Source organism: Apodemus sylvaticus, chromosome 1 (genome assembly GCF_947179515.1).
Source record: "Apodemus sylvaticus chromosome 1, mApoSyl1.1, whole genome shotgun sequence".
Classification (NCBI taxonomy): Eukaryota; Metazoa; Chordata; class Mammalia; order Rodentia; family Muridae; genus Apodemus; species Apodemus sylvaticus.
The window spans coordinates 200,469,664-200,716,302 of NC_067472.1; the positions used below are offsets into that span (position 1 = coordinate 200,469,664).

At 39.8% G+C, this 246,639-nt stretch overlaps 1 long non-coding RNA gene and 1 pseudogene across 6 annotated transcripts; one reads left to right on the plus strand and one right to left on the minus strand.

The window, feature by feature from the left end:
- The first annotated feature begins 20,806 nt into the window (after positions 1 to 20,806).
- On the plus strand, positions 20,807 to 21,121 carry LOC127671409 (60S ribosomal protein L36-like; annotated as a pseudogene).
- Positions 21,122 to 115,498: 94,377 nt separating this feature from the next.
- LOC127675187 (uncharacterized) lies at positions 115,499 to 243,326 on the minus strand. 6 transcript variants are annotated; one of them, XR_007975448.1, is made up of 7 exons: positions 237,089 to 237,343; positions 205,846 to 205,934; positions 158,549 to 158,674; positions 141,672 to 141,780; positions 121,495 to 121,609; positions 120,421 to 120,532; positions 115,499 to 115,741 (listed from the first exon to the last, which is right to left on the minus strand). It is a non-coding gene; the product is annotated as an uncharacterized LOC127675187 (long non-coding RNA). The 6 variants fall into 6 exon arrangements; XR_007975445.1 differs by lacking the exon at positions 237,089 to 237,343 and adding an exon at positions 243,156 to 243,326 and having other exon boundaries at positions 115,500 to 115,744; XR_007975443.1 differs by having other exon boundaries at positions 115,500 to 115,744; positions 237,089 to 237,342.
- Positions 243,327 to 246,639: the final 3,313 nt, after the last annotated feature.

The following is a 246,639-nucleotide window of genomic DNA, read 5'->3' on the forward strand; positions in this document are numbered from 1 at the left end:
CTAACACAATCAAAGCAATATACAGCAAGCCAATAGCTAAACTCAAACTAAATGCAGAAAAATGTATGCTTTTCTACTAAAATCAGGGACAAGACAAGGCTGCCCACACTGTCTCTATCTATTCAACCTAGTACTTGAAGTTCTAGCCAGAGCAATAAGACAACAAAAGGAGTTCAAGTAGATACAACTTGGAAAGGAAGAAATCAAAATATTGCTATTTGTGGAGGATATGATGGAATACAGAAGCAACCCAAAAATTCGATCAGATATCTCCTACATCTGATAACACCTTCACCAAAGTGTCTGGATACAAATTTACTCAAAGAAGGCAGCAGCCCTCCTGATAAATGGTCCTAGAAAGAAATATCTTGTTGCGACTTTAACCAAGCAGGTAAAAGATCTGTATGACAAGAACTTCAAGTCCCTGAAGAAAGAAGTTGAAGAAGATATCAGGAGATGGGATGATGTATCATGCTCATGGATGGATAGGGCTAACCTAGTGAAACTGGCCATTTTATAAAAAGCAAACTATAGATTCAATGTAATCCCCATTAAAACTCCACCTCAATTTTTTTACAGACCTTGAAAGATCAATTCTCAACTTGATATGTAAAAACAAAAAACCTAGGATAGCCAAAACTGTCCTGAACCATAATAGAACATTGGGAGAAATCACAGTCCCTGATATCACTCAGTACTACAGAGTAATAGTAATAAAAACTGCTTGGTATTGGTGCATAAACAGACACATTGATCAATGGAATTGAATGGAAAACCAAGAAATAAACCCACACATCTATTGACAATTGATATTTGATACAGAAGCCAAAACCATATAATAGAAAACTGAAAGCTCCCTCAAATGGTGCTGGACTAACCGGATGTCTCTCCATGTAGAGGAATAAAAATAGATCCATACTGATCATGCACAAAACTAAAGTCCAAGTACATCAAGAAACTCAATATGAAACCGGATGCACTAAATCTCATGGAAGAGAAGGTGGGACATACCCTTGATTGCATTGATAAAGGAGACATAACCCTGAACAAAAAACCAATGGTTCAGGCTCTAAGATAAACAACTGATAAATGGGACCTCATGAAACTGAAAAGCCTTTGTAACACAAAGGACACTTTCAATATAACAAATCAACAGCCCACAAATTGGGAAAGGATCTTTACTAACCCTACATCTGAGAGAGGGCTAATATCAAAAATTTACCAAAAAACTCAAGAAGTTATAAACCAACAATCCAAAGAATTCAACAACAAAAAAGTGGGGGTAAGGTGTAGAACTAAACAGATTTTCTCACAAAAATACTTAAAGGAATACTCAAGTTCCTTAATAATCAGAAAAAAGAAAATCAAAACACTCTGAGATTCCATTTTACACCCACAGAATAGCTAAGATCAAAAACTGAAGGGACAGAACGCGATGTGGAGCAATGGGAACACTCCTCCACTGCTGGTGGGAGTGCAAGCTTTTACAACCAATTGGAAATCAATTTGGTATTTTCTCAGAAAAATGGGAATAGCTCTGCCTTAAGACCCAGCTGTATCACTCTTGGGCAAATACCCAAAAGAGGCTCCAACACCTCACACAGACACTTGATCCATCATATTCATAGCAGCTTTATTTGTAATAGCCAGAAACTGGAAACAACTTAGATGTCCCTCACCTGAAGAAAATAGAGTATATCTACAAAATGGAATATTGTTCAGCTGTCAAAAACCAAGACATCACGAATTTTTCAGGCAAAGGGAAGAATTTGGAGAATATCATCCTGAGTATAGCAGCTCAGTCCCAATAGGTCAGCCACACAGGTGATGCAAGTTTAGGTAGATAATTGCTCCTCATGGACATGCATGTAAATATTCTCTGTTGTAAACTTCTATTTCAATTATTTGAATTTTTGTGTGAAATAATGATGAACTTTGTAACATGTGATTATGTATTGTGAAAAACGTATAAGTGCTGAAGACAAAGAAAAAGAGCTCCTCACTCTTTTTCTTTTCCTCACTTAGATTTAGGGTAGAAATTTTCCCCTTCCTCACTTAGACTAGGAATTTTTGGTTTTCCCCAATCAGACACAATTTTTTTCCCTTTCCCTGCTTAGGATCTTTCAGCTTTTCACCTTAGATAAATTTCATAGGAAATTTTTTTGCAACTTAGTATGAAATTCTATAACCACTTCTCTAAGTGACCCATTTTCTTTCCCCACTTCCCACAAGCAGGCTGTAAGTTAGACCTCAGCAGTTCCTGCTGAGATAGAACCAAGGCCACACTGCTTAATCCTATTAGGTGGCAGGTGTTAATCACCTAAGCCAGCAGTCTTTTACCCTCAGAAAGAACAAAAAAAGGTTTTTAGGACTTTTCAAGAGTTATCCTCAGCATTTCCATAGTTAGAGTGCTAGAAAGCCCTGAGATCCCCAGCATCAGAGTCCTGCCTACTCTGTGACTACACCACTTCCTCTGGAGGTCAGGAGGCTCCTAGCACATTTGCAGGTTCCTCTCTCATGTAAGCCTCTGTTTTTATTCATTTTTAGGAACCCCCTCAGGCTCCCGTGTGTGGTCACATCCTTTCTGGTCCGGAGGTAGTGGGAAGTGCTTCAGCAGAGCCAGGCCAGAGACTTCTGGGCAGAGCAGATTTCTGTGTGACAATAGCTGCCAGTGGCTCTCAGACTGTTTGGAAGATTTTGATTTTTTTCAGCCTAGGCCTTAGCCTGTGTACTTCCCTTTTGCTGAAGGTGGGACAGTGCTGGGTGACATCTGGACTCCACTACAGTTGGGAGGTCTGCAGTGTGGTGGTGCCTGGATAATGTTGTGCCTTTTCAGCAGGGCCCAGACTATGGCCCATAACTGAAGATGAACTCCATATTCCCCAGAAATTCAGGTCTCATCCCTGCCATGTACAAACTGGCTTTGAGGTGTGGCTTGGCAGCCTCCTCCATCCTTTCCTCAGCTGCCCTCCAGAGCCCTGACCTACAGTGCACACTATTTTTCAGTTCTTTCTCTTGGATAATGGCAGACAAGCCATTGACCACAGCCACCATGTTTCCTGCCATCTCTTCCTGGATAGACTATAAACAGGTGAGCTGGCTGTCCGGCCGGGCTGTGCGTCATGCCACCCAAGCTGCTGAGCAGGCCCTGCTTTCCTAAACTGTGTAATTGAGAACATCTGAAACAAGGAAACCAGTCCAGGGGACAAGAATCAGGGCTCTTAATGATGTCTGAACAGTTTATACCAAAGAACCCAGTTTGTGGTCTGTAAGAGTGAGAGAGGCTGTGAATGCTTCCAGTAAATTAGGAACAAAGCCTTAGCCTTCAAAGACCTTAACATGATGATGATGATGATGATGATGATGATGATGATGATGGTGGTGATGATGATGATGATGATAAAACAACCTTTGTTCTCTGCCTTGCTACCTTTTCTCAGGAGATTTCTCCTTAGTGAGCTTCTTTCTCTTAAAGAAGCTCCTTGCAGGCTGTTTGTGGACTTGCTCTTGGAAATGGATTCTGTCACCGCACAGAGCCAGCTCAACTCCTGCCTTTTTTCTTGGAAGACTAAATTCCAAGGCTCAGTTCGTAGAGGAGGACACTGTTCTCTCTGATGCCAACAACTGTGGGGCAGCTGTCGTGGCAGTATCTGTTTTCACATGTCTGCACAATGATGCTACAGAAGGAAGATAATATATGTGTATTATAAAAGAAATCTTAAATTTTATTAGGTCTCAGTATTTTTGATAAGGAGAATAATGCAAAATGTATACACATATACATTTATAAGTATATAGAAACACACACACACACACACACACACACACACACACACACACACACAGAGAGAGAGAGAGAGAGAGAGAGAGAGAGAGAGAGAGAGAGAGAGAGAGAGATAGTATCTTAGAATACTTTGGATCTCTATGACTGAATTTCTGGTTCTTATCTATTTCATGGGACACGTTTTGGTCCTTTCTCTATGTTGCTGCATCTCCTCTGAATCTATACTCAATGGAAGAGTCCTGGCTGATAGGTAGTAAAGAGATAGAATCTTACTATCTGGGTCTGATCTGACACGCAGAGATCTGATCATACTAAGTGTGAGATCACAGACCACAACATAGGAGAAGAAACCACCTCCCTAGATGGTGAGAACCATATACTTCTAGAAAAAAATCCAGAACAAGATTTGCATAATTTACCTTTTGTGCAAGTTTGTCCTTTGCATACAGATCTCTGACTGAAAGTTACATTGATAAAGAACAAAGTAACAGGGAATAAGCATTAAATAAGCCAATGAGTTTCATACTTTGTTCTTTTCCTCATGTTACTGGGGATGGAATTCAGAGCCTCAAGCATGCTGCTCTCACACTCTGACTCTGAGGTACACACACGTCCTCTTTCCTTAATCTTTTCCTGAGAGTATTAGTATCCTCAGATATCAGGATTATGGGGTAGAAAGAAATAGCATCTCAGAGACAGTGAATGATCAGATTTCAAATATGAGAAAATGTACATTCACTAATCCCAGAATCATAGATATTTGGTTACTATGGATTTCTAAGAAGGGAGTGATGAAGCTGAACTGCCAGGAGGGTAAGGAAAAAATGATAAAAACCAATCAGCACTGTGTCCTGACTGAAAACACGGCCTTGATTACTTGCACAAAGATACATACACAAAAGAGAGCTGTGTCCTGTCTGTGGGCATGGAGCCCACTCTGTAGATAATTGAGTATTTATTTTAATCCAGTAGGTACCAGTGTGAAAATTTCAATTCTGAAATGAGAAAAGGCAGACTCACAGTTGCACACATTTGCCTCCCAAGTCCAAGTTTCCTGTCTCTCATCTCCACCTTTCTCTCCACCTTCCTCCTTTCATTCAATTTTCCATTCCTCATTCCTCTTCTCTTCTTTCTCATATGTCTCTCCCTATCTCTCCCTTTTCTCTTTCCCTTCTTATCTCTCTCTTTTCCTCCCAACTCTCATCTCATCTTCTCTGCAAAATGTTGCCATTCTCTTAGAAACTGTGAACTTATCTTCCTTTTGCAATTCATCATTGTCATCTTTGTCCTCCTTCTAGACCTTGTCATCCCTGTCCAATCTTAATTGCCCTCTAGTTTCTTATTTTTGTCCTTTCTTGTCTTTGATTTCTTTCCCCTTCTCTTCCATCTACATTCTCTCTCTCTCTCTCTCTCTCTCTCTCTCTCACCCTCTCTTCCTTCCTTCCTTCTTTGTATTCTTTCTCTCGATATTCATTTTCCTTCTATTTTTCATAGTCCTCCTCCTTCTCCTAATCTTCTCAATGTCCTCCACTCTGTCATCTGTGTCCTCCTTCTCTTTCCCCTGTGTGTAAAAAATTCTCTGTCTCACTGTCTCTGGATCCCTTTCTTGCACAATGAATTCTTGCCCATTGATTGTGAGGAACAAGGGACAATAATATAAAACTGGGGTTAGCTTGTTTCTTTAGGACATCAAGTGACAAAATAAAAATTAATCATATTCATTGCTTACCCAACACTACTTTGCCTGAAGAATTCAGAATACAGCGTTGGGAAGGAAGAGACATGGAACTCCCATATAGTGTTTCCTGTTGAATTTCTTCAATCTCTGCCTCTTAAAGTTACTTCTTAAAAGGTTGTCTTAAAAACCAGCAGTGGTGTCATCCTGTCTTTTAAGAGTGGTTGGTGATCATTAGAATATGCACATAAAAGGAAGGCATTCATAGCAATCAGTCAAGACATTCTGTACAAAGACAGTTTTTAAATAGTTTTGAGACATTGGTGAGTTTGTATTGTAAATTCCAGACTTGAATCTCACATACTTACTATTTATACTTGGGGGCACACACCACAGCAATGGATTCAGGGAGCACCACTTGATATCCAAAATGTGTGTGCAGTTCTGCACTTGACCAGAAGGCTGTCTGGGTTGGATGGGTCTGAGAAGACAAAAGAAGCAAAGAGTTCTAAGTTAGCCCAGCCAGCTATGCTTGATTCACCAAGGAAGGGAGGCACAAGGAGCATTAACAATCTGTTCTCTCCTGTGATTTCCAAAATCCTTGAATGTAGACTGCCATCTGTCATGTGCAGCAGTAATGTGGAACCATCTTCTTTGTCCTCCTAATTCATAATGTTCAAAATATACTGCATTTTTCTCATTTAGTGCCTTAGTTAGTGTTTTCATTCTTGTGAATCAACATCATGGTTAATCCAACACTTATAAAGGACAACATTTAATTGGGGCTGGCTTACAGGTACTGAGGTTTGGTCTGTTATTGACATAGCAGAAAGTATGATAGCATTCAGGCAAACATGGTGCCTGGTGAGCATAGAGTTCTACATCTCGTTTGAAAGGCAAAAAGGAGAAAAATGACTCCTCCTCTCTCAAGGAGGACCTCAAAGTTCATGCGCAAAGAGACACTTCCTCCAACAATGCCAATGCTAGTCCATCAAGGCCATACCCCACAATACCCTGCCTGGGACAGGAGTATTCCAACCACTACACTTACTTTTAGCTTGTCCCTCAGTTAGGACAAGGCCCTTTTGGTCATCCCTGCTTAGTTAAACCTGATGTCTAGACAGTAACTATTCCAAGTTTTGTCTTCACTTCTAACCCATCTCTGCTTCCTTCCTGACAACAGCAGACTGATTGCTTCATCAATATTTCTGATAACTTCTTCAACAATCTCTTTGATAATGCAGCTGTTTTTATTGTATCCTGCCCCTGAGACCCATGGGATTTCTCCCTATGTGAGAAGGAGCTACTTCTGTCCTTCTGATGTGGTATAGTATTACTGTCATATGATCATACTATGTCTTTTTCCATTACTTTTCTTCTTCCTTCACTGGGTCTCCATATGTAAAAACCCACCAAACAATTGCTTGCATGAATGGTGATAAATCTTGCAGATGTTAAGCCCTGCAAGCCAGTTGTAAAAGTTACATTTCTACCCATTGCAATTGAATCACTGTTAGAATGGAAGCGGTGCACATGTAAAATGGAGGAAGACATGGTGAGAGCAAGAGGGGTTTCATTCTTCGAGGGAGAAAGTGAGATTTCGAGCAGGCTTCTAGCACATTCTCGTTTCTTTCTCTAGGTTGTGTATGAACACAGAGGCTTCCCACATGAGCCATTAAACAACTGTGTTTATGTATGTATACTCACACCTAAGCTATCATTTAAAACATCAAGCTTTTGGAAATCTAAAGTGAAATCAATGAAAAAGTAAAAAATTAAAAAAAAAAAAACAATAAACAAGAAGAAACCATGTCCAAACTATTTCACAGCTCCTACATGACAGTAATCTGCTAACCCATTGCCAAAGAGCAGCCTCCTCTTCAAATTCCCCTAGATTCTAGGGCCTAGATGCCACCTTCAGTATGACAGTTATAACAGAATCCACAATGGCCAATTTCTCATCAAGTGACTTTTGTTTTGAGGCACAATATTACTGTTCACTCAACGTGGCACCAAATTCACCAACTTGCACTCTATCCTCCTGAATGCTGGGGGGGTCCAGGAGAGTGACAGTATAACTAGATTTTATGACATTACTGGACATTGCATTATCTGCCTTCCATGGTTTAAAATACATTAAGTCAATATCCCCAGAACTCCAGCAGGTTCCATCCTGAATTCCTGCTTCCTGTGTCCCCATCCTATGGCTTCTGTGAACCTCATATCCAGTGCCCTTTCAGCCTTGTTGTTCCTTCATCCCCACTGTGGTCCCTGATTTCCTCATTAGACATTCACCTAAGCTGCTAGGAATTGTTTCTCTTGCAGCCAGTTCTCCATATTTACCGAGTTCATGAGCCGCCTGCATGTTTAAGTGCCTCAGGTCCCTCTCTAGCCTTCTCACTTCATTCTCCCAATGTTGATGTAGTTGTAATATCTCACATGTGCCTTCAATTGCACACTTTATAACTACATCTCACTTTCAAGTTCTGTTCTCTTATACAAATCCTACTCATGTTTATGAGATGAACACTGCCCTCACCATGATCCTAACTGGAATCCTGCCCTGTCTCAGATTCCTCAAACTTTATCCCTATTACCTGGATATCTGAATTCCCCTGATCACTCCTCCACACACACACAAGACTATCACCCCCTTATCATCATTCCATGGTATCAGCTCCCAAACCTCACCTGACTTTCCCTAACCAAGCAGCTTTGCATCTCCTTCATTTTAACTTCTAGAGTATGGCTTTGATCATACCATAATTTTGCTCAGAATAGTCCACAATGTTTTCCCTCTACTCAAAATCACCACTACTTTTCCAGTCCATCCAAGACAAGGGATGGCATGGTTCTGATGGCTGATATCAACACATATCAGGCATTCTCTTCCAATACAAACCATAAATCCCAGCCAACAGAAATGCTCACTGATACAGGAGGTCAGTGTATCAATCTCCAATGCTGTCCCCCTCCCCTATATACTGTTTTGGACTCCTCTTCCTAAGTTATCATAAGTTGCCTTACGTGTGGCAGTTCTTCCTCTGCAACCCACACTGGCCTATATTTTTCTCCGGCAGTATATTGTGCTTTTTGCCTCATGTGCCTTACTCATTTTCTCTATAATCTCCCTTTTGAGTCCCAAGACACAAAAGGCCAAATTTCAATTGGGCATATTATATTATTGAAGTAGGCATTGCAGTAAGAATAGATGCAATTGGATGGAAGAACACGAAGTCACAGGAGACTGCCTCACACATCAGCACTTCTCAAGGTCTGACTCCAAGATCTTACAAAACCTAAGAGCAAACCACCTTGTTGTGGCTTATATTTAGCAAGTTACAAGAATTTCAATTGTTTTGTGAGCAGCAGTCTTTGAAAATGAGATACTCATCCAAAGGACTCTCTAGGCAAATAGTGTGTTCCCTTGAAAATCAAAAGATGTATGTTCTGCATGTGCAAATACTTGTAAACCTAGCTTGTAGGATCTCTTTGGTTGGGCACAAAGGAAGTACTTCTTCATAAATACAGAACATAATCATTAGAAAGGACACTCTTGGCATACTTAAGTTTCATTTTTACATCTTTTAGGTATGTGGTCTGTACAGACTGTTTTAATACATCCTTGCAAGCAACCGTTTTTCATGCAGATTCGTATCAAGTTGGAACACTGAAGAATTACTCCGAGTAAGACATAAAATACAAGGAGCTGTAAAAGTACTAGGAAATGCTCCTTTAACTCGAACTGCTCACTATTGACTGTATATGGTCAGTGAAGAAGATCTGGAATGGATTGACTCTGTGCAGAGCACTATTTAGGCTGGCTGTTTCTAAGAGAGAGACAAGAGGTACCCTCAGTTACCGAGTTCCATTTGCTTACATGAATCCAACCCAATGTAAGAAGACCCAGTTCTTCTTATCTGAGGAACTGATACTTCTCATTTTGTGCATAGCAAAAATCTTGGGCTCCTTTCTGGAGGGGAATGATGATGTAGGTAACACAACTCTTGGAGGACTTAGACCCATCCTCTCATACACACATGACGCAGGCCACACCAGTGCATACATCTCATTGTTCCTACTCTCTTTGTTGTTTTGGGTGCTATTGTGCTTTGTTGAGATACAGTAAAAAGGAAAATATGTTGAGTGGAACTGGAGATATTCATCCTGACACCTCCTGGTCCTAGGCTCTTTCCTGTAGCAGTCAGCAGGTCTGCTCAGGTGTCCTGAGGTGTCTTGATAATTTATACTCCAAAGCTTACCAGAGTAGGTACGAAGTCAAGGACACAAAAGCAGTTGCCTTTTCTCTTTGCAACTAGGCACCATGTCTATTCCTGCTTTATGCCTCCCTGGCTGCCTTATGCTTTCGGGCTGCCTTCTTTATCCTTTAGGTAATATGACACTCAGACTGTGGAGCTGATTTGAGTTTGTAGGAAGCCTTTGGCTTCATTTTGTGAGTGACTAGAATTACTGGCTCTAGCCCCCAACTACCATGAAAATTTCTAATTATAGTGTTCATTACCATGGACTCTGAAAAGCAACCAAATACAGTCATCAAATTCAAGATGGCCAGTCCTTGTCACACATAGTTCCCTCTGGAGGGTGATGTGTGTGGATATATACTCTAAATATGTTCCCTGGCAGTCATGTAAAATCAAGGAGAAAGAAATGGCCCCAGATCAGGAGAAGTGTTCATATCTTTTCCAAGGCTTCACATAATACACCACATTTCCCGATTCTTTTCTTGGTGTTCTGCCTTCCTGAGGGGAGGAATTTCTCACATAAATCCTGAGGGAGGACCAGCAGGTGCAGGTCTCTTCTGAACTGTAATGAAAAATTTAGAAAAGTCTGAGGTGAGAGGGCCTGGTATCTCTGAGCAGTACTCAGTCTGGCAGCCTGGGAGAGAAATTCAAAGTCATTGGGATTCTTTCCTTCATTCTGCTCCTCATCATGGGTGGGAAGTATTACTCTGAGTTCTGGGTATTGGTGTCTGGGAGATGGGGCCTTGGACTTTACTGTCAGCTTAAGCGGATAGAGCAATATTTTTGGTTGTGAATCTGGGCTGACTATAAAATATCTATGTGTGTGGAGGAATTCATTGGACAAAGTCTTCTAACTGAGGTATGGACCATATGTCTCCAGGGATCTAAACTGTAAGAGAATAGGAAACTTCTGCTGTGTTTCCCCAGGCAGAGATATGTCTTCTCTATTCTTAGTTCATATCTCCAGATTTTTTGGCCTCTGGATTCTAAGATCTGGACATGTATTTTCCTGTGTCCTGCTGGGATTTTCCTTAGGCACAGTCTCACACAAGTGACTTACAAGTCTGTGACTTCCAGACATAGAGTCAAACTGCAAGTATTTCATAGAGTCCTCCTTTAAGAAGCCAGCTGTGGGCATGCTCAATCATATGGAGCATTTACACTAGAGCTGTGAGCCTATGAGAAACCCCATCAGGTATTAAGAGGCTGCACACAGCAGAAAGACAGTCTATTCTCAAGATCAGACCATCAGGGGATATCCACAATAGTACAGTATTGTAGGGAAAGAGAGACCCTTGTGGCCTCAGAACTGCAAGGCAAGCTCAGAATTTTTCTTTCTTACCATCAACTCACAGACACATCCAGAAATATTGCTAGGTCTGCACAAGCTGACAAGACAGATTGTCAGGACGGAAAGAGGCAACACTCAACACAGGAAGTTCTGTTACCAGAGGAAACTAAATTGATCCCTGATAGCAAAATATTGAACACATGGCTGGAGATTCAGTATTCTCTATGGGGTCCAGTTCTCCAGACTTGAGACACCTGTCCAGCATCTCTGCCTTACCTTACTTATGAGCTTCAGTTGCACTCATGTGTGACTGATCCAGAAGAAATTGGAACCACTTCTACACAAGGCTTGTCCTAGTCAGAAACCTGTTGTGACTCACCTGGACTTTCCAAGGTGCATGTTTCTGCAGCCTCTTTGGAAGCTGGTGATGTGGCTGGGGCTGCTTCTTCACAGTCTTCCTTTCCTGAAGACACCACTGGTGGGCTGAGGGTCCTTGTTGTTACTAAAGAAGGCTGAGCTTTCTTTGATGTTAATGGTGCTCCAGAGCCCACCTCCCCAAAGTTGTTTCCTTCAGAACCATACATTTTTCCAAATGGCTAGGAAGCCCATTTGAAAAATCCTGATGTTACTAGAATGTTTCTTATCTCCTCCCAGAAGGCTACTTTTTGGGCAAGTTCCTCTTTATTCTTCTTCTGTGGGAAGGGAAAATCATTTAGGCCACTGCTTCAAACCTTGGAAGCAAATTCTTGTCAGCCAAGATATTAACCAAATGTAGTTCTGTTAAAGTCTGACATCTCAGTGTAGGGCCTGTATCCCTGGTGTGATGAAAATCCATTATTCTACTTTACTCATTTCCTGTTTTCAGTAAGCTAGGTCTAAGTCTTCTCAGTATGCCACTCCATTGTGTGTGTGTGTGTGTGTGTGTGTGTGTGTGTGTGTATTTGTGTGTTTGCTTCATATGCACATTGCATGTGGAGCACTTTTATTAAATAACACACTCCACTGAGACAGCACAAGAGAGTCCTGGAAACAGACTGAGTAGGTGACACAAACTTCTCCTGTCTCCATGCTTCTCATACTGACTTTCTTTGCCAAGTAGCTTAGATATTCTTCCAAGTATTCCTTTTGTAATTCCTTTTTCAGCTCCTCATCTCTCTTAAAAACTTATTTTGTCCTCTGCAATACCAAACCAAAATGGATAATTAGAACAGTTCTAATGTCAGCAAAAAGACAAAGAAAATAAGTTGGCAGGGGCATCAGTATCCCAGGCATGACTTGAACCCCATTCCCTGCCACCCTGTCCTCTGTACTGAAATCCTGAAGGAATATTTCCTTCATTCAATCTAGTATCTTCATCTGTGCCTTTTCTGTGAGTAACCTTGTACTACTCTGTAGATTTTTGGTCCCCCACATTGAGAATGAAAACGTACCTTGAAGATATTTGATCTTCTAAAATTCTCTAAAATCTCTTAGTACTTTTTTTCTGAGGGGATTTTTTTCGACAGAGTCTTAACAGAATAGAGCAGAGAGAAAGCTGTGCAAAGAAAATTATATGTCTAAATGAGGACCTAAGGAAATCTGGCCTCTGTATACTTGGTTTCACATGTTTCTCATATTTAAAAAGGCACACACTGACATCCCACATCCATTTCCATACCTTGGCCTGGAAAGAGAATATCCACAGTCTTCCATTAAAATGGCACATTCAGCAAACATTCAACTGTCAATGGGCATTGCTAAAGTGGTCTAGTGCCACTCTCACCTCAGCACTCAAGAGGAACCAGATGGACCCACAGAAATTTGAGGAAACTGGTTGTCCTCATAAATTTGAAACTAGAAAATAAAGACAGTGTTCACAATCTTCCATTCCCAATCACAATAGGAATCTTTGTCCACATAGAAGTTTTGTATATTGCTTACCAGGAGTGCACAACCTCATCAGATGTCATTAGGTAATGACATTAGATACCGAGGGTGATTAGTTCCTGGAAGTGCTGTGCTGTTGGCACCTAGTCAGATGCTACACCGAAAGGTGCTGGTGAACTGCTTCAACCCTCAGGTCTGTCCAAGATTCAAAACAGATTCACAACCCTGCCAGAAACTCTGCTTAAGAAGAGGATAAACTCAGACTTGGAAACCTGATGTCTGGGAATTTATATGACTCCTTAGCAAGAGTGATTTATTTTTGGAAAAGAAAAGAAATAATGGGAGATTTACTATGATCTCAAGAGAATGCCTTTATTTTGCTGGAAAGCACCAGTGGAAACCCAAAAGAAACTTTGTTCTAGGAGGTATAAAACAAGGATAATGCAAACTGTGGAACCTGAGCTCATCTGTAAACCTGAGCTTTATCTTTGTAGACAGGAAGTGTTATATCTGCTCATCATACAGGCTTCAGAAGGTCAATGAAATCATATCCATAAAACACCTCCCCAGTGTCTGAGCTCCTCAGAGTCACGTGTATCTATCTCCTTATATTCTGTTTCACCATTCAGGGCCTCTTATGGTTGGTGAGACTTTTCTACCATCCCCTTACTATAGGTAAAGCACACTTGTCATTGAGGCTGTAATAGTTATTTCCTGGTGACAGCTCTGCTTTCTACTTTTTATTCTGCCTACCCAATATGATGACCATTTTGAAAAAAGCCTAACTGTCCTTAACCACACTGACCCCAAGTAGTCCACAATTCTCTGGTGACTGTGGAGCTCTAGGAAGCCCTACTTCTCTCCCATGGAATTCACTGAGTTTGGCTACCAATCAGAGACAAGCCAGTGACTTCTTGAGAGGAGATTTGGAAATCAAAATACCTACCAGGTCAGATACACCCTGTTTTCTGGTCCCCTTTTTCTTCCACTATGATCTGGATCATGTGTGCACAGGTTCAAGAACTAAGTCTACTACCAATAATATTCCTTATTCATGATACCACCACCTTTGGTCCTCATGTCTTTGAATTACAAGAAAAAGCCTGTGTGTGAGCTGCCAGAAATCTGATAAAGAGATGGCAGCCTCAAGTTCCATAGCTGTCAGCCAAGGAGAGAACCCTTAATAGAACAGCAGGTTGAACAAGGGAAGAGTTCCAGGAAAGGAGTAGAAACCGTGGGTTCTCATGTGAGGAATTTGTGAGAGAGCACAAAGGCGGCTTCTCCTTGTCCACATTTTTCCAGTTCGGCTGCCATTTAGAAGACGTTTTTCCTCAGGCTCATGTAAGAAGCCAACAAAGAATCGTTGTTGATTTCATTGCTCTGTTCTAGCACACTTAAGATTTGGAATCTCTCTTGTGGAGGTAGAGTGACATCATGGTGTCTGAGGATGTTCTAAGACAGAAAAAGAAAGACAGGAAAGATCAAAATCATTGGTCGGGCCTGCTGCCATTCCAGATCTCTAGCACACGTGCACATGCATGCACATAAACAGACACACACACAAACACACACACAGGTCTGTGCATCTGTATTGATGCATGTTTGTATTGGATTCACAGATCTCTTTTGCTAAAGAAATTAGAGTGAATAGAACCTCACATGTGGTGATTGAGTTTTATGAATTTGGTAAATAATCCCACCATGGGATTTCCTTATAATGGTAATCAAGTGGTAGGCTTGGGATTGGGATGTCTCTCCCCATTAAAAATGTAATGCACAAGAGTTTTTAGGGAATGTTCAACTTTAGGAGCTGTCTTACAAATAGCCTATTTATTGAAATGAGAAACAAAAAACTTCGCATAGCTATGAGTGGATTTTTTATACATAGGAGGGTAATGCATTTTCATGATCATGAGGAAGGAAAACTCAGTTTCTGCTCTCTAAGAAGTTCAGAGGAATGGATACGGAAAATGTGGTACATTTAATGGAGTACTGCTCAGCTATTAAAAACAATGAATTCATGAAATTCTTTTTTTTAAATTTTTTTATTCGATATAATTTATTTACATATCAAATGATTTCCCTTTTCTAGCCCCCCCCACTCCCCGAAAGTCCCGTAAGCCCCCTTCTCTTCCCCTGTCCTCCCACCCACCCCTTCCCATTTCCCCGTTCTGGTTTTGCCGAATAATATTTCACTGAGTCTTTCCAGAACCAGGGGCCACTCCTCCTTTCTTCTTGTACCTCATTTGATGTGTGGATTATGTTTTGGGTATTCCAGTTTTCTAGGTTAATATCCACTTATTAGTGAGTGCATACCAGAATTCATGAAATTCTTAGGCAAATGGTTGGAACTAGAAAATATCACCCTGAGTGAGGTAAAGCAATCACAAAAGAAAACACACAGTAATCACTTGCTGATAAGTGGATATTAGCCCAAAAGCTCCCAATACCCAATATACAACTCACAGACCACATGAAGCTCAAGAAGAAGTAATACCAAAGTGTGGGTACATTGATCCTTCTTGAAAGGTGGATCAACACACGATGGCTTACAACCAACCAATAGACCGAGCATAGGTTCCTCAAAGGAGCAGTTGGAGAAAGGACCCAAAGAGCTGAAGAGATTTTCAGCTCCACAGGAGGAACAAGTACCAACAAGTATCCCCAGAGCTCCCAAAGACTAAAACACCAAACAAAGAGAACCCATGGCTCCAGCTACTTATGTAGCAGAGGATGGCCATTTCAGACATCAAGGAGAGGAGAGGCCATTGCTCCTATGAAGGCTCAATGCCCCAGTGTAGGGGAATTCCAGGTCAGGAAAGTGTGTGGGGGATTGTTGGTAAACGGGGAGGGGAAATGGGATAGGGTGTTTTTGGAGGGGAAACAAGGAAAGGGAATACCATTTGAAATATAAATAAAGGAAATATCTAATAAAAAATAAACAAAAAACAAACAAAAAAGTTCAGAACCTAATCCTGAAATTCCTCAGTAGGTAATAAAACCTTTGAGTAATCTGAGCACCTTGGACCTCAGCATTGTACGTGACTTTCTTGGGTCAGTGTTTGAGCACAGAGTGCAATGCAGGCTAAAGACTAACTGATAAGGGCATTGACCTGTGTTATCTAATCCCAGTGGCAATAAAAAGAAAAAGTGATATATGACCACTTGGGTGAAAACATTTGAGGATCATTAGTATAAACACAAAAATAACATTTACATTTTTAATTTGTCTCTCATAATTCCATGTAAATTACCTTCATTTGAAACTGCATTGAGACTTACCATATTTGTTGTTCCAGTAGAGAAAGATCCTTTCTTCCCTAGACTCCCTTGGTCTGAGTGCCTAGGTATCACTAAGTTCCCACCTGTCACAAGATAAACAAGAAGCTAGGAAATTTATATTATTTAGGAAATAGTGTGTAAATTTATTTATTCATGATATTGTATCTCACTATTATTTATAATTGATAATTTTCATTTAAAATATTTTTTAAAAAATGAATATTGAAGTATGAGTACCAGAAATTCTAATTTTGTACTTTTGATACTCTAAGGTGTACCAAGCAATAATTAAAGTGTAACTGAAATATTTTAAATAAATTCTGTTAGTAGATTGGCACATTTTATTACATGTATATTGGAACATTTCATGTCCTTCAGATAATTGTCAGCTCGACCCATTCTATTTCTTGTTTCGTTGAAGCATTGCAGCAATTAACATATATGTTCAAGTATTAGTGTGGAATTACTTTGCCTTTGGGCCAGGAATTGCAGCTAATGGGAATTTCTTCCTGGGATGATTAAATTCCCTGAGTACTCTCTTTGCAAACAAAGTGGAAGAAAGGTATATAATAATAAATAGACTGTTAAATGTTTTGATGGTTTATACACTTTCAAGTTGACTGAAATCATCTAGGAAATCATAGAAGCATATTTCTGGTTGTGTTAGAGATTTTCCAGGTGGGATTATCAAATGGCAGGTGTTCCACTCTGAATGTCGGAAGTGTGTGTCCTTTGACCTGGAAGCTGAGGTTGAATAAACAGTAGCAAAGGAGATGGCCACCAGAGGAGTGCACCCCTTCTTCTTTGTTGCCATTCTGCAAGGCTAAAATGCTGTGCTCCAGCATACTCTACTCCCAGCCATGATGAACAGAATCTTCTGCAGCAATGAGCACTGTTTTTGCTGGCTGACTCCCAAGCTCATGCTTAGTTGCCCAGGACCTCCTTCCAGGGAATGGTGGGCAATGTCCACAGTTGCATGGGTCCTCCCCTATCAATTAACAACCCCTCACAGACATGCCTAAAGACCATTTTCATCTTGGTGATCCATAGTTGCTACACTCTTCTCAGGTGAGGCCAAGATATCACTCAAGGTTAACTGAGATATTCTAATAAGATTATTTAACATGTGCATATTTTATTTCAGTTTTCTTCATATGATGGTCAGCTATGCTCAAACTTCTACCTGACTCCTTGAAACATGACATCAATAAACACATATGTGTAAGTATATTTGTGTATTGCTGACTTAAAGTCCTTTCAGTATCATCTATACTGAGAAGTTGTATACCTGGAACAGATTTCATCTTTATTGCTAGTTTCTTCAATAACCACCATATGCATCTCCAGTCTATATCTCCACTGATCATCAGCAGTCTACTGATATTTTTCACAGATCTAGGGGGGAAAATGTAAAATTCCAATTGAAGCTCAAAATACCCTGAAAGTTAAAGTAATTTGGGGAAAAACATAGTAACTAGAAATGTGCAGCACTGAAAAATAAAAGGGAAGAATTATGAAGTTAGTGGAATCTCAGGCTCTTTTACACCCTTTAGTTCAGAGGAACTGCACACTCAGAAAGTTGTCCTTTTATTTTTATATGACTCACCAGAAAATTTTATATGATTGCACAAAATCACATTAAGTTATTTTCCACTCACTTTGTGGCAAATGACATGATTTCTCCTATATACCCATGATTATATACCTATTCAATGATCCCAGGTCCTTGTCCCCTGCTTTCTGCTCGATTTCCCATTGGGAGGGAGTGTGTAACTGAGTCTTCTGGGTTCACTTTCTACATAGTTCTCTTTTACACAGCCTCCTGAATTGTTCAGTTTATGTATTGACAACTCTTCTTGTCTCTTTCATACAGTTGATTTTTTTTTACCTTTTTTCCTTAATTGTTTTTAGTTATTTTATTTACATCACAATTGTTATCCTCTTTCCTAGTTTTCCCCTCCAAAACTCCCTATCCTATCTTCACTCCTCTTGTTCCCCAACCCCTCAACACCCGCTTCCTTGTCCTGCCATTCCCCCACACTGGAGCATCCAGACTTCACAGGACCAAGAGCCTCTCCTTTCACTGGTGTCCAACAAGGCCATCCTCTGCTACATATGGTACTGGAGCCATGGGTCCCGCCATGTGTATTTGATTGATGGTGGTTTGGTCCCTGAGAGTTCTGGGGTTACTGGGTGGTTCATATTGTTCCTCCTCTGAGGCTGCAAACACCTATAGCTTCTTGGGTTCTTTCTCTAGATCCTCCATTAGGGTCACTGTGCTCAGTCCATTGGTTGGCGGTTAGCATCCACTTCTGTATTTGTCAGGCACTAGCAGAGCCTCTCAGGGGACAGCTGTATCAGACTCCTGTCAGCAAGCATTTGTTGGCATCCACAATAGTGTCTGGGTTTAGTAACTGTATGTGGGATGGGCTCCAGGTATGGCAGTCTCTGAATGGCTTTTCCCTTAGTCTCTGCTCCACAATTTGTCTCTGAATCTCCCCCCATGGGCATTTTGATCCTCCTTCTAAGAGGATCAAACTATCCACACTTTGGTGTTCCTTCCTCTTGAGCTTCACACTGTCTGTGAATTGTATCTTAGGTATTCCAAGATTCTGGGCTAATATCCACTGATCAGGGAGTACATACCATGTGTGTTCTCTTGTGATTGCGTTACCTCTCTCAGGAAGACATTTTCTAGGTCCATCCATTTGCTAACAATTTCATGAATCTATTGCTTTTAATAGCTGAGTAGTACTCCATTGTGTAATTGTACAATGTTTTCTGTTTCCATTCCTCTGTTGAGGGACATCTGGGTTCTTTGTTGCTTCTGGCTATTGTGTATTCGGCTGCTATGAACCTAGTGGAGCATGTGTCCTTATTACATGTTGGAGCATCTTCTAGGTATATGCCCAGGAGTAGTATATCTGGGTCCAGGTAGTGCTATGTTCAATTTTCTGAGGAACTGCCAAACTGAATTCTAGAGTGGTTTTACCAGATTGCAATCCCACCAACAATGGAGGAGTGTTCCTCTTTCTCCACATCCTTACCAGAATCTGCTGTCACCTGAGTTTTAGATCTTACCCATTCAGACTGGTGTGAGGTTGAATCCCATGGTTGTTTAGATTTTCATTTCGCTGATGATTAAGGATGTTGAACATCTCTCTAGGTGCTTCTCCGCCATTCAGTATTCTTCAGTTGAGAATATTTTGTTTAGCTCTGTACCCAATTTTTATAGAGGAGACATGGAAAGGGGAAAACAGTAGAAATGTAAATAAAGAAAATATCAATAAAAAGAGGAACAAAATATTATTAAATCAAGCCTGGTGAAACATGTTCTGCATATAATAAAACTGTATGTTTGCTTTTTATATAAAATCTTAAGTTTACTGATGCCCCCCAATACACAATACAGCAGGTTTGAAATATAGTTGGTAGGTCCATTTATTCCTCAATGTTTATAAGCTTAAACATCAATTCCATAGTTCCTTTTCAAGTTGTAAGTGTCTCATCAAAGTAGACCAAGATTTACAAGGCTCTGTTACTGAGATGGCAAAATATTTTCTTTCACTGTAAGTCCATAATATTCTTCATAGGAGGTATATAGTGAGGGTAACATCCAGGAGAGAGAATGTCTTAGCTTAGTGGTTTCCACAATAACATAAACTCCTTCCTTACTCTACTCTATCAAAGTAAAGAACTGTTAAACACTTTCCAATTAATGTGATTCTCTTATACTATCCTCAAGACACTATTAGAAATTATGAATTCAAAAAGCGAAAACTGGAAAAATGAGTTTACTGATTTCAACTAATTTTATCAAAGATGCTTAAATCAAGAGGGGAAATAAATCTATAAAAATTATTTTAGTTCAGCACAAAGACACATGAATAGATTTTTTTAAATGTTTCTTGAGATTTTTAGTAGTTTTAGTAATAAAAATGTAAATGTTCACTACTTTTGTTTTATATACCAGACTTTTTACTTATTTAAATGAATACATATAATGTAACTTTTTTCCTTTGAATCATATGAAACTTTATTGGTTTGCATACAAAAACAAAAAAGTTTATGATTTCAATTTCATAATATTAATTGCAAACTATAATGTCCACACATATAAATTAATGTAAAGTATAGCCAATTAAATGACAGTCATATTTATCTAGTGCAAAGTTTAAGATGAACCTAAATGAAATACAGTTTAATATTGTTTTCTCTTCATTGCCCTAGAAACAAAATTGATTTAGAAGTGATATGGTGACCACCAGTGACTGTGATGTTGTTTTAGCAATTAGCCTATTTAGGCAATATGTTGTTGCACTTCATAAAAATGTTCTCTGGATTAAACACACATGTGTATCAAGATTAGAGACAAAGAAGTATAATGTCTATTTGCAATAGACTAATAAATAGAAAACCTGTTTATTTTTTCTATTGTTGTCTATGCTATATTATTTATAGAAAATAATGAAATAAACCTAGTCCTCCACAAACCATGAAGTGCACAATATATGATACAGGTAAACGGATGGAGCCTGTATAATCGAGTAGAAGGAACTAGCAACTTCCAGGAAAGTAGGTTAGAGAATAAGCTTGAAATAACAAACTGGGCTTCCTGTCCTGGCTGTGGTAGGAGAGCAGCAGCCATGGCCCTGCGCTACCCCATGGCCATGGCCTCAACAAAGCCACAAGGTGAAGAAGAACATCAGGGAACCAAGGCACAGCCGGCCTTGGGGCACCTCACCAAGCGCACCAAGTTCGTGAGGGATGCGATCCAGGAGGTGCAGGGCTTCACTCCCCAAGAGCAGCGCGCCCTGGAGTCGCTCAGTGTCCACAGACACGCGCGCACTCTAGTTCGTCAAGAAGAGGGTGGGCGCGCACATCTGGGCCACGAGAAAGCGGGAGGAGCTGGCAATATCCTGGCCGCCATGAGGAAGGCAGTCGCCAAGGAAGATTTATGAACCATCCCCCATAAAAGATAGTTCCAAAAAAAGAAAAAAAGAACAAAATGGTAGTCTGCAGAGTTTCAGCAGGTGCACATGTTATTTTCTTTCCTATCACTGCAGTTTACCTGTCTAGACAACTGTCATGGAGGTTTTTATCCTTTAAAAGAAGCAAATTCACTTGCCTGAATGGGCAGGATAATTTGTTTATAAACATTAATATTTGACTTGCCATATGTTCATTTGCTTCTTTGCGCAGGAAACCCTGTAGCACAGGGTGACATAATAAGTTATATAAGATGATACAGGATTTCTGCTCTACTTTTCACTGGATCTGGATACTGAGATTGCAAAGATTCAGCACCAGCAAGTTTTATGCAGTGCTGAGGACAAATATCAAAACTTAGTGTCTGTTAACCCAGTAATTTACCAACTGAGTTGTACTACGAATTCTGTGTATTTCATTTAATCAGAGCAAAATGCTTCTCATTATTTAAAAATGTGTGTCACAGCAGAACTGAAAAAAATTAGAACACCATAGATGCAAAGTTGTGCTGACTCATCTAGTTCAGGCCTGTGTTCAAAACTAGGAAAAGAGAGAGAAGAGAGATGAAGACACCAAGAGTGATAGAGTGAGTAGAATTTTATCTCAGAAATTAAAATAATCTGCACATGATTGGGGTCTGGGATTATGCTGGTTAATATTTTGTCTAACAGAGTCAAACAGGGTGACATTACATATATTATATTCATCTCACATAATGAAATCATGACCCCCAAACACATGTTCTTTACACTTGCAGTTCCTAAAATTTCAGGGACAATAATATCCAGTCTCAAGGCTGAGGTAAGAAATTGTGCTCATAATGATTGCTTCATGCTGGGGATTTGTGAGAACACATTCTCAGATACTGTAATAGGGCCTCACAAATGAAAAGAATAACATTCCTTAACAATGAAAATAAATGTATTAGTAAGAAGCCTTTGAGATTGAACAACCCTACACTGACCTGAGCCTTCTGTTCTTTCTTTGAGCTATTTTCCAGAGCTCTGTAAAATGTAAAAAGGCCAGAGGCTGAGGCACTGATCCAGGAAGCTTTGCCCTGTAGCAAAGAGGAACTACACCTGTGACAGGGCAGATTCTAAGGTAATAAGTAAGGTTGTGTGTAAGGCAGTTTGAATGTCTGTGAATTTGTAGCACAGCAAACGTGCCCCTTATACCACAAATACAACATTTTGTTCAGGTAGAATGTAATAGGCATTGGATTTCTGAAACCATACAGAAAACAGGATTGTAAACTACCACAGTAACTCTGCATATATGGTAATGAACAGCAGTAACACAAAGTTGTCCATAATTCTTTCTTTGTTATTAAAGAGCCTGTTATAGTAGTGAGGTAATCTGATTTCTGATGTTACGTTTACTTAGCTTTACTTGAGTTAACAAGTTTTGGATATACATGAGTTTATATTGTGGATGTTCATATGCACTGCACATGTGTTGGCACTCACTACACATGTGTACACTTGCTAATGTTTAGGGAAGCTGAGGTTGACAAGACTCTCTTCCTTGACTCTCTGTCTTATAAATTAAGCTTGCTGCATCGTCCAGATCAGCTAGCTGCTTGCTCCTAAGTTTCTGTCTGTGCCTCTGAGAGAGAATTACAGGCTAGCTTATATGCCTAAAACTCTGTTCATCTGCAGTACATTATTTACAAGAAAGAGTAATTATGCTGTCTTCTTAGTCACTTTCCATCACAGTGCACCCTTCACATTCATCTCCACACAGTTTTGTAGTAGTGATTCCCATCAATATGTACTTGGTATGTTTTACAACAATATTCAGGAACAATATTCATTATTTTGAATTCAGTCATTTTCTTAAAGTTCTGTATTGAATCTCAAGATTACAAATTCCTAAAAGGAAAACAATAGATAACCTTCAAATAATGTATTCAGCTATTTCTTCTCATGTGTGCTTGTAAGTTTTTTTCTTAGATCCACATATCTTTTCCTCGGATTCTTCGAGTATTCTCTTTGAAAATAATTCAATTAAAGTAAATGAGTGAAATGTATTTGTTTAAGATTTATATTGCATACTATTTCTCTATAGCATACCATTGTATAAGCAATATGCTGTCTCATATTTTAGCATAAATTTTCCTACAGAAAAAAATATTCTGTTTGATTTGGCATGATGAGATTAATGAGCTTACAGGTTTTTTTTTTTTACTGTAACTTATGTCTGTTCTATTTATGACAACATTAGAAACCTATATTACTTGCATCACACTCAGAACGTTCTATAAACATCGATCATTTTCTATATGACATGGAAATGATGTCAAGATTGTTATGGAGATAAATACAGTTTCTTTCACATGTTGTTTATTTAAATATAATGTTTATTATGCAATGTAATACGTGTTCCCCTATAAATGAAATTAATTATCTTTCCCTTTTTACTCTTAGAGTTTGAAGATATGATTTTCAAGTCATCTTGAATTCCAGATCTTCTTGGCATAGCTGCCTAAGTGTTGGAATTAAAGGTATGTCCTATCATGGCCATGCGGTGATATTGTTAAAAATGCAGTGGATTAACTTACTGGGACACTTAGAACATTTAAACAATAAATGTTGATTTTTGTCCACAGTTTAGACATCCAGGAGCAGGTCAGGTGTTCTGAGGCATAGAGATATTGAGGAGAAGATGGAAGTGATGGCAGTTTGTTTGCATGACTGCCTTCATATTGAGGCTTGATTGTAGCTGTAGAGTCTAAGCTTACTACAGGGTTTCTTGGGAGGCCTTGATTCCTAGAGGCTTGCAGCAGAGTTCTTCCCTACCATCCCAGGCAGACATATTCCCATATTCTTTTCAACTACATGTTTCCTTTCCTACCATGAGGGTAAACTGAGGTACAGTGTCTTTCATAACCTAAAATCATCATTTTTGCCATATGCTGTCAGATACACAAGGCTGCAGTACAGTGCTGGAAGGGACTACATAATCAGTACTCAACATTCTGTCATCTGTTTCCACACTGTACAGTTTAGTTCATTATGGCAAGAGTCCATATCACTTGCCATACTGTGCCAGTGCCTAGGAGTCTGTCACTAACTGTGGCTTAGACCACAGCAGGAGAGTTTCATTTTGCTTAGAGTTTGAACTGACACAGCCCATCTTGGTTTAGGAGGTATGGGTCAGCTAGCCACGTTACATCTACTCATGAATCAGAGAGGGATGAAAGGCAGTGCTCAGCTTATTTTTTCCTTTTTAATCTGTCAAGGATCACAGCCCTTGAGAGCATGGACCCACATTCAGGGTGTGTTTTCTCTCCCCAGATAAGCTTTCCTGAAAACATACTGAAAGATATACCTAAAGATATGTTTCTATGGTAATTTTAAATTCACTCAAGTTGATAGTTGATAATTACCATTGTAGAAGATATCGAAGAGTTACTAGTCAGTGACAATTCTGAAATTATATTTAGCCACAATTAACTACTTCGAAGAGGCTGAAATTCCACCCTTACATCTTATTACTAAGGCCTTCGGCATACCTGTATAGAACTCTACTCTAGATGTTTCCAATATCATAAGAAAAGAAGCTACATATATTTAGCAATCATATAGCCTGCTATATTAATAAGTATGTTTGCTGTCCAAGTTATAGGGAAACGACGTCATCTCATAATTGTGCTTCCCATTATGACACTGGCTAGATTAACTGATTAGTCATATAATCAATGTTTGCTATTTTTGAGAAGGCATTACTCTTATCCATATAAATTTGAGCTACTTAAATAAAAATAATTTTCATTTTATAAAACTTTGAAGTTTGTTAGAAATAAAAATTCCTAATCAAATATGAAAAAGAAGATAATGAAAAGAAATCCTGTATGCCGGAACATGATTTTAGCCCTGCCTCTTGTAAGGCAGGAGGAGGGAGATCAACCCAGGTCTGAGACTGTCTTGACACAATAGTGAGATCATGTTGCAAAGCTAATGATATAAACTCCAAGGAAAGTGGTTAAAAAATGATTGCATATTGAAGCTCCATGTCCATAGAAAGATCTTAAAGTCTTAGAGGATGGCCATTCCATTGCATATAGACACCATGAAATTATGGAAGGGAAAACAATATGATCCTTAACGCCTTTCCCATAAGCTACCAGTCAGCACACACTCCCTTTCCTCAACTTCAACCATTGTTGCATCTTCATTTTAAATGCATGTAAAATCATAACTGGTTGTTTCTCTTTCACATTTTCTTTTTAATTAGGTGTTTTCTTTATTTACATTTCAAATGTTATCTCCTTTCCACATTTCACCTCCCCAAACGCCCTATTCTCTACCCCCATTCACCCTGCTCACTAACCCACCCACTCACATTACTCTTACTACATCACCTACACTGGGGCAATGATCCATTACAGGTCCAAGTGCCTCTCCTCTCATTGATATCCAACCAGACCATCCTCTCCTTGTGTACTCTTTGGTTGGTGGTTAAATAGCTGAAAGCTCTGAGGGTACTTGTCAGTTAATATCATTGTTCCTCCTATGGGGATGCAAACCCCTACAGCTCCTTGGGACCTTTCTCTAGCTCCTCCATTGGGCACCCTTTGCTCAGTTCAATGGTTGGTTGAGAGAATCCCCCACTGTATTTGTAAGATACTGGCAAGGCCTCTCACGAGACTGCTATATCAGCCTCCTGTCAGCTAGCACTGTTGTCATGCACAATAGTGTCTGTGTTTGGTAACTGTATATGGAATGGATTCCTATTTGGGGGCAATCTCTGTAAGGTCATTCCTTCCCTCTCTGCTCAACACATTGTTTCTAGTCTTTGATTGTTGCTTCCTGGCATTGTTGTTGTTAAAAGTGGAGTTATGTTTATGTGGCTACCGTCTTATTGGTCTGTTAATGGAAGATTACATTATTGCTTTTTCTAGTGTAGTTTCCATCATTCTGTTGGAGTTTTCTATGTATTATTCTTTGAAGGGCTGGATTTGTGGAAAAATATTGTATAAATTTGGTTTTGTCATGGAATATCTTGATTTCTTCATTACGGTAATTGAGAATTTTGCTGGATAGAGTAGTCTAGGCTTTATTTGTGTTCTCTTAGGGTCTGAATGAGATCTGTCCTGGACCTTCTAGCTTTCATTGTGTCTGGTAAGAAGTCTGGTGTAATTCTGATAGGTCTGTATTTATTGTTTTTTTAGAATATACTTAATATTTTAATTGAGGATACATGATTAAATTACATAAAATTTGGTCTATTAACACCACAAATAAGAAAAGTAAAACAAAATATAATATAAACAAATGCAAAACAGAACAAGGTAAATATGTAAGAAATAAAAATAATGGTACTTATTAAAACTACATTACAAGGAATATTAAATGTGGTCACATTATTCTTTAAAAACATAAAGCTTTCCTGATCTATGAAAAAGAAAGTTCTCATAATATATTGTCTATAAGAAACATAGGCTAAAGTGTTCTGGAAGGATGTACCAAGTTGACAGTGAAAGACACAAAAATGAACTAGGGCAGCTACATCAGTTTCAGACAAAGTGGATGTCATTAATATAATAAATTGTCATTACTTAAGTAGGGTTTGTAACATAAATGCTTTTCTTACATTTTGAAGGTTTACAGTTCCATGATGGAGTCACTGGAAGTGTTGATTTCACGATCTCACTTATGCATGGCAGCTTCTTGCTGTCTTTCTACAACCATGAAACAAGCTCCTTGTCCCTCTCTGGACTGTTACTGGAGGGAAAGGGACCCAGAAGTGACATCACTGCTGGAATCCCAGCTCTCTCTTGGCAGGCTGTGCTCAGAGGGCAATGAAACCACCCAGCTCCAGGGTGCAGATGGCGAGTGGAAGGATCCTTTCCCAGATGCTCTACTCATCTTATGTCCTGTGTCTCTCCCACAGTTCTTATTTTAGATTCGCTGTCTTTATCCATTTGTTACCCTATGTTCTAACAAGGAGTCTTGGAAAGGCTCCTATCCTCCCACCATTATAGTACTTTGAACTTTGAACCAGAAGTTATCTGTGATCCCAATATGAAATACCATTCTCAATATCCATTCACAAAATATTAGACAGTAGTGTGGGCCAACTGCATTTCTAATCAGACAAGTATGAAGTTTTCATTGCCTGTTGACATTTCTGGGATCTGAAGTGTTTGTCACTACTTATAGTATTATCTTTGCACTCAAAATCAGCCTGCAACTACATGCGTTCCAGAAGCAGTCTGTTCTGAACAGCCGCTCTAAAAATCAATCTGCCTATAAAAATCCAGCCTTGCTAAGGGTAATGGCAGCATTGGCATTTCTTTCCCTAGCTGAATGAGAGAACGGAGGCCTTCAGTGTCCAATTCTTTAAAGAAAGTAAATATACACATATTAGAAGCTCCAAATGCATCATTATTTATATCTTTACATTTTACATTTTTTACCATTTTAAAAGGTACAGTGAAGTCATTAATTGAATATATATTATGTTCAGGAACTTTCCCCCTGTGCCCATGTCCTCAAGGATCTTCCCCGGTTTCTCATGCATCTGATGGGAAAAAATGCAAAGATAGACAATCAGACATTATGCATGCAGAGAGACTGAAATACATACAGAATGTCCAACAGACAGACAGATACACATAGAGAAAAGAGGTAGAGGTAGAAAGAGAGAGAGAGACAGAGACAGAGAGACAGAAAGAGAGAAAGAGCAGCACCCAACTCCATATAAGATTTCTCCATTAAATACCCCTCCTCAGAGCTCAAGGAATCCTGAAGTAGAAAAATAAGAATAAATAATATGCTTACCATAGGATAGACTAGACACAAGGAGAACAAAGCCTTCTAAGTCAACTGATCAAAACTTATTTGTACACACAGACGGTGAGGCAGCAGACATGGGGTGTATTGGTGTGTGCAAAGTCTTCCCAAAACCTATCTTTATAGTCCTATTTTATAGGACTCCTGAATGTGTAAAAATATGTCTCAGTTTCTTGAGCTCCTTTCTTCTGTTGGTTTGCCAAATCTTACTTTGTTGAGCTTTTCTGTGTGGTAACCTAAGTTTCATTCTTAAATTCAATATACAGATCTAAAAGAAACCACCTTCCTGAAATTATCTGCTGACCTCCAACCATTTATCCCTCTATGATCAATATCGAACACACAAACAAACAAATGTGAAGTATCTTAGGTGAGGGTTAGATAGATGCTTTAGTGATTAAGAGCTTGCACTACTCTTTCAGAAGATCCGACTGTAGTTTTTAGTACTTCATAAGCTGGCTCACAACCATGAAAGTAGAAGGTAACATAAAGCAACATCTGAAATTGTCTTGTGACCTCCACATTTGCATGCTGTGTGCACATATCCACCCATTGTTCAGGTGACATTCCTTACTGTATATGAAGGTGCATCTCTGTATTTTCAATTGTTAAATCTGTACTGATAAAGAGCTAAGTGATGGCAGGAGTTTGATACTGTCATTTCTGAACCATCACTGTGCTTTAGATTTTAAATTTTGCTGATTTAAATTTTGCTGACTTTGCTCAAAACATGAATGTCATTGCCTGACGGCAATCCAAGAGATATTCTGGCACTGTCTTACTGCTAATTATAAATATCTGACAGCTAATAGAAAGGTCAAAACTACTGGGATTGACCAGGGCAGGAGACAGACAGAAGGGACAAAAGCAGATGCAGGAGTATGAAAAGATACCAATGGAAGCAGAAGATAGGGAACAGAGCTGTAAACAGTGAGAACCAAATGGGTAGGTAGATTGTTGTACAACTTGAAGTAAGTTGAAATGAGCTATCCCATCAAAATGCTTACAACTTTGACCTATACAGAAATCTATGTTTTATTTATGCTGTAAGCTGCTCTGTGAAAAGCCCTGTTTTCACCTATGCTCACAACAATACACACCTGCAAAACAGTATGTGATGCAGTTTCTTGGGTGTATGGATGATTAAACTGATAGACAATTTCATGGTTTCCTACATAGAGGAATCCAGAGAAGCTTCCATCCCTCTTCCAAACACAATTGACCTTCCTGCCTAATAAGTGTAGCCCAGCCTTCTCACATTTCTCTCTTGCTCACATACCCTTTGAGCCTTTGTAACAGGCTCTCAGGGCAGCAATAGAGCCCCTGAGAACAAAGTCTTTGATTTATTGCTTGTGCTGTATGCATAGAGGCAGATAAGGCCCACACGGAACTAAGTACACATGTATGAATGCTCACATCTACAAGCATAATCTCTCACTCATGGAGACCCTCATCTCTGTACATACTCATGTATCACACACACTTGGAGAAACCTCCCATGACAGAGAGGCACATGTAGACACACATACTGAAAAATGGTTGTTTACAATTGTATAGCCATTTAATCTACTGTACACTTGAGAAACTGCCCTGAGTCACCATGAAACCAGACTTGTATGTTAGTTCATGATAACTGTGGCATCCACTGCTTACTCCTTTTCCTGGACTTCCATTAACCACTGTCCAATCATGTTCTCTTTCAGATATCTCAGGATAAAATAGCTAAGGGTCCTGGAATGCAAACTCTATGACCAGTGTTGTGGCCAATCTTTCAGCCTTGTACATCTATCAAGATAGCAGTGTCACAGATGGAGGTAGATGCATAGTGCTCTCATAAGGCAGAGAGGGGAGAGGCATTCAACAGAAAGCAACAGGCATGCCACTTACTTCATTCAGCTTAGAATCTCTGTCTCCTCAGTCGGCTCCAGTCAGTCTGTGGAGAACTTCATCCCTCTGCTCCCTCAGAATCTCTCTTGACCAATTAAAGGTAAGTTGTCTAAGAGACATGGCAACACAGCTTGTGAGCAATGAGTATTTCTTTATGGTCACCTGTCCCTTTGCCTAACTGTGAAGCGTCTTTTAGCCTCTGGTTCCTATATTGATGATTTGTGAGGTGTCGTTCTCCAGAACTTGAGCATGCTATATTAGTAACTCAGGTCTAAATAGAACATCAACATCACTGTCACTCAAACCTCACTGAAGCTGAGGCAAGAAAATCATGTGACCATCCTGCCTTATATGGATATCCTACCTCAAAAAAATGCATGATTGTCATTCAGAAATGTCACTGTACCTGACACCTCATAGACTACAAATGCCTCTTACTATGCTAACAGGGAAATGTCAGCAGCAAGGAGGATAAACTGCTTTTTAAGTATGTTAATGAAATCACCTGAGAGGTTCTTTGCTTTTTGATAGAGAATCACCAAAATATCAACACATTCCTCCTCTCCTCTCTAGAATTGGCTTTACTTTCGATCAGGTCTAACTATGTAAACCAAACTACCTAGATGTCTTGGTATATTTCTGTCTCTATCCCAAGAAGCAGGACTTGAGATATCTTCTGGGTGACTTACCTGATTAAACAATAGGAAAATTGGAAAGATTTCCTATCTTCCAATATCTCCAACAGGTCTTCAACTTGTAGCCATAAGGTCTCCCCAGAAAACACATTCAGAGTCTACAACATAAATACTATTACTCTTTCTCTGGTTCAAATTAAGGAGAGCTAATGGCTGAGTAGGAAGTCCTTACCCAATGGGTTAAAATGCTCCATGTTCTCCTTCTCTTGCTGCCTTGGGTTTTTCAGGGACTTTAAGCTTCCCCTAGAACTCCACACTCTCTACTTCCCCATGGGTTCTCTGCCTGATCCCCCACCTGACATCCAGGTACATGCATCAAGACTGAGGAAATCCAGGCAGGCTCTTGAGCAGGTAAATGCTTACAGAGTTCTATGTTTAAGGATTTCTATTTATTTTGTTTCTCAGAAGACTTTGTGCATGTCAATTTTTGGTCTATATATAGGTATATGAATTCATTACTAGAGCCAATGTTACCCAAGAAAATTAGGAATTGAGTAGAGAACTTATGAGCAAACATGGGAGATGAGATCAAATAGGATCCATATTGAATCAGTTTTTTTTTTTTTTGGAATGAGCCATGTCTGGAGCCTTATGCACTGTCCATAAATTAATTTGTACTCTGCAGAGCATTGGAGATCAGAATGCTTTGTGTCCTCCTCATGTTTTGATCTAGGAACATTTACAAGTGATGACCTGGCCCCTCAGCCTAGTCCTGTACTTCTAGTACCACCTCACTTACAACTCTGCACTGGCTAGCAGCAAGTCGGTCTGGGGATTGGGTTGTGTCTATGTGTACAGGGCCAGCTGTGATATGGAAAGACCTAAACTGTGTCTTCACTTAGACCAACAAGCAAGGAGAGGTGAGAATAATAGGGAAGGATCTAATAGGAGAAGTGAAGAAAAAGTGTGTGTCTGGGACAGATGTGGAATGGAATGTAAGTATTGCAAAAAGGACACTTAGAGATTCACTTTTTGTCCTCATCTAGGCACAGACATGCAAAGGGACCAGTGGTAAGACAACCTCGTGCTGTAGTGATGTAACAGTTATCAGTGTGGCATCCTTATATGATGCATTTGCTGAGTGCGGACTTGTGGAAATAATTGAGAGTTCAGTATTCTCAGATAGCAATGGTTAGTGAGACCCTGGCTGCTCTTAAGGATCCAATAGGAATCACCCTGTCCACAGGCTTCAATATCCAAGCTGGAGACCATGAATCTTAAGTTAAAGGGAGGACCCTCTGCAGTGAACACTTGCAGCTTGTTTCAGCAACTGATGATTGTGATCAAAAAATTCAGTCCCAGGAGTGAGAAACCCATCTTGTACTTTTACTCAGTGAACCCTGAAGCTACATAAACAATATAAGCTAGTACTATTTCTCTTGGTTACATACCAGAAGTAGATGGTAAGAACCTACTCTTGAAGAAACCACAGTTCAGTCTTGGTACATAGAGAAATGAACTGAGTCTGGCAGACATCTGACTGCTGCTTTGCATTCTCTGTGAAGCATGGTGCTATACATGGGAGAAAAGTCATGTTCTGACTACTAGTGGATTTTATCTGCTATTATTCTAACGTGCTTGGTAGGATATGCCTACAGATTCAATCATGACAGTCTTGCTATAACAGTAACCAAAACGGTCTGGTTAAAATTTTGTCCATTAGACAAGATGGAATCCATACCTAGATCTTTAACCTGGTCCTAAACCCACACTCTGGTACATAACAGATCATGAAAAGACATACTGCTGTCTTTTTGGACATACTTTAAAACTGCTTCCTCAATGTGTTCATGTTCATAGATTAGTGCTACTTTCCCCAAAGGTCAGAGAAACAACTTTTGCATGGGGATCTGTGAATGTATAGACTAATTTACTCTCATTGGTTTATTATTATTATTACTTGTATTTGTACTACTCTCATTATCCTTATCATTACTAACCTAAAGAGAGAGATGCCCATGAATATACAAGAAGCCTACAGAACTCTAAACAGACTGGACCAGAACAGAAATACTTCCTGTCACATAATAATCAAAACACCAAATGTTCTAAACAAAGAAAGAATACTAAAGGCAGTAAGAGAAAAAGGCCAAGTAACATATAAAGGAAGACCTATCAGAATCACAGCAGACTTTTCACCTGAGACTATGAAGGCTAGAAGGTCCTGGGCAGATCTCATGCAGACTCTAAGAGAACACAAATGCCAACCAAAACTACTATATCCAGCAAAACTCTCAATCACCATAGATGGAGAAACTAAGATATATCATGACAAAACCAAGTTTACCCAATATCTATCCACAAACCCGGCCCTAAAAAGGATAATAGGAGGACAACACCAATACAAGGAGGGAAACTTCACCCTGGAAAAAGCAAGATAGTAACCTTTCATCAAACCCAAAAGAAGTTAAGCATTCAAATTTAAAAAATAACGTCAAAAATGATAGGAAGTAACAATCACTATTCCTTAATATCTCTTAACATCAATGGACTTAATGCCCCAATAAAAAGACACAGACTAACTGAATGGATACGTAAACAGGACCCTACATTTTGCTGCTTACAGGAAACACACCTCAGGGTCAAAGACAAACACTACCTTAGAGTAAAAGGCTGGAAGACAATTTTACAAGCAAATGGTCTCAGGAAACAAGCTGGAGTAGCCATTTTAATATCAGATAAAATTGACTTTCAACCCAAAGTCATCAAAAGAGACCCTGAGGGACACTTCTTGCTGGTCAAAGGAAAAATACAAAAAGAAGAACTGTCAATCCTGAACATCTATGCTCCAAATGCAAGGGCACCCTCTTTCGTAAAAGAAACTTTATTAAAACTAAAAGCACACATTGCACCTAACACAATAATTGTGGGTGACTTCAACACTGCACTTTCCTCAATGGACCGATCAGGAAAACAGAAACTAAACAGGGACACAATGAAACTAATTGAAGCTATCCTTATCATTACTATCATCATCATCATCATCATCATCATCATCATCATCATCATTATTATTATTATTATTATTTAGACTTATACCTATTTCCTTAATTACTTCGAGTTGCTGGGAGCAAATGTTAAGTGTTTGACCCCAAATGAAACATTTAAATCACACAAATACACACCAGACCTAACTACTCAGAGGCCATGGTATAACATGACCTAGAAACAGTATAAAAGGTGGAAAATAGGAGGAGCGCTTTGAAAACGTCTGTTCTGGACAGGATAAGCCATTGCACTCATAAAAACCCAGCAACTGTGTTTACTTGCACTATACCTTTAAATAGTGAAGCCCTTACAGCATGCTATCATACATATTAAAGAAACTCCTAGTCCAGCTTTATAAGAACAGCTAATAATATCAAGTGTTTTGGGTATGAGGAGTCATTTTTCTTTAGGGGTATAGAGAAAAGAATTTTTCCAGCATCCATGGAACACCACAGGGAAGACATGCAACACACCTGATTGAACACAGCAGGGTTTATGTTTTTTGTTTTTGTTATTGTTTTCAAATGTCACATGTCCCTTGGCTTCCAGGGACAGGACCTTAGCACCATGCCTGACAAGCAGAGTTTGATCATGGAATCTAACATAGTAGTAGAAAATACCTGATGCCTTCAAGTGCTCCTGAACTCGAGAGAACCTCTAGCATATGTCCTCTAGAAGCAAAACAATAAACACATATACAGAAACACACACACACACACACACACACACACACAGAGAGAGACAGAGAGAGAGAGACAGAGACAGAGACAGAGAAAGAGAGAGAAAATAAATGTACATTTAAAGGAGACATGATAGTTGAAGAGATTTTTCTTTTTAAATTGGATTCTGTGCAATATGAGGGAAACATCAATGTGTTGTGATTAGCTTCACTTCTGAACAGGACCAAAGTCAGGAGCATTGAGTAGAATAGTTGACCACCCACAGGTCATAGTGAGCTTCTTTCTGCCAGTATGCCACCAGCAGTGAGTTTGTCCTGCCATCTCTTGTTGAGGACAGTATCTTTATGTGAGGTGGATGCAAGTACTATTCTCATTGATTAGGTCATTAAGAATTCCGGGAAATCACATGCTGTAGGAACCATGTTCAGGCGAGCACATTACTCTGTGTAGGCCAGACAGATTTCCCTGGTGTATTGTCTTGTGTTTTGTGGCAAGATTGTTGAGTCAGTAGTATATCCATCAGGACAACTTGGTTGTAGGACTGAACAAATTGGAGCAGGTGACATGGTGTATGAGGAGTGGAGAAAGTCTTCCTCATCTTATTTATGTTCTATAAATGTGACAAATTCCACAGGGCTGTAGTCATCTCTTCTTGTCTTCCAGGGTTTGAGAGGTGGTCACTTTGTTACCAAAGTTCTTTTCACATCTGTGATGAACTGAAGATTCAATATGCAGTGAACATCACAGTACAAAGTCAGCACTTTAATGGTGTAAGCCTGACACAGCATCATCAAAGGTTCTTCAGGGAGCCTAGCAGAAACACACATCCCTAGGATATTTTCTGGAAAATACATCTTTTTCGGTTTTCCATGATGTTGCAGTACCAGACTATAATAATCTCATGTAGGGAGACATCATATCATGCCGTTTGTACTAGAAACTGAATACCAGTGGTCGACTCATGTCAGATAAAAGTCAATCCAAAAGCAACGAAGTTTCTATTGAGTCAGAAAATTCTTTTTAGTCTTCATTAATCCATTTCTCTCAGAGCAACATTCTGAGTAGATGAAAAATGTAGGCTGATGTCTGGGACCTTTGAGATGATTCCCTTCTGCAGTTGGTTAGTGAGTCTTGGAATTATAATCTGTCCCACATCTACCTTGTGACAGATGATGCAGACCAGTTTTAGGTGCACTGAATCCTTATATATAATGTATGCTCATGACTCATGGCCAAAAATATTGTCTTAACCTCTTAATAAATATGTTTTACAACAAAATCAATTTCTAATTGTTATGAACTCCTAATACACTATCCTAACTTTAAATAAACCTCATATAGAAAAGATAGGTTTTCTTTTGGCCACCAAGTATAACCATCTAGACTGGTACACATACATGATGTAGATTAAACATTCAAGAGATAGAAGCAACATGTATAACACATTGAACATAACAGATATGTATACCACCCTACATACATCCATATAACACATTCATATGTATAAAACACTCAGAGAGAGAGAGACATACATGTGCAGAAGTACTCATGCATACACACACGTACACACACACACACACACACACACTCACTCACTCACAACTGAAGGTGTTTGGGATTTGACTCATCTCAAATCTGTGACAGTCACCATGATGTTCCGGGTGGTGACATGACTGCAGTCCTGCAATTGGAGAAAAGGAAATGTGGATAAGTCATGGTAAGCTCCAATTTCGAAACAACTTATACTTTTTATATTATAGCAAAGGAAAGTCTCATGTGATCTAGTCTACACCATATATCCTAGAGAGCACAGACCAATCTTGGTGTTAAACTCCTGACACCTGCTCTCCAGTACTGTATTATAGGAAAGCAGCACTTAGCAGATTCCAGAAGTGGAAATGCTGGGAACTGAATTGAGAGCCTAAAGTTTAAAACACAAGCAATCTCACTGCATAGCCATGTCCCAATCCTCTAATGTAAACAGCTAACTGTAGAGCAATAATTCTCATCTTAGAGGTGAGATTATCTTGTTGGTGGCAGCTATGGGAAAGGGGCTGGGACCCAGTACTCCTCCCCAGTTCTCCTCATGATCAGAGTCAGTGTGTCACCATATATCTTGGCACATATTTTCCAGAGTCACTTGCAAAATATTGCCTTATTAACAGGATCAGTAAGTCCAGTGTATTATTGGAGTCATTGTATAAATCAGATGATAAAAGTTATCTAATAGTCTTTGAGGGATGCTTAAATATGGCATACAAAAACATGAGGAGTAATCAGTATGACTCAGTTTGGCGACATAGTGTCAGATAGCTTTAAACTCATGATTCACCTGCTATAGCTGTCCTGCTGCTGGCTTTGTCAGTATGCTTTACATTGGCCAGAAATAGAAAGTGTTGTTGCAACTTGGAACCTTGGGATTAGATTTCTAGGCATTTTTTTTATAATCATGCCATCTCTTTCAACTTTGCAATACTTAACATTGTTATATTACAAGACAGAGCTATGCAGTTTAGAACACATCTGTTCAGATCTTCTTCCTCCCATCTGACTGAAAAATGTTCTCTGCTTTTGATCCATGAGAGTACTCAACTGGGAACAAGGGAGATGATAAAATGTGCAACAGAATCCACTGATCTTATACGGAAGCAGGCACTGCACAATCACCTGACTCCAGATCTAGGACATCTGACAAACTCTTCTCAGCACTAAAGGTACTGAACCCACAGATAACAAGCTTTTTTTTTTTTTTTTTTTTTATGTTTTTTTTTTTTTAATTTGATATAATTTATTTACATTTCAAATGATTTCCCCTTTTCTAGCCCCCCCCACTCCCCGAAAATCCCGTAAGCCCCCTTCTCTTCCCCTGTCCTCCCTCCCACCCCTTCCCAGTTCCCCGTTCTGGTTTTGCCAAATACTGTTTCACTGAGTCTTTCCAGAACCAGGGACCACTCCTGCTTTCTTCTTGTATCTCATTTGAGCTATACTGTCAGAGAAAAGCAAAACTTCTGCTGTGTTTCTCCTGGCAGAGACAGGTCTCCTTGGATCTTCATTCATATCTCCAGATTTTTTGGCATTTACGCTCTGAAGTCTAGACTTGTATTTTCCTGTGTCCACCTGGACGTTGCCTTAGATCTTGACTCACACAAATGACTTACAATCTGTGACATGCTGGCATGCATTGAGTCAAACTACACTTATTCCATAGAATCCACCTTGATGAAGCCAGCTGTGGTTATGCTCAATCATATGGAGCATTTATGATAGATCTGTGAGGCTGTGAATAAATCCTTCAGGTAATAAGAGGATGCAGAGAGCACAAATACATACACAGTATCTTATCTCAGGGTCAGACTACCACAATCTGTCCACAGTCTTGCAATGTTTTAAATATGAGGGAGACCCATGTGGTTGCTGAACTGCAGGGAAAGTTCAGAAATTTTTTAACAACATCTGACAGATACATATGGAAATATTGCTCTGTCTCCACATGCTGACAAGACAGTCAGGTTGTCAAGACAGATAAAAGCAGCACTCATCTCATGAGGTTCTCTTACCACAGCATAGCCAGCAGATCCATGGAAGCAGAAGACTGAGAACATGGCAGGAGATTCAGGATTCCGTGTGGGGCCCAGTGTTCCAGACTTGAGGCACCTGTCCAGCACCTCTGCCTTACCTTACTGGTGAGCTTCAGTCTCACTCCTGTTTTCCTGACCCAGATGCAATTTGATCAACTTCTATACAAGGCTTTTCCAAGTAAGAAAACGATGATGACTCACCTGGCCATTCTAAGGTGCCAGTTTCTGAAGCCTCCTTGGCAGCTGGTGATGTTGTTTGAGCTGCTTCATCACAGGCTTCCTTTCCTGAAGGCACCACTGTTGGGCTGAAAGTTCCAGTTGTTACTGAATAAGGCTGAGCTTCCTTTGATGAAATTGGTGCTCCAGCGCCCACCTCCCACTTTGTTTTTTTTTTCTTGAGAACCATACCGTTTTAGAAAAGGAAAGGAAGCCCATTTTGAAATTCGTGTTCTGGTCTTCTTTTCTTCTTTCAAGAATGATGCCTTCTTGGACAGTTCTTCTTCCTTCTTCTTCTGTAGGAAAGGAAAAGAATTTAGGCCACTACTTCAAATTTTGGAAGAAAAGTCTTTTCAGCCCAGATATGAACAAAGTGTAGTTCCGTTAAAGTCTGACATTTCAGCCTAGGGCATGTATCCCTGGTATTTTGGAAAATCCATTCTTCTACCTTACTCTTTTCCTGTTTTTAATAAAGTTAGGTCTCAGTCTTCTTAGTATGCCATGACATTGTGTGTGTGTGTGTGTGTGTGTGTGTGTGTGTGTGTGTGAATGTTCATGTGTGTTGATTGGATTACAGAGGGAGCCCTTTCATTGACTCACACTTCAAAGACACTGCACAAGACAGTCCTGGGATCAGACTGTGTATATGTCACACAGTCCTCCTATATCCATGCTTCCCCTCACACTGACCTTTTCTGTCAAGTAAACGAAATGTTCTTCAGAATATTCATTTAACAGGTCTCTCTTCAGCTCCTCAGCCCTTACAAAAATCTGTTTTATTGTCTGCAATACAAAACCAAAATGGATAATTAGAACAGTGCTAATGTTAGAAAAGAGAGAAAGAATAGAAGATGGCAGGGGCAGCAGTATCACATGAATGTCTTGAATGCAATTCCCAGCCATCCCTCTGTACAGAATTCCTGAAACAGCACTGCCCACCCCCCCATGCCCCCACCCCCCCCCACCCCCTGCTTCCTTCTAGTGTCATCATCTGTGTCTTTTTGGTGAGCAGTTGTGTTCTGCTTTGGAGATATTTGGTCAGTCACATTGAGAATGAAAACCTACCTTGAGAATATTTGATTTTTTGTAAATCTCCACAACGTCTTTGTACTTTTTATCTGCAGGGAGCTTTTCCACATAGAGTCTAAAGGAATAGAGCAGAGAGACTAAGCTGTGCAGAGAAACTAAAATGTCTAAATGAGTCCCTGAGGAATCTTGGACTCTGTTGTCACTGCTTCAGAAGTTACTGGTGTTTAATAAGGCACACCCTGAGATCCCACATCCATTTCCATTACTTAGACTGGAGAAAAACTATCAAAATTCTTCCATGATACTGGCACATTCAGCAAACATTAGTTGTCAATAAGCATAGTTAAAGTGATACAGTGCCAGTTGGTCATTTCAACACCCAGGAGGCACCAGATAGACACACAATCCTTGAGGAAACAGGTTGTAATCCTGGACTTCATACTAGGAAATAAACACAGTGGTCTGAGTCTTTCATTCCCAATATTAATCTTTGCCCACATAGCACTTTTGTTTATTGCTACCTGGGAGTGTACCACCTTACCTCAGACATCACTAGGTAATGAGAGGAGATACTGAGGGTGCTCAGTTCTAGGTGGTGATGTTCCCTGGGTACCTAGTCTCATGATGCTAGTAAACTGCTTCAACCCTTATGTCTGTCCAAGATTCAAGATTCACTGCCTTGTCAAAAACTCTTCTTGAGAAGAGGATATGACCAGAAACTCAGTCTGGGAAGCTGATGTATGGGAGAACTTGTGACTTTTTGGTAAGAGAGATTTGTTATTGGAGAAGGGAAAAAATGAGAGTAGATTTTTTATGATCTCAAGAGAATGCCTTCATTTTATGGGAAACCACCAGTGGAAAACCAAGAGAAACCCTGTTGTAGTATTTGTACAACAAAGGGAATGCAAACTGTGGTACCTCAACTCATCTGTAAATCTAAGCTCTCTAGTTGTGGAACAGTAATTGACGTACCTACTAAACATTCAGTCTTCTGAAGATCAATTAAATCATGTCCAGAAAACCCCTCCCTATACTATATATATATCCTTATATTCTGTTTCACAAAATTTAAGGCCAACTAGGATTAGTGAGACTTTTCCATCTTCCCCTTACTAAAGTCAAAGCACCCTTGTCACTGAGGCTGTAAGAACTATTTCATGGTGACAGCTTTACAATCTATTTTTCACTCTTCTTATGCAATACAATGAATAGTTTGGAGAAATTCCTAAGGATAGTTAACCACACTGAAGCTAGGTAGTCAACAATCCTCTGGTGACTGTGAAGCTACAGGAATGCCTACCTCTCTCCCATAGAACTCAATAAGTGTGGCCACCCATCAGAGACAAATCTGTGGCTGTTTACATCAGGGGAGATTTGAAAATCAAAAATAGCTATCAGTTCAGATACACACTGATTTTCAGCCCTCTTTTCTTCCACTATGAGCTGGACCTTGTGTGCCATTATATTTCCTTATTTATAACACCACCACCTTTGTTCCTCATATCTTTGAATCACAAGAAAAAGTCTGTGTGGGCAGTTCCAGAAATCTGATGAAAAGATTACATCCTCAAGTTCTATAGCTGTCAACAAAGAAGAAAACCCTGAATAAAACAGCAGACTGAGCAAAAAAACGAGTTCCAGAAAAGGAGTAGAAACTGCAGGTTCTCACGTGAGGTACTTGTGGTAGAGCACAAAGGCTGCTTCCTTTTGTCCACATTGATCAAGGTCAGCTGCCATTTTATAGAAGTTTTTGCTCAGGCTCACGTAAAATGCCCACGAAACATTGTTGTTTATTTCAATGTTCTGCCCAAGAGCACTTAACAGTTGGAACCTCTCTTGGGGAAGAAGAGTGGCATTATCATGCCTGGCGATGTTCTAAGACAAAAAGGAAAAGACAGGAAACATCAAAACACTTTGTCTGGCATGCTGGCATTTCAGCTCTCTAGCACATTAATGGCTTTGCCCACAGACACACACACACACACACACACACACATACACACATATACACACACACACAATTGTGTATGTATATCTGTGTCAGATTCACAAACCTCTCTCCCTGAAGAAATTAGAGTGAATAGAACACCCCTTGTGTCAATTCAGCTTCATACATTTAGTGAATAATCCCACCTTGGGATTTCCTATTATGCTAGTAAAGTGGTAGATTTGGGATTAGGGATGCCTGTTACCATTGAAAAACATATTGCAAAGGAGCTCTGAGGGAATGTTCAACTTAAGAAGCCGGCTTACAAATAGGTTATTTATTGAAATCAGGACCAGAAGACTTCACATAGCTGTGAGTGGTTGTGTACAAATAGGAGGGTTATGAATTTGCATGATCATGAGGAATGAAAACTAAGTTCCTGATGTTTAAGAGGTTCAGAAATTAAGGCTGAGAATCTTCAGTAGGCCATACAGGCTTTGGGAACTCTGAGCACCTTGGACCATAGCATTGTACAAGGCTGTCTTGGGTTAGAATGTTTCAGAGCAGTATTCAATATAGTGTAACGACTAACTGGACAGAGCATTGACCTGTTTTCTCTGATCCCAGTGGCAATATAAAGAAAAATTGATATATGAGGAGTTGGGTGAAAACATTTGAGGATTACTAGTCTAAACACACAAAAAAGACATTGAGATTTTAAATTTGCCTCAAAGAATTCCATGCAAATTACCTTTATTTGTAACTGTGTTGAGACCACACTTGTTGTTCCTGTACACAAAGACTCGTCATTGCATAGACTCTGTTGGTCTGAGTGCCTAGGGTTCAGGAGGTTCCCACCTGTCACAAGATGAACAATAAGTTAGGAAAGGAGATACTTTGCTTCTCTGTGAATTAATGTTATATTACATTAATATATGCATTGCTAAATAAACCACTGTGCCATAGTAAGTCAATCTCCATTGAAAATTCCTGGTAATCCCCTACAATGCTGCATAAAGCCATTCCAGGACCAGGGCTCTCTTCTTCCTCTCCTAGTTTCTTCTTCGGAATGATTTGATATGTGACAGGACAGAGAAGTGGGAGGGGGTTGACTGGGGAACAGTCAAATGCAAGAGGGCTTATGGGATTATGCTGAGGGGCAAACAGGGAAAGGGAAAATCATATATAATATAAACAAAGAATATAGAAAATAACAAAAGAGAAAATTCCTATAAATGATAAGTTTCAATTTATTTCTTTTTTTAATTTTTTTATTCGGTATATTTTTTATTTACATTTCAAATGATTTCCCCTTTCGTAGCCCCCACACTCCAAAAAGTCCTGTAAGCCCCCTTCTCTCCCCCTGTCCTCCCACCTACCCCTTCCCACTTCCCCATTCTGGTTTTGCTGAATACGGCTTCATTGAGTCTTTCCAGAACAAGGGGCCACTCTTCCTTTCTTCTTGTACCTCATTTGATGTGTAGATTATGTTTTGGGTAATCCAGGTTTCTAGGTTAATATCCACTTATTAGTGAGTGCATACCATGATTCATCTTTTGAGTCTGGGTTACCTCACTTAGTATGATGTTCTCTAGGTCCATCCATTTGCCTAAGAATTTTATGAATTCATTGTTTCTAATGGCTGAATAGTACTCCATTGTGTAGATATACCACATTTTTTGCATCCACTCTTCTGTTGAGGGATACCTGGGTTCTTTCCAGCATCTGGCAATTATAAATAGGGCTGCTATGAACATAGTAGAGTATGTATCCTTATTACATGGTGGGGAATCCTCTGGGTATATGCCCAGGAGTGGTATAGCAGGATCTTCTGGAAGTGAGGTGCCCAGTTTTCGGAGGAACCGCCAGACTGATTTCCAGAGTGGTTGTACCAATTTGCAACCCCACCAGCAGTGGAGGAGTGTTCCTCTTTCTCCGCACCCTCTCCAACACCCGCTATCTCCGGAATTTTTAATCTTAGCCATTCTGACTGGTGTAAGGTGAAATCTCAGGGTTGTTTTGATTTGCATTTCCCTAATGACCAATGAAGTTGAGCATTTTTTAAGATGCTTCTCCGCCATCCGATGTTCTTCAGGTGAGAATTCTTTGTTTAACTCTGTACCCCATTTTTTAATAGGGTTGTTTGCTTTTCTGGAGTCTAACCTCTTGAGTTCTTTATATATATTGGATATTAGCCCTCTATCTGATGTAGGATTGGTGAAGATCTTTTCCCAATTTGTTGGTTGCCGATTTGTCCTCTTTTTTTTTTTTTTTTTTTTTTTTTTTTTATTTTTTTTTTTTTATTTTTTTTTTTTTTGTCTTTTTTTTTTATTTGATATAATTTATTTACATTTCAAATGATTTCCCCTTTTCTAGCCCCCCCCACTCCCCGAAAGTCCCGTAAGCCCCCTTCTCTTCCCCTGTCCTCCCTCCCACCCCTTCCCAGTTCCCCGTTCTGGTTTTGCCAGATACTGTTTCACTGAGTCTTTCCAGAACCAGGGACCACTCCTGCTTTCTTCTTGTATCTCATTTGATGTGTGGATTATGTTTTGGGTATTCCAGTTTTCTAGGTTAATAACCACTTATTAGTGAGTGCATACCATGATTCACCTTTTGAGTCTGGGTTACCTCACTTAGTATGATGTTCTCTAGCTCCATCCATTTGCCTAAGAATTTCATGAATTCATTGTTTCTAATGGCTGAATAGTACTCCATTGTGTAGATATACCACATTTTTTGTATCCACTCTTCTGTTGAGGGATACCTGGGTTCTTTCCAGCATCTGGCAATTATAAATAGGGCTGCTATGAACATAGTAGAGCATGTATCCTTATTACATGGTGGGGAATCCTCTGGGTATATGCCCAGGAGTGGTATAGCAGGATCTTCTGGAAGTGAGGTGCCCAGTTTTCGGAGGAACCGCCAGACTGCTTTCCAGAGTGGTTGTACCAATTTGCAACCCCACCAGCAGTGGAGGAGTGTTCCTCTTTCTCCGCACCCTCTCCAACACCTGCTGTCTCCTGAATTTTTAATCTTAGCCATTCTGACTGGTGTAAGATGAAATCTTAGGGTTGTTTTGATTTGCATTTCCCTAATGACTAATGAAGTGGAGCATTTTTTAAGATGCTTCTCCGCCATCCGAAGTTCTTCAGGTGAGAATTCTTTGTTTAACTCTGTACCCCATTTTTTAATAGGGTTGTTCGGTTTTCTGGAGTCTAACTTCTTGAGTTCTTTATATATATTGGATATTAGCCCTCTATTGTCCTTTGCCTTACAGAAACTTTGTAATTTTATGAGGTCCCATTTGTCAATTCTTGCTCTTAGAGCATACGCTATTGGTGTTCTGTTCAGAAACTTTCTCCCTGTACCGATGTCCTCAAGGGTCTTCCCCAGTTTCTTTTCTATTAACTTCAGAGTGTCTGGCTTTATGTGGAGGTCCTTGATCCATTTGGATTTGAGCTTGGTACAAGGAGACAAGGATGGATCAATTTGCATTTTTCTGCATGCTGCCCTCCAGTTGAACCAGCACCATTTGTTGAAAAGGCTATCTTTTTTCCATTGGATGTTTTCAGCCTCTTTGTCGAGGATCAAGTGGCCATAGGTGTGTGGGTTCATTTCTGGATCTTCAATCCTGTTCCATTGATCCTCCTGCCTGTCACTGTACCAATACCATGAAGTTTTTAACACTATTGCTCTGTAGTATTGCTTGAGGTCAGGGATACTAATTCCCCCAGAATTTCTTTTGTTGCTGAGAATAGTTTTATCTATCCTGGGTTTTTTGTTATTCCAGATGAATTTGATAATTGCTCTTTCTAACTCTGTGAAGAATTGAGTTGGGATTTTGATGGGTATTGCATTGAATCTGTAGATTACTTTTGGCAAAATGGCCATTTTAACTATATTGATTCTACCGATCCATGAGCATGGGAGGTTTTCCCATTTTTTGAGGTCTTCTTCCATTTCCTTCTTCAGAGTCTTGAAGTTCTTGTCATACAGATCTTTCACATGTTTGGTAAGAGTCACTCCAAGATACTTTATACTATTTGTGGCTATTGTGAAGGGGGTCATTTCCCTAATTTCTTTCTCAGCCTGCTTATCCTTTGAGTATAGGAAGGCCACTGATTTGCTTGAGTTGATTTTATAACCTGTCACTTTGCTGAAGTTGTTTATCAGCTGTAGGAGTTCTCTAGTGGAGTTTTTTGGGTCACTTAGGTAGACTATCATGTCATCTGCAAATAATGATAGTTTGACTTCTTCCTTTCCAATTTGTATCCTTTTGACCTCCTTATGTTGTCGAATTGCCTGAGCTAGTACCTCAAGTACAATACTGAAAAGATAAGGAGAAAGGGGGCAGCCCTGTCTAATCCCTGATTTTAGTGGGATTGCTTCAAGTTTCTCTCCATTTAGTTTGATGCTGGCTACCGGTTTGCTGTATATTGCTTTTACTATGTTTAGGTATGGGCCTTGAATTCCTGTTCTTTCCAAGACTTTAAGCATGAAAGGATGCTGAATTTTGTCAAATGCTTTTTCAGCATCCAATGAAATGACCATGTGGTTTTTTTCTTTGAGTTTGTTTATGTAGTGGATTGCATTGATAGATTTCCGTATATTGAACCAACCCTGCATTGCCAGGATAAAGCCTACTTGATCATGGTGGATGATCGTTTTTGATGTGTTCTTGGATTCGGTTGGCAAGAATTTTATTGAGTATTTTTGCATCGATGTTCATAAGGGAAATTGGTCTGAAGTTCTCTTTCTTTGTTGGATCTTTGTGTGATTTTGGTATCAGCGTAATTGTGGCTTCATAGAAGGAATTGGGTAGTGTTCCTTCTGTTTCTATTTTGTGGAATAATTTGAAGAGTATTGCTGTTAAATCTAATTGGTCCAAAGCTTCAATTAATTTCATTATGTCCCTGTTTAGTTTCTATTTTCCTGATCGGTCCGTTGAGGAAAGTGCAGTGTTGAAGTCACCCACAATTATTGTGTTAGGTGCAATGTGTGCTTTGAGCTTTAATAAAGTTTCTTTTACGAATGAGGGTGCCCTTGCATTTGGAGCATAGATGTTCAGGATTGAGAGTTCTTCTTGTTGTATTTTTCCTTTGACCAGCAAGAAGTGTCCCTCAGGGTCTCTTTTGATGACTTTGGGTTGAAAGTCAGTTTTATCTGATATTAAAATGGCTACTCCAGCTTGTTTCCTGAGACCATTTATTTCAATTATAATTGTAAGTGTATTATTCTGCAATTTGGGTTGTGTCTACCATCCTACTTCAGTTACTTAATTGTAGGATTAAAAGCCTGTATCTCCATGGCCCCCTAGTGCTAAGGTGGCATATCGTCACAAGTAGTGCTGGCACTGGCACTTCTTTTAAAGATTTTGCCTGGAGGACCATAGTATGTAATATAGTTTCTTTGTGTCCTAGACATGACACACAGTCACATTTTCTGTCCTGAAATTTCCATTCAAACCATAAAGATCTGGTCCATGAGGGTTATACTCTGAGTCCCCAGTAGGACACAGCTGCCAATCCTGGCAGGCCAGACAGGACAACCCTTTCCATAGAGGGTTGGCAGTTGTGGCAGCTAGTTTCCCTCCCATCACAACACTGCTACTGAAGAGGTTAATGTGGAAACTGAGTGCAGGATAGCTACCACAATGAGACATCTTGGCTTTGAGTGTTCCTGTGAACACCCCAGCTCTCTGTCTGCTTCTCTGGAAGACCTCTCATGAACTACCTGGGTGTGTTATCTACACTGTTCTCTTCTATGCACTCTACCTCTAGGTGGGCTCAGAACCCAGCCTGTTAGTTTTGCTACTATGGAATGTGAAGATACTTTAGTGGAAGATAGAATGCTCTGTCCAAAATCATGAGCTCAGATATATCAGAGCCAAAACTAACACTAGGGCACCAGATTCTAGTTCAGTACATTCCCTATGCTTCCACACTTTCTGGACTTCTCAAAATATATGGGGATATCAGCTAAAGAAATGTGTAGATTTCTTTCCTCTCCAGACATTTTAAGGTTTGTAATATGAGCAAAGTTTGGGAAAATAGGTTTGTCCTTATCATAAGGACCCCAAATTGATTCAGGTGTTGATTGGCTAGTAGGTAGAATAGTATCATGAAACTGGTAGTGATGTCCAAAAATATAAGAAGGGACAATTCATACTGCTCAAAGGAAAAGACTTATGCTCTGAACATAAGGGCACCCACATTCATAAAAGCAACTTTAATAAAGCTCAAAGCACACATTGCACCCAACACGATAATAGTGGGAGATTTCAGCACCGCACTGCCAAAAATGATCAAATCATGGAATCAGAAACTAAACAGAGATACTGTGAAACTAACTGAAGTTATAGACCAACTGGATCTAACAGATATTTATAGAACATTCCACCATAAAGCAAAAGAATATACCTTCTTCTCAGCACCTCATGGTACCTTATCCAAAATTGACCATATAATTGGTTACAGAGCAGGTCTCAACAGATATAGAAATATTGAAATTATTTCAGGTATCTTATCAGATCACCATGGCCTAAGGCTGGTCTTAAGCTCAAACAACAACAATGGAAAACACACATATACATGGACTTTGAACAATGCTCTTCTCAACGATAGCTTGGTCAAGGAAGAAATAAAGAAATTAAAGACTTTTTAGAATTCAATGAAAATGAAGACACATCATACTAAAATTTATGAGACACAATGAAAGCAGTGCTAAGAGGAAAGCTCATAGCTCTAAGTGCCTCCAAAAAAGGAATGGAGAGAGCTTACACTAACAGTTTGACAGCGCACTTGAAGGCTCTAGAAGAAAAGGAAGCAAATACCCCCAAGAGGAGTAGACTGCAGTAAATAATCAAACTTAGATCCAAAATCAACCAAGCAGAAGTAAAAAGAGTTATACAAAGAATCAACAAAACAAGGATCTGGTTCTTTGAGAAAATCAAGATAGATAAACCCTTAGCCAGACTAACCAGGGGGCATGGAGACAGCATCCAAATTAATAAAATCAGGAATGATTAGGGAGACATAACCACAGGAGCTGTGGAAATTCAAAAAATCATCAGATCCTAGTACAAGAGTTTATACTCAACAAAGTTTGAAAACCTGGATGAAATGGATAGCTTTCAAGATACATAGCAGGTGTCAATGTCAAAACAGGATCAGATAAACCATATAAATAGTCCCATAAGCCCTGAAGAAATAGAAGCAGTCATGAGTATTTTCCCTTCAAAAAAAGGCCCAGGACCAGATGGGTTTAGTGGGGAATTCTATCAGATCTTCAAAGAAGAATTAATTCCGATAATCTTCAAACATTTCCACGAAATAGAAACTCAAGGAACACTACCGAACTCATTCTATGAAGCCAAAATCACACTTATACCTAAACCAAACCAAAAATATTGAACAACACCCTGACCAACGGAATCCAAGAATGCATCAGAACTATATAATTTACCATGATCATTTAGGCTTCATCCCAGTGAGGCTGGGATGGTTCAACATACAGAAATCCGTCATTCTAATTTACTACATTAACAATCCAAAGGAAAAAAAAACCAATGATTATTTCATTAGATGCTGAAAAGGCTTTTGACAAAATTCAGCATCCCTTCATGATAAAAGACTTGGAGAGATTGGGAATCCAAAGCCCATACCTAAACATAGTGAAAACAATATACTGCATACTGAAGAATTGAAGACCCAGAAAAGAATCCACACACCTCTAATCACTTGATATTTGACAAAGGAGCTAAAAAACATCCAGTGGAAAAAAGACAGCATTTAAAGAAAATGGTGCTGGATCAACTGGAGGTCTGCATGCAAAAAAATGTAAATTGACCCATTCTAACTAATCAACATCAAACTAAATGGAGAGAAACTTAAAGCAATCAGACTAAAATTGGGGACCAGAAAAGGCTGGCCACTCTTTCCCTATCTATTCATCTTAGTACTTGAAGTCTTAGCCAGAGCAATCAGGCAGCAAAAAGGGGGCAAAGGTATACAAATTGGAAAGGAAGAAGTCAAACTATCAATATTTGCTGATGATATGATAGTATACTTAAGCAACTCCAAGACTTACACCAGAGAACTCCTAAAGCTGATAACTTCAGCAAAGTGGCTGGATATAAAATTAACTCAAACAAATCAGTAGCCTTCCTCTACTCAAAGGATAAACAAGATGAGACAGAAATTAGGGAAATGACAACCTTCACAATAGTACCAAATAATATTTCACACCTAGGTGTGAACCTGACGAAGCAAGTGAAGTGTCTATATGAGAAGAACTTTAAGCCTCTGAAGAAAGAAATCGAAGAAAGTCTCAGAAGATGGAAAGATCTCCCATGTTCATGGATTTGCAGGATCAATATAGTAAAAATGGCCATCTTGCCGAAAGCAATCCACAGATTCAATGCAATCCTCATCAAAATTCCAAATCAGTTCTTCATAGATCTAGAAAGAGCAATTCACAAATTCATCTGGAATAACAAAAAAAACCAGGATAGCAAAAATTATTCTTCACAAAAAAAGATATTCTGGGGAAATCACCATCCCTAACCTCAAGCTCTACTACAGAGCAATAGTGATAAAAACTGTTTGGTATTGGTATGCAGACAGGCAGGAAGATCAATGGAATAGAATTGAAGACCCAGAAAAGAATCCACACACCTATGGTCACTTGATATTTGACAAAGAAGCTAAACAACATCCAGTGGACAAAAGAGAGCATTTAAAAAAAAATGGTGCTGGATCAACTGGAGGTCTGCATGCAGAAAAATGCAAATGGACCCATTCTTATCTCCTTGTCTAAAGCTCAAATCCAAGTGGATCTACAGATAAATCCAAGGATCTACAGATAAAATCAGACACACTGAAGCTTATAGAGAAGAAGTGGTGACAAACCTTGAACACATGGTCACAGGGGCAAAGTTTCTGAGCAGAACACCAATGGCTTATGCTCTAAGAACAAGAATCAACAAATGGGACCTCATAAAACTGCAAAGCTTCTTTAAGGCAAAGGACACAGTCAATAGGACAAAATGGCAACCAAAAAAATGGAAAAAGATCTTTACTAACCCTGCATCGATAGAAGGCTTATATCCATGTATACAAAGAATTGAAGACTTTAGTCTCCAGAGAATCAAATGACCCTATTAAAAAATTGGGTACAGAGCTAAACAGGGAATTCTCAACTGAGGAAACTCAAATGACTCTAAAGCACCTAAAGAAATGTTCAGCATCCTTAGCTATCAGGGAAATGCAAATCAAAACAACCCTGGGATTGCACCTTACACCAGTCAGAATGGCTAAGATGAAACACTCTGGGGTCAGCAGATGCTGGAGAGGATGTGGAGAAAGAAGAACACTTCTCCATTGTTGGTGGGATTGCAAGCTGGTAAAACCACTCTGGAAATTAGTTTGGTGATTCCTCAGAAAATTAAACATAGTACTATCTGAGGACCCAGCTATACCACTCTTGGTCATGTACCCATAAGATATTCCTACATGTAATATGGACACATGCTCCAATATGTTCTTAGCAATTTTATTTATAATAGCCAGAAACTAGATAGAACCCTGATGCCCCTCAACAGAGGAATGGATACAGAAGATGTGGTATATATACACAATGGAGTACTATTCAGCCATTAGAAACAATGAATTCATGAAATTCTTAGGCAAATGGATGGAACTAGAACGTGTCACCCTGAGCAAGGTAACCCAGTCACAAGAACACACATGGTATGCACTCACTAATAAGCCGTTGCTAGTCCAAAGCTCAGAAGAAACAATTTACAATTCACCTAGCACAGGAAGCTCAAGAAGTAGGAGGGCTTAACTGAGGGTGCTATGGTTCCTCTGAAAAAGGGAACATAATACTCACAGGAGCAATAAGGGAGACAAGACATTGAAGTAAAGGCCACCCAGAGACTGCCCTACCTGGAGATTCATCCTATAAACAGTCACCAAACTCTGACACTATGACAAGAAGTATGTACAAAAGGAGCATGCCATGGCTGTCTCCAAGGGGCCCTGCCGGAGCCCTACTAATACAAAGGCAGAAACTAGCAACGAACTACTGGACTGGGCATGGGGTGTCCGATGCAGGATCTGGAGGGTGGTCTGGAGGAGCTGAAGGTGTTTACACCCCAGGGGAAGAACAATGACTTCAGCCACCCAGACACCCCAAGACTCCCAGGGACTGAACCATCAACCAAGAGGTACATATGGTTCCAGGCAAAAATGTGGCATAGGAATGTGTTGTTGGGCATCAGTTGCAGGAGTGGTCTTTGGTCAGGTAAAGGCTCAATAGAGGCCCCCCAAAAGGGAAACCGACAGAGGTGAGGAGGAGGTGGAAGTGTGTCAGGTAGAGGGGCATATACATGGAGGCAGTGGGTGGGAGGAAGGGTTGGGAATCTTTGGGGAGGGAGCTTTTGGGAGGGTAGAAATTGGGAAAGGTTTTATCATCCGCAGCGTAAATGAAGAAGATACTCAATTTAAAAAAAGAAATTGAATTTGAGCTGATGCATGCTTGAAACCTTTACCCTTATGTCCTTGTTTCTTTGTTATAGGAACATACTCTGTTGGCTACTGAAACAGAAACAAATACCAACTCAGCCACAAACCCCTTGACCTACAATATTTTCTGTTGAAAGTCTGTTATTCAGTCTCATTGGCCAGTTATACCTGTCAGATATGCTAGAGCAGTGGTGTCAGAGAACCTCTAGGAATAATATAAAATGTCTGATTTGACTTAAGGCCCAATTAATGAGACAGAATATATACAAGACACTGCTTATGTGACAAAAACATAGAGTCTAGATGGCCAGAGATCTAGTTTAAAATCAAATCCTACTGGTCTAAAAAATTAAATAAAAGAAACAATCTAGCAGTCCAATTCTTCTAATCCCAATGTTCAATGCCCTATTCAGCCATTATAAGAAAAGATTCCTTCTGCATCAAGTGTGAACATAGTGTCCAATACCAAGATATTATGGAGAAAGACAGAGAGAGAGAGAGAGAAAGAGAGAGAGAGAGAGAGAGAGAGAGAGAGAGAGAGAGAGAGAGAGAGAGAGAGAGAGAGAGAGAAACAGAGACAGAGACAGAGAGACAGAGAGAGAGGTAAAGAGAGAGGCAGACAGACACAGTGACAGAGACAGACAGAGCAACAAAAACAGAGAGAAACACTCAGACAGAGACAGGGAATGAAAGACACAGACCTATGTGATGTGTCTCCATCAATCCCCCTATCAGTCCCATTCATATATCAGGGAACTGTGCAGAATAGGAGGACAAAATAATGTCAAAGCAGACAGAATGAAAGAAAAGAAGAACAGAGCCCTACAATTGATCTGAGCAGAGCTAGCATGAACTGGGAGAAGCAGAAAGCACTGGGCCTACACAGATCCTTTGCAGGACAGCTGCATTTTCTTTTTTTTCTAGATAGTGTTTCTCTGTATATCCCAGGCTCTCATAGAACTCACTCTGTAGACCAGGCTGGCCTCCAACTGGGAAATCCACTTGTATTTGCCTCCCAAGTACTGGGATTAAAAGTGTGTGCCACCACTGCCTGCTTCTCTGCAAAACCTCCCATGAGCTACCTGGGTCCTTTCTCTATACTGTGCTCCCTTAAGCACTCTGCATCTACTTGTGCTCACAGGTCAACCTGTTAGTTTTGCTGCTATAGAATGTGAAGATCCCTATAGTGGAAGAGGAAATGCTCTGTCCAAAATCATAATCTCAGATATATCAAAGCCAAAACTGACACTAGGTCACCAGATTTTAGTTCAGTACATTCCCTATGCTTCTACACTGTTTGGACTTCTCAAAATATGGGCATATCAGCTAAAGAAATGTTCCCATTTCTTTCCATACAATACATTGTAAGGTTTGTAATGTGAACACAGTTTGGGGAAACAGGTTTGTCCTTATCATAAGGACCTCAACATGGTTCATATTTTGATTGGCTAGTAGGTGGAATAGTATCATGAAACTGTACTGGTAGCTCTGGTCCAAGAATTCCTGGTTGGAGAGACACAGTCTCATTGTGATATACAACCAAGTCTTTATTGATTCCTGTCTTATTTTTGTAGCTTTATAATTCCTTGTGGTTACAAAGATTATACCATGTCTAGTAAGGTAAATGAGTATAAAGCTTGGAAATTCGATTTAGCTTGATTCCTAATACTAAATAGAATCTAGAATACCACAATGACTCCAGCTTAAAGTCAGAGTAAAACGAAATCCCTAGCACATTTGGCACCTGTCAACCACAAGTGCTCAGAAAAATTTCTATTTCATTGTAATAATAATTTGACTTTATAGCCAGAGATTGCCTATAATTCATCATTCTTTCTAGAATGGGTATAAACTAACATCAATCCCTCTCCCTATGCCACCTGTGTGCTAGAATTTTACTCTTGAACCCAGACATTGCACTAAGATTTGGTTCTACAATATATGCATAGAATGCTTATTTTCTAATTGTAAAGCATCATCAGTGTTTAGGGACTCAGAATATGATAAACATGAAAGGTGTTTTTCCTGATAAGCTGGCCCTCCTAGTAACATCCTGTGCCAGCCTAGGGATCCTTCCGGATCTCTTGACCTATATGTTCATTAAACCACAAGCAGAAGACTGATCACATGGCAGGAGATTCAGGATTCTCTGTGGGGTCCAGTGATCCTGACTTGACCTGTCCAGCACCTCTGCCTTAAATTACTGGTGAGCTTCAGTCTCAATCCTGTTTTCCTGAGCCAGATGCATTTGGAACCACTTCTATACAAGGCTTGTCCTAGTGAGAAACCTGTGGTGACTCACCTGGATGTTCTAAGGTGCCAAGTTCTGCAGCCTCCTTGGCAGCTGGTGATGTTGTTGGAGCTGCTTCATTGCAGGCTTTCTTTCCTGAAGGCACCACTGTTGGACTGAAGGTTCCAGTTGTTACTGAATAAGGCTGAGCTTCCTTTGATGAAATTGGTGCTCCAGGGCCCTCCTCCCCACCTTGTTTATTTTTCTTGAGAACCATACCGTTTTTGAAAAGGAAAGGAAGCCCATTTTGAAAGTCGTGTTCTGATCTTTTGTTTTTCCTCCAAGAATGATGCCTTCTTGGACAGTTCTTCTTCTTTCTTCTGCAGGAAAGGAAAAGAATTTAGGCCACTACTTCAAAATTTGGAAGAAATGTCTTTTCAGCCCAGATATGAACAAAGTGTAGTTTCGTTAAAGTCTGACATTTCAGTCTAGGGCCTTGTATCCCTGGTGTTTTGGAAAATCCATTCTTCTACCTTACTCTTTTCCTGTTTTTAATAAAGTTAGGTCTCAGTTTTCTTAGTATACCATGACATTGTATGTGTCTGTCTGTGTGTGTGTGTATGTGTGTGTTTGTGTGTGTGTGTGTGTGTGTGTTCATGTGTGTTGATTGGACTACAGAGGGCATGTGGAGCCCTTTCATTGACTCACACACTTCAAAGACACTGAAGAAGACAGTCCTGGGTACAGAGTGAGTAGTTGTCACACAGTCCTCCTATATCCATGCTTCTCCTCACACTAACCTTTTCTGTCAAGTAAACAAGATGTTCTTCAGTGTATTCATTCATCAGGTCTCTCTTCAGCTCCTCAGCCCTTACAAAAATCTGTTTTGTTGTCTGCAATACAAAACCAAAATGGATAATTAGAACAGTGCTCATGTCAGAAAAGAGAGAAAGAAAAGAGGTTGTCAGGGGCAGCAGTATCTCATGCATGACTTGGACCCCATTCCCAGCCACCCCCTCTATACAGAATTCCTGAAGCAGCATTGCCCCCCATTCCTTCTAGTGCCATCATCTGTGGCTTTTCTGTGAGCAGCTGTGTTCTGCTCTGGAGTTTTTGGTGAGCCACATTGAGAATGAAAACATACCTTGAGAATATTTGATTTTTTATAAATCTCCACAACGTCTTTGTACTTTTTATCTGCAGGGAGCTTTTCCACATAGAGTCTAAAGGAATAGAGCAGAGAGACTAAGCTGTGCAGAGAAATTAAAATGTCTAAATGAGTCCCTGAGGAAATTTGGACTCTGTAGTCACTGCTTTAGAAGTTACTGGTATTTAATAAGGTACACCATGAGATCCCACATCCATTTCCATTACTGAGACTGGAGAAAGAATATCAAAATTCTTCCATGAAACTGGCACATTCAGCAAACATTAGCAGCCTATAAGCATAGTTAATGTGACACAGTGCCAGTTGGTCATTTCAACACCCAGGAGGCATCAGATAGACCCACAGATCCTTGAGGAAACAGGATGGACTCCTGGACTTAAACTAGAAAAAAAATACAGTGATCTCAGTCTTTCATTCCCAATATTAATCTTTGCTCACATAGCACTTTTGTGTATTGCTTACTGGGAGTTTACCACCTCACCTCAGACATCACTAGGCAATGAGAGGAGATACTGAGGGTGCTCAGTTCTAGGTGCTGATGAGCCCTGGGCACCTAGTGTCATGATGCACTGAAAGATGCTAGTAAACTGCTTCAACGCTCATGTCTGTCCAAGATTCAAGATTCACTGCCTTGTAAGAAAGTATGCTTGAGAAGAGGATATGACCAGAAATTCAATCTGGGAAGCTGATGTATGGGAGAAAATGTGACAGTTTGGTAAGAGAGTCTTGTTTTTTGAAAAGGGAAGAAATGAGAGGAGATTTATTATGACCTCAAGAGGAAGCCTTCATTTTACTGGAAACCACCAATGGAAATCCAAGAGAACCCCTGTTGTAGTATGTGTACAACAAATGGAATGCAAACTGTGGTGCCTCAACTCATCTATAAATCTAAGTTTTGTAGTTGTGGAACAGTAATTGATGTACCTACTAAACATTCAGTCTTCTGAAGATCAATGAAATCATATCCAGAAAACCACTCCCTAGTAGCTGAGCTCCTGTATATCTCCTTATATTCTGTTTCATTAATTTTAAGGCCAATCAGGATTAGTGAGACTTTTCCATCTTCCCCTTACTAAAGTCAAAGCACCCTTGTCACTGAGGCTGTAAGAACTATTTCATGGTGACAGCTTTACAATCTATTTTTCACTCTTCCCATGCAATACAATGAACAGTTTGGAGAAATCCCTAAGGATGGTTAACCACACAGAAGCCAGGTAGTCAACAATCCTCTGGTGACTGTGAAGCTACAGGAATGCCTACCTCTCTCCCATAGAACTCAATAAGCATGGCCACCCATCAGAGACAAACCTGTGACTGTTTATATCAAGGGAGATTTGAAAATCAAAATAGCTATCAATTCAGATACACACTGATTTTCAGCCCTCTTTTCTTCCACTATGAGCTGGACCTTGTGTGCCATTATATTTCCTTATTTATAACACCACCATTTTGGTCCTCATATCTTTGAATCACAAGAAAAAGTCTGTGTGGGCAGTGCCAGAAATCTGATGAAATAATAACATCCTCAAGTTCTATAGCTGTCAACAAAGAGGAAAACCCTGAATAGAAAAGCAGACTGAACAAAAAAAAGTTTTGGAGAAATGGAGTATAAACTGCAGGTTCTCACGTGAGGAATTTGTGGTAGAGCACAAAGGCTGCTTCATTTTGTCCACAGTGATCAAGGTCAGCTGCCATTTTGTAGAAGTGTTTGCTCAGTCTCGTATAAAATGCCAGTGAAAAATTCTTATTTATTTCGATGTTCTGCCCAAGAGCACTTAGAAGTTGGAACCGCTCTTGGGGAAGAAGAGTGGCATTATCATGCCTGGCGATGTTCTAAGACAGAAAAGAGAAGACAGGAAACATCAAAACACTTTGCCTGGCATTCTGCCATTCCAGCTTTCTGGCACAATAATGCTCCCCCCCCCCACATTTATGTTTGTATATCTGTGTCAGATTCACAAACCTCTCTCCCTAAAGAAATTAGAGTGAATAGAACACCCCAAGTGTCAATTCAACTTCATAAATTTAGTGAATAATCATACTTTGGTATGTCTTATTATGCTAGTAAAGCGATAGATTTGGGATTAGGAATGTCTCTTCTGATTATAAACATAATGCAAAGGAGCTCTGAGGGAATGTTCAAGTTAAGGAGTTGGGTTACAAATAGGCTATTTATTGAAATCAGGACCAGAAGACTTTACATAGCTGTGAGTGGTTGTGTACACATAGGAGGGTTATGCATTTGCATGATCATGAGGAATGAAAACTAAGATCCTGATGTTTGAGAAGTTGAGAAACTAAGGCTGAGGATCTTGAGTAGGCCATACAGGCTTTGAGAACTCTGAGCCCCTTGGACCACAGCATTGTACAAGGCTGTCTTGGGTTAGAGTGTTTGAGGGCAGTGTTCAATATAGTTCAATGTAGACTAATTGGATAGAGCATTGACCTGTTTTCTCTGATCCCAGTGGAAATATAAGGAAATAATGATATACTACCAGTTGGGTGAAAACATTTGAGAATCACTAGTCTAAACACAGAAAAAGACATTGAGGTTTTAAATTTGCCTCTAAGAATTCCACGCAAATTACCTTTATTAGTAACTGTGTTGAGACCACACTTGTTGTTACTGTACACAAAGATTCATCATTGCCTAGACTCTGTTGGTCTGAGTGCCTAGGGTTCAGGAGGTTCCCACCTGTCACAAGATGAACAATAAGTTAGGAAAGGAGATACTTTGCTTCACTGTGAATTAATGTTATATTAATATATGCATTGCTAAATAAACCACTGTGCCACAGTAAATCAATCTCCATTAAAATTCCTGGTAATCCCCTACATTGCTGCAAAAAGCCTTTCCAGGACCAGGGCTCTCTTCTTCCTCCCCTAGTTTCTTTTTGGGAATGATTTGATATGTGCCAGGACAGAGAAGTGGGAGGAATTGATTGGGGAACAGGCAAAGGGAAGAGGGCTTATGGGACTTATGCTGAGGGCCAAACTGGGAAAGGGAAAATCATATATAATATAAACAAAGAATATAGAAAATAAAAAGGAGAAAATTCCTATATATGATAAGTGTTGACTTAAGTCCATATTTCAATTATAATTGTAAGTTTATTACTCTGCAGTATGGGTTGTGTCTACCATCCTGCTTCAATCACTTAATTGTAGAATTAAAAATCTATATCTCCATGGCCCCCGAGTGCTCAGGTGGCATATCTTCACAAGTAGTGCTGGCACTTTAAAAATCTTTTAAAGATTTTGCCTGGAGGACCACAGTAGGTAATATAGTTTCTCTGTGTCCTAGACATGACACACAGTCACATTTTCTGTCCTGAAGTTTCCCTTCAAACCATAAAGATCTAGTCCATGAGAGTTGTGCTCTGAGTCCCCAATAGGACACAGCTGCAAATCCTGGCAGGTCAGCAAGGACAACCCTGTCCATAGAGGGTTGGCAGATGTGGCAGCCAGTTTCCCTCCCATCACAACACTGCTACTGAAGAGCACTTCAGTTCAAAGGTTAATGTGTAAACTGAGTGCAGGATGGCTACCACAATGAGACATCTTGGCTTTGCGTGTTCCTGTGTACACCCCAGCTTTCTGCTTCTCTGGGAAACCTACCATGAACTACCTGGGTGCTTTCTCTACATTGTGCTCTCCTAAGCACTCTACCTCTAGGTGTGCCCAGAGCCTGTTACTTTGCTACTATGGAATGTGAAGATCCTTATAATGAAAGAAGGAATGCTGTGTCCAAAATCATGAGCTCAGATCAATCAGGGCCAAAACTGACACTAGGGCACCAGGTTTTAGTTCAGTACATTCCCTATGCTTCCACACTGTCTGGACTTCTCAAAATATATGGGAATATCAGCTAAAGAAATGTTAAATTTCTTTACTTACCAGATATTTTCAGGTTTGTAATATGAACACAGTTTGGGAAAATAGGTTTGTCCTTACCATAAGTACCCCAAGGTGATTCAGGTTTTGATTGGCTAGTATGTAGAATAGTATCATGAAATAGTACTGGTAGTTTTAGCCAAAAAATTCCAGCTTCAGGTGACACAGACATATCAGTGATGTAAAAGAGAGTCTTTAGGGATTCCTGTCTCATATTTGTAGCTTTATAATTCCGTGTGGTTACAAAGATCATATTGTGTCTAGTGAGGTAAATGATTATAAAGCTGGGAAACTGCCTTTAGCATGATGCCTAATACTGAAGAGAATCCAGATCAAGATGATTTCTCCAGTTCCTGTGTATGCTCCAGGTCAGAGTAAAAGAAAGTCTCTAGCACACACAGTCTGACCCATTTGTCACCAGTGAACAACAAGTGCTCAGAAAGAATTCTATTTCTTTTTATTAATGATTTGACTTCATGGCCAGAGTTTACTTATATTTCATCATTCTTTCTAGAATGGACATAAACTAGCATCAATCTCTCTGCCTTTGCCACCTGGGTACTAGAACTTTACACTTGAGTCCAGACATTGCACTAAGAATTGGTTCTACAACATATACATAGAATTCTCATTTTCTTAATTGTAATGTATCATCAGTATTTAGGGTCTAGGAAGACAAAAACTAAACATGAAAATGGTTTTTCCTGATAAGCTGATCCTCCTAGTCAAACCCTGCCCCAGCCTCAGGTTTCTTCCTGATCTCTTGACCTATATGTTCATTAAATCCTTCAATGTTTGCCATGTACTCAGCGATTTGTACCCACTGTTCCTTTTAAAATGTATTTTTAATATCATTTGGCTGCCTTGAGTATTCAGTGCTGAGCTTCCTGTGTTACATGGTTAATACCTCTATATTCTGTCCTCTCCTTTCATCTATTCTTTCATATTCTCTTCTCCTTCAGTTTTTGGCCCTTTTTTTATTTTCTTCACCATCTCTATGTAGGCGGTGTGATCTTTATATAAATGGTCCCTAGCTTGCCTTCTCAAGAGTATCCTTACTGGCCTGTGATCAACCCTTCGGTCTCAGATGTTTTCAGACATAAGATTCCAAATACTGAGAATGCTAATTTTTAAAATGGATTTCATTTTATTTCTGGAGTAACTGTCCTATAGCCCCAGACTGGTTCTTTTGAAGTTACTGTCCAATAGACACTCTCATGTTCTCCTTGGTCCTCATGCCTCTGGTTCCCAAGTACTGATATTAAGACTATGGGAGACTACTCTAGCTAATCACGTTAGGAGTTTGTGCTAACAATCATGGATATGTAATTGTCTTAACCATTACCAAATTTGAGTGGCAACCTACTCCATCAGTAAGGTACCCTTCATTAACCCCGTGTGTAGCACCAAGGAGAACACAGCTGTTCCTGTGCCCTGGAATGTAACAAACTGTTCTTTTGTCAGAGAAATACTTTTTTCCTCATGTTTTACACATGACAGCATGAGAGAAAACAAATGTGCAACCATGGAGGAGAAAAGTTCATCTACCCAGTTGGCAAAAAATTAGTCAATCTAAGTTGCTAATTGAACAGTGGAAGATGTCTTATTGAATCTCCTCATTTCAACATTACTCTTAAAGAAGCCAACTTTGCAATACTATTGTGGAAAACTATGTAGTCTGTCAACAAAAGAGAAGCATCTTGGGCCTCAGTACTCCTGTGTCTATACACAGTTCTCTCTCTGCTTCAGTTGAAACAGCCCAAGAAATATCTGGATTCCTTGTCTATCACCTCCTCCTAAAGACTCAATTCCCTAGAGAGCCCTAGAATCTGCCAGCAAGTAGATAAGTAAAGGTTCAGTTACAAAGTTACAACCCTAGGAAATGTCAGAGCCAAGACCTTAGTTAGGGCACAGTCTTGTCCTTCAATACTTTCTGAACAATTCTACCTTACTTTAATGGTTCCTTATTTGAGGGACTGTCAAATACACACGTTAGTTTCTTTTCCTCCCTGACATTGTGGAGGCATGAAGATGAGTAGAGGTATAGGATTTGGATAAAGGGATGATAAACAGGTTATTGGGATTCACAAGCAAAATTCACATGTGCCTGTTGAAGCAGTTCAACTAAACACTGAGCCAGACATGTTTACTCAGCTCCATGGTAATCTCAAGATTCTATTAGGAGCTGATGGGATGAGAGGGAATCTGATGTGATTAGGCAGATGAAAGACAACAGTAATCTCAGAAATTAGAGAAATGACACCCTTCACACTAGCCACAAACAATATAAAGTATCTTGGTGTGACTCTAACCAAACAATGGAAAGATCTATATGACAGGAACTTCAAGTCTTTGAAGAAAGAAATTGAAGAAGACCTCAGAAGATGGAAAAATCTTCCTTGCTCTTGGATTGGCAGGATTAACATAGTAAAACTGGCCATCTTGCCAAAAGCAATCTACAGATTCAATGCAATCCCCATCAAAATCCCAACTCAATTCTTCATAGACTTAAAAAGAGCAATTCTCAAATTCATCTGGAATAGCAAAAAACCCAGGAGAGCTAAAACTATTCTCACCAGTAAAAGAAGTTCTGGGTGAATCAGTATCCCCAACTTCAAGCAGGAATACAGAGCAATTGTGATAAAAACTGCGTGGTATTGGTACAGTGACAGGCAAGTAGATCAATAGAATAGAACTGAAGATCCAGAAATGGACCCACAGAATTATGTTGACTTGATTTTTGATAAAGGAGCAGAAAATATCCAGTAGAGAAAAGATAGCCTCTTCAACAAATGGTGCTGATTCAATTGGAGGTCAGCACGCAAAAGAATGCAAATTTATCCATTCTAAAAAACTTGTACTAAGCTCAATTCCAAGTGGATCAAGACTCTGAAGAAGGAAATGGAAGAAGACCTCAAAAAATGGGAAAACCTCCCATGCTCACGGATCGGTAGAATCAATATAGTTAAAATGGCCATTTTGCCAAAAGCAATATACAGATTCAATGCAATACCCATCAAGATCCCAACTCAATTCTTCACAGAGTTAGAAAGAGCAATTATCAAATTCATCTGGAACAACAAAAAACCCAGGATAGCTAAAACTATTCTCAGCAACAAAAGAAAATCTGGGGGAATCAGTATCCCTGACCTCAAGCAATACTACAGAGCAATAGTGTTAAAAACTGCATGGTATTGGTACAGTGACAGGCAGGAGGATCAATGGAACAGGACTGAAGATTCAGAAATGAACCCACACACCTATGGTCACTTGATCCTCGACAAAGAGGCTGAAAACATCTGATGGAAAAAAGATAGCCTTTTTCAACAAATGGTGCTGGTTCAACTGGAGGTCAGCATGCAGAAGAATGCGAATTGATCCATCCTTGTCTCCTTGTACTAAGCTCAAATCCAAATGGATCAAGGACCTCCACATAAAGCCAGACACTCTGAAGCTAATAGAAAAGAAACTGGGGAAGACCCTTGAGGACATCGGTACAGGGAGAAAGTTTCTGAACAGAACACCAATAGCGTATGCTCTAAGAGCAAGAATTGACAAATGGGACCTCATAAGGTTACAGAGTTTCTGTAAGGCAAAGGACACCATCAAGAGGACAGATCGGCAACCAACAAATTGGGAAAAGATCTTCACCAATCCTACATCAGATAGAGGGCTAATATCCAATATATATAAAGAACTCAAGAAGTTAGACTCCAGAAAACCAAACAACCCTATTAAAAAATGGGGTACAGAGTTAAACAAAGAATTCTCACCTGAAGAACTTCAGAAGGCAGAGAAGCATCTTAAAAAATGCTCAACTTCATTAGTCATTAGGGAAATGCAAATCAAAACAACCCTAAGATTTCATCTTACACCAGTCAGAATGGCTAAGATTAAAAATTCAGGAGACAGCAGGTGTTGGAAAGGGTGTGGAGAAAGAGGAACACTCCTCCACTGCTGGTGGGGTTGCAAATTGGTACAACCACTCTGGAAAGCAGTCTGGCGGTTCCTCAGAAAACTGGGCACCTCACTTCCAGAAGATCCTGCTATACCACTCCTGGGCATATATCCAGAGGATTCCCCACCATGTAATAAGGATACATGCTCTACTATGTTCATAGCAGCCCTATTTATAATTGCCAGATGCTGGAAAGAACCCAGGTATCCCTCAACAGAAGAGTGGATGCAAAAAATGTGGTATATCTACACAATGGAGTACTATTCAGCCATTAGAAACAATGAATTCATGAAATTCTTAGACAAATGGATGGAGCTAGAGAACATCATACTAAGTGAGGTAACCCAGACTCAAAAGGTGAATCATGGTATGCACTCACTAATAAGTGGTTATTAACCTAGAAAACTGGAATACCCAAAACATAATCCACACATCAAATGAGATACAAGAAGAAAGGAGGAGTGGCCCCTGGTTCTGGAAAGACTCAGTGAAACAGTATTCTGCAAAACCAGAACGGGGAAGTGGGAAGGGGTGGGAGGGAGGACAGGGGAAGAGAAGGGGGCTTACGGGACTTTCGGGGAGTGGGGGGGTAGAAAAGGGGAAATCATTTGAAATGTAAATAAATTATATCGAATAAAAAAAATTAAAAAAAAAAAAGAACCTCCACATAAGACCAGACACACTGAAACTAATAGAAATGAAACTGGGGAAGACCCTTGAGGACATGGGCACAAGGGAAAATTTCCTCAATTTGCTCTAAGATCTAGAATTGACAAATGGGACCTCTTACAAAGTTTCTGTAAGGCAAAGGACATTGTCAAACGGACAAAACATCAACCAATAAATTGAGAAAAGATCTTTACCTACACTGTATCTGACAGAGGGCTTCTATCCAAGATATACAAAGAACTCAAGAAATTAGACTCCAGAGAGCCAAATATCCCTCTTAAAAATGGGGTACAGAGCTAAACAAAGAGTTTTCACCTGAGGAATATTGAATGGCTGAGAAGTAACTAAAGAAATATTCAACATCCTTAGTCATGAGGGAAATGCAAATCAAAACTACCCTGAGATTTCACCTCACACCAGTCAGAATGGCTAAGACGAAAAAGTTAAGAGAAAACTGGTGCTGGCATGGATTTTGAGAAAGAGGAACACTCCTCCATAGCTGTGGGGTTGCAAGCTGGTACTACCGCTCTGGAAATCAGTCTGGCAGTTCCTTAGAAAACTGGGAATGATACTTCCAGAGGGCCGACTATAACATTACTAGGCATATACCGAGAGGATTCCAAAGCATGTAGTAAGGATACATCCTCCACTATGTTCATAGCAGCCCTATTTATAATAGCCAGAAGCTGGAAAGAACCCAGAAGTCCCTCAACGGAGGAATGGATACAGAAAATGTGGTATATATACACAATGGAGTACTATTCAGCCATTAGAAACAATGAACTCATGAAACTCTTACACAAATGGATGGAACTGGAGAACATCATCCGAAGTGAGGTATTACAATCTCAAAAGAACACTCATGGTATGCACTCACTGTTAAATGGATATTAACCTAGAAGCTTGGAGTACCCAAGACACAATGCACATATCAAATGATGTCCAAGAAGAAGGAAGGAGTGGCCTTCGGTCCTGTAAAAGATCAGTGCAGCAGTGCCTGGGAATACCAGGACAGTCAATTGGGAAGTTATGGATTGTGGAACAGGGAGAGAAGAAGGCTTATGAGGTTTTTGGGGAGGGGGGATCCAGGAAAGGGAAAAATCAATTGAAATGTAAATAACAAATATGTCAAATTAAGGAAAAAAGAAAAAAAAGTGTGTGCCACCACTGCCTGCTTCTTTGTGAAACCTCACATGAACTACCAGGGTGCTTTCTCTATACTGTGCTCTCTTAACCACTCTATATATGTGCTCACAGGTCAGGCTGTTAGTTTTGCTACTATGAAATGTGAAGATTCTCATAGTGTAAGAGGGAATGCTCTGTCCAACATCATAATCTCAGATATATCAGGGCCAAACTGACACTTGGCACTAGATTCTCATTCAGTACATTCCCTATGCATCCATACTTTCTGGACTTCTCAAAATATGTGGATATCAGCTAAAGAAATGTTCCGATTTCCATCCATACCAGACATTGTAAGGTTGGCAATGTGAACACAGTTTGGGAAAACAGCTTTGTACTTATCCTAGGGACCTCAAGAAGATTCAGGTTTTGATTGGCTAATAGGTGTAATAGTATCATGAAACTGTACTGTTACTCTATCCCAAGAATTACTAGTTGGGGAGGCACAAGTTTATTAGTGATATACAACTGTGTCTTTATGGATTCCTGTCTTATCTTCGTAGATTTATAATTCCTTGTTACAAAGATTATACTGGGTCTAGTGAGGTAAATGAGTATAAAGCTGGGAAATTTGCTTTAGTTTGATCTCTAATACTAAAGAATATCTAGATCACCATGATTTCTCCAGATCCTGTGTATGCTCAAGGTCAGAGTAAAACAAAATTTCCAAACAGAAGTTCTCAAAAAATATTCTAATTCTTTTTAGTAATAATTTGACTTCATGGCCAGGGTTTGCCTATAATTCATCATTCTTTCTAGAATGTGGATAAACTACCATCAATCATTCTGCCTATGCCACCTGGGAGCAAGAATTTTACTCTTGAGCCCAGACATTGCACTAAGAATTGGTTCTACAATATATGCATAGAAAGCTCATTTCCTAATTGTAAAGCATCATCAGGGTTTAGGGACTCAGAAGACAATATCTAAATATGAAATGTGTTTTTCCTGATAAGTTAGTGGTTCTAGTCATATCCTGTCCCAGCCTCAGCATCATTCCTGAACTCTTGACCTATATTTCATTAAATCTTTCAATGTTTGCCATGTACTCAGAAATTTTTAGCCAGTGTTCCTTTGAAAATGTATTTATTAATATCATTTGTCTGCCTTGAGCATTCAGTGGTGAGCTTCCTGTGTCACATGGCTAACACCCCTATGGTCTGTCTTCTCCTTTCATCTATTCTTCATATTCTCCTCTCCAGCAATCTTGCCCCATTTTTTTCATTTTCTTCACTGTCTCTAGGTAAAGGTGGTGTGATCTTTTTATAAATGGTCCCTAGCTTGCCTTCTCAAGAGTATCAGTTTGCTTACTGCCCTGTGATCCATCCTTCCTTCTTAGTGGGTGTCAGATGTAAGAGAGCTACTACTGGGAATGCTAATTTTTAAAATCCATTTCCTTTTATTACTCGAGGAACCGTCTTATAACCCTGAGTGACTCTCTTGAAGTTACTGTCCAAGAGAAACTCTCATGTTCACATTGGTTCTCATGCCTCTGGTTCCAAAGGGTGGACATTAAAGGTGTATACCACCATACTCTAGCTATTCACAATAGGAGTTTGTTTGTAATGACAATCAAGGAATGTAATTATCTTAAACCATTTGCCAAAATTGAGTGGAAACCTCCTCCATTAGTAAGGTGCCCATCTTCAACCCAGTGTGCATCACCAGGGTGGACACAGCTGTTCGTGTGCAGGTGAATGTAACAAACTATCCTTTTGTCAGGGAAAGACTTGTTTCCACCTGACAGCTTCAGAGAACACAAATGTGAAACCATGTAGGAGGAAAATACATCTAGCCAGTTGACAAAAACTAGTCAATCTAAGTTGCTAATTGAACAGTGGAAGATGTTTTATTGTATCTCCTTATCTCAACATTACTGTTGATCAGGTAATCTTTGAAGTACTATTGTGTAATACTCTGTAGTCTGTCATCAAAAGAAAACCAACTTGGGCCTCAGTTCTCCTGTGTCTATACACAGTTCTCTCTCTGCTTCAGTTGAAACAGCCCCAAGAACTATCTGGATTCCTTCTCTATCCCCTCCTCCTAAAGACTCAATTCCCTAGAGAGCCCTAGAATCTGCCAGCAAGTAGATAAGTCAAGGTTGAGGACAAAGTTAAAACCATAGGAAAGGTCAGATCCAAGACCTTAGTTAGGGCACAGTCTTGTCCTTCAATACTTTCTTTCCAATCCCACCTTATTTTGATGATTCCCTATTTGAGAGACTTTCAATTAAATAAACATTTTAGTTTCTTTCCTACCTGACATTGTGGAGGCAGGAAGACAAGTAGAGGTATAGGATTTGGATAAAGGGATGGTAAACGGGTTATTGGTATTCACAAGGTAAAGGGGTTATTGAGATTCACAAGCACAAGTCACGTGTATGCGTTGAAGCAGTTCAACTGAACACTGAGCCAGACTTGTTTACTCAGCTCCATGGTAACCTCAAGATTCTATTAAGTGCTCATTGGCTGAGAAGGAATCTGATGTCAGAAGGCAGATGAAAGCCAACAGTAATCTCAGAAGCCATGTTTTAAAAGGGACAGACTTGACACCATGCTAGAAAGCAAGCCTAGGGCAGCCCGACATGGCTGAAATGATGGCAGCTATAAGCACAAAACCCAAAGATGGTAGTTCCTATTTCCTGGGCTCTTAGTTAAGAAAGAGTGTCACACATTTCTTGCAAGTGTTAATAAGACACTTATCATTGAAATGTTATTATACATCCAGATAATATTAGTGTATGTTATAGTCAAAGATATGTCCTCAGTGGGTGTTTATTTGCTGTTTAATTGCTGTGAAGAACCACCAGGACTGGGGAATTTCTTTGAACAGCAAGTATTTAATTGGGGCTTCCTTATAGATTTACAGATAGAATCACTGATGTCGTATCAGAGTTTTACTGTAAAAAACCAGAGTACAGAGGCAGAGATAGAGACAGAGAGAGAAAGAGAGAAAGAAAGAGAGTGAGAGAGTGAGACAGAGAGAGAGAGAGAGAGAGAGACAGACAGACAGACAGAGAGACAGAGGGACACAGAGACAGAGAGAGAGACAGACTGAGAGAGATAGACAGAGAGATAGAGACAGAGACAGACAGAGAAAAAGGGAGACAGAAACAGGATAGAATGAGATAGAGAGACAGCGACTGACAGAGAGAGATGGAGACAGAGACAGACATAAGGAGAAGCAGAGTTACATTCAGGTCCTGTTACTGGTATCTTAAATCTTAAAACCTACCCCCAGTGAAACACTTCCTCCAAGAGTCTTCCCTAGTGACCTACCTCCTCTAATATATACTTCCAGACTCCCATTGACACATCCCATCCTACAGTACCCCAAGTTTCATTCTTATTCAAATAAGCACCATAATTTCAACTGGGCCATACCTTCTGACCTTCCATACAGTTCATTACAGGAGACTAATGATGCAAATATATAAGTCTGTGGGGCTGTTCTCATTCAAATCATCAGGAAATGGAAGAAGAACGAGAGAGACCGCTAGGCTGAACAAAGATATTACTGTTGAAAGTTTGTCATTTAATCTCACTGTGCAATTTCCAAGAATCAAAGCATGGTCCTAGATTGAGAAGATCCTATAGGGAAAATGTGATATATTTACATAGTGGCAGATTAGATATTTTAAAAAATAATGACATCATGACATTTGCAGAAAAAACTTTGGCAATAAAAAAAAAACATCCATAGTGACATAACCAAGATCCAGAAACATACATATTATATGTATTCACTTACATCTGGATAGTAGTCACTAAAGGATACTAACCAACCTTTAATCCAAACATCCAGAGATAGGATATGAAGAAATGAACTAGGATGGATACATGCATCTCCATGGAAGTGAGAGATTGATTAGATTTTACAGGTGACCTATGTGAAAGACAATGGACACAGTCCTTGCGGAATAGGAAGGGAGCTAAGGGAAAGGAAGAGAATCCTGGGAGATATAGGTTCAGTTGCAGTGGCATTTGAGGCATAACACGGAAACCCAGTGTACTGGAAATCCTAAATTATAAGAAGGCAATCTTAGTGATTTCTACTGATGGGGGATACAGAGTCTGTACTGGCCACTTTTTGTCACCAATAAGGCTTCCATGAAAAGTGACTGCCTTGCATTCATTTAAGTTGTTCTGCAAGGTCATCCCATGGAAATATACAAACAACCCAGGCTGTTGCTAAGACAACTGTTTACTCATTGCTAACTGAGAGTAGAGTTCAATTGCTTAGGCCAACACCTACTCAGCACATTGAAATTGAAGTTGAGCAGATTCATGCTTCAAACCTTTGCCCTTATGTTCTAGTTTCTTTGTTGTAGGAGAGTTCTCTGTTGGCCACCAAAAGAGAAACAAATACCAATTCAGCCACAAAACCCTTGACCTACAGTATTTTCTGTTGAAAGTCTGTTATTCAGTCTCATTGGGCAGATATGCTAGGGCAGTAGTGTCAGAGAACATCTAGGAATAATATAGAAATATCTGATTTGACTTAAGGCCCAATTAATTAGATAGAATCCATACAAGACACTGTTTAGGTGACAAAAACATAGAGTGTATATGGCCAGAGACCTAGTTTAAAATCAAATGCTACTGCTCTAAACAATTAAATAAAAGAAACAATCTAACAGTCCAATTCTTCTAATCCCACCGATCAATTCCCTATTCAGCCATTATAAGAAAGGCTTCCTCCTGCAGCAAATGGGAATATATATAGAGTTCCATACCAATATATTATGGGGGTAGAGAGAGAGAGACAGAGACAGAGACAGAGTCAGAGAGACAAAGAGACAGAGACAGAGAGAGTGACAGAAACAGAGACACAGAGATAGAGAATGAAACACACAGTCCTTTGTGATGTGTGTTCATCCATCTCCCTACACAGACCCATTCATACATTAGGGAACTGTGCGAAATATGACGGCAAGATACTGTCAAAGCAGACAAAATGAAAGAAGAACAATGCCCTCCAATTCACTTGAGCAAAGCTAGCATGAACTGGGAGAAGCAGAAAAAACTGGGCCTACACAGATCCTTTGCAGGACATCTGCAAACAAATGTAGCTTCCTTTTTCTTTTTTTTTCCAGATAGGGTTTCTGTGTGTAGCCCTGACTGTCATGGAACTCACTCTTTAGACCAGGCTGGCCTTGAACTCAGAAATCCACCTGTATTTGCCTCCAGAGCACTGTCATTAAAAGAATGTGCCTCCACTGCCTGCTTCTCTGTAAAAATTCCCATGAATTAGCTGGGTGCTGTCTCTATACTGTGCTCTCTTAAGCACTCTATATCTACTTGTGCTCACAGGTCAGCCTGTTAGTTTTGCTACTATGAAATGTGAAGATCCTTATAGTGAAAGGGAGAATGCTCTGTCCAAAATCATAATCTCAGATATATCAGGGCCAAAATTGACACTTGGCACTAGATTCTCATTCAGTACATTCCCTATGCATCCATACTTTCTGGACTTCTCAAAATATGGGGATATCAGCTAAAGAAATGTTCCCATTTCTTTCCATACCAGACATTGTGAGGTTGGCAATGTGAACACAGTTTGGGAAAACAGCTTTGTACTTATCATAGGGACCTCAAGATGATTCAGGTTTTGATTGGCTAATAGGTGGAATAGTATCAAGAAACTGTACTGGTACCTCTATCCCAAGAATTACCTGTTGGGGATGCACAAGTTTATTAGTGATATACAACTGTGTCTTTATGGATTCCTGTCTTATCTTCGTAGATTTATAATTCCTTGTTACAAAGATTATACTGTGTCTAGTGAGGTAAATGAGTATAAAGCTGGGAAATTTGCTTTAGTTTGATCTCTAATACTAAAGAATATCTAGATCAACATGATTTCTCCAGATCCTGTGTATGCTCAAGGTCAGAGTAAAACAAAATCCCCAAACACAAGTTCTCAAAAAAAAATTCTAATTCTTTTTAGTAATAATTTGACTTCATGGCCAGGGTTTGCCTATAATTCATCATTCTTTCTAGAATGTGGATAAACTACCATCAATCCTTCTGCCTATGCCACCTGGGAGCTAGAATTTTACTCTTGAGCCCAGACATTGCACTAAGAATTGGTTCTACAATATATGCATAGAAAGCTCATTTCCTAATTGTAAAGCATCATCAGGGTTTAGGGACTCAGAAGACAATATCTAAACATGAAATGTGTTTTTCCTGATAAGTTAGTGGTTCTAGTCATATCCTGTCCCAGCCTCAGCATCATTCCTGAACTCTTGACCTATATTTCATTAAATCCTTCAATGTTTGCCATGTAGTCAGTAATTTTTAGCCAGTGTTCCTTTGAAAATGTATTTATTAATATCATTTGTCTGCCTTGAGCATTCAGTGGTGAGCTTCCTGTGTCACATGGCTAACACCCCTATGTTCTGTCTTCTCCTTTCATCTATTCTTCATATTCTCCTCTCCAGAAATCTTGCCCCATTTTTTTCATTTTCTTCACTGTCTCTAGGTAAAGGTGGTGTGATCTTTTTATAAATGGTCCCTAGCTTGCCTTCTCAAGAGTATCAGTTTGCTTACTGCCCTGTGATCCACCCTTCCTTCTTAGTGGGTTTCAGATGTAAGAGAGCTACTACTGGGAATGCTAATTTTTAAAATTCATTTCCTTTTATTACTCGAGGAACCGGCTTATAGCCCCTGAGTGACTCTCTTGAAGTTACTGTCCAAGAGAAACTCTGATGTTCACATTGGTTCTCATGCCTCTGGTTCCCAAGGGTGGACATTAAAGGTATATGCCACCATACTCTAGCTATTCACAATAGGAGTTTGTTTGTAATGACAATCAAGGAATGTAATTATCTTAAACCATTTGCCAAAATTGAGTGGAAACCTCCTCCATTAGTAAGGTGCCCATCTTCAACCCAGTGTGCATCACCAGGGTGGACACAGCTGTTCGTGTGCAGGTGAATGTAACAAACTATCCTTTTGTCAGGGAAGACTTGTTTCCACCTGACAGCTTCAGAGAACACAAATGTGAAACCATGTAGGAGGAAAATACATCTAGCCAGTTGACAAAAACTAGTCAATCTAAGTTGCTAATTGAACAGTGGAAGATGTTTTATTGACTCTCCTTATCTCAACATTACTGTTGATCAGCTAATCTTTGAAGTACTATTGTGTAATACTCTGTAGTCTGTCATCAAAAGAAAAGCATCTTGGGCCTCAGTTCTCCTGTGTCTATACACAGTTCTCTCTCTGCTTCAGTTGAAACAGCCCCAAGAACTATCTGGATTCCTTCTCTATCCCCTCCTCCTAAAGACTCAATTCCCTAGAGAGCCCTAGAATCTGCCAGCAAGTAGATAAGTCAAGGTGGAGGACAAAGTTACAACCCTAGGAAAGGTCAGATCCAAGACCTTAGTTAGGGCACAGTCTTGTCCTTCAATACTTTCTTTCCAATCCCACCTTATTTTGATGATTCCCTATTTGAGAGACTTTCAATTAAATAAACATTTTAGTTTCTTTCCTACCTGACATTGTGGAGGCAGGAAGACAAGTAGAGGTATAGGATTTGGATAAAGGGATGGTAAACGGGTTATTGGTATTCACAAGGTAAAGGGGTTATTGAGATTCACAAGCACAAGTCACGTGTATGCGTTGAAGCAGTTCAACTGAACACTGAGCCAGACTTGTTTACTCAGCTCCATGGTAACCTCAAGATTCTATTAAGTGCTCATTGGCTGAGAAGGAATCTGATGTCAGAAGGCAGATGAAAGCCAACAGTAATCTCAGAAGCCATGTTTTAAAAGGGACAGACTTGACACCATGCTAGAAAGCAAGCCTAGGGCAGCCCGACATGGCTGAAATGATGGCAGCTATAAGCACAAAACCCAAAGATGGTAGTTCCTATTTCCTGGGCTCTTAGTTAAGAAAGAGTGTCACACATTTCTTGCAAGTGTTAATAAGACACTTATCATTGAAATGTGATTATACATCCTAACAGATAATATTAGTGTATGTTATAGTCACAGATATGTCCTCAGTGGGTGTTTATTTGCTGTTTAATTGCTGTGAAGAACCACCAGGACTGGGGAATTTCTTTGAACAGCAAGTATTTAATTGGGACTTCCTTATAGTTTTACAGATAGAATCACTGATGTCGTATCAGAGTTTTTCTGTAATAAACCAAAGAGTACAGAGGCAGAGATAGAGACAGACAGAGAGAGAGAGAGAGAGAGAGAGAGAGAGAGAGAGAGAGAGAGAGAGAGAGAGAGGCAGGCAGAGAGACAGAGGGACACAGAGACAGAGAGACAGACAGACTGAGAGAGATAGACAGAGAGATAGAGACAGAGACAGACAGAGAAAAAGGGAGACAGAAACAGGATAGAATGAGATACAGAGAAACAGAGACTGACAGAGAGAGATGGAGACAGAGACAGACATAAGAAAAAAAACAGAGTTACATTCAGGTCCTGTTACTGGTATCTTAAATCTCAAAACCTACCCCCAGTGAAACACTTCCTCCAAGAGTCTCCCCTAGTGACCTACCTCCTCTAATATATACTTCCATTGACACATCCCATCCTACAGTCCCCCAAGTTTCATTCTTCTAAAAATAAGCACCATAATTTCAACTGGGCCATACCTTCTGACCTTCCATACAGTTCATTACAGGAGACTAATGATGCAAATATATAAGTCTGTGGGGCTGTTCTCATTCAAATCATCAGGAAATGGAAGAAGAAGGAGAGAGACCTCTAGGCTGAACAAAGATATTACTGTTGAAAGTTTGTCATTTAATCTCACTGGGCAATTTCCAAGAACCAAAGCATGGTCCTAGATTGAGAAGATCCTATAGGGAAAATGTGATACATTTACATAGTGGCAGATTAGATATTTTAAAAAATAATGACATCATGACATTTGCAGAAAAAACTTTGGCAATAAAAAAAAAACATCCATAGTGACATAACAAAGATCCAGAAACATACATATTATATGTATTCACTTACATCTGGATAGTAGTCACTAAAGGATACTAACCAACCTTTAATCCATACATCAAGAGATAGGATATGAAGAAATGAACTAGGATGGAAACATGCATCTCCATGGAAGTGAGAGATTGATTAGATTTTACAGGTGACCTATGTGAAAGGCAATGGACACAGTCCTTGAGGAATAGGAAGGGAGCTAAGGGAAAGGAAGAGAATCCTGGGAGATATAGGTTCAGTTGCAGTGGCATTTGAGGCATAACATGGAAACCCAGTGTACTGGAAATCCTAAATTATAGGAAGGCAATCTTAGTGATTTCTACTGATGGGGGATACAGAGTCTGTGCTGGCCACTTTTTGTCACCAATAAGGCTTCCATGAAAAGTGACTGCATTGCATTCATTTGAGTTGTTCTGCAAGGTCATCCCATGGAAATATACAAACAACCCAGGCAGTTGCTAAGACAACTGTTTACTCTTTGCTAACTGAGAGTAGAGTTCAACTGCTTAGGCCAATACCTACTCAGCACATTGAAATTGAAGTTGAGCAGATGCATGCTTCAAACCTTTACCCTTACGTTCTAGTTTCTTTGTTGTAGGAGAGTTCTCTGTTGGCCACCAAAAGAGAAACAAATACCAATTCAGCCACAAAACCCTTGACCTACAGTATTTTCTGTTGAAAGTCTGTTATTCAGTCTCATTGGGCAGTTCTACCTGCCAGATATGCTAGGGCAGTAGTGTCAGAGAACATCTAGGAATAATAATAGAAATGTCTGATTTGACTTAAGGCCCAATTAATTAGATAGAATCCATACAAGACACTGCTTAGGTGACAAAAACATAGAGTGTAGATGGCCAGAGACCTAGTTTAAAATCAAATGCTACTGCTCTAAACAATTAAATAAAAGAAACAGTCTAGCAGTCCAATTCTTCTAATCCCACTGATCAATTCCCTATTCAGCCATTATAAGAAAGGCTTCCTCCTGCAGCAAATGGGAATATATATAGAGTTCCATACCAATATATTATGGGGGTAGAGAGAGAGAGACAGAGACAGAGACAGAGTCAGAGAGACAAAGAGACAGAGACAGAGAGAGTGACAGAAACAGAGACACAAAGACAGACAGAGAATGAAATGCACAGTCCTTTGTGATGTGTGTTCATCCATCTCCCTACACAGACCCATTCATACATTAGGGAACTGTGCGAAATATGACGGCAAGATACTGTCAAAGCAGACAAAATGAAAGAAGAACAATGCCCTCCAATTCACTTGAGCAAAGCTAGCATGAACTGGGAGAAGCAGAAAGAACTGGGCCTACACAGATCCTTTGCAGGACATCTGCAAACAAATGTAGCTTCCTTTTTCTTTTTTTTTCCAGATAGGGTTTCTGTGTGTAGCCCTGACTGTCATGGAACTCACTCTTTAGACCAGGCTGGCCTCGAACTCAGAAATCCACCTGTATTTGCCTCCAAAGCACTGTCATTAAAAATATGTGCCTCCACTGCCTGCTTCTCTGTAAAAATTCCCATGAATTAGCTGGGTGCTGTCTCTATACTGTGCTCTCTTAAGCACTCTATATCTACTTGTGCTCACAGGTCAGCCTGTTAGTTTTGCTACTATGAAATATGAAGATCCTTATAGTGAAAGGGAGAATGCTCTGTCCAAAATCATAATCTCAGATATATCAGGGCCAAAATTGACACTTGGCACTAGATTCTCATTCAGTACATTCCCTATGCATCCATACTTTCTGGACTTCTCAAAATATGGGGTTATCAGCTAAAGAAATGTTCCCATTTCTTTCCATACCAGACATTGTGAGGTTGGCAATGTGAACACAGTTTGGGAAAACAGCTTTGTACTTATCATAGGGACCTCAAGATGATTCAGGTTTTGATTGGCTAATAGGTGGAATAGTATCAAGAAACTGTACTGGTACCTCTATCCCAAGAATTACCTGTTGGGGATGCACAAGTTTATTAGTGATATACAACTGTGTCTTTATGGATTCCTGTCTTATCTTCGTAGATTTATAATTCCTTTTTACAAAGATTATACTGTGTCTAGTGAGGTAAATGAGTATAAAGCTGGGAAATTTGCTTTAGTTTGATCTCTAATACTAAAGAATATCTAGATCACCATGATTTCTCCAGATCCTGTGTATGCTCAAGGTCAGAGTAAAACAAAATCCCCAAACACAAGTTCTCAAAAAGTATTCTAATTCTTTTTAGTAATAATTTGACTTCATGGCCAGGGTTTGCCTATAATTCATCATTCTTTCTAGAATGTGGATAAACTACCATCAATCCTTCTGCCTATGCCATCTGGGAGCTAGAATTTTACTCTTGAACCCAGACATTGCACTAAGAATTGGTTCTACAATATATGCATAGAAAGCTCATTTCCTAATTGTAAAGCATCATCAGGGTTTAGGGACTCAGAAGACAATATCTAAACATGAAATGTGTTTTTCCTGATAAGTTAGTGGTTCTAGTCATATCCTGTCCCAGCCTCAGCATCATTCCTGAACTCTTGACCTATATTTCATTAAATCCTTCAATGTTTGCCATGTACTCAGTAATTTTTAGCCAGTGTTCCTTTGAAAATGTATTTATTAATATCATTTGTCTGCCTTGAGCATTCAGTGGTGTGCTTCCTGTGTTACATGGCTAACACCCCTATGTTCTGTCTTCTCCTTTCATCTATTCTTCATATTCTCCTCTCCAGCAATCTTGCCCCATTTTTTTCATTTTCTTCACTGTCTCTAGGTAAAGGTGGTGTGATCTTTTTATAAATGGTCCCTAGCTTGCCTTCTCAAGAATATCAGTTTGCTTACTGCCCTGTGATCCACCCTTCCTTCTTAGTGGGTTTCAGATGTAAGATAGCTACTACTGGGAATGCTAATTTTTAAAATTCATTTCCTTTTATTACTTGAGGAACCATCTTATAGCCCCTGAGTGACTCTCTCGAAGTTACTGTCCAAGAGAAACTCTCATGTTCACATTGGTTCTCATGCCTCTGGTTCCCAAGGGTGGACATTAAAGGTGTATGCCACCATACTCTAGCTATTCACAATAGGAGTTTGTTTGTAATGACAATCAAGGAATGTAATTATCTTAAACCATTTGAGAAAATTGAGTGGAAACCTACTCCAGTAGTAAGGTGCCCATCTTCAACCCAGTGTGCAGCACCAGGGTGGACACAGCTGTTTGTGTGCAGGTGAATGTAACAAACTATCCTTTTGTCAGGGAGACTTGTTTCCACCTGACAGCTTCAGAGAACACAAATGTGAAACTATGTAGGAGGAAAATACATCTACCCAGTTGGCAAAAACTAGTCAATCTAAGTTGCTAATTGAACAGTGGAAGATGTATTATTGAATCTCCTTATCTCAACATTACTGTTGATCAGCTAATCTTTGAAGTACTATTGTGTAATACTCTGTAGTCTGTCATCAAAAGAAAAGCATCTTGGGCCTCAGTTCTCCTGTGTCTATACACAGTTCTCTATCTGCTTCAGTTGAAACAGCCCCAAGAACTATCTGGATTCCTTCTCTATCCCCTCCTCCTAAAGACTCAATTTCCTAGAGAGCCCTAGAATCTGCCAGCAAGTAGATAAGTCAAGATTCAGGACAAAGTTACAACCCTAGGAAAGGTCAGATCCAAGACCTTCTTTAGGACACAGTCTTGTCCTTCAATACTTTCTTTCCAATCCCACCTTATTTTGATGATTAACTATTTGAGAGACTTTCAATTAAATAAACATTTTAGTTTCTTTCCTACCTGACATTTTGGAGGCAGGAAGACAAGTAGAGGTATAGGATTTGGATAAAGGGATGGTAAACGGGTTATTGGTATTCAGAAGGTAAAGGGGTTATTGAGATTCACAAGTCACGTGTATGCGTTGTAGCAGTTCAACTGAACACTGAGCCAGACTTGTTTACTCAGCTCCATGGTAACCTCAAGATTCTATTAAGTGCTGATTGGCTGAGAAGGAATCTGATGTCAGAAGGCAGATGAAAGCCAACAGTAATCTCAGAAGCCATGTTTTAAAAGGGACAGACTTGACACCATGCTAGAAAGCAAGCCTATAGGGCAGCCCGACATGACTGAAATGATGGCAGCTATAAGCACAAAACCCAAAGATGGTAATTCCTATTTCCTGGGTTCTTAGTTAAGAAAGAGCATCACACATTTCTTGCAAGTGTTAATAAGACACTTATTGAAATGTGATTATACATCCAGATAATATTAGTGTATGTTATAGTCAAAGATATGTCCTCAGTGGGTGTTTATTTGCTGTTTAATTGCTGTGAAGAACCACCAGGACTGGGGAATTTCTTTGAACAGCAAGTATTTAATTGGGGCTTCCTTATAGTTTTACAGATAGAATCACTGATGTCGTATCAGAGTTTTTCTGTAATAAACCAAAGAGTACAGAGGCAGAGATAGAGACCGAGATAGAAAGACAGAGAGAGAGAGAGAGAGAGAGAGAGAGAGAGAGAGAGAGAGAGAGAGAGAGAGACTTACAGACAGACAGACAGGCAAAGAGACAGAGAGACAGACAGGCTGAGTGAGATAGAGAGATAGAGACAGAGACAGACAGAGAAAAAGGGAGACAGAAACAGGATAGAATGAGATAGAGAGACAGCGACTGACAGAGAGAGATGGAGACAGAGACAGACATAAGGAGAAACAGAGTTACATTCAGGTCCTGCTACTGGTATCTTAAATCTTAAAACCTAACGCAGTGAAAGACTTCCTCCAAGAGTCTCCCCTAGTGACCTACCTCCTCTAATATATACTTCCAGACTCCCATTGACACATCCCATCCTACAGTACCCCAAGTTTCATTCTTCTAAAAATAAGCACCATAATTTCAACTGGGCCATACCTTCTGACCTTCCATATAGTTCATTACAGGACACTAATGATGCAAATATATAAGTCTGTGGGGCTGTTCTCATTCAAATCATCAGGAAATGGAAGAAGAAGGAGAGAGACCTCTAGGCTGAACAAAGATATTACTGTTGAAAGTTTGTCATTTAATCTCACTGGGCAATTTCCAAGAATCAAAGCATGGTCCTAGATTGAGAAGATCCTTTAGGGAAAATGTGATACATTTACATAGTGGCAGATTAGATATTTTAAAAAATAATGACATCATGACATTTGCAGAAAAAAACTTTGGCAATAAAAAAAAAACAACCATAGTGACATAACCAAGATCCAGAAACATACATATTATATGTATTCACTTACATCTGGATAGTAGTCACTAAAGATACTAACCAACCTTTAATCCATACATCCAGAGATAGGATATGAAGAAATGAACTAGGATGGATACATGCATCTCCATGGAAGTGAGAGATTGATTAGATTTTACAGGTAACCTATGTGAAAGACAATGGACACAGTCCCTGAGGAATAGGAAGGGAGCTAAGGGAAAGGAAGAGAATCCTGGGAGATATAGGTTCAGTTGCAGTGGCATTTGAGGCATAACATGGAAACCCAGTGTACTGGAAATCCTAAATTATAGGAAGGCAATCTTAGTGATTTCTACTGATGGGGGATACAGAGTCTCTACTGGCCACTTTTTGTCACCAATAAAGCTTCCATGAAAAGTGACTGCATTGCATTCATTTGAGTTGTTCTGCAAGATCATCCCATGGAAATATACAAACAACCCAGGCTGTTGCTAAGACAACTGTTTACTCTTTGCTAACTGAGAATAGAGTTCAATTGCTTAGGCCAACACCTACTCAGCACGTTGAAATTGAAGTTGAGCAGATGAATGCTTCAAACCTTTACCCTTATGTTCTAGTTTCTTTGTTGTAGGAGAGTTCTCTGTTGGCCACCAAAAGAGAAACAAGTACCAATTCAGCCACAAAACCCTTGACCTACAGTATTTTCTGTTGAAAGTCTGTTATTCAGTCTCATTGGGCAGTTCTACCTGCTAGATATGCTAGGGCAGTAGTGTCAGAGACCATCTAGGAATAATATAGAAATGTCTGATTTGACTTAAGGCCCAATTAATTAGATAGAATCCATACAAGACACTGCTTAGGTGACAAAAACAGAGTGTAGATGGCCAGAGACCTAGTTTCAAATCAAATGCTACTGCTCTAAACAATTAAATAAAAGAAACAGTCTAGCAGTCCAATTCTTCTAATCCCACTGATCAATTCCCTATTCAGCCATTATAAGAAAGGCTTCCTCCTGCAGCAAATGGGAATATATATAGAGTTCCAAACCAGTATATTATGGGGGTAGAGAGAGAGAGACAGAGACAGAGACAGAGTCAGAGAGACAAAGAGACAGAGACAGAGAGAGTGACAGAAACAGAGACATAAAGACAGAGACAGAGAATGAAATGCACAGTCCTTTGTGATGTGTGTTCATCCATCTCCCTACACAGACCCATTCATACATTAGGGAACTGTGTGAAATATGACGGCAAGATACTGTCAAAGCAGACAAAATGAAAGAAGAACAATGCCCTCCAATTCACTTGAGGAAAGCTAGCATGAACTGGGAGAAGCAGAAAGAACTGGGCCTACACAGATCCTTTGCAGGACATCTGCAAACAAATGTAGCTTCCTTTTTCTTTTTCTTTTTTTCCAGATAGGGTTTCTGTGTGTAGCCCTGACTGTCATGGAACTCACTCTTTAGACCAGGCTGGCCTCGAACTCAGAAATCCACCTGTATTTGCCTCCAAAGCACTGTCATTAAAAATATGTGCCTCCACTGCCTGCTTCTCTGTAAAAATTCCCATGAATTAGCTGGGTGCTGTCTCTATACTGTGCTCTCTTAAGCACTCTATATCTACTTGTGCTCACAGGTCAGCCTGTTAGGTTGGCTACTATGAAATGTGAAGATCCTTATAGTGAAAGGGAGAATGCTCTGTCCAAAATCATAATCTCAGATATATCAGGGCCAAAATTGACACTTGGCACTAGATTCTCATTCAGTACATTCCCTATGCATCCATACTTTCTGGACTTCTCAAAATATGGGGATATCAGCTAAAGAAATGTTCCCATTTCTTTCCATACCAGACATTGTGAGGTTGGCAATGTGAACACAGTTTGGGAAAACAGCTTTGTACTTATCATAGGGACCTCAAGATGATTCAGGTTTTGATTGGCTAATAGGTGGATTAGTATCAAGAAACTGTACTGGTACCTCTATCCCAAGAATTACCTGTTGGGGATGCACAAGTTTATTAGTGATATACAACTGTGTCTTTATGGATTCCTGTCTTATCTTCGTAGATTTATAATTCCTTTTTACAAAGATTATACTGTGTCTAGTGAGGTAAATGAGTATAAAGCTGGGAAATTTGCTTTAGTTTGATCTCTAATACTAAAGAATATCTAGATCACCATGATTTCTCCAGATCCTGTGTATGCTCAAGGTCAGAGTAAAACAAAATCCCCAAACACAAGTTCTCAAAAAAAATTCTAATTCTTTTTAGTAATAATTTGACTTCATGGCCAGGCTTTGCCTATAATTCATCATTCTTTCTAGAATGTGGATAAACTACCATCAATCCTTCTGCCTATGACACCTGGGAGCTAGAATTTTACTCTTGAGCCCAGACATTGCACTAAGAATTGGTTCTACAATATATGCATAGAAAGCTCATTTCCTAATTGTAAAGCATCATCAGGGTTTAGGGACTCAGAAGACAATATCTAAACATGAAATGTATTTTTCCTGATAAGTTAGTGGTCCTAGTCATATCCTGTCCCAGCCTCAGCATCATTCCTGAACTCTTGACCTATATTTCATTAAATCCTTCAATGTTTGCCATGTACTCAGTAATTTTTAGCCAGTGTTCCTTTGAAAATGTATTTATTAATATCATTTGTCTGCCTTGAGCATTCAGTGGTGAGCTTCCTGTGTTTCATGGCTAACACCCCTATGTTCTGTCTTCTCATTTCATCTATTTTTTCATATTCTCCTCTCCAGCAATCTTGCCCCATTTTTTTCATTTTCTTCACTGTCTCTAGGTAAAGGTGGTGTGATCTTTTTATAAATGGTCCCTAGCTTGCCTTCTCAAGAGTATCAGTTTGCTTACTGCCCTGTGATCCACCCTTCCTTCTTAGTGGGTTTCAGATGTAAGAGAGCTACTACTGGGAATGCTAATTTTTAAAATTCTTTTCCTTTTATTACTCGAGGAACAGTCTTATAGCCCCTGAGTGACTCTCTCGAATTTACTGTCCAAGAGAAACTCTCATGTTCACATTGGTTCTCATGCCTCTGGTTCCCAAGGGTGGACATTAAAGGTGTATGCCACCATACTCTAGCTATTCACAATAGGAGTTTGTTTGTAATGACAATCAAGGAATGTAATTATCTTAAACCATTTGCCAAAATTGAGTGGAAACCTCCTCCATTAGTAAGGTGCCCATCTTCAACCCAGTGTGCAGCACCAGGGTGGACACAGCTGTTCGTCTGCAGGTGAATGTAACAAACTATCCTTTTGTCAGGGAAAGACTTGTTTCCACCTGACAGCTTCAGAGAACACAAATGTGAAACCATGTAGGAGGAAAATACATCTACCCAGTTGGCAAAAACTAGTCAATCTAAGTTGCTAATTGAACAGTGGAAGATGTTTTATTGACTCTCCTAATCTCAACATTACTGTTGATCAGCTAATCTTTGAAGTACTATTGTGTAATACTCTGTAGTCTGTCATCAAAAGAAAAGCATCTTGGGCCTCAGTTCTCCTGTGTCTATACACAGTTCTCTCTCTGCTTCAGTTGAAACAGCCCCAAGAACTATCTGGATTCCTTCTCTATCCCCTCCTCCTAAAGACTCAATTCCCTAGAGAGCCCTAGAATCTGCCAGCAAGTAGATAAGTCAAGGTTCAGGACAAAGTTACAACACTAGGAAAGGTCAGATCCAAGACCTTAGTTAGGGCACAGTCTTGTCCTTCAATACTTTCTTTCCAATCCCACCTTATTTTGATGATTCCCTATTTGAGAGACTTTCAATTAAATAAACATTTTAGTTTCTTTCCTACCTGACATCGTGGAGGCAGGAAGACAAGTAGAGTTATAGGATTTGGATAAAGGGATGGTAAACGGGTTATTGGTATTCACAAGGTAAAGGGGTTATTGAGATTCACAAGCACAAGTCACGTGTATGCGTTGAAGCAGTTCAACTGAACACTGAGCCAGACTTGTTTACTCAGCTCCATGGTAACCTTAAGATTCTATTAAGTGCTGATTGGCTGAGAAGGAATCTGATGTCAGAAGGCAGATGAAAGCCAACAGTAATCTCAGAAGCCATGTTTTAAAAGGGACAGACTTGACACCATGCTAGAAAGCAAGCCTAGGGCAGCGCGACATAGCTGAAATGATGGCAGCTATAAGCACAAAACCCAAAGATGGTAGTTCCTATTTCCTGGGCTCTTAGTTAAGAAAGAGTGTCACACATTTCTTGCAAGTGTTAATAAGACACTTATCATTGAAATGTGATTATACATCCTAACAGATAATATTAGTGTATGTTATAGTCAAAGATATGTCCTCAGTGGGTGTTTATTTGCTGTTTAATTGCTGTGAAGAACCACCAGGACTGGGGAATTTCTTTGAACAGCAAGTATTTAATTGGGGCTTCCTTATAGTTTTACAGATAGAATCACTGATGTCGTATCAGAGTTTTTCTCTAATAAACCAAAGAGTACAGAGGCAGAGATAGAGACAGAGAGAGAAAGAGAGAGAGAAAGAGAGAGAGAGAGAGAGAGAGAGAGAGAGAGAGAGAGAGAGAGAGAGAGAGAGGCAGGCAGGCAGAGAGACAGAGGGACACAGAGACAGAGAGACAGACAGACTGAGAGAGATAGACAGAGAGATAGAGACAGAGACAGACAGAGAAAAAGGGAGACAGAAACAGGATAGAATGAGATACAGAGAGACAGAGACTGACAGAGAGAGATGGAGACAGAGACAGACATAAGAAAAAAAAAGAGTTACATTCAGGTCCTGTTACTGGTATCTTAAATCTCAAAACCTACCCCCAGTGAAACACTTCCTCCAAGAGTCTCCCCTAGTCACCTACCTCCTCTAATATATACTTCTATTGACACATCCCATCCTACACTCCCCCAAGTTTCATTCTTCTAAAAATAAGCACCATAATTTCAACTGGGCCATACCTTCTGACCTTCCATACAGTTCATTACAGGAGACTAATGATGCAAATATTTAAGTCTGTGGGGCTGTTCTCGTTCAATTCATCAGGAAATGGAAGAAGAAGGAGAGAGACCTCTAGGCTGAACAAAGATATTACTGTTGAAAGTTTGTCATTTAACCTCACTGGGCAATTTCCAAGAACCAAAGCAAGGTCCTAGATTGAGAAGATCCTATAGGGAAAATGTGATACATTTACATAGTGGCAGATTAGATATTTTAAAAAATAATGACATCATGACATTTGCAGAAAAACTTTGGCAATTAAAAAAAACATCCATAGTGACATAACCAAGATCCAGAAACATACATATTATATGTATTCACTTACATATGGATAGTAGTCACTAAAGGATACTAACCAACCTTTAATCCATACATCCAGAGATAGGATATGAAGAAAGGAACTAGGATGGATACATGCATCTCCATGGAAGTGAGAGATTGATTAGATTTTACAGGTGACCTATGTGAAAGACAATGGACACAGTCCCTGAGGAATAGGAAGGGAGCTAAGGGAAAGGAAGAGAATCCTGGGAGATATAGGTTCAGTTGCAGTGGCATTTGAGGCATAACATGGAAACCTAGTGTACTGGAAATCCTAAATTATAGGAAGGCAATCTTAGTGATTTCTACTGATGGGGGATACAGAGTCTCTACTGGCCACTTTTTGTCACCAATAAGGCTTCCATGAAAAGTGACTGCATTGCATTCATTTGAGTTGTTCTGCAAGGTCATCCCATGGAAATATACAAACAACCCAGGCTGTTGCTAAGACAACTGTTTACTCTTTGCTAACTGAGAGTAGAGTTCAATTGCTTAGGCCAACACCTACTCAGCACATTGAAATTGAAGTTGAGCAGATGCATGCTTCAAACCTTTACCCTTATGTTCTAGTTTCTTTGTTGTAGGAGAGTTCTCTGTTGGCCACCAAAAGAGAAACAAATACCAATTCAGCCACAAAACCCTTGACCTACAGTATTTTCTGTTGAAAGTCTGTTATTCAGTCTCATTGGGCAGTTCTACCTGCTAGATATGCTAGGGCAGTAGTGTCAGAGACCATCTAGGAATAATATAGAAATGTCTGATTTGACTTAAGGCCCAATTAATTAGATAGAATCCATACAAGACACTGCTTAGGTGACAAAAACAGAGTGTAGATGGCCAGAGACCTAGTTTCAAATCAAATGCTACTGCTCTAAACAATTAAATAAAAGAAACAGTCTAGCAGTCCAATTCTTCTAATCCCACTGATCAATTCCCTATTCAGCCATTATAAGAAAGGCTTCCTCCTGCAGCAAATGGGAATATATATAGAGTTCCAAACCAGTATATTATGGGGGTAGAGAGAGAGAGACAGAGACAGAGACAGAGTCAGAGAGACAAAGAGACAGAGACAGAGAGAGTGACAGAAACAGAGACATAAAGACAGAGACAGAGAATGAAATGCACAGTCCTTTGTGATGTGTGTTCATCCATCTCCCTACACAGACCCATTCATACATTAGGGAACTGTGTGAAATATGACGGCAAGATACTGTCAAAGCAGACAAAATGAAAGAAGAACAATGCCCTCCAATTCACTTGAGGAAAGCTAGCATGAACTGGGAGAAGCAGAAAGAACTGGGCCTACACAGATCCTTTGCAGGACATCTGCAAACAAATGTAGCTTCCTTTTTCTTTTTCTTTTTTTCCAGATAGGGTTTCTGTGTGTAGCCCTGACTGTCATGGAACTCACTCTTTAGACCAGGCTGGCCTCGAACTCAGAAATCCACCTGTATTTGCCTCCAAAGCACTGTCATTAAAAATATGTGCCTCCACTGCCTGCTTCTCTGTAAAAATTCCCATGAATTAGCTGGGTGCTGTCTCTATACTGTGCTCTCTTAAGCACTCTATATCTACTTGTGCTCACAGGTCAGCCTGTTAGGTTGGCTACTATGAAATGTGAAGATCCTTATAGTGAAAGGGAGAATGCTCTGTCCAAAATCATAATCTCAGATATATCAGGGCCAAAATTGACACTTGGCACTAGATTCTCATTCAGTACATTCCCTATGCATCCATACTTTCTGGACTTCTCAAAATATGGGGATATCAGCTAAAGAAATGTTCCCATTTCTTTCCATACCAGACATTGTGAGGTTGGCAATGTGAACACAGTTTGGGAAAACAGCTTTGTACTTATCATAGGGACCTCAAGATGATTCAGGTTTTGATTGGCTAATAGGTGGATTAGTATCAAGAAACTGTACTGGTACCTCTATCCCAAGAATTACCTGTTGGGGATGCACAAGTTTATTAGTGATATACAACTGTGTCTTTATGGATTCCTGTCTTATCTTCGTAGATTTATAATTCCTTTTTACAAAGATTATACTGTGTCTAGTGAGGTAAATGAGTATAAAGCTGGGAAATTTGCTTTAGTTTGATCTCTAATACTAAAGAATATCTAGATCACCATGATTTCTCCAGATCCTGTGTATGCTCAAGGTCAGAGTAAAACAAAATCCCCAAACACAAGTTCTCAAAAAAAATTCTAATTCTTTTTAGTAATAATTTGACTTCATGGCCAGGCTTTGCCTATAATTCATCATTCTTTCTAGAATGTGGATAAACTACCATCAATCCTTCTGCCTATGACACCTGGGAGCTAGAATTTTACTCTTGAGCCCAGACATTGCACTAAGAATTGGTTCTACAATATATGCATAGAAAGCTCATTTCCTAATTGTAAAGCATCATCAGGGTTTAGGGACTCAGAAGACAATATCTAAACATGAAATGTATTTTTCCTGATAAGTTAGTGGTCCTAGTCATATCCTGTCCCAGCCTCAGCATCATTCCTGAACTCTTGACCTATATTTCATTAAATCCTTCAATGTTTGCCATGTACTCAGTAATTTTTAGCCAGTGTTCCTTTGAAAATGTATTTATTAATATCATTTGTCTGCCTTGAGCATTCAGTGGTGAGCTTCCTGTGTTTCATGGCTAACACCCCTATGTTCTGTCTTCTCATTTCATCTATTTTTTCATATTCTCCTCTCCAGCAATCTTGCCCCATTTTTTTCATTTTCTTCACTGTCTCTAGGTAAAGGTGGTGTGATCTTTTTATAAATGGTCCCTAGCTTGCCTTCTCAAGAGTATCAGTTTGCTTACTGCCCTGTGATCCACCCTTCCTTCTTAGTGGGTTTCAGATGTAAGAGAGCTACTACTGGGAATGCTAATTTTTAAAATTCTTTTCCTTTTATTACTCGAGGAACAGTCTTATAGCCCCTGAGTGACTCTCTCGAATTTACTGTCCAAGAGAAACTCTCATGTTCACATTGGTTCTCATGCCTCTGGTTCCCAAGGGTGGACATTAAAGGTGTATGCCACCATACTCTAGCTATTCACAATAGGAGTTTGTTTGTAATGACAATCAAGGAATGTAATTATCTTAAACCATTTGCCAAAATTGAGTGGAAACCTCCTCCATTAGTAAGGTGCCCATCTTCAACCCAGTGTGCAGCACCAGGGTGGACACAGCTGTTCGTCTGCAGGTGAATGTAACAAACTATCCTTTTGTCAGGGAAAGACTTGTTTCCACCTGACAGCTTCAGAGAACACAAATGTGAAACCATGTAGGAGGAAAATACATCTACCCAGTTGGCAAAAACTAGTCAATCTAAGTTGCTAATTGAACAGTGGAAGATGTTTTATTGACTCTCCTAATCTCAACATTACTGTTGATCAGCTAATCTTTGAAGTACTATTGTGTAATACTCTGTAGTCTGTCATCAAAAGAAAAGCATCTTGGGCCTCAGTTCTCCTGTTGTCTATACACAGTTCTCGCTCTGCTTCAGTTGAAACAGCCCCAAGAACTATCTGGATTCCTTCTCTATCCCCTCCTCCTAAAGACTCAATTCCCTAGAGAGCCCTAGAATCTGCCAGCAAGTAGATAAGTCAAGGTTCAGGACAAAGTTACAACACTAGGAAAGGTCAGATCCAAGACCTTAGTTAGGGCACAGTCTTGTCCTTCAATACTTTCTTTCCAATCCCACCTTATTTTGATGATTCCCTATTTGAGAGACTTTCAATTAAATAAACATTTTAGTTTCTTTCCTACCTGACATCGTGGAGGCAGGAAGACAAGTAGAGTTATAGAATTTGGATAAAGGGATGGTAAACGGGTTATTGGTATTCACAAGGTAAAGGGGTTATTGAGATTCACAAGCACAAGTCACGTGTATGCGTTGAAGCAGTTCAACTGAACACTGAGCCAGACTTGTTTACTCAGCTCCATGGTAACCTCAAGATTCTATTAAGTGCTGATTGGCTGAGAAGGAATCTGATGTCAGAAGGCAGATGAAAGCCAACAGTAATCTCAGAAGCCATGTTTTAAAAGGGACAGACTTGACACCATGCTAGAAAGCAAGCCTAGGGCAGCGCGACATAGCTGAAATGATGGCAGCTATAAGCACAAAACCCAAAGATGGTAGTTCCTATTTCCTGGGCTCTTAGTTAAGAAAGAGTGTCACACATTTCTTGCAAGTGTTAATAAGACACTTATCATTGAAATGTGATTATACATCCTAACAGATAATATTAGTGTATGTTATAGTCAAAGATATGTCCTCAGTGGGTGTTTATTTGCTGTTTAATTGCTGTGAAGAACCACCATGACTGGGGAATTTCTTTGAACAGCAAGTATTTAATTGGGGCTTCCTTATAGTTTTACAGATAGAATCACTGATGTCGTATCAGAGTTTTTCTGTAATAAACCAAAGAGTACAGAGGCAGAGATAGAGACAGAGAGAGAAAGAGAGAGAGAAAGAGAGAGAGAGAGAGAGAGAGAGAGAGAGAGAGAGAGAGAGAGAGAGAGGCAGGCAGAGAGACAGAGGGACACAGAGACAGAGAGATAGACAGACTGAGAGAGATAGACAGAGAGATAGAGACAGAGACAGACAGAGAAAAAGGGAGACAGAAACAGGATAGAATGAGATACAGAGAGACAGAGACTGACAGAGAGAGATGGAGACAGAGACAGACATAAGAAAAAAAAAGAGTTACATTCAGGTCCTGTTACTGGTATCTTAAATCTCAAAACCTACCCCCAGTGAAACACTTCCTCCAAGAGTCTCCCCTAGTGACCTACCTCCTCTAATATATACTTCTATTGACACATCCCATCCTACAGTCCCCCAAGTTTCATTCTTCTAAAAATAAGCACCATAATTTCAACTGGGCCATACCTTCTGACCTTCCATACAGTTCATTACAGGAGACTAATGATGCAAATATATAAGTCTGTGGGGCTGTTCTCATTCAAATCATCAGGAAATGGAAGAAGAAGGAGAGAGACCTCTAGGCTGAACAAAGATATTACTGTTGAAAGTTTGTCATTTAATCTCACTGGACAAATTCCAAGAACCGAAGCAAGGTCCTAGATTGAAAAGATCCTATAGGGAAAATGTGATACATTTACATAGTGGCAGATTAGATATTTTAAAAAATAATGACATCATGACATTTGCAGAAAAAAGTTTGGCAATAAAAAAAAAAAAACATCCATAGTGACATAACCAAGATCCAGAAATATACATATTATATGTATGCACTTACATATGGATAGTAGTCACTAAAGGATACTAACCAACCTTTAATCCATAAATGCAGAGATAGGGTATGAAGAAATGAACTAGGATGGATACATGCATCTCAATGGAAGTGAGAGATTGATTAGATTTTACAGGTGACCTATGTGAAAGACAATGGACACAGTCCCTGAGGAATAGGAAGGGAGCTAAGGGAAAGGAAGAGAATCCTGGGAGATATAGGTTCAGTTGCAGTGGCATTTGAGGCATAACATGGAAACCTAGTGTACTGGAAATCCTAAATTATAGGAAGGCAATCTTAGTGATTTCTACTGATGGGGGATACAGAGTCTCTACTGGCCACTTTTTGTCACCAATAAAGCTTCCATGAAAAGTGACTGCATTGCATTCATTTGAGTTGTTCTGCAAGGTCATCCCATGGAAATATACAAACAACCCAGGCTGTTGCTAAGACAACTGTTTACTCTTTGCTAACTGAGAGTAGAGTTCAATTGCTTAGGCCAACACCTACTCAGAACATTGAAATTGAAGTTGAGCAGATGCATGCTTCAAAACTTTACCCTTATGTTCTAGTTTCTTTGTTGTAGGAGAGTTCTCTGTTGGCCACCAAAAGAGAAACAAATACCAATTTAGCCACAAAACCCTTGACCTACAGTATTTTCTGTTGAAAGTCTGTTATTCAGTCTCATTGAGCAGTTCTACCTGCCAGATATGCTAGGGCAGTGGTGTCAGAGAACATCTAGGTATAATATAGAAATGTCTGATTTGACTTAAGACCCAATTAATTAGATAGAATCCATACAAGACACTGCTTAGGTGACAAAAACATAGAGTGTAGATGGCCAGAGACCTAGTTTAAAATCAAATGCTACTGCTCTAAACAATTAAATAAAAGAAACAATCTAGCAGTCCAATTCTTCTAATCCCACTGATCAATTCCCTATTCAGCCATTTTAAGAAAGGCTTCCTCCTGCAGCAGATAGAATCACTGATGTCATATCAGAGTTTTTCATGATAAACCAAAGGATGCAGAGAGACAGACACAGAGACAGAGACAGAGAGACAGAGAGACAGAGAGACAAACAGAGGGACACAGAGACACACAGAGAGAGACAGATACAGAGACAGACATTCTGAGAGAGATAGACAGAGAGATAGAGACACAGACTGAGACAGAAAGAGAGAAAGTGAGACAGAAACAGGATAGAATGAAATACAGAGAGACAGAGACAGGCAAAATGAGGAGATAGAGACAGAGAAAGACTAACAGAGACAGACAGACTGCAAACAGAAGGCAGACAGACAGAGACAGATTATGAAAAACACAGCCCTATGTGATGTGTCTCCATTAATCCTCCTACCCAGATACATTCATATATCAGGACACTGTGCAGAATGGGAGGGCAAAATGATGTCAAAGAAGACCGAATACAAGAAAAGAAGAACAGAGCCCTCCAATTCATCTAAGCAAAGCTAGCATGAAATGGAAAAGAGAAGCAGAAAGCACTGGGCCTTTTTCTTGTTCCATTTAGCTTTGAATTTCATAATTTATTCATTCATGTAAATGTCTATGTAATGCTCTATAGTGTAAATGTACCACATTTTGTTTACCTGCGTTTCAGTTGAGCACCATATAGGTTGTTCCAAACTTCTGGTTACTGTGAACGCTGTAGCACTGAACAGGTTTGAATAAGTGTATCTGTGATAGGAAGAAGTATCTTTTGGGTAGTATAACTGCATCTTGAAATAGAGAAATCCACATGTTCTTGAGTTATTGCCACTGTGTGGCTCAGTGTTAGAACACCTATTTTCTGGCTTTAGAAACAGCAATCACAGTACGCATTGTGTAGCACCTGGGCAGACAAGATATAATTCCTATTAACTAAACCCTGAGTGAGTTTTATACTGTAGATCATAGAAGAGGAAGGTAATGGAGGCTTCTTCCTTCTGACTGCTACCAGCACACACTCTAGGGGGTTTGGTAATTCTAAGATTCAATATGAACAGGAGGAATTGGTATGAGTTGCTTCCCAGGCTGATAATGTGAGTTACTCCCGGACTCACATGGTGGAGAGAAAGGACTGATCTTTTTACCTCTATATGCATGCTGTGGTGCCTGTTCACATATATACCTGCAGATACAAAGTAAGTAAAAAGTACCTCAAACAAGTTTATTTAGTATACATTTAGCAAGTAATATTAAATATGATAACAAGTTGCATCAATTTAATAACAGTTTCATAGTTTTTGATAATTGTGATATATGATAATACAGAATCCACTACCTTGGTCATTTATTTTGGAAAAGGATTCCACTTAATTCTTTACCTCAGAAAGGTACACACTCCTGACCCCTTTTCTCAGATGTTTATTACAATGTAATTGGGAAAATGTTTGAGCCTAGATTCTATATTATGTTCCTTGCACATCAAAAGATTTAGGCTGAGGTGCCTATGAACACGGCAGACACATGTCACAGGCAGGATGTGGATGAGGCAGGTGGAAGTCATTCAGTCATTTTTATCTCAGAGTCATTTGAAACCTCCAGGCATAGATAAATGCAGAAAAATATTCCTTTGCAGGATGAGATGTAAAAGGACTTCAACCTGATCGCTGTCAAATTCTCCAGCCTTCACTGTCTACACAGCTGTTGCCATTGGTTTCTGAGATCTCACTAGATTACCCATTAAGTCGTGCTTATTGGATCATAGGGTTTTTCCGTGCATCCCTCCAACTAATTCTAGATTTGGCCTATAATTCCATTTTTAAAGGGTAAGAAATACAAAGTCAAATATAGTTCCAATAGCCACTTGCATCCTGGTTCCAATTTTCAATATCAGATGCAATTTTTCTGCATCTTTTGGAGCAGTCCTCATCTGCCTCCCAAGGCCTGGAGGAATCATAGGTATCCCCTGGTCTTCAGTCCTTCAGTTGGACGTCAGATGCAGCTGGGACTCATTGGCAGTGCATGAGTGCCATATTTCCTGAATGTGTTTAGAATTAATAATGTCAAAAATCAATATTATCTGTCATAGGTTATGATGTATTAATTAGAAAATAGATATTCTAACTTGTATTGAACTGTTGATTAACTGTATAGTTAATAATGACTCATATGTTTATTTGAAAATAATTAGAAGATTAAAGTGTTTTAACAGAAACCAATGAAAATGCTTGAAACAATGGATTGATTACTGATGCTAATTTGGAGTTTCCATAATGTAGATTATTTATTTACACAAGATATAATATCTCACTGATGTTTAGAATTGGTAAAATTCACTGAAAAGCATTTTCTTAAAAAAGCCTGAATATCAGGTGGATCAATGGAATAGGACTGAAGATCTAGAAATGAACCCACACACCTATGGCCACTTGATTCTCAAAAAAAGGGGCTGAAAACATCCAATGGAAAAAAGATAACCTTTTCAACAAATGGTGCTTGTTCAATTGGTGGTCAGCATGCAGAAGAATGTGAATTGATCCATCCTTACCTCCTTGTAGTAAGCTCAACTCCAAATGGATCAAGGACCTCCACATAAAGCCAGACACTCTGAAGCTAATAGAAAAAAAACTAGAGAAGACCCTTGAGGACATCAGTACAGGGGGAAAGGCCCTGAACAGAACACCAATAGCTTATGCTCTAAGATCAAAAATTGACAAATGGGACCTCGTAAAATTACAAAGTTTCTGTAAGGCAAAGGACACCATCAAAAGGACAAATCAGCAACCAACCAATTGGGAAAAGATCTTCACCAACCCAACATCTGACAGAGGGCTAATATACAATATATACAAAGAAATCAAGAAGTTAGACCCCATAAAACCAAATAATCTTATTAAAAATGGGGTACAGAGCTAAACAAAGAATTTTCACCCAAAGAACTTCGGATAGCTGAGAAGCATCTTGGAAAATGCTCAACATCATTAGTCATTAGAAAAATGCAAATCAAAACAACCCTGAGATTTCACCTCACATCAGTCAGAATTGCTAAGATTCAAAACTCAGGAGACAGCACATGTGGGCAAGGATGTGGAGAAAGAGAAACACTCCTCCATTGCTGGTGGGGTTGCAAATTGGTACAAACTTCTGGAAATCAGTCTGGCAGTTCCTCAGAGAACTGGGCATGTCACCTCCTGAGGACCCTGCTATACCACTCCTGGGCATATACCCAGAGGATTCCCCAGTATGTAATAAGGACACATGTTTCACTATGTTCATAGCAGCCCTATTTATAATAGCCAGAAGCTGGAAAGAACCCAGGTATCCCTCAACGAAGGAATAGATAAAAAAAATGGAGTACTATTCAGCCATTAGAAACAATGAATTCATGAAATTCTTACACAAATGGATGGAGATGGATAACAGCATACTAAGTGAGGTAACCAAGTCTCAAAAGATCACTGTATGCACTCACAAATAAGTGGATATTAGCCTAGAAAATTGGAATACCCAAAATATAATCCACACACAAATGATGTCCAAGAAGAACAGAGGAGTGTCCCCTTGCTATGCAAAGACTCAGTGTAGCAGTATAGGGCAATACCAGAAGAAGGAACTGGGAAGGGGTGGATGGGGTGTAGGGGAAGGGAAGAGGGCTTATGGGACTTTCAGGGTGTGGGGATCCAGAAAAGGGGAAATCATTTGAAATGTAAATAAAAAGTATATCGGAAAAAAGCCTGAATATTGAGTATTGAAATATGAGTATCAGAAAATCTAATTTTGTGTCTTTGATGCGTTAGGGTGTATCCAGCAATCATTCAAGATAACTGAGACCTTTTAATACAATTCTGTTATGTATTTTGGCACATGCTATTTTAATGTTCTTTGGATGATTGGCTGCTAGACCCATTCTATTTCCTGGCTCTTTGAAACAATGCAGCCATAATCATGCATGTGCAAGTATTTGTGGGGAATTGTTTTGACAAGAGTTCTCTTGCCTTTTGGTCAGGAATTGCAGCTACTGAGAATGTCTCCTTAGGCCTATTAGAATCTTGAAGCACTTGCTTTTCAAAGCAAAGATGAAGAAAGGTATACAGTAATTAATAAATAGGGATTGAGAACTATGGTTTCATGATTTATACAGTGTCAAGTTGACCGGAATCATCTATGAATTCAGAGACACTTGCTTCTGGTTTATGTGTTAGAGGTTTTCTAGATGGAATGAAAAGATCCAAGTGTTCCAGTCTGAATGTGGGAAGTGTGTGTTCCTTGACCTGGAAGCTGAGGTTGAATAAACAGTAGCAAAGGAGATGGCCACCAGAGGAGTGCACCCCTTCTTCTTTGTTGCCTTTCTGCAAGGCTAAAATGCTGTGCTCCAGCATACTCTACTCCCAGCCATGATGTACAGAATCTTCTGCAGCAATGAGCACTGTTTTTGCTGGCTGACGCCCAAGCTCATGCTTAGTTGCCCCGGAACTCCTTCTAAGGATTGGTGGACAATGTTCACAGTTGCATGGGTCCTCCTTCATCAATTAACAACCCCTCATACACAAGCCTAAAGACAATTTTCATCTTAGTGATCCATAGCTGCTATACTTTTCTCAGATGGGGACAAGATATCCTCAAAGTTAACACTGACATATTTTAATGAGATTCTTTTAAGTACAAGTGCACATTTTATTTCAACATTCTTCATATGATGGTCAACTATGCTCATTCTTTTACCTGACTCTTTTAAACATGGCAACAATAAATATGTATGTGAAATTATGTATTGCAAAGCTGACTTAAAGTCCTTCCACTAGAGATGGGGAAGTTGTATATGTAGACCAGATTTCATTTTTATTGCTAGTTTCTTCAATAACTACCTTATAGATTGCCATTCTATACTCTACTGATCATCAACACAATGGCCTTTCCTTCAAATCCCTGCCCTGTGTTTTGTCTCTGTTTCTCCTGGCTTGGGTATTTTGATATCCCTTCTAAGAAAAACTCGAGTATACACACTTCGGTCTCTCTTCTTGAGCTTCATGTGCTCTGTGAATTTTATGTTGGGTATTCTGAGATTCTGGGCTAATACCCACTTATCATGGAGTACATACAATGTGTATTCTTTTTTATTGTGTTAGCTCACTCAGGATGAAATTGGCTAGTTCTATCCTTTTGTTTAAGGCTTTCATGAATTCACTGTTTTTAATAGCTGACTAGTGCTCCATTGTGTAAATGGATCACATTTTCCGCATCCATTCCTCTTCTGAAGGACAATTGGATTCTTTCCAGCTTCTGGCTCTCATAACTAAGGCTGTTATAAAATTAGTGGAGCATATGTCCTTATTACAAGTTGGAGCATCTTCTTGGTATATGCCTAGGAGTAGTATTGCTAGGTATGCTGGTAGTACTTTGTCCAATATATTAAACGAACCTCCAAACTGATTTCCAGAGTGATTGTTCTGGCTTGCAGCCACAGCAGCAGAGGAGGAGTGTTCCTCTTTCTCCATATCCTTGCCAGCATCTGCTCTCACCTGAGTTTTGCTCTTAGCCATTCTTACAGATTTTGAGGGAATCTCAGGGATGTTTTGATTTGCATTTCCCTCATTATTAAGTATTTTGAACATTTCTTTAGGTGCTTTTTAGCCATTCAGTATTCCCCCCTCAGCAAGTCTTTGTTTAGCTCTGTGCCTCATTTTTTAATAGGGTTATTTTGTTCACTGGATTCTAAGTTCTTGAATTCTTTGTATATATTGGATATTAGCTCTGTATCAGGTGTAGGACTGGTAAAGATTTGCCTAATATGTTGGTTGCCATTTTGTCCTATTGCTAGTAGGTGATGGGGGAGCACCATCATAGAGGCAGGGGCAGGGGGATAGGACAGGGATTTTATGAGGAGGAGACATGGAAAGGGGAAACATTAGAAATGTAAATATAGAAAATATTAAAAAAGAACAAAAGCATTATTAAATAACACTGGATGAAACATGTTCTGCATATAAGAAAACTGTATAAATGTTTGCTTCTTATATAAAATCCTAAGTTTAATGATTCCCCCCCCCCAGTGATAAGAATACAACAGTGTAGGTATCTAATTTATAGGTCTGTTTATTACTCAAAGTTTGTAAGCTTAGACATCAAACCAGTAGTTCCTTCTCAAGTTCCATGTGTCTGACAGAAGGACAAAAAGGCTACAAGGCTTTGGTAGTGAGATGACAGAAAATATTTTCTGTTACAGTAAGTCCATTATTTTCTTCTTAGAAGGTATCCAGGAGAGTGAATGTCATAGCTTAGTGGCTTCTACAATAATACAGACTCCTTCCTTACTCTATACTACCAAAATAAAGAAGTGTAAAGCATTGTTCAATAAATATTATTCTTTCATATTACCCCAAGACACGATTAGAAATTATGAGTTCAAAAAGTGAAAATTGAGACCCCTCACACCTGTCTCTGATTCTGGTTACATCACCACTGCTGTACAGCACCTCAGAAGATCTACTTCAAAATTGCCCACTTTTAAGATCATCTTTGCCCACACACTTACCTTTTATCTGCATCTGTAATGTGATGACTGGGATAACAAGTTTGCAAGGTCAGATGAGCTGTCTCGCCACCACAGAACTCACATTGGAGGGAAGAAGCTGGTGTGTCCTGTGTGTGACTGGCACTACATACAGTGTGACCACCTGACAAAGCATGCTCATCCACACATGACAACCAAGAAGATCCCAGCCTGGCAGGCGGAGTTGGGCAAGCTTAACAGAATCCCCTTGGCAGAGAGGCCCGGGAGCATCCTCGAACCCTTGCCGGTCTTTGGCTGAGGCACCCTGTGGCATCCATCACCTTCAGGTTTCTTCTAAAGCCTCTTCAGGAATGGAATCTATGTTCCTCTCCACAAATAAACATGGCCTCTGGTTTTTTTTTTTTTTTTAATTTGGGGGACTGTTTCTGATGGAAGTATGTTAATTTTACCTTTCTGACGGGAACTCAGTTCGGTATCTTTTCTACTTTTAGAACTTTGTCTCTGTCTCTCTATATGTGTATCTCTGCTCTGTCTATCACTCTATGTCTCTCACTCTTGTAAGGAAATGGAAGAAAATTTGCTCTAAAAGCTCAGCATTCAAACAAATATTTCTGCAATAAAATTTACAAAATCTGGAATTTTTGTACCTTTCTGTTCATGTTTTGTAGAAATGTGACAGTATACTTATATTTATAGTTTTATAACAATATTTATATTGTACTCAAATTACCCATTTGTGGATAGACAATTTCACAGCCTTCTTTGCCATGCTTTGTAACAAAGTTTATTTATTAGCCAGCTTGAGATTAAGCCTGGTAGTTAGTCAGAAAGAAACAAAATAACAAGTATGATACCAGCCTTGTATAGTGATTGTTTTAGATCAGAACTGGTTGAATAAAGAAGCCTTAAAAAGTCCCAGTACTCTGGGAGGCAGAGGCAGGCAGATTTCTGAGTTCAAAGCCAGCCTGTTCTACAGAGTGAGTTCCAAGACAGCCAGGGATATACAGAGAAACCCTGTCTTGACAAAACAAAAACCCAAAAAGAAAAAAAAAACTTGCCTTAAAATGGAAAAAAAAAACTTTGTGGTTCGTTTCGTGGGGGGTGGGGGGGGGATTCTAGCAAACAACCTTGTTTCCCAGAGAATTATAATTGTGGTTGAGTAGAACTAATCATGTGAGTCTGACCATCCATGGAGGGTGTGCCCAGGTCTGCCTGGGCTGCTTGTTGGGCAGTTTAGCAGGATCAAATGTGGAATGGCAGCGCAGAGCAAATGATCCCATGTCCTGTCTGTACTTAAGCAATGAAACCATGAATGCAGACACAGAAAGTTTTAGATTGCACGTTGGCTTTTGTTGTGGTTTTACACTGCATGCTGGATTGATGACCACACAGAGAAAAGGAAATGTTTTATTGGTTGGTTAAACTTTCCACCAGAGTGCAACTTCCACAAAGTAAGGCCTTTGTGCAGAGTTGGCTCTGCAGTTCAGATGGATTTCTCATGGACAAAATACTGAGAAATGTGTCACTAAATGGCAGTGACTGTCACCCAACTGCCTTTCCAGTCATTGTGTGTGAAGGAAATTATTTTGTTCAAACAAGAAAATGTGGAAAGACTATTTTGTAGCTTGCCTGAAAACAGATCTTAGGCACTGCTTTTATGCCTCAGGAGCATGTGTCCTGTATCCAGGTGATCAGACAAAAACGTGCTTTTAGTTAAACTTTTAAAAGCTCAGGAAATACAGTAAGAGTGAGAACAGGCATATGGCACTGTTTTGGCAGCCTGAGAATATTTTTGTGAGGTATGAATTAGGTTTTGTGTTTACCTATTAATCATTGGTGTTTAACTTTACTAAATGATGGCAAGGTTGAAATATTAAACAATTAGATAAAATAAGGTTTTTGTTTCAGATCTTTGAGTGTTATATAACCATTACATGGGCATACATTGTATGCTACTTGATCCCTGTAAGGTGCCTCTGCCTTTGGTAGATGAGTTCTGTATGTACATGAGTTTAGGAACTGTCCAGACAGCTCTCCAGGCAGTGTTGGTATTGTCTTTCAACATAGTGGAGTGCAGGAGAACTAACTGTATCTATAGCTCATGTGTGTCGCAGCACCCTGAGCCTGTTCATCTGCCTTAAGTTAGCATCTATGACTGTGTAAGCTGTAATGACATCTAATTTAATGTTTTTGTCATTGTCACATGTAGAGGGATGTTCCATGTCCTGGCATTTCTCCAGGTAGCAGAAGCCCCTGAAATGTTTGGTTGCTCATCACAGAACTTTCTCTAACTAGCATTGTTTCCAAATGACTGAAGTGTTTCTAGATTTATCAGCCATATTTCTGAAAGAGGTCCCAACATTTGTCTAATGAAAAACCAAGGTGGAAAACAGTTCCTATCTGAAAAGGACACCTGAGCTCCAGAGCCATGGGATTGGCCGCTCCCTTCAAGGCCTTCCCCAACTCCCCATGTCATGGTGGTGACCCCAGTGCCCCTTATTGCTTGAGAAGTTCTTCATTTGATTATTTTCACCTTGTTGAACCTTTCAATAATTTTAGTAATAAAAATGCAAATGTTAACTACTTTTGTTTTATATAACAGGCTTTGTCTTATTTAAAAGATTATGGGTAATGTAACTTTTTTCTTTTAATCATGTGAAACTTTCTTGCTTCTCAGACAAAAACGAAGAAAAGATTTCAATTTCAGTAGTTGTGATACTGCAAAGTTGTACCTACTACAGGCTCCTCTCTCTGACCCTGTCTTTCTGCTGGAGGTTTTATTCTTTCAGACACCAGCCACGGTTTACCACTCTCATTGCTTTTTTATATTCCTAGGTATAAAGAAAAAATAGGGGAAAAAACAACTAATTTTAGGTTTGATAAGAGTGTCCAGCAAGTTGGCAGAAAACCTTCTGTCTTTGAAAATAAGCCAATTAAAGTAAATGAGTGAAATGTATTTGATTAAGTTTTGTATAGCATACTATTGTCTCCATAGCATAAGCAATATGCTATTTCATATTTTAGCATAAATTTTCCTATTTACATATAAACTCATCAGATCCACGTTTTCCATGATAGAAAAAAAATAGACTATTTGACTTGTCATGATGATTTTAATTAGGTTCTTGATTTTGTATTTTAACTTATATTTGTTCAATTTATGAGAACATTAGAAACACATATTACTTGTTTTACATACACATCTTTCTGTAAACATTGAATATTTACTATGAAATATGGAAATTATTTTTTTAATTCGAAATGTATTTTATTTACATTTCAAATGATTTCCCCTTTTCTAGTCCCCACTCCCCGAAAGTCCCGCAAGCCCCCGTCTCTCCCCCTGTCCTCCCACCAACCCCTTCCCACTTCCCTGTTCTGGTTTTGCCGAATACTGCTTCACTGAGTCTTTCCAGAACAAGGGGCCACTCTTCCTTTCTTCTTGTACCTCATTTGATGTGTGGATTATGTTTTGGGTATTCCAGTTTTCTAGGTTAATATCCACTTATTAGTTAGTGCATACCATGATTCACCTTTTGAGTCAGGGTTACCTCACTTAGTATGATGTTCTCTAGCTCCATCCATTTGCCTAAGAATTTCATGAATTCATTGTTTCTAATGGCTGAATAGTACTCCATTGTGTAGATATACCACATTTTTTGCATCCACTCTTCTGTTGAGGGATACCTGGGTTCTTTCCAGCATCTGGCAATTATGAATAGGGCTGCTATGAACATAGTAGAGCATGTATCCTTATTACATGGTGGGGAATCCTCTGGGTATATGCCCAGGAGTGGTATAGCAGGGTCCTCTGGAAGTGTCATGCCTAGTTTTCTGAGCAATTGCCTGACTGATTTCCAGAGTTTTTTTCTGGCTGACTCCCAAGCTCATGCTTAGTTGCCCCGGACCTCCTTTCAAGGAATGGTGGACAATGTCCACAGTTGCATGGGTCCTCCTTCATCAATTAACAACCCCTCACAGACATGCCTAAAGACCATTTTCATCTTAGTGATCCATAGTTGCTATACTTTTCTCAGGTGGGCACAAGATATCCTCAAAATTAACACTAAGATGTTTAAATAAGATTTTTTTTAAGTACAAGTGCTCATTTTATTTCAACGTTCTTCATATGATGGTCGACTATGCTCATTCTTTTACCTGACTCTCTTAAACATGGCAACAATAAATATGTATGTGCAGTTATGTGTGTGAAAAGCTGACTTAAAGTCCTTCCACTAGAGAGGGAGAAGTTATATACCTAGACTAGATTTCATTTTTATTGCTAGTTTCTTCAATAACTACCTTATAGATCGTCATTCTATATCTCCACTGATCATTAACACAGTACAAATATTTTTCACAGATGTACAGAAATAATTGTAAAATACCTATTGAACCCAAAATACCCTGAAAGCTAAAGAAATCGTGGGCAAAAAAAATAATACCAGATGCCTCACAGAAACATAGTAACAAGAATTGTGTAGCACCCAAAAACAAAAGGGAAGAATTATGAACATAGTAGAATCTCAGACTCTTTTACAGTCTCCAGTTTAGATTAATTGCACTCTCATAAAGTTCTACTTTTATTTTGATACTACACATTGGATATTACACTGAATCACACTAAGATATGTTTTCCACTCACACCTCACTATAGATGAGAGAGATTCCATTTCTCTTGTGTCCCCACTGTTATGTACCTATTAATTGATCCAAGGCTATTGGCCATTATTTTTTGCTGATTTTTGCACCTGGAAGCAGTGTGTAACTGAGTATTCTCAGTGCAACTTCTATATAGTTCTTTTTTACACTGTCTCCTGATTAGTTTAATTCATTTATTTTCAACTCTTCTTGTCTCTTTCATACAATTGATGTATTTATTTTATATTTTATGCTTTTTATTTCTTTTTTATTAGATCTTTCCTTTATTTACTTTCCAAATGTAAACCCAAAGGATTCCAATGCATGTAATAAGGATACATTCTCCGCTATGTTCATAGCAGCCCTATTTATAATAGCCAGAAACTGTAAAGAACCCAGATGTCCCTCGGAAGGAGCAATGGATACACAAAATGTGGTATATATACACAGTGGAGTACTATTCAGCCATTAAAAACAATGAATTCATGAAATTCTTAGACAAACTGCAGAATTCTTAGATGAAGCTGCAGAATATCATCCTAAGTGAGGTTACCCAATCACAGAAGAACACTCATGGTATGCACTCTCTGATAAGTGGATATTAGCCTAGAAGTTTGGAATAACCAAGACACATATCACAATTCACATATCAAATGAAGCCCAAGAAGAGGGAAGGAGAGGCCCCTGGTCCTGGAAAGACTCAGTGCAGCAGTGTAGTGGAATACTAGGTCAGGGAAGCAGGAAGAGGTGGATTGGGGGGGGGCAGAGGGAGGGTAGAGGGCTTATGGGACCTTCGGGGAGGGGGAATCCAGGAAAGGGGAAGCCATTTAAAATGTAAATAAAGAAGATATCAAATAAAAAATATTGTCCACTTTCCTAATTTCCCCTTCAAAAATACTCTATCCCATCCCCCCGCCCCTGCTCATCAATCTACCAACTGTATCTTCCCTGTCCTGGAATTCCCTACAGTGGGGCATCAAGCCTTCACAGGACCAAGGGCCTCTCCTCTCATTGATGTCTGACAAGGCCATCCTCTGCTATGTATGCTTCTGGAGCCCTGGGTCCCTCCATGTGAACTTGTTGGTTGGTGGTTTATTCCCTGGGATCTCTAGGGTTACTGATTGATTCATATTGCTTTTCCTTCTAGGGGGTTGCAAACCCCATCAGCTCCTTGGTTCCTTTCTGTATATCCTCCATTGCAGATCCTGTACTTAGTTCATTGGTTGGCTGTGAGCATCACTTCTGTATTTGTCAGTCACTGGCAGAGCCTCTCAGGAGACAGCTATATCAGACTCCTGTCAGCAAGTTTTTGTTGACATCCACAATAGTGTCTGGGTTTGGAAAGTATATATGGGATGAATCCCCAGATGGGACGGTCTCTGGATTGCCTTTCATAAATTCACTGTTTTTAGTAGTTGCCTAGTGCTCCGTTGTGTAAATGGACCACATTTTCTGCATCCACTCCTCTCAGAAGGAGAAATGGATTCTTTCCAGCTTCTGGCTCTCATAAATAAGGCTATTATAAACATAGTGGAGCATGTGACCTTATTACATGTTCAAAGATCATCTTGGTATTTGCCTAGGAGTAGTATTGCTGGGTCCTCAGGTAGTATTTTGTCCAATTTTTTAAAAGAATTTCCAAAATGATTTCCAGAATGCTTGTACTGGCTTGCAACCCCAGCAGCAATGGAGGAGTGTTCCTCTTTCTCCACATCCTTGTCAGCATCTGCTGTCACCTGAGTTTTGATCTTAGCCATTCTTATACATTTTGTTGGAATCTCAGGAATGTTTTGATTTGGATTTCCTTCATGACTAAGTATTTTGAGCATTTCTTTAGACGCCTTTTAGCCATTCAGTGTTACCTCAGGTGAGAATTCTTTGGCTCTGTGCCTCATTTTTCATAGGGTTACATTGTTCACTGGATTCTAAGTTCTTGAACTCTTTGTATATATTGGATATTAGCCCTCTATCAGATGTAGGACTGGTAAAGATTTTCATAATCTGTTGGTTGCCATTTTGTACGATTGATAGTAGGTGAAGGGGGAGCACCATCATAGAGGCAGGGGCAGGGGGATGGGACAGGGAGTTTAAGAAGAGGAAACATTAGCCGGGTGGTGGTGGTGCATGCCTGTAATCCCAGCACTCTGGGAGGCAGAGGCAGGCAGATTTCTGAGTTCAAGGCCAGCCTGGTCTAAAGAGTGAGTTCCAGGACAGCAAGGGCTACACAGAGAAACCCTGTCTTGAAAACATCCAAATCCACCCCCCCCAAAAAGAAGAGGAGACATTGAAAGTGGATTCATTAGAAATGTAAATATAGAAAATATTAAAAAAGAAGAACAAAAGCATCATTAAATAAAGCCGGTTGAATCATGTTCTGTAAATAATAAAACTATAAATGTTTGCTTCTTATATAAAATCCTATGTTTAATGGTTCCCCCCTCCCCAATGAAAAGAATACAGCAGTGTAGGTATCTAATTTATAGGTCTGTTTATTACTCAAAGTTTGTAAGCTTATACATCAATCCAGTAGTTCCTTCTCAAGTCCCATGTGTCTGGTGACATCCAGGAGAGTGAATGTCATGGCTTAGTGGCTTCTACAATAATACAGACTCATTTCTTACTCTACTCTACCAAACAAAGAACTGTAAAGCATTGTCCAATAAATATTATTCTTTCATATTACCCCAAGACCTGATTAGAAATTATGAGTTCAAAAAGTAAAAATTGGAAAGATGATTTTACTGATTTCAACTAATTTTATCAAAGGGAATTAAAGAGGGGAAATGAAACAAGAAAAACTATTTTAGTGCCGTACAAAGACACATGAATAGATATTTTCATAATGTTTTCATTAAAAATTTATGACACTGATGACTCCTGGGCTGGTGGGGGTGGGAATAGCTGCATGTCAAGGAGAGCAGAGGTGCATGCTGGGAACAGATGACACTGCTGCCTGCAAATGTGCAGCCTCGGTGCCAGGCAGAGCTCCTGTTTTCCAGCACTGCTGCCTTCAGGCTGTATGGCCCCAGGCAATTGCCAGACTCCACCATTCCAGGGAGATGCACATGCAGCTGACCTCATGAACATTAGTGAGTCATCCTGGAGAGGAAGCAGCATAACAGAGAAAGTCCCACATGCAGCATCCTGGAGCACATCGAGATTGATGCTGTGGAAGCTCTTGTTTGCATGAGTTCTTGGGGACAGAGGTCCCAGATTAGAGCCCTCACACCTGTCTTTGATTCTGGTTACATCACCACTGCTGTACAGCATGACAGAAGACCTACTTCAAAATTTCCCACCTTTAAGATCATCTTTGCACACACACTTACCTTTTATCCGCATCTGTGACTTGATGACTGGGACAACAAGTTTGCAAGGTCAGATGAGCTGTCTCGCCACCACAGAACTCACATTGGAGGGAAGAAGCTGGTGTGCCCTCTGTGTGACTGGCACTACATACAGTGTGACCACATGACAAAGCATGCTCATCCACACATGACAACCAAGAAGATCCCAGGCTGGCAGGCGGAGGTGGGCAAGCTGAACAGAATCCCCTTGGCAGAGAGGCCTGGGAGCATCCTCGAACCCTTGCCGGTCTTTGGCTGAGGCACCCTGTGGCATCCATCACCTTCAGGCTTCTTTGAAAGCCTCTTCAGGAATGGAATCTATGTTCCTCTCCACAAATAAACACGGCCTCTGGGCTGTTTAATGGGGGGGGGCTGTTTCTGATGGAAGTTTATTAATTTACTTTTCTGATTGGAAATCTGTTTGGTATCTTTCCTTGTTTAGAACTTTTTCTGTGTCTCTCTGTATGTGTATCTCTGTCTCTCTGTCTCTGTCTCTCTGTCTCTGTCTCTGTCTCTCTCTCTCTCTGTCTGTCTCTCACTCTTGTAAGGAAAAGGAAGAAAATTTGCTCTAAATCATCAGCATTCAAACAAACATTTCTGCAATACAATTTACAAAATCTGGATTTTTTGGTACTTTTCTGCTCATGTTTTGTAGAAATGAGACAGTGTTCTTATATTTATAGTTTTTTTTTTAATATTTTTATTTTCTTTATTCTTTGTTTACATTCCAAATGATTTCCCCTTTCCGGGATCCCCCCTCCCCATATGTCCCATAAACCTTCTTCTCTCCATCCCTTCTCCAATCACCTCCCTCCTTTTTCTCTGTCCTTATATTTATACTGTACTCAAACTACCCATTTGTGGAGAGACAATTTTGCAGCCTTCTTTTCCATGTTTTGTAACAAAGTTTTGTACTTATCCTGCTTGGGAGTAAGCCTGGTAGGTAGTCAGAAAGAAACAAAATAACAAGTATGATACCAGCCTTGTATAGTGATTGTTTTAGATCAGAACTGGTTGAATAGAGAAGCCTTAAAATGGAAAATAAACTTGGTGGTTAGTTTCTTTGTATCAGTTTCAGAGGGAATTCTATCAATCAACCTTGTTTCCCAGAGAACTATAATTGTGGTTGGGTAGAACTAATCATGTGAGTCTGCCCATCCATGGAGGGTGTGCCCAGGTCTGCCTGGGCTGCTTGTTGGCAGTTTAGCAAGATCAAATGTGGAATGGCAGCCCAGAGCAAATGATCCCATGCCCTGTCTGTACTTAAGCAACGAAACCAAGAATGTAGACACAGAAAGTTTAAGATTGCACTTTGGCTTTTGTTGTGGTTTTACACTGCATGCTGGATTGATGACCACACAGAGAAAAGGAAATGTTTTATTGGTTGTTTAAACTTTCCACCAAAGTGCAAATTCCACAAAGCAAGGCCTTTGTGCAGAGTTGGCTCTGCAGTTCAGATGCATTTCCCACGTACAAAATACTGAGAAATGTGTCACTAAATGGCAGTAACTGTCACCTAACTTCTTTTCCAGTCATTGTGTGTGAAGGAAATTATTTTGCTCAAACAAGAAGACTTGGAATGGCGATTTTGTAGCTTGCCTGAAAACAGATCTTAGGCACTGCTTTTATGCCTCAGGAGCAGGTGACCTATACACAGGTGATCGCAAAAAAAGGTAGTTTTAGTTAAAATTTTGGAAGCTCAGGCAATACAGTAAGTGTGAGAACAGGTAAATTGCATTGTTTTGGCAGCCTGAGAATATTGTTGTGAGGTATGAATTAGGTGTTGTATTTGCCTTTTAATAATTGGCGTTTTTATTTAATTATATATTTTTATTTTCTATATTCTTTGTTTACATTCCAAATCATTTCCCCTTTCCCAGTTCCCCCCTCCCCATATGTCCCATAAACCTTCTTCTATCCACTCATTCTCCAATCACCTCTCTCCTTTTTCTCTGTCCTGATACTCCCCTCCAATGCTGGATCAATCCTTTCCAGGATCAGGACCCTCTCCTTACTTCTTCATGGGAGTCATTTGTTATGCTAATTGTGCCTTGGGTATTCAGAGCTTCTGGGCTAATTAATATCCACTTTTCAGAGATTGCATTCCATGTGTATTCTTTTGTGATTTGTTTACCTCACTTAGGATGATATTTTCCAGATCTAACCATTTGCCTACAAATTTCGTGAATTCATTGTTTTTAATTGCTGAGTAGTACTCCATTGTGTAAATATACCACGTTTTTTGTATCCATTCCTCTATTGAGGGACATCTGAGTTCTTTCCAGCTTCTGGCTATTATAAATAAGGCTGCAATGAACATAGTGAAGCCTGTGTCCTTATTGCATGCTGGGGAATCCTCTGGGTAGATGCCCAGGAGTGGTATAGCAGGGTCCTCTGGAAGTGTCATGCCCAGTTTTCTGAGGAATCGCCAGACTGATTTCCAGAGTGGTTGTACCATCTTACACTCCCACCAGCAGTGGAGGAGTGTGCCTCTTTCGGTCCTCTTGGTGTTTAACTTTACTAAATGTTGACAAGGTTGAAATATTAAACAGATAAAATAATGTTTTTGTGGTCAGATATTTGAGTCTTATATAACCTAACTATTACATGGTCATACATTGTATGCTACTTGATCCCTGTAAGGTGCCTCTGCCTTTGGTAGATGAGTTCTGTATGTACATGAGTTTAGGAACTGTCCAGACAGCTCTCCAGGCAGTGTTGGTATTGTCTTTCAACATAGTGGAATGGAGGAGAACTAACTGTATCTATAGCTCATGTGTGTCGCAGCACCCTGAGCCTGTCCACCTGTCTTAAGTCAGCATCCATGACTGTGTAAGTTACAATGACATCTAATTTAATGTTTTTGTCATTGTCACATGTAGAGGAATGTTTCATGTCCTGGCATTTCTCCAGGAAACAGAAGGCCCTGAAATGTTTGGTTGCTCATCACAGAACTTTCTCTGACCAGTATTCTTTCTGAACGACTGAAGTGTTTGTAGATTTATCAGCCCCTTTTCTGAAAAAGGTCGCAACACATTTCTAATGAAAAACCAAGGTGGAAAACAGCTCCTATCTGAAAAGGACACCTGAGTTCCAGAGCCATGGGAGTGGCTGCTCCCTTCAAGGCCCTCCCCAACTCCCCATGTTATGATGGTGACCCCAGTGCCCCTTATCGCTGAGAAGTTCTTCATTTGATGTTGTTCACTTTGTTTAACCTTTCAATAGTTTTAGTAATAAAAATGTAAATGGTAATTACTTTTGTTTTATATAACAGACTTCAAAGTCTTCTTTAAATGAATTTGGGTAACTTATTTAAATGAATATGGGTAATATCACTTTTTTTTCTTTGAATCATAAGGAGATCTGACACCTGCTTCTAGAGTGTCTGAAGACAGATACAGTGTACTTACATATAATCTTCAAAACAAATGATATTACTATGGAATAAGGAATGAACAAAGGAGGATAAGCATGGATTTATGGAATGATATCCGTGCGTCCTTTTGACAGGGGATAGATTTGGCTGTTTCGTTTGTCTAAATGATTTAAACTTAAATATGTCTAGTAAGGAGGGAATTTCAACTAGGGAAATTCCTTTCTATAGCCATTTGAAATAGTCATATTTGGCTTGAAGGCTTCAGTATATATGTTTATTACCTTTAATATATTTATACTTTGTTTTGCATTGCATTACATATTCTTAATAAATTTTTAGTGTTATTTATCATTTCTTTTTTCATTTTCTTATTAGATAATTTCTTTATTTACATTACAAATGATATTCCCCTTTCTCATTTCCCCTCAAAAACCACCTATCCCATCCCCTCCTGCTGCTCACCAATGCACACACTCCTGCTTCCCTGTCCTTGCATTCCTCTAATCTGGGGCAATGAGCATTCACAGGTCCAAGGGCCTCTCCTCTCATTGATGTCTGACCTAACCCCCCCCAAAAAAAACAGGAAAGAGAAAGTTATTGTTAAAAATAAAAGAGCATTTGTGGGAATCACCATCCCTCACCTCAAGCTATACTACAGAGCAATGTTTATAAAAACTGTACACTATTTGCACATGGACAGACTTGTCCATCATTGGAATAGTATTGAAAACTCAGAAATATAATCATACAATTATGGATGCTTGCTTTTTGACAAAGAATCCAAATTATACAATGAACAAAGGAAAGCATCTTCAAGAAATGGTCCTAGAATAACTGGCAATCATTACGGAGATAAAAGAACCTTGTGACCTTGCAAAAAACTTAAATCCAAGTGAATCAAGGATCTCAGCATAAATCCCAATACACTGAATATAATAGAAGAGAAAGTGGGAAAGAACATCAAACTCATTGGCATGTGATAAAATTTCCTATATAGCACTCCAGTAGCTGAGGATCTAAGATCAAGAATTGATAAATGGGACCTCATGAAACTGAAATGTTTCTGGAATGCAAAGGACATGGTTAATAGACATACCAGCAACCAGCAGATTGGAAAAAAAATCTTCACTAACTCAACTATCCAAAATAAATAAGAACTCAAGAAGGTAATTTCCCATTCAACTCAATCAAAAACAGGGTATAGAACTAAACAGAGATCTCACAACAGAGAAATCTCAAATAGTTGAGAAGCACTTGAAGAAATGTTCAAAATCCTTAGTGATCAGGGAAAAGTGAATCAAAGTGATCCTGAGATTCCACCATACACCAATCTGAAAGGCCCGGAACAAAAGCTCAGGTGAGAGCACATGTTGGGGAGGAGGTGGAGAAAGAGGAACACTCTTCTATTGCTGGAAGGATTGGAAAATGGAACAACCACTCTGGAAATCAATCTGGAGCTTTCTCAAAAAATTGGAAATAGATCTAAAAGGAGATTCATCTGTACCACTCTTGGGTATATACCCAAAAGATGCCCCACCATGCTATAGGGGTACATACTCCACTATTTTCATAGAAGTGGTAATTTCCCCAGATGTCCCATATTGGAAGAATGAATACAGAAAATGTGATTCTTTTCCACAATGGAATACAATTCTGCTATTAAGAATGAGGACATTATGGGTTTTCAGGCAAAGGTATGGAATTATAAAATATTGTCCTGAAGTAGGAACTCAGACCCAAAAGGACATGCATGGTAGGAACTCACTAATAAGTTGATATTAGCCAACATGTACAGAATACCCAGGATTCTGAAATCCACAGAACTCAAGAAGATAAGCAAGATGAGGGTCTCAAGTGAGATCCTCAATCACACTTGGAAGAGAGAAGAAAGTAATCATGGGGAAGGCGAGACTTGGGAGACTTCTAGGAGGGAGAGAATCCAGGGAGGGAAAAGGGAACATGATTAACTATTTGTTGGGCAGATGGGGAAGCAGGAGTGAGGCTCTTTGGTCCAGAAGAAGGAATGCAAACAATCAACCTTGGAAGGTAAGAGGTGGGGGGACCTTCTAGAATGTAACAGAGACCTGTGGGCTAAGAAACCCCCAGGACTCATATGGAGGAATCTTAAATGTAATATATAACAGAGGGGAGAGGGAAGTTGTAGAGTTCGCTTCCAGGAGAAAGACAGGGGATCCAGTGAAGAGACAGGGAAAGCATCCCATAGTAAAAAATTTTGACCCAAAATTGTTCCTGTCTGAAAAATAATGACCCAAATTTTTCCTGAGGGAAAAAATGGAGAAGAATGTGAGGGAAAGAAGGTCCAGTAACTGGCCCAAAATGGGATCTAGCTCAAGGGCATGCTCCAAAGCCAGACACTATTTCAGATGCCATGGTGTGCTTACAGACAGGAACCTAGCATTGCTGGCCTCTGAAAGGACCAACAAGCAGCTTAAGGAGTCAGATGCAGATACTTAGACCAAACCAATGCACAGAAGCTGGGGACTCCTGTGTTTGAATTAGGGAAAGACTGGAAGAAGCTGAGGAGGAAGATGACACCAGAGGAAAACCAGCAGTTTCAACTGATATGGACCCCCGAGATCTCTCAGACACCTAACCACCAACTTGGTAGTATATATTAGCTTATATGAAGACCCTAACACATATACAGCAGAGGACTGCTTGCTCTTTCCTAGGTGAATGAAAATACACCTGACTCTTGAGAAACATGAGGGCCCAGGGAGTGAGTACACTTAGTTGGATGGGATGTAGAGGTGGGGACAACATCCTAGAGACTGTGGTGGACAGAGGAAGAATGGGAAGAGGAACTGTAGGAGGGTGGAGCAAAAGGTGATAAAGACTGGACAGTAAAAGATTAAAGATAATTTAAAAAGAGAGATAAATAAGGTAAATTCACACTTAAAAGTTGTATATCATTCAATCCTTTTGGAACATGTTTGTAATATATTTAGTATAAGTGGATTTTCACTTGGCTTCTACCAACGACAATAATGAGTGACTCTGTGCTATGTGCTTGTATAGGAGGATCGTTTTATCAAAACATGAAGGACTACTTCTCTAAGTCCACATAGTGTAAGTGTAAATTAGGCTGTATCCATCCTGCCTAAACCAGAAGCATAGAAGATGCCTTGGGCAATTTTCATGCCAACATCACAACAACCTTCTTCAGGTGTTTCCTAGTGCTGCTCTTTTACCTGCAAATAACATAATTTCACTTTTCTCAATGGATGAATAGTGTTGGATTGTTTAAATGTGACATATTATTACAACCTGTTCTTCAGGAGATAAACATGTAGGCTGCTTCCAATTTCTAGTTATTAGAAATAGAACAGAAGTGAACCTATATAAGTAAATATCTGTTGTAACATATAGTGTCAATTGCATATATGCCCAATATTGGTATAGCTGGATCTTTTGGAACATCTATTTTCATTCTTTTGTGAAAATTCCACCCTGAATTTCACAGGGACTCTTCCAGTGTTCACTCAAATCAACAGCAAATGAGTCTTTTGCTGTTCCCATCATCCTTTCTATCATTTGCTGTCTTTTTAAACTAATCTTAGACATTCTGACTAGAGTAGGATAGAATCATATAACAATTTTCCTTTGCGTTTTGCTCAGCACTGACAGAGATGCCTTAAAATCCTCTCATTAACCTTCAGAATTTTATGTGGAAGAGGAAACAAAAATATTTACTCATGTATTCTAATAACAAAATAAGGCAATGCTTCCTCAATTTTTCATTACTTATCATAAAAGGAGTGGAATTATATGAAATATTATCTCCTACACACACTGATATTATCATAATCATTTCTATTATATTATAAAATATGGTGAATCTTGACTAATTGACCTGAGGAAGGAGAATGAGTGGAAGGAGGAACCTGAGATTATGTCAAGCTAAAGAAACACATGTCATAAAACCACACTTTTTTGAACTTCCTGTCTCCTAAGTGTACTGGCTAGTTTTGTGTGTCAACTTGACACAGCCAGGAGTTATCATAGAGAAAGGAGCTTCATTTGGGAAAGTATCTCCATGAGATCCAGCTGTGGGGTATTTTCTCAATTAGAGATCAAGTGGGGAGGGCCCCTTGTGGGTGGTACTACCTTTAGGCTGGTGCTCTTGGTTTCTATAAGAGAGCAGGCTGAACAAGCCAGGGGAAGCAAGCCAGTAAGAAACATCCCTCCATGGCCTCTGCATCAGCTCCTGCTTATTGATCTGCTTGAGTTCCAGTCCTGACTTCATTTATTCATGAACTGCAATGTGGAAGTGTAAGCTCAATAAACCCTTTCCTCCCCAACTTGCTTCTTGGTCATGATGTTTGTGCAGGAATAGAAACCCTGACTAAGGCACTTAAGTGTACATCCTGGAATCTATACTGTGTTTTTATATGCTGGAAGAAACACCAAAGGGGATCAAAGAGATTCCTATAGCCCTCTCCTGATCCAGCCATAGTAGGTATATTTTCATATACAATACAGTCACAGGTTCCATTTAGGCTTACTCCAATCCATAATGGTGAGGAAGAGGAACTGTCTCAAGATTTTCTCCAAACCACATTATTTTCTTCACTTTGAGTCCTGAGAGTCTCTTACCTCCCATGTCTCTGGTACATTCTGGAGGTTCCTCCCAACCTCCTACCTCCGGTGGTTGCCTGTTTCCATTTTTTCTTCTGGACCTCAGGGCTTCATTCCTTTTCTGTCACCCAATAACAGATAAGAATCCCTTTTCCCCAAACCCTCACCTGTCCACTTTCCCTCCCAGGTCCTTCCTACTCCCTTGTGATTGCTTTCTTCTCATTCCTAATGGTACTGAATCATCCTCACTTGGGTGCTTCTCCTTGTTTATCTTCTTGAGTTCTATGGACTGTATCTTGGGTATTCTGTATTTCTTTTATTTCTTTTGATTTGTGGTTAATATCCACTTATTAGTGATTACGTACCATGCATATCTTTTTGTGTCTGAGTTACCTCATCAGGATATTGTCTAATTCCATCCATTTGCCTGGAAAACTCAGGATGTCCTCATGCTTAAGAGTTAAATAGATCCCCAGAGGATTCCCCACCATGTAATAAGGATACATGCTCTACTATGTTCATAGCAGCTCTATTTATAATTGCCAGATGCTGGAAAGAACCCAGGTATCCCTCAACAGAAGAGTGGATGCAAAAAATGTGGTATATCTACACAGTGGATTACTATTCAGCCATTAGAAACAATGAATTCATGAAATTCTTAAGCAAATGGATGGAGCTAGTGAACATCATACTAAGTGAGGTAACCCAGACTCAAAAGGTGAATCATGGGATGCACTCACTAATAAGTGGATATTAACCTAGAAAACTGGAATACCCAAAACATAATCCACACATCAAATGAGGTACAAGAAGAAAGGAGGAGTGGCCCCTTGTTCTAGAAAGACACAGTGAAGCAGTATTCGGCAAAACCAGAACGGGGAAGTGGGACGGGGTGGGTGGGAGTACAGGGGGAGAAAAGGGGGCTTATGGGACTTTCGGGTAGTGGGGGGCAAGAAAAGGGGAAATCATTTGAAATGTAAATAAAAATATATCGAATAAAAAAAAGATTTTTCTATCAAAAAAAAAAAAAAAGAAGAAGAAGAAGAAGAAGAGGAACGGAGGAGTGGCCCCTTGTTCTGGAAAGACTCAGTGAAGCAGTATAGAACAAAATCAGAACAGGGAAGTGGGAAGGGTTGGGTGGGAAAACAGGGGGAGGGAGGGGGACTGATGGGACTTTCGGGGAGTGGGGGTCCAGAAAAGGGGAAATCATTTGAAATGTAAATAAATATATCAATAAATTAAAAAAAAAAGAAGAAAAGAAAGAAAGAAAAAAGAGTTAAATAGATTCCTTTGTGTAAATGAACCACATATTGTTTCCATTCTGCTATCTGGGACATCTTGGTTGTTTCCAGCTTCTGGCTATCACAAACAAGGCTGCTATGAACATAGTGGAAGACATAACCCTATGCAACAGTGAGGCATCTTTTGTGTATATTCACAAGAGTGGTATTGTAGGGTCTTCAGGTAGATCTACTTATGTTTTTCTGAAGTCTCCAGAATGATTTCCAGAATGGTTGTACCACTTTGCAATCCCACAGGCAATGGATGAGTGTTCCTCTTTCTGCACATTCTTGCCAACATTTGTAGTTAGCTGAAGTTTTCATCTTAGATATTCTGATTGGTGTAAGGGAGAATCTCAGGGATATTTTGATTTGCCACTCTCTGATCACTAAGGACTTTGAAAATTCTTTTTTTCTTAAAATTGTATTTCCCTCTAATTTATTATGTGTGATAATTAATGCTGATCATTATTGGAATTTTATTTATAACTTTCTCTGAGAAAGCATTCTGGGCATGACTCTGAGGATATATTTAATGTTATTAGATTCTGTCTATACTTAAGTAACTGAAATGGTCAAAGTAACAATACAAATGGGATCTACTATTCCTGTCATAGTTCCTGGTATGTATAAAAGGACAAAGCTTACTGAATATGAGGATTCATTTTCCTCTGCTTCTCAACTAGGTGAACATTTTCACTACCTATAAACTCCTGACATCAGAACTACTGTATGATGATAACTTGAGTCTTCAAATAATGAGCTATTTTTCTAATGTAAATAATTTTCTAGAGTTCCTTTTCACAGAAATAGGATATTATTATTTTTTTTAAAAAGTGTTGCTAGAATGAACAGGAGTGAGTTTGATTTTATTGTATTAATAAATTGTTGACTTAGTCATAGAGAGTGCTTTTATAGTTAATAATTTTTATTGAATATATTCTTCATTTACATTTCAAATGCTAAAACCTTTGCCGGTATACCACCTCTGAAAACCCCCAAACCCTCCTCCCACATCCTGGCTCCAATTATATATCCCTCCACATGACCTACTCCCATCTACACCCCCCCCCCCACTGATTTCACCACACTGGGGCATCTATTGAGCCTTCACAGGACCGAGGGCCTCTCTTCCCACTAATTCACGACAAGGAACTCCTCTGACATATTTTGGCTGGAACCATGTGTATCCCTTAGTTGTTGGTTCAGAATATGGGGAGAGTTTTATGTTGAGAATTTGGAAGAATTTGGTCAAATAACTTTTATTTTTTTGAGCAGTACTTAGAGTGACATTCTTTTGTAGTTTGGAAGAAAAAATTTATTAAGTGATTCTAGAGGATCTGTCACATGAAATCAGGTGCCTGATTAACAGAAGTGGAAGAGAGTACTGTAAATGCAATCTTCCAAATACTGTGTAGAATCAAGAGTCAGGCACACTGGAGTCCAAGCAAAAACATATTTAATACCATTCATTAAAATAGATAAGAATATGTAATACATAACATAAAATAATTACAGTGAATGAAACTATTTGTAACAATGAAGCTAAATAAAATACTGAAATTCTTTCTTGTAAGAATCTCTTCTGCTATGGTTAAGAGGGAACTAGAACAGAACGTTGAAATAGCATGACCGCACCTTCTTCAGTCATTAAGAAGTTTCCATTGTGGAAAGTTCTATGTTGATGTTGTTTCATTGTCCTCTGCTAAAGGAAATATAAAAATGTCATAGTTAAACATTCTCAGTTATAGATTCACCCCACTTAAAATAAGACTAAGTTATCAGTATATCTTCTGAACTCTGCACAAAGAATTACTTGAGTTAACACTATATCTGATTTTGAAAGTATTGCCTATTAAGATTCTTCACATACGTGTTGTAGTAAATCTGTTGCAACTTAATATGTATACCAAATGCTACTTATTTGGCAAGATTAACTCTCAAACATCATTTTTTGTACAAGATAGCACAGCTTGTTGGTACATAGTTTAAGCTTATAGTTTAAATTCATGTTGAATGGATTTTAAATAAAATAATTGATTTAAAGAGAACATTTACTTTTATTTTTATTTTTATTTTTCTAAAGGATTTATTTATTTAATTTATGTTTGTGAGTACATTGTTGCTGTCTACAGACACACCACAAGAGGCCATCAGATCTCATTACAGATGGTTGTGAGCCACCATGTGGTTGCTGGGAATTGAACTCAGGACCTCTGCAAGAGCAGTCAGTGCTCTTAACCGCTGAGCCACCTCCCCAGCCTAAAGCGAACTTTTTAAAAATAATTTCATATCCAGAATATCACACACGAATTATATACCATGGAAAGAAAGGAAAGAAATGTAGCACATAATATTCTGGAATTCATACAGGGTCTAAAAAAATTCCATTGCCATACCTACATGTTTGTAAGTTTGTATATATGTGTGTCTGTATGTATACCTATGTATATATTCATATAATCCTACAGAAGTTAAATGTTGTTTAAAACACTTTTCCAATGCTTTAGTATCATGATATGCTCTAATGCTGCTCTGTTATTTTCAAATTTACGAAATCAGGAAATGATGGCATCCTTCCATCTATTTGGTAACTCATTCAAATTCTCTTAAACTGTAGGGACTTCTGCACGAGGAGCAGTAGATGAAATCTTTAATTCTGCAGTATTAGCATTTAAGGTTTCCCACTGTGACCATCTATGGCTTTTTTTTATAACAGCTGACTTACCAGCAGTATTTACTGACATCTTTAAGTCATTTGACCTCTTTTTATTATTATCACAAATGATATGGTCCTCATCTCCAAATATATCAACATTGTTGTCAATCATGATTTGTATAATAGACATCTGTAATACCACAAGGTATAAACAAGATCCTCTATTATTTCACATAGTTTACCAAATTGAAATCAATAAAAAATTGAAATCCAAAATCGTGAGGAAAATAGCAGTTAGTTCAAACAGATATGAACCTGTGAAGTATCTGTCTTAAATGGAGACACAAAGTTCTTTGCACTGTTCAAACATATTGCAAAGAATTGGGGATCTATTAAGCAACGTAATAATTAAGAACTGATATGATGCCAGACTAACTGAATAAAACAAATTAATGACCTCACAGGTTTCTTGAATTGGTGATACTTTGCAGGGTGTGTGAGGAGGTGGAGTTTTCTTTTGATGGTTTGAATGGGACGACTGACTAATTCTAGAAATCATAATTTATGACACCATCTTTGTGAAAACTTTTGGGTGGATTAAGTGGCTTGGCTTCCCCATAGGAGGTTTGTCATTGGTTAGAATTTAAGGTGACAGAAGTCAGGTGAGATTTGCAGTGTCCTTTCTGTGCTTTGTGTTTGCTGCCTGAGTTGAGAGCCACCAGCTCTCTGCCTCCTGTTGGTTGTCCTACCTTCCTGCAGCTATGCTTCTCTGTCATGACTTTGAAGGACTGTAATCTGTCTGGATAGCTAATTCCCAAGTAAGTATTTACTTCTGTAAGTTGTTTTAGTCCAGCTGTTTTATTAAAGCAATAGGAAAATTACTAAGGGAAGAAGGTGGTGAGAAGAGGGATCTTAGGTGAAATAAACTGCCTCCAGATTGGGAAGTCTATGGGATATTGGCTTGATTAACAACTGAATTATTACGGCAGAGATCTCCAGGATGGTGCCACCCTGGAGCTATTATTGAGACAGAGAGATATGTGGTGCAGGACAGGAGGCTGCACTCCTACACAGCTTCTGCTACATTCCTTGTGTCCAGGTTCCTGCCCTGCTTCAGTGTAGTCCCTGACATTTCTCAGTGGTTAACTGGTAACTGGATGTATACCATGAAGTGTAGCCTGTCCTCCAGAAGTTGATTTCATCACTGTTTTATCATAGCAAGTGTAGCAAATTAAGTCACTTTCTAAATTGAACAAGGTATTCCCTGGGCTTTCCTATTCCATTGGTTTTTTTTGTTTTGTTTTTTTTGTTTTGTTTTGTTTGTTTGTTTTTTTCAAGACAGAGTTTCTCTGTATAGCCCTGGCTGTCCTGGAACTCACAATGTAGACCAGGCTGGCCTGGAACTCAGAAATCCACCTGCCTCTGCCTCCCAAGTGCTGGGATTAAAGGTGTGTGTCACCACTGTCTGGCAACATGTAATTCTTATAGGTCTGCTTTTATATGTTACTTGGCCTTTCCCCTTGTAGCTTTTAATATAGTTTCTTTGTCCTCTATATTCAGTGTCTTAGGTAATGTATGCCAAGGGAACAAAGCAACAAGTTGGAGAACCAGGGAGATTAATATAGGAAGACAGATGGTATCCACTGGAGTCCGGGACCGGGGAACAAGAGGCTGTAGTCAGTGTGCTATAGCAAAGCTGGATGTGAGACTCAGGGATTTATTTGATTTGCAGGAGCGGAAGGTGAGGTCAACATCTGCAGTTAGTTCACCTGCTTTCCTGCTTAGAGTATGTATTAGTGTTTTCTCTCTTTTGTGTGTGTGTGTGTGTGTGTGTTTCATTTGTTTTTGTTTGTTTGGTTGGTTTTTAAGACAGGTTTTTTTCTACTGCTTTCAAAAAACCAATTGATTGAGATATCTGGGGTCTGAGAAAGGACCACCTATTCTCTTGAATATTTTGTACAGAAACCAAGAATTTAACTGAAGCTTGGGAGAAGCCCTGTTACCCTCCACCCCCAGGGTTTCTTTGGGTACCTAAGGATATGCTTGACTTCACTTTGTTGATCTTAAACTCAGAGATCTGCCTGCCTCAGTCTCCCAAGTGCTAGGATTAGAGGCCTGTGCGAGCATGCAAAGGTAGTGGCCTGAATAATTTTAAGAAGGACTGTGTAGTCTCTCTGGGCTAAGGCAGGTTTTGATATGCATGCTGTGCAGACAGTTGCAGGGAGTCATGAAGTCAGTCCAGGCTAGCTGCACTGAAATACATGTGTCATAGGAGTTTCAAGTTGCAGTCCTTGGCTCCTCTGAAGTGGACAATTAAGGGTTCCCTGGAAAGTCCATTGTATTGGATGGCGTTTTGCTGGGGCAAAGGCATGAAGAAGTGTTTTCCTGGAGTGGACACAGGGGAAAGACTAAGGCTCCCTCGTGAAGGGACATTAAGCTAAAGCAGACACAGGTCAAAGGATTCTCTGCTAAAGACAAGCACACGTTAGTCTGCTTTACACTGTGTAACTGAGCTGCACTTGTTGGGATTCCATGGAGGGAAATGCACCAAGGGACTTCTGGGGGCGTGCTGCAGTTTCTTGCTGCTTCGGTGGACTTGGGCTGAGCAGCAGCCTGATTTCAGCTGAGTCAGACACACGCTGAGGTGAGACACACGCTGAGACAAGACACATGGAGGACATGTGAGGAGGCTGCCCTTGGTTTGCTTACAGAGCTAGATGCACGATGCCTGTAGGTCTTGCATCTTTGCTGATCTTTGATTCCCTGAGAGAGGCACAGCAGAGACCTTCCCTGGCTTACCTCAGGGCCCCTCCTGCTGACTCAAGCTGAGGCTGAGGCATGGCTGACTCTGCTAGGTAGTGCTGCCGACACGGGTTCATATTTGCTATCACGTCTCTACCAAACTGGACTGCTGATGTATCTATGAGGTGTTTGGGAGTGGATTGAGCTACTGCTGCTGACCTGTGAACTGAACTGCTGATTTTCAGACAACACAGATAGGAGGTACTCCAAAGAACTATGTCTAATCAGGTCCACGTCCCCAATATTGTTTCCTTCCCACCACCTCTGGTAGGTGATGGGGTTAAAGGAAGGTTAAAGCATTTAAGAACCATCATTAAAAATAGGTTTTTAAAAAATTAATGTTACACTCCTGCTTTCTAGTTACTGAGAAACATGCCTGGCTGTTCTGGAACTCACTGGGGAGACCACAGTGGCTTAAAACTGACAGAGATATGCCTGTCTTTGCCTCCTGAGTACTGGGATTAAAGGCATGGACCACCACCCCACCCAGTCAACAGTTCTTAGGAAGCTTCACTCATACCTGTCATGGTGCTGAGCCTGTGCCTACCATGCGGGCCACTAAGAGATAAAGCCACTCTTGTCTTCCCACTCAAGGGGTTCTGCTTGTACTTCCATTCCAACATCTATGACACAAACTGTTCTTCTGCACCTAACTTTTCCTTTTTCCTTTTGTCATTTGGACATTAGTGTTGAAATCAGACACTTTATGAATCATAAGTAAATTGCAAAAGTTAAAAAAATCATGAATGAAAATCAATAATTTACATTTTACAGTCATCAGAATCTTTTCTCAATTTAGAAAAATACAAGCAACATCTATCACATTAAAGAAACATAAGAGTCAACTCTGATATCTCTTCTGTTATCTACTCTAATAGGAACTAATATTGAGAGCACCATTAAGAAATTAGTGTACTTACTTGCCACAGACCAGCTTGGGCATCCATATGGTAGGCAAACTGAGGCAGGCAGCCATTGCAAGTCAAGCTTAGAGCTGCTGACAAGGAATGATCCAGATACCTACAGATGCTGCTGGTAAAGGCAGCCAGGAATTAGAGAAATTACTCCACAGACTTTTTTTATGAAAAAACAAAGCTTACATTAATGGGGCTGGCACTCCCTGAGGGTAGAGGAAAAACTATGAACTCTTTTTAACAAGGGGCCCTCAAAGAAAGATAAGGAAAGAGAAAATTCTTTCTGTCTCTCTGTCTCTCTGTCTCTGTCTCTCTCTCATTCTCTCTCTCTCTCTCTCTCTCTCTCTCTCTCTCACACACACACACACACACACACACACACACACACACACACACACACACACTGAGTGGATGAAACAAAAGACAGAGTCCAGTAACTTCATACACAGAAAGGCACATGCATACAAACACACATACATTCATGCATACAGACCTATACACAGACAGACAGACATTCACACATAGATTGGTTAGAGCAAAGCTCCAGCAAGCAGGCGTCACACACTTCTCACATAGATACATAAATGCACACAATAGGTGGATGGAGCGAGCTCCAACACACACCCAGACAAGCCTTACACAGTTCAGCCGCACAGCATCTTTGTAGGATTCTAGCATAGTCTGAATACTCAGCACTACTCCTCCCCTAAAGACTGCAAATCAGACGCGTATCCCTACAGTGCTTTCCTTGTCCTGTGCCTCCTTTCTTCTCAGATATAATCCAGTGGCCATGAGCATCTTCTGGAAGCTGAGCAAGAGGCAAGCTATCTCATGCACTGCCCCATAACTGGGTCTTCTGGATTTCAGCAGAGAGCCTTTCAGGAAAGAGCCTCATTCTTATACTAGAAGATTGTCACTGGGCAAGGCAGAGAGAGGCCTTCACTGTCAGCAGGTCCAGACAGCTACTTGTCTCTCTCAGTGGCCTGGAGGCCTGGAGGAATATCCAGAAATGTCTCATAGAAGGCTCCAAATGAGTAGCTCCTAATTCTGGTAACTCTCCTTGCAAGTTTCATAAAATACCTTCTCTTGGTGTTGCACCGCAGCCAGATTCCACTTCTCAGGGAAGTATGCACAGGTGACATTTGACATCAGGTTCCCAGAAACTTTTCCATGGAGGACAAAGGACTAACTGCCTCTAGATAGAGAGGAGATAGAGGTGATGCATAGGAAAATGGAGATTATAAAGGTAAAATGGAGAACACTCCTCACATATTCTCTCTACCTCTCTACCCACGCAGATTTATATTCTCCATTTTTAATAATAACACACACACACACACACACACACACACACACGTACACACAAAAATCAAAACAAACAAAAAACAATAATATAAACAATGTTTAAAAATGAAGGAAAGTTTTGATTTGCATTTCCCTAATGATTGATGATGTTTAACATTTTTTTCTTTCTTTTTTTATTGATATATTTTTTTTCCATTTCAAATGATTTCCCCTTTTTGGGGTCCCCTCTCCCCGCAAGTCCCAAAAGCCCTCTTCCCTCCCCCTGTTCCTCCATCCACCCCTTCCCACTTCCCTGTTCTGGAATTCCCCTATACTCTTGCACTGAGTCTTTCCAGAACCAGGGGCCACTCCTCCATTCTTTTTGGACATCATTTAATTTGTGGATTATGTCTTGGGTATTCAAAGTTTCTAGGCTAATATCCACTTATCAGTGAGTGCATACCATGATTGATCTTTTGAGTCTGGGTTACCTCACTTAGTATGATGTTCTCCAGCTCCATCCATTTGTCTAAGAATTTCATGAATTCATGGTTCCTAATGGCTGAATAGTACTCCATTGTGTAAATATACCACATTTTTTGTATCCATTCCTCCGTTGAAGGACACCTAGGTTCTTTCCAGCTTCTGGCTACTACAAATAGGGCTGCTATGAACATAGTGAAGCATGTGTCCTGTCCTTATTGCATGCTGAAGAATCCTCTGGATATATGCCCAGGGTATATAACAGGGTCCTCAGGAAGTGTCATGCCCAGTTTTCTGAGGAACCGCCAGACTGATTTCCAAAGTGGTTGCACCATCATGCAATCCCACCAGCAGTGGAGGAGTGTTCCTCTTTCTCCACATCCTCCAACACCTGCTGTCTCCTGAGTTTTTGACCCTAGCCATTCTGACTGGTGTGAGGTGAAATCTCAGGGTTGTTTTGATTTGCATTTCCCTAATGATTAATGATGTTGAACATTTCTTAAGGTGTTTCTCAGCTCTCGGAAGTTCTTCATGTGAAAATTCTTTGTTTAGCTCCGTACCCCACTTTTTAATGGGGTTATTTGGTTCTCTGGGTTCTACCTTCTTGAGTTCTTTGTATATATTAGACATTACCTCTCTGTGGGATTTAGGGTTGGTGAAGATCCTTTCCCAATCTGTTGGTTGACGTTTTGTCCTTTTGACAGTGACCTTTGCCTTACAGCCTTTGTAGTTTTATGAGGTCCCATTTGTCAATTCTTGATTTTAGAGCATAAGCCTTACATGTTAATGTTTGATAAACTTTTACATAAACTCAGTAAACAGTTGTATTACAAAACTTCTGCTTCTTACCCCAGATAGAGAGCCCAAAACAGACCAAAGTATGTATACCACACAAGTACAGTTAATAAAACAGTGAGTTTTATTGGAGTTATTTACAGAAATACTGGTGAGAGCTTACTCACAGAAGAACAAATGATTCAAAAACTGTTGCACCATCAAAGCCCACCCCAGGACTGGCAAGACCATGAAAATTTTGGGAACCCGAAACACTCCTTTCAGGCAGCTCAACATATTGGACAGAGAGTGCTTCCCAAGGGACGCAGTTGATCTACATCTATTTCACATAGCTGGGTTGGGTTTTGAGTCTTTGCAGCTTGGCTTGTTTGAGAGTGATTCACACAGCGGCTTGCCTTGTTTACTCTTTGGAAGAAAGAGCCTAGAAAATCTGGTTACTTTCAGGGACTCTTGATGCTAGTTGGAGTTGTTTCTCTTCCTGATGAAAAAGAGAGTTCCTGTGGACTAGAAAGCTTCAGTCTCAGAGGAAACTGTTACAGAGTAACAGTGCAAAGCTAGAAGGAGGGTTATCTGAGGTATCTTGTGAGACAGTGCTTTAGAAAGGGTGGACACAACTTAAGTTAGTAATCTAAATAACAAGTACAAAGAACACACGGCCATGGTGATTCGAAGAAAACGTTCCTCTTATATAACCATGCATGCCACAGATAGATGGGTTGAAATCAATCCTGAGAGTGATGATTTCACAGTTATCACTGTCCATTTTCATTTAAGAAATTTTCTCCAGATTTATTAGTCCTTTTGAAATGTGTAAATGAAATACATAGTCTTTCTATTGGTCCCTATACTCAGTGGGACATCATTTAAAAATTAAACTAATTTTTTTCATATACACAGATTATTTTAACAACTGTTATTGGCAATATTTTCAAACTGGAGGCTGCCATAAGTCCTACGTAGGTATGAGCATACCTACAAATAATATGCAGTAAAATTGATTACTAAATGAACCTCCAATAATGATTATTGGAAAAAAATCCAAAAGTCCAAATACAACTTATGCTCCTCAATATACAATATTCACAGAAAGAAACCACAACAGAAATGGAAAATGGGTTGATAATGGGATGAAATGGGTTGAAAATGGATGTATCTGACTCTTGGTTAGGAGGTGTGAACTAGTTTTAAGAAAGTAATCTACCACTGATTAAATACTTATTTTGAGGTATATGTGATGCCAATAGCACCTTCTGCTATATTAATTTCTGCTAAGTTATGCCTCCTTCAAGGGAGGATGTGTGTGTCATCAAACCACAAGTTTCTATATGCTTCAAATCTACCTCAAAATAAATGTAGTAAATAATGGAGTTTTGAATAAATAATATCTAATGTAAATATTTAGAGAATTTGGTAGTTTCAAGTACTCTTACAATGTACTTGGGATTTAAAGAGTTTCTACCAAATTCGGCTGTAGATGAGGGTATTGTGAAGTTTTGGAAATTCATATTTTCCTAACATCTCAACCACAACATACCCCCTATAGAAGCGGTAAACACCCTGCCTGGACAGCTTTCTTACACCAGAGTGAGAAGGTTAGTCTCTGCAGCAAGCGTTCTTTCATCTTCTCCTCTGCTGTGCTCCAGCGAGGATCAGTGCAGTCCCCTGGCACCTTTTACTTGTGGATCTCTGCTGACACTACTTGCCTAAAGTCTGTACTTCTAGCTCCCTGTCTGCTCCGTCCACCCACCCCTGCGTTCTCTTATCTCTCTCATTCTGAGGGCCACTCAGAACTAAGGAAGTCATGACAGCCTTTACCCCTGAGTGCTTTGCTATCCATACCCCGTTCTCCCACAGTTATCTCAGCAATGTCTATGCACAGGAGTCCTGAGTCGTGCATTGCTTTTGTCACGTTTACAGTTTCAAACAGCAGGGAACCAATAAAATGTACTCAGTTAGGTGTCCCTAATTCTTCCTCATGATTAGATTCAAAGTATGAATTTTTATAGAAATATTAGGTCTCATATCAGAAGGTGCATGATAATGAATTTTTCTGTTGGTGGTGACATTAAACTTATCTATTTTGAAATGCTGACTCTCAGGTTGCTCCTAGCAAAGTAACAACTTTTCTATTTGTAACTAGTAAGCATCTTGTGGAGAAGTGCCTATGACTACAAACATCTTCCAGCAAACCACAGATTTCTACAAACGTAAGGGTCAAAGAATTATTCCATAATGGTATTTTTATATATCTATTGTCTTGCCTTTTACTTTAATTTAAAATCTTTAATTTTCTTTTCTTTTTTTTCTACAAGGTCTTACCCTATAGCCCAGGCTAACCTAAAAATATGTGTAGTATAGCTGAAACACTTGTGAGTGCAAGAATGTAGAACACAACTACTATTCAATATATAAATATGACTTATCTAATGATTTTGGTCAGAGTTTAATAGCCAAAATATTACTATAAAATTGTTGTCTGTGGTGTGTGTGTGTGTGTGTGTGTGTGTGTGTGTGTGTGTACTGAGAGGCCAGAAAGTAATATGAGATCCCTCAGAGCTGGAGTTCCAGGCATTTTCAAGATACCCAGCTTGTTACCTGGTGCTAGAATCAGAATTCTAGTTGTCATGGTAGATTAGTAAGCCCTTTTAGCCAGTGAATTATCTTTCCAGCCCAATAAAAGTGTTACTACAGCCAAAGATGAGAAGCAGCGTAACTAGAAAAGAAAGAGGATAGGAAAATGACTTATATGAGATGTAATGCTGGATGAAGTTTATTTCAGTAAATAGCCAAGGTAATGTAAGTGTACAGCTCATTCAGTATGTTTATCTGCTGTGCATATAATATTGAGTATAAAGCAGAGACAGGGCCACATCCAGTCGATTCTTGTTATATTTTTTAAGGTTGACAGTATATTTTAAAAATTAAACTATCAATGCATTCCTTCCCTATTATCCTTTCCTCCCTTCAGCTTCTACTATACCCACCTCAAAGGGACTAGTCTTCTTTAAATGTGATTATCACACACACACACACACACACACACACACACACACACGCAATTTAAATTTCTTTGGGTTTTGTTGTTGTTTGTGTATTTGCTGGTGCACACCTTTAATTGAAGCATTCAGGAGAAAGAGTCAGGTAGATCTCATGTCAGTCAAGTTCACATACTGAAGTTTAAACTACTCAGGGCTACACAGTGAGACCCTGTTTCAAAACAAATACACACACACACACAATTATTTAATATAACTTAGTTTATTTGTTTGTAGCATGTGGGACGGGAGAGGCACACATGAAGAATTAAGATGTCAAGTCGTAGGAGTCTGTTCCATCCAGCTACCTCGTGGGATCCAGGGCCAAACACAGTTACTCTGGCCTGCTTTGAAATGACCAAGGCTTGCTAGTCATAAAACACTTTTTTCTTGAAGAATTTCTTTTGTTTTTTCCATTTTTATTTAAGTTACAAGTAAGGTTTTTCTGTATAGAGAAAATCTCTTATAAGCATCTGCCACAGATTGACCCAGCCGGGGAGTCACGACAGAGGGAAAATCAAGGCTTTGGTATTCAGGAAGGCATTGGTGCAGCGAAATGACAGACAGACCCACCAGAGAGAGGTTTGAATTTGCTGCAACTTTACTTTTTAGTCAGGCATATTTATAATACATTGAGGAACAGATCGAGGTTGGCACACTTCCAGAAACACTCAAAGAATTGCTAAACAAGGTACATTTCCATCTTAATTAGAACAGCAATTAGACATGACATGATGTCCACAGGAACTTTTACTCTGTGAACCGTGATCAAAAGCAAACTATGATCATGAACCTCAGACATATAGTGTTTGATTCTAACTTGTGGTTACTTATTAAAGTTGTGTTAATAATCAACAGGAGAACTTGGGCCTTCAGACCAATTTTTATGCTTAAAGCCTTCTTCTGTCATCAAAAGTCAAAATGCTTTAAATATATACATTACAAGAGCCCTCTATATTGCCTTGAATAGCAAACACCAATGTGGTCTGGCTCAAGCTAATCTATGTCTATAATCTCAAGAAAATTATAGGACCTTCTAACCTTCAATGGTTTTATCCATCTATTACATTTTTATCATAAGTACCTGTGTAAAGCAATAGCTCATCAGTAGTCCTATACTTTTTCATATTTTTTTTCTTCCTGCTACAAACTAGTCATCATTACCTTTGCTAAGGCTAGTGATAAAGACGGACCCTGTTGAAAAGCATTTCAAGACTTTCTTTCACTAAGCTTCAACATGAGTTCATTGAGTTTAGGACTGGAAGCAGTAGGCATAATCACCACATCCTCTTTTTCTTTCCACCGGAATACCAAGTTCTCCTTTATCAATTAACCAGCTTGTAGGCTGGGATCGTGCTGTATAAAGAATTAAGAAGAGGAAGAAGAAAGACACAGTGCAGAACCCATAACCCAGGAAGCACAATATCCTTAGAGAACATCGAGGCCCTTTCTAAGGGCAGAGGTGGGCACACTGCCAGGGACCTCCAGGGAGCCTAGCCCTGAGGGGCATTTTTCTCCCATCTGCCTTAATGACATACTGGCAAGTCACACAGACGACACTGGAGTTGGTGTGGCAAGCATCACCTGACAATAAAAAAACCTATGGCCAATGAGCTGAGGTAGGAAATCGGAGGTGGGGCACCGGCAGGAGAAGAGAGGATTCTGGGAAACAGTGAGAGAATAAAGAGAGATTCGAGAGACACACTGGGAAAGATATTGAAGGAAGACAGTAAGGAAGAAGCAGTCAGGGACAAAAGGAGTGGTAACTAACCAGCAGGTAGATGAATTCAGGATAAAGGGAGATTCGCCAGGGAACACTGTGGAGGCCCAAAGCATGAGATCTGAGCAGAGGTTGAGGAGATGTACATAAACCAGCAGGTGGCTGAACTCAGGATAGAATAAAGAAGGTTAGCACCAGGCTTGGACACTCGAAGCTGAGGACCGGTAAGTAACTGTGTGGTAGAGAGAATAGTTTCATTGGGTTACATAAGTTATGAGTTAGTAAGGAAATGAACTAAAGCTTACAGCCTAGGAATCTATTAATAAATGATTAGTTTCAAAGTCATCACTGTGGGAGCAGGGGCTAGGAGGGAAAATTGATTTTTTTAATCATTTCTGTATTGTTAAATTTCAAAACTGTTGGAGGAGCTGACAAGATGGTTCAGCTGGTAAATTAGGCATTTGTTACCAAGTCTGATGACTTGGATTTAGTCCTGGCAGGGATTAAAGTAATCTAAAATTTTCTAAACCCCTCCCCCCAAAAGAATAGATTGCATTGGATTTGAGGTATGCAGTCTCAGAATTGATTGTTTTTTATACCCTCGTGGCTCTGGGCCGATCTCTTTCACCCCAAACCATTAAGAAGCTCCTTTTGTCTAACTAGTAGTTTAGCCTGCTTAGGGCTAAGAAGCAAAGAAGAGGGCCTCCTCTCCGCCTGTGCCTGGCCGATCCCCACTCCTGGGCTGAAAGCTCTCTTGAGGCCTGTGAAATCAAGAATTGGGGCGTAGGGGTGGAAGGAGTAACTTCAGAGAGTTCTCAGAGAGTTCAGAGCTAGAGTGGCTCTGGCAGCTTAGCACCACCTTAGACCATTCTCTGATCTTCCCCTGACTCGCAGGATAATGACTGAGAAACCAAGTAGACTCAGAACAGGGGCTTGAGACCTATTATTGACTTCAGCTACCTCAGTTCCTGAAGGATCACCCTGGGACAACTTTGCCTTGGGTGCAGATCATAGGGTCCAGGGACTTTGACCTCAGCCAAAAAGTGAAAGGGAGCTAAGAACAACCCTGGGAGGCCTGGGAACTTTCCTACCTCAGTCAGGAAGGGCAGGAAGGAGAGCCTGGTGCACATGCTGAAGCCTGCAAGGACCGGTCCTTCCCAGTCTTTGTGCCCTGCTGCTTTCCAGCCTGGCAGTGGGGTTGCCAATGTCAATGTGACCTTAGCCAGGTAGCTCTTAGGGCCTCTCTCTCCTCAGATTTACCCTTGGTCTGTGTCATCTCTGGAGGTCCCAGCTCAGTTGTAGCTACTCTGGACTCTCCTGCTCATATTGAGATTAGTGTTCATTCCTTGTTAACTTGATATTTTTTCTTTTTTCTCTGGGGGGGTTATTTGTGTTTATGTGTGAGGAACTGTTGACTGGCTGTGCACAGGAATGGAACGCTGGTGCCCATAGACTGCAGCCTGCTCCATCTTCCCTAGCTGTGCCTGAGGCAGCTTGCTGGGGATCCTGGCTTCTGAGAGAACAGGTGTCCCCCCCCCCCTTGCTCTACACTTGTTCCTGTTCTTTGACATAATTTTAGTGAAGCTGAAAGCACAGTTCAGTAATAGATTCCTACCTAGTTGTGTAGGAGTCTGCAGAGTTAGGACTTGTTTATTCTTGGCAGGAAGGATACTCCTGTGGGCTGGGAAAAGAATACAATGAAACATTCTTCTGGTAGTCTCTCAAGGCCTGCTTAAGCACTGCAAAAGCATCCTAGAAAATCTACTGAGAGTGTTTAAGTATAAAATGGACCTAAAACATAATGAAATTTGCCTTACTTTTATCAGAGTTTGGGGACAAAGCACAAAATAAAACTTGGGGAGAATCCACTTGAGTGCTGGGAGCTCTGTAGCAGCATGGGAGCGAGGGACCACAGCAGGTGGGGTGGCTTGAGGTTTAGGTACAGGTGTGAGGCCACATGATTTCCCCATTGCTCACCCCCCATTGCTCACCCAGTAAAGTTCTGCTCTCATCCCACAGATTTACAAAGAGGAGCACCCCCATTTGTCCTGGAGCCTTTCAGGATGGGGAGCATGCCCACATCTGGTGCTTCAGGATGCCACCACCAGCTATGAGCTTCACAGGAGTCCTTGCCTGCATGCTAACTTTACCCTGTGTAGTGGCGTCAGCCAGAGCTGCCGCCAAACCTCCTAACACAGAACTGTGGATTGTGAGTAGGATGGTAAGTGAGGGCTGACTCAAGGAACCTGCCAGTGGGTTTGGGTATGTGGGGCCATGGTGGCGGCCAACAGAACTTTGGGAAGAGCAAATCCCGTGGGTGAGGATGTGTATTAGGTTGACCGGCAGCACTGATTTCCCCCTCTAATCCACAGACTGCTATGTGGCAGTTTATGAGGTGTCAGGAGCCTCAGAGCCACTACTCAAGTGGTTCTCCGTGACTGTAGTCCCCGGGGCTCCTCAGCTGAAGGTTTCTACAGCTTCTTTGATCATTCAATTCCTAGATGAGAGACCTAAAAATTTCATATTAATAAAAAGGCTTAGTGAGCACTAGAGCTGGGCAGATATCTACCCTCTCTGCTGTTATGTTGACCTCCCTGCCAATAATCCCACAGTATGATTTGTCATATTCATCTAGGCTGCTCTTACTCCACCTGGCCAGCCCTCATGGCCATGTTTTCAAGATTCCTACCCCATGATCTCTTCTCTTCTCTCTACCTTCTTCTCTTTCCCCTTGTAGTATTGCCCCAGACCACAAAGATAATAGTATTGTTGTTCTTGCCTGAAGACAGACTCACTTACATTGTGAATGAATATACCATCCTATACTATCACAGCTGTTTTCTTAATGTTCTTGAATTTTAGCAGAATGGCTATTGGCCAAGGTAACTTCAGCCCACAGTGCATGTTTTATTTCCCTATTGGTTGTCAACTTGTTCAGATGCCTCTATTAAAATATGAATTTCAGATTAAGTTTACTCAGCTTCTAGTGTAGTGTTTTGTCACTTAGAGGGTCATTAGGTAGCTCAGTACAATTTTTTTATTGACATCTTTCTGCATTTTTCTCATATGCAGTCCCATTTGTACATGAGAATTGTGTATGCCTCTTAACAAAACCCTTTACATCTTGTGAATTTTTGCACATGTTTCAAATTGAGCATGGAGAATTCCTAAAACTTAAAACATAAAGCAAGAAGAAGGGGTAAAGATGATGTTTTAAAACCTCAACAGTGATCATAACTTTTTTTTAAAAAGTCCCTTGCCTTTTTTTGTATGTATAGGAGGCATCACATCTCTCCTGAAACTGTCTGAAAGGCGTGCTGACCATATCCTCTAAGCCAAGTCATTTTCCTCTACCACTAGATAGATACCTCAAATACACTCATTTATTTTCATGTTTTGAATCATCCACTTCCAGAGTTCCTAGTTACAAAACACTTAAGGAGTTAATAGCTGGCACTTCAATGGGCTATATTGGTCAAAGAATTACTAGAAGAAAAAGGGTTTAAAAGAGCACCCTGTATCATCTTATGGTTCTGTGGGTTAGAAGTCCATACAGATGAGTGGGTTCTCGACTTAAGATCTGAAACCCAGTGCCAGTATGGGAGGGCTGGGGAGAAAGCCACTTCTAAATTGTTTCTGGTTGTAGACATTGAGTGAACTTTTTAATGCAGCTATAGGGCAGAAGCCTTGTTGACTGTTGATCAGAGCTCACACTCAGCATGAAAAGCCTTCTCTCAAGGCCTTCTTTGCAGCTCATCATCTTCAAAGTCAGCAAGGGCACTCTAAATCAGTCCCAAGTTTCAAATTTCTCTGACCTCTCTCCATCTGTCACCAGCCATAAAGAACACTCTGCTTTTAGAGGAATGTAATGAGATTGAGCCCAATCACATGGCCTCTCTTTTGATTATCTCAACGTCAAGTCATTATTATTTTTAATCACATCTTCAAAAATTCCTTTAACAATAACATTATATGATCATGAGCTGAAAATATGATAAAAATCCAAGAATTAATTAAATGTGACTCTCATCAGATAAAAATTTGTGGCACTGATTACCAGCTGGACATGTACAAAGCCAAAACTAGAAGAGAGACAACTCAGGGAGCGGCACATCTCAGCCTCAGCACTGTTGGCATATGTGTCCAGATGCTGGGATGGGTTCCTCCCCCAGAGGGTCCCTAACACTTGCTTATGGGATCCATTATCATTATTTTGACATTGTTTTTTAAAATAATATTTATTTATTTATTTTATGTGAGTACACTGTAGCTATCTTCAGACACACAAGAAGAGGGATCAGATTTCCTTATAGATGGTTGTGAGTCCACATGTGGTTGCTGGGAATTGAACTCAGGACCTCTGGGAGAGCAGTCAGTGCTCTTAACCTCTGAGCCATCTCTCCAGCCCCTATTTTGAAATTATTTTCTTTTTTTAAAAGATTTATTTATTTTGTGTATGTGAGTACACTGTTGCTGTCTTCAGACACAGAGAAGAGGGCATCAGACCCCATTACCGATTATTGTGAGCCACCAGGTGGTTGCTGGGAACTGAACTCAGGAACTTTGGAAGAGCAGTCAGTTCTCTTAACCATTGAGCTATCTCTCCAGCCCCGTATTTTGGAATTCTTAACACTCTGCTCACACAGCCATGTAAGAAAATACTTCTGTGTCAGAGATGAAAACAAGACTTGAAGGGATCGGTGAGCATCCCCTAAGGCCACTCAGCTCCATGGGAATAGAAATAAGGCTAAGTGTCCATGGCCAACCATCCATGTCCCTAGAATCCTGCACGGGCTCCTGAACCTGCCATGTGGTGTGTCACCAGCTGGGTCACCAGAGTGCATCTCACAGTTCTGAAGGAGTCTGGAGCTGAAGTGTGAGGAGGGTCTTGTTCCCTTGGAGCATTGCAGAGCAGCCTTCCCTTGCCTCCTGCAACTCCTTGTGGTTTCTGTCCAGTCTTCCCATACTCTGACGTGTAGATGTCTCACTCCAGTCTCTCTGATCAAACATCCTATGGACACGTCTGAGTCTTCAAATGGCCTTAATGAGGACTCCAGTCATGGGGTTGGGACCTGTCCCAGCAGCACTGCACAACCTCATCTCAAGTCCCTACATCTGCAAAGGCACTACTTGCAAAGGAATCCACATGAGCATGAACTGGGGGGGGGGGGGGGGGGGAAAGGGCACTATTTGATCCACTGCAATCATTGGGCCATACTGCCTCCTTCAAGGGATATGACTGCTCTAAGGAACTCTTTGGTCCAGGAAACCATGAAAAAAAAATGATCTTTTGATATGGCATGACTGAAGATATATTACCATTTGGCAATTGATCAAGCCAGCTCATAAAAATGACAGTTGTCTTTTACCTGCTCAAACAGGAAGCAAAAATTCATCCTTAACTGATCTGTGCACCTTGCACATTCCATGTAAATATCTCTTTAGAACAAAATATTGTTTGTCAGGTTATATATTACAGAATGACATACCAAGAAGGCAGCTCTGATAAGTTCACCATCATGAACTGACCTGCTGCTCCAGCTCCTTGCCTGATCTTGACTCATACTGATGCTGTTTCCAGAGATTTGCACACTTCTCCTATCATTGCTCAATGTCTGTCCCAAAGCTTCTCTCCATTGAAGATGCCCACAGTTCAGTGCCATCAAAGGCCACAGTGTGGTAGTGGCTGTACTGGGGTGTCCTCAGACCACACAGATAGAACCAGAGTAGGGACGGCTCTACAGAGAAGCCCTCCCTGCCAGAAGCTTAGCCCTGACTCCTGGCAGGCTCCAAAAGCCCAGGCTGGCAATCCACTTGCCACTCTCCCAGCTCCAGCTCTCCCTGGGTAAAACCATCAAGAATCGACTTGTGCACTATGCTGCCCTCTTGTGGCCACTGGGAGTCTACACACAGACAATCTGGGCAAGCAATAAGCCAGAGGCTTTAAAGTTTGTTTACTGCAACCTCAGACAGGGATGCCCAAGGAACACTTAGGAGAGGCACTTGTTCATGTACAAAGCAGCCCCCAGATACGCACGCACACACGCACAACACAATTTACTGTTTCAGGAAGCCTGTATTAGGACTTTGAGTCTCCTTTCTCTCTCCAGAAAAAATCACGAATCTTTCCTGCCACTGCAATCCCTGAGCCTCAGGTGCAGACACCAAAGGGCATTGGGAGGAGACCTAGGGCAGCAAGTCTCCAGCATCTCTGTCTGCTTTGTGCTCCTAGCTCACTGGGCGGTGACATATCAGTTCATCTGTCCATCAAGTTCCTCCTCTGAAAAAACTGATCTAGCCCAAATTATCCTCCACTTCATTTTCCTGATTTATGGTTCAAAGTCTTGATCTTCTACCTAACTCAAGTCCTCCCAGACATCCAGAAACAGAAACAACCAACATAGTATTAGACTCCTCACGGAGCCTGTGAAGGAGGTCGGTCACATCACCCACTTAATAATGTCCCGTGACCCTGCAGGAAAGGACAAGTTAGCTAACCCCGCTGCAGGAGTAGAAACTGAGGCCAAAGAGGTTCTATGATATAGCAAGTCCATACAACCATAGGGCAGCAACAATAGGGTTTGCCCAGCAATGTTTGTGCTGGACTCTCCAGCTGTCTCCATGGGGGGACAATGATTGTCATCTCTCATGCTCCTGGCTTTTCCCTACAGGACAGAGATGATACATCTACAAGCAAGAGACGCAACAAGTGTAGGAAGAGGAAGGGGCCGCAGGCAGTGAAGACTACAGATTCACAGAGACAGCAAAATGGAGGCCCAGGAAAACCTAGGACTCCCCACCCAGGTATGCGACTCCCAATCTCAGCTGTCAACTCTAGCTGACCAGCTCTTTAGATTCCCCACCACACACCCTCTCTTGTATCTGAAGAGAGTTCTGATACCCTAAAGCTCTAAGAGAAGTTACCCAGCCCTCTCCTCCCCTCTCAATGTGGGAAAGCTAAGGGTGCCTGGAAAAAGGGTGGAACACAGCCTCCAGGAAGGCCAGTACTTTGGGAACAGATTGGGGAGAAACCAAAGCCTCCCACCAAAACCTCCCTGTCCATTAGAGGTCTGTCTGAGGCTTGGTTGTTCTGCAAACACTATCCTCATGAGCATCCTGCCAGCCTTCCCTGCACTACCAGCCAGAGTAGTTCTCACCCATGGAACTAGAAGGGTGTGAAATAAAGCCTTGAAAACCTCCCTGACTTCATGTCCAGCCTCTTATTTTATTATTAATGTATCCATAGTAATATATTCACCTATGTGTGCCTGTATATCTAGGCACATAATTATATTTATTTATCCACAGCATACAGAAGGATATAGACAGTCACCTTAATATTCAAAAGTCAGACTGTATGAAATCAAGGTCCTTCTTAGACCCAGTTTTCCCATCTGTAAACAGGACTGGTGTACATTTAATTGACAGGGTTGGAGCAGTGTTCTAGGATACATTAAGTGTTGAATAAATGATAAACTATAATCATCTATGTAGTCCTTCCTGTAATCAATTATCTAATACTTGATACTGTGATCAGTTACTGAGCTCTCAGTAAGAGCTGCTCTTAGTAGCAGTGGTCATGTGTGGGTGGTTTCTCTTCACCAGGCTATGCCACTGGACACTGAGTTTTAACAGTGCTCTCCTATGTTAGTTCCCATGTCTTACAGATAAGAAACTTGAGGCCCATGAGAGCAAAAGGATTTTTCCAGAGCTTGAGAGAAGCCTGGCTGGGAAGAGCAGTGGGAAACAGAAATGGCCCAAATCTCCAAGTCTAATGCTTGGAATTAGAATCCGGAGTTTTAAACCACCCTAAACCAGACGACCTTTTTTGGCTGTGCAAGCCAGGCAGAGGCAGCAGAGACAGGAGTTGAGGCCAGGCAGAAGGACTCCCAGTCCTGCTGAGTGCCCCATTCCCCCAGCCATCCATGTAAATAGCTCAGCAGAGCCCTCTGAGTTTCTTTGAAATCGGAGTGGGCTGCAGGCTCCAAGGAGCCCTGGGGTTGCCAGCTTTCACAGGATTGCTGCCTCTGGAGACCCTGAATTTGTAAACATTGCCCCAGAGGGAGAGGGAGGAATGGAGGAGACTCTGCCTTTGGCAAAGTTCCCCCAAAGAGGAGGCAGGGTCATGCAGGAGGCCACATCCAGCACCTAGTTACCTAAGACTCCAGTTCTACTCTTGTTTAATGAATCTGTAAAATGGGAATTATCAGCCCTGCTTATACAACTCAAATAGTTCTTGAAAAAAACACCTTTCTTAAAAAAGCCTGAATATCAGGCAGATCAGTGGAATAGGATTGAAGATCCAGAAATGAACCCACACAGCTATGGCCACTTGATTCTCAACAAAGGGGCTGAAAACATCCAATGGAAAAAAGATAGCCTTTTCAACAAATGGTGCTTGTTCAACTGGTGGTCAGAATGCAGAAGAATGTGAATTGATCCATCCTTCCCTCCTTGTAGTAAGCTCAACTCCAAATGGATCAAGGACCTCCACATAAAGCCAGACACTCTGAAACTAATAGAAAAGAAACTAGAGAAGACCCTTGAGGACATCAGTACAGGGGGAAAGGCCCTGAACAGAACACCAATAGCTTATGCTCTAAGATCAAAAATTGACAAATGGGACCTTATAAAATTACAAAGTTTCTGTAAGGCAAAGGACACCATCAAAAGGACAAATTGGCAACCAACCAATTGGGGAAATATCTTCACCAACCCTATATCTGACAGAGGGCTAATATCCAATATATACAAAAAAAAATCAAGAAGTTAGAACCCATAAAACCAAATTTTAACCCAAAGAACTTTGGATAGCTGAGAAGCATCTTGGAAAATGCTCAACATCATTAGTATTAGAAAAATGCAAATCAAAACAACCCTGAGATTTCACCTCACACCAGTCAGAATGGCTAAGATTCAAAACTCAGGAGACAGCACCTGTTGGCGAGGATGTGGAGAAAGAGAAACTCTCCTCCACTGCTGGTGTGGTTGCAAATTGGTACAAACTTCTGTAAATCAGTCTGGCAGTTGCTCAGAGAACTGGGCATGTCACCTCCTGAGGACCCTGCTATACCATTCCTGGGCATATACCCAGAGGATTCCCCAGCATGTAATAAGGACACATGTTCCACTATGTTCATAGCAGTCCTATTTATAATAGCCAGAAACTGGAAAGAACCCAGCTATCCCTCAACAGAGGAATGGATAAAAAAATGGAGTACTATTCAGTCATTAGAAACAATGAATTCATGAAATTCATACACAAATGGATGGAGGTGGATAACAGCATACTAAGTGAGGTAACCCAGTCTCAAAAGATCAATCACGGTATGCACTCACAAATAAGTGGATATTAGCCTAGAAAATTGGAATACCCAAATATATAATCCACACACAAACGATGTCCAAGAAGAACAGAGGACTGTCCCCTTGTTAAGAAAAGACTCAGTGTAGCAGTATAGGGCAATACCAGAACAGGGAAGTGGGAAAGTGTCGATGGGGGAGTAGGGGGAGGGAAGAGGGCTCTTGGGACTTTCAGGGCGTTGGGATCCAGAAAAGGGGAAATCATTTGAAATGTAAAGGAAAAATATATCGGAAAGAAGCCTGAATATTGAATATTGAAATATGATTATCAGAAAATCTAATTTTGTGTCTTTTATGCTTTAGGGTGTATCCAGCAATCATTCAAAGATAACTGAGACCTTTTAATACAATTCTGTTATGCATATTGGCACATGCTATTTTAATGTTCTTTGGATGATTAGCTGCTAGACCCATTCTATTTCCTGGCTCTTTGAAACAATGCAGCCATAATCATGCATGTGCAAGTATTTGTGTGGAATTGGTTTGTCAATTAAATTCTGCTGGCCTATAGTTTAGGCAGAATGTAGGATGTGGGGCATACCGGAAGCAGAAAGGATTTAGGGACAGTGCTGATCGGACAATTCGCCTCGGAATATGTCACAGACAGACATATGGTATCTGAGGAAAGGTAACCAGACACACAGCAGAATATGAATTAGAATAAATGGGTTAATTTTTGTTATGATCAAGTCAGAAATTAGCCTAACTATATGACTAGAGTATTTGTAAATATATGTTGAGTTTGAGTCTTATTCCTGGGAGCGTGGGGCTGGGAGGAAGAACCAAACTTAACTTCTACTGGGCTGGCTGCCTCTGCTCAGATGAAAGCCAGCAACAAACTGAGTAGAAGACAGGGATATATACCTGTTCTTGGGGTTGGGCACAAATGTTTGAAGATAGGGATTGGTGGGATTTCGACTTGTGTGTTTGGGCTACTCTGTTAGGATGGAGTGTGGATGGGGAAGACTGAGGCCTGCCTGGAGGGCAGTTAGAGTGTTCTCTACATGGAAATTGGCAGTTGGAGGTGCTCAGGGGAGGTTTGCCACTCCTGTGCCTCAAGCAATTTACACACATATCTGACACTGCTTGAGTGGCCAAGAACAGAAAGTAGATATTCAAAATACTTAAGTGATATCAATCCTACAGATCTAAAAATGCATGCATAAATAAATAAATGTAACAATTTAGTTGGTTCTTGTGATATTCTGATATACTCATAAATCAGTGCCTCATTTAGCCATCAGAGGAGATTTTTCATGTATCTGATGGGAACAAATACAAACAATCAGACATTATGAGATAGAGAGACAGAGATACATACAGAAAGAATAACAGACAGACACACACAGAAAAGAGAGAGAGAGAGAGAGAGAGAGAGAGAGAGAGAGCAGCACACACCACTCCATATGAGATATCTCTATTAAATACCCCTCCTTAGAGTTAAGAAAATCCTGAAGTAGAAAAATAAGAATAAATAATATACTTTCCATAAGATAGACTAGATACAAGGAGAACAAAGCCTTTTAAGTCAACTGATCAAAGCTTATTTGTATACACAGACACTGAGGCAGCAAACATGGGACGTACTGGGGTATGCAAACAAGTCTTCCCCAAGCCTATCTTTCAGTTTAGTATTTTTATGGGACTCCTGAATGTGCAAAACTATGTCTCAGTTTCTTGTGTCTTCTCCTAAGCTCTTTTCTTTTGTTGGTTTGCCAAGTCTTACTGTGTTGAGCTTTTCTGTTTGGTAGCCTAAGTTTCATTATCAAATTAAATATACAGATCTAGAAGAGAACCCCCTTCCTGAAATTATCTGCTGGTCTCCAAACCTTTATCCCTTTAGCAACCCATATCAAACAAACAAACCAACAAATGTTAAGTATCTTAGATGAGAGGTAGAGAGATGCTTTAGTGATTAAGAGCATGTACTGCTCTTGCAGAAGATCCAACTTTAGTTTCTAGTACCTCATAAGATGGCTCACAACCATGAAAGTTGAAAGAGTCCTTTGCCTTACAGAAACTTTGTAATTTTATGAGGTCCCATTTGTCAATTCTTGATCTTAGAGCATACGCTATTGGTGTTCTGTTCAGGAACTTTCCCCCCCCCCCCCCTGTACCAATGTCCTCAAGGTTCCTCCCAGGTTTCTTTTCTATTAGCTTCATAGTGTCTGGCTTTATGTTTAGATCCTTGATCCATTTGGAGTTGAGCTTAGTACAAGGAGACAAGGATAGATCAATTCACATTCTTCTGCATGCTGAACTCCAGTTGAAGCAGCACCATTTGTTGAAAAGGCTAGGTTTTTTCCATTGGATGTTTTCAGCCCCTTTGTCAAGGATCAAGTGGCCATAGGTGTGTGGGTTCATTTCTGGATCTTCAATCCTGTTCCATTGATCTACCTGCCTGTCACTGTACCAGTACCATGCAGTTTTTAACACTATTGCTCTGTAGTATTGCTTGAGGTCAGGGATATTGATTCCCCCAGAATTTCTTTTATTGTTGAGAATAGTTTTAGCTATCCTGGTTTTTTTGTTATTCCAGATGAATTTGAGAATTGCTCTTTCTTACTCTATGAAGACTTGAGTTGGCATTTTGATGGGTATTGCTTTTGGCAAAATGTCCATTTTAACTATATTAATCCTGCTGATCCATGAGCATGGGAGGTTTTTTCCATTTTTTGAGGTCTTCTTCCATTTCCTTCTTCAGAGTCTTGAAGTTCTTGTCATACAGATCTTTCACATGTTTGGTAATTAGAAACAATGAATTCATGAAATTCTTAGGCAAATGGATGGAGCTGGAGAACATCATACTAACTGAGGTAACCCAGTCTCAAAAGATCAATCATGGTATGCACTCACTAATAAGTGGATATTAGCCTAGAAAACTGGAATACCCAACACATAATCCACACATCAAATGAGGTACAAGAAGAACGGAGGAGTGGCCACTTGTTCTGGCAAGACTCAGTGTAGCAGTATTGCACAAAACCAGAACAGGGAAATGGGAAGGGGTCGGGGGGAGAACAGGGGGAGAGAAGGGGGCTTATGGGACTATCGGGGAGTAGGGGGGGGCCAGAAAAGGGGAAATCATTTGAAATGTAAATAAAAAATATATCGAATAAAAAAAAAGAACGTGGAAGGTAACATAGAGCAACATCGGAAATTGTCTTCCGACCTCCACATTTGCATGCTGTGTGCACATATCCACCCATTGTTCAGGTGACATTCCATACTGTATATGAAGGTGCATCTCGGTATTTTCAATTGTTAAATCTGTACTGACAAAGAGCTAAGTGATGGCAGGAGTCTGATGCTGTCATTTCTGAACCATCACTGTATTTTAGATTTTACATTTTGTTGATCTATAGCTGCTCAAAACATGAGTGTCTTTGCCTGGTGGCAACCCAAGAGATATTCTGGCACTATCTTACTGCTGATTGCTAATTATAAATATCTGACAGCTAATAGGCAAGTCAAAAAAGAAAACAAACAAACAAACAAACAAACAAAAAAAAACTACTGGGATTGACCAAGACAGGAGACAGACAGAGGGGAGAAAAGCAGATGCAGGAGTATGAAAAGATACTGATGGAAGCAGAAGATAGGGAACAGAACTGTAAACAGTGAGAACCAAATGGGTAGGTAGATTGTTGTACAACTTGAAGTAAGTTGAAATGAGCTCTCCCATCAAAATGCCTACAGCTTTGACCTATACAGAAATCTATGTTTTATTTATGCTGTAAGCTGCTCTGTGAAAAGCCCTGTTTTCACCTATGCTCACAACAATACACACCTGCAAAACAGTATGTGATGCAGCTTCTTGGGTGTATGGATGATTAAACTGATGGACAATCTCATGGTTTCCTACATAGAAGAATCCAAGGAAGCTTCCACCCCTCTTCCAAACACAGTTGACTTTCTTGCCTAACAAGTGTAGCCCAGCCTTCTCACATCTCTCTCTTGCTCAAATACCCTTTGAGCCTTGGTAACAGGCTCTCAGGGCAGCAATAGAGCCTCTGAGAACAAAGTCTTTGATTTATTGGTTGTGCTGCATGCATAGAGGCAGAGAAGGCCCACACAGAACTAAGTACACATGTATGAATGCTCACATCTACAAGCATAATCTCTCACTCATGGAGACCCTCATCTCTGTACATACTCATGTTTAACACACAATTGGAGAAACCTCCCGTGACAGAGAGGCACATGTAGACACACATACTGCAAAATGGTTGTTTACAATTGTATAGCCATTTTCTCTACTGTACACTTGAGAAGCTGCCCTGAGTCACCATGAAACCAGACTTGTATGTTAGTTCATGATAACTGTGGCATCCACTGCTTCCTCCTTTTCCTGGACTTCCATCAACCACTGTCCAATCATGTTCTCTTTCAGATATCTCTGGATAAAATGGCTAAGGGTCCTGGAATGCCAACTGCAGGACCAGTGTGTTGACCAGTCTTTCAGCCTGGTACATCTATCAAGAAAGCCATGTCACAGATGGAGGTAGATGCATAGTGCTCTCACAAGGCAGAGAGGGGAGAGGCACTCAACAGTAAGTGACAGGCATGCCACTTACCTCATTCAGCTTAGAATCTCTGTCTCCTCAGTTGGCTCCAGTCAGTCTGTGGAGAACTCCATCTGGCTGCTCCCTCGGAATCTCTCTTGACCGTTTAAAGGCAAGTCGCCTAAGAGATCACGACAATACAGGTTGTGAGCAATGAATATTTCTTTATTGTCACCTGTGCCTTTGTGTAACTATTTAGTATCTTTTAGCTTCTGGCAGCTATATTGGTGATTTGTGGGGTTTGGATCTTCAGAACTTGAGCATGCTATATCATTAACTCTGGTCTAAGTAGAACATCAACATCACTGTCATTCAAAGCTCAGTGAGGTTGAGGCAAGAAAATCATGTGGCTAGCTTGCCTTATATGGATATCCTACCTCACAAACTGCATGACTGTCATTCAGGAATGTCATTGTACCTGACACCTCACAGACTACAAATGTTCTTATTATGCTAACAGGAAAATGCCAGCAGCAAGGAGGATAAACTGCTCTTTAAATGTGTTAATGAAATCACCTGAGAGGTTCCTTGCTTGTGGATGGAGAATCACAAACATATCAGCACATCCCTTCTCTCCTCTCTAGAATTGGCTTTACTTGTGATCAGGTCTAACTATGTAATCCAAACTGGCTAGATGCCTGGGTATATTTCTGTCTCTATCCCAAGAAGCAGGACTTGAGATGTAAGGCAGAATAGCATACTTTTTGTCTTCTGGGTGACTTATCTGATTACCTTGAACCTTAGTGAAAATGAAAGGAAAGATATTAGCAACTTTCTACCTAAACGATCATGAAGTTCAGAACATTTGTTCCTTCTTCATTGCTGAATTTCCGCATCCCAAGTTCCTTCAGACACTGTTTAAATTTTGCATTTAACTGAGCCCAAAACATATATACGTAGTTTATCCCAGTCACACTAAACTCCTAGAGCAATTCCTGAGGGGCCTATGCTCAGGACGCTAAACAATAGGAAAATCGGCAAGATTTTCTATCTTTTATTATCTCCAACAGGTCCTCAACTTGTAGCCACAAGGTCTCCCCAGAAAACACATTCAGAGTCTACAACATAAATACTATTATTCTTTCTCTGGTTCAAATTAAGGAGAGCTAATGGCTGAGTAGGAAGTCCATACACACCTGGCTAAAATATTCCATGTTCTCCTTCTCTTGCTGTCGTGGGGTTTTCAGGGACTTTAAGCTTCCACTAGAACTCCACACTCTCTACTTCCCCATGGTTTCTTTGCCTGATCCCCCACCCCACGTCCCCTTCAGTACTTGCATCAAGACTGAGGAAACCCAGGCAGGCTCATGAGCAGGTACACAGTTACAGAGTTCTATGTTCATGGATTTCTATTTTTTTCAGAAGACTTTGTGCATGTGAATTTTTGGTCTATATGTAGGTATATGAATTCATTACTAGAGCCAAGATTACCGGAGGAAATTAGAAATTGAGTACAGAACTTATGTGCAAACATATAGGTGCTTAGATCAAATAGGATCCAGATTGAATGTGGATTTTTTTTTTAGTACTGAGCCATGTCTGGAGCCTCATGTACTTTTCATAAATTAATTTGTACTCTAGAGAGCATTGGAGATCAGAATGCTTTGTGTCCTCCTCATGTTTTGATCTGGAACATTAGCAAGTGATGACCTGGCCCCTCAGCCTAGTCCTATACTGATAGTACCACCTAAGTCGCCCCAGCAGCTCCTTGGAGGTCACCAGGCCAGCCAAGGCAGCGAAGATGACTGGGACAACAAGTGGGACGACATCTCCGCGGTGGCCTAGGAGCCAGGCGCTCTGGGCAGCGAGTGTACCCGGACCTCGCTGGCTGGGCAGAGGCGGCCAGCAGCTACCTCTGTCCACATGCTTGGACCTGTCGCTGGGCTCACGCAGCGTCTCAGCGACCCCGCTGTAGCAAGCTTCTGGAGCCAATAGCCACACTTGCCCTTATTTAATGTGAACAGGAAGTAAAAGTAATCGTTATTCATTTTCCTTAGATTTCCATTCCTTCCCAAAGATCTCCATCAGCTTATGCACTAAGATAACTCCCAAAATGTTATAGAAGCACCCTTTGCTTTATGAAGGCAGTGTTTCTCTCACTCCCCCAGGTATGTCCAATATTTAGCTGCAGTTGACCTCAGTCACATCTCCTGATAGTCACCCTGTTCTTTATAGCTTTTCCTACTTCTACGAAGATATTCTCGTGTGGTATTAAGTCCAAGTATATAAAATGATAAACTAAGACTAGCTTCTAGAGAAAAGAAAGCAAATTTTCTTTGCCTCCATCTTTCTCATACAGGTTAAGGGTCAAACTGAACATCTATCATTAGCACCTCTGAGTGACAAGCCCTAGGTGCACGGCCAACCCTGATTTAAAACACTCACCTGCAGTAAAACAAGGATAGTCCCGTCACCAACATGTTTGTATGTGAGGATAGCACCACATTCCTGAACTTATCAAAATGACAGATTGGCAAAAGGATACCTGATTCAATAGTTGTTACTTTGAAGCACATTTTAATTCCTTTGCATTAGGCAAAAGAGAGACAGTAAAACTAAGGGAGCAATTGTTTAATGAGAGAAGCGAAGGTAGAAGAGAGAAATGAAGTTTAAGAAAGAGGAATCGGGGAATAAGAACAAACTAACCTTGTACTAAGGCTATTAGGTAAATGTCTATCAGCCAAACAGGCACAGGAGTCATAACTCAACACCCCTCTCTGACCCAAACACTAAAGGTAGCAGCAAAGTAGCATTACAGTTCCTAAGGATGGATAAATAAGATGTCAGCGGTGCTCGAGGGAATCGCATCAGTGGTTTCAATAAGTAACTTCCTACAATTTAACATTATTCTTCCTTTATAGAGAGAAATGAAAAACTGATGGACTTAATTAAAGGAAAACAAAAGGATATTATATTGTTGTTAAAGGATCAATTCTTTTTCTTAATTAGAATGATGATTAATAAGCGGAGAATTTGATTTCTGAACTCCCTGGTTTGAGTGAGGCATTGTTTCCCTGTAGTACTCCCATTAAGGAGGGCTCTGACTGCAGAAGGAGACAACGCTCTCTCATCCCCACACACCATGGCACAAAACGCTGTGCGCTGTGTCCCATCGAGAGGACCCAGTACTCTGCCCTCACCCATGCCAAGTCCAGTCATAAGTGTTACACTGGAAGGTGGAGCGAGCGTACACTATGAAATGTGTGAGGTTTCCGACAGGGAAGGTACAAATTGAAAAAACAATCAATACTTTGTTTTCCTATTCTCTAAACTTCCTTTTAAGCCCAGGGAGGGAGACATGGTACAGGAAAGGCTCAGGGGGAACTGTGGACCGCAGTCACAGCTCCCACACCATCTTAGTGATGTCATAGCACATACTCTTTCTTTTTCCCAGGATAATTTTTTCCATCCTGTTTCCCTCTGTATTCTTTATCAGTTTGTCTTCTAAGATACTCCTGCTTTTTGTTTTGTTTATACAACAGAACCTAAAGGCTGCTGTTCCTGCTCTGCCCCTCTTCCTTTACTTCTCTTAAGCTTATTAGAAGTCAAAGTTCCTCCAAAGGGTATTTGACTCCTCTTGCCTCTAATCCCAGGTGCTTCAGTGGATGAGGGGAACCACGCAAAATGTGGACACCAGCTGCTCTTCTGCAAATAAGAATGGCATCAGCTCTGGCAGATGTGTGTGACATCAATCATTTCCTACGACCCCAAACACTCTTCTGGCCAAAGCCTGGAGAACCATGGTTAGTCACCAGCAAACATGTGTCATGAAAGGCATGAGCATGTCTGCACATGGAACAAAGCCCATGCTTCCACACACATCACATTAGATGCCAAACCTTCCAAAGGAAAGAACTCCTGGGACAGTTATATCCAATGTTCCTTCAATAAAAAAGAACAGTGAGTTCTAGAGAAAATGGGTTTCACTGAAAAAGGTATTCCCATGATTCACCAATTCAGTTTTCCTTACTGCACAGAGTTCTCTCTCTATACTCTGGGGGAAAGGAGTTCACACCTAAAACAATTTATCCACCATAGTTCACTTATGAATACAGGGTAAAGGCAAAGGCAAGCTCCAATTTCCTCTCCTTATACTTTATATATATTCTCGTCCACATTACCAAGTTAGCTATGGACAGGCATTACCTACATGCTAACTGAAGACTGACCAGAGCCATGTCCACTGTGTCTCCCTTTAAATAAGTGTGTGCAATGTGTAAGTTGGAAAAGAAGAAACCCTAGGGTTTTGTTTTTCACTGAAGTATGTGACGCCATCTCACTATCTGTAACGGGCTGTTCCTTTGGAATCAGCTCCTGTGTCACAGCGACCTGGCAAACTTCAATGCTTTCACTATCACTGGAATCACTGCAATCCTGCCTTGGCTGTGACCCATTCATGTTTGTCCCAACTACCCAGAGATGTCTTGCTCAGCATCTAATTAGTAAGGGAAGAATCGTCATGGCGCTTATCCCTGACATAGGCGTAGGACACTATGTTGTGGTGGAAGCCTATGTCTGTCCTGTTACATTAATCAATTTCCATAAAGCTACTTGGTTACAGATAACAGAGATATTGAAAGAAGTAATTTCAAAATGATCCCCAACTATGCTTAAATTCATTTGAAGTGCTACGTGCTGGAAATAAGCTTTAAATTGGTGAATGAGTTTATTCACGTGTATACACATCTGAGGATCTATTTGTGCATGTTTCATTACAATAACTCACACGTGGAATATCATGCATACAAGGCCTACGCCATTCCCATTTCATTATACAGTATGCAGAGCTGTTAGTGAGGCCTGCATGTTCACACCAAGTTGGAAGTAAAGGCTGACACACAGGGACTCACCTCTTTACCACGATTTCTAATCCAATACTGCTATGACAATTATCCAAATATTCCTACTTGTGTGCTACAGTATTAAAGTGAATGTCAAGGCTTACATTTTAATTTCAATATGTACCTATCATTAACAGTTCAAAATAAAGCACATCATCTCTCAAGTTAGAGGAACTGAGAGGTGGCAGCATGCTAATTCAACAAGCTAAAACTATCTGCCACCAAATATAAACACCTATTTTAACATAAAGGTAAGTTTTGTCAAGTTAATCCTTTTTAAGTAAGCTGTGATTACCCAAATACACCAACTATAAGAAGGAAATACTAAAAAGGAAGAGAGAAAAAATAGAGAGGGAAACCTAGAAATGGATGCTGCCTCACAATGGAAGTCATTTTCAAAGGCCATTAACTATCAACTGCCTTATTCGTAGCTCTGATTAAATAAGACTATTCATCCTATGTCAAAGGGATGTGTCCAGTTTTGAGGAGAAGCTTTAGAATAAAAATATATTGCATGAACTTCAAAGAACAACCAAGCCACCCACAGAACATATTTTAGATATGTGACAAACAAGAAATACTACATATGAATCTTTAAAATTGTTAGAGATGTTCAAATTTTTTTGGGAGGGTTAGAAACCAGAAAAGAAAACACACATCATTTCCATTTTGACTACAAATCCTATGACTGGAACTGTGTTTGTCCTCATGAATTGAAAATACTAAAAGACTACTGGAAGAAAAATTTGTATTGAGCACTCTTGTAAATGATTTCCAAAAATATTATTATATATTTCTTATATATCTTTTAATCATTTCTTGGAAGTGCTAGGTTTTATACTAGTCAAAAAGTTTACTCTGTCATATCTCTGGTGAGCAGATGGTCTGGTAGTAATGTAAATCACTGATATAATTTTTAGCTTTCTCGATTTTATCCCTCACCTATCTAGGAAATGATTTCTCTGGTGATAACTAATACATCATGCTAATGAGAGAATCTAATACACAACAGAAAAATGTCACTACTAATAATATTTGCATGAAGTTAAATAAAGCAACTGTAAAAGAATGTCAGACAGTTGTTCTTTAATAAGACACAGTCTCACAATGAAATTATGTTGTTAGTTTTGTTACATCATTGAGTGAATCCTAAATTACTCCATAATGATGCAAGGCGTCATTTATAATTCTAACTTGGTATCTCACTCTACTCTGAAAAGAGACCTTATTAAGGGATCTGCATTTTATTTGAAACAGGTTAAGTATACCTGAGCAATAATAAAAGGTATAAACACCTCTGGTAATATGGGAAAAGTACACTATCACCATTATCTGCACAGTGTCATTTCTTAAAAAGATTTCAATTAAATCGAACTATACCTGCTCTTAGAGGAAGCTATAAGGATTTTATTTGCTACTGTCTCAAATACACAAACGTACAAATTATGTAGAAAAAACAGCTTTCAAAGTATGATTAAAAAAAAAAAAAACAACCTTCCAAAAGCAAGCTCCTTTCTCCTACCACCCCCATCTGTCTTTTTAACAACACCTTAAGAGAGTATCCTGAGAAAAATAACCTTTGAGGTTTTAAGAGATAAGGAAAAGGAAAAAATGGTTTTGGACATTATCAACTCATAACTGAATCCAGAACTCTCAGTTACAAAAGTCAACAGCTACACCTCTCAAGTATCTTGCTACAAGAAAATATTATTTTTCTAAACAACAATAACAACAACAAATCATATTGATTTTTAGAGGAATAATCTTTGATTTTAGGGAAAATAGTGTAAGGTAGAGAGATGAAGTCAGGAAGTCCCATTTAAAGCTTTAAGGGGAACAGACTTAACTCCACTGAGTCTGAGTCAAATCATTTGCTAATGTTAGATAAAGGAAAGATTTACAGTTAAGGAAATCTAACTTTGTTCAGGGGAAATGCAAGATGCAGATTGTCCCATGCCTCTGCCTAGCTTACATTTAGAAGACACAGACCTAGATTCTTCAACTTCAGCGTTCATCCGATTCCCAAGCATACATTTTTCTGTAGCTAACATCGTATGTGGTGAGTTCTCTATAGCTCAGTCTTTAAACATCTTTTACTGGCTCTAGTTGTCAGTTTTGTCCAATGCTTACCAAGATATTCAAGGAAATATTAAATTTTATTCTACTATAGAAAACTGTGAAAAACTGTACTTAAAAGATTTCATTCACTCTATGAGCTAAATTTTTACTCAGAGATTAAAATAATCAAGCAGAAAAGCCTCTTTTATCCTAAACAATTATATATATAGAATTGTACATATTTGATTAAATTAGAAAAAAAACTTTTTATCTTTAGCAAAAGGTGGCTTAATGTGGATAGTGAAACTATTATTCTTCAAAACTGTTGACTTTTAAGAGAGCATTTCAGGAATCATTCCCTCCCCCACCCCATCCCCCATGCACACACTCTGTCCCACTCACACTGAACCAGCACTGCTGACCCACTACCCATAAGGCAAACAAAAACATTAGGCATGCACAGCACAGGCTTATATTTAGGCAGATTTTGAATTTAAGACTACACACTCTGAAATGGCATCTTGAAAGAGAAAGAAAAGCACATCTACACATGTAAACATATACTCTTCTTAGATGACTTCCAAAATGCACAAAAGGTAAACTTTTAGTAACTCTGAAAGTAAATGGGAAGCTAAGCATCACTAATAACACCAAAACAACAACAACAACACACACACACACACAAAACAAAATAATAACAAACTACAGCAAAATGGTTGATTTACAATACTTTTTAAGTTTGTGATTTTCATCCTTTGTCATAGTGTTCTGTGTCATAATCTGTTCATCAAGCATAAAGGCCTTCCCTGTGTCTATTCTCACAGGCACCAAGGCTCACAGTCCACATACATTCATACAGGTACACAAGCAAACACACAGAAAACACCACGGTGAGCTGATCATACAAGTTTCTCTATGAGGAATTTAAATTATTTTCCTAATTCTGACCTATTTTTATGTAATTTGCTTTTATTTCTTTTAGTCCTAAATGTTTTGCATCACTTAAAGTCTCCTTAGATGCAAATCTACTTGGAAATGGGCTCTTGCCAAAGCAGCAATCTAACACATCTATGTGGTTCAATAGCCTTTTATCAATTGATCATTATCTCTATCTGTTTTATTAACTCTTTTTTCACTAGAGGGAAAAACCTAAAGCAATCTAACCTTTCACAGCATACATGTACATACACACAACTCAAGGAAAACCCGGATTGCTGATATCTAAATTTTAGTGGGGAACAAGTTATTAGATTCTAAGGTTAGTGAAAACACACTCTGTTCCAACCACAAGAGAGCCACCCAGACAGAAAAGTGCTTCAGAAAAGCATCTCGAAAAGTGTTCTGCAGAGACAAGCAGCATCTCTGTCAGACAAGAAAGGAACTTTTCAGTGTGAAAAAAAAAAAAAGGATTGCACATAAAGAGTTGCTTACTGGGCTTATGTTGATTGCATTTAAATCCCAGCTTACTAGATCAGCAGTTATCAGGGTCCCTCTGCAGGATGTCAAATACACCTTATTCAAATACATTTCTCCTATCTAAAACTGGCTGATAAAACTGTTTACCAATTAAATGTTCAAGAGCAGGGCTTTATGCACTTTCTTTGGCAATTGTTATTTCTAAACTTGAGGCAGTTTACAGCCTTGAAAGTAGTTTTATTTCATTACCAACCATTTTAAAATCTACCCCAAAGTATTCAATTTCCGCGAACTCTTACATACACAAGAGCAGTTGCAGTTATTTTAAACGAGTGGGGCAAGACCAATCTTTAAACAACTGCCATCTACTTAACATCCCAGTATATTTGTTAGTACTACTTTGGTGCTGCATGGAAGATAAACTAACTCTTGCTTTGTATGGGTTTGGGGTAGGCTTCTGAAAAGCAAGACGTGTCTAGGAGGGAGGCACCAAAGGAACTTCCCTCCCTCACTTGAGCACAGTCCAAGAGGAAAGTTTCTGGGTTGTTTCCCCTTTGCCCCCTCCTTCCCTCGCTCCCCCGCGGAGCCGGAGAGCCTGCAATTGTGCAAGAGGAGCCGGGCACGCAGGGTGCAAATCACCGAGCACTGCGTGTGATTAATGATCCCTCCCCTGCTGCCCTGGCACTCTCCTGGCAGCTCTCCCGGCAGGGCAGCAGCCGAGCTGCCGGCAGCTGCTGAGCGAGAAGCGGTTCTGGGAGAACGCAGGGGCCGCGCCCAGTGTGAGTGCACCATGCCAGGCGGCGGGCGGCGGGCGGCGGGCGGCGGGCGGCGGGCGGCGGGCGGCGGGCGGCGGGCGGCGGGCGGCGGGCGGCGGGCGGCGGGCGGGTGGCAAGCCGAGCTGGCTGCACCGGGGCCAGGGGAGCACGGGGGAGAGCGAAGGCACCGAGCCACCGAGAGCCGGAACGGAGGCCGAGAGCAAGCCTGAGTGCAGCCTGCCGCCCTTCGGCTTGACCCGGCCGGCAGGGAAGCCTGCACAGCCTCGCTCGGCTCTGAGTCCAGCTGCTCCAGACACCAGAAGTCAAACCCACTGCTGTCAGGGCCCTGCGCTTTATGACTGTTCAGTTGCAAGACCTACTTCGAGACAGCAGACACTTTGACCAAGTCTTTCACAGTCAGAAAGATACATTTGTTGAGTGGCTTTTTCTCTTTTTCGCGGGAAACAAAGAAATAAATTAAGGCAGGGCTCAGGCTGCACAGGGTGAAACTTTGCAACAAATGCTTTTGCTTTCTCTAACTTTGATGTCCTTTTCCCCCTTTTCCTCCTCGCTCCCCTCAAGCACTGTTGTATCCTCTGCATGTTCTCTCTGGCCTCTTCTGCTTCCTCTCCCTCTCTCCTAGTCCTTCCCCCTCCTTCCACACTCTCCCTCACTCCCTCTTCCCATTTTTCCAGCCCCACCCCTTTTTCTCAGTTCTGAGATCCTCTTCTTTCCCAGGTATTTCCCCTAACCCCCACACATGCAGGCACGAACGAACGAACACACACACACACACACATACACACACACACACACACACACACACACACACACCACACCACACCACACCACAAAAATCAACTGGCATGCAGCAGCAAGCACCTGCAGTAATACTCTTTTATTAAAACTGTTATTCTGCAAGACTTGAAATTCCCCAGGGATCGGCCAGGTCAAAACCGATATAATTAACTAGAGGCTCAGCAACGGATCAATTACCAGACAAGCAAGTGATAGTGAAATCAATGAAACATCAGCCACATTATCAGTGTTGCAACTCATTAGGGCAAAACTGAGAAATGTGCTCAACAGGAGCCCAAGCAAGGTGGCATTACAAAACAAAGAGCTAATTTGGAGACCCTGCTGTGAACAATCTGTAACGGAATTAGCCCTTTTCCCCCCTAAACTGCACAGCTCCATAACTAAATGTGACAGACTGAGAGAAGCAGTTTATTAAGACACCAACCCCAAGTTTATTTAGTTCATAAACTCTCTCCTAGAAAATCAATTCAGTCTGTACAGGGTTATTAGGTTGACTAGCTAATACATCCAAATCTGCTATGCCCAGCCACAGTCCTCTGACAAAATGCTACCCAGAGTATGCAAACCGGTCTCTCTGACTGCAAGGTCTAACCGAACAAGTCTGCAGCAAAACTATTACCTAAATATTCCTGCCATAGCCACGCCTTAAAAACATCAGGATAGCCTAGTAAGATTCACAAGAAAAATCACAACAATTACACAGTACTGCACCTCCTAGATGGATTTTGTCAAACAAAATTTTAGTTAATTCCTAAAATCAGTTAAAAAAAAGTAAAAGCTTCATTATAACAACAGACACCAGTCCAAAGAGTTAGCTATATATAAACATGCTAAAGTACAAACCTTGAATGTTTATTTATGTTTTGTTTATTATGTTTAAAACCATTTTTTAATAAATTTTAGAAAATAAAATTCTGACTCCTATAGAAATTCCCAAAATATGTTATGTGAACTTGCCATCCATTTCCATAGGGAAATGTAGAACCTTGATGCTTTTCTAGCCAGTAAGAGACTTGAATTGTTTTTTAGAGACTCAGGTCCATGACTAACAACAAAACCAAGGCACCAAGACATCTCCTGAGGCTTTCCATTGGCTCAACATTCTGTAGATTACAGAATAACCCTCTGAAATCCTTTGTATCCAAGTTATTTACAACTAGGCCATGGGGATAAACATCGTTTTCACAATTATTGCTTTCTTCCTGATTCAAAGTCGTGTACTTCAGATTAGGGGATCACAAATCTGAAAGGTCACGTGACATTCCTCACAGTCCCTGAGACTGAGAGTTAGGCTGTGTACAATGAGAGGTCCACCAAGGAGCTCTCAAGGTCCTGAAGAAACTGTAGAACTAGGAGTAACTAACTCTTCTTCATAACACACAGCAGTAACACACACACACACACACACACACACACATACACACACACACACACACACATACATACAACTCTGAAATACTTTTACAACAGTAACATAAGACCAGAATACTGGACAAGGTTAGGGTAAGCAGCTCTGGAAATAACTAATGATGTTTTAACACTTACAATGTTTTTATTTATTTATTTTTTAAAAAAAACCTGTACTATTAACATGCCATCATTATACTCAACTGGCTTCAAATTCTAAATCCTAAATGTTAATTTTAAAAAATAGTTTAAATTCAATTTACAGATGCTACAATTACACATTTGTTTTTATCTGGTATTTATCAAACATTTCACCAGTCATGTTTCCAACAATATTTTTTAAAGTTAAGCATATATACTAACCCTGTACTATTTGCACACTTTGGATAGTAATTAAAAGTTGTAATTACAGGAAATTCATACTTTTAAAAACCTTTTTGCACATAACGACACACTGTGCATGTACCCTCAATGAGATCCAATTAGTTACAAAGAATTTGCATTTCAGTTAGTGTAGGATAACAAGACTACAGGGAGGTGCAGTGCAATCCCACCAACAGAGGAAGGCAGTGTGTTCTTTCCTGTTCGCTCTGTAAGCAGTAATTCCCACAAGTGATTGCTTAGAATGTTACTATCTTTTTAATATTTTGTAGTGAGGTAAATTTGGGTCTTTTCTTTTATTTTCTCAAAAATTACACAGTGATGGAAAAGTTAGTCACAGTTACTGACTACTGACAGGACAAAGAATGCTCTTTTGCATATACTTTTGGAATAAACTAGTTTATTTATTGTGTTGCTTTTTGTTTATTTGTTTGTTTGTTCATGAAATGATATAACCCATCATTTCTTTATATATATTACAATTATTTTTTTTTTAAAGACAGGGTATCATCATGTAGCCCTGGCTGGCCTGGAACTCACTTTATTGACCAGGTTGATTTCGAGAGATCTGCCTGCCTCTGCCTCTCCAGTGCTAGGATTAAGGGTGTGCTCCACCATACCCAACTTTACTTTTCTTCACTGGATTTAATTTCTTCAAAACACAGGGCTTTCTTAAGGTCATTCTGTGACTGGGAACATAGAAGCTATATAAAGGTCGTGGTTCTGTGCTAAGAAACTCAGGCCCTGCACTAAGAAAGCACTTGAAGGCTTTCTTTCTTTCTTTCTTTCTTTCTTTCTTTCTTTCTTTCTTTCTTTCTTTCTTTCTTTCTTTCTTTCTTTCTCTCTCTCTCTCTCTCTCTCTCTCTCTCTCTCTCTCTCTCTCTCTCTCTCTCTCTCTCTCTCTCTCTTCTTTCTTTTTCAGTTTTTTTTCCTCCCTACCTAGGGCTACAACGTAAATCCTGAACAAATATAAAATAAATGTATGGCTTGTGCACACAGTTTAAGAAGCATCCGCAGGACTACTGACGGCTTACAGAACCGCACCTGTGACTCCCTGGGCTCAGTTCTCCCGCTGTTAGCAGACTCTGTAATCTGTAATGACAGTGTACTGGCCTTTGCTCTTCCTTCAGTCACAATTTACTTCCAAAGCTTGGTTAAGTACAGACCTGGGTTAAAGATCAGTGGTTTTTCATGTGACACATGCTGGTATTCATCTAATGGCTTGTCAAGACAAAACTGTCCCTGTTCTTGCCAAAATAATAAAAATGACTCTCCACATCGCATGACAATCAGCACTTCCTCCTCGTGGTGGGACAGCTCGAGCTTTCTGTAACTCATCTATTTTATAGAAAAAAATATTGCTAACTGGCTATCCACTCTCAGTGTACAGAATCAGGTTGCCATCCTCAAATCCCTTTCCTTCTCAGAACTCTAAGGCAGCCTGTAAACTAGTCACTAATGACATGCAACCTTAACATATAAAGGAATGCTGAAGCTCAGGTTCCTAATGCATTAAGGCACATAACTTAATATATGCAAATTATGCAGGAGCAGCAGGCTGGTCTCAGTCACAGAGGTGGGGCAGGCAACTGAGGAAATGTCATTTTTCTTGAGAACGAAGTGTAGGACTTGCTTTGCAACATCTGTTGGTCTGTGTGGAATGCTAACAGATGTGTTAAGTGGAAAAAAAAGGGGAAAGAACTAATGAAGGAAAACTCCTCTGAACAGATATTTCCCTCACTTCCATACTCCTAAGGAAGAAGGTTGACAGCCACCCTTTCCCCTAGTGAAGCCTGCCACCCTTTCCCCTAGTGAAGCCTGACACCCCTACTTTATTATGCCATTTCTTTTCAGACACAAAGTTAAGGAGGAACAAATTTGGTTCAATATAAAGAATAGGAAAAAGTAAAGCTAATAATAATTTCAATTTTAAATTTTAAATAATAATTTCTATTTTAAATTTTAATTTCCACTTTTTTGTTTGCTTTATAATTGTATACTTATCTCTGTTTATACAATTTGATGAGAGGACAGTAAAATATTCATTTCCCTTAACACATATAAACCCAAACATAATGAGTACACAAGCACATCTATGTGCACTCTGTGGAGAAAAGAAGAAATGACATTTAAAAGTACTTCTTAAGATCAAGAGCTGCTTGGTTGATAATGTTGTTCATTTGAAATGTAAATAAGTAAAATAACCAAAAAAGATCATAAAAATAAAAAATGATAAATAAAAGATCAAGATCTGAATTATCTTTTCGGTTTTGTTTGGTTGTTACAGTTTTTTTTTTTTTTTTTTTTTTTTTTTTTTTTTTTGTGCTTTGTATCGTTTTGTTTTTGAGACAGGTTTTTTTTCCACATAGCTCTGACTGTCCTGGAACTTACTATATAGCTCAGCCTGGCCTCAACTCGAACTCATAGAGATCTGCCTGCCTCTATGAATTATCTTCCTTAATGTAAAGATACTCATTGTTACAATTAAGATTCACCTAATATTTACACCTAAATCTTTGCTTGCCAACTGATTTCCAGTTTCTTTCTTTCCATTTCGATCTCTGTAAGAGATGGACAACTGTGTCTCGATTGCCAATGTTCCCAAATGGTAACATCTGGTAATCATGGGTCCTCATGTTTAAATTTTAAGAAACCAGGAAAATTTTTCTTATTTAGCAATTGTTTTTGTTGTTTCAGTTTATTCGGTGACTGAGCTGTATGTAGCAGACTGACATGTATGTAGCAGTCTTTAATTCAGGTTAAAAGGATGACGCATGGGCAGGGGGTACATGGGGGTACATGGTGGTTCAGATTTTAATCCCAGCCCTTGGGAGGCAGAGGCAGGCAGACCTCTGTGAATCCCAGGCCACTTTGATCTCTATAGTGAGTTTCAAAGCAGATAGGAGTGAGATCCTATCCTCAAAAAGATATGTGATTCATGCACACCAACAACTAAATGTAACCAAGTGTCATATGTAAACGATCTAAACTACACAGTCTATTACTCTTTCTATTAAAATCTTTATGGTAAGAATTTAGGTTTAGAGTCCATGAAATAGCTAATTTAAAATTAGCTTAAAGGGTCTTTATGAAAAGGAGAAGAAAAATCTAAATTCATGTTATCATCTTTGATTGGCATCTCAATCCTTCTCCTCCAAGAGTCTGTGTTAGAATTCACTTGTTCCTTCATATTTATAATATTCATATGTAACTATATATAAATGCCAGATGGCTTTGACAACCTAGTTGGACATTTCAACCTATAGTAGCTTCAGCCAAAACAGCCCAAAGATTCCGGGGAATAAGACCATTGTTCAATTTTTAAATAAGAGTACCCATGCCTTCATTTATAGTCAGCTTTCTGCCAAACCATTATAGACACACTAAATACTCAGATGTGAACTCACAGGAACACCAATCACATCAGTGCACGAGACATATATAATAGCTATGCACTGAGAGAAGAAAATGGTGACCAATACTGACAGAGAAAACCTTATGCAGTAAAAATATCTTTATGTAACCAGAAAAGGAACACAAGCCCCTTAAACAAGGTTCGAGCTACTTCAGAGAGTGACATTAACATTCCCCTTAGGAAAATATTACCTAAACGCTTTACTGAAAAGGAGAAAATGCTCCAATTGACACTTGTCTAACTTGCCTGAGATGCTGTGTCTGACACCCTAGTCAGGGCTGAGCGCCAGAATGCACTTCCACGAAACGCTCAAAGGCTATAATCCATGGATGCTAAAGATCAGAAAATGGACAGATGTGGTTAGGTACAGTAGATCAGGTAGCTTACAAAATGCTAAGGAAATGAGAAAACCTTGGAATCAAGATTCACATTTCAAAAAAGCATCTTCAGTCAGTACAAATCTTATGCCTACAAAAGATCAAACATTTTCCTATTTTGTTTTGATCTAAAAAGTAAAAAAGTGACTTTAATTTTTTTGTGTGCACAAGCAGTGACAAAAGCTGTCTTACTATCACAAGTTTCAGTTGATGTCCTGTGAGAAAAATCTTCTGAAAGAATCAGTGGTATCTTTCCTTAAATGACTATGAGGATAAAAATAAAAAGCAAAAGCAAAAGACAAAAATCCAACAGGCTGGGGCACGGAAGTGCACTGGGGAATTACTTTCATATGACCACGAAAGTTGTGGGATTGTAAAGATAATATTAATGCTTTTATTTACTTCCTTCTAAAAACTGTAGCCTGAGATGCTGGCAGCTCTAGTAAAAATGTCACAGTAATAGTTTAAATTACTGTCAAGAAGGAAGATTGAGATTCACTTCTGCATAAGAAAACCCTGTTACAAGGCTCAATACACACAAACACAAACACACTCATACATACATACAAACACATATACAAGTACTCACAAACACACATTCATACATAAATACACACAAACGCACACATACATGCACAAACACATGCACACATACTAACAAACACATATACAAGAACATACACACATATACATACATGCATACATACACAAACATACACAAGCCCTTACAAACTACTTAGACACAAAAACATGCTTACACACAAAATCATGCATATGCCCACACAAACATACATTTAAGTGAAAAACATTGATGCAAAGAAAATTTGTATGATTTCTGGATTGTTTTTCAAATTAAAAAAATTTAAATGGGAGAGTGGGGGCCTTTGCTGTAGGACCTCGGCTGGACGCAAGCAGGCAGGAAGCTTTTCACACACAACTGCACTGTCTGTCCATCAGCTGTTGTCCTGGTTATGCTCATCTTAGGGAAAGTCATTAGTCTGCACGTGTATGTGTGTGTGTGTGTGTGTGTGTGCGTGTGTGTTACATATGTGTTACATTTCAATTCTCAAAGATTACTACACTAACACATCCATTTTAAAAACAGTGACAATTAGAATAAATCTTCCCTAGAACTATGTGTAAAAAATGAAAAGGGGGAAAAGGGGATGAAATAAAAGAAGATACTTTATCACAATCAAAATCATTCGAATTATTGCCACAAAATTCTACTTCATGCAGTATCTTCAGAGGTTAAAAACTGTTGAGAAGCAAGTAAACACATTCATTTCCTAGCGTGCACATGAGTGTGAAAGACAGTAAGAGGGTGGAACAAAGAATAATTATGTGGGAACAAACCTCAGTAGGACAGTCAGAGAATGTGAGCATATTTAAGTGACTTAAATAAGAAAGAACAACATACCTCAAGTTGAGATGGATCAACTCCACAGCATGGGACTTTAAAATGTGCTTGCCAGTCCTGGTCACCAAGCCTGCCTTCCGATTTGTAACTGAGGCAATTTGGAGGCGGGGAGGGCACAAAATGTGCCTGTTGAGAGATTAGAAGAGGAAATTTTATATAGTCTGCAGGCAGTATTTTACAGAAATCCTGGTTGCATCAAGATACTTTATCTTAAAAACTACAGATATAATATACTCCTCTGACCACTCAAACACTTGTAAAAAGAGTTAATTACTAAGGTGTATAGCAACCAACAGTTAAATATATGAACCATAAGAAAACAACAATGAGGAATAACAGAATAGCTCACTGAGGGGTGACAGGACAGGGGAGCCACTCAGGGCTTCTTGAGTGCAAGCCTGTGTGCTAAGAAGCCAAAGCAGCATTGCACTTAAGATTCTTTCTTTAAGGAGGAACTGGACAGTCATGTGGGTATCTGATACCGGGGCTGCCAAACACAAGTTCTACCACTGAGCCACACTCCAGTCAATACCCCAACTTACTCCATTTTCTTCTACTAATCATCAAGAAAATCATTATAAACCTTTTTACTCACTGTTGAAGAACTATTTATCAAGCTTCACATACCAAGGACAAGAAGCTGTGGGGAACACCAAAATAAGACATGGTCCCTGCTCACAGGTTTATAATCTACTACAGAATAAAAGCCATGCGCGAAAACGACCTAACATAAATAGAGATAGTGTGAAGGCAAGCACAGTAGATCCTTATGATTTAGGGAAGGATGTCTTCCCACTGATATGTGAAAGAAGCATCTAAGCAAAGGCTGCCTTTGTTCTAGGCCCTGAGAGACCACCAATATTCCTCTAGAGAAGTGATCTAGTTTCACTAGGGCGCAGGGAGGATGATGGATAAAGCAGTAATAAATGGGAAGATGCGTGGGTAATGGAACTATGGGTAAGAGTCCCACAGTCCACTCAGTTGCTATTCTGTTATCCACAAAGTCATCAACCAACTCTACAAAAAGACAACCTCAACACAGGGCAAATATTAATATTTTTAAAGAAAGTACATCTATGACAACACATTAAAACATAACTAAAAGGAAGCTAAGAGATCAATCAGGGAACTATTATAATAAACAGGTAAAATAAGCAGATAAGGCTGATGAAAAAAAAAAAGCAAAACACAAAAGACACCGTGGGAATGAAATTAAAGCCCTAGGAATGACAGACAGGACATGTGTAAGGACATGGGACAGATAGCTCACTGGTTAAGAGCACGCTGCTCTTGTGGAGAGCGCAAGTTAGTTTTCATGTTGGGTGGCTCACAACTGCCTGTAATCTTGTTAATTCCAACTCCAGGGGATCCAATGTCCTTTTCCAGCCTCTGTAGGCACTTGCATGCATGTGCACACACAAGCCCCCCTCCCAAGATGCAGACACATACACACGATTAAACATGTGGATCACAAGAGCCAGTGTGACACTAGGGATCTGGCTGGCAGCACCTTCTAGAGAAAGGAGAATACAGTTGAGCTCAGTCTGAGGAGCAAAGGAATGTGTGATTTGCGGCAGGAACAGTAAAATAACCTTGGGGCTTGAAAAGCTAGCAGGGTTTAAAGAAGTGTCCCTAGGAACAGACAGCTTGTTTTCCACTATGGGAGGTTTAAAAAGAAAAATCTAGAGTGAGCGAAGGGCACCAAGACAGTTGAGAGAAGGATATTGAAGATCTAAGCCAGAGGGAAAATGATATAAAGGGTCCTAGGAGAGAATGTGGTAAGAACACAAATGAAAAGGTTCTCTGAAGAGAGGAAAAAAATCCCTCAGACACAAAGGAATGATATAGAAATTGTTCCCTGGTAAGAAATTCAGGCATTAAGGCCAGGCAGTGATGGATACCCCTTTAACCCCAGCACTCAGGAGGCAGAGGCAAGTAGATCTCTGAATTTGAAGCTAGCCTGGTCTACAGAGTGAGTTCTAGACAGCCACGGCTACCCATAGAAACCCTGTCTCAACCCAACAAAAACAAAGAAATTCAGGAATTGGTGTGTGTGTGTGTGTGTGTGTGTGTGTGTGTGTGTGTGTAAATAGGACCTACTCAGTCTACTCAGTTGCTTGCATATACATGCTTTGAGGACCAGACACTTGGCATTGAATAACCAATGAGAGGGCATCTTCCATAGGGAAGACAACCTCTCTCAGCATCCCTTAGTTGCCTGCCGTTCTTGTCTGAGGTTGGGGTCCCACGGGATTTCCCTCTTCCACGTTTCCCCCCTCATTGTCCTTGTTCAGGCCCTGCCATGTTGTAACAATTAAAGAATATGAGGCCAGAAACTTAAGAAGGAGCAAGGGTGGGGCCATGGAAGTTGTTAGAGGAAGGAAAGGGAATGGAGAGAAATGATGTAATTATATTTTACTTAAAACAATAATAAATACACTTAATGTTTTTAAAAAGAAACAGATATTACGACTCCAGTTAAGAGCACAAACTAGAGAACAACTGGAGAAGAGAAAAGGAACAGTCTACTTAAAAAGGCACAATGAAGGTCAGAATCCATGAGCGGTGACCAGAAGACAGGTCAACTGCAGAGAGGGCTGCCCCTGAAAGTACTTAGGAAGTCTCCTCCCAGTCAAGACAATGCTAGCTTTAAGACAATGCATTGGGCTTAGTAGTTAAGAACATGTACAAATTTTTTTTTTTGCATGGGATCCAAGTTCAGTTCATAGTACCTACATGAGATGGCTCACACCTGCTGTAACTATAGCTCCAGGGGATTTGATAATCAGGTGCATACATACATACATACATACATATGTATGTACATAGGTGCATTCGTTTTCTCTCTCTCTCTAAGATTTATTTATCTTTTAAAATTTAAAGAATTTTTTTTTAAAGGCAGTGTAGTTAGGAGTTGGAAATACTGACACTGAAATCTGAAATACTGAAAACCAATAAAGGGTTCTGAATGCAGAGAGTAATGCCTTGCTCCAGAACATATAGCCCAGGAAAGAAACAGAACTTTGGGAACTATAGTGATCACATACATTCCCACACTGATGAGTTCATGTAAAAGAATTAAAATGCCAAGAATACATTTTAGACCAAATTATTTGATCTTTATTTATTCATAAACCCAATTCTAAATATATACAAAGCATTTTTTTTTAAAAAAATGGCTGCAAGTTTACTCCTGGCTAAAGAAATTCCCCAAAGCAAATAAAAACTGGAAATATTTTGAACTATATCACATATATGATTTGAATTAAGGAGAGAGGAGATGTCTAAGAATATTGCTTCATTAGCAGACATGAGACAAAGCTGAGGAGGTAAGCCCCCCACCCCTTACTGCTAACTCCTACCTCCAGGCCCATGTGATCCAAAGTCACATCAACTCTCTACCCAATTAGTGAGGATTGCATTAGGAGAACTCAGCACTTTTAGTCCAGAATCCCTCTAGAGACCAGGGAAATGATGAGTTCCATCACATGGCCAGTATCAACAGCCACTGAACAAATACCTCAGGGACATGGACAAAGACATTTATCTGCTGTGCTGGCAGCCACTACAACCAGCCTTCCTAACAGAGTCCTTTCTGTAAGGACCACTGTCTAAGTGACCTGTCATATAGCTTTATAAAGTAGCATTAATACTGTGGGCCAAAATGAGATTGATCTTTGAGCTTCGTGGTCTCCTGCTGTCAACAGTGCATTATAAAACCAATACTAAATACTTTATAAACAGGTCTCCCTACAGTGTATTAGAGAAACAGTGCATATTTCATGCTCCATAGTTAGGTAGCCACATATCCATCAAGCTAATAAATTATGTATTAGATACCCCGAAGTGCAATAACAGTCAATAAACTAACTTCTGAATACTTGTATGCAACTATTTCAATGGAAATTGTAACCTGGATGAGAAAACATTCTCACTAACAATGGCAGATGGAAGACCCTCTCTCAAGTATACCATTAGAAGGGAGCACATACGTTGAGAGAGAGAGAGAGAGAGAGAGAGAGAGAAGAAATTCCTGTCTAGAAGATAATTTTTGTTACTGAACTTTAAGCGATACCCAACACCATACACATTTCTTTTGTTTGTATATACAGGCCTGATTCCCCCATCCTCAGGGAAATAATAATTGGTAGAAACATGTCTATCATACCTCAACTCAGATGACAGCTCCTACTAATGCTTTGCAGTTGTGATCTCAAAGAAACTATGCAATGCCTTGAGAGTGTATACAACAAGGTCTGTGATATACACGCAGTAAGGAATGCAGAAGTTATTAACCAAAGATTTAAAGGAACTTTAATTTATTTTTTCGTTTCTTTTTTTCTCCCCTTGTACTTTTGGTTAAAGCTGCCAAGCCCTTAGATACATGTGATGCAGTCCCCAATGCCCAGTCCAACATCACTAGACTAGAATTAATCAGTGGTTAATTCTACCATTTCTGAAAGAGGACCTTCTGTTCTGGAATGTATTCCAGCCCTCCAAAGAAAACATTTCTTCAGCTGGGAGTAATTTCTCAAACTATCAGAGGCATGGACCTCTGTGTAGTATTGCGGTGGCATGGTTTCACATGCTGGCCACATTAATAGTGAAGAGCAAGCATCTGTAACCCACAGCTGTGTGTGCTCCAGCCCCAAAGCACCCGCAGGGCCGGTGCCAATGCAAACCACTCTTCCCGTCCCACATCGGAACCACACTGGTTTTCTTCAGGAGCCAGAGACTCGAGATACAGTTCTGAAAATGGGGTTTTGGTACTTTCCACTCACGTGATGGGTATGGACTGTCAAGAAGAATACTGTCAGGGTCATTGGCTCTTTCCTTCTCCCCACCCCACATCAAGTGGATAAGCTAGAAAGGGGAAAGTGAGGGGGGAGTGCAGTGGAGGACAGGCTCAATGAATAGCAGATACATGTATAAAATGTGCGTATATGCACAATGAATATATACAGTGAAAATATTTTTGTCAGAGAAGGAAAAACAAAAGTTATAGTGTTGAAGTATCCTAAAAAGCCCCTGGGAAACAACCTAAACAGATAAACATACAGGTTTTTTTCCCCCACAGTATTTTTATTTTTCTTCCTAATATCTTATAGTTTTATTCCTAAAGGCAAGAGTTTTGAAGGTTGAAACACATTTTATGAGGGTTAGGTGAAAAAAGCAGAAATAAAGGAGGAGCATGAGAGGGATGATTTCACATTACTTTCTCAAAAGACACATCCCTGAGTCCTAGGCATCATGAAAGCGGATAGCAAAGCACAGACTGAGACTAACTTCTTTGTATTATTTTCGCTACTACAACCACTACTGCTAAGATGACTCTTCATATTAATGACTTTGGTATGCAGACAAACTATAAAAGATGCAGTCTCTGACCTCAAGTACTTATCGATGTCTGTGGGGATTTACCACTCCTGCTAGATTTACTTTCTTCTTCATACTCTAGCCCAGAGGAAGTGATCATCACTCAAGACTTGGAGCCTTTCCATGAGTGGGGTTTATAGATGGCAAGGAGAAGGGGTATTTGCCCTTGGACACAGATGGTACTAGATCCAAAGCTTAGTGAGTCTGGTTTGCTTGCAGCAAAGAGAAAGACTAAAATTTCTTTTTAAAAAATGACAATGATCTAACTGAGCTTTATTAGAAAATCATAAAGTATAAAAGTACACAGTACTCAGTATTTTATCCTATCACGCACATGTATGCACTGAACTGGTATCATACAGCTATCTCCATATGACTCCGCAGCTTCTACCATACAGCAGCCCATGTGCCATTTATTCACATTGCATGCCCAGCAGTCAACTGTGTATGTGGTTAGAAGTCCAGCAAGGAGACTTTTTTCAAACATAGGATTGACTATCTGTAGAAGCTTTTACTTACTGGCCAAATCACTTAACCCAAATTTTCTACCTCAAAATGGTAGTAGTAGAAGTAATTCATAGAATCATTGTGAAAACCAAATACTTTGGTTAGTACAAAAGGTTTACCTAGTTACTAGACATAGATACTCAACAAATATGAATCTCTCTCTCTCTCTCTCTCTCTCTCTCTCACACACACACACACACACACACACACACATATGCACAGTGTGTGTGTGTGTGTGTGTGTGTGTGTGTGTGTGTGTATAGATTTCAAACTAGATGGCTTTGGGCATTTTTGTTTGGCCTGTGTTTTAAGTAATGGCCATCATATAAAGTTCACATATAAAGGGTGAGTTAGACAGAGACAAAAGGTAAGTGTTGGGAAACTAAAGGTATAGCATAAATATTCCTTTTCAACAACTGTAAACTGGGGTAGAACAGAAGCTACTGTCTTTTTAGCAGGCACCCCTCCCCCACCAGTCTCTTCAACCATCACTTGTTTTCCTCATTTTGTTGTTTGCCTGGCTACTTGAGCCTTTCAAGTACTACATATGGAGAGTTCATTCCCACACACAAAGGAAAATGGTATTTAAACAAGGTTGGCCTTGAACTCACTGAGATCCACCTTCCTCTGCCTCCTGAGTGCTGGGATTAAAGGTGTGCACCACCATGCACAGCTCCACATGTTTTCCATTGCATTTTCTTTCAATCAATGGAAATCTTTTCTCTGAAAAATGAAGATGTGAATTCTGAACATGGGGGAAGAGCAGTGCAGAGCCTGGGTGCCTTAGCCTTTGTAATTTGAGGCATCCCGCGGGGAGGTTGGGGGTGACTAATTTAATATGATTGCTTTACAACCAAGGAAACTGAGGTTGAACACAAAATGAGTTGGTAACAGAACCAGGACCATTTTCTGGGCTTGGGTCTACCATATTGCTTTGACAGCAGAGTTTAAAGCAGTGGCCATATATTGAAAACTCATGGTATACCAGAGTTTCTCCTACTGACCTGACAAAACCAAATATTAAACTTTCAAGAAACTTCCCAGGCAAATTGTATTTAAACTGAGAACTTAAAATAGGTAAGATTGGAAGTCATCAACAGTTGGACAGATTCTAGCTCTTTGCATATAGCCCCATGAGCCAGACAATGAACTTTTCCAAGCACAAGCCCTGGTAGATACTCTGACTCGTGGCTACCTCCAGAACTGGGCATTCTATATACGGTACATAGAAACAACAGTGGTTCCATGCCCTGCTTTCCAGAGATTGCAAAGCCAAGTCATATCCTAAGAGTTAAGGAAGAAAGCAAATATGTCCATTGGCTAAGATCACTCACTCTATAAGGCATAGTGACAAGTTACATAAAGATGGAATTGGTCAAAAATCCAGCAACTAGAATTCTTACCTCAATCATTATAAATAGACATTTATTGCATTCAGTGTTCACCTGCTGTATGCCAGATACTGTGAAAAGGATCAAAATTCCCCTACATACATTCCATTTTTCTTTTCATAAGCCTTATTATAAAAATGCAAATAAATAAAAACACTACATACCAGACCCAAAGCCTATGTAAGGTAATGAACTTATGTTCTGTTAGAACTGCAACTCAAAGTAGAATCTATGATTTTTCATATTAAATTTTACTCTTTAAGTATTGAATATATTTTATGTATTCATCTAGTAAAAAAAAGCCCAAACTCCATGACAACATTTCAATCAGAAAAAACTACTCTGTTCCCTTAACTCATCAATGACCTGAAATCAATGACCACATCATTCCCTTGTGCTTAGCTTTTCTTCATGTTACAGGGTATCCACAAGTACATTTGTCAACATCTACACATACGTTAGTGACTTGATTCTGCATGAGAGAAAAGATGTGATTCATTTGTTTTTGAGGTCATGTGACCTTGCTTAATAGTGTAGATTCTAAGTCCTATATATATTCTAATTTCTCTATTATATATATGTATATAATCTATATCAGTGTGTGTGTGTGTGTGTGTGTGTGTGTGTGTGTGTGTGTGTGTATTAGAGTAGATTAGTATCCATCTACTTGACTTGAGCCAGCATGAACAGGGGTCCTGAATGACAAGGTGTTGAGTGAAAGACCAGGGATAAGAAATAAAGAAGATGAGAACAACGATGACAAAGGCTATAGTTAGGACCAGGAGCTCTTCTATAAGCCTATGATGCAGTCCAAGCAAGTTTACTAAGAAGTACAGTATTTGAGATACTATTTGTAGCCAAAGTCAGATCATGTTGACAGAGAGAACAAGAGATACCTCATATGTATGTGTGTGTCTGTCTGTGTGTATGTGTATGATTCCCATTTGTATCAAATACTTTTCATTTTGTTTTTCATAAGCCCCATGAGGTAGGTACTAATGAGGTAGGTACTAATATCAATGTATCTCCCTTATCAATGAGGAAACTAGCAGGATGAAATCACTTGGCCAAATCTTGTTGAGGTGAAAATTTAAGACTGAGTGGGTCTACTTTCAAAGCATGTACTCACCTCAACTGGCTGTGTTGTTTCATTTTTACCATTTCCTTGAAAATTGTTAAATACTATCTTGATTCCTTAAGAAGTAAAAGTATTTGCCAATTGTTTTTCAATCTGAACACCACTTAACATGAATCTCTTTAGGGCTTGGGGAAATTATTTCCCAGAAGAGTTTAAACCAAAAGAAATCTGGGAATACACAATTTTTAAAATTTCAATAATCTACCAAGTTTATCCTTTTTGTAGTCAGCTGATCATTTTATGTACAATAATTACATATTGTACAACTAACATGTACATTTTCGTGCTTTTAGAATTTGTTTTAACTTATTATGATATTTCTATGGAATATTATGTAGCTGTTAAAAAGAAAGAGAAAAATGTCTATAAACACAGTGCCAACGCTCTGCTGTATTTAATTTGCGAAATTATTTTGAGGTAGAAAAAAATTGGGCCACAAAAACAAATACTAATACTTAAAATTTTCTGTAAACAAGTTTTTGAGTTATCCTACATGATCTTTTTAAAATCATCTCCAAGCAAATTTCTTGGATCTCCAAGAAAGTTATCCTACATGATCTTTTTAAAATCATCTCCAAGCAAATTTCTTGGATCTCCAAGAAAATCACAAAAGGTGCAGAAAATCCTCACTGTCTGTGGCATTACTGTCTAAAGTATAAAATAAAAAGAGAGGACAAAGGAGAGAAGAGCCCGATACTGTGGCCTGGACACACAGATGACCAAACAGAGTTACAGGGTTTATAGGTCCAAATAGGCTAAGCAACTTCGTTTCTTCTCTGGAGGAGGCTGGAAACAGTGCCCATGTCTTCAGAGTTATACCATTTTAAACAAAGTCCCCTCACTTCCTGACTTCCGGGTTAGTCAGGCAGGCAAGTACAAACCCTAAGTGGAAAGAGAAGGTGTAAATACTTGCTCTCTTAAAGTCCCCAAATCAGTGCAAGTGTTGCTAGCTGCAGTATGAATGCAGCAGAAATAATTTGGTCCTGAGAGGACTTGTGACAGCACTCTAAACAGGAAGGCATCATGAGGAAGTACACAGGAGCACCGCACCTTGGACAGACAGACGCAAGGAATTAATAAGAGGTGAGATTATATAGGTCAACTGCACAGGCCTTGAGACTGGAGAACCATGCTCTTCAACCAGTCAATGCAAGCTTTGTGGTTTTCTAGGAACAATGGGCAGTGAATATAAGAAGAGAGAGAGAGATCGAAACAGTAAGTATTCGGTTGGCAGGGGTTGGGGTGAGGGTTGTATGTCCACATTCCCACAGAATACAAGGTACAGGAACAAAAGAGCTTGCTGTTTTTCTGTATGCTACAAGTATATAAACACTTGGAAATACAGTATATTTAAACAGAAAAGGGAAAGCCCATGACATGGTAGCACCTGAGGCCCCTCCACCTGCAATTAGATGAAATAAATTAGCAATTTACAAGTACTTCCATTTTAAAAAGATCATGTAGGATAACTCAAAAACTTGTTTACAGAAAATTTTAAGTATCAGTATTTGTATTTGTGGCCCAATTTTTTTCTACCTCAAAATAATTTCGCAAATTAAATATAGCAGAGCGTTGGCACTATGTTTATAGACATTTTCTACCTTATAATCCCAACTGGAAGCTCACCCCAAAACAACAGCACCTATGGCTTTGCTATAAACTACAGAAACACTACGACCAGTGTTTACATCTCTATAGGGGATCACCTGTCCATGCTCTTTAGGAAGGAGCCTCTTTCCAGAACTCACAGTAAACTACTAAACCAGGAGGCCAGTGTATATGCTCTCTAGCACAAGCACTTAAATCTTTGTGATTTTCCACACTCAAGAGCCTTCCTCTCAGGCCCCAAACTCAGTGTGTGTGAATCAGACCTTTGTTCTCATATAACTGTTCCCTGCCCATTTCAGAGTTTTGTTAACAAACAATTAAACCTCCTACTCGTCGGGGCTTAAAAGCAAATTCAAGTGTTTAACTTCTATAGTCTTACCACATTTGGCAAACTGCCCAGTATTCAAAGGTATTTAAGAAATTTGGATGAAGGAATGAACACTAGATGAGGAGAGGGGCTAAGCCCAGAGTGTGCTTCTCCAGGCTGCTCCCTCAACAGCACTGGAAGCCTTTGCTGACTGAGCACCTTGCCTTGTTTTGTTTGTTCCCTCAGCTCCTCAGCCTGTCAGAGCATTCATCATTAGCCAGTAAAGACTCACCTGTAAGACGAGGCATCTTCATTACTGAATTTTGTCGTTTCTTTTAAAGTTTCTAGTTAGAATCATATTTTAAAGGTTCTCAGATCAAAACAAAAGGAAAATAAAATAAAGAACTGACAAAGTCCAAGCTAAGGCCAGATTCATGAAGACATGCTTCTAAATGTCCTTTCCTAAATATTTAACCAACTGTAGGTAAACTGCCTAGGGTACCATGAACACTTGATGCTGGCTGAGACAATGTAAAAGAAAGTCCTCCATCTTCCTCCATGATCTCTTCAACATGACATTCTAAATGCTTTTAAGGAAAGCAAGTGCTACCTCTAAGAAACCACAAATTAAAACCTTCAAGAAGAGCCTCTCTCCTGGCTGGGGATATATCTCAGAAGAAAGTGCTTGCTCAGAATACATACATACAAACATACATACATACATACATACATACCCTCTCTATATGCTCAAAGAAGTGCAGCCTCTGTTCCCTCTCATAACACTTCTTTATCCCTTATACTATGGATTCATCAATTACTCTTAGTCACAACTCATAAAAAGATGTAAATGTTTTTCTGGTATATAAGCTCCTTCATGGTATATTTTCCTAAGCAAATTGTTTTGTACATATTTTCAATTATTAATAAAAATGTTTGCCAGTGTGGGTGGATATGGATTGTACCTCGAACATGCATGATCAGCCCTCTACCACTAAGCTGTCTAACATTATTCTCCTTTTAATATGACAGTGTAAAGATTCTACTTAACATACAGAATTCCCATCTGAAGGCAAAAATCAACTGCCATGCAATGTTTTTAAGAACACTTTTAAAAATTATGCCTTAAAAAAGAAATGAATATGACAAGGACATATGCTCCACTATGTTCATAGCAGTCTTATTTATTATAGCCAGAAGCTGGAAAGAACCCAGATGTCCTTCAACAGGGGAATGGATACAGAAAATGTGGTATATTTACACAATGGAATACTACTCAGCTATTAAAAACAATGACTTCATGAAATTCTTAGGCAAATGGATGAAACTAGAAAATATCATCTTGAGTGAGGTAACCCAATCACAAAAGAACACACATGGTATGCACTCACTGATATGTGGATATTAACCCAAAAGCTTAGAACACCCAGGAAACAATTCACAGACCACATGAAGCTCAAGAAGAAGGAAGACCAAAGTGTGGGTTCTTTGATTCTTTTTAGAAGGGGGAACAAAATACTCAGAAAATACTGAGAAAAGGTATGGAGCAAAGACTGAAGGAAAGGTCATCCAGAAACTGCCCCACCTGGGGATTCATCCCATATACAGTCACTATTGTGGATGCCAAGAAGTATATGCTGACAGGAGCCTGATATAGTTTTCTCTTGAGAGGCTCTGTCAGAGCCTGAGAAATAGAGGCGGATGCTTTCAGGCAACCATTGGACTGAGCACGGGGTCCCCAATGGAGGAGCTAGAGAAAGGACTGAAGCAGTTGAAGAGGTTTGCAACTCCATAGAAAGAACAACAATATCAACCAACTAGAGCTCCCAGGGTCTAAACCACCAACCTAGGAGTACACATGGAGGGACCCAAGGCTCCAGTCACATATGTGGCAGAGGATTGCCTTTGTGAGGCATCAATGGAAGAAGAGGCCTTGGTTCTATGAAGGATCGATGCCCCAGTGTAGGGGAATTTGAGGGCAGGGAGGCAGAAGTGTGTGTGTGTGTGTGTGTGTGGTGTGTGTGTGTGTGGCATACACTCAAACAATCAGGAGCGGGTGAGATTTTCTGGATTTTCTAGCTGGGGGGAGGGAATTGGGAAGATTGAAATGTAAATAAATAAAATATCCAATAAAAATTATATGAAAACAAACAAACAAAAAAAGAAAGGAATTTAGAAGTCATTGTTCCCCTGCTATCTGTAGTCCAAATGAAGCTGTGTGACAAAGGGTTACCTTCAGGTGGGAAGCTGTTTGGGATGCCTTTGTTTCTTTCTTGAATTCATTCTGATTTACTAGTGCCCAGCATGATAAAGAAATATACACCAGTAGAAAAAATGTTGAGTCTGGAATACTTTTAATGATTTCACTTCCCTCTTGAACCAAAACCTCCATCTTTAAGTATAATTAATTGGTGACTGAAACTTTAAGGAACATTAAGAGAGTCATTACCATATCAAAACATTTGAACAATGCCATCAGTGTGTTTTCGGGCCAGCCAATTAATCAAAAGAGGTTTCGTGAGATTGTACATAAAACTTAGTGTTTTAATCTTAGAACTAAAATTCTCATGCACTCTTGGAAATCAAGTATTTAGATTGTATTTAGATTCTGATTCTGTGCTGACAACAACAAAAGACATGGTGTTAAGTAAACACAGCCTTAAAAAGAAAAAAATAAAACACAACTTGGCGTTTGTATATAACAAAGTAACAGAAAAAGTGTGAGCTGCCCAATGAACCAAAACACAATGCAGCCTTCATGGCTACAGCCAGTGAGCTCTGAGCAAAGGAAGGGGATTCCACAACCTCCTAAATATGCTCTCAGTTAGATCCTGGATGAGCACTTTAGTAGTGATTAAAACTTATGATACTGCAGAGAGCCTTATGTCAAGATGTTTCCACGTTCCTTAATGTCGTGTGAACATCCCAGGTCAAATACAACATGACACTAATAGTCTGAAAGTAAAGAGGATAAACCAGAAACTATTTTAACAGACTTAACAGGGTCCTCTTTGCAGTGGTTGTGGGAAAGACATGGCAGAGGCTGAACATTAACAACGGTTGTTAAAGTTACCACTTCAAAAAGATTTTAAAGTATATTTTTTTTTAAATCCTGAAATGCATGTCCTGGTAAATTTCTATATAAATTTGATTTACAAATTCCACCGAAAACGTGACAGAGCTGGCAGAATAAATAACTGCAATAAATCATTATTAAATAACTGTAAATCTTTGTAATGACATAACGCCTAACTTAAAAAAAAAAAGGAGGCAGCAATGAACCTTTAGTAGAAGAAAAGTACTCTTCACACAGGAAAGCAAATTACAAAACTTACCATGCCCATATCGCAATATGATTCAATGACTAAACAGGGAAATACAATTCACATAAATTGTACTGAAGCCTACAGCAGAGCTGAGCTTACTATCCTATCAAAACAGTGTATGGCAAGGGGTAACACGCTCCGGCGGCTCCCACTGACGATCACACGCACAGCAGCTAAGTCTTACAGGTACAGCTGCATCAAATATTTTGTTAGACAATAAAAACATATTCCAGGTATCAATCAACAAGCGCAGTTTGTCCTTTCTCCCGAAGTTTCATAAATATTCTGTAGCAATAATTTATCAGCCTGCCACACACTCTTCCCTCCATACGCAGCTCCACCCTACTTCAAAATAAACTTTTTCAAAAGATGTAGAGTTACATTCTTTTTGATGCAGAGCAGATGGGTAGCTACAGTAGTAACCCATTACTTTAGATACAGCTTCAAGTAAATCACTCCAAACATCTCTGCATTATTGAGCTCTCTGAAGCTTTTCTTTGTCAATGTTCAGAGGCTTGGTACCCTGTGGCAACCAGCAGGGTTCATGGCTCTAGCCAGCAAGATGAACTCCAGCAGATGACAGGCCTCAGAGTTCCTGCTCTCAACCTATGATTGCGGCCTCTGCCTCTCAGGAAGGGTAAATTATTAACCAACACTTTCATGGGAGAACTGTCTAAGACAAACCCATTATAACTGTGAGCCCACCAAATATTTCACAACATCAGTTGGTAAAGTCTCTGTCCAGGTAACCATTGCTTTCTCTTGATTGTATTTATACTTCAGTTCCCCAACACTAGTCTTCATAAAATGGAAAGAGATTTCTGAAGGCTACCTCTTCCTACTTTTCTATTTGTCAGACCCGGTCAGCAAAAGAATTTCTTCATAGGAAGCCAACCCCTGCTTCTTTGAATCCTTTTAGATTTACCAGAACAGGAGGCTGATTTAAGCAGGTGGCTCCAGGACAAAAGATATACAAACTGATCTATGTAATACAGTAGATGGCAGACAGTCCTAATTTTAAACTAGATCAAAAACATTTTGCAAATGAGAATTTTTCCCACCTATATGTCCTTTTTCAATTTGTTGCAGCAACTAAGATAGTCATGAAGTGAGTCTACTCTAGACACACACCTGGAGCTCCAACTTGGTATTTCTGCCCAATAAGACACTTCCCTCTTCACCGTCACTTCAGAGCCACACAAAACCATTCTCTGTGCATCCCCCACTCTCCTGGGAGAGAAAAGCATCTGTGCTATGGTTTCAAATCCAACACATTCCAGATCAAATAAATAAGCCAGTAAACGGATACCTAACTGTGTGAGGGGGGGAGGATAAACATTTACAAGTTATGTGTGGAAACAAATGAAAATATTTCCAAATAAGCAAAAGTTCAAAGGAGGGCAGCAAGACAGAAAGAACGAGAGGATTCCAGGTCTCAAGGGAGGCACAGGAACAGGAGAACAGTCAGCACACCCAAGAGACTCAGAGAAGGTACAACTCTGTGAGTAGCACAGGCCAAGGGGAGGAACCCCTAAGCACACACACTACTGCAGAAGGCACAGATCTGGATTACAAGTGTTGGCAACCTAAATATTGTACCACAGTGTTCAGGAAAAGCACTAAAAGATAAAAATAATAGCCATTGCTAGGACTATGACTCCTGGATCAACCACTTAAGAATGATTTACTTGTGTTAAATCTATGATTACACAGCAGAAGAAATGACCTTTCTCCCCTCACTTTCTGTGTCCCTACATACCAGCCTATCCAGCTACCAACGTCCAGTTGAGGGCCACAAAGCCCTATCATCAGCCTACATAGGAATGGCCCCCAAAGACTCTGTGTTTAAATGATTGGGCCATAGGGAGTTATTGGCACTATTACGGGGCGTGGCTTTGTTCAGAGTAGGTGTGGCCTTGTTGAAGGAAGTGTGTTACTATGTAGTAGGCTTTGAGGTCTCCTGTGCTCTAGCTATGTCCGGCATGACACACAGTCTCCTGCTGCCTGCCTTGAGATCAAAATGTAGACCTCTCAGCTCCTTCTCCAGCACCATTCCTGCCTGGTCTGCAATCTGCTGTGTTAGCCTCCATGACAATAATGGACTAAACCTCTGAAACTGTAAGCCAGCCTCAATTAAATATTTTCTGTTAGAAAAGTTGTCATGGCATCTCTTCATAGCATTAAAACCCTAATGAGACAATCGATTTCTACACAACAGATGAATTTTCTAGTGTAAATCCATCTCCAAGGCTCTGTGCAACAGCAACTTCAAACCTGACTTCTCAACTCTGCCCACTTTAGCAAGTGATGTCATCCACCACTCTGAACTCGGAAATGACTTTTTCCTTTTATACACACCACTCTCTCCTTCCTCAATTTTGTAAAACAAGTGTTTCCTTGGAGACATAGTGTATCTGAGTCTTTCCTCTAACCTTTGGAACAGAGGTAAATCTCTTTAAGGATTGGACCCAGTCCAGTATAGAGATGGTAAGATTTGTTACTTAGCAAATCAACTCAACATATGTATAAATGATTGTCTTGGATCCAAATATTTTCATGGAGATTTAAGAGAGACTATCCCAAAGGGGAAACACTTTATCAATTTTAATTTTATTATTTTCACCTACTTTTCCCTAACTTTTCAGCTGTTTTGAGCTACCTTACAAGTGCATACCTTTCAATACCTACTCAGTAATGTGTGTCCTTTCTTGATGAGAATGTGTTTGTTGTTTTTGTAGCTGGCAGAATGATTGCATTTCCCAGAAGCCTTGTTGTTCTTCTAATACTTTTCTTATGCAATCAATATCTAGAGCCTTCCAGTATCTCTACCTTCACTTACTCTCTAGTCCACTAGCTACATCCCAACACGCATGCACTTTCACAGTTAAAATAACCCCCTGCCTCAGCTTTGTGGATTTGCATTTTCTCCTTTTGAACTGATTTTTGAATTAAAGCTGAGTCTCCCAAATCCTCTAAAAGGAACATGATTTTCAACCTCTGCCAACCTTCCCAGTTTTGATCACCTGACTCCTCTCCCAGTGACCAGTGTTTCTACCAGTCATCTCACATAGATCTCATAGAATATCTATGAAGGTGTTCTGAATTCATTCCATTCTAGTACCAAAATGAGCTGTTATCAGTCTCAATGTAAGCAAGTCTTATAAATTATCACCTATTTAGTGTTATACCAAAATAGCTTATATCTTTATAATATTTAAATTTTGATATTTGATAAATATTTAACAAATTAAAAACACAGTTAAACCCTGTCCTCTTTCCTGTTCTTTTCCTAGGTTCTTTGTTGTATTTGTCACTAAATACAACAGTGTTAAAGCTCTTTGGACCTATATCCCCAGTATTAGCGGAAAGAGACTAAATAAATACTTCTGAGTTTATCCTTCAATAGCTGGGCAGAACAGGGACAGAAACTGCTTAAAGCTCATTTTATCTTTATGTACTTACCTATTAGATATTTATTCTAATCTTAGATATCCTGCCATAGTAGAATATCTTGAATCTTGTCATTTTGCAGGCTTCCTGCATTAGGTTTGATTACTAAACAGGAAGCAATGATCATAAAGATTCCAATGCCTTACCACCCCTGCTTTCTGAAGAGCACTATGTGAAAACAGATAAACTCAGGCCCTGCAGTTTGAGTCCAGTAAGTCCTTATACAATTTCTTGATAATTGTTGAGCATGACATAATTAGAAATGCCCTCATGTGTCAAAAGGGTGGAGATGGTGCTTCTGTATGACAAAACCAGTTATGTTTGGGTATGTCTTCAAACTCATTTGTCAAAACTACATTTGTGGACAATATCAATGCAACTGTCAATGAAATCCTGCTCTTCTTAGCAATCATCAGATGTTGGTTATATATTTGACACCATGACACTATTAAAATGATTTTTTCTTTGTCTTGATACCAGGGATAAACACGGACCTCAAATATGCTAGGCAAGCACGTTATCACTGAGATGCATCCCTGGCCCAGCAACCTCTGATTAAAAGATAAAACCTATCTATGAAGATGTTCTTAATTCATTCAGTTCATTGGAGTACCAAAATGGGCTGTTACCAGTCTTCATGTATGGAAGTCTTATAAATTACCACACATTTTTTTACTATACCAAATAGCTTTTATTCCTTTATCATATTTAAACTTAATAAATATTTAACACATTTAAAACACAGTAAGGTACATACATGGTCCCCATAACAAGTTAACAAAATTCCAATGTCTTTAAACAAGAGAAACTTATATTCTGTTGGGCAGGTCTCACTGAGCCAAACTCAAAGTGTAGCATCTTCAAGAGGTGCTAATAGACAATCTGCTTCCCAGTCCTTTCCAGGTTCAATAGGCTGTCTGGATTACATGGCTTGTGCCCCCTTGTTCTATCTTCACAGGCAGGATGCTATATCTGACCATTCTTCCTTCCAGTATTATAGCTTTCTCCCTCACCATAGCTAGAAAAACTTCATAACTCTTAACTACCCATGCAATTAAATTAGGTCTACATAGATTACCCCGGAGTACCTCCCTCATCTCATAGTCCTTAACCTTAATCACATCTCTAACATCCCTAAGGTTAAGATTTGCAGGCTCTTTTATTGTCAATGTATGTGGTGTGCATGTCTATATGAAAGTGTTCTTGTGTGTCTGTTGGTATGAAAGGTTGATGTTGGATGCTTGCCCACCTATTTCTGCAGGGTCTCTCAACTGAACCCAGAGCTCACTGGTTCACTTAGTCTAGATTATGAGCTTATTCTAGGCATCACTTGTCTCTGCTTCCCAAGCACCGAAATGACATGTGGACTGTTATCAAGTAGTCCTGACATTTATCTAGGTCCAGGGGATCTACACTCATGACCTCATGCTTGAATACCAAGTACTTTTACTGCACACAGCAGCATGTGCTGGGTGCAATTTGCAGGTTCTTAATATTTGCACACAATGAGGGGCTATTGTACTGTTGACCAGACAATCTACGTAAAATTTTCAAGTCAACATCCTCACAGTGAGAATTTACAGTATTCCTAACTATTATGGTGTGGTGTATCCACCTTGTCACAACAATTAAAAGCTTCAAATAATCAATTAATTTTATTTATAGTCACACATATATACACTTAAAAAATACCTAAAAATATATTTATCTTTCACTTGGATGGGTGAAATATTCTGTGATCAGTTTGTTTGTGTTCCACACAGTGATTCCTGAGCAGATTTGTTTTCATTTTAAAGTCATAAATTCTAGGAAACTAATTCATCTAAACTTTGTTATCATACCTAACTGCATAGTAACAATTTTCAGATTACACCAGAAAGCAGCGTAGAGAAACAGTGTGCCAATTACACATTACTACTCCAACAATAGGCTATAGCTTCACACTTCAACATTACGAAGTATGATTTCAGCACTGGAACGTTAGACGTTACACAAATTGTACCTAATATTTTTGCTTTGTTATAAAAAAGTTTTTTTTTGTTTTTTTTTTTTTACCACAAAGAAGGCTTTACCTAAAGCCTGTTTAATCGGGGACACAAACTTACTAAGTCAATGGCATCTGAAAGGACTTTAATAGAAAGGTATTTTATTAAGGCTCATAGGACAAAAACCAATCAACCAACAAACCAACCAACCAAACAAGCCCTACAAAGTTGATTTTCTTTAATTTGTTTTTACCAAGACATTTTACCCTCCAGTTGGAATGTAAGTTTACTCACTAGCATCAGTGTGAATGAATGTTAATATTACCCACACAACACAGTGTCAACATGCATCCTCAAGGTGCATTTTCTACCAGGCCACTTATTTACAATCCAGTCTTATTGTTTGCATATTTTAAATCTGTGTAGGCATGCCACTGTAACACTGAAGGCTACAAGTAACATAAATTTAAAATACTTCAATTTTTAGAATCAGAAACTCATGAGTTAGGTATATTAAATTTAATTTGTAATAAGAGTGTATTATTTTTTATTCGATATATTTTTAAATTTACATTTCAAATGATTTCCCCTTTTCTGGCCCCCTACTCCCTGAGAGTCCCATAAGCCCTCTTCCCTCCCCCTGTTCTTCCATCCACCCCTTCCCACTTCCCTGTTCTGGTTTTGCCCTATACTGCTACACTGAGTCTTTCCAGAACCAGGCCACTCCTCCGTTCTTCTTGTACATCATTTGATGTGTGGATTATGTTTTGGGTATTCCAATTTTCTAAGCTAATATCCACTTATTAGTGAGTGCATACTATGATTAATCTTTTGAGACTGGGTTACCTCACTTAGTATGATGTTCTCCAGCTCGATCCATTTGTCTAAGAATTTCATGAAGGACTCCATTGTGTATATATACCACATCTTTTGCATCCATTTTTCTGTTGAGGGATACCTGGGTTCTTTCCAGGTTCTGGATATTATAAATAGGTCTGCTATGAACATAGTGGACCACGTATCCTTATTACCTGCTGGGGAATTCTCTGGGTATATGCCCAGGAGTGGTATAGCAGGATCTTCTGGAAGTGACCTGCCCAGTTTTCTGAGGAACTGCCAGACTGACTTCCAGAGTGGTTGTACCAATTTGCAACCCCACCAGCAGTGGAAGAGTGTTCCTCTTTCTCCACATCCTTGCCAACACCTGCTGTCTCCTGAATTTTTAAACTTAGCCATTCTGACTGGTGTAAGGTGAAATCTCAGAGTTGTTTTGATTTGCATTTCCCTAATGACTAATGAAGTTGAGCATTTTTTAAGATGCTTCTCAGCCATCCGAAGTTCTTTGGGTGAAAATTCTTTGTTTAGCTCTGTACCTCATTTTTAATAGGGTTATTTGGCTTTCTGTGGTCTAACTTCTAGAGTTCTTTGAATATATTGGATATTTGCCCTCTATCTGATGTAGAGTTGGTGAAGATCTTTTCCCAATTTGTTGGTTGCCTATTTGTCCTTTTGATGGTGTCCTTTGCCTTACAGAAACTTTGTGATTTTCTGAGGTCCCGTTTGTCAATTCTTGATCTTAGAGCATACACTATTGGTGTTCTGTTCAGGAACTTTGCCCCTGTACCAATGTCCTCAAGGGTCTTCCCCAGTTTCTTTTCTATTAGCTTCAGTGTCTGGCTTTATGTGGAGGTCCTTGATCCATTTGGAGTTGAGCTTAGTACAAGGAGATAAGGATGGATCAATTCGCATTCTTCTGCATGCTGACCTCCAGTTGAACCAGCACCATTTGTTGAAAAGGCTATCTTTTTTCCACTGGATGTTTTCAGCTCCTTTGTCGAGGATCAAATGGCCATAGGTGTGTGGGTTCATTTCTGGATCTTCAATCCTATTCCATTGATCTGCCTGCCTGTCACTGTACGAATACCATGCAGTTTTTAACACTATTGCTCTGTAGTACTGCTTGAGGTCAGGGATACTGATTCCCCCAGAATTTCTTTTGTTGTTGAAAACAGTTTTATCTATCCTGGGTTTTTTGTTATTCCAGATGAATTTGAGAATTGTCTTTTAACTCTATGAAGAACTGAGTTGGGATTTTGATGGGTATTGCGTTGAATCTGTATATTGCTTTTGGCAAAATGGCCATTTTAACTATTATTAATCATGCTAGTCCATGAGCATGGGAGATTTTTCCATTTTCTGAGATCTTCATCTATTTCCTTCTTCATAGTCTTGAAGTTCTTGTCATACAGATCTTTCACTTGTTTGGTCAGTCATAGCAAGGTGCTTTATACTCTTTATGGCTATTATGAAGGGTGTCATTTCCCTAATTTATTTCTCAGTCTGCTTATCCTTTGAGTATAGGAAGGCCACTGATTTGCTTGAGTTGATTTTATAACCTGCCACTTTGCTGAAGTCGTCTGTCAGCTGTAGGAGTTCTCTAGTGGAGTTTTTTGGGTCACTTAGGTAGACTATCATATCATCTGCAAATAGTGAGAGTTTGACTTCTTCCTTTCCAATTTGTTTCCCTTTGACCTCCTTATGTTGTCTAATTGCCTAAGCTAGTACCTCAAGTACAATATTAAAAATATAAGGAGAGAGGGGGCAGCCTTGTCTAATCCCTGATCTTAGTGGGATTGCTTCAAGTTTCTCTCCATTTAGTCTGATGTTGGCTACTGGTTTGCTGTATATTGCTTTTACTATGCTTAGGTATGGGCCTTGAATTCCTGTTCTTTCCAAGACTTTAAGCATGAAAGGATGCTGAATTTTATCAAATTCTTTTTCAGCATCCAATGAAATGATCATGTGGTTTATTTTTATATCAAGAAAAATATAAGCCACTTCTATTGGGGGAAGAAATGACATGAAAGTTACCTAAAATGACATCTTAGCAAGCTACCAAGTATTCAGCTTCCTTTAATGGCTCTTAGAACATATACTCAGTATTAGGGGGAATATAAGTAACTAAAGTGTTTAATATTATCTGCACCCACATGCTGAGTTTAAAACATGAATCTTCAAAATACCACGGTTTGTGGTCTTTCAAAGCTGAACCTTAGCAGATTAAATTTTATTCCTTGGGATTATTTCCATTTAAATGGTATTGGGAAAAGGGCAGTGAACAGAAAGAGTAACAAACTCTAAGGAAGCTTTGGACCCTGAGGGCAGCAGGGAAGTTGAGAAATTAGGGGACCCCTCACTATCTACTCCTAGCTCCTCCATTCCCACAGCCCCAGCAGTCGTTGCTCCTGTTCATTCCCCTACCTACTTCAAAAACCACCCAGGTGTACCACACAGGGAATGAAGGAAATATAGCACTGTCCATGAGGTCACCAATGGATTCTCAAAGAGATATGAAGTAGCTCAGAGGAGAATATGACCTTGGAAATCACCCAAACTGTGTTTGAAATGTAACAGGAAATGAAGCTGCTCCCATGGAATTTGGGGAGCAGATGGCAACAGGGAAGAACAAGATGGGTGCTGCTGAAACTGTTAATAAATAAATAAATAAATAAATAAATAAATAAATAAATAAATTCAGGTAACGCTGAAGAAAAAGCTTGCCTGACTCTGATCAATAACAAATCATCACACATGAGTGTGATGTATATATACATATATGTATACACACACACACACACATATATATAATTCTTTAGATGTAGAGGCAGTTTGAAACTTAAGAGATTATTCTTTATTCTGAATATGTTTTATCCATAATATCCATATTCCACTTACTTTTATAATTTCATATAACTATATTATTCCAGCAAAATGCATTATTAAATATGTAATGTGATCTGATTTTTTCCATACAAACAAATTAATTCTATAGAATTTGGCTAGCCTATAAGTTTTCTTTTATTTAAGTTAGGAGTTTAAAAAAACAAACAAATAAATCTACCAAAATTTAAAAGCAGCATATCTGTCAAAACTTTGGGATTCTAATTATTCAATAACTGTATAAAACCCAAATAATAAATGATAGGCTAGTGTGACTTTACTAGTCCTTATCTATTTCGGGCTTGTAAATTCTTTAGTGTTTGTAATCAAATATAGATGGTTTCTGACATCCATATGACATCCATGTTTTACTGGACAAAAAGCATTTCAAAGAAAGAGAGACAGGAGGGGAGGGGAGAGGAGGGGAGGGGAGAGAAAGGGAGGGGAGGGGAGAGGAAGGGAGGTGAGGAGAGGAGAGCCAGGTGTGCCTTTAATCCAGTAGAGGCAGGTATAACTGTGTGAGTTTGAGGCCAGCCTAGTCTACATAGTGAATTCCTGCACATTCAGGGCTATGTAGAGTCCCAGTTCAGACTATGATGCTCAGTTATCTTAATTACAAGACTATTAACTATAAGGACTATGTGCATTACCTATAAAGACTCCTATTTGAGAAGTTAGTGCTTTGTAGCTGGCAAATGGTATAAGCCACCAAATCAAAAGTGTTTGAGGTGGATCAGTTTAGAAATGGAGTAAACATTATTTCAGTAGTCAGAGTATCAACGAGTAAGAAGGCAGACAAAGCACCGGCAGAGCCACATTCTTCAGTTTCAGAGAGCAGAGATAAAGGAAGGACAGGTTAGCTTCTTTCAGAACAGTGACATCTGTGAGATCAAAAGAACCAGGACATGAACTCTCTGTTCTGGGTAGACCTCCATCTTCCACTTTTTCAGAGACATCAACTTGGTGCCACCCAAGGCCATATGGAAGTCTATTGCCTTCGGGGACAGTATATGAGGTGTGAGGAAGGAAATATTCAAGACAAAACGCCAGAAGGGGCTGATCTACGAAATACAATCAGCTTGTACAAAATGCCTTTGAACACTTTCCAAAGACAGAGATCTTTACCCATCAACTCCAAATATTTTGCTCTTTGCTAGAAAAACAGTACTTTAAAAAAAGGGGGGGCAGGGTGGGAGGCAGGTGGGAGGGTGGGAGGGTGATTACTCGAAAGCACTTTAGAACTCCTGATCATTCATTTCATGGACAGGAGACGAACAATGGAGCAAGGCCTTCAAACGGATTCCATTTTAGGAAGCCCGAAGCTCTCAGGGATCCTAAGAAAGTTACCTTGGTCTCCTTGCTTTCTGCATTCATTTTTGTGTTTTTGCCTTTGTTACAATTTTTGCATTCTCCAAATTAATGGAGGTAAGGGGAAACAGCCTAAGCACACAAGAGAAAAGAGGGAAAAACCTGACCTCTGAAGCTAACGCTTCACGCCCACAGAACATATTCCGAGACTTGACTATTTAGGATTAATAAGTGCCCCCCCCCCCCGTATATGGCACTGTAATAAAGTAACAATAATGATAACAATAATGAAGGTGCCTTGATTCTAGTGCATTACACCTTACTTAAAGTGCTTTAATGATTCTAATGGATTGAAGCATCCCTGTGAGATCAAAGGCAGATATTATCATTTCCAGTCTACATAAGAGAAAACCAAGGAAGAAAGGTTAAGTGACTTGACCAGACCTCACTCATCAATACAACGATGTTCTGACAACGGTTAAGGGGCTACAAGCACTGTGCTGTCTACAGAACTGCTCAGCTCAACCTGGACACCAACAAAACATCTCTCCAGCTGGGAGTGGTACTGGCTTCTGAGAATTAAAAAAAAAAAATCCACTTAAACTTCTTTCCAGTGAAAAGAAAAAATTCGCTAAAATGTCACCACAAACCAACTTTTGTACAACAACAACCTCCTTTCTCTCCACGGTTAAGATCTATAGACACCGCCACAAATCACCTTGGTTTAAAAATCTCATTTTGATGTAAAGTTCAAAAATAAACAAAACTTGAAATATAGGGGACAGAACAGAGAATCCAGTCTTATATTCTTCTGCCTACTAGTTAATGGGAGAAAGTCGCAGAGCCTCTTACTTCCAAATGATAAAAATCTAACCTTCCTCCATGCTTTTACATCTGTTAAGCATGAACACAACACACCCAGCAAAAGAATGTTCAAGTACCATGCCACAAAAAGCAGCAAGATCATCTTTAGGCAAGGCAAACAGAAAAATCTGTGTGCCTGTCTGGAGTACACATCAGCAAACAGAAAAGCAAGACATGTATTGGTCTTATTAATATTTGTATCTGTCATGTCCTCCTTTGGTAAACACTAACTCCTCCCCACTAAGAAAGGAACAAATAATCTAACCCTAACATGAAGTCTCTTTACCACTCATTTACTTGAGCTATCAAATATATGATTAGAATTAAAATCACAACTGGAATTGGTTCCTAATAAAAGTTACCCTTGCTCTCTTTCCCACCCACACAAAAGTAATTCTGTTTAGAAACCTTTTGGGTTTTTTTTGGCACTACCCCATTCTTGGGGTGTGTAGCTCAGTCACTGCCAGTAATTGCTTCCATATAATACTGTGTTTTCAAACATGTTTGCATACTTCTGATGATGCATAACATTTATATTGCATTTAAAACTCCAGACAGGCACACAGATTTATTTTGTGTTAAAAAAAAAAAACAGCCTATTGAAGTGTACCAAAGTGAACACCGGAGGAAAAAGGGACTTCAATTCTAAATATTTAGCCTTAGGAAGGTTGTGAAAATTAATCAGAAATATAAACACCCATTTAGGAAGTAACTCGACCTAAAAATCTGTGACAGAAGATATGAATATATATCCTGCCATAGACACAAATTACTATTGCTCAGGTCTGCACACCATAAATAGGCTGGCTAATCATTATTTTACTTAAGGTAATTTCATTGACCCCTTTATAAGACCCACTTGAACAAAGCACAAGTGGAAAACTAGTAACCGCAGCTCATATTTCATTCCTCAAAAAGTACAAATAAAATCTTTTACCTACTTCAACACAGAAATATACTTCTAATGGCTAAGATTAAAAATTCAGGAGACAGCAGGTGTTAGAGAGGGTGTGGAGAAAGAGGAACACTCCTCCACTGCTGGTGGGGTTGCAAATTGGTACAACCACTCTGGAAAGCAGTCTGGCGGTTCCTCCGAAAACTGGGCACCTCACTTCCAGAAGATCCTGCTATACCACTCCTGGGCATATACCCAGAAGACTCCCCACCATGTAATAAGGATACATGTTCTACTATGTTCATAGCAGCCCTATTTATAATTGCCAGATGCTGGAAAGAACCCAGGTATCCCTCAACAGAAGAGTGGATGCAAAAAATGTGGTATATCTACACAATGGAGTACTATTCAGCCATTAGAAACAATGAATTCATGAAATTCTTAGGCAAATGGATGGAGCTAGAGAATATCATACTAAGTGAGGTAACCCAGACTCAAAAGGTGAATCATGGTATGCACTCACTAATAAGTGGATATTAACCTAGAAAACTGGAATACCCAAAACATAATCCACACATCAAATGAGGTACCAGAAGAAAGGAGGAGTGGCCCCTGGTTCTGGAAAGACTCAGTGAAACAGTATTCGGCAAAACCAGAATGGGGAAGTTGGAAGGGGTGGGTGGGAGGACAGGGGAAGAGAAGGGGGCTTACGGGATTTTCGAGGAGTGGGGGGGCTAGAAAAGGGAAATCATTTGAAATGTAAATAAATTATATCGAATAAAAAAATTTAAAAAAAAAGGAAAAAATAAATAAATAAATAAATAAAATACCTCTAATAGTAAACAACAAATTCTGTTTCTAAACAACAGACATAGTTTTTAAGATTCTGTATAACTTCAGTTTGAATATTTTAGGTTTGCAAAAGTCTACATGGTAAAGTCTTGGTGGTCAACCTATAGTTGTCCTGGGAGGGATGGAATATTTGGTAGGTGGTCCCCAGTGGGAGAATGTAGGCTCCCTGATGCTGTGTCCTGTGAAGGGACACTGGAATCTCAGCTTCTTCCTAACTCTCTACACTTCCATGAGGTGAACAGAGCTTTTCTACTATACCACACATACCAGGCTACTACAGAACCACAGCAACAGAGCCAAGTGACCAGGAACAGAAACCATGAGCCCAAATAAACCCTTCTTCTAATATGACTAACTCTGATGTTTGCTATAGTAGCAGGACACTGACCAAGAGTATCTAAATTCGCTAACTACATTGCTCTCCATGGTTCAGCGATTTCATAGTTGGGTTGATTCTGCCTTCTCAGATAAGCACATGTCTATGGAAGAACATAAAATCCCCCCCCCATACAAAAGGATGGGAGCAAACATAAGAGAGGAGGTGAGGAACTAAGAGGAGATGAGGAGGTAAACAGGAAGAAGGGCTGTGGGAACTGAGCAAAGGGGAAATAGTAAGGAAGACAGAGGAGGGGGAAACAAAGGGGAAGAGAGGGAGGGAGCTGGGCCTGTCCCAGGAAGCACAGGATTCATCATCTCTGCCATCTGAGTCTTGGTAAGTAACACATCCAATCCCAGCTCTTGATCTAAGGAAAGGTAATGACTTCTGTACATAAAGAAGGAACAAAAGCAGCTAAGGGTTCATTTTATATTATTCAAGATCTATCATGCATACATTCTATGCTGGTCCAGAGCCTTTGGAGGGATTTCTGCTCCTAATATGGTAAGCACATAATAAACAGACAAACTTTAAGGAAAAATCCAAAGTCATCAGAAGTTTTCAAGTGTCATAATATGATTTTATAAATTCAAAATGTGATTAGACTTTGATTCTGAATAAGGGCTCTATCACAGGACCCTAATTTTCTCAAAATATTCAAGCAAAATTTTAGATGTATCCTGGAGCAACACACCCTCATGAAATGAATACAACCTAAATTCTTTGATCCAGAAGTTACAATGGCATTAATATTACTAAACCTATTATTAAATTATTTAATTGTTAATCAATGTCTAGAATGCACAAATTAAGCTAAGCCTTCCAAAAAGAATCCTTGACTTATATGACACTAAAGCTAAGGGCTCAGGTATTGAAATGCAATGGTGCAGAATTACCACCTGGCCCTCCACAGCCAAACTCTAAAACCCCCAAAGTCTTCTAGTCAAAGGAACAGCTTTTCCCTCATGGACTATGATCATTCAGAGACGAACTTTAATTAAATCCAGGCAATGAAACTGTGTATTAAATGTAGTGTGTTAAGTCCAAGCCTTCTTCCTTCCAAATCAGAGCATGCTCACAACTTCCTAATGCTTCCTGTTAGGTCTACATATTAGCAGAGATGTAAATGATATCACTTTTCAACCTTACCAGTGAATTTCTTCACTTTTTACTGCTTTCTGTCCCAACTTTAATGTTCTTTTAATGTAGTTTTTCCTGTGTGATATATCATATTTATCTCCATAGCAATCCATCACTATTTCCTTTAATTTAAGCTACACAGAGACTGATTATCCACAACAGCCTTTCCCGCCTGTGCTCCCTCTAACAGTATATACTTTATATGCAAACACAAATAATGTGCACGACAGCCAGCTGTGTCTTTTTATTCCACCCTCCCGGCTGTCAAACAGAAGTTGTTCAAATCCAAAAGGTCCAAATTGCCACGTCTCTAGTAAGTACAGTGACTACAAGATCTGATAAGGAACTGCACACCGAGCTAAACTTGGATCGGATGAACCAAAAGCATCGAACAACAGTTTCAACTCATTGCTTTGAAATTTCTCTATCACCTCCTTTTCTTTTCTGGGCTCGATCTTCTATTCCACCAGCAAACTTGACATACAGACAAATACCTGTTTTGTAGCTCTGATTTCTATTGCTTTACGGACTTGTTTTGATTTTACTATGTATTTTCTCAATCACGTTTTAAATTCCTATTGTGATAAAAAAAAAAAAACTTTTACAAAATGCTATTAAAAATGCTCTGAGGAATCTGGGGTATCTGCTCAGCAGTTACGAGCACTGGCTACTCTTCCCGAGAACCTGGGATCAATTCCCAGCATGAACGTGGCAGCCTCCAACCGATTGTATCTCCAGTTCCTACATCTCTGTCTAGACTCTACAGGCACCAGGCATACACAAGGTACATGAACACACATGCAGGCAAAACATCCACACACATAAAAATAAATGACCAAAATGAAAAAAAAAGCTACTTAGACTATTATTAAATGCCTATATAAAAGGCATTTAAGTGGTGACAGTTCTAATTCTATAAACTGCTTAAATATACTAAGAGCATGCCTACAGAACTAGAATCACGTGGCAATCACTTGATTTCCAAAAACAAAAAAAAAACAAAAAACAAAAACAAACTCTTAAGAGTGTAAGGAAATGAAAAGGTTTGTGTCTTGGGTGAAAAAACCCTAGATTTGTAAGTAAGACTTTGTTCCTGAGTCTTCTCCACACCACTAGCCTTTCCAATATTTTATCAATATGATTTTTATTTTAATTTTTGTTATTATTTTATATGTTTGGGTATTCTGTCTGCATATATATCTGCACCATGTGTGTGAAGTGTCCTCAGAAGCCAGTAGAGGGCATTGGATCCCCTAAATTTAGAAGTTACAGATGGTTGGGAGCTGCCCTGCAGGTGCTGCGAATTGATCCCAGCTACTCTGGAAGAGCAGTCATTGTTCTGTCCACTGAGACATCATTGCAGCCCCTGCTTCTGCTTTTTTTTAAATGCCATATCTTCTAAAACAGGGCCAGGCATTTGTCTTATGTACTCTTATAAAGAGAAAAGAAATAAGGATAAAAAATTACAGATAATCTAAACATTATTTCTACATTCCTTTATAGCAATTACTCTCAAAGCATGGTCTCAAGAGGCTGTGTGGCACAGTGGTAGAGTACTTGTTTGCTATGCCATAGCCCCATGTATGGTACTGGAACCAGCAACAGCATCTCATTGGGATGTAAATTCTCAGGCTGTGGCACAGATGTACAAATCAGAGAATGTGAACAGGGCCCAGCACTTTGGAATCAAGCATGGTGTGCTAGGAATGAGGTCAAGTAAAATCAGCATGACAGAGTATGAACACAACTGTGGGTTCAAGGCCCAGAACCCATATGAAACTCCATGAGCAGGTGATTCTGACACATGCTTAACTATAAAAACCATGCCCTTAAACTATTCAGTGTGATATGCTTAAGTGTGTACTGTTTAAGATATTTAATACTCTTTAAACATTTATTAATTTGCCACAGTCAAATGTAAAAGATACAAAAAGAAAAAAACACTACTCAATTGCTGAAAATATCTTTAATATTATTTAATATCCAAATTTAGAGCAATAGATGATAAACCTTAAAACTGTCTTTCAGTTGTACTATATAATGTAAACCACTCAATTATTTTTTTATTTGAATGAAAGAAAGCACTCTACATATAATTAATACAATTAAACACTTAATTTCAAATCTGAGATAATGTGATAGAAAAATAATGGGAACACTGTAATGAAATTAATCATAGGGGTCTGGGAAGAAGCCACAGCCACTCTGAGGGAAGGACTGCTTAAAGGTAACCGCTAAGCAGGAGCAGCCACGTGTGACAGGTAAAGGTGACAAGGACAGCTTTGCCAAGGTAAACAGAGGTAAGAGAGTGAGAAAACTGGAAACATCCAATGGAAAAAAGATACCCTTTACAACAAATGGTGCTGGTTCAACTGGAGGTCAGCATGCAGAAGAATGCGAATTGATCCATCCTTGTCTCCTTGTATTAAGCTCAAGTCCAAATGGATCAAGGACCTCCACATAAAGCCAGACACTCTGAAGCTAATAGAAAAGAAACTGGGGAAGACCCTTGAGGACATCGGTACAGGGAGAAAGTTTCTGAACAGAACACCAATAGCGTATGCTCTAAGAGCAAGAATTGACAAATGGGACCTCATAAAATTACAAAGTTTCTGTAAGCCAAAGGACACCATCAAGAGGACAAATCGGCAACCAACAAATTGGGAAAAGATCTTCACCAATCCTACATCAGATAGAGGGCTAATATCCAATATATAAAAAGAACTCAAGAAGTTAGACTCCAGAAAACCGAAAAACCCTATTAAAATTGGGGTACAGAGTTAAACAAAGAATTCTCACCTGAAGAACTTCGGATGGCGGAGAAGCATCTTAAAAAATGCTCAACTTCATTAGTCATTAGGGAGGTGCAAATCCGGACAACCCTGAGATTTCATCTTACACCAGTCAGGATGGCTAAGATTAAAAATTCAGGAGACAGCAGGTGTTAGAGAGGGTGTGGAGAAAGAGGAACACTCCTCCACTGCTGGTGGGGTTGCAAATTGGTACAACCACTCTGGAAAGCAGTCTGGCGGTTCCTCCGAAAACTGGGCACCTCACTTCCAGAAGATCCTGCTATACCACTCCTGGGCATATACCCAGAGAATTCCCCACCATGTAATAAGGATATGCTCTACTATGTTCATAGCAGCCCTATTTATAATTGCCAGATGCTGGAAAGAACCCAGGTATCCCTCAACAGAAGAGTGGATGCAAAAAATGTGGTATATCTACACAATGGACTACTATTCAGCCATTAGAAACAATGAATTCATGAAATTCTTAGGCAAATGGATGGAGCTAGAGAACATCATACTAAGTGAGGTAACCCAGACTCAAAAGGTGAATCATGGTATGCACTCACTAATAAGTGGATATTAACCTAGAAAACTGGAATACCCAAAACATAATCCACACATCAAATGAGGTACAAGAAGAAAGGAGGAGTGGCCCCTGGTTCTGGAAAGACTCAGTGAAGCAGTATTCGGCAAAACCAGAACGGGGAAGTGGGAAGGGGTGGGTGGGAGGACAGGAGGAGAGAAGGGGGCTTGAGGGACTTTCGGGGAGTGGGGGGCTAGAAAAGGGGAAATCATTTGAAATGTAAATAAATTATATCGAATAAAAAAATTTAAAAAAATTCTTTCAATATAAAAAAAAAAAGAGAGAGAGTGAGAAAACTGGAAACCTAGACCTGAGGAAGAGCAAAATAAAGTGAAAGAATTGGACATTTGTTCTCTAAAGAGTAACATCATAAAGACTTAGAAGGAGGAATTATAGTCTCTGCAAGCTGTGACCTCAGGGTGTACTGAAGCCAGGCAAGGATATTACACAGAATTTCAAGCGTCATGAAAACAATATTCTGAGACAAAGATGCAGACATTGGGAGCTAAGCCCTAAGATAGACAGCTTGGCAGGTAGAAGCGCTTGCTAACCAGCCTGAAATCCACACAGTAAAAGGAAAGCAGTAGATATACCACATTTTTTGCATCCACTCTTCTGTTGAGGGATACCTGGGTTCTTTCCAGCATCTGGCAATTATAAATAGGGCTGCTATGAACATAGTAGAACATGTATCCTTATTACATGGTGGGGAGTCTTCTGGGTATATGCCCAGGAGTGGTATAGCAGGATCTTCTGGAAGTGAGGTGCCCAGTTTTCGGAGGAACCGCCAGACTGCTTTCCAGAGTGGTTGTACCAATTTGCAACCCTACCAGCAGTGGAGGAGTGTTCCTCTTTCTCCACACCCTCTCCAACACCAGCTGTCTCCTGAATTTTTAATCTTAGCCATTCTGACTGGTGTAAGATGAAATCTTAGGGTTGTTTTGATTTGCATTTCCCTAATGACTAATGAAGTTGAGCATTTTTTAAGATGCTTCTCCGCCATCCGAAGTTCTTCAGGTGAGAATTCTTTGTTTAACTCTGTACCCCATTTTTTAATAGGGTTGTTTGGTTTTCTGGAGTCTAACTTCTTGAGTTCTTTATATATATTGGATATTAGCCCTCTATCTGATGTAGGATTGGTGAAGATCTTTTCCCAATTTGTTGGTTGCCGATTTGTCCTCTTGATGGTGTCCTTTGGCTTACAGAAACTTTGTAATTTTATGAGGTCCCATTTGTCAATTCTTGCTCTTAGAGCATATGCTATTGGTGTTCTGTTCAGAAACTTTCTCCCTGTACCAATGTCCTCAAGGGTCTTCCCCAGTTTCTTTTCTATTAGCTTCAGAGTGTCTGGCTTTGTGTGGAGGTCCTTGATCCATTTGGATTTGAGCTTAGTACAAGGAGACAAGGATGGATCAATTCACATTCTTCTGCATGCTGACCTCCAGATGAACCAGCACCATTTGTTGAAAAGGCTATCTTTTTTCCATTGGATGTTTTCAGCCTCTTTGTAGAGGATCAAGTGGCCATATGTGTGTGGGTTCATTTCTGGATCTTCAATCTTCACAATGGAGTACTATTCAGCCATTAGAAACAATGAATTCATGAAATTCTTGGGCAAATGGATGGAGCTAGAGAATATCATACTAAGTGAGGTAACCCAGACTCAAAAGGTGAATCATGGTATGCACTCACTAATAAGTGGATATTAACCTAGAAAACTGGAATACCCAAAACATAATCCACACATCAAATGAGGTACAAGCAGAAAGGAGGAGTGGCCCCTGGTTCTGGAAAGACTCAGTGAAACAGTATTCAGCAAAACCAGAACGGGGAAGTGGGAAGGGGTGGGTGGGAGGACAGGGGAAGAGAAGGGGGCTTGCGGGACTTTCGGGGAGTGGGGGGGCTAGAAAAGGGGAAATCATTTGAAATGTAAATAAATTATATCGAATAAAAAAAAAAAAAGGAAAGCAGTAGCTCAACAGACTGTCCTTAGATCACCACCACCACACACCCACACACACAGAGACTGATAAATGTAAAAATACATCTACAGGATGCAATGATATATTATCATAATATATAGATCATTTTCAGTTTTAAAATGTCATTATCAAGCTGATCTGAGTTACTGTAGTCAAATCAATAACCTAAAATAAAAATGCAAAAGTCACAATTTACTAAGCCTGTATTATGTCAGAAACTTTCACATACAATAGAAGAGAGGACAAGGAAGCAGGTCTTAATGTGAGACAGCCATGAGATTATACTAAGGATTTCTGATCCCTGAGGATAGGGATATGTGTGTATATGTGTGTGTATGTGTATGTGCGTGTGTGTGTTTGTGTGTGTGTGAGTTTGTGTGTGTTTATGTGTGTATGCGTGTACGTGTGTGTATGTGTGTGTTTGTGTGAGTGTGTGTGTGTGTGTGTTTGTGTGTGTGTATTCTTTTGCCTGCTTTTAGGGACAGTATTATTATAATAATAAAAACCCAATGACTAAACAAAATATATTGCTGCTGCTGTCTGCTGATAGAGTAATCCCAAAAATCATGAATTTAAGGCAATAGGTTGGCTATAGAACAGACACTGACTCTAAGACTACAAACAAACTACGAACAACGAGTAATTTGGATTCAGTATTTACTCAGTATATGGAGAAGGAAAGGAGACTAAGCGCTCTGGTAAAAGTCTGACCGGTCGACTGGTCATGTGATCCTGTTTTCAACATGAGACCTCTGCCACTCACTGCGTTCTCTCAGCATTTACTCACAAGCACTCTCAACCCTAACAAACTCTCAAGCTCCTAAGGTTCTTAACTGAGGTTCTGAGAACTTCAATCCTTCCTCATTTTATTCTGCACAACTCCCCCAATTAGCTTGAATGTTAAAATATATCTAGTTCATCAACTGATAAATAGATAAGGGAGATATGATATATTGATAGAATAGTAGCATGTGGTGGTAGAATAAAGTATTGGCATCAGCCAAGGCTTCTAATTTTTTCTACTCACAATTCATTTTCTATGAAAACATTTTTATATAATTCTAAGTGTACAGACGCATAAGATGCATATTGAAAGCAATAATAAAATTATTTAAAAGATTCTTTGGTGCATATATATGTATATATATATGCACATATACAAATGTGTTCATTTATTGATGGAAATTTGCATACAAAGATGGACATGGTTTTTTGTTGATGCTTATTTTTACATAGGGAATTAAATCTTGGCTACTGCAGGATGCAGAGATTAAACTTCTTCAGAGAGAGGTGGTCTTTGATTTATAATGACCAATGCTGAGGATGCCACTTCACATAATACATGATAAAACATGATGTAAGGATGTTTTGGGCCATCTTAGAAATGGTTGGAAATTCTGTTCTACCCCAAGCCATAGTAATTTTTCATGAAATTCAGAAAAGCTACTCGTGATGCCTATTTCCTGTTGAGGAAGAGTGGGTAAGACAGGGTCTTACCCCCCCCCCCCAGCTCTTCACAAGCACACTGCACACCTGGTTCTGCCTCCACCTCCCAAGTGTGCACCAAGACTCACCAACAAACAGCAATTTTGAAATCAAACATTCTAACACAATAATATCCCAAATGCTCATTAATACTCATTTGTACTTAAATGCTAAAAAAAACGATGGTAGAAAAATACTAAAAGTGTTTGTTACCATAATTAAACCATCCTGTTTCTGTAAAAGTCGAAACTTCAAGGTTTCGTAGAAGCACTGAATTTAATAATTGCATACGATAGTTTCAGTCCTGAGCTGAGGTATGTCAGGCCACCGGTGAGCCCACAGGGGGTGAGGGACTGTAGAAGACGTTGCAAATCTTGTGCTTCCGAATGCAGACTGCAATGAAGTGACAGGGCACCACAGTGCAAGCAAGACCACAGACACACAATAAACTCATCACGTGTTTGCTTTTGAATCATCAGGGATTTTGTTGCTGTATATTCAGGGTCTTCTGCTTTGGCCAAATTTACTGCAACCCCCATATTGAAGTTACATAATTATCCACAGTTATGTAGAGATATGTTGTGAATGATGCTTAAAAATGGTATGCAAATGAAAGAAGATTAATGCAAAATAACATAGACAATTCCATTTGTATGAAATTACCAATAGACAGAAACAAAGAAAGATTTATGACCACATACATTCAGAGAAAACTAATATTGAAAGATGACAGTTAATGGTATGCATTTCTTTTGGAGCTTCAAACTGTGGTTTATTTGTCCAGATTCAATAGAGATTCATTTTTAAATTTGCTCTATCAACAAGGCATCTTAGAGACTGATGGTTAAAAATATCCAATTCAAATTTTCTAAAACAAACACTTATTTCTGTTGTGGAGGAAAGTATCTCAAAGAACACATTCTCATCTTCTCATCAGGTAAGATGCAGAGCAAAGCCTTTCCTGACCTAAAATGAGAGCTCTGGTTGAGGACATGGAGCTTTGGTTGCCTTGAGTTTTAACGGTGTGTCAATTTTCACTTTTCTGGAACTTACATCTAGCTAACTAAAGAATATGGAGGCAGAGGTGCCGTTTCCTCCTGGAAGTCTTTAGACTGCACCCTGTCTGTGTAGACAGGTCCATAGTGTGTAGACTGGTGACTATCTCCTTTATTTCTCTCCTCAGCTTCATTCACAGTTACCTAGAGCACACACAATGTCTCCGTTTTATTCACAGCCGTAGTTCTTACCAAGCTTATCATTTTTTGCTGTTGTTTTGTTTTACGGATTTCTGATCCAAGGACAGCCTTTACCCTAGAGCTACAGCAAGCCTATGACCAATATTTGAGAGGGGGAGGGGAAGAGGGAGGAAAAAAGGGAGGGAGAGGGAGACACAAGATTCATATATGAATGGATGAATAGGTAAAAGGTGCATTTCAGGGAAAAGACTGACTAATTCTTAAAAGGATTTATGCAGAAGCAAACCATGTGAGCATATCTCATGTAATGAACAAAATCAGAATACAATCATCTAGGACTCTGGGCAAACAGAGGTCTCATATTATTCCTGTCTTAAGAGAAAAAAAATCCTGAAAGTATGACTACAGAAACTTAAATGTAACCAGTGACAGGGTACTAAATATATTAATATCATAAACACATAAACCGTAAATGATCAGAAGTTAGGAACAAGTAAGGGAAACAATTAAAATAGAATTGTATCATATTTCTTGAATTTGGTTGGTTCTCAAACATTAAATTCGGATGTTGCTTTTACTCATAAGCTCTGAAAAAGCAAATAATATTTTCTACATACTGTTCACCATAAATCTTAACTTACAATTCAAATTTAATCTAAACACAAACATAACCCTAAAACCTCCGCCAGGCCCACAAATACTCAAGACAACCAAAATCTGATTTCCAGGACAGCAGTTTTAACTTTACAAGTACAATATTTATACTGAGGAGATAAATTATGTAAATCATAATGGCTTACGCTTGTATCATATCTAAGCCTGCACTTTTGCATTCTCCAAGATTCAGAAGTCTACACATTTACCCATAGCTCAGTTGGTCTACTGAAACAATTTTACATTTCAGACAGTTGGATATTGATTAAGATTTAAGATCTGTTTGGGAAAAGCTTTAAACAATATCATTCACATTACTTACTTAGCACTTGATCACAATGTCTATACAACAAACCCAAATTTAAAATTCATTCATAAATTCAGCCTCTATTGAAGTCACTATACCATTCACCTTCTTTCCATGCTGCCTTAAAATATTAAATTCAAACATCAAATTCATATTTAAATTAGATCAGTCTTAACTAATATTAGTTGACAACACAATTAGCCAAAAGAATATTGGTAATCTTTCCAGACAGAAATATTAAAATCCTTTTAAATGTATAAAATCTTTATTGCAAGTGTTTGTTTTGATGCAGGGCCTCAAATAGCCAGGGTGGTCTTGAACTCACTGTATAGCTGAAGGTAACCTTAAATTAGGTTATCCTGTGAATGAGGGTAACCTGTTCTACCTCTCAGCATGGAATTTGCAGGTATATATCACCATAAAAGGTCTATACAGTGCCTCTACCATACCTGGTTAAAGTTCTTCCAGGACTTTAAAACCTAGTTCAGAGCAGTACATAAATATACTAGCAACTCTACTAAAGGAACAATTGTGATAAGGAAAGGACAAGATTAAGAAACTAGGGAACACTAAGCCTGGTACCAAACAGGTAAAGACTATCAGAGAAAAGTGAATGCAGACAGGTAAGCTGCCCTACACTCAAAAGAGGTTCTGGCTACACAGCTGAGGAGTTTGCCCAATGAAGAGCAACGACACTGTCAGAAGATTTTCTTTGAAGTCTCCAACCCCAAGAAGACTGTCCTATAGAGAAACTGAAGGCGACCTGAGCAGCAAGGTAACACGCCAAGAAAGGGCTCTGAGCAGGGATAAAAATGCACCACCAACCAACCCCAGCCCTCTAGCTACAGCCACTACAACTCAGGATTCAAAAGACATTCAAAGGGGAAGCAGCTGCAAAGGACGGTGAAATGAAAACAATGTATTTAATGTCTGAATGGTGAGAGCTGGAGGTTAGCACAGAATCCGCACTTCTACAGTGCGGACTTTTGGGGGGGAAAGAGCACGTTTTCAGTTCACAGAAAGGCCTAGGACCTTAAACAAACTGTGCTGAACCCATTAACCTAATAGATAAGGTTAAACTTGTGCCCATACTTAAGCCTTCAGTGTAGTGTAAACGTGCCTTAAAGTATCCCACTAGCAAAGGATTCCACAGGGCCTTCACATCCTATCTGACAGGGCACACAGCTATTCTGTATTTCATGAAGGCCTTAATTATTCTAAGAAGGTAATATCACACATGGAAGGATTTGGGCCACAAACACATAAATGGGTCATGAACTAAGATGCACTAAGGTTCGCACTGTTTACTTCTTGAAGGAGCTATTCAAGAACACATTCTTGAGCCAGAGATGGAACTAAATGGATGCAAAGGAAGAGGGAAGGAGGAGGAAAGAAGGAAGAGAGGGGAGCAGGAGGGAAGAGAAGGAAGAGGCAGAGGGAGGGAGGAGCATGCGTTTACCAGGTCCTTTAGCCACTCCTTGGATAAACCATAAAAAGCTGTAAGAGAAAGCATGCAGGGCTATTGCTACACATAGACAGTTGTGTGCACACTTAGCACACACAAAGCCCCAAGTAGGGAGTAAAGGGCCAACAAAAGGAGGGAAAGGCTCTAGAAGGGAAGGGAAGAACAGAGGCCAGGGGGGATATAAACACACACATGCCAACCTTATAAAAGCAGTGGCCATGTGCACACACTACCAGGCCTTCCCGGAACCAGAACCGGAACCGGAATGGAACCACACACCCCCCTCCCGAGCATCTTGTACCATTGTACCTACTTAGGTGAGCAGACCTACAGTTCAACTGCTCCAGGACCTGCAAAGAAAAGGATCACAGAACCTGGGATGCCAGTGCTGTGACAAGAAGCAGACTCTTCTGAATAGCACCAAAAAAAATAAATAAATAAATAAAAAAGAGCTAAAATTGCCCAACAAAATGCAAGGCAACGGGAGCTGAGTGGCCTATCCTGGCTGATTACTGTTCTAAGACTCTCATCGACGGGGGTGAAATACAAAGAAAGTGTGTGCTGGTTTTTACAGAAAACATATGGGAACTTACCTGGGGAAATTTATTCTCTCTTAACTAAACAAGGACTATTTTCAGGTATTTTGAGTTGAAATTGAGAAGGACATTCTTAATTATAGAAAATATGGAGGAAAAAGTCAGCGACTAGTGAATATAATGCACTGGTATTCTCCTTCATACCTGGCATGCGGGTTGGCTTTTGTCAGCTTGACACACACTAGTCACTGGGGAAGAATGAACTGAATGACTCCTATCAGTTTGGTTTGTAGGCATGTCTATGTGACAGCTTCTTGGGGGTTGAGCTACATGGAAGGCCCAGACCACAGCGGGCAGTGCCATCTGTAGGCAGGTGGTCCTGGGAGGTATGAGAATGGTAACTGAACATGGGCCTGGGAGCAAGCAGAAAGTGTCGTTCTGCTGAGATTCCCATCTCTATTCCTGCTGGAGCTCCTGCTCTGACATCGTCAGTGATGGACAGTGATCTGGAATGTGTAAGCCAAGGAAGGCCTTCCCCCACAAGTTCCCACAAGCGATGTTTAACACAATAGAAAGCAAGCCAGGAGCATGGGTATCTGGCAGCAGCTAGAACAGTACTTTACATACATAGACCTGGTGGATAGGTCAAGCAAATAGAGAGGGCAGCCTAGAAAAGATAATGGGGATTCCAGGCTCCCTGGGAAAAATAAATGGCAGAGAGCACAGGAAGAGAACAAATTAACGTATTCCCAGGCAAGAGAGGGTCAGGGCCAAGGCATAGAATGGAAAGGAACGCCAATTTCGTGAGTCTTCCTAGATGAGCGGCATCTCTCTGTCCCCTGACATGAGACCAGCAACAAGCCAACCTAACACCTCCTTCAGCGACCAGGGCCTCTGGCAGGAGAATCGAGTTTACTCCAAGACACCATGGTCATCTTAAAGTCTCCTGAAGACCTTGCTCTTAAAATGAAGGACACACAATGAGTTTCCTGAGCGTCCTTCAGGCACTCACTAATATGCTAGAACTCCGAAGGCCACACATATACACAGCAGAATACAGAGTCTCAAGCAGACTGCCTGAGTGTGAGTCTCTGTTCCCCTACCACCAGCGATCAGACCTCAGGCTAAATTGCCCTTGCCTCAGTTTCCTGCCTATAACAGACAAGAAACCGTCTTTTCTCTGATGGACCTATCCCTAAGGATAAAATGTACTTCAGCTGTAACTCTAGTTATTATTTTGTAATTAATGATAGTATCTTTCCAGCATGAGTATTTATATGAACAAACTACCTTTTGGTAAATGTTTTTGTGGGACGTACAGCTATTCTGAATACCACTTCTTAGAGTACTTTACCCCCTATGCCACAGACAGACAACTATTAATCAAGCTAGAATCTCCTACTTAGCTTGATGCAGCTTCATGAGTCTGCTGATGAGGATTCCACAAAGGATGAGTTAGTTGATCATGGCCCAAGAATTACCAATGCTTCATTACTTCACCATTATGTCTTTGCCACAGAGTTCAATCTAGTTTGTGTACTGTACCTTTAAAAATATGGTCCCAGGAACAGGGAGTATGTATCAGTTGATGGACACTTGGAAAATGCATGACTATATGATGAACTCTGGGTCTGATTCCCCAGTACTAAAAATAAAGGTTAAAAAAAAATCCATAGAATCCCAATTGGTAGAAGATTTACCAAGATCTTTACAAAAGAGCCTATAACTGGTTTGGGACTACCGAACCCTTGACTTGCAGCTCTAAGGGGCCCCCAATTCACCAACATCTCAGTGACATTTATGCTGTTGTTCCCTGTGGGAAGCAATGGAAAACTTCAGATAAACTGAGATAGGTCCCTTTTCATTATTCTTTAACAACTTTATACATGCGTTATATTGAATTTTAGTCATTTTAACCCCATTATCATCTCTCAACACTGAGCCCCCTCATTCTCACTTCTCCCATTTTCATATCCTTCTTCCTTTTCTTTCCTTTCCTCTCTTTTTTTCTTTGTCTCTTTCTGTGACCAACTCAATTTAATCAAGGTTGCTTGCAGGGGCATGAGTTAGTGGTTATTTATTGAAGCATGGGCAATTTGGCAATGGCTATAATTATGAGAAAAATGATTCTTCCTCTTCTAGCAACCATTAACTGCCAACAGCTCTTCACGAGGTCGCACAAGCCCCTTCCCCACATGTACAACAGTGTGAATTCAGGAGCACAATGGCATTGCCATCGCCAGAAGGCAGCAAAGATTGGTCCCTATAAACATGATGCCTGATTTAACAACAGGAGTTATCCAAAGTGTGGTACCAGTACCGGAAACACATTCCTGTGGTGACAAGGTGGAATGGAAAGAAAAGGAGCCATTTAATGAAGCAAAATCAGAAAAGTAATGCCGGAAAAGTAATTTAGGCAAAGAGCAGAGAACAATGGGAGAAAGTAACTTCCTCACATGCTCCATAGCCTGCTGGACTTCACCTCTGGATAATCCTCTCTCCTCACCACACTAGGTCAGTCCCCCCACCACCTGTGGCAGCTCCTAAGGGCCTCAGCTGAGACATGTTTCAGCTCCCACAGGATTCTTGAAGCCAGGACTCACGCTGAATGTTGAATGTGTACTCCCGACCAGAGCCTAGCCAGGTTACAATAAGAGCCCTCCCTACTCTATCTTCAGGCATGTCTTACAGTTTGGCTTAAACCCCATAGGTTCTTACATGCAACAACAGACATGAATCTCAAATGAAACCACCACACTTACAAATACACACTGTATGATTTACATTTGTATCATATCCGGAAAAAGACTAAACTACAGGGGTGAGAAAAATATTGGTGATACCAATAACAGGCAGGAGAATAGACGTTATTTTCTCTATCACATAGGGGTACTTTCAAGGTGTGTTGTTTAATTTACAAACAAGAACACTATATTGAATAGTGCATAGTGCTCACTAGGTAGCTCTTCTGTGCCTTGATGAATTCTTTGCTTTCCCAACTCCACACAGTTCTGACACCAGTGTGAGGCGTGATGTGCCCTTGGTCAGTTACCCTGTTCCAGGAATCCTGTTTATAATTAGTTCAAATCTTATTTTCAGTGTGAATACTTTTTCTTTGCTTCACTTTGAGCTTTCTTGACAGATTTCTTTTCTATTATCACTTCTTTTGACCTGTCATATGAGTTTATCAAAGACAAGGGGACAACATAACTACATGCATGTCTGCTCATAAAACAACAGAAAGAACTAACACCACTAATACAGTGAATCATAACTCATTAACATGACTTCTGATATAATTAGACTATACTGATAGGGAACTGGTGTTAATTAACCATGGCAAGTAAAAGCCAGAGTCATGTAAAAGAAGAAACAATTACACTTAAAGTAATTTTAAAATGAATGAACTGAATCACCACAGATTTAATAAATAGAACTTGAGTACCTTCCTACATCTTATAATAATCAAAGAAGTGGGGAGGTCCCTGAAGACGCAATTCCATCTAGATTAATAGATGAGAAGAAATTTGTCCTACAATTCCAACTCTGATACCAGTAACAAAATTATAGGTACTATTATGTTTTTATGACATTCCTTTTACAAAGTAATATTTTTTCATTGGTTGAATGGACCAAGAGAGAATAATATTAGACAATACTTGTAGAAATCCAACCAGACACTATCATACAAATATATACAGCGACTGCAACTGGTACTATTCTCTAATGTGCTCACAGAATCCTCATAGCCACCCACAAGGCAAGTGGCATTATAATGACCTGTATGTATAGCAGAATGCCAGAGAATAAGGAAGTCCAATAATTCATCTACAGATAGGCCAACAGTAAGCAATAAAGCCAGGATTTGAACTCAAAAAGCAACTTCACAAATCAAGCTGTTCAAAATGCTATTTCTCTCTGCTTTCTGTACAAAATAAACACAGTCATCAGGAAGGGTACCCAGTACTGATCCCTAGATGTTGCACAGATATCACTTAGTGATGTTCAACACCACACACAGTTTGCTCTCCTGGGACATCAAGTACAACAAACAATGACCCACTGAGTTAGAAAAACCATTCCAAGATGCTAAGGGTGGCAGGAGAACAGAGTGAAAAAAATTCAAAATAAGTCCATTATTTTCTTCTATGGAAAACTGACATAAATACAAGAAAATCACTAATAAAATTCACTTTGTAAGACTAGAAAAAGTCTTGTATTTATCATAAATGTGTCTAAGAAGAGTGCTGTTACAACAAGGTATGGAGCATCAACAAATTCCACTGACATTTTCAATACCTCTGACCCTGAAAGTTAATCATACTGCTTGCAGAGGTCTGATCTCACAAGAATTCCATAAGGAGCAGGAACGTTGAGGGCCTAATAAGGATGTGTGACACAGGAGCAAAGGGATTAGTTAACTAAAATAAGTGGATTCCTCTCTAAATATAATCCGCTCATAAGGACATTTAGAACATTTGTATCTCATTAGGGGTATTAAGTGAGGAAAAGAGTCTCAGTACCAAACAATCCTAATTATAATTCATCTTAGGAAATAAAGTGAGTTTTCGTAACTGAAATGGAAAATGTATGGCAGGAAACATCTTTAATATAATAACAGAACTGTCACCAAACTCAGACACTAAAGCAAACACGGCAGGCTAAAGGAACACAATGAAAACTAACTAACTGCTCTCAGAATGACAATGGCTTTTCATGTTTCTCAAAACATACTTCTTCCTCTGTCATCATAACAACCCAAAGCAGAAGTAAGATGACCGAGAAAAAGAGACTCAGTTTGTAAGCAGCAGGAGACATAATAACGGTTTACTCTAACACATCTTCCATGAAGGTGACACAAGAAGTAAAATCAAGGCAGTGAATAAGGCAACTTCACCATCAGTGGGCTTCCATGTGGGGAAAACTCTGTCTACTTCGCCATCTCACCAGAAAGGAGAGCTTGCCAACCAAGTATTGCAACAATAAATAAATAAATAAATAAATAAATAAATAAATAAATAAATTCTACAGAAATGGAATGCATGGTATGACTTCTTGTTGTTAGATGTTCAAAGACAATTTTACTAAAATTGAAAAGAGAAACTTGAAAGCAGGTAAGCTGTAAACCTCAGCAGCTGTCACAGAATTGAACAGGGAAGGGTTTGAGTTAAGCCAACATGGAGATCAGCCACCTGGCAGATAACAGCTACAGGGCAGACACAAAAGCTTTAAAGAAAAGGAGACCTAAAGGACTAGAGAAAGCATATTTAGCTCTGTCCAGCAACCTAAAGACAGAAGAGAAGAAGGAGGAATACATATGTTCCGTTTTGAGTCAGAATTCACAATGGCAGGCAGACCCAGCATAAGCTGATGGTAGCTCTGTAGCTTCTGCATCGAGGATGCGAATTCCAGGAAGGGAACGTAAGATAATAAAACAGTAGGTCAGAGGTGATGCCCAGTGTTGGGTATCCATCACAGCTTCGGCCTCTTACTGTGGTAAGAGTCTCCCTCAGAAGGTAGGGCTGCCTCATTGCCTTTTTGAGCTCCACAGCCTTATTGCAAGCAGTTAATTTTCTAAATTTCAGATAGGAAGTAATCACTACCCTCTCCTAGCATAGTTCCTCTCAGGAAGCACTGGAGAAAACTTGGTCCAGTGCCTACTCTCAAGGCTGTTCATCTCCATGACTAAAATCATGAGGCATCTCTCTCTTTGTTGAGAGCTAGGGCTTTCATGCTCCTAGTCTACACCATGCCCCCAGGAAAGACGGGGCAGGCATAGGCATCAGTGTTTTCACATTAGGTACAAGTATTTGCCTCGATTATTTTTAAGTATCTATGTGAAAACTGTGAAGGGGTTGTTCTGTGGAAGTAAAAGAGACAGTTGCATCATTATCCAGTGGTGGCTAAGAAAACACTTTACCATTACATAACAGAAAGATCAGAGGACAGAGTACTATTTTCCTACTGTAAGACTCAACCCAGCTTTTAGAAAGCTGAATTTCTCAGCCAACAAAAGCAATCAGAACAATAGTCTATGTTATCATTAATTTTACACTTTCCAGTATGGCCCACTCCTCTCTGTAGTAAGTCTTGGCTATGGGGAATTAGGGTTGGGGGAAGAATATAGGGATTTAGATCAGTCAATGAATTTTGCATGATGTATGTATGTATTTGATAAATGAACTGTCCTTTCTTGATTAGGCAACTTTTCCTTTCCTTGAAAAATAGTGTCAATCCTGTTCCTATTCCTACCTGCCCCTGGTCCACCTACAAATTCTGTTTTCCCTTTCCAGAAGATCCATGTACCCACGCCCACCACAGTCCTCTCTCCTTGTTACTTACCCTCTCTGGGTTTGTGACTTGCAGTATGATTATCCTTAACAACTAATATCCACTTACAAGTGAGTACATATCATGCTTGCCTTTCTGGGTCTGTGTTGCCTTGCTAAGGATCATGGTATTTTTGATTGGTTGGTTGGTTGGTTGGTTGGTTGGTTAGATGGCTGGTTGGTTGGTTGGTTGATTTGTAGTCTAATCTATTTGTCAACAAGTACATCCCACAAAAACTAACAGTGTTTAATAAAAGTTCCTTTTATCAATAATATTCTCATGTTACTTAAAAATTCCACAAAAATCAGCTCTTTAAAGGAATCTTTTTTATAACTGAAGCCTTTCAACTTAAACGCTTATGCTAGCTAGACTGAGTATTTATAGATACTCAAAACAGTACACCTTCAATTCAGATGTCTAAGAAAGCAAAGTATGGTAGATGTTTCAACAACAAAATCATGCTTCCACAGAATGTCTGTTGCAAGAGAATATATCTGTAAAATCACATGTGAGAAATGTTTATATGTCAGAAATATAACTAACTCATAAATACACAAAACACAGTCTAACATTAGAATTAGAGCATCTGTAAATTCAATATCCATTATCTGCCTTTCTGGCTCTCCATGGATGTCAAAAACAACAGGACTGATAAGCATCCTTTTCACTGTCTGTAGTGCATGCCCACAATTGCCGGCTAGATTAGTAAGTACCCCATTGTGGCTAGCATGGCAATAGATGTTCAGGTCAGCCTGTTCGGCAGATGTAAGAAACCATGGACTCTGATATCAGAAAGTTAGACTTTCAACAATATGGCACACAACAGAGAACTTCCTGACCAGCACAAAACATGGTGGTTGGAGAAATGGAGCATGATTAAAATAAAAGAAACAATACGGAGAGTTCATGATCTAGTGACATTTCTATCTTTAGTATAGATTTTAAGATCTAATATACTCTAAGTCTCTCAAAACAATAACTATTATTCCCATGAGGTAATAATCAACTTGAACTCAGAAAATTCAAGTTCAAGTGTACTGTATGCTGAGACGGTAGTCACGGAGTGCACAGTGGCACTGAGTGAGTTCTCACATACTTTACATTCTATGGCCATCTGAAACCATGCATGAATGAAAACACACATGGTATCATAAGCACATCACAATCTTTCCTAGATAGCAAAGTAGTGAAGTATTAATAACTATTATATGTCATTAAAAATATCCCCTGGCTCTTCTGAAGAGAACAGTATTCTCTAGCTCAGTGTAAGGAATCTGTTCAGTAGCCATGTTACAAAAATCCAAAAGCTAAGTTAATGCTAAAATGCTTATCAACCATGTGGGTTCCAGAGCCCACATTATGAAAAAAAATTACAAAAAAGCTGAACCCCAAGAGGAGAAAATCTCTGTTAATATCGGATATCCTACTGAAAAGTCTTGAGAAACTGTGAGTTCTTGCCATCTCAGAAAGCAGACTGACTTAAACACCTATCATTACAATGGCCACAACAAAGGTACCACTCCTTGTCTACCGGGGTGGTAGATGAAAATCCATGCTGAGCCTCGGGAAAGGAAGCTGAGCTGGACTCTCCCACCAAAGAAACAACTACCTCCACAATGGCAAGTATGGGCATTCCATGGGGAGGAAGAGGTCCACCTCCCGATTTTCATCTGGCCTTGCTCCCATGTATCAAGTTAATGTTTTAGCTCAGTGAAAGTAATTACCAGCCAGGCTCTGCAATCCATCATTCACCCTGGGCATTCCTGCTGATTCTTTCTTTGGTTTCTAGGACACAAGAATCTCTTCTGTTGATCTGTAAGTGCAAAGGAAAGGTTTGGTTGTTACTAGTTTCTTGCTATTCTAAATTTCTGCCAAGTAATTAGAATAGAAAATGAACTATTTTCAAGTTTTTTAATTGAAGCTATGGGAGTTAGAGTAGTCATAGCCTCTAACAAAAATAAGATTAAAACCATACATCTTTGATGCCCCCCCCCACACACCTCTTCCAAGTAGAATGGACAAATGTAATCTGACTCTAGACATTGAGCTCAGGGACTTGATCCAAATCACCCTCCTTATAATTTAGGTCATTTGGCAAGAATACCTTAATAAATTAGCAAACTGCATATAAATTTACAAAAGGTATTCCTATATCCTCATATCATCCAAAAGAAAAGCATTATTGGAATCCTCACTGCATAGACAATGAGTGGAAAGTTCAGAGGTTAGATGCACTATCCCCAGGAACACATTTCACAGGTTACAAAACAAATTTACCCACTCAAAACATTAGGCTTCTACACATCTTTCCAAGTAACAATAATACAGGACAGCTTACATGAGTTCTAACCAGGAGTAATATCCAAAATTGATTAGCTCTTTGGCGTTCATCACACAGTAGGCATTGTTTATTTTACATACTCCACTAAACTACAGACGTGACAAAGGCATTCTAAAATTCCCCCTCAATGCTGCCTACCATGTAAGTCTGTTTCCTTTCCATAAGTACAGTGATTAGCAATATAAATACAAGTAAATATAATAAATTTATAGATACATATGTATGTATATAATGTATAATAGACCTATGTCATAATAATCACAGTAATGGTAAGTTAAAATACATCAGTTTAAAACATTCTGTCCTTGGTGATCAGAAACCCTATGGATATAGGATCTGTGGCTATATACACTACCAATCTAAACATCAAATGGCTGTGTGTGACAGCTAGCTTGTTCAGACAATGCTTCATTTGACAATGGACCATGAGAACACGGTGGTCCCAGACTGACATGAAGCAATTTTTATAAAATGATCTAATGTACACATAGCTGAAAAAGAAAAAAAAATAAACTGAAGGACAAGAAAACAAAGGCCTTATTGTTGGAGCAAAATATTGATGGTAAATTATCTGCTTACAAATAAATCTATGATTAAAAAGAAGAAGAAGAAGAAGAAGAGAGAAACCAGAAAAACTACTACAGACACATTTGTGTCTGAGGAGGAGGCAGTCCTCAGAAGGGCTTGAGAGACGGTGCTAAGCAAATGGGCATCTCCATCTTGTCACACCCACGGACGACTTTCCAGGATGACAAGATATGATCCTGACATTGTTTAGACTTCAGCTCTTATATTAGTTTTTAATCAGAAAAAGATTTTAAATGAAAAATGTCTTGACAACAGTCAAATAATCTTGTACAATGTATCCATATATTAATCTAAGTATAAGATTCAAACATTTAAAAATGAGTTTTATAAAATGCAAAGATTCAGTAACTAAAGAACTACCCAGTACTCCCAGAGCTCCCAGGGACTAAACCACCAACCAAAGAGTACACATGGAGGGACCCAGGGCTCCAGATGCATATGTAGCTGAGGATGGCTTATTGGACACCAAAGGGAGAAGAGCCCTTGGTCCTGAGAAGGCGAGATGCCCTAGTATAGGGGAATGCCGGGACAGGGAAGAGGAAGTGTGTGGTTGGTGAGCAGGGGGAGGGGGGAAAGGTTAGGGAGTTTTGGGGGAAAGCAGAACCAGGAATGGGGACAACATTTGAAATGTAAATAAAGAATACAACTAATTAAAAAAACAGAACTAAGTGCAGAGGGCTTACAAAGTCTACAGTAGTTTGTTATAATGCCCCAGGTCCTCAAAGTCACACACCATTCACTCACCAACTACCCACGGCTTTAGGTTTGTAAACTCCACTCATAGAAGTGCACCCTATGTATGCTTGATTTTCAGCATTTCTACTGTGTTCTTTTTTGTATCTTTTCTGTGTTCAGATGTTTTTAAATATAAAAATATCTGTTCCGGTTGACTACAATATGCAGAACAGAAATACGCTGTATAGTCTTGTGATTTAAGAGCAAGATAATGTATCACATAACCTTAAGGAATAGGCCACACCATCTAGGACTGTGAAGACTATTCAGTGATGTTCACATAACAATTCAATCTAAATGTCCTGGCATGTTCCTGAGGTTTAGCGACATGAGAGCACAAATAACACCACACCTCTCTTTGTCATTGAATGAAACCAAGGCACCAGGATCTACAAACAGAACAGGCAACATCTGGACTTCTTTGGTGTATAAAAATTAACTTCATCATACATACTATTTTTCTTATTTCCACTCTGTATAATTATACACAACCTGAAAGGTGTGCTAAAAAGGAAGAAGACAGCCGTAATCCCAGAACTGAGAGCTGCTGAGATCTGCTTTTCCTCCTAGCCATTTCCTCTGACAGACTATTCAAAATACTTCCCTACCCACAGAAAGCTGGAATACTATCGTGATGGACAGTAATAAGATAGATAACACAGACTAGAAGAAATGGATTTCGTTGCACTTACAGCATTGGTTCAAACTCCTAACTAAAGAAACAAGGCAAACTGGAGGATCTATGTATTAAACTCTATTGGAAAACTAAGAAAGGAGGCAATCTAACTACTCAAGTGTGACACCCATAAAACAAGAATAAATAAGAATCTACAGTGAGTACAGAGAAGTACCCCCTGTTGGAATTGGTTTTGTTCCTCAAAACCATTTTTTTTACTTTCTATTTTAGCATTGAAACTATAAACTCTTAATTATTTGATCAATGAGAAACTTAGCTCAGTCCCCAAAGTGGGGGTGGGCATAAAAAGTCCTCTTTACTTCTCAAAATTACTGTCAGAGAACACTAAGGAAATACTACCTAAGTGTAGCACGTACGCCTTTTCCCCCTTCTTGCACAGCTATGTAGCCTTAGCCCTCTAGTACATGAAACAAATAACTTACAAGGAAGGTCAAGTGCAGAGTGATCAGCTCTGCACATGTGAAAATGGACTTCAATGGGACCAGTGGCCTGCAGTGATAGGAGCCCCTGGGACACAAATGTGTTTTAAACATTTTCATTGATCATATATGTATGTCAAAGGTACCTGTTTAAAACACACTCATATAGAAAAAATGCTTTTTGTACTACTTACCACTGAGTAAACAAACACAAGTTTTAAATAATTTTCAGTGCAACAGACCTGCAATTTTATTCACCACAGCCTAGTGATTTTAAATGTCCTGTGACCCTCTTAAGTGCTGCCAACATCAACATCTGGTACCTGCACAAAGAAAACAGATTCTAAAGGATTCTTCAGAACCCTTTCAATTTAATCATATGCTTAATATGTTTCTAAGATTTTTTTCTCTTCTTTCTGATACAGCAAAACATAAGTACTTTTTTAAAAAAAGTAAGAAACTGTTCTAAGAGATAGCTGTATGTTGAAAAATAAGTATCTGAAATCGAGTTGTTGCTTATTTCTTCATCCCTCTAAAGAGTTTATAAACAGGGATCTTAAAAAATAAAAAATAAAAAAATAAACAGGGATCTGTTTAATCTGATTAAACTTCTGAGTAGGACCACCCCCCTACAAATACATGAATATGAAGAAGAGACACTGAAACCCAAAGCATAGCCTCTACGCATGTATTTCTTCTTCCTCTTGTATTTTCTAGCACAAGGATTATTTTATGACCACACTGTTCAAAGATTGTAAGAAAAATGATCATGTCACTGTGGAGGACTATGACATACACTGTTTTCCAAAGCTATACACTAACAAACTGTGCTAGGAATCCCAAAAGAATCCAATAATTATTAACTAAACTAAAATACTTAATACAGAAGTTCAAGTTGACTTCCAAAAAGTAAATCTTGCTATAGGGGAAATCAACTACATATCAAAAAGAAGTGACCTGAAGAACATTTTTTTAAGCTAAATTACTCTAAGATACCTTCTTTGGTTTAAAAAACTGTAGGAAAGTGTAGGAAGTAGGAAAACTACTTCCCGATTGCACATCATCTGAAATGGAAGAATCATCCCATACTGTGTACTTTCCAGACAGTTGCCTGGAAGTTCATGTCTATGGAAACCCCCTCCCTATCTGTGCTTCTGGATCAAGTCTGAATTATCACTGTGTAAGTAAATCAGCCCATAAAAGTTTTCCTCTGTTTCAATATCATCAACTACTAATACACAAGACATACAATGGGGAGTTCACAGCTAATGCATCATTTTCTTTTCTCAAGCACTCATGCCACACCACATACCTGCTTAATATCCAAAATAAAACGGTTGTCTTCTGCATTAGAGATTTTTCTCAAGGAAAAAAAAGCATAGACATCACTCGTATCTTAGCCAAAGTACTCAAGGAGACCCAGCATTGGGGCCTGTTAGAGTGCAAATATATTAGCTGTGACTTCGGCAAGTGCCTGTCATGTTGAATAGCATGAGGAAGAGAGAGAGTAATTATTGCCAAGAAACCATTAGAGAGCTCCTTAGTAAAACAAGATGCCTGGGCAAACTAATGGACCAACAGTCCACTGCCGTGCCTTTTCCTATTCCATTTAGCTGCATGTCAGTCCTGTCAAATCATCTGACACTCACAATGCAGGCAGGCTCATTACAATTAGCAAGATCTTGGCTCCCATGTTCTTTCACTGGGGCTACAATAAGCAACAACATCTGTACAGCCAGAGATGGTTCCTTGATTGTTTGTGACATAGAGAGCTTGGTGCAAGGCAAAGGCACACTGGTCCTGACTAGCAACAGAACCTTCAGGTTCTATTCTGTTTGAACAAGAGAGGCCACTCCTAGAGTAGGAGCAACTTGCTTCACATTATCCTTCTCTGGTCGGTACTTCTTATGCCTACGAGCAGGAAATGTTTTTATGAAAACACATTACTTTGAGATTCTCAGACAAAGACTCTGATCAGTACCTCTGATATATTCTCCTGAGGCCAGAGTATGTTAGCCAAATTTAGAAGCAAGAAAGAACTAGACCAAATAAGAACAGTGTTTCTTTCTTTTTCTTGATCAATGGAAAGCAGCTGACTTGGAGAATGAGGCTAGATAACTTTGTACTATAGGATGAGCTTATTAACCAGGTATTAATACCTCATTGGCTTTTAAAGAACAAACTAGACTAACTTGTCAACACTGCCTTAATAATGTCTCAAGTGTCTCTTACTTCATACACTGTGTCTGCAACTGGACCTGTAAATGGTATGTGCTTTTGCCGCTGTATCCCAATATTCCCAAGCATCTGGGATTGAACGACCCAGGGTCCAAGAACTAACACTAGGTCCAGACGTGCACCTTGTACATTTTCAAGTGGGAGGAGCCAAGTGCTCATTCAGTTTTGAAGTACTGATACTTCAAAATGACCATTGCCAAAATGCTGTTTATTTAAAAACAACAGAGTACACAATTCTAAGGACTATAACAAAATCATGCTAAAATGTCTTTAGACCCTAACTTCCATCATGTTGCCAAACAATTTATAATATGAACCTCTACACAGACACACAGACACACAGACACACAGACACACACACATACACAAACACACACACACACACAAAGGCAAAGTTAATGAGTTTTTTAGAATGAAGGGAAGCAATGGCTGGATTTTCCAGAAAATAGCAGGCCTTCAAGGAGGGTGGTGACGAGTTAACATGAGACACTGTGAATATTTGGAAGATAACCTTCCTTTAAATGAGACACTGCTGGTAACGGTAATAGGGAATTTGCAATGAAGGGAAGGGCATGCAATTATAATCTGGCTGGGCCCCACTGGACAAAAAGTGATTTACTTGAAAGCTGCCTTTGCACTCAGTAAATGTTCCTGTTATGGGCTGCTCAGTCAGTGACAGCTTTCCAGATGTCAATCAAATTATCATCTATTTACAGTTGATTTGGTAGTGTCATTTGCAATATTCCCTACGTTTCTGGTGAAATTGGAAGCACAGAATTTTCTCCAGTTGCCCTGGCACTCGAGTAGGCACACTGCTCTTTGCAGATGTCATGTGTCCGCTTATCAGCACTCTAAGGAGCGCAACCTTCCATTCGGCTGAGTGAATCGCTACCAGATGCAAATCTCTCAATCGTCAAGGGAAGACTATGGCTAATTTTAATGTACTTTGAAAAACTCAGTTTACATCAGTGCTCAAGGTGCAGCTTTACCCAGTTTTTGTATAACAATGAGCCTAAATTAAAGCCTTAAAAACAAGGAAAAATTTTAACTCTTTCAGGATTTTGCATGCCACACACTGAAGCAAACAATTTTGTACAAGTACAGAATGAAGTCACTGTAGTTTGCTGCTAGCTATAAATTTATTTCATTGAAGTATGTATATATACTAGTGGCTATTTTATCACTAAAGCATCACAAAATATGTTTCCGTTGAAATAATGCATACTGATTCAACACCTGTGAGCTAACCTATAAACACCTAATTTTCAAAAATTGAAGTGGGTACTATTTTTCTTCTCAAGTTACAGATAAGGATATTCAAAGACACAAAGGTTACCCTGACTGTCCACTATAACCAAGTCAGAACATCAAGTCCAAATCTAGACTCCAAATCTTAACTAGTATACTATATTATGTGTGTGTGTGCATACAGATATATGTACGCACGTGCTGTATGTGAGGTATGTGGTAGAGAATATAATTACTCACTAAAAGAGATTATCTTCCTTCTGCTGTATCAAAATTAATTTGCATGTCCTGGAGACAGACTATTTCCCAGGATCTCTTCAATTGTTCAATATAACTGGAAGTAAGAAATCCATGAAACATGAAATACACAGAACGAACAATATTTCAAATATTAGTATTTGCAAGCAAAGGATGCCTCTATTTCTCACGTCAGAGAACAGAGTTTTGTTCTGAAGGGCTCAAAGGTGTCATGAGGGTCTTCTTGATATGTAACCAATACTGATCAATATAAGTCTTTAAATCATCAAACAAACATCACTAATAACCCATGAACATACTAAGATTTATCAGAGGATACATGACATCTTTGGACCTAGAATGACTGTATAAAGATACACAAGAGTTGGGGAATCCTCTGGGTATACGCACAGGAGAGGTATAGCAGGGTCCTCTGGAAGTGTCATGTCCAGTCTTCTTAGGAACCGCCACACTGATTTCCTTAGTGGTTGTACCATCTTACAATCCCACCAGCAGTGAAGGAGGGTTCCTCTTTTTCCACATCCTCGCCAACACCTGCTGTCTCCTGAGATTTAACCTTAGCCATTCTGATTGGTTTGAGGTGAAATCTCAGGGTTGTTTTGATTTGCATTTCCCTAATGACTAATGATGTTGAGCATTTCTTGAGGTGCTTCTCGGCCATCCGAATTTCTTCAGGTGAAAATTCTTTGTTTAGATTTGTACCCCATTTTTTAATAGGGTTATTTGGTTCCCTGGGGTCTAGCTTCTTGAGTTCTTTGTATATATTGGATATTAGCCCTCCACTATGTTCATAGCAGCCTTATTTATAGTAGCCAGAAGCTGGAAAGAACCCAGATATCCCTCAATAGAGGAATGGATACAGAAAATGTAGTATATATACACAATGGAGTACTATTCAGCAATTAAAAACAACGAATTCATGATTTTTTTTTTAGGCAAATGGTTGGAACTAGAAAATGTCATCCTAAGCGAGGATCACAAAAGAATCACAATCACAAAAGAATACACATGGAATGCAATCATTGATAAGTGGATATTAATTAGCCCTGAAGCTCTGAATACTGAAGATACAATTAGCATATCAAATGATTCCCCATGAAGAAGGAAGAAGAGGGCCCTGATCCTGGAAAGGCTTGATCCAGTATTGTAGGGGAGTACCAGGACAGAGAAAGGGGAGGGGGAAAGATAGGAGAATGGATGGAGAAAAGAGGACTTATGGGACATATTGGAGGGGGGGGGCTGGGAAAGGGGAAAGCTTTTGGAATGTAAACAAAGAATATAGAAAATAAAAATATATTTTAAAAAAAGATCCACAAGAGTTACATAAACACAATTAAATTTCTATAAGGCTATAGTTAAAACATCTCTATTTTTTATTCAAAACCATTTCATAATAAACTACATGAAGCTTCACAGAGACAAATTCAAGTAATTACATATGTCACTTAGGCTGCATATACTTACATAAACATGGTGATATTTCTGAATTCTGCTTAGAACTCAGGAAAAAAGGATTAAAAGTAAAACATTTAACTTCTTGAAAAGTTAAGTTGAGTGGAAATAGTCTGATATTCAGACACTCTGATATATCAAGATGCTGACATGAATTCGTTCATAAGAAAAAAGTAATATAAGAACAAAAGAGGGTGGTTGCCATAGATCATACTGTAATTAAAGGTAGGAATGTTGATTAATGAGAAAAAGAACAAAAAAACCAAAACAACAACAACAACAAAACCACTGAACCAACTTTTAAAAACTGCCACGGCCAAAGCTTCACCAGGGGTGATAACCAGATACTTCACTGCAAAGAGAGAGAAACTACTATAAAGATGTGCCTAGGAGACAATGCAAGAAAGAATTTAAACAAAATTGTCAGAACAAGTTCTAAATTCTAAAATTATCTCTACATACTGATCAATAGTTGGTTTGGCATATATGAAGAATAGGAACCACAACCATCCATAGCTTAAATCAAGAATAGACACTTCTCTTAGATTATTGGGTCTCTGTGCTGTCTCTCTAACTTTATATAACTGGTATTCTATAAAATTACCTCTAAGGGACAGTCTTTTCTCTTCACTTTAGTTAAGTTAGTAATGTTCAACAGCTTTACACTGGCCTTGAGTTACTAATATCTTGATTATTATCTATGACTAGCAATCTCCATTAGCCAAATTATATGTTTCCGGCTTACGAGTATGTTCTTAAGTTTTAGCATCCTTTTTATATGAAACCACTTGACAAATTACCATTTCTGAGACAATAAAAAGACAATATCAGCACCACAGATCTCTTTCTGACAAGAATGGATTAGAAGAATGATGGTAAAAGCATTAAATTTTATCTACACTGTTATTTTAAGTAACAGAGCACAAGATAGCATCCTCTTCCATGAAAACAGGGTTTATAAGGCAAAAGCTAACAAGTTTTATCCAATTCTTCTAATCTCCCCATGATCATCACCAAGGGATGCGCATCTATTTGTTCCATACATGAGGGTTGCCACTGTTGCCTCTATACACAAAATGTAGCCTCCTTTACCGTATGCATCAATTTTGATTGCATGTAATTAACAAGGATGTAAATTTTATTGAGGAAGAAGATATAGTGGAATGAAGAAAGGAAATAAGGAGGGGGGAGAGAGGAGGCAGCTAAGAGGGGAATGTTCTCTGGGATGGGAGACTTGAAAAAGTCCAAGCCACTGATTGGAGGATGAGAACAAAGAGGAAGAAAGACTGAATTCCTCCTTACATCTGCTTCTAAGCTGTCTACCCGAACCCGTGGATTATAAAGACTAGTAAGTAATTCATGGAGCAATGTGAAAAGTTATTGAAACATAAAAACACTAGTGATGATTTGGGGATGTAACTCAATGGAAGAAGGTTTGCCTACCACATGTTGAGGCCCTCACTTCAGCTCCCAGCACCAGAACAAATCCCACTTAAGAAGATTTCTGAGGCCTACAAGTTTTGTTTCTGCCTAGAATGACATCTCTGCAATTCTTTCCTAGAATGAGAATAAACTCCGAAGATTCAACACACTCTAAAACACAGGCCATAGCACGGGCAAACACTGGCCGTAGCTACACATGGGACAGTCAGACAAAAAGCTTTCTGAGATCCACATCACTTTACTGTCATTGGTTTGTAAAACAGAAACTAATACATAGCATAGAACCTTGGCAAAAAGTAGATAGACCATACAGGTTATATAAGAAAAAAGGGTGTGTGTATGGGTATGTATGTGTGTGTGTCTCCTATTTGATTTACGAAAGTTTCAACATCTATTTTCATAATTGTAGTTAAGACATATTTCTATACCAACTTTAAAATTTGTATATAAAAGCATAATAAATATAGACTAAGAAGGGATTATAATTATGGGAAATTTTCTTTTGTAAGGCCCATTACCCACCTTTTTTTAAACTGCAGTTTTGACTTCATAACAAATTATTTGACAAACAGCAGAACCCAGAATCCTATTAGAAAGGGTTACTTCAAACAGTCAGTTTAGGACTGGAGCTAGACCCTTGAGGGAACACACACACACACACACACACACACACACACACACACACACACAATACATGTGTATGCCTGTGTGTGTATGTGAGAGAGGGGGGAGGGGGGGAAAGGAGAAGGAGAGGGACAGAGAAAGACAAAGACAGAAACAGAGACAAAGAGAAACAGAGACAAAGAGACAGAGGAGCAGAGAGGAGAGGAGAGGAGAGGAGAGGGGAGGGGAGGGAAGGGGAGAGGAGGGGAGGGGAGGAGAAAAGAGGGGAGGAAAGAAGAGGGGAGGGGAGGGGAGGGGAGAGGAGGGGAAGAGAGAGGAGGGGAGGGGAGGAGAGGAGCTTAATGCAGCATAAAACACATTATAAGGTCTGATTGCCAAGAGGCTCAGAGACATTTAGAACAACCTGCCTAGGTCCAGCAAGTTGGTGACTGGGACAAGAAATCAAATCTGCTTTTCCTGCCCCAAAACTCCGACAATAATGCATATGAATGTCCCCAAGGAAGGCCCCTACTTCTTCTTGCTCCCACCAGCCATACAGTGGGAAGGGCTTAGCTTTGCCACATGTCACAAGCCCATTCACAGAATGATTACCAAGTGACTTCAAGGAAACCAGATTTTGCTCCTGTCAGACGTTAAGTGTATCAGTTCTTCTGGTTGAGGTTTAAATGGCCTAGGTGTCAGCGCTCATCCTTAGAACAAGTATATACTTCTACCCAAGCTTCTCATTACAGGGCTTACCTGTCAGGAAAGGTTGCTGACACTGAGATCTGAAACACACATAAGCCTCTGTTGCGCCTTCTTTACTGACCTTTAGAGTGGTCTCCAGTGTGTAATCCCTCAACAGATACAGTAGACCTGAAAACATTGATTATAAATTCCTTCTCATTAAAAAAAGGTCGTAACAACAAAACTCCAGAGGCATTAATACTGCTGGAGTGGAAACAGAAACATTCTCTGCTTTTGCCAGTGCCATGAACCTAAGCAGTTAAATGCCCCATACTATTACTGTAGCACGAGATTTTACTAGTTTACACTAATGTACATGTGGAAACCTTTCCTAAAACTCTACAAGTTTAGAAGTTTCTAGGACCCAAACCCAATGTGTTGTAGTAACTTTATTATCCATATCCACAAAAAAGGATCATCAAAAAAAAAAAAAAAACCCTATACTCCCCACATGGATTCAAAAGACAAACAACAGCAGACCTGAAGCCCCCCAAGGTAGCTGTGATACAATTCTGTTTCATTGATAAAACAGCAGCTTACATCAGAGATATATTATCTCACATTTCCTTATGTATATATGTGTATATCTGTAGTATTATAGAACCCTCAAAAATCAATGACACAGGTAGGGTGGGGGGATATTTTCATCATAGCTATTTATTGTCATAGAAATCGAGGCCTGTTACATAAGAATTTATGCAAGCTGGTACCGGAAAAAAGGCAATATGTGAAGTCAAGGAGTTGAATCTTCTAAATCAAAACTCAGTTCTTTCTATTTTTCTTGGTATCGTGAAAGGATGTCCAAACAGCAGGGTATTATTTAGTCCTATAAGATATAGTTTATCTTTCCTAATTAATACTCAGATGGTCATGATCCTTGATAGTACTAATGAAGAGGTTTCTAGGCCCCTCCTTTGGAACAAGACACAAAGGTAGAGAAACTGACTGAAAAATCTCTCCAGCATCTTTCCACCCCTGCCTACTGACCCATCTCAGTTAATGGCAGTACTTACAAAGCCATAATGCAAACATAAAGCCCATAAAACAAAGCAAGATCAAAAACTTGATTTGCTGTCTTTATAAAAACATCTGTGGAGTACTGAGTATCCCTGATACCTGCCCATTAGGACCTACTGTCATGCAACTCACCCAGGCATGCTTCTGAAGCAAACTTTCCCTGTTTTTATCCTTGGCAGGTGGAATAGCAAACTGGTAAAAGTAGCATTTACTCTGCCATTGTCTTGAGCCTTATAAAACCAAAAGATTCTAATCACCCAGCCCTTGGCTTAACAACCAATCTTAGCAGGGGCTTCAGAGGGAGTGGCCTACAGGCCTACAGGCCCTGCTGTTTCCTGTAAAGGACAAGGTCTGAATACCTGGAGCCAGAACTGCTGCTGAAGGCGAGGCTTTACAAAGCAATGCCCATTAAGAAGGAGGGAACCCCTCAGCCTCAGCATGTCAGCCAAGGGGTTCCCAGAAGGAGCCACCACCAGTGACAGGCCTAGTACAAAAGGAAGTTTACTGGGGGAAGGGAAGGGGACCAGGAAAAGGGACAGAGGCAGTGAATAAAGGACAACAGAAAGACAGAAAGAGAGAGGAGGGAGGAAAAGAAGAGGCCAGCTGGCAACAAGTGGAGGAGAGAGAGAATGAAGGAGAATAGGAGATGGAGAGAGAGAGAGAGAGAGAGAGAGAGAGAGAGAGAGAGAGAGAGAGCGCACACACACACACACACACACACACACACACACACACACACACACACGCTGGTGTAGCTGAGCAGTTCTTATACTCCATGTTGGCTCAAACCTAGGTAGCAGTTTGCTGGAGCCTGGCAGAATTGTCTGTAAGCCGACAGAAGGAGCCTACAGGTCCACGTGAATGTTTTTGGAGCAATAATGTTTTAAGTAAATAGAAAAAATACAATTAATCAAGTGTTCATTGGAAAAATTATTGTAACCAAAAACCTACATATACTAAGTATGTGCATGCGGGCGTGCGTGCATGTGTGCGTGCGTGCGTGTGTGTGTGTGTGTGTGTGTGTGTGTGTGTGTGTGTGTGTATTAAAAAGGTAAAACACAAAACAAAACAGTAATTCAAAGGAAAAAGCTATCATAGAGCTTTCCTACCTACAGGTCCATGGGAGTGGATAATGCAAAGTGAAACCAGAACTCTGGGCTATCATACAAAGTCTCCCCCAAGTTTAAAGGCGCAAGGTTTTATCTCCTCAGTGTGGAAAGAACTCAGCCTTGTGCACACAAAGCAAGCCCTCTGCTGAGCTACACCCCATCTCCTCACACAGCTTTAAAACACTGTCAGGGCAAACTAAACCTACCTTCAGGCTGGTCCTGGACACTCTGTTCTGGGTTCCTGGCTTCAAAGGAAAACATCAGTGTGTGAGAGAACAGAGGCAGCAGACTACCCTCAAGAAAGCAAGAAGAACTGGGCGCTGGTGGGGGTAGAGGCAGGAGCCTTTGATTCCAGCACTTTTGAGGCAGAGGGGGTCAGTCTGTGAGTTCAAGGCCAACCTGGTCTACAGAGTGAGTGTGAGCTAAGACTACACAGAGAAACCTGTCTCTAAAAAACAAAAACAGAAATGTAAGAAGACAATGTAATTTCTTCTCAGGGTTCCTGGGAGTCGATGTATGGAGGCTCAGCAAATTTCCCACAATCACACTAGTGCAGGAGGGGAAAAAAAACAGTTCCCTAGCCAGCAGAGAGGGAAGCCTATGGACCTAAAGGAACACACTAACTGAAGGATCTGTGGGCCTGATGGTTTCTTGAATCTTGAGAAGCCTTAACTGATGGGTGCAGCTTTCACACAGAAATCTCCTGTACTTTAACAAGTACATATGCCTCTTTTCTTTGGAGAAGCATGTAAAAGAACTATACACAAGAATTCCATAAGAAGTTGCAGGAGAGTTACAGCATGCATGGCTAAGACCACTATTTCTGCTGCCTCCAGAGCTCTGTTGGGTAGCTAAAAAGAAAGGAAGGGGCCAGCAGTTAAGTGCCCTTAACTAAATTCACACTCGGCTATGCAATGGGCTGCAGATCCAGGATACCCTTGTCTATGGCTTCCTGAGTCACACCTGCCTGGCAGACCAAACTCTGGGTAGCTGTGAGAGATGTGGGCTTGGAGCCTGGCAGGGACAGCACTAAGGTGTCTTCATTGCTCCATCTGAAAGAAAAGCTACATAAAACCAGGGAACACTGCCCACCACAGTCCCATCTGTCTATTTTCAAAGACCTGGGATCTTCTGTATAAATGCAAGGGCCTCAGCCTGAGAGCTGGTCTTGCATCAAACAGAAAGCAAGGCCAGCAGGTAGTTCCAAGCCCAGCTGTTTCCCAAGATCATGGTGCAGGTGTGAGATCACCCCCAGGAACCTCACCTGCCTGCAGTTTGTCACCTCAATGTCATTACCACAGACAGAGATGTGTTGGGGGTTTTGTTTTACTTCACACCAGGGGAAAGTCATTTTTGGAATTTTTCATCTTAAATAGTTTTTTCTTTTTTTTTTTTTCTTTAATTAGATAATGTCTTTATTTGCATTTCAAACATTACCCCTTTTTCAGGTCTCTCCTCCGGAACCCCCTATCCCACCCCCTCTCTCCAAGCCTCTATGAGAGTGCTCCCCCAACCATTCATCCTCTTCTGTCTTTCTGCCCTGGCATTCCCCTATACAAAGGCATTGAACCACCTCAAGCCCAATGGCTGCTCATCCCACTGATGTCCAACAAGACCATCTTCTGCCACATATGTGGCCAGAGACATGGGTCCCTTCATGAGTACTCTGGTTGGTGGTCCAGTCCTGGGAGCTCCCGGGGTCTGGCCAGTTGACACTGTTGCTCCCTCCATTGGGCTGCCCTTCAGCTCCTTCAGCCCCTCAGCTCCTTCAGTTCCTTTTCTGACTCCTCCATCAGGGACTCTGCACTTAGTCCAATGGTTGACTGTGAGCACCCACCTCTATTTGTCAGGCTCTGGCAGAGCCTCTCAGAAGACAGCCATACCAGGCTCTTGTTAGAAGTACTTTGTAGCATCCGCAATGAGTCAGGGTTTGATGACTGAGTGAAGATTTACAACTTAAAGGGCCAGCAAATATCTTCAATAAAATTATGGAAGAAAACTTCCCTAACCTAAAGAGAGAGATGCCCATGAATATACAAGAAGCCTACAGAACTCCAAACAGACTGGACCAGAACAGAAATACTTCCCGTCACATAATAATCAAAACACCAAATAGTTTTTTCTTAAATGTATGTGACACATATTCCTCATAGGACTTAATAAAATAGATATTTCTCATGACTGCAAAGTGAACTACAGCTGCACAGATTAAAACAAAATTTATTTACTTTTTTTGTTAAAAAAATTCTGGTTGGAATCAAAATACAGGATTAACGAAAATTTCTGGAAACCTTAAGAACAAATAAAAAATGAAATATTCTCAGGAAGTAGTTTTAATATACTATTAATTTATAGAACAAAGCTAGCCAAAGCTAACAAATATTGAGCAATATATCCTGGTATTTCTTTTTGTTACATAACAAAATATTATTTCAAAACAGATTTTTAAAAACCTTTTCTCTCATGATTATCATCAGAAAAACAAGGTGAAAAATCATTATCCTCGGGTTCCTGAAACACTTAACTTGATAGGCAGGCATGGTGGTAAAGGCCTGTCACTCCAGCACTCAGGAGCTCAGGGTGGCAATGTCCCCAATTCCGAGCCAGTCTGTGAGTCCCTGTCTCCAAGAATCCAGGAGAGACAAGCAAAATTTTTTCCTAACCTGACATGTCTCTAAAATGGGCTACAGGCTACAAAGGTTCTGATTGCTGCTACAACGTTCCCTCGTAAACACAAAGCAAGGCCGTTTCCTAGCAAGAGCTTTGGATGACTAGTCAGGAAATACTATTCTTGCATGTAACCTCAAGCACATGAAAACAGATACAGGTTCTTTCACTTGGTTATTCTGTTTTATGATTTAATTTTTTGACTTGTTTTATATATGAGTATATATAGACTATGTAATTAAATATATGTATGAAAACTAAACACATTCCCTATCCATTAAATGTTCAGAAGAGGAAAGAAAAGTGATAGGAATGTGGTTTTCATCACATCCTCAGGTGACTTCCCAGATCTCCTTGTCACAGTGAGAGTGTTACAATGATAAGAAGGAACAAACCTTGGGGACCCTGTAACCTCCCCAGACATGGTGTTCTAAGAGGATTTGGCTTGGCTTGCCTCTCCTGATTATGCACTATATCCTGGAAGCAGAGGAACGGTGACACGGACCACTGGACTGTGGACAATGTTTTCTAGTCCCAATTGCTCCAACTCCTCATTTACTATTTTGTGTGTTGCTCTGACACAGTAAGATGAAGGTAGCCATAACTCCAGACAAGAGCATTAAAAAATGTTTTGCCTTTTCTAATTAGGTAAAGAATGCAGAAAAGCATGTATTTACAACATATTTAATAGACCGGTGTATATGTGCACACATACACATGCTTGCTGTGTTTGACTTCCTGTTTATTATTTTAACATATTAACCTATGCTGGTTGATTTGGATTGTTTTGTTTTGTTTGTTTTTTTAAATTCTCATATATTTTGTGCCTGCTAAACTAGTACAAAATTTATTACTAAAACAAACTGGTATCACATCCCTCAGAATAACTCCTGTAAGTCTGATATTTCTGTACCCAGGATAAAGACAAGAAACTAATAGATCCTTATCTCTTGTATCAGGCAAATGCCATATTCATTTTCATGTACATTATCTCAAAATACTCAAGCATAAATACTTTTTGCCTGTTTTATAGAAAGAAGAAATACTGATCAAAAAGCGAAAGATATCAAAGTCTGAGCAGGAGTTAAGGAGGGTGTAATGGGGGTGGGGAACATACCAGAATTAAATAGTATTGGTGATGCTGTACTTTAAGATGACCCAATTTATGGCGTGTGATTATATATGGATGATAACTAATTCGATTCATAATCCAAGTGAAGGACATTTAGGAAGTCTTGTACCATTTTCAACTTTCTTATGGGTGTAAACTCATTTCAAAATTAAAGTTAATTTTCTCAAGGCATAACAGTGTGGACATATAATATTAAAGTTGTAGGGTAAATTCTGTTATATTTTTCAAGCCACATGTAAAAACAGATAAAACAATGCCCTCAAGACTACCTTTCTTCAGTAGTAGAATTAATATTCAAATTCAGATCTTTGTTAGCTCCAAAGGTATCATTCCCTGTATTGTAAAGCCAAAAGTAACAGTACTGAGGTATCACTTAAAAACATAAATCTCTTCACTATTATACACATTTACATGACCCTTTCAGAAATAAAACTCTATTAAATAAATGTTTTAATGAAGATTTACACACACACACACACGCACTCTCTCTCTCTCTCTCTCTCACACACACACACACACACACACACATATGTACTCTGTCTTCATGCACATCAGAAGAGGGAATCATAGAATCATATCCATGATTGTAAGCCACCATGTGGTTACTGGGAACTGAACTTAAGACCTCTAGAAGAGCAATCAGTGCTCTTAACATCTGTGCCATCTCTTCAACACAACCAAATGTGTTTTACTTAGAAACTCTAAAGTCTATGTACTATTCATCAATCTTTAACAACTGGTTTTCTGTATGCAAATAAGATGTCATTATTTTTAAAACTTGCATTATGTAAGAATATCCAAATGTAAGCAACTAAAGAAAAATTCATTTGTACAGAAATGTATTTCTTTAATTGCAAAATAAAAATGTTCAAATTAAAAAAAAATTCTGTGCTACATTAAGTTCAGGACAAAAAATAACTGTGTGTATAAGCCAGTGATTCACAATCTGTGTGTCATAACCTCAAAGAAACCAGCAGAAAATGGAGATATTTACAAAGAGATACTGCTACAATTCATCACAATAGCAAAATTACAGTTATGAAGTATCAAGTAAAATTATTTTATGAGAAAATGTATTTTATGAGAAAATGTAATGGTCGCAGCATTAGGAAGGTTGAGAACCACTGGTGTAAGGGGAGATCCTAAACAATATAGCAGTTAGTTATTTCTGAGTGAATGATTTAAAAACAAATGGCAAAAGAAACAAAATAAATGGCTTTGTCCTCCCCTGTCACAACTGCAGAGCTGGTGGCACCAAGAAACAACAGTGAACGTGTGAAAACTCTGCAGTGGTGGTAGGAGTTTTTAATCAAAAAGTTATTTCACTACTTTAAAAAAGCATATACTTATGGGTTACCAACTTCTCACAATATCTTAAAATTGAAGTGTGAGTTTTTGTGCACTTAATAACATGCTAATTTACCAACCATTGATATATAATATGATTGGCATTTACATAAGTCAGTATATCTGGGTTTGATTTGTTGGCTTATGACTAAATATTTTTAGTGTGCCAAGTCTATAAAGTGTCCATATGCCTTTACAAATCAGATTTACTCAAGAATGTTAGGAAGTGGAATTCAGAGTTCCACTTGTGAAGGAGCTTAAAGAAACAGAAACATTTCTTTTTAAGGGAAGGATTTGTTAGGTAGAATTCTGAGAGAAACTGATTTAACCAGTAAAGTTTTTATTTCTTTAATCAGCTAGCTGTCCAGTAATTCCAAATTCACCACTGCTCCCACTCTTAAGACTTTAATTTCTATGGGACTGCAGTTCAGAGACTTAGAACTGGTAAAGTTCTCTTTCAGCAGGCATAGACAAGGATCACATATTTTCATACATGCTTGTGCACATAACAAACATTTACAGCTCTAGTCACAAGCATGTCCAAGACAGAATTTCTAAATTGGTCTGTAAAAACTCTCCTTGGAGCATTGTCATAGAATATTTGTCAAATCATTGTCGACCATGAAGATTAAGTGACCAGCACTTCATCCAGTCTCTTCTACAAGTTGATCTTTGAAAAACTTGAAGGGAAAATAAATTCTGAAAAACTTCACTCTCATACTGAGCTGTCAATCCAGAGATGAAACAGCAAAGTCAGCTGACACAGTGTATAATTATCAGCAAAGGCAGATATGCATGTCAGCTCAACTAAAATTTTTTTCCACTGCTTAGACTTTTTCCTCAGACTCAGAAAGACGCATGGTATGTATTCACTTATATGTGTATTAGCTGTTAAGTCAGTGATAACCAAGTTACAATCCGGGAGAACCACAGAGGATCAGTGCCTTTGTCAGCCAGCATCAGAGAAGCTTCCTCCTGCAGCAGATGGGAACAGATAGAGATCTAACCAGACACTACACAGAGAGTGAGAGACACTGGGGCCAGAAATGGGATGTCTCCACCAAGCCCTCCATCAGCCCTAAATGGAATGTCCTCCCCTCTGGGTTCAGGGGACCTGGGGGAAGAAGATGTTAAAGAGCCTAAGAGCCAGAGGGGGGAGGACACCAAGAAAACAGGGTTTTCTAAATCAGCTGAGTAAAACTCATAGGAACTCACAGAGACAGAGCAGCATGCACACAGGGCTTCCTCGGGTCTGCAGCAGGTCCTCTGTGGATACGATATGGATTCTAGTTCAGTGATCCTAAGGGATTCCGGAAGGTATGGACAAGTGTGTCTGATTCTGTAGCCTTCTCTTGGATCTTCTCCTTCTGTTGTTTTGCCTTAGCCAACTTGGATGCAATGATTTATCTTATTATATTTTATTATTATTTCTTAGAATCCTATTCTTTTCAAAGGAGACGGAAAAGGAATGGAGCCACACCAGAAAGGATGTGGGGAGGAACAGAGAGGAGCAGGGGGAGGGGAAACCCTGGTCAGGATATATTATGTAAGAAAAATTAATTTTCAATAAAAGGGAAAAAAAACCTTTCCCCTGGACATACACTATTTCTGCAAAACATAAAGTATATGGTATATTTTAAACAGGATCTGTGTACACTGTTAAGCTGCTATGTGGTAAAAACTTCATTCCTATAGCAGGTCCTCCAGATAAAGCTAAAAGTTAAAACACATGCTGTGGGAGGTCGACATCCAATTACTAGAAGTAAGCATGTCAGAGATATAATTAGTTACGACACTAGGACAGGCATGCATGTTTCAACACTCACAGCTCAGAACAACGCTTTGGCACTGTATGACAGACGACTTAAACCAAAGACTTAAAGAAAGGTTACAGAGTGTGTATATACTTTTTATTATTATTACCTAAAACTTGCCACACCAAATTATTTCTTTTAAGTTATAAGCATATTTGATTTGTATAAACATCTTTTTAAAGACTTCTCAGGAGAAATGAAAAAAAAGAGAAAGACCTACTCCGCTCTTTCTCTAAGCCTTCCACATTAAAGAAGTTTATGTAAGAAAATTTGTTTGGTTGGCATTTGTGTTCTCTTAGAGTCTGCATGTACCCATCAAAATCCCAACTCAATTCTTCACAGAGTTAGAAAGAGCAATTATCAAATTCATCTGGAACAACAAAAAACCCAGGATAGCTAAAACTATTCTCAGCAACAAAAGAAAATCTGGGGGAATCAGTATCCCTGACCTCAAGCAATACTACAGAGCAATAGTGTTAAAAACTGCATGGTATTGGTACAGTGACAGGCAGGAGGATCAATGGAACAGGATTGAAGATCCAGAAATGAACCCACACACCTATGGCCACTTGATCCTCGACAAAGAGGCTGAAAACATCCAATGGAAAAAAGATAGCCTTTTCAACAAATGGTGCTGGTTCAACTGGAGGTCAGCATGCAGAAGAATGCGAATTGATCCATCCTTGTCTCCTTGTACTAAGCTCAAATCCAAATGGATCAAGGACCTCCACATAAAGCCAGACACTCTGAAGCTAATAGAAAAGAAACTGGGGAAGACCCTTGAGGACATCGGTACAGGGAGAAAGTTTCTGAACAGAACACCAATAGCGTATGCTCTAAGAGCAAGAATTGACAAATGGGACCTCATAAGGTTACAGAGTTTCTGTAAGGCAAAGGACACCATCAAGAGGACAGATCGGCAACCAACAAATTGGGAAAAGATCTTCACCAATCCTACATCAGATAGAGGGCTAATATCCAATATATATAAAGAACTCAAGAAGTTAGACTCCAGAAAACCGAACAACCCTATTAAAAAATGGGGTACAGAGTTAAACAAAGAATTCTCACCTGAAGAACTTCGGATGGCGGAGAAGCATCTTAAAAAATGCTCCACTTCATTAGTCATTAGGGAAATGCAAATCAAAACAACCCTAAGATTTCATCTTACACCAGTCAGAATGGCTAAGATTAAAAATTCAGGAGACAGCAGGTGTTGGAGAGGGTGCGGAGAAAGAGGAACACTCCTCCACTGCTGGTGGGGTTGCAAATTGGTACAACCACTCTGGAAAGCAGTCTGGCGGTTCCTCCGAAAACTGGGCACCTCACTTCCAGAAGATCCTGCTATACCACTCCTGGGCATATACCCAGAGGATTCCCCACCATGTAATAAGGATACATGCTCTACTATGTTCATAGCAGCCCTATTTATAATTGCCAGATGCTGGAAAGAACCCAGGTATCCCTCAACAGAAGAGTGGATACAAAAAATGTGGTATATCTACACAATGGAGTACTATTCAGCCATTAGAAACAATGAATTCATGAAATTCTTAGGCAAATGGATGGAGCTAGAGAACATCATACTAAGTGAGGTAACCCAGACTCAAAAGGTGAATCATGGTATGCACTCACTAATAAGTGGTTATTAACCTAGAAAACTGGAATACCCAAAACATAATCCACACATCAAATGAGATACAAGAAGAAAGCAGGAGTGGTCCCTGGTTCTGGAAAGACTCAGTGAAACAGTATTTGTCAAAACCAGAACGGGGAACTGGGAAGGGGTGGGAGGGAGGACAGGGGAAGAGAAGGGGGCTTACGGGACTTTCGGGGAGTGGGGGGGGGCTAGAAAAGGGGAAATCATTTGAAATGTAAATAAATTATATCAAATAAAAAAAAAAAAAAAAAAAAAAGAAAATTTGTTTGATAGAAAAAGAACAGGACTGGTGGGGCTGTTCAACGGACAGAGGTGCCTGCCACCAAGTTTGACAACCTGAGTTTGATGCCTGAGACCCGCATGGTTGAAGGAAAGCATCCAATCCCATGCACATGCATGTGCACGCGTGCACACACACATTAAATATAAATAAAGGGAAAATATGTATCTTCCAAAGAAGTTGCACAGTAACCAAATGCACTTATAAATTCTGATAAAATCCTGAAATCTAATTACAGGCTTCTCAATCATGAATAAATCAAAATCTTGAAAATAAAACACATGAGGCAACACGACTTGATGTTGACAAAGTCTGTCTGAGAGATGTAAAGATACCTGCCCCTCAAACCAAAAGAACTATGTAAAAAAATTAAATGGAAGATGATTCTATCAAAAAAACTTAGTAGTAAATCATGACCAATTAGATTTTTATCCAATAATAAAATCGTAACATTAAAAAGATGTTAAGAGACAGAACATGGAAGCACACATCTGTAAGTTCGTGCTGCTGAGGCAGCGGTAAGCCTCCCACAGGTGGCTGGCCAGGCAGGCTAGCTGGAAGGGTGAACTCAGGTTCAGTCAGAGCCCTCTCTCAACAACTGAAGCAATAGATGAGGCTATCAACATGGGCCTGTGGCTTCCACACCTGACTACAAACATTCTCAGATCACCCGCCACTCATAAATGATGCCTCTTTCCTGAGAAGTTTAGCAAATGTGTTTGTTTTGTTGATATCATTAATACTAATACATAAATTCTAATCAAAAAAGTTCCAAAATGGCAAGGTGGAAACACACACAACACACAACACACAACACACACACACACACACACATCACAAAGCAGATTTCAAATGTGACAGCTTTAGACTTCCCAAAACCTGCAAATGAAATTCCATAGATGATGTTAGGTGCAGTGAAGAGGACGTAGGCTGAATGGATGCTAGACACATAAAGCTTGTAATTAAGTGCATTCTCGAGTATAATCACCCACCCTGGAACAAGATCAAACGTTCGGGACTTAGTCAATGTAAAGCAGCTAGACCTTATACTCCCACAGGAATACAGCACACGACAATGAATGAGGACCTAAATCCCATCTAGTAGGCCAAATGGCCCATGAAGTCAGTGCACGTGGTCCCTCCACAGACACTGTTAATTATGCCCTCAGGTTTTGGTCCAGCAGAGCCTACCATCTTAAAATAAGGCCTGCAGAGAGCCCTCTCTTCCATCACAGAACTATGTAAGAAGCCTGTTATGTAAGTTTTACAAAAGACTGAGATTTGGCCAAAAGAAAATGTGTAGTAGGTTACAGCTAACAAGAAAAGAAAAGTACTAATGTTTACTTCCAACATGAGCGAGCACCTCAGAATTTTTACAGATCCAAAAGTTCCAATATTACAGATAAAGCTGGAGCGAAAGAAATGATTCAACTGCTACCCCACCCCAACCCTAAAAATCTACCCATTTTCTGGGAAGAATGTGACTCCCAAGTATGAATTCTGAACATTGTTTTTCTATTGTATAACAATAAAATAATTCTAAGATCTACAGATTCCACACAAAATTAGTATTTTCTACTATTAAGAAAGGTAGTAGGATGAAGCAGAAGAAATTTTAACAGTGTAATTTAGCCAAAATCGCCCTAATTAATAAAAAATGCTTTTCTTTTTGAGGCAATGTCTCACTCTGGTCCAATCTGTCCCAGAACCCACTCTGGAGTCCAGAATGACTTCAAAATAGTGATAATCCTCCTGCCTCAGCTCCAGAATGCTCAGATTACAAAAACAAACCACCACATCCAACAATAATTCTTTTCTTAATTGATACCCAAGAAGTCATAAAAATAAATGGGTTTATCAAAACATAATTTACAGGAGCTACAAAAGAACCAGATATACATGATATGTATGTATATGTATGCATAATAATAAGTTAACTTTAAAAATCAAGGGACTGGAGAAATGACTCAGGGTAAAGTGCTTGGTATGCAAACATGAGCACCTGAATTTAGGACCTCCATACCCACATAAAACATGGCAATACACATCTATAATCCAAATACTGAGAGGTAGAGGCAGAGATAGGCTGGTTTTTGCTGGTTAGCCTTTGTGAGTTCCAAGTTCAGCAAAAGACCCCAGCTCCCAAAGAAAAGCAACAGAGGAAGACTGGATGCTACCTTCTGGTCTCCATATACACAGAACAGGCATGGGTCCCTACATGCATGCGCATGTACTCAAACACACACATACAGTCCACATACAGTCCACACAATAGAAACTGTTTAATAACTGCCTTTTATTTTGACATGAGTATCAGTATGAATGTCAGCCCCAGAAATACTTGAACAAATTTCGGCTTCCCCAGATTTTACCTTTCTAATGTCACGAGTATTTGTTTATGCACAGCACATAGATTTGCTCAACCAAGAGAAAATGTACAATGTAGGTTAATACATCAGCTTTTCCTTTTGAGACTAAAAGCTCTCTATAAAGCTGTTTAATGTAACAGGGTACCCCTGCCATCTCACATTCCGCTTAAAACTTTTCATAGCTATGTGTGGTCACATATGCCCACAATGGCAACCCTTGGGAGAGCGAAGCAGGACTGAGCTGGAAACCAGCCTCACATTCTCAGCAAGACTCTGTCCCTGTAGTCTCTTCAGAAGCTTTCACAGGCAATGGAGAATAGTATTTTTACTCTGAATTCATAAAATCTATCTGAAAGGAGAACTATCAGTGGTTTGGCAAATGGAGTTGGTTATTTAAGTCTATAAAACAACAAGTTGGTCAACAGAAAGATGCTACAACAGGCATGTATGTTAATCTTTATCTGCATAAAACTTCACATCAATTCTTACACAGCTCTGTTTTCTTTTTTTCAAAAGTATTTAAAGTACTAAACATTGTAGGGGAAAGAGACCAACATCAATGCTGTCACTGCAGGATACTTCCAACATTACACTTGCTCAAATGTCTAACTCACCATTTATAACTATTTTTGGAGTCAACTTATTAATTGAATTCAAAAACTTAATTTTGACTTTTCTGATCAAAAATGGAATTATATTATTTTATCACCAACGAGATGCATCATGTTATCCAATGATTCAGAAAGCCAAAACTTAGGTCACAGAAATCTTGATAGCATTACAAGAATTAGACATGGGTGTCTAAAACCAATTTCAAATGAATAGCTCTAAGGCAGACATTTATAGCTATGGCACCATTACTACATGATCTTCCATGATAACTAATTTATCAAGAATTGTGTATATTTCTGCTTATTTGTGCTTTTTGATTTTCCCTAGATATTTAGTAATACATTAATTACCTTAATAGATCATTCAGGTGTGTAGATCTCACGAAATACCTAATTAAAGTTCTTCAAAGGTTATGTTTTTTGCATTTTGAGACAGGATTTCATGTACAGTCTGGTCTTGATCTCATGTGCACAGACTGGTCTTGAACTCATGATGTCCTTGTACTCCTGATCCTCCTTCCTCTGCCTCCTGAATACTAGAAATATATTTTTTGTTGTTGTTGGGGGGAGGGCATCAAACCCAGGATTTTGCACATGTTAGGTAAGCTCTCTACCACTCAAGCCTATATTATACAATCTTATCTCACTTAAGAGGTTAAAGTCAGTGCATAACCATACTTCCAGACATTATATATATCATCTATTCCTGTATCTTCAAAATTATAATTGTAATTGCAGAGCGTTACAACATTAAACTGTATGTGTATTATATCCAAATAAAATTGTTTCTAGAAATTTCAATCATAGGAACAATAAAACTAACTAAGTTTATTTAAAAGTCTAAGCTATTCAAAATTATGGGGAAAATAATAAAAAAGATCTCAGAAGATGGAAAGATCTCCCATGCTCATAGATTGGTAGGATTAATATAGTAAAAATGGCCATCTTGCCAAAAGCAATCTACAGATTCAATGCAACCCCCATCAAAATTCCAACTCAGTTTTTCATAGAGTTAGAAAGAGCAATTCTCAAATTCATTTGGAATAACAAAAAACTCAGGATGGCAAAAACTACTCTCAACAATAAGAGAACTTCTGGGGAAATCATGGTCCATGACCTCAAGCTATATTATAGAGCAATAGTGATAAAGGAAAAAAACTGTATGGTATAGGTAAAGAGACAAGCAAGAAGATGAATGGAATAGAATTGAACACCCAAAAATGAACCCACACACCTATGGTCACTTATATTTGACAAAAGAGCTAAAACCATCCAGTGGGGGGGGAGGGGGAAGACAGCATTTTTAACAAATGGCGCTGGTTCAACTGGAGGTTGAACAGCACGTAGAAGAATACAAATTGATCCTTTCTTATCTCCTTGTACAAAGCTCAAGTCCAAGTGGATCAAGGATCTACACATGAAACCAGACACACTGAAGCGTGTGGAGAAGAAAGTGGGGATGAATCTTGAACACATGGGCACAGGGGAAAAGTTCTTGAACAGAATACCAATGGATTATGCTCTAAGATCCAGAATTGACAAATGGAACCTTATACAATTACAAAGCTTCCGTAGGGTAAAGGACACTGTCAATAGGACAAAGCGGAAACCAATAGATTGGGAAAAGATCTTTACCAATCCTACATCTAATAGAGGGCTAATATCCAATATATGCAAAGAACTCAAGAAATTAGACTCCAAACAATCAAATAAACCATTTAAAAATGGGGTACAAAGCTAAACGGAGCTCTCAACTGAGGAATATCAAACAGCCAAGAAGCACCTAAAAAAAATGTTCAACATCCTTAATCATCAGGGAAATGCAAATCAAAACAACCCTGAGATTTCACCTCACACCAGTCAGAAGAGCTACAATCAAAAACTCAGGTGACAGCAGATGCTGATGAGGATGTGGAGAAAGAGGAACATTCCTCTTTTGTTAGTGGGATTTCAAGCTGGTACAACCACTCTGGAAATCAGTTTGTCAGTTCCTTAGAAAACTAGACATAGTACTATCTGAGGACCACTCCAGCATATACCCAGAAGATGCTCCAACATGTAATAATGACACATACTCCACTATGTTCATAGCAGCCTTATTTATGATAGCCAGAAACTGGAAAGAACCCAGATGTCCTTCAACAGAGGAATGGATACAGAGAATGTGGTACATTTATACAATGGCGTACTACTCAGCTATTAAAAGCAATGAATTCATGAAATTCTTAGGCAAATGGATGGAACTAGAAAATATCATTGTGAGGTAACCCAATCACAAAAGAACACACATGGTATGCGCTCACTGATAAGTGGATATTAGCCCAATAGTTTAGAATACCTAAGATATAATTCACAGACTTCATGAAGGTGAAGAAGAAAGACTCAAGAGTGGGTGCTTCGTGATAGAATTCTTTAATGTTGCACTCAACAAACATAAGACTTGTGCATTGCACATGATGTATCTTAGGGCAAGATGATGGCATCAAAAGCTATGAGTAACAGGGGGGCAGGTCTACCTGATGAGACTTGCCCAATAAAATTCAGAGGACAGAAGAGGAAGATGGGGAGGAGGGGTGGTTCCTGAGAAATAGGTGCTGGAAAAGATCATGTAGCTGGGGTTGGGTCTGGATAAGGATCAATCAATCAACTGATTCCAAGGCCTATAGCACCTAAGCATGGGGCTCTCTGAGCAGGCTAGATCTCAGCTCATCAACACATCTTTCTACTAATATTTCCATCATTGCTCCACATCACCTCTGTAATTTCTTCATTCTCCCCTCCACCCACCTCCACTTAATCTTCTATTTAGAACACAAATATCCAAATGTAAAATTTTAAATGTGAGAATTTTAAATTTTTAAACAAATAAAAATGTCTCACTTTAGAGCAAGTACTCTTAAAACTTGCACACTACTGAAAACTGAGACTAAAACTGTGCATAGGAAAGTGGTGAGCACCGGTGGCTCCACCGGCTTCTGTCTCACGGGTGCTATCAAGTGGATGTTGAGGGTCTTCTTATCTTTATACCTTCTCTTCTTGTAACAAGTCTGTCTGTCTCCATAAAGTGTTCATGAAGGGACAAAGAGCTGAAAGCTCAAAATAAGTATCGCGAAAAAGTCAGTGCTGGTGTCAAATGACAGAGATGGCTTTCACTTTTTCATCTCTTGTTCATCATAAAACAATGCGTTGGAAGTCTGATATCACATAGTATGCAATGCTATTATGAATCTTTACTAAGCATCTAATATTGGCCCAAACTTAAGAGAAAAGAGAAGCAGAAAAGAAAAGAGGAACACACCAATACCAAAAGCAGGAGATGGCTTTCTCCAGTACTTTGTAACTAGACCCAAGCCCTTTCTTTAAATGATGTGGCTCCTTCGTCCTACAGGCCACAGTCTTTGCCTCTGGCCTGTCTCCATAGTCACCTACCCCACACTAACACAGTGCTGCACGCAGGGAAGCAGCATGGAATATGCCCCAAGAAATGCCAAAGAGGAAAGTGAGCACTGCTATTCTCATAAAACCCGTCAAAAACTGGACCAGGCACAGCCCCTTCAGTAAGGTGCTCCCAGGACACCTGCTTGAGAACATTGAAACAAATAAAGATAAGGGATATGCTAAGCTATATGGAAAGGGGAGGCAGAAAAAAAGTAAGAGGGGTAAAAGCTGTTGGGGTTCTTTACCTAAGTGCTCAGCCTAGGAGAGGGGCCAGAGTTGCCCTGGAATCAACACAATTAGAACTCTCCCTATCTGAGAGGAAGTACTCAAGACTCCCATGTCCATCCGTAATGTCCTCTGATCATATTCGAAAGCACAAAGTAATGAGAAACATTCGGATAATTTAATACCGACCTAAATGAGGCTGCAAAGACACGTCAATTCTATCTACAGGGCACAGAGATGTTTGCCCTCATAGGATATATACTGTGTTGCACGTGTTCCCAAGCCTGTGCTCACACACACACACACACACACACACACACACACACACGCTACTCTTACCCCTCCCATCCACAGGTATGAATGCATCTTACTCCCACATAACCATATACAAGGGTGTGTGTGTGTGTGTCCATGTGTATGCACACATGTGTGCTTCTGTTACTCCCACCTCTCAGTCAATGGGGAAAAAAAGAACGATAAGCCACTAAAGGAAAGGTTGCTTTGAAAAGAACATTGAAAAAAATGTTTCTAGATGTAGCATAGAAGACAAAAGACTTGTTTTCACTCTGTGGTTATTCTTTAATGGTATTTATCCTGTACTGCATTTTGCACTGCTTAATTTTAGGGTTATTGCTTCTACTTCACACATAAGACCTTGAGCACCTAATTTTTTATATCATAAAACCTCAAAAGTTTGATAAATTTTACCTTCTAAAATAAAAAAGGAAATGTAGCTTGGAGTGGGTGTTCACACTGCAGTAACAGCACTGGCCAGACAATAAGGATCAGGAAACGAAACCAGCCTTGGCTACATAGCAACTTTGTAGCCAACCTGAGACACCACTGCCCCTCACCCCACCCAACCCCAGCCCACCCAGACCCCACCCCACTCCATCTCAAAACAAAACAAGACTAAAAATGTCTAAATGTTGAGTTCTACTTTGCAAAACAAAGCAACTAGAACTCACACACCTGGGCAGGATGTAGAACTTACACATAAAAACCTCACAAAGTTTAAGAGCTTTTCTGTTTTAATCAATCAGTACAGGACTGTCTAAAGGCTGTGGTTTTCAACCTTCTAATGCTGTGACATTTTAATATAGCACGTCTTATTGTGGTGACCCCCAACTATAAAATTACTTTCATTCCTATGTTATAAAAAATTTTGCTACTGTATATTTTTATTTTTTTTTATTCTTTCATACAATTATATCCCTAACTCAGTTTCCCTTCCCTCCTCTCCTCCAAGTCTCTCCCTGAACCTTCCTTCTCCCCTAGATCCATTCCTCCTCTACAGGCCTCCCAGGGATATTAACACAGCACAGTAAGTTGCAGAAAGACTAGTTACCTCCCTTCATTTTTAGGCTGGACAAGGCAACCGAGTAGAAGAAAAATGGTCCCAAGAGCAGGTAAAAGAGTCAAAGACAATTTCCCACAAGAAGATCAACCTATACAAACCATAGCATACATGCATAGAGCCTAGGTCAGACCCCTGAAGGCTCCCTGATTGCCACTTCAGTCTCCCTGAGCACCTGATGAACCCTGGTTGTTGACTCTGGTTTTTCTTGTATTCTTGACCCCTCTTCTGGCTCCTATGACCCCCATCTTCCTCAGAATCCCCTGAATCCAGTCTAATATTTGGCTGTGGGCTTCTGCATCTGTGCCCATCAGTTGCTGGATGAAGACTTTCTGATGATGCTTATGCTAGGCTTTAGGTTCTGGTCTATGAGTATAGCAGAATCATTTCATTGACTGCTCATGTTTGGTTCTATCCTGGGACTCTGGACTATCCAGTCTCTGCTCTTGGTCCTCCAGGCAGTGTCAGGGGTGGGCTTCCTCTTATAGCATGAGTCTCAAGATGGAGACTGATTGGCTGGCCACACCCACAAGTTCAGTGCCACCTTACAGGTAGGATAAATCATATACTGAAACTTTGTGGCTGGGTTGATGTCCCACTCCCACCACTGGAAGTTTTGCCTGGTTACAGAAGACAGCTCACTCAAGCTCTGTACCCCTAGGAGTCTTAGCCAGGGTCATCCTTGTAGGTTCCTTAGAGTTTCTACTGCACTAGGTTTCTACCTCACCTTTGAAATGCCACCCAATTCCAGTTGTCTCTCCCAGTACCCTCCATCCTCCTTCCATCAGATCCTTCATGCTCCAGTCCATTTTTCCTTGTTATGAGCTGTAATATACATACCAGATATGCAGATTTCTGATATGCAACCCCTGTGAAAGCGCTGTTTGACTCCCCAAAGGGGTCGTGAACCTCAGGTTGAAAACCACCAGCCTAAGGTCTCATGTAAAACCCCCAGTGAGTTATTCTACATATAGCACACAGACATTCATCTGATGGCTCTTAAAATCTGAATAACGGAATGCTTGTCCCATGCCATACTGGGTTTAGTACAAAGCATGAAAAACAAAGATTTATGATACTGTCATATCAGTACTTTAGAAATATAATTTCATAATAGTACTAAAACATTTGGTGACCCACTCATTATTGATCTATGTCATAAATAAATATACCTGTATTTGTCCATCCGATCTCTATTTCTCTTTCTCTTACCTAACTCCCAGGCACTCTTCCCACCTCTATCTTCAGGGAGCTGGGATCACAGGAACATCTCCCAACTTCTCATGGACACTCCTGCCACACATTTGTACACACTCACACAAACTCCCTGTCATTGTGTCATTGTGTGGTTGCTCTTTGGGATCACAAGTGCTACTGTGATCAATGACCAATAAACAGCTCCAAGTCTTTCCTATAATTTTCTTTTCCTTTGTTACTCCAGACAAACAAATTTAGTCTTGGCTGTCCTGGAACTTCCTCTCCTGACCAGGCTGGACTCAGACTCACAGAGAGCCACTGCCTCTGCCTCCAGAGCTCTGGGATTAAAGCATCAGGAGACTCATCACCCCCAACAGTCCATTGAAGCCACTAAGGGGACACCAGAAAACAAGTGGCAATCACTGGCTACAACGAGGGTAGACTAGGGGTATGGATTTGCTGTCCCTTTCTTTAGAGTCAGGTAGCAACCACCTAAGAAATAAGGATGCATACCTCATCTCTTAAAGACAGGAAGGCTGTTTAAGAAGTGCACTGAGTAATGAATTTAACTCATGCACTAGACACTATTGTAAGTAAGCTGATGACATTTAAATTTGGCTTGAGACCTGGCAGAACTTATGAGATTAAAAACAAAGTCCACTGTTAATTTTATTTAGAGCTAATAGGCTCTGGAGTGAGACTGTTTCCAAAGAAATCTGATGTTTTATTCCAACCATTTTGAAAGAGAGGAAATCTTTAACTTTAACAGCAGGCATTGATGACAACATGGACACACAAAATACAACACATAGACACTCTTGGCAAGAGCATAAAATGGTACAAATGTTATTAACCCCACCCCCAAAAAGGCAATTTCTCAAACTACAAAAGGCAGACTACCACATGGTATGATCTAGCAACCCTATATCATAGTGTTATCCAGAAGGACGGAAAGAAGGAGGGAAAGAAACGCAGGGGTAAAGTGAGACCATGTTTTGGGGTTTGGTTTTTGTTTATCTGGTTGGTTGGTTTTGCTTTATTTTTGACAACATTCCAAAACTGAGAACAAGGAAAATATTATGTAAGTTGGACTTCATCAAAATTAAAATGATAGACAGTGTTAGGAATGTTTCTGAGGGCCACTGTTGCTCACTGTCACTAGTATTGAGTTAACATTTAACATGTAATAACATATTGTCTGGAAAAAAACATTCTTAAACTTCTTTCAAAAAATTTTAAATTGTTTCAAAGGGCATCAAAAATATAAAAAGACAGCTCACTGAATGGGAGAAAGTATTTTCAAATCTTGAATCAGATAGAGAATTGTAACCACACTGTATCAACAACTCTTATACCTCAACTATAAAAAGACAATCTAGGGGAAGTGAATGCCTCAGCAGGTAAAGGTATTTGCCACCAGGCTTGAAATCCTGAGTTCAACCCCTGAAACCCACATGGTAAAAGAGAGAGCCAACATGCAACACGGGACACATAGTCCTAACTTTTACCACATATGTATTTTTTAAGACCACAAGAGGTTTTTTTGGTTTTTGGTTTTGGTTTGTTTTTCTGAAGACAACTCAAATGGACAAAACGAAGGCCACATGATCCAACAATTCTTCTTAGAGGTATACATCCAAGAGAAATAAAAACATCTGACCCTCTCCCAAAGAAAGTTCTCAGCAGCATTATGCATAATAGTAAAAAATCCATAAATTGATGATGCTAAAAGAAACTGTGTATCCATATAATGGGGTATTATTAATGTACATTTTAAATGGTGATTACATGGTGGTATGTGAGGTATCTCACAATAAAGCAGTTAAAACGAAACCACTAGGATTTATATCACCAAGCAGTTGTGGGGAGGCAGCCATAGAGATTACCAAACTGGTTGTTTGGCTAATAGAATGAGAGGCAGTGCCACAAGGAGAAGGAAGCGTATGCACAGAAATGCCCGTAACTGAAGCCATTATACTGTATGCTCACTTAAAACTCTGCTTTCCAAGGCAGACATCCCCAAACACTGAGTGGGTCAAGATTAGCCACCAGAACCAATGGCATTCATGGTGATTCCCTGCCTTCTCCTCAACAATGAGGCTGAACTGGGTGGCTAGTGAACCCCAGGGACCTGCCTGTCACTGCCTTCCCAGCCCTGAGAACAGCAGTGAAAGGTGCCATGCTGGCTGGCCCATTATACATGTTGGGGAGCAAGGTCAAGTCTTCATGCTCCTGTGGGAGGCGCTCTACCAACTGAGCCCTCTTCCAGCTCTGAGAGTTCATTATGATGTTTAAAATGAAATCTTTTCCATTCTACATATCCAAGTATTTGTATTTATTATTATGTGAAAGTGACCTGTAATCATTCCTCTTCTCCTCCATATTACAGCAAGCATGAAAACACATGTATAAAAACCAGGTGATAGCCACACTGTGCTATGGCAGCCACAGCAAAGCAGGAGCACAAGGAGATTCACGTGCTCCATTTTAAAACCAGATTTATAAAACATACAAATCCCTGTTAAAACATTTTTCACGATTTTGCAGTGTGTAAAAATTATGAGACGTAAGTAACATAATCATTCACATATCTTTAGTCCATACAAAAATAGTTGTAATGCACCATAATAGTAATCAGAAATAACATTTTCCCCCTCTGAGGTTAAAGGAGAAAAGAAGACTTTCATTCCTGTCGAAGGTATTCAATTTTCCCTCAAATGAAGTTTAGATGAAAACAATGGGACTGACAAGCTCCACAAGGCAGATCTTGGCAACTCTCAACTCCATCTATCTCCTTGGCCGGTTAAGCAAAATTCCTTCACTAACTGTTGGTCTTCGCAATAACTCCTACAAAGCTCATTGCTGCCTCTGTCAGCCTATCCCCCATGTTGTACATTTATTCCTGGGATGCATATCAACATGTGGCACATGTCCTTGACATGCACAGAAGAGCTGCACCCCAGGACAGCAGCATGCACGACAATAGTCTCCACTCTTGCTTCTTTGTGGTTGCTGGGATGTAACGGAGAAATCTAATAACTGTGACAGTGGGGCCTTTCGGGTTCTCCTTGCCTTTGCAGACAGGGAAGCTGCACAGACGCTAATGAAAGGTTAAATGAATAGGGATAGCTGACAAGACATACAATAAAGAAGGAGCTTGGTAACCCACAGACACTGAGCAGAGATCCTTGGCGCAAGCAGAGAAAGGACAGCACATTGCCGGGTCACAATATTTAAAACAGCTTGCTATACACAGAGGCTTTGTGTCTGGGTACACGTCTGGCTTTGGACTAAGGGTGAAAAAGATACCAAAAAGGAATTTCAGTATGGGGCACTTTTGGCAAATGTTAAGGTCATAATAAGAGAAAAATGTTTTTGTGTGGGCTGTTACATCTCTGTACTAAACACACAAAGAGCAGGGACAGTGAACTCATGAACCCCAGGTCCAGGACAATACTGTACATTTTGATAAGTCTTAAATCCTGTATGTAGAAGACAGACTTGATGTGATTCTCACTGGTTACACACACATGCAGTGACTCATTTAGCAGTTCCACATCCTGCCTTCCATGTGGAGGGATCCCTGATACTGGAGTTCTGGTCCTTAGCTTGTGTAATCGGTTACACTTCAACTGAAACCCGCAAGTATCTTGGACTCTGTAAAACTGCCAGCAGTTGCTATAAAGAACTTACCAGGCTGGCAATTTGTAAATTTCAAAACAAAGACCTTAAAATTTCAAGGGGCTACAACTGTGAAAGCACTTTAACCAGAACTCTTGGTTGCAAAGCTTAGCTTTGGCCTGTCTCCCCACACCTTCAAGGTTCCTGGAGGAACAAATCCTAAATCAGTAGAGCAAAACAATTTAAATTACTGCTGGAAAAGTGAAAATGCTCCAGAATGTCTAAGAAACTGCAGTAAAAAGGACAAAATTTACATTGTCATATACATAATTTTTAAAGAAAATGGTACACTTCTGTTTTGGCAACAACTTTTAAAATGACATGTCTGTATTACTGTTCTTATGCATATTCATGAGTTAGAATATAGGCTCACAACAAATGGTAAAGGAATACTGAGAATGTGTTTTAAAACAAGGGAGGCTCTTTGAACACCCAAATTAAATTATAGCTGAACTTTTGAGTGGACTGAGGGTTCTAATAAGCAACAAATAAAGACTTTTATTGGCTAGCAACATAATGGGAGCTACTGTGCTAAGAAGACAAATCTGGGTAGTTTATATCCCTGGATATAAGATTTACTTAAATGGTAAATAAATGTCAAAGTAACATCCCTAAAAAGTAATATGTAAATAATGAAAATCAATCACTATCACTGATTATTTAATATAAACATATCACAAATGTTACTCGTTGGACTGATTAACAAATGCCAAACAGGAAGTAAGAAAACATTCAACTCTGATGTCTAAATGTAGCTTATTTACTGATTAAAAATATGCCAAGTTTTAAAATGATTTGCCGTCTATGGTGACAACACAAAGCTTCCTTCTTTTGAAGGAAAGTTTTCTCCATAATCTGGAGTTGTATGCAGAAATACTTGGAAACATCATCCACAGGGAGAAGTAGCTGTCTCGTGACCTAGAGTAGGGTAGCGTGCTCCTCAGTGAGTGGATGGGAAGCTGCTTTTAATGGCACCTGGAAGGTGGGCCTGACAACCTGAGAAGGGCTCCTTCCGCTGGCACACTGGCTACACAGTCTCAAACACTCAGATTGTTTGGTTGCACCTTACAGCATTCAAATCACCTACAAGGTAGTCCTAGAAGCTTAGCTGATTCCTTAACTGTTTTCAATGGAAATTCTGTTGCTTTCACCACTGTGTGTGTGTGTGTGTGTGTGTGTCATGTGTCACCTCCAATCCTAAACTCTAAGCCAGTTATTGTGCAACATTCTGACTGCCAGAGTTCTTTTTTTTAAAAACTGTAAGTATATCTAATAAAATCATGAGGCTCCCAATAGCTCTTTAGAGAGCTTACTAACCAGCTATACTATGTAACTCCTGACCAGCAAGAGATGTTGCAGGAGAACAGCTGTTTTCAACTCTGTTTCTTGTCAGGATGCAGATGGTAAATGAGACCATCTGCAGAGGAATTCAGAAAGCACGGCTCCTTTATACATTCATCACGTTAAGACTATTAATTGCTCCCAACCTAAGCTTTATGTACAAGGGCTCTATAGTGAAACTGTAACCTGTATCAACTATGCGTGATTTCTCAATTTACATTTACTCACCTTGTATAAAATGAATTCTAATCTCAAAAACCAACATGTAAGCATTTCAAAGAAATCCAACTTGTAACCCGCTCTCAATTTTAAAATTTAAAAAAGAAAACCTCAGAGGAGAGAATAACCTGATCTATGAACAGGGTGTCTGTGGAATTTATGTAAAACAAAGATACTGATGGTAATTCATAGAAAAAAATCTTCATGCACCATAATATTTATACACAATCCTGTTAATAACTTTTTTATTGTTTAATCTTTTCAGCAATTCAGTATTGAATATTTGGGAATTGTACTTATTTAGAAGACTATAAATAACATAGTTGCAATATGCCATTGATGTTTTGTCCGTCTTACAATAGCCATAAAAGCCACTATTACCCTGGCAGGTCAAGCCAAGCAAGTGAGTGCAAGCATTGCTAAAACAAACTCTTCATCCTTGCTGAAGCCACCTTTCAAACATTTACAAAATATTTAAAATAGCCCTGAGGCTTAACTCTAAATTTAAAGTAAGGGAAACCGCTAGCTTCATCACCTACTTTGGACTGCCTTAATCTAGGAAATATTCCCAGGAACAACAAAAAAGAATAGCTCCCTCTCCTCTCCCACCGCATCGCTGCGGTCCCCACGTGGGCCGAGCCCAGGCCCCGTTCCCAGCCGCCGCCGCTCGGGCTCTGAACAGGCCGGCAAGTTGGGAAAGCTGCCGCGGGATCCGGCAGCTCCGTGTATCCCGGGTCCCCGCGTCCCGCGCCCTCCCCGAGGGCACCGGGTCCCCAGAGTCCCCGACTGCCCGCCGCTCACCTAAGGCGCGGGGAAGCCCTCGCTCCCGTCCGCCTGCGCGCAGCCGCCTTGAAAACTTGGGGCCAAGTTGAGGGGTGGGGGTGGATTTCGGGAGCGCCGCCGGCTGCCCGCCTCCTCGCGAGCGGCGCTAGAGGAGAACGCGGCCCGCCGCGGCCCCGGGGCGTCCCGCCGGCTCTGTCCCCACCCAGTGCAGCCACAAGCGGAGAGGAGGTGGAAACTTCTTACCTTCTCCGCGCGCTGGTGGTCAAGTGCAGCCCCGCCTCTTGGTCTCCTCTAAGCGGCTGCGCCTGGACCCGCCCCTCGGCCGCCTCAGCTCTCCGCTCCGCCTGCTCCCTCCCCGCCCGGCCGCTCCGGGCCGCGCTGGCCGCCCGCCCCACTCCCCACCCGCCCGCGCGCCCTCGCCTCGGGCCCTAGGCGCTCAGGTGATGGATTTACACCTGCGCCCAGGGTCGCGCTCGCTCCCTCGAGACACAGTAAAGTCTAGTGTTCAAGCAAAAGCCAACTGTTAAAGTTCTGTTTCTTCAAGTTCCAATATAATTGCATCAAACAGAGGTCCCTAAAGAATTTGTTTTTAATCTCCTGTGTTGTCTCAGGCCAAGTTACCACTCTCTTACTAAATTAGAATCTAACTTACCAAGTACATTTTTAAACCTTTACTTTGATAATGTACTTTTAGGCTAGATTCTCAAGGTCTCAGCCTTCGCCTTAGCTAATGACTGAGATACTGTGTATAACTATATATACTGTATATAATTGCGATTTGCTCTCATAGGCTAAGGCATTCATCATTTTGTTGACTATCACTATTCACTTCAATGGAACCTTGACTCAGTTTATGCAGTCTAAAAGACTACAGGAAAGGACACCAGCTATAAAGAAGACTTGCTGCTCTTCCCAAGACTCAGCTCCCAGCTCCCAGGATGAGACCGGATCCCCTCTTCTGTTCCCGGTGTACCTTCACTCACCTGTGCATGCACACTCAGAGACACAAACATAGAAATAAGATCTTTAACAAATTAAAAATATTGCAAGAGTTTTGACTGTGTTTGCATTTGTAGGAGAAGAAGAAAACACATCTCACAGGAAGTAATCTTCACAAGCCAAGAATCAAGTTTGAAACTGATAGTCAGGATGTCCCAGGACTTAAGCTACAAGGCTAAGGGCAGGGTTTATGATACAGTCCTGGGGAATGATCCCATTCAACTCAGACTGAGCTACCAGATCGAGCAGCTAAATTCAACCAAATACCTACAAAAACGCTTGCTCAAATGATGCTCGACTTATATTCTTAACAACCCTATGAGGTAATTTAGACTTCCGCTCGAATGAAGAAATTAAAGCTCTAAGAGCTTATACAACTTCTCCAGGGCCACAGAGCACAAGCAGATAAACTAGAATTGGATCACAAGCTGTCAGCTTCTGCTTTGTCTGCTCATGGGCAACCAAACAAGTTAGACATACGGTCTCACTCATGTCACGAAGGGCTTCGGAGAAGCTCAGATCACTTAGTTGTGGGCATGAACACATACCCCCAGCCAGCTCATAGCAGTTGCCTGGCTCTTTATCTGATCTCCACATATTAAGTACACTGTGTGTGGTTTCCTAAATGTAGCTCTATATAATGGTATCCTGTTTCCTTTTAATTCCTAGATTTATAATAGCCACACTGGTTATGCAAACTCGAAGTCTGTCCTCCTGAATGAACTGAGAGGACTTGCAGATGTGTTCTGGAAAGCCAATAGAAGATTTTTAGGCATTATCTAATGCACTTGCTGAAGTCATTACAAAGCTCAAGATTAGGCAATTTCTTGGGGCAGTGCAGTGCACATGTGGAAGAGGATTTCCCCCAGTGATGTCACCAAGGTTGCTTCATTTGTGTATGCACCTTTTCTCCTTGCTAGGCTCCAGACATTGCTCTAAAGTGCTGGTGATAAGCCTCTGAATAAGGTGCTGCTTTCTCCTCCTAGCTTGCATTTAGTGCAGAAGACAATGAAGAAGTTAGCAAATTAAAAGTGTAGATGGTGACAATTTTCACCAATTTATTTTATGAAAAGAAACTATGGTCTGTGAACTCTGGTGCCTCAGGGCTGTTGATGTCACAAAACTCTGGGTAGACCAATCTAGTCACATGTTTAAGAAGTGATGCGTTCTGAGAAAGACTCATGTATGGATCTTCCAACTAGAGACCTCTATTGAATCGAAGTTACAGTGGACCCTTGGGTACATCCTTCTAAACTGTATCTGGAGGCCAGATTTCTGCCCATTGAAAATCTCCAATTCCAGTTTGATCAGCACTACCTTTCAAGGTCTCTGTAAAAAGCTTGTAGTGACTTTTACAATATATATTCTCTCTCTCTCTCTCTCTCTCTCTCTCTCTCTCTCTCTCTCTCTCTCTCTCTCTCTCCATCCTTCTCTCTCTCTATCTCCCAAAATTATACTAAGAGTAAGACATGTACATGAAGAAATAGCTATTTCCATAAACGTGAAGTGGCTCAACATTCAAAATAAATACCCTCAGACCCAGTTAAGTGCTAGCTAGCCATGTGGTTTCTAAACTGTATTCAGAATGTTCACCTGGCCTTCCACAGTCACTGGTTTTTATTCTGCCTCTCTGGTCCTCTGAAGCCTCCCATGTGCCTTCATCTTCCCAAGCTAATGGGCATCCTTTCCAAGGAACACTATGTGGCCTTAGCAAAAGAGCAACATACCTGTGGTTTGGTACTGAGTGAGCTGGGCCAGGAGACTGGGTAGCCAGCCTTTGTTCCCATCATTGCCAGTCACTCTGGGATCCCAAGCTAATCAAATCCTCTCTGTGCTTTAATTTATACCCATGCAAAATGGAAAACATAATAACGTAATAGTGCGCTGAACATGCACAGCCAAATAAGTTGGGAACAGAATGTTTGGAGTATTTGATTTGCTCCAAACTCAAAGACATGATGATGGGGATATCTTTGGCCGCAGAGACCAGGCACTCTTTTTTTCTTTCTTTTTTCTTTTTTATATTTTTTGTTTACATTCCAAATGCTTTCCCCTTTCCCAGTTCTCTACTCCCCATATGTCCCATCAGCTCTCTTCTCTCCACCCATTCTCCAATCACCCTCTCCCTTTTCTCTGTCCTGGTACTCCCCTACAATGCTGGATCAAGCCTTTCCAGGATCAGGGCCTTCTCCTTCCTTCTTCATGTTCCCATGAACATGAACATATGCTAATTTTATGTCGTGAGTATTCAGAGCTTGTCCCTCAATGGAGAAATGGATACAGAAAATGTGGTGTATTTACACATTGGAATACTACTCAGCAATTAAAAACAATGAATTCATGAAATTTGTAGGCAAATGGTTGGAAATGGAAAATATTGTCCTAAGTGAGGTAACCCAATCACAAAAGAATACACATGGAATGCAATCACTGATAAGTGGATATTAATTAGCCCAGAAGCTCTGAGACCAGGTACTCTTAAGGGAACCTAACATAAGATAGG